This window comes from Microcaecilia unicolor, chromosome 6 (genome assembly GCF_901765095.1).
Source record: "Microcaecilia unicolor chromosome 6, aMicUni1.1, whole genome shotgun sequence".
NCBI classification, from domain to species: Eukaryota; Metazoa; Chordata; class Amphibia; order Gymnophiona; family Siphonopidae; genus Microcaecilia; species Microcaecilia unicolor.
Genome location: NC_044036.1, coordinates 119174868 through 119463225, shown reverse-complemented (window position 1 = coordinate 119463225; position 288358 = coordinate 119174868). Strand labels below are relative to the sequence as shown.

The following is a 288358-nucleotide window of genomic DNA, read 5'->3' as shown; positions in this document are numbered from 1 at the left end:
CTGAATGTAGATAGGAAAATAATGGCCAGGATTATTTACAACCGCCTGGCTGGAGCAGTGGGTGGTCTCTTGTCCTCAGCACAGTTTTGCTCGGTGAAGGGGAAAGGGGCAGTGGAAGCAGTTTGTACCATCCGTGAAATAGTGGAAAGGAGTCAAGGTGGGACAAAGGGAAAGTATTGCTGACCCTTGATCAGTCTAAGGCTTTTGACAGGGTGTCCCAGGAGTACCTATGGCTAGTGCTTCGGTGCTATGGGATACCCGACCAGTTTATAGGGTGGATCCAGACTTTGTATCGCAATGCAAGGAGTAGCACTCTAATAAATGGTTGGGTGGGCAAGAGCTTTGCAGTGAGGTCAGGGGTACGGCAGGGGTGTCCCCTCAGCCCCTTGCTGTACGTCCTTTCCTTAGATCCTTTCCTCAGAAGGTTGAGTGGAGGGTTTAGCGGTCAACTAGAGGGCATCTCTTTGGGTTCACACACATGGCGATGTGTCGCCTACGCAGATGATGTCACAGTAGTAATCAGTAGCAAGGAGGAAGCCGAGCGAGTTCAGACCTGGATGGCAGAATACACACAGGCTGCGGGGGCCCAGATAAACCAGGATAAGAGCTCCGCAATTTGGGTAGGACAGGGCAGACCAGCTTTCAAACTTCCCAGTCAGTACCCAGTAGCAAGGGATGAAGTACGGATCCTGGGTCTCTGGGTAGGCAGACAGGACTATGATACGATCAACAGGAGAAGGGGCTGGGGAGAGTCGAGGAAAGGGTGGCCCAGTGGAAATCATATAAGTTGCGGTTTGTGGAAAAACTGCATGTCATTAAGACCTATCTGATACCCCTTCTCCTGTTCATATCCAAGGTCTGTTTACTGCCTATATCGTTACATGCCAGAGTATACAGCTTGTTTTTCCAACAGCTATGGGGGAACAGGATGAATATTATCCGGAGGGAGGTGACCTATTTGCCCAAAAGGGAGGGGGGGTTGGGAATGGTCAACCCTGTGGTACATTTTAGTTGTTTCTTTTTCCAACAAAATCTGGGAGGGGTCTTGCGGGAAGGGAGGCCGGCTTGGGCAGACTGCATGGCCTCCTGGCTTCAGCGGTACTTGAGGGATTGGGTGAGGGGAGGTCAGGCAATGCCCCTGCGAGGGAAGGCGGGATACTTGCCACAGTACATCTCACCTCTGTTGAGATTGGTGAAGAGATGGGGTATCACAGTACAGGAAATCCAGAAGGAGGACAGGAGGCAGCTACAACACCGCATTATTCAGACACACTTTTCAACACGTCTAGCCTTGAGGGACTGCCCAGGTCCAATACAGGAGGAAGGTCTGGCTTTCCTCAATTCATCACGCCTCCCCCGGAAGATTGCGGACATGGCCTGGCTGACTTTCCACAGCCGGCTTTATGTTCGAGCTAACATGAAAAATAGAAACAGCAATGATCGTAAGTGCCCGAGGGGGGAGTGCGTGACGGAGGATGAAACAATGGACCACTTCCTCCTCAAGTGCCCGTTCAATCAACAAGTCTGTCAGGCAGTAGCCCGCCAATTAGGGATTCCTTTCTTCCACCAGCTATCTTATGCAGAATGGGCCTATGGAGGGTTTCCAAAAGGAAAGGGGTGGTGTAGGGAGACACTGTATATCATCGCTGCAGCCCTTTGTTACTTCCTGTGGCAGGCACGCTGCCAAGCTTCATTATATCGGAAGTGGCTGTCTGTACAGGAGGTGGCAGGGGATGTGGTACATTTTGTCCAGCAGCTGGCAGTGAGGGAGAAGGAGCATTGTTCTGGACTACAGTGGGCAAGGCATTGGAGGGGTTTTTCGTTTCAGCCTCCCTGAGTGGGAGGGTTTGTTGAGGGGCGGGGGTATTGGCCAGTAAGGTTTTATTTATGTATTAGTTAGCGGGTTTTATTGCTTGTTTTATCGCTTGTTTGTATGCTTGGTTTGTCTTGTTGCAAGTTTCAATAAAGACAATATGACACACACACACACACATACACACAGTGTCCCCTCCATGGGAGAAACAATCCAGCTGATATTCAAAGTGATTTAAGTGGACAAGAGAATCTCATATCTGCTTAAATCTCATGGGGCCGTCCAACCGCAGATACTCAGCAGCACTTAACCGAGCAGTACCACTGAATATCAGCTTTGACCGTCTATGAAAAAATGCTCAGGTTGGTTGTGGTACAGGGGGCAGCACTGGGGAGGAGCCAGCAATTATGTGGGTGCAGGCAATATTAAGTGCCAGTATCTGCATAGAAGGACAGCTCAAAGGCTGACCTAAATTCAGTGACTTAGCTATGCAGGCCCCAGCAATAAATATTGGCTAGGACCTCCATAACTATAGAACGGCTGACTGAAGGCCTTCGAGCCCCATCAAGCAATCCCTCACACCCTCCCTTTTCAACCTCCCCTCAGCCAGCAAGAGTAAGAATCCCCCTTCCCTCCCCCAGAATGTCTCCCCAATACCCTCTCAGTCTAGATAGGCCTGAGGGGGCCTCTCTTTTCTATAGTGGTCCAGTGGGGGCAATGAAGGCAGGAGCAAAAGCTTACTTACTCCTGCCCCTTCTGGCTGCCAAAAGAAATTTGCAGTACTACACAAGTCCCTCCAAGGGGCAGGGGCAAGTGGGCTTTGCTCCTGCTCCCAATGGAACACCATGGAAAAGAGGTAGGCCCAAGGGGACCTAACTAGACCACAGGGGGTGTTGGGGAGTGGGTGAAAGGGTGGAGGAGGACTGTTTCTGGGAAGGGAGGGGGCTCAGACACACTGATCTATAGTTATGTATGACTCACAACCCAGTAACCAGTCCCACTGAATTAGCGCCTGATTTTGCATGCAAGTGCCACACATGATCCAACACTGAATATCCAGCCAGGGCTAACTGAGCCAGTCACGGTCATCCAAGCCTCACAGGGTTATGGAAAATGTACAGTTGAATGTAGATAATAGCTGAGTACCTAAAAAAAATATGAGAGACCCTGCAGAGATTAAGATGCCAACCATAGGCACCCCGTATAAGAGGCTTGGGGAGGCTAAGCCTCCCCAGCCCAAATGCAACCTCTTTTGGAGCGAACGTTGCTGGCAGATTGCCGGTTCCTGCCCAAAAGAAACTGGAACTTCCCTTCCATGTTGCCCTGCCAGCTGCCGCCAAACCCGTTGCCTCTCCGATTCAATGGCCATCCATCGGCAAAGAAACACTGTGCACGGAGCCATAGAGATCCGCATGGCAGCGCTGACAGCTCTTCCGGTCCCACCCTCTAAGGGTGGGACAGAAAAAGCTGTCAGCGCTGCCATGCGGAGCTCTATGGCTCCGTGCACAGTGTTTCTTTGCCGATGGATGGCTACTGAAGTAGAGGAGGTAAGGAGTGAAAAAAGGTTAGCGCTTGTACAGAGTAGAGGAGGAAGAATTCGGGGAGCAGCGCATGGAGGTGGTGGCCCAGGGATAACAGTGCTGGGGTGTCGTGGTTGTGACCCGGAACCTGAGCCAGTGCGTGAAGCGCAGCGCCGGCATTCCGTGTTTCTCACTTCTGCTGATGAGAATGTGGCCTTGTCGCCCGAGCCCAGGTGAGGGTATGGAAATCTGGGAACAGTAACGATCCAGATCTCACGAGCATCCCCGTAGAAAAGAACAGCTTGAGGAGTCTCCACGGGGTGCCGCGAAATCTGAGGTGAAAGATGGTCAGTGGTCTGTTAAGCTGGAGGTGAAAGCGGTTCCACTAACTCTGGCTGTGGGAATGAGAGAAGAGTGTACTATGGTCTGTCTGTATATCTATTTCCTGCGTACCTTGTCTGTTGTATGTTTAGTCTTAAGGCCATCCACTTTCACTTTATGTCATGATCTTAGTTCTGAATAGGGCAGGATTTTAGGATATACATGCAGTGCTCACAGGCTTGGGAGGTGTGGGCCTGCTAATGGACCTTTTAACTGTCCTGTACATGGTCAACAAATGGTATAATCGGTTCAGGCTCTATAGAGCAAGAAGCAGCATCTTGAGCAGTCTATGTCATAACTGCCCACTATACGTTGGCTACCCCCACCCAAAGACACGACGGGGTCTCCATCTGAGAAGAGGTACCATCAGCCCTAAAAATCTCCCAATTATACACCTAAATCCCAGTACCCATTGGTGCACCCAAAAAGATGGTGTGATGTGTAGAGACACTTAATAGTTTGGAGATAAAGTAAATCAACTTTCAATCCCCTACACCCACAGAAATGACTGCCTGTTGAATAGAAACACACTTTCCTTCCAACTATACTGTTCAGCCATCAAGCTCTCAGACAGTTTGAGCAACCACTTTATTCTTTGACATATGATACATATCTAATATCTAAATTTAATAAAAGGTATTACTTGTTACTATTTTACTTATTTTTTTCTGAGTTGTCAGATAATTATGGATGTAAGCCCCACCCCTGGCACCACCCCTGACCCCGCCTCCTTTAGCCTCCCCAAACAGTTGGGCTACCGACCGCCTATGATGCCAACACAATACAGATAAAAAACATTGGGGGGGGGGGGGGGGGGTTAGCATGTTTTAGTGAGTTGAATATGGTACTTTGGAAATGTGAATGTGGAGCATTTCTGATATCTGTGTTTTGCACAGTACAGGAGAAAATGTGTTTCTGTTCCTGTTTCTCCAGTGTTGTATTGCTGGGATTTACAGTTCAATTTTTGTCTATGCATTTCTAATTCTAATTTGTGGTTATTTGTTCTGTAGTTGGAGAAGCTTTATCCATATTTTACATATGTGACCAAGATAAGAATTTTGTAGACGTTTAAGGGGGACATCATCAACCCGCATTAGGGCTTTAAGATGCTATTGCCTGACTTAATTTACCATGGCGATATTTAAGTTGCCATGGGTTTTGCATCTCATGACTATACAAATATCCTAATGCGACTTGCGCTGTACAGGACTGATCTTGTATAATAGTAAGAAGAGGAGCAAGGAAGATATTGAAGAGAATAGGAGCAAGGATAGGGCCCTCAGGAACACCTGAGTGAAGAGGAATGGAGTTAGTCATAGTGCAATTGAAAGTGAATTGGTAAGAACTAGTAAACCAGGTCAAGACAGTACCAGTGATGCTGATAGAGTGAAGGCGATGAATAAGTGATCAACAACGTTGAACGCTGAGAAGACGTCAAGGGAAACAATGACAACAGGACAGCACTGATCTAAGGAAGTGCAAATTGAGTCATAAATGGCAAGCAGAAGAGTTTCGGTACTGTGATTTTGATGAACACCGGACTGATAGGGATGGAGGATATCACTGTGTTCAACATGCTGTACCAGTTGAATATGGACCAGCTTTTCTAGTATCTTAGAGAGGAATGGAAGGTTTGAGATAGGCCAAAAGCTGGAGAGAAGAGACAGGTCAAGGGCTTGTTTCCAAGAAGGGGGGAACATAGCTGTCAGCCAGGCTAGAGGTTAAGAGGGGAAGGATGTGAGGGATTAACTGCTGAGATAAGCTTTAACTAGAAAAGCGGGCCAGGAGTGTGAAGATGAAGAGGAGGGATTAAGGGATGCAAAGGCATGTGAGAGGGATAGGGGAGTGTGGAGATTGAAGGATGTCCATATTGAGGAAGGGCAGGAGGGCTGGAAAGGAGAGAAGGTAGGGGAAGTGATAGTGGAGACAGGTTGGGGAGTGGGGACAATGATGGGAAGTAGGAACAAGATGGAGAAAGTAATCGAAGTAGAGGCTGGGCAAGAGACTCTGCTCTTTTTCTAAGTTGGATTCTATGGATACACTACAGCTGTTCCAGATACTGGGTTGCTGAAGATGCATGTATACTTGTGCCACTTATTTGTGTGTCAAGAAGAAGTTTATTTTATAACCCCTGACGAAGGCGTGAGTGCCAAAACTTGGCTGAGTCGGGTCAATTCTCAATAAATCTACTTGTGGTTAAACTTGAATCTTCTTCTCTGTAATACCTCTGCTTTGCTTTGCTGCTTGTGGTGTGATTGCAGAGTGAATGGCAGCTAGCTTCAGGGCCTCAAAGAACACTGGCACACATGAGTTTGCAAATAAAACAAAGATGCTTTATTTGTGTAATCAAATATATGTAGAAACCTGTTGGTTCACAGGCACCAGGTTCTGGCAATAAAAGTCTCTGTGTAATCTCTAGAAAGTCTTAATAGGGCTGGCTTCTGGCCATGCCCAAACACAGTGGCAGCAGTTCAGAACAGTCATGTACCAACACAGCTTTGGGTCCCATCTGGACACACACAGAATCAGTTTCTCCAAAATATAAGTCAAGGGTACTTATGTTACATTTGTACTCTGTGCTTTCCTACTCATGGCAGGCTCAATGTGGCTTACATGGGGCAATGGAGGGTTAAGTGACTTGCTCAGAGTCACAAGGAGCTGTCTGTGCCTGAAGTGGGAATTGAACTCAGTTCCTCAGTTCCCCAGGACCAAAGTCCACCACTCTAACCACTAGGCCACTCCTGCCTTGGCAGTTTTATATGTATATAAGTATTAAGAAAGATTGCCAAAGGTGGTCCAATCTTTGAAAGGGGGGTTTAAGCCATGACCCCAGTCCCACCTCACTCTGCCCAGCCAAACACTCCAGTCACACCCCATCACACCCCCAGACCTGCTCACTCCACCTCCCGGCTCCACTCTGACAAACCGAAGCCGCAGCACCACCAAGCCACCTCCCCCTCAAACAACAGGAGATGTCTTAATAAAATATTATCTCCTGCTGCCACGGGAGCAGTCTTGCAATAAGAGCTGTGATTTTGCAGTTCATATGGTGAGACTGGTTCCGTAGCAGCAGGAGTTGTCTTATTAACGCCAATTCTCTATACTTGACTGCTTAATTAACTCTGTCACTTATGAACTTTAATGCAATACCACTTTGTATTTCTCATTCCAGAAATGGCGATCGCCATTACGGAATAATGTAAGCCACAATGAGCCTACAAATAGGTGGGAAAATGTGGGCTACAAATGCAACAAATAAATAAATAAATACATTTCCTGCTGCCAATGGACAGGGAGGCTGCTTAGTGCACTGGTATATCTAGGATGCAGTGAACCCTGGAAGGAAAAATCAAGATGGACTCCCTATAACTCCATTTCTCCCAATGTACTAGGGATGGGGGGAGGGAGGGGAACCCCTTTCAGAGCTCCAATGAACAAACTCTGCCAAAAGCAAACATATTCCAGATCTATATAGAAAATCTATCATAGTAATAGAAATAGAAACTGAAATGCAAGATATCAGTTATGCACATTTCCCAAAGCTGACACATTACAATTAATAAATTAAGAAAAAAAAATCATTTTTCTGCCTTTGTTGTCTCAGAATTGCTTTGGTGCAAGTTTCTGCTTTTCTATGTTTTCTTAACTCTTTCCAGGGTGTCTATCCTTTTGCCATTTCTTCTCTCTGTATGTCCACCATTCTCCCTCGTGGGTCCAGCAGAGGCAGCACTGTAAACGGGCTGCCAACAGCCGGCACCACCAGGGTCTTTCCTTTGTCACATCTGAGGCGGACTTAGAAGAAAAAAGACACTGGTGGGGCCGGTCGCAGGCATCCCTTTACAACACTGCCTCTGCTGCTTTGAAAGGGCTGGTGGGGGGGGAGGAGGAGGGGGAGGGAATGGTATTCAAGATCAAGGAAGTCAGATGAAGGGGGAAGGAGAACCTTGCCCCCCTGCAGGCGTGCGGGAGATGGTCCATGAAAGTGGGAGTCTCCCGCTGAATGCGGAGACTTGACAGATCTGTACCTAACTCCTGGAGAAAGAGACTCGAGGACTGCTTCCCATCACAGGGAAAACAACTGAGCTAAAGTCATTCTTCTTCCCTGGTACTCCCCTCAGGTACTGTAGCCCAGGGGCGTAGCCAGACCTCACGGTGGGAGGGGGCCAGAGCCCGAGGTTGGGGGCACATTTTGAGTGCTGCCTCACCGCCCCCCACCCCATCCACCACCTTGCCTCTCCTCCTTGCCCCCCACTGCCTCGTCTCGCCTCCTCGCCAACAAATACCTTTGCTGGCAGGAGCCCCAACCCCCACCAACTGAAGCCTTCTTCAGCGCCAGTCTCCAGTGCAGCTGCATTCGCTGCCTGCCCCCTGCTATTCTTTCTTCTTGCTCCTCCTGTGCACACTGACGTCAGCAAGCACAGGAGGAGCAAGAAGAAAGAAGAGCAGGGGCAGGCAATGAACGCGGCTGCGCTGGAGACCGGCGCTGAAGAAGGCTTCGGCTGGCGGGGGTTGGGGACCCTCACCAGCCAAACCAGGGGCATGGATGATATTTGCGGGAGCTCAGGCCCCCATGGCTCCCCGTAACTACGCCCCTACTGTAGCCTAGCTAGAATGCTTGGAGGGACTTTACTCAGGGCCACTCTTCCTTCCCTGGAATTTCCCTCAGATACTTCAGTCCTAGTTGTGCCTATTAGAGGATTCCTTACTCAGGGACTCTCTGATCTGATCTGCTTCAGAGCCTTTGACATTCAGGCTGCCTGAGCCCCACCCTCTGGACCCTGGCCTGCAAGCTAGCTCTACTTACCTTAAAGTGGCTCAATTTCAGTGAGGGACAGTTCTTAAGGAAACCTGTGTTTGTTCCACACACTCCCTCACAGTGCCCCTGGGGTGTTAGACTAGATTTTGGATTAAACCTTTTCACTCATCACTCTCCTCTCTCAGGGAAAAGGCCCCGCTTCTTGCCCTGATGGTAGAAGACCAACTTGCACCCCACTCTTCTCACCTCCCACAGTTTTGCACTTTCTGGGTGAAAGATAGCTGAAACCCTTCTGTACCCACTTTTTATCCTTGTCAAAACTTAAGTACACCTATTACCAGCGTCTACCAAACTAGCCTATCCCCTCATTACTGTTGAGTGGCACTACTCTAGAACAGGGACCTCAAAAATTATGCCTGTTATTGCAAAGAAGGCATATTTTAGCATCCTGCTATATTATTTTAATTACTTAATTAAAATGTCCGTAAACCTTACATGCCTTCTGACCCAAGTGGGATTCCCAGATTAATGCATAGTTTTTTAAAAACATAAAGCAAGTATAAAAAAACCCCATACAAAAACAATATGAAATATGGGAAATCAGAGTACAAAGTCTATTAAATAGCACAAAATCACCACAGAGCAGAGCCGTCTACCTGTCCCACCTTCCCCTTTAATCCTCAAACAGCCATCCATTCAGCTTTTTCCCAGAACTGCATGTAATTAAGTTTGCGTCTGGATTTCATTGGTAAGGGTTGAATATTTATATCCTGTAGCTCGCAGTATTCATGCTCCCAGCAGAAAACTGTTTAAATATAACATGAAAATAAATCAAAATAAACAAAGTTTATACATGCCTTTGTCAAAGGTCCAAATTATTCAATAATCCCCAAAGGCACTAAAGTTTAGAGGCAACTATTAAAAACTCTGCCCTCCCCATGCTCATAAGAGTATTCAAGCTATATCATGTAAAACTGACCTTTCCGAACAGTCTGAAAGTACTAATTTAGCTGGCAGGATTACCATTTACCACAGCCCCTGAATAATGGTATAACTTGGAGGGATTTTTCTAGCTTACTCCCTACAAGCAAAACCAGGGGAGGAGTTGTGAAGTCATAAGGCCCAGTATTCAGACCGCAGGAGGCAGCCCAGTTAACTCTTGCAGTGAGTGCTGAGCCTGGATATTCAATGCTGGCCATTTCCGGTGACTGGACATTGAATATCCAGTTTATTAAATTAACCTGCCAAGTTGATATTTGGCGCTGGCTGGTTAAGTTGGAACCGGCCAAAGATATTCCACCTGTTGACATGCCATATTTGGCCGCCAGACCTAGCTGGCCAGATGTTGAATATTGGTGCTTACTGGCTATGTCATGCAACATAGCCGGTCATCCAGCTAGCTGCTAACTGCTATTATTCAGCTGAGATAGCTGAGATAAAGTACTATTTAACCGGACAGGTGCTATTCTTGGACAGTTAAATGGGATTTTGAATATTAGGGGGATAGATTATAAGAAGAAGTACGTTGTAAGATAACTTGTCTTTTCTCACTTTCTTTCTGCCAAGCTCAGCTGAGGGGGGTACAGAGCCCCCTAATAAGTAGGGTCCTGGGTGCTGCTAAGGTACAGAACAAGAGTGAAGAGAGGTTGTTATTAATTCACTTTTTTCTACTTCTTAACACCCAGGCTGGGGGTTATGAAGAGGAAACCTCAAGTCCTTTTGAGGGTGGATCTTAACTATGCCAACCTGACAGAAGAGCTGAAATTAAAACACAAGTGTGCAGAATAAGGAGGGATCTGCAACGTCATCCATCCTTGTTACCTAAGATAGAGAAATTCTTAGCAGGATACTACATATAGGTCTGGCAGCAGCAGCATCACCAGCTCCAGAAGCAGCAATGGCAACAGCAGCAGATCCAACACTGGAGGGAAAAGGAGAAGCAAAAAGGACTGAAGGATGATGTAGAAAATTACACTTTATTGAACATCCAGGACACAACACGAGCCATGTTTCAGCTCACAAGGGCAACTTTGACGGTGCTTTTACATACCATTTACAAAGACCCACCCTTGATTAAGATATTAAACATAACAACACTTTTTCTAGTTGTAGCAACATACATCCAATTCAAGTGACTCCTGAAGAAGGCCCTTCTGGGCCGAAACACGGCTCGTGTCAAGTCTTGGATGTTCAATAAAGTGTAATTTTCTACATCATCTGCTGTCCCCTTTTTTTTGTTGCCCTTGTTGTGACTGTTTTGTTTCTACTGCTACAAGGGTTTCTGTTCTGTATTTTGGTCGAACACAGATACAGCCTCACCACATACAAAGTAAGTGATAACGTAATACAAATCAAAATGTGTGGTGAAAAATTGAACTGGAAGCCCCATGAAGCCAGACTGTAGAGCAAGTAACACTAGCAGAATACTTGAAGTAGATTTTCTTCATGGGGTGGGTGGGATGGGGATATCTCAGGTTCCAGGGGAGGAGGGGGCAAAAGAAGGGGGGTTGTCCAGGGCTAACTGGGCACATACAGTGGCACTTAACTAGATAGAACCCATTAGCATTTAAGCTGAAACTGGCAATTTTGTGGGCAGTTTGGGGGAGGAGTTGGTACTTAAGCCAATAGGTGAAGATATTCAATGCTTAACTTGATAAGGTAATTGTACAACTGCATATGTGTTAGCTGGCCATGCCACATATGCCTGGATAGCAATGCCAGTGCCTAGACATGGCTCGGCATTGAATATCCAACGATAAAGAAGCCAAAACAGAAGTTTGGCCAACTGAATATCTATCCCTCAGTTTCTATTGTCCATGACAATAATTTTAGGTCAGTAGAATTTTCATGAATTATGGGGCCTTTATAGCTGCTACCTTGGACTCAGAGCAAGTGCATAAAAGGGTGACTGTGTGCAAAATGGTGAATGTAAAATGTATGTAGGTAGAACAAATATGCTGACAGTAAAGGCTATCATTAAAAAATATCTTCATGATTTGGCAACTCTACAAGTACAGTTTTCTTTCATTTCTTCATATGCACCCATGAGTGAACTTTTGGCCTATTTAGCTTGCATTCATCATCTTCCTTGATGAAAGAGATTGTTTATGGTAGTACCTGTTAAAATACCATCACTGGAGTTATTTGAAAGGAATGTGAATAGAATAGGTTTGACAAACAGTTTACATCTATCTTTACCTTCTACTTAGCCTTGTTATACTGGACTCGCCTAGAAGTGCATTCTCTCCATAACTACTCATAACCTCTCTTCCTTTCTTTCCCCCTTACACTCATGCCGCTGGATTATGTTTAGGTCACACAAAGCTGTCAATGGAGGAGGGTGAACAGAGGAGTGCCGCAGGGATCAGTACTGGGACCTTAACATATTTATAAATCATATGGAAATCGGAACAAGTGAGGTGATTAAATTTGCAGATGACACAAAACTATTCAAGGTTGTTAAAACCCATGAGGACTGTGAAATATTGCTAGAAAGCCTTAGGAAATTGAAAGACTGTGCATTCAAATGGCAGATGAAATTTAGTGGAGGAGTGGCCTAGTGGTTAGGGTGGTGGACTTTGTTCCTGGGGTACTGAGGAACTGAGTTTGATTCCCGGCACAGGCAGCTCCTTGTGACTCTGGGCAAGTCACTTAAACCTCCATTGCCCGCCGCATTGAGCCTGCCGTGAGTGGGAAAGCGCGGGGTACAAATGTAACAAAAATAAATAAATAATCTGGACAAATGCAAGATGATACACATTGGAAAGAATAATCTGAATCATAGTTACCTGATGCTAAGGTCCACCTTGGAGGTCATCACCCAAGAAAAAGATCTTGGTGTCATTGTAGATAATATGCTGAAAACTTATGGTCAATGTGAGATGGCGGCCAAAAAAGCAAACAGGATGCCAGGAATTATTAGGAAAGGGATGGTGAATAAGATCGAAAATACTATGCCTCTGTATTGCTCCATGGTGAAACCTCACTTTGAGTACCACATTCAGTTCTGGTCGCTGTATCTCAAAAAAGATATAGCAGAATTAGAAAAGGTTCAAAGAAGAGCAACCAAAGATAAAGGGATGGAACTCCTCTTGTATGAGGAAAGGCCAAAGAGGATAGGGCTCATCAGCTTGGAAAAGAGATGGATGAGGGGGGGGGGGGGGGGTATGATTGAAGTCTATAAAATCCTGAGTGGTGTAGAACTAAATCAATTTTTTACTCATTCCAAAAGTACAAAGACTATGGGACACTCAAAGAAGTTACATGTAAATACTTTAAAAACAAATAGGAGGAAATATTTTTTCACTCAACAAATAATTAAGCTCTGAAACTCTTTGCCTGATGATGTAGTAACAGCAGTTAGAGTACTGGGTTTAAAGTTCCTGGAGGAAAAGTCCATAGTCTTCTATTGAGACAGACATGGGGAAGCAGCTGCTTTTCCTGGGATTGGTAGCATGGAATGTTGCCACGGTTTAGGTTTCTGCCAGGTGCTTTGACCTGGCTTGGCCACTGTTGGGAAAAGGATACTGGGCTAGATGGACCATTGGTCTGACCCAGTATGGCTATTCTTATGTTCTTATGTTCTAAGCGTACATGAGGGTTTTGTGACTCTGAAGTGCTTTCGGCTATGCCTTCCATAAAGTTTCTCGTTATTCTCTCAGGTGCTCGTATGGGCAGGGTGCGGATGTAAGTGCCCAGCCCTGCCCCTTCCTCTCCCTAATTCCTGTGTATGTGTTGGGCACGTCCCCCCCTTACTTCCCAATGCTCAGAGCTAACAGCGTGCATAAAATTTGCATACAATTAGCTTTGAGCATTGGTAAGTAAGGGGGGGGGGGTGGGAGATGGAGAAACATGCCCAGCATATGTTTTTAATTGATTTCCACACCGCTGTGCTCTGCTTGCAGTTAGAGCGGTATAATAAATGTAATAAAACTATAAACTATAAGTTCTTTTTCGGCGCTATTTTCCAGCGCTGTTTTGTGCAGCACCAGAGTTTTGAACATGTGCACCTAAGTGATTAACGCAGGAACACCCAATCTCTACCGGACACACTCCTTCAAAAAAAAGAACATTTTTTTAGCATGTGGTTAGCACGCACAGATTTCAGAGTTACCACAGGATGCCTGAGAGCATCCCGTGGTCCTCCGATTTTTTCTTCATTAGGTGTGTATTAGCATCTAATGCAGCTTAGTAAAAATTTCCACTTTGATAGATATGGGGCCCTTTTATTAAGCTGTAAGACACTAACACAGAAAAAATGGGGTACTGTGGGACACGTTCAGGCATCCTGCGGTAACTAGAAATCTACGTGCACTAACCACACAGTAAAAAGTTTTTCTAATTTGGAGGGAGCAGAGGCGGAGAGCGGCTGTTCCTGCGCTAATCAGTAGCACATTTATTTACTGCTCACTAATTGGTTAATGCAGTGGTTCCCAAACCTGGTCCTGGAGGCATCCCAGCCAGTCAGGTTTTCAGGATATCCACAATGAATATTCATAAGAGATTTGCATGCACTGCCTCCACTGCATGCAAATCTATCTCATGAATATTCATTGTGGATATACTGAAAACCTGACTGGCTGGGGTACCTCCAGGACCAGGTTTGGGAACCACTGGGTTAGCACATGGATAACATGTGAGCTCTTATCACCTTCAAAATGGGTGGGGGTAAGTGCTCATGTGGTTATTTATCTTTAGATAATCATTCTTATATTTTCTATGAACCATCTGAGTTACAGGTTTTTCTTTTTAGAGAACAAGGGTCTTTCTAGTCCATGATTGAATAATAATTGTTCTCTACTAGCTAAGCTATATTTCAATCTTTATTTCATTTCTTTGTATTACCAGCTTCCCCTGTTTTTCTGACACTTGGATCTCCCTCTACTGTGTTCTGATTTTGTGGATTATTTGTGCAGTTGTAATTATTTCCTTAAGAAAATTATAAACAGGGAAATTATCAAGTATTCACAATGTTTCCTTTCAAAGACTTTTCTTTGATGTATTATTAAAATAGCAAACAAAAAAACCCACCAGATTCACAAACTTTGACTTCCTCCAGGGAGTTGGCTAGAAGTTACAGAGTGGTCAGGATTTCCTTGTCTGATTTCTTTAATGTTGCTCCTCCTAGTAGCCCTACATCTTGCTCTGATTGTAAGAAATTCCCATAAATGTTTACCATAGCACTACTGCCTTTACAAGACCTCTAATACCTGGAGATCCTGACTCTCAAATCTTTTATTAAAATGCAGGTTATTTTCCTCTACCATAAACTGTTGGTGCCAGATGGGTAAGCTGTAAGTATGGACATTTTTCTTAATACATACTGGGATCCCTGGAAATCTCTAGCGATCCCGTCATGGACCCCTCAACAATGAAAGGGTTCTTTCCTTGTTCCTCCTCTAGAACCTTGAGTTTCTATCTATTGGGGGAAGAGATCACCCACTCTTGCTTTCTCCAGGCAAGATCTCTTCTCTGGATATCAAATTTTCAAGAAACCTATCAGGAATCTCAAACATTCCTTTTAAAGCCGTATACAAAGGGGTGACTTTAGAACTGATAAGATTCATTCTAGGACCTGAACTAGAGGCATTAAGTTTAGTGTGATACCCAACGGGGTCCAGGCATTTCTCCCATTTCTTTACAATGCATTCCATCTCACAAGACTACTTGGGAGGTAAGTTGTCAATGTAGGCTACTGCTAAGGCATTATTTTACCACTATCTCATGCTATTTCAGCACAGGACTCATTTTATGCAACGAGTCCTAGTTAACAGTAAATAACACATCGTAATGGTAGCCCACATTGATAACTTACCCTTTATCCTTTACTTACAGCAGACACGTTTATACATCTGCAGTAGACCAAGCTTTCTGTCCCATTTCACAGGCCACTCAACTTCTGATTGATCCCTGGAAAAAGGCCAGTACTATAAGAACAGTCAGGTGTAACATTCTTGTGCAGGACAAGACATGATGAATATCCTTTCTCTCTCCTCCCATCAGCTGTCCCTGCATATTGGGGCAGGTATCTCTTATGGAAAAATGATCAGGCATGGGCTGAGTCAAGGGATCTTATCCTCTGACAGTTTCTAATTCAGATATATGTTGTAGAAATGATTACGAGACGCTCACCGTAGTGGGTGTCTCCTAAATTTTACACTCTAGACCTGCAATCAAGTCTTGTTTTCAGGCTAAAAAATATTTGAAATTTTACCAAGTCATTGCAAAACAGCCTTCTTGCAAAGTCAAATAAGCTGTACTATGCCTGTGCAGGTTTGGTCAAGATTATCTTATGGCACAACAGTAGCAGCAATCCAGGGAAACAGCTGTGTTTTGGCATTTGCACTGAAGAACTGTTCTCGCAGGAATCGAAGCGCCTGCTTTACGCCTCATTTATTTGGTTTGGAAACCTGTGTGACCCTTGATGAAGGTTTGACTGCAACATGGCCAGGTCAGGTCCTGTTTCCAGTAAAATCTTGTTTGGATGAACTCTTGCCCACTCTTTTTTCCCTGGATCGCTGCTGCTGTTGTGCCATTTGCTTCTATTCTGCCATGGGCTGTCTCCTGTTTGTTTTTATCAAGATTATCCTATTCCATAATTTATCGGCTCTTATGAAATGCTCTGAGGGAGTGATGAAAGCAACCACACACCTCCTCTCTCATAATCAGTATGGGGGAGGTGATGCGTTGAAAAAAATTTGGTCATTTTTTAAAGATAATTTTTGGATTTTTTTTCAATTCATTCCAGAAAGTAATGCACATAAATTGATTCACATATAAAAAAAAATGTTAATGTACATAAATCAAGTTAATGTGCATTAATTTATAGGTTTTATATGCACAGTCAATTTAGTTCATATTCTTTATATGCATAAAATGGTCTGAATTGAAACAGGAAATTGAATGTGCATTCCTAAGTGTCACGACTGTGGTCGTGATCCCTCTCTGACTCACCTTATGTCCCGATGGTCAGCTGCTGAGCTGGCTACTATCTGCATTATTTCTTTCCTGTGTGTTTCAAGCCTCAATTTGGGTTCAGTGTATTTCCTGCCTCTGTCCTGTTTATAAGGAAGTGGTGCACTTTCATTCAGGGCCTTTGCAATTCCAAAGGTCTCCAGGTTAGTCCTTATGCAGTGTAGCACTTCTGCCTTGATTTCTTGTTGCTTTGTTCATAGCCTGTGTGCCTGTGGGCATGTCTGTCTTGATTCCTTTTGTTTAGGCTGCCTGTGTGCACGTCTGCTTCTGTTCTTCTCGGTCTGTTTGCGTGCTAGGTTCAGCCTTCAGCCATAGTTCTGTTGTTTGTCTGTGTGGGTCAGCTTTGTGTCCTGCCTAGTCTGCCTTGCTTGTTCTAGTCCCGTCTACTTTAGCTTCAGCCTTAGTTCTGTTGTTTGTCTGTGTGGGTCAGCTTTGTGTCCTGCCTAGTCTGCCTTGCTTGTTCTAGTCCCCTCTACCTTAGCTTCAGCCTTAGTTCTGTTGTTTGTCTGTGTGGGTCAGCTTTGTATTCTGCTGGTGTCTGCCCTGTTTGTCTTCAGCTCCAGTCCCCTTCCTGCTTGTCTCTGCCCTGTTTGCTTTCAGCTTCTGTTCCTGCCAAGCTTATTTGAAAATCCTGAATCCTGCTTGAGTATCCTGAATCCTGTTCCTGCCAAGCTTGTTTGAAAATCCTGAATCCTGTTTGTGAATCCTGAATCCTGTTACAGTCATGCTTGTTTAAGAATCCTGAATCCTGTTCCCGCCAAGCTTGTTCCAGCATCTGGTTCCAGTCTGGCCAAGCCAAGTCCGTTCCAGCATCCAGTTCCTGCCTAGCCAAGTCCATTCCAGCATCCAGTCCCAGCCAAGCCAAGTCCATTCCAGTCAAGCCAAGCTTGTTCCAGAATCCGATTCCAGTCCAGCCAAGCCAAGTCCATTCCAGAATCCTGTTGTTCCAGTCTTGTTAGTCCAGTCCTGCTTGGGGGTTTTTGCCTCCTACTGCTGCTTGATGACAGTAGGCCAAGGGCTCACATTGCTCCAGAGTCCGTGACTGTTTGTTTAAAACCTGGGACCATGACACTAAGTTAGTACCATACTGTATGGAAAATATTTTTTCTGTATAAAGATGTGGAGGGGCATTTTTGAAAGGACATCTAAGTCAGACTAGAGACATCCAGCTCATAATGTCCAAAATGGACGCCCATCTCACATGTATTTTCTAACAGGATTTCCTTTTTGAAAATATATGAGATGGACATCCATGTGCTGAGGACGTCCAGGATGAACAGCCATTTTACAAACTGGAATGTCCAACATATGAATGGCAAAAAAGCAGGGATAAGAAATTCTGTCTGGCAGCTTTCTTAGAAGATTGGCCACACAGACATCACTGCAGATCAGAGGTGCAGCCTAGTTGTTAGTGCAGTGGACTTTAAACCAAGGGACCCAGGTTCAAATCCCATTTTGTTTACTATGGTACGCCAGTGTTTTTAGCACATGTTAAACGTTAAAGACACTCATTTATTCCCGTATGTGCCTCTAGCGTTAGCGCACACTAAAAATGTTAGCTTGCCTATAGTGCAGCTTAGTAAACAGGGCCCTTATTTTGTAATTGTGAGCCCTCCAGGAACAGAAAAATACCTACTGTACCTGAATATGCACCACTTCAGTAGCCTTCAGGCTTGCAGGTGGCCCATATATTTAGGTATGGTAGGTTTTTTGCTGTTCTGGCTCACAATTACAAAATAAGGGCCCCGTTTACTAAGCTGCACTGAAAGGTATCCCCTTTCAGTTTCATTTTCAGGGGAGAGGGAGGCGGACAGCAACCACTGGAGAATTTATGAGGGGTCATGCCTTAATCCCTCCAGTCATTGGCTACTCAAGCACATTTTTGTACCCTGGATATGACTGAAGCAGATCTAACTTAGGATGTCCTTTTTGGGCTTGGACATTTCTTCCTGTTCGGTTATCTCTGTTGGATGTCCTGATGTTTGGCTCTCCCTAGTCCTGCCCAAAACACACCCCCTTGCTATTTGATCATACCGCAGTATTGGACATCCCCTTTCTGCCTTTGCAAAATTGAGATTTGGGCATTTCAAGCAGATGGACGTCCATTTGGGCATTTTGAAACATTCATATGCTTCAAGCATAAGCTTTATGTGTCCTTAAATACGTATAAGTAGGGGTTGCCAGCTAGATCCAGAGTCACTCGACAGGGTTGATCTGGTCCTGGCCTTACCCCATTGCATGTAGGGACTTGTGGCTCTGATTTCCCAATTGGATTCCCTAAGAAAAGCAAGGCTACAAGTCCCTGCAGGCATTGAGGTAAGCCCAGGACTGGATCAACCCTCTCAGGCAAATCTGAATCTAGATGATAACCCTGAGTATAAGGGGTGTAGGACCAACATGAGGTACTGTTAAAATGGGATATTTTACAACTAACTTAAGCTATTTTAGCAAAGGTTCTATTTTATACAGTGAGACCTAGTTACTAATAACTGGAGTTAATAGTAAAATAACCCATCTTAACATGGGATATCATGTTGATAACTTTCCCATAAGACTCTTTTTCATGGCTATCTCTCTCACAAAAAACTGTCTCCAACATAGGCAAACAATACTCCTAGTATCTGCATATTAACTTTTTTCAGATCAGCCTATGACATTAATCAAAGGCTTTCATGAGCTAAGAACATTCTGACGACCCGTTCAGATTTCTCCCGGCGTGCCCTCTTTTCAAAATATCCATTGTCATTCAAAAGGCCTATCAGCTCCCTCTATGATTCCCATTCATTGCAGATTTCTACCCAAACTTATATTATTAGTTTTTTTACTAGGTAGACCTGCAGAGATGACAACTGCCATGAAAGATTTGGAGAGTACTATATTTTAGGCTCTCACCGGTTGATATTAAGCTTGCAGTGGTCAGCATTTTTTTTAAACACTCACCACTGTTGGCAGAATTAGCCCCAGATACTCAATGCCATGCCATGTCCGGGCACTGGCACTGGATATCCACAGCTAATTCTTTAGGTGCTAGCTGCCAGGTCTTATGCAGGTCCCAGCCGATATTCTGCCAGGATCTGCAAAAGACACCATGAGGCTGCCGCTAGAAATTGTGGCAGCCATTTTGAAGAGTAGGCCATGCCAGGCTAGAGAGAGTGGGCATTGATCCTGCCTGTTTCCCCCTAGACCACCAGGGATCCACAAAGGCAGGCCCAGGGGGCCAATGGGGGGGCTGAGGCCAGTTTAGATATACTTCACGAGGGTGGGTAGGAAGGGGTTCTTTAGAGGGAGATTCTGCAGTTCTGGGGTGGTGGGAAGGGGATTAGAAGGGAGCCTGCTGGACCTTATCAGCCGCTACTCGGAGGTTAACTGGGCACCGGCCAATATTCAGACTGGTGCCTAGTTAACCTCACTGTATAAAAAGTTAGGATAGCCTTTTTTCTGTCCTAGCTTTATGCAGTTACCTAACTGGTTAGCAGACTGAATATCACCACTAACCAGCTAGGTCTCTGCTTCACCCAAACTGACCCCCCTGGCCTGCCCCATACCTTGCTGGTTAGGGGATGGCCAGTTAGTGGGAATATTCAGTGGCACTGTCCAGTTAAGTCCTACTGAATATCTCTGCTTAGCTCCAATCAAACAATTTAAATGGCTATGAGCCTTTCCAGGTCATTTAAGCTGCTTTTAATATCTACCCCTTAGTTTCCTGCAAGTTCCTTCCCTCAATTTGGCCTTTGATCACTATAAAAACTAGAAAGAATGAGGAATTGGATGGTGGTTCATTGACCAACCACCATCCAATTCCTCATTCTTTCCAACACTCTCTCTTTGTGTTTCCTTCTTTGTAGCCCAGCCATTGATCCTTTTCTCCCTTATTCCCTTCTCTTGTGGATAACCTGCACTTGCATGCTCAAATAGGTATAAACAAATACCACAATCACAGACATAGGAAATGAAGACACAATGGGCTAGATTCTATAAATGGGGCCTGAAAAATCCACACGGAAAAAAATTACGCCTAGGCTATTCTCTAAAGTTTGCCTACATTTTATACAATAGATTTAAATTTCCGCACGGTATATAGAATATGATGAGTGGCTTGCCATGGAAGGTTTTTTTTGGCCAATGATGAAGAGAAGATCAAGTTGATCTAGTTAGCTCTATAAGATATATATTATCCTGGAGCTCTTTGAGGCCTTTTTCCTTCCAGTTTCAAGCTGTTCGGTGTAGATTTGAAGGGACAAGCACATACAGCCTAATCAGGACTTTTTCAGTTTGTGGAAAGTTTTTGATGTTCTGTATTTTAGCGATTTGATATTTCCACACCCGATTTGATTGAGTTATTAATATGATAATGTCAGAGAGGTGGGTTTCTTGACAAAAAATTATATTTGCCTTCATTTTTTTCAAAGCCAGCTATATTTTTCTTTCTTTTTATTGGGTGATTAAGCCTATGAACATTCCATGAAATTAATTTGACTTTTAAAGGATGAGTTGTGGCCATATTAATACAGGTGAATTACAAACAGCTAGCAAGATAAATAATAGGATTTGTTTGTATGGTAGCTAGAAGGATAAATTGAAATGATTAATTGCGGATATGAAGTATGCATATAATACAGAAAAAATGATAAAAAAAGATAATATATTGCAGAAAAAACAACGATAGATAGAGCCATGAAAAAGGTTCAACCTATACAAAAATTACAGATGGGGGGAGAAGTGCAGAGAATAACTGCTCTATGAGAAAACCTCCCAAGGAACATCACAATAAAATATACCTCAGCAATAAAAACCAGTATAATGAACAGAGAGAATTGTCAAAAATACAGGTCAATTTAGAGCTGTTCCAAGAAACATGCATTAACCAAGCCTTAATTGAATAAGTGAGAACCAGTGGCGTAGCCAGACTGCCAATTTTGGGTGGGCCTGAACCCAAAGTGGGTGGGCACAAAATTTTCTCTCTACCCACTCCCCCCCCAGCAAAATGTAGTCACACTCAGATGCATTTGTCACACAGGGTAAAGTGCTGTTCAGTGCATCAGATTTCAGACAATTTATTTAATAGCCTAATCCTTTTCAGTGAGCTTTCAGAGGCCAAAACCTCCTGCCTCAGGTCAGTATAATGCTGTTACGGTATCCTCTCCTGACCTAAGGAAGGAAGTATTGGTCTCTGAAACTTTATTAACACCATATTACTTTATCCTAAATTAAAAATAAAATTATTTTCTTTACCTTTGTTGTATGGCCATTTACTTTTTCTCATTGTGTTGCTCCCAGTCTCTAGATTCTGCTTTCCTTCGTTTTCGCTTAACTCTTCTGCCAGGGTTTCCTGGCCATTTGTCATTTTTCTCTCCTTTTTCTTTGCTTTCTTCAATATTTTTCTGCCTCTCTCTATGTCCAGATTTAATTCATTCTTACTATCCATTCTTTAATTTCCTTCATCTACTTATGGCTTTTCATCTTTTTCTCACCCTTGTTCTCCCCATGCCCCTTCCTCTTATTCTCCAATCTTTCACTACTCCCCGTTTCCATGCAGCCTCTCCTCTTTCTCTCCCCATCCTTCCAGTGTCTCCCCTCTCTCTCCCCATCCTTCCAATAGTCTCCCCTCTTTCTTTCTGCATCCTTCCATCCAGTGTCACCTCTTTCTCCCTACCCTTCCATCCAGCGTCTTCCCTCTTTCTCTCCACATCTTTCCATTTTCCCTCTTTCTCCCCATCCTGCCATCTGTTTTCCCTCTTTCTCTCGCCATCCTTCCATTTTCCCTCTTTCTCCCCATCCTGCCATCTGTTTTCCCTCTTTCTCTCACCATCCTTCCATTTTCCCTCTTTCTCTCCCCATCCTTCCGTTTCCCCTCTTTCTCTGCCATCCTCCCATCTGTTTTCCCTCTTTCTCTCCCCATCCTTCCATTTTCCTTCTTTCTCTGCCATCCTGCCATCTGTTTTCCCTCTTTCTCTCGCCATCCTTCCATTTTCCCTCTTTCTCCCCATCCTGCCATCTGTTTTCCCTCTTTCTCTCCCCATCCTTCCGTTTTCCCTCTTTCTCTGCCATCCTCCCATCTGTTTTCCCTCTTTCTCTCCCCATCCTTCCGTTTTCCCTCTTTCTCTGCCATCCTCCCATCTGTATTCCCTCTTTCTCTCCCCATCCTTCTGTTTTCCCTCTTTCTCTGCCATCCTCCCATCTGTATTCCCTCTTTCTCTCCCCATCCTTCTGTTTTCCCTCTTTCTCTGCCATCCTCCCATCTGTTTTCCCTCTTTCTCTCCCCATCCTTCCATTTTCCTTCTTTCTCTGCCATCCTGCCATCTGTTTTCCCTCTTTCTCTCGCCATCCTTCCATTTTCCCTCTTTCTCCCCATCCTGCCATCTGTTTTCCCTCTTTCTCTCCCCATCCTTCCGTTTTCCCTCTTTCTCTGCCATCCTCCCATCTGTATTCCCTCTTTCTCTCCCCATCCTTCTGTTTTCCCTCTTTCTCTGCCATCCTCCCATCTGTATTCCCTCTTTCTCTCCCCATCCTTCTGTTTTCCCTCTTTCTCTGCCATCCTCCCATCTGTTTTCCCTCTTTCTCTCCCCATCCTTCCATTTTCCTTCTTTCTCTGCCATCCTGCCATCTGTTTTCCCTCTTTCTCTCGCCATCCTTCCATTTTCCCTCTTTCTCCCCATCCTGCCATCTGTTTTCCCTCTTTCTCTCCCCATCCTTCCGTTTTCCCTCTTTCTCTGCCATCCTCCCATCTGTATTCCCTCTTTCTCTCCCCATCCTTCTGTTTTCCCTCTTTCTCTGCCATCCTCCCATCTGTATTCCCTCTTTCTCTCCCCATCCTTCCGTTTTCCCTCTTTCTCTGCCATCCTCCCATCTGTTTTCCCTCTTTCTCTCCCCATCCTTCCATTTTCCCTCTTTCTCCCCATCCTGCCATCCATTTTCCCTCTCCCATTCAGGCCCACAAGCCCCAGCTCCCATTGCCGGCCACTGCTGCTTTTCCTGATGAGCAGCAGGGCCGGCGCTACAAAAAGAAGAAGCGCTCAGCTGACTGAGCTGAGCGCCAACGCGTCGCTAACCCGACGAGAAAAAATGTTTTAAAAAAAACGCGGCACTGCAGGCAGCCTCGAAGCATTGGCTGCTGGCTCTGCAGGCTCCTTTCGTCTCTTACGTCACTGCCCCTGCTTCGCTACAGGGGCAGTGACGTAAGAGACGGGAGGAGCCTGCACAGAGCCAGCAGCCAATGCTTTGAGGCTACCTGCGGTGCCGCATTTTTTTAAAAACATTTTTTCCTCTTCCTTAGCGACGCGTTGGCGCTCAGCTCAGTCAGCTGAGCGCTTCTTCTTTTTGTAGCGCCGGCCACTGCTGCTCATCAGGAAAAGCAGCAGTGGCCGGCAATGGGAGCTGGCGCTGGCGCTGGGCGGGCCTGGACTGAAATTGGGTGGGCCTGGGCCCACCCAGGCCCACCCGTAGCTACGCCCCTGGTGAGAACAAGGAATTATGAGTGATAATATGAGGAGTGATCATGCATGTTCATAAGTACATAAGTATATAAGTATTGCCACACTGGGACAGAGCAAAGGTCCATCAAGCCCAGCATCCTGTTTCCAATAGTGGCCAATCCAGGTCACAAATACGTGGCAAGATCCCCAAAAAAGTACAAAACATTTTATGCTGCTTATCCCAAAAATAGTGGATTTTCCCCAAGTCCAGGTAGGTGCCTATACTCATGTAAATTTTTATTTATTTATTCATGGAACCATACCAGTTGAAGCAAGTTGATCTAGGAAAATTTAAGAGTTTGGGGATAGTGGGCCGGGGCCCACCCACTTAGGGCTCAGGCCCACCCAACAGTAGCACACGTTTAGTGGTAGCTGTGGGATCCCAAGCTCGGCCAGCTGAAGACTTCCTCCAGATGGTAACGAAAACACTACTCTCCATGATACCGGCACCTGCGTATGTTCAGTTTTCAGCACATGCCAGCTGCAGACGGCCAAGGTGGAAAGAAGCATTTTCCCACCAGCTGAGATATTTTTGGGGTAGTGGTTGGGGGGGGGGGGGAGAACAATTGGTGCGCCCACCCACTTCTTCCCTAGGCCCACCCAAAATCTGTTGTCTGACTACGCCCCTGTCTGGCGATTGAAAAGATTTTCTGGAGTTGTTAATTGTGACTGTCATTTTAGTGGGATACTATAAACCATAACGCGTGCCGACATCTTTGAGCCTTTGTCTCATCTGAAGAAATTTCTGCCTTTTAATAGCTGTTGGTTTTGATAAGTCTGGTACGATAAGGATTTTTCTTCCTTCATAGATAATAGTTGGGATCATATGTGTGGTAGAAAGAATGGTGAGAGCTTGTGGAAATTTCAGTAACTTAGCAATGATGGGTCTAGGCAGTTTCATATTTGGTTTTAATTTACCAGGCGAGTGATGTGCTCTCTTGAATTTAAGCGCTGTGTCAAAAGAGAGGCTGAGAATCGATAGAATCCATGTGGTAAAATATTTAATTAGATCTTGACCTTCTGCGCTCTCCGCCAGACCAATACTGTGAGCATTATTACATCTGCTTCTGTTCAACAGATCTTCTAATTGTTGTTCTAGGTAAAGGAATATATCTGTTGTCATTTTTTGATGATCTTTAAATTCCAAACGCTTGCGCTGCAACTTAGATTCAGTTTGATCCTGTCACAAATTAAATTCTGAAACTGAGGAGGACAAAGATGCTAAATCTGTTGTCTCAAAATGCTTCATGGTTAGGTCACTTAGGTCCTTGATATCTTCCATTATGGTGACTGAATGTGATGTTGCAGGCCGATTGGAAGGATTATTCTTGAGTGATGGTGGGTCGTGTTTAGTTCGTGTGGATCCTGCTATAGATGAAGAACCAGTATCCTGTTTATTTGTTTTAGTGGATGATATTTTAGATCAGAAGAAGAAGAAACGAGTGCTAAAAGATCAATAAAAATATTTGTAGTGCTGATGAAAAATACGTTATTTGAATTGGCCTTAGGAGGAGCTTCTCGTTCAGGCAGCCAATAAATTTGGCATCCTCTAGCACCCGCCTAAAAAAAAAAAATTCATCTCCACCCAACGCTCACAAACTTTTAAGTGTTTAGGCAGTGAGCCTATTCCAGGGTTGTAAGCAACAAATATCATGCACCAAACAAGAAGTGTTTCAAATGCACCAAAAATCAATCTGTAACGGGTGACAAAATGGCAAGGCTTACAACAGCTCTGACCTCTTGTACATACAGGTACTAGAAATCATTTCAGCAGTGGGCAAATCATGACTAGCAATTCAGCATTCTTTTGATTGGGTTGTTGGATAATACAAATAGACACACAGACTAATGTCATCATTAGACTGTCCAATCAGAAAACACTCAAACCTGACGACCCAAAAACAATGGACATTCAGAATTTTTTTTTTAAATAGATCGGTCAGTGTTTTTTATTCAGACTCAAAGATTTTCTAGAGTGCAACCAGTTAATCCATCGTTGTTCATATTGTAGTACGTGCTGATTCCAGTCACAACTCAGTATTTCTAACCTGGGGAAATCTAACACAGAACAAAGTAATTGATCAAAATCATATTCTTCACTCAAGCCCTGCATGGCTACAGGGGCCTCAAGAAGCCAGTAAATAAAAGCACTCCAATGTTCAATTATCCTGGTGTAAAGCATTCTAATGGTGTTACCAGTGGTCACTATACAATGTAGACTGCATCTGTAGACTCACATAAAGGGCTATACTTAAGTTTAATTGGCTGAAGGGTCCTTTTACAAAGGCGTTCTAGCATTTTTAGCGTGTGCTAAAAATAAGCGTGCGCTAACCAGTGGTGTAGCCAAGGGTGGGCCTGGATGGGCCTAGGCCCACCTACTTTGGGCTCAGGCCCACCCAGTAGCAGCACACCTATGATGTGTCTGGCAGGGATCCCCGAGCCCCACCAGCCGAAAACTCCCAACAACTGCATACCAGCCTTCCCTCTGATGTATTCCCGCCTATGCAAAAACAGGAAGTTGCATCAGAGGGAAGACTGTGGGGCCAACATAAGCAGTGTGTATTAGTTGCTGTTCGCTGCCGGTGAAAATCTGCTACTTAAAAGGTATGCGGGGTAGGGGGGATGTTTGAGAGACCATATGGCATGCAGGCAAGAGGGTGAGAGACCAAAGCACTTGTGGGACAGGACAGAGTTCTTCTGCCCACCCATCTTGGACCCAGGCCCACCCAAATGTGGGTGTCTGGCTACGCCCCTGGCACTAACCCATGAATTCTTTATAGTGCACCTAGAAATCCAAGTGTATTCTATAACGTGTGCAACTTAATTGGCTTAACAATTGGCATTGATAAGAGCTCTTAACAAGCAATAATGAGCACTAATTGGCAATAATTAGAATTTACACGCACAACTCACTAAACACATTCTGTAATGCAGTGTGCCTAACTTGTAACATGCGCAGGCAAAAAGGGGCATGGTTATAGGCAGGGAAATGGGCATTTCATGGGCGTTCTGCAATTTACACATAGGTATAGAATATGGCCCAGTGTGCCTAAATCTACACGCTGGGATTTACACCACGTTTTCATTGGTGTAAATGGAGGTTCATAGAATATACTTAGTCGGCTTTGATTTCCGTGCGATTTTTTAGGCGCCATATATAGAATTTCCCCCTAAATGCTAGAGACGCCTATATATTCCTATGTGCATCTCTAGTGTTTAGCGCACACTAATGATTAGCGTGCACTAAAAGCACTTCCACGCCTTTGTAAACGATTCCTTTAGATTTCTGGAAAGATTATTGAGAATATATAGAGCACCGTCTGTTAGTAAATATCCACAGGAGTTGGAGGGCTGCACAAATTGGAGAAGGAGAAAATGCGAAACACGGTAATATTCCCTAACATTCCAAACATGTTTATTTGGCAAAGATAGGTTTATCAAGAAATACCTTGTTTAAACTGAGCATTTGCCAATGGCAAAGGTGCTTTGCAACACCAAATGAATCTTAGAGATATATAGAAGTGCATTTGCTATTTGACATATTTTGAAATAAAACACCTTCATTAGCCCATCTTACTCGAGTGTACACCTGATTAATAACCTGATAAGAATATATTTTCTTTTCAAAGTAGGCAAACAAACCCTTGGCTTATACCTTATATTCAAACATTGCTCAGCTCAGTTTCTGGAAGCACAAGAATTGTCCAACTGGTACATTTTTCCATAATGGTTGAGGATAGAAACTAGGCTGGTCAATATTCAGTCAATGGTAATGAGCATTTTTCTAACTGCTCGCTGCTGCTAACCAAATTAGCCCTAGATAGTCAATGATGGGCCATGTCTGGGCATGGCATTAAATACCTGGCTGTGTAGTGCCACCTGTGTTCAAAGTGTCCTCCTTCAACCTTGACACTTTAATGAAGTCTTTGATACCACTGAGCTGTTGGCTCAACAAATTCTGGGGTTTTATTAATTAAGAGCTCAATGTGCTGGAGCTCCATCCTGTTGAAGAATAAAGTACTCAGAAATGTCTCAAATTTCAGGCAGAAGTTTTTGCTGCAGTCCGATGTTTTTGGGTTATTTGGGGAAAATGTTGGGTAGATCGACACAAAAAACAAAAACAATGTTAATGTAAATCTTTTTCTATGAGTACATTTCCATTGGAAATAACACTCATACATTTGGAAAAAAGTCATCAACACACCTGATTCTTCTCCTTTGACCTAAACACCTCTTGGGAATGCCCCCAAAGAAGGATGCTATAGAACCAAGACTATAGTTTTGACCACATTTAGAGTAGTTGAGTTCCTTGAAAATTATTTACACAGGCAAAAAATTGCCCTACTTTAATATTCCCTTATCTCTTGTTTGTCCTGTTTGTCTGTCCTAATTAGATTGTAAGCTCTGTCGAGCAGGGACTGTCTCTTCATGTTCAAGTGTACAGCGCTGCTTACGTCTAGTAGCGCTATAGAAATGATAAGTAGTAGTAATACTCTTTAGTACTGGTGGATTAAGTTGTTCTCTGAACAATGGGTAGGTAATTCATTGCCAGGATCTGGAAATGGGAGATTCAGGAAGATTAGAATAATATCTGGATTTGCTGTTTATTTTACCATGTTTGAGTATTAGCAACATATCAGATGACTGTTTCCTTCTGTAAGTGCACCAAATATTTATCATTTATAAAAATTATCAGAACTGCCAAACTTGATCAGACAAAAGTTGAATCTAGTTCAATATTGTTAAGAGCAAATTGTGGCATTTTCTGTTTCATAATAGGACATTGTCTCATTAAAAAAAAACAAATCAGCTTATCAGAGCATTCTGCTCTCTACCGAGGAAATAAGGTATAGTCCTGTTTTCTTGTAAAAAATATATAGTAAGCCTGAAAGACAGAGAGGCCAATGCAGAAAGCTACCACTGGAAGAATCATACTGTTAATGAGCAGTTTACAATGGCTGCTGGATGTAGAAAGGGTTTCTGTGCTGAAGTTAATTCACACTGTAGACATCCATGCACATCATATTGAAATGTAAATTAAGGAGCTTTTAATTAACCTACAGCAATGCAGAGCTGTGTACTGATGTCTATGGCATTGGCACAATGCGAGAAAATGACTGCCAGGTCTGAGGTGGCACAGATAGCCCCCCAACTCGAACCCCCTGCATAGCCTCCTGCATCAGCCCTCCCTCCCCGCAACCCGACCCCTCCTGCCTCCTGCATCATATACAAAACAATTCCCTTATTTGGAGACTGACAGGACACACTGTGTAGGGTCAAGCACAACCGTTTGCTAAAATGGTGGTGACAGAGTCAGGAGCCAGTGGACATTGCTCTTGCCTCTTTTAAGGTTCACTCTAGGGGAGGTCTGAAGGCCTGGGGAGGGATCAGGAGTGTGGGGGGGGGGGGGTGCTACTAGACACCAGAGATTTATTCTTTTAAAGTCAGGACGGGGGGAGGTAGGGGTCTCTAGATTATCAGAGGTTTTTATTGTAACGTTTAGGATGGCGGGGGGGGGGGGGGGGCGTGGATTGGGTTAGGGGAAGGGAGGGAACCACTAGACTACCAGAAATTTTTATTGTAATGTTTGGGGGGAGGGGGTCAGATGTAATTGCAGGGCAGGGTGAGGGAGGGGCCACCATACCAGGGATTAGGGGCCAGTGCAGAAAGCTGCCAGCTTGTTTTCTTTAATTAAATGCCCCCCTTCCTGTCAGTGCTTCAGTCAATCACCACTCACACTTTGACAGAAAGGAGGACATTTCACAATGAGCTGCGGATTACTGCTGTCTTTTTTATTGTGGCAGTAATTTGCATGCTCATTGCTTATTGCACAGCCGTGGAATTGCTTTTTCATTAATTTTGTGGTAGAAGCCATACGCTGAGCCAGCTCTACTGTGCGGCTTTCTGCATCGGCTCCTCAGAGGCTGATGGCAACATGAAGACATGAAGGACAACACTGCAACAGGGCACATAAGTGGCAAAGCACATCAATTCAAAGGGAGTGTTCACATGGGCAGGGCTGAGGAGGGTCATTGGTGGGGCTGCCATTTATGTGCACAGTTTACAGAATAGGGTGAATTACACATTCCCATGCCACATTTGAGCACCTAGAGTTATGCCTAGTCTATGGCTGTTAACTGTGGGTACGTAAACGTAAGGTGCATCGAATCAAGTTATGCTGGTATTCTATAACAGAATCTGGGCAGAGAGATGTTGTTATATAATAGGGTGTCACTTACCCTTTAGAAGTTGATTAAGGCAGCAGATGATGGAGGCAGTCATCTTTGTGCACTTAAGTCTCAATAAATCTGTACAATAGCCTCTCTGACATTTTTGCTGCTGCAGACTAACATGGCTACCCCCTATAGAAGTTGAATTAAGCATATTATTTATTCTGAAGATCTTCTATATTTGTGTTTTATGTTTTTCTATTCAGCATAGGAGTCAGACCTGTTTATGTAAGCGTGTAACTTGGCTTCTGAAAATAAAAGGCTGCTTCTTTCTGGCTCAGTTCTGCATTCTGTAAAGAAGCCTAGCCATCTATTCAAGTGCCTTGATGATTACAATGCTATGGCCTTCATTTCCATTTGATCTGGTCCTGCAAGACCAAAAGAAACTCTCTCCCAAAGGAAAAGATCATGTCTTTGTTTTTCTTAGCTTTCCTACATTAACCCTAACATCTCATGGGAAGCAGGGTATTAGTAAGTTGGAAAAGATATTTGCATATTAATTCTGCCTGGATAATGTACTGAGCCAAATCAATAAATAGTAGTAAATCACCTGGACTGGATGGTATATACCCCGGAGCACTGAAAGAATCAAACATGAAATTACTGATCTACTGTTAGTGATTCCTAAGACTTGGATGTTTCACAGCCACAATGGAACAAAACAAAACCGTCCAGGACTAAAACTATGAAGTTTAGATCTGTTTTTACAATGAATAAGGCACAAAAGGGTGCACTAAATGACCAGGTGACAACTGGAGAGAATCAGGGGTGACCCCCCCCCCATACCCCCCAGTGGTCACTGACCCCCTCCCACCCACCAAAAATGTGAATAAAACTATGACTTTCCAGCCTCTATGACAGCCTCAGATGTTAGAGCCAGGTTTATTTGAGCAGCATGCAGGTCCCTGGAGTAGTGTAGTGGTCAGTGCAGAGCACCATGGCTTAGGGGACTCGGGTCCCTATCTTCCTCTACCTATCATATTTGTAGGGGAAACTGTGAGCCCTCCAAAACTCACCAGAAACCCACTGTACCCACATAGAGGGGTCCCCTTCACCCATAAGGGCTACTGTAGTGGTGTACAGTTGGAGGTAGTGGGTATTCGCTGGGTTTTAGGGGGCTCAGCAGACAAAATAAGGGAGCAACGGTGAGATGTGTATCTGGGAGCGTGTTTTTGAAGTCCACTGCAGTTCCCCTTAGGGTGCCCCATTTATTTCCTGGGATGTCTGGAGGACCAGTCTACTAAAAATTCTGGCTCCTCCTACATCCCAATGGCTTGATTTTGTGCGTTTTGCACTTGGATGGGTTTTTTTCTTTAAATGGACAAAAAAACAAAATGTTCAAATCACAAAACCTTGTTCAAAACAGCATTTTTGTTGGTTACTTATAACCCACATTGGGGCTCTTTTACAAAGCCACGGTAGGGTTACCGCAGCAGTGGTGCACAGCAAATCGACCCTACTACCGGGCTACCACAGGAGTCTGGCAGTAGTTCCGGTGTGTGCTGCACGTCATTTCTGGTGCTCAGAAAATATTTTTAATTTTAGCACCAGGTGCTTACCCGGCAGTAATCGGGCAGGGAATGAAGGGGGATGGCTCCTGCTTTGATACTATTTTACTGATATCCCTGGTAAGTACTGGGGGGGGGGGGGGGGGGGATCAGCAGCTACAGACTTTTCTATTTTTTTTTTTCATTTCTGGCTGTGAGCTAATGTTACCATTAGTGCATGGCCATTTGAAAAATTAGCATAGGAGCCCTTACCATTAGGAGGTGGTAATAGTTCCCACATTAGGTCCTCATTAACCAGTTAGTGCATGGTGATGTCAGCCCGCTAGCTGGTTAATGTTTCCACACCCACTCTCTACCTATTCTCTGTCCCTGACATGCCCCATCCCTAAAATAAATAAATAAATAAATACCAAGCACTCAGCGCACACTGATGGCAAAACTAATGTAGAATGATTTAGTGGGGCCTGCGTTGGGATATTCTTCCTGCATTAGGCACATGTTAGTGCCTAACAAAGCTTAGTAAAGGGGCCCCATAATTACTCTGAAACAAAACTGTATAAAAACAGAACAAAACAAAATAAAAATGTATAAAAACGCAATGAAAAAAATGTGCAAACAATAGGAAACCAAACAAAATTATTATTATTATATATTTTTTTGCCTGCATATATCTAGTGGAGATCAGAACTAGGAGGAGCTTCCAAACTTTATTTGCATTAAATCATCCTGAAAGCAGTCCAAAGTAGCTCTTGCTGTCCTAACCATTAGGTAAGACTAAGCGGTCACCTAGGGTGTTATTTTCTAAAGTGGCAGCAGCACTCAAAACAAACCATAAGTCCTGACAGCCATACAAATTCAAAGAACCATCCATGCATATTTTACCTGCAAAACAAAGTTCAATATTTAAAAATATGATGCCCATTTTTACAGAATTGTTGTCTAATAGTCATAATTATAGAGGTTAATTATCAAAATCTTGGCGGGGAGAGCTGATGGACTAGGGATGTGAAAATTATTTGGGGGGAGCATAAGGCTGAAGGTTTGACTGGGGTGCCCAGTGCACTTGTCCTAATACTTTTTTTCTTTCTCTGAGCTCAACACAGCTCCTTTTCTTATGCCGGTGGCAGTTGGGTCCTGTTTGCGTGTGGTGGGGTTTCATTCACAGCTGGCCCATTATTCCGATATTGCTTCAGCTATTTGTTCAGATGGTGAGGCCTGGCCTCCTCACCGTCCAAGGCTGGTCCATCACTCCTGGTTGGCTCTGCTTTCCTTTCCAGTGGAGGAGTCTAGTCTCCCTATGGCCAACATCTAATGGGAGAGCTGTATACATCTATTTGTGTACATATGTGCAAACATATGCATACAAATAGATGTAGATGTTCCACAGTCAGACAAACCTTCCCTAAAAAGTACTCAAATGAAATGCACCTAAAAAAGCATGAGAAGAAAAATTCCTTTGTTTCACATGTTTTTTCCAAGCCAAGGTTTCATCACTCAGAAGTTGGCATGGTTAACAATGCTTTCCTGTCTGCTCTTGTCAAAGAACCTTATTTTTCAATGCTATACCAAAAATATGCGAGACAATATTTGTATAAGAAATCACTTCACATTTCCTTTAAAGATAAACTTTCAAATGCATGGTTAATATAAACAGCATCTTGCCTAATCTAAAATGTATCCAATTCGTGAGTGTTTTCTTTACAAATTAGAATGCATTCTTTGAATAGCAAAATAGAAGCCAGGCTTGCAAATTAAGGGGCCTGTTTACAAAAGGTTTTCTCCCATTTTATTTCTATGGGGAAAATGCTTAGTAAACAGGGTCCTAAGCACTCCACTCACTTACAAAATTTATGGCCCAAAATATCTGTTGGTCTGGGGGGAAAGGGAAATGGGACTTGATATACTGCCTTTCTGAGGTTTTTGCAACTACATTCAAAGTGGTTTACATATATTCAGGTACTTATTTTGTTCCAGGGGCAAGGGAGGGTTAAGTGACTTGCCCAGAGTCACAAGGAGCTACAGTGGGAATTGAACTCAGTTTCCCTGGATCAAAGTCTACTGCACTAACCACTAGGCTACTCCTCCACTACAAAGTAGTAATCCCATCCTGTGTTAGAAAATCATGGCTCAAGGGTTATGAATATGACAAAAGAAATGGGTAAATGTCCAATGTATGAGATCTCAAATGTGACAGTATGAATGGTCGCAGGATATAAAAATGAGAGAAGGGAACAACCACCCACCCTCCCCCTTCATATGGCATTATACTAGCAGCTTCTGCGTTTATCGCTAAGTTTTATTATCTTAATCTTGGTATTTAGACCATTAGAGACCTTAGCATCTATTTTTGGGGATCTGCCTGGTATTTGTGACCCAGTTTGGACATTGTCAGAGACATGAGACTGGTCTTGATGAACCTGTGACTTAGCATGGTTTTTCTTATGTCTATCTGCCCAGCACTGTACCCAAGGGCTATACGGGAAATGCAACTACACAGGACACTGACATGGAGAGATGCAAAATTGCCCTAGCCTACTGTCTTCTTTCATTGGCAAAGGCAAAGCAGACAGAGCGAGGAGGCACGAATGAGTAAGTCATACAAGGTGCAACTTTAGCTCGGTACAGTCCTGATTATACCCCTCTGTGATTGCTAAGGTATAATCAAAAGTTGTGGTCTAATGTTTCCACACGGAGAAAATTGGTTAGGCCCAGAGAGAAAACATTTAGTAGAGGCGAACTGGTCAAAACTCTTTGTTTTGTTTAACTTCCTGTGATGTTTACAGGATTTTTCATTTTATTTGGCTTTTTAAGTTTTTTTTTCTTTTTTGGAGAGAGTAATGCCATCAATAGCGTTTTCTACTGCTCAAACAGCACACATTATTCATTAATAGAGCACTTACTGATAAATAGTGTACATTATCAAACAATAATGAGCATTATTTGCGCAATTAAAGAATAGTGCTCACCCATACAGCTAAATAAACTGCTTTAAGCCATTTTATCTTCTCTTCTACTGTCCCCCTTATCTATCATTCAGTTCCTGGGAAGTTATGATACAACTCATTAAATCATTCTCTGTTTTCTAGGGGATTTCTGTGTTCACTATGATGATCCTTCCCCTATAAAGAATTAAAACTTTCTCTTTTCCATTGGAAGGCTTGGAGCTTACACAACATGTTTTTGGCCCTACCCATAGTGGAAGTCATTCTCTGGATCTCATTTTCTTGAGTAAAATGTTTTCTTCTTCTCACTCACTAACATCTCTACAGGCTGTTTTCACCATACTTCTCAGATATCCTAAACCTCAGCTTAATAGGCAGAGAAGACTTGCTGGCTAAGAAACCTAATCCAGACCATTTCATCTCAAAATCTCAGTTTTCAGAGGATTTTTCCACGTGTTCAGTTACTACACAGGCATCCATGTGGGATACCATTTTCTCCCAATCTTTAAATGAGTTGACTTCCCTTAGAAAAAATGTTCTCTCAGATCATCATAAGAACCCATGGAACCATTAGAATTTAGCAGTGCTTAGGAGACAGGTCCAACAAACTGAACATCTATGGAGAAAGAATAAATCAACCTCTCACAAATATACAAAAAAAGCTTAGGATCTATCGATGGAATATAAAATCTGCCCAAAAATCCTACTTTTTCATAAGATTGCTAGGAGCTCCTGTCCTACTAAAGAACTTTTCAGCATTGTGAATGTAGTCTTGGGACATTCCCATAAACTACCTGACATTAGCTAGTCCCCCAGCCAATGAACAGCTTTCTTCCTTCTTCTCTTTATAATTGCAGGACGTCAACAATCCTTCATTTCCTCCCAATCACCCAGTTCTTCTGTTTCTAGTGGAACACAACTCTTTGGACTTCTTCAGAAGGCACTACTGTTCCTCCAAGACATTCTGTTGGCTCACAACACGGATCTAGGTTTGTACCACCAAAATCTTTCTACAGCTCTTCCATACCTTGAAAGACATTAAACTAGTTATTTTCCCTTGGAAAACTTTTCTCCCAGTCCACTTCTATCAGTTCCCTCTAAGTCCTTGAAGAATTCTCTACAGGCCCTACACACTTATGTACTCTCTATGGTTAATTCAAAGCCCATGTCTGGGGAATTTGCCTTCTCATGGAAAGCCATAGTAGTGAGACCTATCTAAAAAAAGAGAAACTCTTCCCCTAGCAACTTTTTGCCTGTATGAAACCTACCATATATAGGCAAAATTAGCAGAGCAAGTGGTTTTCATTCAGTTGAGAGACCAACGGGTTCATTTTTGAAAGAGAAGGGCGTCCATATTTCGACACAAATCGGAAGCTGAATGTCCTTTTCACAGAAACGTCCAAATCGGTATAATCGAAACCCGATTTTTGACGTCTCCAACTGCAGTCCGTCGCAAGGACGTCCAAATTTCAAGGGGGCATGTCAGAGGCGTAGCGAAGGTGGAACTTGGGCATGCCTAACACTTGGACATCTTTGACCCATAATCAAAAAAAGCAAGGACGTCCCTGACAAACACTTGGACGTTTTTACCCGGACGTGGGGTTTTTTTATGAATAAGGCACAAAAAGGTGCCCAAAATGACCAGATGACCATTGGAGGGAATCGGGGATGACCTCCCGTTACTCCTCCAGTGGTCACTAACCCCCTCCCACCCTCAAAAAACATCTTTAAAAATATGTTGTGCCAACCTCTATAACAGCCTCAGATGTCATACACCGGTCCATGACAGCGCATACAGGTCCCAGGAGCAGTTTTAGTGGGTACTGCAGTGCACTTCAGACAGGCATACCCAGGCTCATACCCCCCTACCTGTTACATTTGTGGAGGAAACAGTGAGCTCTCCAAAACCTACCACAAACCCACTGTACCCATATATAGGTGCCCTCCCCCTCACCCATAAGGGCTATGGTAGTAGTGTACAGTTGTGGGTAGTGGGGTTTTGGGGGGCTCAGCACACAAGGTAAGGGAGCTATGTTCCTGGGAGCATTTTATGAAGTCCACTGCAGTGCCCCCTAGGGTGCCCGGTTGGTGTCCTGGCAAGTGAGGGGGACCAGTGCACTAGAAATGCTGCTCCTCAATTATGGGCAAAATTTTGCCCATAACTGATGACCTGACTTATTCAATTGTAATTTTTAAGTCCGTTCATGCAACTTTTGATTTGACATCCCCGCAATCAAAACTATTGGACATTCTCCTCACTATTGCTCAACGGCATATTTTGCAAAACTGGAAAAACGCACAGTTGCTGAATATTCATTTCTGGTGGAATACAGTCCTGCAGCATCAGAAGTTTGAGCTCGCCATGGCTGCGAAAAGTCGGATGATAGTATCTAAGGAAAAAATTTGGTCTATTTTGGACAACTACCTCCAAACTATTCAGGTCACACCTTAAACCAGTACAAAGGACTTATTTGTTAAACACCTGGATGCTTTCCCCTCCTTTTTTCTCTTCTTTCCTTTCTCTTTTTTCCTTTCCCACCTGTTGTGTTTCTTGCTTCCTTTGTTTTTCCATCATTGTTTTCCTGTTATTTGTATTCTTGGAAATTAATAAAATATTTGCAAATACTAGAAATGCTGCTCCTCCCACAACCAAATGGCTTGCATTTGGACATTTTTGACATGGACATCTTTGGTTTAGAAAATCGCCAAAAGTCAAAGACATCCATGTCTAGGGACATCTCTGATGGTATTTTTGAAACAAAAGATGTCCGGACGTCCATCTTTTTTCAAAAATATGGTTTTCCCATCCCCTGGATTTGGACATTTTGCAAGGACGTCCAAATCGCAACTTTGACGTTTCTTTCGAAAATGCCCCTCCAAGTGGCCAAGATGAATATCTTTCACCCTACATAATCTGGTTTTATGGAATTCCATAGTATGGAAACTAGTCTTACAGCAATGCTGAGTGAGGAACATAGCTTTCTGGATAGAGGTAAGATTGTACTGGTGGTCTCCCTAGACCTCACAACCACTTTTGATTTGGTAATTCACAACTTACGTGTGGCCTTAGAGGAACTGAGTTTCAATGATTCTATTCTTTTCGGACTCATTGCTGTTTCTACGTATTCTTTAAATTTTCACTGGCATGTAGTGTACATCAAAATTTGGTCCTTTTCTCTTTTTTCTCCTTTTCTGAGTTATTTAGCACTCATAATTCAATACCTAGGAGTCATTTCACTTCATTGCAGATGACATTTAATTACTTAATTACTTACAATGATTTCTCCAGCCCTGATCTTTCAATACCTCCTGCAGTTTCTTCTTGGCCAGAGTCTCACCATCTAAAAAGCTCAACCCTTTAAAACTGAAGGCCATGTGGATCACTGGTCAGACTATGACCCTGACTGTAGCTTCTGTACTTTTAGAAAATATTCTTTCATTAGCATCATCCCACCAAATACTAGGCTGTTTCACTGACCTGCAACTCTCTTTTTCTATATAAATTTCTAGAGCAGTCAAGTCATGTTATATTTCTTTGGTCTATTTGTGCTATTCAAGTCTTTTTGGATAGATCTGCTTTGCTTACAATGGTTTTTATACTTTTTATCAGCCGACATGACTGTTGTAATTCAATTTATAATAGCCTTCCATATGCACGTTTTCATCTTCTTCAAGTGGTCCAAAATACAGCAATTAAATTAGTTACTAATACTCTGAAATTTGATCATGTTAACCCCTGCTCAAATGTGCCCATTGGCTCCCTGTTTCCTACTATATCAAGTTCAAGGTACAAATCGTGGCCATAAAACCTTGCACAGTAGGTTTCTACATTATCTCTCTGATCTTTCAATCCCTTATATTTCTTATAGAAGTTTAATTCTGAAGACTAGTATCATCTTGTGGTCCCACAGCTAGACTAGATTCCTCTAGGCAGGCAGTGGAAGAGCAGCCTAATGGTTAGAGCAGGGGTTCTCAACCCAGTCCTCGGGACTCACCTAGACAGTCAGGTTTTCAGGATACCCACAATGAATATGCATGAGATAGATCTGCATGCCCTACCTCTATGGTATGCAAATTTGTCTCATGTATATTCATTGTGGGTATCCTGAAAACCTGGCTGGCTAAGTGTGTCTCAGGACTGGGTTGAGAACCCCTGGGTTAGAGCAATGGCCTGAAACCCAGAAGAGCCCAGCTCAAATCCTACTATACTGCCTTGTGTACCTTGAGCAAATCATTTAACCCTTCATTACCTTAGCTACAAACTCAGATTGTGAGTCCTCCAGGAACAGAAACATGCCTATTATACATAAACGTACAGCACTTCAATAGCTTTCAGGCTTGTAGGTGCTCTATAAGAAATAAATAAATCTTGTTCCAGCTCTCTGGAAGGCCCTTCAATCGGCTCTCCAAAACTAACGTCAAAAAATTTAAAAAAGGATTGAATTGAAAACACACTTTTTCTTACTGGGGTTAGGTTGTGTCAATGGTGGTTGCTGCAGTTGGGACTGTACTCCTCTTTTTTTCATTTTCTGTCCCCCTCCCCTCTTATTTACCCTAATTTCAGTATTGTAAACTGCTTCAATTTCTCTTTCAATAGCAGCAGTTTAGCAAGTTTTAAAATAAACATATTGATGACATGGGAATAAAGCCAACATTTTGGATTTTTTTGCCAAAAATGGACTTGTGGCAAAATGAAAATTGCAGCACGTCCATTTTGGGTCTGAGACCTTATTGCCAGCCATTGACCTACGGTAAGGTCTCATGCAGTCGCCAGGCAGTAATGGTCTACATGCGTAAAATGCCAATTACTACCCGATTACCACCCGTGCACCAGAAAATAAAAATATTTTCCAGTGCGTGTAGCAGACACGCATCAAAAATGAAATTACTGCAAGGGCCATATGGTAGCCGGGCGGTAACTCAAAATTTATGTGTGTTGGCTGAGCGTAGACGCCTACGAAGCTTAGTAAAAGGGCTCCTTAGTGTAGTGAAACAGTATGAATCATTTCTCTACAGCATCCCCTGCTGGGCTTGCAGCTATGATTCTGACTGAATCTATATAAGCCATTCTCAACCCAGTCCTCGGGATACATCTAGTCCCAATGGGTTTTCAGGATATCCACAATGAATATGCATGAGATAGATTATACACTAATGGTCGATGATAGTGACATGCAAATGTGACAAATGGTAAAGTGCACACATACTTTATATATGGATACCATCACAAAAACTTAATTATACATCCCTAAGGTATAGTTAATTTTCTATGTGGATGCACCCTGTGAAACAGCTTGTGCGTGTACTTTTTGGTTTAGTTTATGGTTTATTGAATATATTACCACCTTTCCTGAGGACATAACAAGGTGGTTTACAAACTAAAATGAAAATAGAAAGGAACGCCACTCAAGCGTTGCTGACCATGAGATTCTTCTCAAACTATTAGACAAAATTAGGATTTGTGAGACAGTTCTAAAATGGTTTAGAAGATTTCTGAAATTAAGATCATACCAGGTAAAGATCATACCATCTCTCCTTCTTGGACCCCCAGTTGTAGAGTTCCTCAGGGCGATCTCTCCAATCCTATTTAACATCATGATGGCCCCACTAGGGATCATACTAGAAGGGAATGGCGTCAATGTATTAATTTATGCTGACGATGTGACCATCTATATCCGCTTTGATAAAGAAATCACTGAAATACTAAATAAAATCAAATACGGTCTTGAACTAATGGAAACTTGGGCAGCAGCCTTTAATCTCAAATTAAACAGAGAAAAAAATGAAATTTTTTATCCTAACAAATCCATTTAACATTTAACAGTCTTACTGTTAATAATACCACATGCCCAATAACTTCTCAACTGTATTATTGATACATGATTGCTGTAGCTCTGTATTCATTGTTATCTCTACTAAACTGACAAGTTCCTGTATTATTATAATCGCTATTATTTCAACAGTGTAATTTATTCCATAAATTGAATGTAAGCCACATTGAACTGACTTTTTTTTTTTAAATTTGGGATATATGTACCAATAAATAAATAGGAAAGAAGAAAACAAGAAAATCAGCAGAGAAGACCAACTGTTCCATCCATCAATAGCAAGAATCATACAAAGGAAGCATTCAGTAGGGAGAAAATGCAGGCAGGGACCGTCATGTGCTGCTAGATAATGAGCTGTTTTGCGCAGTCTTGCATGTCATAACCTCATTAACATAGATTTCACATTAAAACTATTGCAAGTTAATTCAAATTGGTATGCTTCAACTAGCTTGTGCATACTAGCAACTAAAAATCCAAAACTCATATTTTTATCACTTTTTTATCCTATATATTGGTTTTTAAGCAATAATATATCAAAAAATGTGGCAAACAATTAATGTTAATTATCCTCTATAAAAACATTAATTGTAAAAATAATTATTTTAAGGAAGGAAACAGGCTCCTGCTGACAAATACATGTCTAATGATATCAAGAAGGTTTTCATGTCATCATTGCCCATTTCCTTCCATTATGTCCATATTTGTGAAAATGCAAAAATCAATCACCAAAAAATATTTGTGTCCAATATTTAAAGTGTTTCAGAAAGAGATCAAAGACATCTCATCACAGCTGAAAATGGGCAGTGATGAAATGAAAACCTTCTTGATGTCATTAGACACGTATTTGTCAGTATCGGGGATATTTTAAAAGAGCCTGCCTCCTTCCTTAATATGAACTTTGTTTCAATATATGAGTTGTTCATACTAGCAATACTTTCAACACACTTGTGACTTTGTTAACACACTGTAGCATACTGACCTCTTAAGGGTGCATTTATCAACGTAACGGGCCAGAAATATCTCCTGGATGGTTAAATCGCTTGTTTGGGCTAACCAGTCATTATCAGCGACTCTGAACTTCCCTATAAGGAAAGGTTAAAGTGGCTAAGGCTCTTCAGCTTGAAGAAGAGATGACTGAGGGGAGATATGATAGAGGTATATAAAATACTGACTGGAGTGAAACAGGTAGATATGAATTGCTTGTTTACTCTTTCCAAAAATACTAAGATTAGGGGGCACGCAAGGAAGCTACTAAAAGATAAGTTTAAAACAAATCAGAGAAAATATTTCTTTACTCAATGAGTAATTAAACTCTAGAATTCACTGCCAGAGAATGTGGTAAAAGCAGTTAGCTTAGCGGAGTTTAAAAAAGGGTTGGATAGCTTCATAAAAGAAAAGTCCATAAGCCATTATTAAGATGGACTTGGGAAAATCCACCGCATATTCTAGGATAAGCAGCATAAAATCTGGTTTACTGTTCTGGAATCTTGCCAGGTACTTGTGACCCGGATAGGCCACTGTTGGAAACAGGATACTGGGGTTGATGGACCTTCGGTCTGTCCCAGTATGGCAATGCTTATGTTCTAATGCAAAATGTTTGGTTAGTGCCTATGTCAAAACTGGCTATTTTGGGAAGAGGGGGTTGGTACAGGGGTGAAGTCAGCATCTGGCTGGTTAAGTGCCAATACTGAGCACTTAACTGGCCAAGATAGCTGCATAAATAGGATCACATAAAAGTCAGTCCTATTTTTATGTGGTGCCCTATAGCTAATTAAGGGGGTCTTTTACATAGGCGCGCAGGCATTTTTAGTGCGAGCTAAAAATAGGCATGCGCTAAACACTAAAGACGCCTATGTATTTCTATGGGTGTCTTTAGCATTTAGCACACGCCTATTTTTAGCGCGTGCTAAAAACCCCAACGTGCCTATGTAAAACACCCCCTAAGGGCCTCTTTTACAAAGCCGCACTGCTGATTCTTGGTGCGGCAAATGAGAGGAAGCCCATTCAATTCCTATGGGCTTCCTCTCATTTGCTACATGGGAATCACTAGCATGGCTTTGTAAATGAAGCCCTAAGTGCTGAATTTAGCACTTAAATGGCAATGTTTTAGCCAGCTCTGCAAACCCGGAAATTCAATGATACTACTACTACTACTATTTAGCATTTCTATAGCGCTACAAGGCGTACGCAGCGCTGCACAAACATAGAAGAAAGACAGTCCCTGCTCAAAGAGCTTACAATGCTGAAGCCTAATCATGGTCCGGCATTGAATTTTGGGGTATAAATCCAGCAGCTGTCAGCAAAATGCTGGTCACTGCCAGATGAATATTGACCCCTAAATAACTGGGGTTTAACAGTAAAATCGCATGTCTTAACGGTAACTTGCATTGATAACTTCCACCTTTAGATTATAAAAACCCAGGGTGCTTAATTTAGTGCAGTGGTTCCCAAACCTGGTCTTAGAGGCACCCCAGCCAGTCAGGTTTTCAGGATACCCACAATGAATATTCATGTGAGAGATTTGCATGTAGTGAATTATCTTTCATAGTGCTTATACACAGATGTTGCTTTAAACAGAATGATTATAGTAGGGATTTTGTAAAAGGTCTGGGTGTTCCAATAACAGTTTTGGCATATGTCTGCAATGAGGTCACAGAAGGGCCAAATGTTTCCTTGACGTAGATCTCTTGTCAAATAAAAATAAAGGCATTTATTTTTAAGAAAAAGAGGTGCTTCATTTTTTTTTTTTTGGAATGGAAACTCCTCCCCTTATTTTCTTGCAGAAGTCCAATTACATAAACCTTTTCTGTTTCTCTGTTTCCTAGCATACCAGCTCCGGCAACTGAGGTGAGCATAGCAGGACACAGAAAAGAAAGGCAGAATTAATGTAAGCTGGAGGACAAGGTGAGTAGTGTGAAACCTGTTCTAGTTCTTAGCCAAGTCCTTTTAGCATCAATGAATAATGTGATTTTAATTTCTACAGAAATGTTTGTTAAGGGAGATGCTAAACAAGTTTCATTAGCTGAATTCATTGCATGCCTAAATCCTCAGAAGAATTAGGAGGTGTGGTAGTGTGCAAGAATTAAAGGTGAATCTAAATACCATGAGTTCTATTAGTGCAAATGTAATTACTTATTCCATGACTGTTGCTGAGCAAAAGTTGAAATTTGTGATACTAAAAGAAAAACGTCAAGGGGATCCAGCAATTTTAAGTTCTCAAACAGACCTTGCATATGAAAGTTGGTGGAAGAAAACCCAAAAAACTTTAAATGCAGTCCTGGATGCAGAGCACACCTGTGGCACATCTGAATTTGTTCACTAGGGCATGACTGACATCCTTGCTGTGCTTCAGTCTGAGTTACTACCTGGATGTTGGCGAAGAAACCAGCCCTTCATCAAACAGAGAATAAGAAATCACAAATTTCAAACAGAAATATGCATACAAAAACTGAGCTGGGAGCTACAAGAAGCCTCACTCTGTGTGCAATGCAGCCCTGGAGAAAGAGAAATAGAAATGCTTTGCTTCCTTTACTATGCAAAAGACAGATTGCACACTTCCCAAATCTGACAGAAAATTCAAGATTTGCCAAAGAAGAATAAGACCGTGTTGTGTCCATTCAAGGTGCATGCATTATGTAGGCACCCCCTTGCCTTCAAACGAATTCACATCTCCTTGGTAATCAGGAGACATCAGATCAAACATACCAAATTAGGACACAGAAAGGTGCTGGAAGAGATAATTCGGCTACATACATTTATACCCAGAAAGATATTCCACACAAACACACACCCCTTCTCAACCACCTACAGAAGGACAGACTAGAGAATGACATGGGAACGGGGACCAGCAGCAACCACGGGGATGGGGATAGAGCTCGCGGGGACGGGCCGAAACACAGTATGTGTCGAGTCTACTTTAAAGTTTATTCACTGAACGTTACCATTGTCACATTCTCCTGGAGTCATTGGTCAACTTCCCACGACTCTGTGTGTGCTTGTACTCCATGGGATTTGGTGTTCATCTACCTAGGTGGACTACCTACCCCTAAATCTACACGCATCCATTTACACCAATGAAAATGTAATGTAAATCTCAGCACGTAGGTTTAGGTGCACTGGACCATATTCTATAACTAGACGCATAAATTTCAGAACACTCGGGGCATGTCAAGATGGCAGCACGCTGCTGATCGCTGCTTGACTGTCTCGTGGAAAGCGCTGAATTAAAACTTTTCTTCAGACTTAATGCCTCATACTAAACGTATAGGGACGGTTAAGGCCGGTTCCTCGACGACCAGAACCTCCTCACCTCAGCAGCAAACCATTGAGAGGTTCGCAACGAGAGTTCCCACCCAAAACACCGGGAAATTCCCTGCTGTTGCTCCGGGAGGAGGAAACACTGGAGACTTGGGCTAGATGTCACTCTCTCACCCCCGGCGCTCAACCCTCCGCCTCTCCCTGAAGGACCCGTGTCTCAGTGGAGGTCTCCTGAACTCGAAGAAGTTGCAGGAAGTCCTCCGGATCGAGGAATTGAGAACACGGGACCATTGGGAGATTTGAAGCCTGTCTGTGCTTCGATTGAGCGTGTTACGCCATAAAAGCAGCCAGAGTCAGTAATGCTGGAGACTATCTGGGAAGCTCTCCAGCAGTGGCATTCCTAGGGTGGCTGACACCCAGGGCGGATCGCCGATGCGCCCCCCCCCCCCGGCGAAACGACACCCCCCCCAGGTGCATTTTTACCTGCTGGGGGGTGCCGCGCGCCTGTCGGCTTCGTTCGTTCCATGTTCCCTCTGCCCCGGAACTGGAAGTAACCTGTTCCAGGGCAGGGGGAGCACAGAATGAGCGGAGCAGACAGGCGCGAAGCACCCCCCCTGCGACGTGCACCCGGGGCGGACTGTATCCACCGCCCCCCCCCCCCAGAAACGCCACTGCTCTCCAGCAGTTGGATAATACAGTGGCAAAATCTACAACTGAAGTCTCGACTTTAGTGAGTACTGTTGAAACTTTATCAAATTCCTTAGTCGATATAAAGACGGAATTTAACACTCAAATGGATAAAATTAAAGAAGATGTAAAGAATTTACAAGATTGTGCCGCAATGGTGGTAAAAGGTAAAACGATATTACACCATAAGATTGAACAGATAGAAAATTATAATCATAGATTAAATCTTCGCTTTCTGAATTTCCCAAAATCTCCTGGTATTACCCCTTTGGAAGTATTTAAGAAATATTTGCTTGAGATTTTGAAATTTACCCCAGAAATGATTCCACCGATAAATCAGATATACTATTTACCTAGTAAGAAAATCGCAGAGAATTCTTTGGAAATGTCTGGTCAAGAAAAGAAAGACATTAAATATATCTGAACTTTTGGAAACATTTGTGTTTGAGCAAGATTTGGAAGCGGTGAGAAGGTTATCACTCCGTAATTTACAAATATTGTTCTATGGGGAAAAAAGTTTGGATATTTCCGTATGTAACAAAGCAAACACAAGATAGGAGGAAGGAATTTTGGGCTTTAAGAATGGACACCTTGCTATTAGGGGCTTTCTTTTATCTTAATTACCCATGCAAATGTGTTGTTAAATATCTTGGCATAAAATATGTCTTTTTTTTCTTCCGGAAGAGTTAGGTGCCTTTATAGATTTGAAAAAGATTCATATTGTATTACCCTCGGTTGAGAATAAGTAAAAGGGGTGGGGAATAGCGTGCTATAGCGTTTATGTTGTGACCTGTGTAATGATTTTTGTGTAGCTGTTCTCCTGAGCTCTATTTTATGTACCCCCACAATTGTGGTCTAAAAGAAGATTAACCATTTGTTTTCCTTAATCTCTTATATTACTGATGTAAAGCTTTTATTTTATTTTCTGAATTTCTTGATCAAGTGTTATATACTTGATTATATACTAATAAAAAAACACCCACAAAATACCCATTTTCCCGCCTATAACCATTCCCCCTTTTTTGCCTGCACGCATTAGATGTTCGAAGCACATCGCTACAGAATACGCTTAGCGACTTGGGCACCTAAATTCTAATCAGTGCCAATTAGTGCTCATAATTGCTTGTTAAGTACTGTTATCAGCGCTCTTTAGCTTATTAAGCTTGTTAAGTTACATGCATTATAATAGAATCCACGCCAATTGTGGTGCGGATCTCTAGGCATGCTATATAGAATCCAGGGATAAGTGTGTAAGTCTTAGTATTCTAGATATTTACTTATGAAAGGGGCACGTAGATTACAGAATTGCTCTTTTATAACTACACACTTACTTTCCTTTATAAAATACTAGCATAGCAGTCAATATACACATCTATAATATAGGCACAAGCACTTACACTACCGAAAAGCTGATGGAAATACTGGTACCTAAGTGCCAGAGATATGTGGATAACAGTATTCTATAAGTTACACTGTAATTATGTGCCTTGTCCATACTCTGCCCAGAATCCACCCACATCTACATCCATCTGCATAGTTACAAATAGCACATACGCAGAAATTTACTGCCTATGCTTGTATGTATGCACATGTGCACATATATGATAGTATTCTAATCCTACAGCACCTACTTTTATACCATCTAGGTTCTAGGAACTCTGTGACAGAAAGAACCAACCAAAGGGAAGATACTGATAGACTGACTAAGGGGGAAAGTTACTTATCAAGGTGTGGTACAAGGAGAGCTCTGTACCACAGGTTGATAATTCCTATGGTAAATAAATAATGCTGCTTATGAGCCACATCTTAAAGGACTATGGTACAGTTCCTCCGCCCCCTGATCACATCCCTACCCCACTGGTCAGCACCCGCACCCTGATCACATTTCTACCCCTAATCAGCACCCACACCCCCTGATTACATCCCAGCTCTCCAAATAGTACCTGCACCCCTGATCACATCCCTATCCCCAAGCAGCATCCACACCCCTCAATCACATCCCTACCCTTAATCAGCATCTGCAGCTTCTCCAGTCACATCCCAACTCTCTCTTGATCACATCCCCACCCCACCCCCAATCAGAATCCCCAACCCCCCCCCCCAAAGGACCCCACTCTCATCCCCAGTGCCTATTGGCCCATACTTGATGGCCTAGTGGTTCTCTGCGCAGGAGCAATCCACAGTTGCTCCTGCTCTTGCTGGTATCATCTCCCAAAATGGCGCCCCTAGTGGTAGTCTCATAGTACTACCGCTAGGGGTCATGTTTAAGGTACAAGGAAACATGTGTGCCATTCACTCATATACTCCTCTATACCTCCAGTACCTTTTGCCGTACTTCTCACAGACTCCATACATTCCCACACACACTTCCAACAAACACAAAAATTCATAATACACACATTCCTACATTTACACATACATCATGCATATACACATCCCCATCACAAGCAACTCCTTCTACCCCCCCCCCCCCATACACACTCCTCTACCCCTCACCTATACTTCCTACACAGGGTCATAGCCCTATACCATCCAAACACACCTCTACCACAAACCTCTTATGCTCCTTCTACAAATCTATGCCAGAAGGCATTCCCAAAGCCATGTATTCACTGGCATTCCCCTACTTGTTTAAAGAAAAGAATTGATAAAAGCATGGATACATATGGGCCATATGTTTTTCAAATTGTTTCCTTTTTACTAAGTTATATCTGTTTTCTATGTTTTCAAAAACTTTATAAAGCTTGTTCTTAAAGCAGAGGAAACTTACAGCCATTGTAAAAATACTTATGTTTCTTATTACACATTTTGGGTGGAAGAGTAGATTAATGGTTAGAGCAGTGGGCTGGGAACAACAGCAGCTCTTTGTGACCTTTAGTGTCCCATTTAACCCTCCATTGCCCTGGGATGGCCAGGGGTGATGCTGGCAACCTCACCCTTCTTTGGACTTGCCATTGAAACCAGCACATGTGTGGCAGCCCCATGAGCCATTCACAGCTCACTGCTTGTGAGCAGCAGGGACAAGAGAAAGATAGCACATTTATGTTACACTTTTGTTTCTTTTTTTATACCTCCTAGGGATTGATATTCAAAGGATATAATGAGTTAGCTTGCTTAGATTCCTTGGGGCAAATTTATCCAGCTAAGTGGCTATATTTAGCCACTCAAAAATTGGCATACTGGAAACAGAGTTTAATTTAACCAATCATCTTTAAACTACCGGTATTGTTAATTTAGCCAAGTAGATGTAAGTCTAATTTTCAGTCATACCATATCTTGGTTGCCCAGTAACCCATTCAATATCTGTCCCTTTGTCATATATATAAGGAATTTCAGTCACTTGTTATTTTTTTCCATTGCAGTTGTTTTTTTAAATTTCCATACCAATGATTTATTTCCTTCATTGAATGTTGCAGATGGTTCATTTTGACTGCCTTCCCTTCTGTAATCCGAGGCTGTTTTGTGTTTTGCATTAATTGTTTTCAGATCTCGGGTGTTCTTTCATTTTACGTTCCTTTTCTTATATGCATGCAGGCACACACATGCACAGCCAGCTCTGTCCATTCCTAGGTCTGATTCATCACTGCAAATCATCTTCAAAGTCTGATTGAAAACCATAGCCGAAATCTAGTTTTGCATTTAATAGTAATAGAAGTTTTATAAATTAAAGATAGGAAAACCACTGAAGCTAAAGGATTTCCCATTCGCAGTGTCTGTCCTCAGAGCTGCACTGCATATTGTATAAATTCTGTGTCCACCTTCTCCTGTTACTGCATTTATAAGAGAAAAAACACTGCATTCAAGGATGAGAACATTTCTTCACCTTTCCAAACACACCCTTAACGGAGAAACGATATGGGGTTGGCTTAGAGAAAGAGAACAAGAAAACCAGATTAAAAATACTGAAAACGGAATAGGCCATGCCAGTACATTGCGCAGGTGTTAAAATCCAAAGCAGACGAGCCAGCTCTACTGAGTTTGAATATAATCTCACTAAATGGATGAATTTTATTTACTTCAGACAGCAAACTTTGTTCCTAGAGGTGTCTTGTGGCACAATTCTAGCCTCTCTCTAAAAACTGAATAAATAACAGTATACAATTAAACCAACAGGCTCTGGTTGAACCTCAGATCAAGACATCATGGCTAAGAGAGTTGCAGTGATTGGAAGTGGGACAAGTGGATTGTCTGCCATTAAATGCTGCTTGGATGAAGGACTCGAGCCCACCTGCTTTGAGAGGAGTGACGATATTGGTGGCCTCTGGAGGTTCACAGTACGTAGGAATTTCATTATCTGATAATTCTGTGGAAATATTTACAGGCTAAAATTCTAGAATAAGTGTAATCAGAGTAGAGAATGACACGGGGACGGGGACCCACAGTAAGCATGTGTTATGATTCTGTTAGAATTCTGCTAGTCAGACAGGGGAATGCTTGGAACCACTCCTGATTGGCCCGTCAGGGGCTGAGCTGATGTCAGTCTGATCTACTTAAGCTCACCTGTTCTTACAACCCCTGCTTTGGCGTTACTTTAATTCTGCTGAAGCCTTACCTTTGCTCTGTCTGAGCTATTAGCTCTGTGCTTGCGTGGAGTTATTACTCCTTTCCTTGCTTGCAGTTTCTGTTGCTCTGTCTCTGTCTGCCGGCTGCTGCCTGAGTATGTCTAATTACCTCTCTCACTACACCTGGGTTTCTCTGTTTGGCTGTGGTGCTGTGTGGTGAGTTCCTACCTCATTCTGTTCCAGTTTGTTTGTTTTGCTTCCCCTTCCTTCGGAGTTCCCTTTGTGCCGTGTTTATTTCTGCTTGGCAAGTCCTGCCCTTGTAGCAGACTAGGGGTTATTTCTCTCCGTGGGGGATTGTTTGTTTGCTCTTTCATTGTACTCCCGATTAACCCATTGTCTGCAGTGTTCCCTGCCTCTGGTTGCTGTGTGTGTGCTGAGCTTGGTTTAGCCCTTTGTCTGCAGAGCTTCTCTGCTTCTGGCAGTTGTCTGTTTACTGCAGTCTTCCCTTTGTGTTTCAGTCCTTTCTTTGCTGTACTACCTCCTGTATTACAGAGCACTGTCCTTTTCTGTGCTGGGTGTGTGTGTTATGCTCCGCACTCCGTTTTGCGGACTTTATTCTTCCCTGTCTGCTGAGGGTCTCTGCCTACAGTATCTTATATTGCAGTCCCTCACCTTCTTTGTGTGTGGTGGGCTATGGCTTGACGTGTTTCTGTGTATGCTTCCCTTTCTCCTTGATTACCAGCACCGAGGGTGTTGCTGGTGCTCCAGTCCCCTTGGGGAACCCCTTGTTCAGTCTCTTTCTCCCCTCCCTAAGTATGAGTCGGTTCCAGTTAGGCCATGAGGCCCGCATGTTTGAATTCTGAGTGAATTGGTTCCGGATAGGCCGTGAGGCCCGCCTGATTGCCCTATCTTCCCTTTTCTGGAGGTGCAAGTTGGTTGCTCCGTGTGTGTACAGGGCTTGGTAGCTAGGGTAGTGTGTAGTGCCTGCTCAGCCCACCCTCGGCCTTGGCCTAACCCCTATACCAGGCCTCGGCCGGGGCCCAAGGGCTCACAACCAGACTAACACCATGGGGATGGGGATAGAGCCCGCGGGAATGGGGTGGGGACAGATTCCCCGGGGACGGATTCCACAGGGATGGGGCGGAGATGGGGACAGAGCCCATGAGGACGGGGACAAACTTTGTCCCCATGTCACTTTCTACTTTGAAGCCTGTTAATGAACTGGACTGTTATTTATGTTTGTTTGATGCAGACAACAATATTTTTAGTTTTTTTGGAAAAACAAGCAAACATGCTGGCCACAGCTAGCAAAATTTGCATGGGGGATCATGTACATTCTGCTACCAGCATATCTTCTATTGCAGGAGGGACTGTGGGAGACAGGAGAGCTAGACTGAATCCTGAGATTGTTGATGACTTCTTATTCATCCACAGATTTAAAACATCATAACAGTGCTTCATAGGGCATATTTCTGCCTTCTAGGGCATACAGAACGGGTTGTATTTTGTACCCCTGGACATTTTAACAGGGTTGATTAGGATTCCTTGGGGTAGAGAAGTCAGCTATTGTTGGGGTTGGAAGGGTAGAGGGTGGTGGTAGTGGGAGGGTTATTATAGCTGCTAGCTGTTATTATTGTTTTCTATTTGTAATTTATACACAACAGTTACACAGCATATTGTTCCTTTTTATACTTTAATAAAAAGATTTAAATATAAAATCACTTGGAAAAGAGGTCTGTTTCTGAAACCAATGAAACAGGCGCTAGTAAGGTTTTCCTCGGAGTATGTATGTTTGAGAGCGTGTGTGTGAGAGTGACTGTGTGAGAGATAGAGAGTGAATGTGCGAGTGTGTGTGTGTGTGTGTGTGTGTGTGTGAGACAGACAGACAGAGAGAGAGACTGGGTGTGAGTGTGTCTGTGTGAGAGAGAGTGTGTGTGTGTGAGAATGAGAGTGTGTGCCATGGGCCCCCCTCCCTCCCTCCCAATTCCAGGGTCGTCCGTCCCCTCCCTCCCTCCGAGTTCCAGGGTCGTCTCCCCTCCCTCCCTCCCTTTGACTTCCATGGTCATCCCCTCCCTCCCTCCAAGTTCCAGGGTCATCCCCTCCATCCGAGTTCCAGGGGACGGAGTTTCAGGTTCCCCCCTCCCTCCTTCTCTACCTCCGAGTTTCAGGTTCCCCCTCCCTCCGAGTTTCAGGGTTCCTCCCTCTCTCTGAGTTTCAGGGTCTCCCTCCCTCCCTCCCAGTTCCAGGATCCCCCTTCCTCCCAGTTCCAGGGTCTTCGTCCCTCCCTTCCAGTTCAAGCACCCCTTCCTCTGAATTTTAGAAGTCATCTTCACTTACCAAGTCAGGGTTACGGCGGACGTCAGGAGCGGTAAAAGGCGTGCAGGCTCGGCCCTTCTCTCTCTCTCAGCTCTGATCCCGCCCTCATTTCCTGTTTCTGCAAGGGCGGGACCAGAGCTGAGAGAGAGAGAAGGGCCGAGCCTGCATGCCTTTTACTGCTGCTGCCGGGCGCCGTAACCCTGACTTGGTAAGTGAGGATGACTTTTAAAATTCAGAGGGAGGGGGCCTGGAACTGGAAGGGAGGGAGGGAGGAAGGGAGGGACGATGACACCCACATGTGTGTGACGTTGCATTCCGTTGCCTGGGAACTCTGCAGCATTCCCTTCCAGTGATTGGTCACTGCTGCATGTGACGTACCCAGAAGTACGTGACGTCAATTCAGGAGATGGATACAGCCTTACAGAGAGCACGAATGCTTCAAGGCTTCACTGCCACAGAGTCAGCTTCAGAACGTTGGAGGTGCTTTTTATTATATAGGATAAGTGTTCGAGGTTTCTGCAGATGAGAACAGAGCCCATGGAGATGGGAAATGGACGGGGACAGAACCTGCATGGACAGGATGGGGATGGGGATGAGGCCTGTGGGGACATGGTGGGGATGAAGACAGAACCTACGGAGACGGGGTGGGGACAAATTTTTGTCCCCGTGTCATTCTCTAAATCAGAGTTACTTTTTTTGTGGCTCCCAAATTTTTTTGCCCTGATGTTTAATAGCACTAATTATCATATAATGTGATTATTCTTATCCCCAATTCTTATCTCACTATAGTAATGTACAGTCAAATGGTAGATTCTGTACTGCCTTAACATTTGGCACTGTATAGCCTTCACTTTAGTAATACTTTCTGTATGATGGACTTTGAGAAAGGCAGAGGAACTCTATCTCCTTATGAAGTGCTAACTATTTATTTATATTTTCTCTATAAGAGGATTTTGATGACCAGCGATATACTAATAGGGCTATTTTAGAACCATTATTTCCACCTGTAAAAAACGATTTCGGAAAGCTGCTATTTATACGTGGAGATGCATGCTACATAGAGTTTTCAAAGGGGTGCGGATTAGGCGGAGCTTGGGTGGGACTAAACTCTACACATGTATTTCCTGTTTCACAAAGGAAATGTAGGTGTACGGGGAAAAGTTCCACATTGGTTTTGCACCTGCTCAACTGCACATAGAGGTTTTAAGAAAGTTTTTGTTTCAAGTTAGGGCTCTACAGAAGGGACTACAGGAGTCATTCTCTTTAACTTCATGCAGTTGACTTCTGTATCCAAAATGAAGCCATATTAAAATTGCAGCCTCACCACTTACCCCCCCCCCCCCTACTTTTTATGGAGTTCCTTTCTTACTTTTATAACTTTATTTATTTCACTTGTACATTGCTCTGATTTGCCATGTAAAAAGAGCGATATTATCAAGCCTGAATAAGCATAAACCCCGGGATTCCATGTAGCGCGATTTAAGTTGCACGCGCAAGGTCCAGTTGTATTCTGGATTTGTGCGTGCAACTTACTTATCTAACAAGCCGATCAGTGCTGATAATTACTACTTAACAAGCAATTATTGACATCAATTGGCATTAATTAGAATTTACACGCAGAACTGTCTAAGCGTATTCTGTAACATGATGCATGTAAATTCTAAGTTGCATAGTTGAAAAGGGGGCATGACCATGGGCGTGGAATGGGCGGATCCTGGGTATTTCCAAAATTTATGTGTTGTTATAGAATACACCTAGTCCGCACATAATTTAGGCACTGGCATTTTTTACCATGTTTTACTTGGCGTAACTGTCCATGACTAAATTTAGTCATGTGGACAGGCGCTCGGTGTATTCTATAAACCACACAGAAATTTAGGCTTATTCTATAAACTACACCTATGTTTAGGCGTCCTTTATAGAATACGCCTAGGCGTATTTTGTTTCAGCACCAATTTTTTCAGGCGTGATATACAGACTCTAGTCCAAAAGGGCAGTGGCGTACTGAGGGCGGGGTGGTGGGGATGGTCCACCCCGGGTGCAGGGAGCAGCTGCGTGGCTGTCGGCTCTGCCAGTTCACTGCTCCCTCCGCCCTGGAACAGGAAGTAACAGCAGAGGGAGCAGGGAACCGGCAAAGCCAACAGCCACGCAGCTGCTACCTGCACCCCAGCAGACAAGAAGAATGCACCAGGGGGGGAAGCTTTGGAGATGATGCTGCACTTGGGGGGGGATCGTGCTGCACCCGGGGGGAGGGGAAGCACAGTGGCGACCACCCTGGATGACAGCCGACCAAGAAACGCCACTGCAAAAATGGCAGCTACACGTGAAAGTATCGGCACTTAGACATGGAGATTAAGAACCACTTCCACATGTAAGAGCCAACATTTTCACACAGAAGCTGCCTGGTCCACACTCATTTTTTCAATACGTCTGTTTGTAAAATAGCTTCTCCTGCTCCCTGCACCTGCATACATACATGCACTCCTGTACATTTTTAGAAAAGGATCTACACGATCAGATCTTTTTCTAAAATACAACCTGAAATGAACACATCCCATCCTGGGTTATCTAATTTAATCTCTATGCTCTATGTCAAACGGGCTTTAACTGGCTATTTCTCTTTGGGGTTCATTTTCGAAAGAGAAAAACATTCAAAAAAAAGTGTCTGGACTGATTTCTTCTCTAAATGTCCAAATCGGTATTTTCGAAACCTGTTTTGCATACGTTTATCTATGCATTTTGACTGCAGTGCATCCAAATGACAAGGGGGCATGTTGGGGGTGTTTTGAAGGCAGGATTAGGGCATGCCTAACACTTGTATATTTTACAGCCATAATGAAACAAAATGAAAATGTCTAGGACAAAAACTTCAATGTTTTGGTCTAGACCTGTTTTTAGAATGAATAAGGCACAAAAAGGTATTTTAAATGACCAGATGACCACTAAGGGAATCAAGAATGACCCCCCCCCCCCCATTACTCCCCCAGTGATCACTGACTCCTTCCCACCCCCAAAAATGTGAATAAAAATGGTACTTGCCAGCGTATATGACATCCTCTAGAACAGCATGTAGTATAGTGGTGGGTGCAGTGCACTGTAGACAGGTGGAACCAGGCCCATACTTTCCCCTACCTGTTATACTTAAGGTGGAAAGTGTGAGCCCTCCAAAACTCAACAGAAACCCACTGTACCCACACATAGATGATGCCCCCTTCACCCATAAGAGCTACTATAGTGGTGTACAGTTGGGGGGAGTGGGTTTTGGAAGCTCATCAGACAAGATAAGGGAGCAATGGTGAGATGGGTACCTGTGAGCATTTATATGGTCTACAGCAGTGCCCCCTTGAGTGCCCCATTGCTCTCCTGGGATGTCTTGGGGACCAGCCTGCTAAAACTTCTGGCCCCTCCTACATCCCAATAGCTTACTTTTCTATGTTTTGCACATGTAAGGTTGTTTTTTATTTTTCAAAAATGACCTGAAAAGATAAGCGCACAGAGCACAACACCTTGTTACAAATGGTGTTTTTGAAAAAGAAAAAAGATAGACGTCTTGCTTTTTTTGAAAATGGAGTGGCCTGATGGTTAGTGCAGCAGGCTTTGATCCTGGCAACCTGGGCTGAATTCCCACTGCAGATCCTTGTGACCTTGGGCAAGTCACTTAACCCTCCTTTGCCCCAGATACAAACACTTAGATTGTGAGCCCTCTAGGGACAGAGAAAGTACCTGCATATAATGTGTACAGCGCTGTGTACATCTAGTAACACTATAGAAATGATTAGTAGTAGTAATAGTACTATTCGGATTTGGGATGATTAGCGCAAAACTCGTCATATCGAAAATGCCCCTCCACATCTGTTTCGAGGTCTAATCTAATTCATGCTTTTATTAACTGCCTATACTAAACAGGTCCTAGGTGGTGTACAATATTAATTTGATTGACAAATATTACAGAAAAGTTATTCTATACAGGATAACATGTTGAAAAACAAATATTTCAACAAAATGATAATACATTAAAAGAAGAAGTATCTCCTAACAAAAAACCAATTGAAAAGAAAAGATTTCAACTTCTTTCTAAAAAGAAGATAAGATGATTTATGGTGGTAGTTCATTTTCTGAGATTGAGAAACAAATTATGACCCATCTTGGAATGCAAGTGCCTACTAGGGATTGCATTTATTAGCATACATTTTGGGGTCCTTTTACTAAAGTGCGTTAAAAGATTTAGCATGCATTAATGATTAGCATGCGCTAAATAATGTCACCCATAGGAATATAATGGGCATCTTATCATTTAGCATACGCTAATCATTAGCATGTGCTAAATCCATTAGCGCACCTTAGTAAAAGGACCCCTTTGTTTATTTACATGGCTCAAAATTTAAGTTAGCACAAAATTGATTTAACATGAATTTTCACAATACAATCAATCTGTGCATGTTAAAAAGTTCTAATTCATGTTTAAAAAATGTTAAAAAAGAATGTGTGAAACTGAAAAAATACACCTCAAAACTGAGAAAAAAGACCCAAACAAGTCAAAAGGTTTTGTTCTGTGCATATCCCTGATACCTACTCCAGATAATCTCAGATGACTAATTTCTATATGCTTATAAGATTTTAACAACGGGAAAAAAGCACAGTAGGCCAAAAGTAATGTAGGAGGCAAAGTTTATTCATAAAGTAGAACCTGACATGAGTCTAAAAACATATACATTTAAGAACATAAGAATAGCCATACTGGGTCAGACCAATGGTCCATCTAGACCAGTATCCTACTTCCAGCAATGGCCAATCCAGACCCATATAGTAGCAAATTCCATGTAGAACCCCAAAGAATAGCAAGATTCCATGCAGAATCACAAAGAGTAGCAATATTCCATGCAGAACCCCAAATAATAGCAAGATTCTAGAATCCTAAAGAGTAACAAGGTTCCATGCAGAATTTCAAAAAGTAGCAACATTCCATATAGAACCCAAAGAATAGGAAGATTCTGGAATCCTAAAGAGTAACAAGATCCCATGCAGAATCTCAAAGAGTAACAACATTCCATGCTACCAATCCTGGGGCAAGCAGTGGATTCCCCTTTGTCCACCTCAATAACAAACTATGGACTTTTCCTCTAGGAACTTGTTCAAACCATTTTTAAACCCAGATTTGATAACTGCTGTTACTACATTCTCGAGCAAAGAGTTCCAGAACTTAACTATTCGTTGAGTGAAAAAATGCTTCCTCCTATTTATTTTAAAAGTGTTTCCATGTAACTTCATAGTGTGTCCTCTTGTGTTTGTACTTTTTGAAAGAGTAAAAAAATAGATTCACTTCTACTCATCTACACCACTCAGGATTTTATAGACCTCAATCATAACTCCTCTCAGCGTCTCTTCTACAAGTTGAAGAGCCCTAACCTCTTTAACATTTCCTCATATGAGAGGAGTTCCATCCCCTTTATCATTTTGGTTGTTCTTCTTTGAACATTTGCTAATTCCCTATATCTTTTTTGAGATGCAGGGACCAGAACTGAACACAGTAAAGATGAGGTCACACCATGGAGCGATACAGAGGCATTATAATTCTTGGTCTTTTTACCATCCCTTTCCTAATAATTCCTAGCATCCCGTTTGCTTTTTTGGCTGCCACCACAGACTGGGCAGAAGATTTCAGCGTATTATCTACAACAACACCTTGATCTTTTTCTTGGGTACTGACCTTCAAGGTGGATCCTAGCATCAAGTAACTACGATTTGAATTATTCTTCCCAATGTGCATCACTTTGCATTTGTCCACATTAAATTTCTTCTGCCATTTGGATGCCCAGTCTTCCAATTTCCTAAGGTCTTCCTGCAATTTTTCACAGTCCACATGTGTTTTAATAACCTTGAATAGTTTTGTATCATCTGCAAATTTAATCACTTCACTCGTCGTTCCAATTTCCAGATCATTTATAAATATATTAAATAGCACCAACATGTAATATCTCTACGTTGATGCTATTTAAACATATATTTATTTATACATGCACGTTCAGCTTCTTTTTTTCATAATTATTTTAGACTGCCCAATCTTCTGTGATTGTACTTCTTGTTTTGAGTTTTATATTTTTAATTTATATGCTTATGTTTTAAGAATCCTGAGACAGGCAATTATTTGCCAAAACACTGGCCATGTCAGGTTCTGCTTTATGAATAAACATTGTCATCTCTTTTGGCCTACTGCACTTTTTTCCTGTTGTTGATATACGCCTGTGTTGGTATTTTCCTCTGTTTTGCTACCTGCTTATAAGATTTTAACTGGTCACCATTCAAATGTTATGGTCAGCATTTGTTTTAAATTCCAGATTTATTTTATTTTTCCATAATGAGGAAGACCCAAGAAACTCTTTAAAAAGCAGGGTCTTAGCTCTAAAGCTCCTAGCAGCAGAACAGAGCATTTTAAAACTCCTGGATTCAAGGAAAAAGCTTATGGATGCAGGAAGGGAGGGTTTTATCTCCTACTCCTTTTCTGAGAGCAGGGCAATATCATTTGACAGTCAGGGGTAAAGATGAGGCCCAATTCTATTGGATGACAAAGCAGTATGTCATCCCATAAGGAAAGGCTGGGGGAAGGAGTCACACCCTCTACAGGTTCAAACTAACCCTGCTAATTCAGAAAGGTCAGAGCAGACGCAGGACTGAGAGTTTCTGGAAGAACATGAGAACATGACTTATTTTGAGGAAGGAGAGCCAAGCCAGGAAAATGAAGTGGCCATAGACATAGAAAGCACTTGAAAGAGAAAGGTGAACCACTTTCAACAAACAGCCATGGGAGGTTCATAGAGCTGTGAACACATAGTGTAAAGGTGGGGGCATCATTAGAAAGCTATGTCTTAAGAGCAAAGGTGCCCTCTAGAGCAGGAGTTCTCAATCCAGTCCTTGGAACATACATAGCCAGTCAGGTTTTCAGAATATCAACAATGAATACATTTGCATACAATAGAGGTAGGGCATGTAAATGTTTCTCGTGCATATTCATTGAGGATTTCCTGAAAACCTGACTAGCTAGGTGTGTTCCGAGGACTGGGTTGAGAACCCCTGCTCTAAAGAGAGGGCACCTGCTCTTGTAATGGATGAGGGGTGGTGGCCCCCTGTCTTACATGGACAGTGTCTAAACTCATGATTAACAAAACTGGATTATTCTAAGCCACAACATGCCACCTGATTTGGGCAGTCAAGTTGAGGTTGGGACTAGGTGAGCTTATTACAGCAACCTGAAGAAAGAAATGGGCAGCGAGAGTAACCCGTTTTTAAGGCGTACCTATAGGAATCATTTGCGCCTGGATTTCAAGGGTTAGAATGGTGATATCAAAGTACTGAGAGGCCCCATACAGAGTAGAGACTTGCATGGGAACAGGGTTCACGGAATCCCATGGAACCCACAGGGTTCCTGTAGGGATGGAAGCAGTTCTGCGAGGTTCTCACGGGGACGGAAGCAGTTCTGAGGGTTCCCATGGGGACGGAAGCTGTTCCTGTGGGGTTCCCATGGAAGTGTACGCTGCACTTGTGCCAACCTCTCACTTACTGAGTACCAAGTTCTTTGAGTGCTGTCTCCTCCTCCTTCTTGTTTTAATAGCACAGATGCAGAAAGTCTCCATTAAGGAGGTGGTAGAGACACAAAAGATGATGGAATTCAAAAAGGCATAGGATGAACACAGATGATCTCTAATTAGAAAGTGGAAGTTATAAAAAAAAAACCTAAACTTAAATGGCTGCATATGTGTGGATGAGTCGAGTGATGCTTAGATGATGACGCTGGCTGTGATGAACTACAGCTGATACCAGGCAGACTTCTATGATCTGTGTCTCATATATGGCAATCTGGTTTAGGATGGGCTGGAAAGGACTTAGACAGCAACTTTAGTGGCTGGAACATGAGGACAGTGCTGGACAGATGTTTACGGTCTGTTTCACGCAAATGAGAAGACAAATAGGCTGGAGTGGGCTTCGAAGGCAACTCTAGCAGTTGGACTATAAGGATAGGGCTGGGCGGACTTCTATGATCTATGTCCCAGAATCGCCAAAGAAAGACATAATATCACGTTCATTGTTGATTTAATTATGAATTGATAATGAGTGTGACTATTGGGCAGACTGCACCATTCAGGATTTTATCTGCTGTCACTTACTATGTTACTATTAATCCTCTCTGCTCCCGGGCTGATGCGCAGACCTCAGCTCTGACATAGGCACAAGCATCAGATGGGTAGGGACAGGTTAAATTCTTGCGGGGATTGGTGAGGATGGGTAAGGTTCCCACGGGGACGGGCAAGATTTCTGTTCCCATGCAACTCTCTAATACAGAGGTGATGTGTCTCAAGGGTTACCTCTTACAATTAGTTAGCTATGGTTCTATCAGACAAGGGAAAAGGAATAAGCCAGTGTACTTATGATGCTTGCTTGAGTTTGGTTTGTTTGACCTTGATTGTTAAAGAATCTTGTGTTTGGCAACTAGTGCCGCAGCCGTTTCAATAAAAATTTTCCACTTATCAAAAGAAAATATAAAGGTGTATTTATTAAAAAAGACAAGCATGGGACAAGAGGGCGGGGAGGGGGAATGGGTGAAAAGGGGGTGTTTGAGGGCCCTGCTGGGACACTTTCCAGACAGTGGCTGTTGATATCTGGAAAAGTGCTTTTGAATATCTGTCTGTATGTGTTTCCATGGGGTTTTTTTTTTTAGTATATGAAAGTCTTTTGAACTGCAGTTAACCTGCAATAAAAATCCTTGACATGAGGAAAGAGAATACACTCTGACTCTGTGGATGCCCTACACACCCTCCTCCTCATCCACTAATCCCAAGCCATATTTTTCTTATATAAATTGGTCTGTGACATAATTACCACAATTCTACCAGCTTTGCCCAATTAAATAAATGCCACTTGCTCTCATTTGAAGCCTAATTATTGACCTCACCTTTGAATCTTAAGTCTTGCTCCATATTCTGTTATTAGCATTTCACAGAAATCTTGAAATGTAGCTGGAAATGTTAGTCTGGATGCCAATTTAGGATCTGAAAGTACAGTGTTATTGCCTCTTCCTTAATTAATTCCATCTATTATCCCTCTGGTTTAATTCTTCCCAACTGTGGCCTCACTGATTTAGCTGAATGCCTCATACTGTTTGTCTTGACTAGATTGCGAACTCCAAGGAGCAGGGACTGTTCATTACTGGGGTAATTTTATAAGCAATTTCAATGTGTAGAACAACAATGTATGTGTTCAAGTAGGCATTTATAAAATTGCCTGGGGATATCAATGAAGACAAACCTGTAAACGATGATAGTACAGATCACCAGCTACTAGTATGCAAACTCAAGCTAAAGCTGAAAAGCAACAAGCCAGTCATGGACATAGCAAAGTATGATCTTGAAAATATACCACCAAAATTTAAAAACTGCCTGAGAAATCAAGTTGTGGCATTGGATACTCATGACAGAGCATCAGAAGAGTTATAGGAAGACATGAAGAAAGTTGTACTCAAAGAAAATGAAAAATCCCTGCAAATGGTAAAACAAAGCAGAAATGGCCAAAATGAATGACTGAATATACTCTAAACTACTCTGAAATGCAGAGACATTAAAGGCAGAGAAGGAAAAGATGTAGTTACAGAACTTAGCCGTAATGACCTGGGGGAGCAGAGGCATTATAATGTTCCTGGTCTTATTTGTATCCATTTCCTAATAATTCCTAGCATCCTGTTTACTTTTTTGGCTACCGCTTCACACCCTAGATCTTTCCTTGAGTGCTGACTCCTGAGGTGGACCCTAGCATCAGGTAACTATGATTTGGTTCTCAATGTCCATAGCTTTGCATTTGTCCACGTTAAATGTCATCTGCCATTTGGATGCTCAGTCTTCCAGTATCCTAAGGTCTTCCTGCAATTTTTCACAGTCCGCATGCATTTTGACAACTTTGAATGGTTTTGTGTCATCTACAAGTTTAATTACCTCTGTTCCATTAAACCATGTTTCTCTACGTGTTCAGTAATTTTATTCTTCATAATTGTTTCCAATACTTTCCCTAGCACTGAAGACAGGCTTACCAGTCTGTAGTTTCCCAAATCACCCGTGGTACCCTTTTTAAAAATTGGCGTTACATTAGCCACCCTCCAGTCTTCAGGTACTATGGATGATTGTAACGACAGCTTACAGATCACTAATAACAGATCAGCAATTTCATGTTTGAGTTCTTTCAGTACCCTGGGGTGTATGCCATCAGTTCCATATGATTTATCACTCTTTAACTTGTCAATTTGGATCAGTACATCTTCCAGGTTCACTGAGATTTCTTTCAGGTCCTCCACATCGTTACCCTTGAAAACCATTTCCAGTGGAGGTAGATCACTTACATCTTCTTTTGCATAGTGCCAGGATCTGCACTCAACTTTGGGTGTGAGGAGTTACATCAGCTCAAAATACTGGCATGCATTTTCAGAGAACACCCCTGATCCACCCATGCCCTTCCCATAACCTCGCCCCTCTGCAGATCCATGTGTAAACACTTAGGGGCTATTCTATAAATGGGCACGCAAGTGTGTTTTTGTGTGGCTCTGCCGCCTCATCCCCATTTTGGCACTTTGCTTCTGTTAGAATGCTTTTCCACACCTAACGTTTGGTGTCACTTATAGAATTCCCCTGTTAGGGACTAGCACAATTTCATTGTGAATTATAGAGGTAATTTTATAAAGACTTTTCTTTATACTGTATATATATGCTAGTATATGCACATAAACACCCACATTTTATAAATGGCACTTAAAATTCCACACGCAAATGTGTCTACAATTACACCTAGATCTGTTCTTGGGTGCAGACTCCTGAGGTGGACCCTTACATCAAATAACCATGACTTGGATGATTCTTCTCAATATGCATCACCTTGCATTTGTCCACATTAATTTCATCTACCATTTGGATGCTCAGTGTCCCATTCATTGTCCTCCTTCTACCAGGTCTCTGAGATGCTTATTTTATCTACCTCTTCATTTAGTGCTATATCCTCTAACTGTCCCCTCTTAATTTTTAGGCTTCTAGTAGTTATCTATTGAAACGTTAAATTTGTTTTTTCCTTTTATCTACAAGCTGCTTTGAAATTGATGGGCATAATTTGTATCCTTTACTCTGTTCTCCCATTAAGCACTTCTGGCTTTCTTTTACCATTATTGATACCTCTCTAATGGGATTCCCTAAATATTTTGTTTCAATAGTCTCCTTCAAGGATATTCCACATTGACCCATGCGCTCCTAGATTTTCTCTCCCATTTTATTTTAAAGCTGCTTGTTAATCTGGTGATGAGCCTTTGAACCCAGGTCAAGGCCTAGCGTAAGATCTTGGCCAAGGCCTAGGGTAGACCAAACAGGCCCTAAGCACAACTGCCACCAAGCCCCACACACTCAGGACAAACAACTAGCACCACCAGAAAATGGGAGATAGAGCATTCGGGTGGGCCTCATGGCCGATCGGGAACCCACTCGTACACTGGGAAGGGAGAAAGAACAATGGAGGGTCTCCCAAGGGACTGGAGCACAAGTAGTGCACACAGCGCTGGCAAGAGACAGAAGCTTCTAAAGGGGCACACAAGGCTGTGTCACAGAGCAGACAAGCTTTCTACTCTAGCCTTGACAGAATGACTCGTTCTCTGAGAGCTAGGAGCTCTTTGCATTGAGCACACACACATAACCTCACTCCAACTGGGAGATAATCATATATGTGACACTCAGTGCAAAAGACTGGATAGCACCCCTTTTGCTGCTGCACTGCTGTCTTCATCTTAGTATTATTGAGTTGTTTAATTAAAACTTCTTAAGGTACTAGGGATATTAGATTTATATGAAAAGCCTTAAGATTATATGATATTGTCATGCTAGTCTACTCGCAGATCCTGCCATCTCCTGAGATCGGACTGTGGTACAGGAAAGAGACCACATCTGTTGCAATGCCATTTTCCTACTGCAGTCTCCTCCCGTGGTGCCTTGTCATCTGGCCGCATCTCCCCATGGCACTGTTCCACTATTTCTGGGTTGATGTGCAGCCACCACTAGCATCAGGGTGGTGTCCTCTTGGCAGACGTTCCTCTGCCTTTATCTTCAGGCTTCCCTGTTCTCCCAGCTGTTCAGCAACAGGTTCCTTGCCCACCTTGGCTCTGTGCGCTGTCTTGCTGTTCTGTTACTGCTTTGGCTAGCCTTGTCTGCCTGAACCTCTGCCTGGAAACCAACCACCGTCTGACCTCTGCCCTCTGCCTGGAAACTGACCATTGTCTGACCACCACTTGCCTAGACCTCTGCATGGAAACCGACCATTATCTGACCGCTATCTGCCTGGAAATCGACCACAGTCTGTCTGTGTCTGCCTAGATCTCTGTTTGGAACCAGACCACCATCTACCCACCTCCTGCCTGGACATCTGCCTGGATACCGATCCCCGCCAGCTTGCCCTCCAACTGAGCTGCTTCTAAGTTCTGCTGGCCGTCCACACCTAAGGGCTCAACTTTCGTGGAATGGAGGTTGGTCCAGATGAAGTTTGGGACTTGTTGGCCACCTAGCCAGGCATTCCTGGTATGGGCACGAGGGCTCACTTCCTCTACAGCCTCTTCTATGTGACAGATATATTGTGTGATTTATTTAGTGTTTGCTTCTCAGAGAGTAATTAAATATAATTAAAACTCTATAATGAAAACTCCCTTCTTGTTATCCTAATTAGAATAATTGACTGTAAGTTAAGACTATAAGGGCCCTGTTTATTAAGGGCGCATTAGTGTTTTTAGCGCGCACTAATGATTAGCTTGCACTAAATGTTAAGTTGCCCATAGGAACATATGGGTGACTCTAGCATTTAGCGCACACTAGTTTTAGCATGCGCTAAAATCGCTAGCACAGCTTAGTAAACAGGACCCTAAATGAAGAGATGTGCTAGGGGTGGGCAGGAGTTGGGGAGGTTAGGTGGGTATGAAGACTGAACTAGGCCCTGCTGTGCATTCTAAAGCTGTAGGCTATGGAAGAAATTTCAATTTTAAAACTATGGGGAAAAAGGTTTTCTATTATGGAGTAGTAGTTTGGTTTTGGGGTTTTTTTTTTTTAATTTAAACTATCAATAAATCTACAATTCCTCTTTTATCCCCAATCTGTAAATCACCAAAGCACAGAGCAAAATAATGTTCACTTACCCAGAGAAATGTCCTCTTCTCTCAGAACTTTTCAGATAATGTAATAGTTTTGTTTTTCATATTTTTTCTCAGGAAAAGGTAGAGGATGGCAGAGCCAGCATTTATCGCTCTGTTGTCACCAACACTTGCAAGGAGATGATGTGTTACAGTGACTTCCCAATGCCTGACCATTTTCCAAACTATCTACATAATTCTAAAATTATGGAATACTATCGACTCTATGCAAAGCATTTTGACCTTATAAGACATATCCAGTTCAAGGTAAGTCTTTGTGTGGATGGGTTGCTTTTTTAGTATGAATTCAACCTGCTTAAAACTGGTAGAAAGAATCCTATAACCTAAAGTGTAAAGTCTGTAGAGTGATGCTACATTCCATTATAATAATTTTACATCATAAAATACATCTCTCCTATCGCTTGACATAAACATAAACATTACAATTGCACAAATTTGAAGACGCAGAATGAATGTGAATAAAGAGTCTTTCCATATTTTATGGCACAATATAATGCCTTAGATGCACAGTTCATACCACACAGAGCTCTGGGCTTAATTATTTTCCATCTGATCCATGCTATGCTTGCACAATGCATGCGGTTTAAGGAAAGTCTGATTAATCACCTGACAAAATTAACATTAAATCACAATGTTTGTCATTCACTGCACTAAGACATTCTGAGGGACCCTCCTAGTTACTAAGCCAGGACAACACCTGCTTACTTGTTCTCTGAGTAATAAACATTTTCTTCAATGATAATCAGTCTGTAAACAGATGCTGACTTTTAATACTATAGGTGTTGAAAGGGAAACACATCAGCAACCAAATACAATCAAGCTAGAATCAAGTAATTATACAAATGCTTGAATAGATGGATCAGACCTTTCAAATGGTTACATGCCTTTAGGGACATTATGACACAGGAATGCCCTACCCCACTGACACACCTTGGGCAAGTCACTTTACCTCCTAAAGGTCCCATTTAGACTGTAAGCTCTCTGAGGTAGGAACTTTGTCTATCTGAATACTAAATATGTTGTAAGATGGGCTATGAATGCAAACATTTTTTTAATACTAGAGTGGATAGGTCAAGCATTTTTATATTTGATGCTATGAAACTCAGGAGGTGCAGATACACTTTTGCACAGATGTATTAACATGATGCTGTGCTTCAAAACATAAGTCATAAAGCTGGGGACGGGAAGACTGGAAGAGTATGGTAAGGGGAGCAGGCATAATAAAAGAGAAAAATAGTGAACCTAGAAAAAGATGGAGCCGAGGAGAAGCATAATCCTATTTACTCTCCTATAGCTATTGATGAAAGATTGATGGTTGCAGCCCAGGACTGCGGATTATGAGCTGGATTGTTCACAGCAAGCATAGAAAAAACTGGCACTGTAGCAGTTGTGTAACTAGGAATGAATGGGCTCCGGGTAAAAAAAATTGAGATGGGCCCTTAATAACACCATCGCTTTCATGATATTGGGGATTGGGGGGGGGGGGTAGAGGAGGACGGGTGCACATTTCTCAAAGGTGACATAATGCAATTAATAAAGATTTTTTTCTATCTTTGTTGTCTGAGTATTGCTCTGGTCTTAATGTCTCTTTTGCTTTTCTGGGGTTTTTTTTTTTCTTAACTCTCTCCAGAGTGTTCTCTCCCTTTTGACATTTATTCAGTATGTCCACCATCCATCTTTATTATGTGTCTTTATCCTTCCTGTCCAATGTCTCTCCTCTGTGTCTTTGTCCCTATGTTCCCTCCAGAGCCAGCATTTCTTTTGTGTCCCTGTCCCTCCTCTCTCTTCCCTTCCTTCTGCGCTCCCCCCCCCCCCCCCACCTACTCTCTTTAGTCTGGCATCTCTCTCTCTCTCTCTCTCTCTCTCTCTCTCTCTCTTTCCACTGGGCCAGCATCTCTTCTCCAATCCTTTTTTCTGCCACCTCTGGCATTATTCCCAGATATTCAATGCCGGGGTATGTCCGAGCACTTGAATTGAATATCTGGGTTTATGTGGCCGGCTCTCTCTTATGTGGTTAAGTGCAATGTTCAGCCCTTAACTGCCTAAATGATGCTGCAAAAAGATAGGACTAACTTTTATGTGATCTGATTTGACTGCTTAACTTAGTAAGTGCTGAATATCACTAACCACATAGGTGCTAAATCTGCCCCTGTACTGCCAACAAAATTGAAGGCTTTCATTTTTGCAGTCTATGGTGATATTTGGTGGCACTAACCAGTTACATGCTGCTGAGTAACGGTGGAAAGTCCCTCACAAGCAATTTAATCAGTCAGGAATTAGGACCCCCTACAATTAAGGGCAGGGTTAGCTGTCACTAGAAAAATTATATTCTTATTTATTGTTTCTTATTACTGTGTTTTATTATCAGACTGTAGTCTGCAGTGTAAAAAAGTGTCAAGATTTTGCCACTACTGGACAATGGGAAGTTATTACAGAGGTAGATGGGAGGCAAAAGTCGGCCATCTTTGATGCTGTATTGGTTTGTGTTGGTCATCATGTAGAACATTATCTACCTTTGGATTCTTTCCCTGGTAAGTCAGATCTTTTAAACGAACAAGTGATTAGACAAGTTTACTAAATTTGTTGCTAAGAATGATATCCTTTACCTGTAAACCTGTAAAAAAAAAATCAATTACCTAAAATCATCCAATATTTGTCTGAAGAACTGATAGCATCAAAGTTGTAACTAACACTCCATGCCGGTTATTTCCCCCCCCCCCCCCCCCCCTCCCCGCCATGCTTTTGTTTAGAGCTGCAATTGCCGCTCTGTATAGGTTACCCATCGCATTCCTATGTTTAGGATTGTGACTGCCACGCAATACAGCTTACCCCCCTCATGTCTTTATTTAGGATTAAGTGTTACCTTGTGCAGGTTATCCCATTCCATGCATTTTATAGCGCGCGAAAAGTCATTTAACTTTGTATTCGGTAGAAATGCTCTACACTTAGATCCCATTCTCTTCCCATATAGGGATCCTCTGTCTTTATCCCATGCATTTTTGAAATCCATCATTGTCTCCTCCAACTCCATCGGGAGGGCATTCCAAGCACCCACCATCGTTTTCATGAGACATAAGGTTACCTCCTCACAGCTTCATTTCTTATCTTTGGTTCTACAGCTTTCCCTTCCTTAATGCTTTTCAAGAATTTAAATGTCTGTATCATATCTCCCCTGTTCCTCCTCTTCTTTAGACAGTACATATTTAGGTCTTCGAGTCTCTTCTCATATATCTTCTGGCACAGACCCCATACCTGTAGCATAGTCATGGGTGGGCCTAGGTGTGCGGAGGTCAGGCCCACATCATCTGTGTAGTTGGCCAAGATCCTCAAGTCCCGCCAGTTGAGACCTCCTTTGCCGGAATACCTCAGTTTGAACACTATGGCAGGCAGTGGCCGCTCTCTCAGCCATCAATGCCAGTACCCTCCCTCAGGCCCTGATGCTCAGACATAAAAACGGGTTTTAGAGGGCATTAGCGCCGGACTAGCGCCCGCATTTACCAGTGCTTAATAATCAGAGGCCTGGAGCGTGGAAACCAGTGGTGTAGCCATGGGTGGGCCTGGATGGGCCAGGGCCCACCCTATTTGGAATCAGGCCCACCCAAAATTGTGGCACTCTTGCTATGGCTGGCAGAGATCCTCAGACCCCGCCAGTTCAAGATTTCCTCCTCCTCAAGCAGCCGGTGCTCTTTCAAATGGCAGCTGGCAATACTTGCCTCGAACTGACACCAACACCAGCCCCTCTGCACATGCTTAGTTTTCATGCCCACCCAAAATTGGCTGTCTGGCTACGCCCCTGGTGGAAATGAACGAGAATGCAGATGAACAATGTAAGTAGCATCCTAATGCATTTAATGTATGCTATTGTGCTCTGCCACATGCTCAGAAAAACAGTACGCTGAAAAATGATGCCCTACCACCTTAAACCCTACGCCAGCTCAGAGCTGGCATTAAGGCAGAAGGGAAAGCAGACTAGACTGACAGAACTGAAGAGCAGAGAAATCTTACAGAAAAAAGGAGGCTAAAAGTTCCCTGTTACCAAGTCCAAGACTCGGCTGTATTGAAGTGTGAGAGAGAGTCTTGAGAACCTGCTTTCCGAAATAGTTTGCCTTGAAAAACTTACATGAGGGGCAGAATTTGCATATTCAATGGGTACATTCTGGCAAAGCCGTCAAGACTGAGGAGTACACTCTCAAACCTCCAGGGACAAAAAAGCAAGATAAGATTGAGAAATTGGCAAGAGACAAGTGGAAGCCTGGAAAGTTAAAGGAAGCACTTTTAAACAAAAAGCGTCACTTTTAAACCTGCCTTTTTCTACTGACGTTTGAAGTCCTGCACTGGGCAACCGGCACTTTTTCCTCCTCCTTACCTTCCTCCCTCCCCCCTCTGGTGTTCTGGGCATGTGCTCAAGAGCTGTGCCTAATGCACAACTCTTGAGCGCATGCACCAGGCACAATCCTCCCATGAGGGTCCCTAGTGCTCAACTCTATGAGCGTGCCTAAATTTGCATCTTATTAGCATCGAGCATTAGGGAGTTCCTTTGTTGCGCCAATCTGGCGGTATTTTTCCAGCACTGTTCTGAACAGCGCTGGACTTTTGAGCATCTACCTATCAGAGTATTATTTGTTTAGAACAGTTCCACTTACCAATCCCAATCATCGATAAAAACCCTGCTTATAGTCCACTGGGCTCACAGTGTTTTTGTAGCTGGGTTAATGGAGGGTTAAGGGCCCCTATTACTAAGCCACATAGGCACCTACATGCTTCCAACATATGCCTATGTGCACCCAATGCACACCAAATTAGAGTTACTGCCCGACTACTGCGTGGCTCTTGCGGTTATTTCATTTTTGGTGCATGTCTGATACGTGTGTCTGAAAAATATTTTTTATTTTCTGGCATACGTAGCAAACACATGCCAAGTGGCATCTGATGGCTGGCGGTATAGTCTCAGACCCAAAATGGATGTGCGGCAATTTTGATTTTGCCGCACGTCCATTTTTGGCAAAAAAAAGAGGCCTTTTTTACAGGTGCTAATTTACAAGTTCAATTCAAATTAGCATGTTTTGTGTATAAATCTCTTTATGATATGACTTCTATCGATCTCTCAGATTTATTAAATAGTTCTTGTTAAAATTCTCATTTACCAACACTCTTACAATTAGGATACCCTTCTGTGAGGAATATTACATTCAAAAAATATTAGGTTATTCTTTCTCTTATCAGGAAGTGAGAATATGAAATGCTCTTCCAACTCAAATATGACAAATATCAGATTATTTTACTTTTTGAAAAGCTTTAAAGACATATTTGTTCTCCATTCTTGAAGGTTCACTTTCTTAATTTCTATCCGTATCTGAGAAATTGTATTATATTACTGTGTAAATTATCTTTTAGTCATCTGCTTTGAATCTTAGTGGACACAAGGTAGACTATAAATACTAGAGTAGAATAGAATGGAATAGGATGGGGGTGGCAAATGGAAGAGAATGAGTTCAGAATGTCACCCCCCAAAAAGAATTATAGTAAAGAAAACAAAGCAGAAGAGATCAGAATAGAAATATTTCAGACAGAAAGGTATGTCACATGCTCACAATCATTCACCCAAATAAATATGCACCTTTTATTCACACCTTGGACCCCTCATACTGAAAATATTTCTTCCTGCTTAAAGATGGCATGTGTGGCTTTACTTTCTGTGTGGATGTTGACACAACTTTTTTTCTACTTGGTCAAAAATAGGTAGTCATAAGCTGGAACAAGCCTTTTCCTTTACACTCTCAGAAAACACTCTTACTGTCAACAGCCTTCTATTTTTAAAGACTGCCTAATGTTTCCCACACGAAAGCCACTTTTAAAAAGCCAGATTAAAATAACACAGACCATTTTTGCCTATATTCTTAGGAAGCGATTTTAGAACTGGCTATCTAGGTGAATGCAGCTGGAATTTATCTAACAAGCAATCATTTTAGAAAGGTCAAGTATCTGCATATGTTCCTTCCTAAAATCGCTACGAATATATGCAGTCAGCAGCAACAGGTACATCTCCTGCAGCATATGTATAAACAAATACACGTATGTCTGCTAGGTTATACACATATACTTTTCATTTTTCAAAGTATACACACAAACCCCAAACTTCACCCACATCTGCCCTATGAATGCCTGCTGTATTTATTTATTTATTTATTGGGATTTATTAACCACCTTTATGAAGAGATTCACCCAAGGCGGTGTACAGCAGGTACAGTTTAACATAAAACTTACAATTTTGTTAACAGCATAACACTAATAAAATAACCAAGAATAAATTAAATACAATAAATGAGGTAAACTTGAAAACAGTAAATTAAAACCTAATAAAAGAACTACTATGAAACAGTATCAAAAATATACACATTTAACAGCACAGGAATTCAAATACCAGAGATATAATACAATGTTAGCATAATACTAATGATGCACCTAATAAGCGTGCATTAGAACATTCAACTAACATAGATATGATGCAAAGATTTTCTACAATACGGCTTACCATATGGCTGAGGGACCAAGAGCAGATATATGATGGGAACAAGATGCGTGGTACAGAGTCAGTTGGGATAATTTGATAGTTAGCTAAACTCAAGGCAAGTTCTTTGTATTGTTATTCAAGAGATAAATGGGATTACACCCTACGTATGGTTTTGTACATGTCTATAGCTTCAAATTTTGCATAAAACACTCCCTCCCCTGATTCTATAAATGGCAATTAAAGTTGCACGTGCAAATCAGCATGCGTAGCCGATTTGTGCGTGCAAGTTAAATGATTAACAAGCTAATCAACGCCAATAACTAGCCACCAACAAGCAATTATCAGCACTAATTGGCACTAAAGATTTACAGACGCAACTTTCTAAGCGTATTCTGTAAAGTGCATGTAAATTTTAATGCACAAATCACAAAAGGGGGAGTGGCCATGGATGGGGCATGGGTGGGTCATGGGTGTTCCTGAAAATTACACGCACTGTTACAGAATATGCCCGATCTGTGCCTAAATAAGACATGGGCATTTACACCAGGTTTTAGTTGGCATAAATGGCTGCACCTAAATTTTAGTCACAGGACAGCCGCTACACATATTTCATAAAGTTTGCCTAACTTTAGGTGAGATTTATAGAATAGCACTAAGCACGGTTTTTTCGCCACTGATTTTTTTGGCGCCATATATAGGATCTAGCCCTCTATATGTAAAACTGAGTTTTATATGTAGAAAGGCTTTCTAAAATTATCCTCCACATGTGATATCTGAAGGCATCACAATTTTTTATCAGCCCTTTCTCCCCTCTTCCTCCTCCAATCCCTCCTGTTTCCTTCCCAGAATCCTACCCATACCTATTAGGATCATAAAAACAGATCTATTCCATTCACAAAGTTCACTCATTTATAGATAAAAAGGTCATCTGTGACCATATCCAAACACTAACTCAGGGCTTCTTTTACAAAGCCGCGCTAGTGATTCCTGCGTGGCAAATGAGAGGAAGTCCATAGGAATTGAATGGGCTTCCTCTCATTTGCTGCACCGAGAATCAGCAGTGCGGCTTTGTTAAAGAACCCTCATTGACTATAGCTGGCTTCAGACTCTAGTCAAGCTGGTTTTTCAGTTCAGGTTTACAGCAATGTTTTTGAAAAAACTAAACAAAACAAAAAAAAACCCCTTTAGATGAAGGAGGTCTGTGTTTGTTGTTAGCCCTTAAAAGGGTTCTTGTACTTCCTGTGCCCCCTCTTATAGCAGTAATAATAGCTGAGAGAGATGAGGTTCAATATACTAATATACCATTTCTTTTCTTTCCAGGAATAGAGAAGTTTAAAGGCCAGCATTTCCACAGTCGTTTTTACAAGACTCCTGAGGAATTCCAGGGGAAGAAAGTGCTGGTAGTTGGAATGGGAAACTCTGGTGCGGACCTCGCTGTGGAGCTCAGTCATGTATCTGCACCGGTACTGTGATTTGTAGGCCTTTTTCATTCATGTAACTTAGGATTGGCAAGGGCCTCAAGAGTCATATGAACATGCAGTTTTGGTGTGAAGAGCTACAGCCACCATTTTGATCCAGGACTGTAAGCTGACAGGAGCCAGGCAGGTGAAGGGCAATTCTATAACTGGGGCCTCTTGCACCCATAAATTTACAGAATACTAGCACTGTCGCAGGTATATATACATAAGTGCTAGAATAACACTTAAGTGCTATTCTGTAAGGGTGTATATAAGTGGCATAGAGCTGGATTCAGTTAAATGTCATTTAAAACTTGATAAGCAAACAATTCAATACTTATAAAATATATATATATTTGCTATAGTCATTCAGTTGAAAGAGTACCACGCTGTCTTACAAAAATGTACAACAATAATTTATAACATAAACCTCAAATCTCCAAGGAATAGCTACCAAGAGCTTAATCGAAATCCTTTTAGGAGTCCAATACTATCATAGATTTCAACAACCACCAGATAAAAAGAGCAGCAGATGTGATTCCCAGGTGTAAGCGCCATTCTATAAACCGCACCTAACTTTAAGCACGGCTTACAGAATAGCTCTTTTTTGGTTGCCAGTTTTTTAGGCACCATATATTGAATTCCCCCTATGTGCATATTTTACTTGTTATGCTAGTATTCTGTAAAAGAATGTGCCTGGTTTCCTTTGTAGAATAAATGCCACATAGGTAGCCTCTAAGTTCCTAAATATAGGCGGTACATGTATAATTTCACCAATGTAGAGGGTGGGCAATTTCATAAACATGTATTTTCATGAATAAGGTAGAACCCTAACAATGAAAATGGCTTTGGAAATCACACTGCCTATCATATAGGGGGGAATTCTATATATGGCGCCTAAAAAATTGATACTGGAAAAAACTGCGCTTAGCGCTACTCTATAAACCTCGCCTAAAGTTAGGCATGGTTTATAGAATACGCATAGCGCCTGATTATGTGACTAAATTTAATTGCAACTTTTTATGCCAACTAAAACCTGGTGTACATGCACACGACTAATTTAGGCATGGATCAGGCATATTCTATAACACTTCACATACATTTTAGGAATGTCCATGACCTGCCCATGCCCCTGCCATTGCCACAGCCCCTTTTGAGATCTGCACAGTCCGATTTCTGCTCAATGCTGTTCATAATCCAAACTGGACTACATTAGTCCAGTATGAGGTGTCGTTTGCCTCACCAAGTGATATTGTGGGTTTCAACAATACCATCACAAGTCGAGTCAAGGACTTTTTGGCAGTTGAACCAAGACAAAACCAGAAAATCACTAACGGTGACAGATGTGCCAACTTGTCTTCAGGATAGACATTTGCAAATTGCTAGTCACCGATTGCTAGTCAATGAGATCCTTCACTTTGAGCTGACTTTACAAGCAACACTGGTATTTTTATTATCATCTTATGAGGCAGGATTAACTCTAGTTGCAACACCTATCAAACCGGATTTTAATGTTACAAGAAAGTTTGTACTAATGTTTATTAAAGTTGTATTTGATATGAATAAAAGATGGCATTCAATGATTATTAACAATGTAATCGTGAATCATTGTTATCATTATAATCCTGTGGTAATTATTGATGCATATTTATTAGGGGCATCCTGAGAACCTGACCAGTTGGTGGCCCTCAAGGTCTAGGAGTGTATTCCAAGGCCATATAAAAAGAGAAGAGTGTCAGTCACCACAACATTTTAACTCTGCATTAATTTTTACAGGTATTTCTTAGCACTAGAAGAGGCTCCTGGATAATGAGCCGAGTCTATGACAATGGTTTACCCTGGGACTGTTTGTTCAACACACGGTTAGCAAACTGGTTCAGAAATGCCCTTCCACCATCCATTGCAATTTGGTTGAATACAAGAAAGATGAACCAAAGATTTGACCATGCAAACTATGGCTTGCAGCCCCAAGACAGGTATATTATCTTTCATTGTACTATATATTACATATATTCTTAATTAGAAGCAGCTTTGGTTGGTTCTGATCTTTATAATGAACGGTTAGGATCTCTTTATTCTATGTGTGTCTTGTAAAAGGACTTCGTTGAAGGCAGTGGCGTAGTTATGACTGAATGGGCTCCAGGGGGAAAAATTAAGATGGGCCCCCTAAAAAACTTTCTCTTTTAAGGTAATGGGGACTGGGGAAGGGGAGAAGGGGAATCTCTTCAGAACTCCAGTAAACAAATCCTGCAAAAACAAACACATTCCAGACCTATACAGAAAACCTGTCATAGTAATAGAAATAGGAACTGAAATGCAAGATATCAGAGACGCACCTTTCCAAAAGCTGACATGTAATGGGTCCCTTGGTCGTGCCATCAAGGTGAAGCTTTGTTGGGATCCTCTCTTAGCTTGGGCGAGCTGCAAAACTGCAGGCCTCAGCAAACACACACAAAAAGGAAAAAAGCAAATGCTACCATCCAAGTTTCCCTCCTTTTTTTTGATGCATAATTTCTTTATTGTTATTATATTATTACACAGAACAAAAACAATATAATATTGCAATTTGTAATATTCATCACAATAATGAAAATTCAAAGATTGAAATAAACTTTTAACATTTTTGTCCAATACTTTTAAGAAATATGGATCCAAAAGAATGAAATAATAATTATAATCATATTAACCAAATTTGGGAGTGTTGCTGACCCATTGTCTTCCTCCTAGCTATCATATGCAGTTTACATTCTGTTAATTGACTATTACATTTACATTCTCCTCTTCTTTAGAAGTCAAGAAATCAATTAACTGTCTAGGTTCGAAGAATTGGTAATTTTTTGATTGAAATAATATTCGACAAATACATGGAAATTTGAGTACAAAATTTGCTCCTATGTCCAAAGTCCTTTGACGTAAAGCTAAAAAAGCTTTGCGTCTTTTCTATGTTTCTCTTGCGAGATCTGGATATATTCTTATCTTGGAACCTAAGAACAGGGAATCTAAATGTCTGAAGAATAATCTTAATACTGTATTACGGTCCATTTCTACGGCAAAAGAAGCCAATGCAGTTGTCCTTTGAGTAATAACTTCTAATGAGGATTCAATAAAGGATTCACAAAATCATCTACGGCGAAGCACCGGGATATATGACAGACTTGATTGACCTACTAACCAGAAACACAACCACATCAGCTTGCAAATACCTAAATCTCAACTTTCCATGCTGCAAAGGACTAAAATACAAATCTACCTATGCATCCAATTTTTCCTACATCAGCACACAACTGTGGAACGCTCTACTAAAAGCCGTGAAAACCACGTACGATCACCTCCAATTCAGGAAAAGACTAAAAACTCACTTGTTTCAAAAGCCATATCTTCCCACCCCAACATAAAAACATGTACTTCGCGACACCACAACATTACAGTTTGTTATGATCACCAACAAATCCATCTGCTCCTGACTTCCAACATGTGGTCCCACCACACGAACCTTATGTGGTTTCCACCACATAAACCTTTTCCTACCACTACTTAACCTTGTATTTGTTTACTCCGGAGTCTACCAACACCTCTCCGGCAACATGTAAGCCACATTGAACCTGCGAATAGGTGGGAAAATGTGGGGTACAAATGTAACAAATAAATAATAAGTTAAATTCATACCTTCTCCCATATGTGCTTGAGAAATAATAGCACCTTCAGTATTAGTTTGAAAATATTGTACTCACACTATGGGAGGTAGTACTTCACTTGACATTCCCAGCACCTCTGTCAAGTATTTTTTAACCATCTCCACCGGTGTAATTATTGGAGACCTAGGAAAATTAGATTCAATCTTCTGGATTGGTTTTCTAAATATTCTGCTCTCCGTAGGGTATAAAGTTTTTCCTTTGGAAAAGTTTGATTTAAAGATTCTAGCTTCTTTAGGTTTTCTCCAATTTGCTCCACCTCGGAGACCTGGTTTGCTATTGTTGACTCCTGACATAGTATTGCCTCAGAAAGTACCTTTAATCTCCTTAGAATGTTGAAGTGTTAAAGTTTGTAAAGAGGAGTACATATTAAAGGTCAGGTCCCAGAGTGACTCCAATGTCACTACGGCAGGTCTATTAGTTGACCACAATTGCAGCACAGGAGTGGGGGTATTGAGGATCGTTTTCAATTCAGATAACATTTTTGAAGAAATTTTTAAAGATTGTGATCCTACCCGGTCTTCTTCCACATTCTCCGGCACGGATGGGCTCCCTCTCTGTAAATTCTGCCCCTCTTCTGGAGGCAGAGTAACAGACTCCATTTCCATGCCTTCTCCTGGTTGTGGGGGAGCCGCATGTACAACGAGGCTTAGGGAAACCCCATCTAAACTGCCAGCCAATGCAGATGTATCAGCGTTGATAACGGAGGAAGATTGCCTGGGTCCAGGTGCTATCCCATAGCGCTCTAGCGTCGCTTGCACCAGAGGGTGAGTTCCAGCAGAGGCTGAGGGATTTTCCTTTACTTTCCCTCGTCTTTTGCCCATCATTCGAGGGGTTAGATTCCTCCTTAGCAAATTAAAGGAGCGCTGCTGAGGGCATCTGATGCAATCACTCACTAAGACGCCATCTTGGATCGGGCAAGTTTCCCTCCAGTCCGGGATTTTTTCTCTGTCCTCAGAGGAATTCTTTCAGTAGGAAAACAAAAGGAAAAAGCCAAACTAAAGCTTTAAACAAGGTTGTGATAAATCCAGTTCCTTTTACCTGTCCATAATGTTCTGGGAGTAGATAATCCTTCTTCAGCATGAACACTTTAGGAGGAATAGTCTTTTGTAATCCACAGTGCTTGTATGCTACACCATTTACAAGCACTGAAGGAAACAGGGAAGAGGGCACTTTGCCCTTCCTTCGTCAGGTAAGGGTCTCTTGTTAATCGGTTCCTTTTTTTTATTCTTCCTTTAACAGCTTAGTAACTTGCAGGGAAGGTTTTAAACTTTCTCCTCCCTATATGAGTGCCAGCATTGAATGTCGTCCAGCACCTGTATAAATTCTGGGTACCGCCAGAAGATCTGACCTGTTTTCTTCTCCCTCCTGATCCCCCCCCCCCCCCAGCTCCAGAAAATGTTAAACAATAGGGGGAACAAAATTGACCCTTGAGGGATTTCAAGAAAGAGCTGGTACTCTGAGGAACACAAAGAGGATGAAGTAACTGTAAAGGTGCCGTCAGTGAGAAAGCTGGAGAACTATTGTAGAACTGTGCCACCAACGCCAATTTATTTCAATCGATGGAGTAACAAAGAATGATCTACAAGATCAAATGCGGCTGTGAGATTAAGGGATACTAATAGAGCAATGTCACCCCTATCAAGTATGGTGTAAAGGTCACATTAAAAGCATGACAAGGGTTTCAGTGCTGTTGGTCTAGCAAAATTTGGTCTGTCTAGGATGCAGAACAGCATGTTTATTAACATGATAATTTAGTTGTGAAAAAAACTATTTTTTCATCAAGGTTTGAAAGGAAACAAAGATTTGAAGTAGGTTGATGACTAAAAGCAAGGGAAAAGACAGTCTTTTTACCACTGAGTGAATAGCTGCCTTCTTCCAAGTCAATGGTACAATCCCTGAACAAAGACTCTGAGAAATCATTGAGAGTGATAAAGGAAGCAAGCCATGCTGTGAAATTTTAAAGCCAAGAGAATGGAAGTGGATCAAGAGAACAGGTAGTCGGATATACAGAGGCAAGAGTATGTGATAAAAACTCTAAGGATCGAAAGTAAAGGCTTACCGAATAAGCACTATTCCCCCCTCATGAACTTCTCCAAATCCCCAAATGAGAAGTTAGTTAAAGGTTATGTGTTAGATGCAGGTGTAAGTGCTAACAAGAAAGTTTTTCAAGATTCAGTACACATATATTACTGTTCTAAAGTACAGAACACACATATACTTGCTCAGGACATACGTCCTTTAAATCTTGAGGTGCTACCTTATATACATATATGATCTCATTCCACGGTTTTCAGTATCATCTTTACACTGATGACTCTCAGATCTACCTCTCCACACCAGAAATCTCAGCAGAAATCCAGACCAAGGTATCTGCCTGTCTGTCTGTCTGACATTGCTGCCTAGATGTCTCACCGCCACCTGAAACTTAATATGTCCAAAACTGAGCTCCTTATCTTTTTTTTTTTATTTGTACCCCGCGCTTTCCCACTCATGGCAGGCTCAATGCAACTTAGGTACTTATTTGTACCTGGGGCAATGGAGGGTTAAGTGACTTGCCCAGAGTCACAAGGAGCTGCCTGTGCCTGAAGTGGGAATCAAACTCAGTTCCCCAGGACCAGAGTCCACCACCCTAACCACTGGGCCACCTAAACCAACCTCTCCCCGTCCCCCATTCTCTATTTCTGTGGACAACACGCTAATTCTTCCTGTCTCATCCGCTCGTAACCTTGGGGTCATCTTGGAATCCTCCCTCTCCTTCTCTGCACATATTCTTCAGATTGCTAAAACATGTCGTTTCTTCCTCTATAATATCACCAAAATTCGCCCTTTCCTTTCTGAGCATGCTACCAGAACCCTCATCCACACTCTCATCACCTCTCGCTTAGACTACTGCAACTTGTTTCTCAAAGGTCTTCCACTCACCATCTCTCTCTTCTTCAATCTGTTCAAAATTCTGCTGCATGACTAATATTCCGCCAAAGTCGCTATGCTCATATCAGCCCTCTCCTGAAGTCACTTCACTGGCTCCCTATCCGTTTCCGTATACAATTCAAGCTCCTCTTATTGACCTATAAGTGCATTCACTCTGCAGCCCCTCACTACCTCTCCACCCTTATCTCTCCCTACACTCCTTCCCAGGAACTCCATTCACTAGGTAAATCTCTCCTAACTGCACCCTTCTCCTTCACCGCTAACTCCAGACTCCGTTCCTTTTATCTTGCTGCACCTTATGCCTGGAATAGACTTCCTGAGCCGCCACATCAAGCTCCATCTCTGGCCGCCTTCAAATCCGGGCTAAAGGCCCACCTGTTTGATGTTGCTTTTGACTCCTAACTTTTCACTTGTTCGTATCCTTTATCTTGTCTTCCTCTCTTCAGTAGTCCCTTATCCCTATGTGTCCTATCTGTCTGTCCTACCCTTATCCCTTATTTGTCCTGTCTGTCTGTCCTGAATTAGATTGTAAGCTCTCTTCTTCATGTTCAATTGTGAAGCGCTGCGTACGACTAGTAGCGCTATAGAAATGATTTGTAGTAGGAGTAGTATGTTGCATCTTTTCTAAACAATTGTTACTTATACATACATGGAGGGGCATAATCGAACGGGCGCCCAAGTTGTCATGAAGGCGTCATCGCAGGATGGCCCTGTAAAGGGGCGGGGCAACCCGTATTATTGAAACAAGATGGGCGTCCATCTTTTGTTTCGATAATATGGTCGGGGACACCCAAATCATGAAATTTAGGTCGACCTTAGAGATGGTCGTCATTAGGTCGTTTTTGAGATGGTCGTCCCCGGTTTTCAGCGATAATGGAAACCGAGGACGCCCATCTCAAAAACGACCAAATTCAAGCTATTTCGTCGTGGTAGGAGCCAGTATTCATAGTGCACTGGTCCCCCTCACAAGCCAGGACACCAATCGGGCACCCTAAGGAGCACTGCAGTGGACTTCACAAATTGCTCTCAGGTATATAGCTCCCTTACATTGTGTGCTAAGCCCCCCAACCCCCCCCCCCCCAAAAAAAACCCACTCCTCACAACTGTACACCACTACCATAGCCCTAAGGGGTGAAGGAGGGCACCTACATGTGGGTACAGTTGGTTTCTGGTGGGTTTTGAAGGACTCACATTTACCAGCACAAGTGTAACAGGTAGAGGGGGGGATGGGCCTGGGTCCGCCTGCCTGAAGTGCAGTGTTCCCACTAAAACTGCTCCAGGGACCTGCATACTGCTGTGATGGAGCTGGGTATGACATTTGAGGCTGGCATAGAGGCTAGAAAAAAATGTTTTTTTTTTGGGTGGGAGGGGGTTGGTGACCACTGGGGGAGTAAGGGGAGGTGATCCCCGATTCCCTCCTGTGGTCATCTGGTCAGTTCGGGCACCTTTTCGAGGCTTGATCATGAAAAAAAATGGACCAAGTAAAGTCGGTCAAATGCTCATCAGGGACACCCTTCTTTTTTCCATTATCGGCCGAGGACACCCATCTCTAAATCACGCCCCAGTCCTGCCTTCGGTACGGTGCCAGCACGCCCCCGTGAATTTTGGTCATCCCCACGATGGAAAGCAGTTGAGAATGCCCAAAATCGACTTTCGATTATGCCGATTTGGGCGACCCTGGGAGAAGGATGCCCATCTCTCGATGTGTGTCGGAAGATGGGCATCCTTCTCTTTCGAAAATTCACCTGATGATTTACAGTTGTAAATCTACTTTTTAATGTGTGTAAAAAACATCTAAGGTTTCCTAAATGTATTCAATTTGTTATCTCAGAGTTGTAATGATATAATCTATACTCTTACTGTTTATGATGAAATATGACTCATTTATCCATATTGTGAGTTTTATTAAGCTATTTAATCTGTGTTCCCTATTTTTCTATGTAGCCGCCAATGGAAAGAGCCATTATTTAATGATGATCTTCCAAGTCGCATAACTTGCGGTTATGTGATGGTAAAGCCAGATGTTATAGAGTTCACCGAATCCTCTGCAAAATTTGAAGATGGGACAGTTGAGGAAAACATTGATGTTATCATATTTTCCACAGGATACAGATATTCTTTTCCTTTCCTGGATGAGTCCATTATCAAAATTGAGAACAATAATGCTTCTCTTTTTAAAAGTATGTTCCCTTCTAGGCTGGAAAAGCCAACGTTGGCTGTTCTTGGCCTTATCCAGCCACTTGGACCCATCATGCCAACAGCAGAACTACAAGCTCGTTGGGCCACCAGAGTTTTTAAGGGTAAGTGAATACAGATTTTGCAAGACAAGCATATTTCTGAGTAAAAATTGCCTAATGATTAAAACTCAGGACTAGGAGTCAGATTCTCAACTGGCAAAAATTCTCAGTGTCCAGAAAACAATGCAAAGAGCTGAACCTCCATTTTGAGCTGTTATATCCAGGCACATTACTGATAACATGACAGGTTGAGACCCAGAAATTTCAAAAGTTGAGGTATTGCAGCAGATGTTTCTAAAGCACAACCATCCATCTCTCCTACAAAGAGCCAAGTGGAAAAGCCCTACTCAGAAAAGACAGGACAGTAAGAGACTAGAAATGGATTCCCAAGATCCAAAAGTCCCAATCAGAAGAATGAACCCCAGATCAGAGTAGTGTTTGCAAGGAACAAAAGGATGGTTCCAGTGGCAAGGATGATGAGAGTGAAAGAGCAAATACTGTATGTACTGAAAGGTGTGTGACTGTGAATGTTTAGTAATAACAAAAGAAAGTGGAAAAGGTGTGCCATATGTCAGTTACAGGACTGCTGCACATTGATAACCAGAAGCACATACCAAAATACACATTCACTATGCAGTAGAGAAGATCTATAGAAGATCCGTTCTTGGACATTCTCCAGCAGCAATAATCAGATAACATATGCTATAAAAGCATTATTCAGATGAAACATAATGTCTGTAATATTAAGCAAGCGATAGGAGTGTGCAGGAAAATGTTTCTGTTTCCTTGTTTGTTTTGTTTCATTGTAAGGGGGGGGGGGTATGTGTTGTTTCTTTTATTTTTGTTTCATTTTGAGTTTTCATTTTGGTGCCTATTAAATTGTGTTAACATGACTAAAATAATTTTGCATACACTAAAACCATTTGAGGTAATTCTACAACCTAGGTGCTCACATTTAGTTGACACATATGTGCATATATAATTAGAATACTATCATAGCTACAACATGCAAGGTTCCACGTTAGGAGTTACGGACCAAGAAAGGGATCTGGGTGTCGTCGTTGATAATACACTGAAACCTTCTGCTCAGTGTGCTGCTGCAGCTAGGAAAGCTAATAGAATGTTGGGTATTATTAGGAAAGGTATGGGAAACAGGTGTGAGGATGTTATAATGCCGTTGTATCGCTCCATGGTGAGACTGCACCTTGAGTATTGTGTTCAATTCTGGTCGCCGCATCTCAAGAAAGATATAGTAGAATTGGAAAAGGTGCAGCGAAAGGCGACTAAAATGATAGCCGGGATGGGACGACTTCCCTATGGAGAAAGACTAAGGAGGCTAGGGCTTTTCAGTTTGGAGAAGAGATGGCTGAGGGGAGACATGATAGAGGCATATAAAATAATGAGTGGAGTGGAACAGGTGGATGTGAAGCGTCTGTTCACGCTTTCTAAAAATACTAGGACAAGGGGGCATGCGATGAAACTACAGTGTAGTAAATTTAAAACAAATCGGAGAAAATTTTTCTTCACCCAACGCATAATTCACACGAACCTTATGTGGTTTCCACCACATAAACCTTTTCCTACCACTACTTAACCTTCTATTTGTTTACTCCGGAGTCTACCAACACCTCTCTGGCAACATGTAAGCCACATTGAGCCTGCAAATAGGTGGGAAAATGTGGGGTATAAATGTAACAAATAAATAAATAAATAAATAATTAAACTCTGGAATTCGTTGCCGGAGAACGTGGTGAAGGTGGTTAGCTTGGCAGAGTTTAAAAAGGGGTTAGACGGTTCCCTAAAGGACAAGTCCATAAACCACTACTAAATGGACTTGGGAAAAATCCACAATTCCAGGAATAACATGTATAGAATGTTTGTACATTTGGGAAGCTTGCCAGGTGCCCTTGGCCTGGATTGGCCGCTGTCGTGGACAGGATGCTGGGCTCGATGGACCCATGGTCTTTTCCCAGTGTGGCATTACTTATGTACTTATGTACTTATAGCTACATATAAGTGCACACATACAAATTTATTTATAGTAAAGATTTATAGACCATTTTATTAATGACAAACATCATTCAAAATAATTCACAAAACCATAAAATACAAGAAAATATTGAAAATGAAGACACAAGAGCAGTTTGACAATAAAACAAATGATTGTAAAAAAATAAAAAAATCTTAACCATTTGGAAATAAGTCTTTAGTGTCTTCCTGAAATGCAGCCCAGAGCTACATTAGCTTAAAAATAAAAGTAATTTACCCCAGAGTTCAGGACAAGAGCTAACAGGGGCAGCCCAAGACAATCTGCCTCCTGAGGTGAGGAATGAACTGCCACCCCGGCTCCTCCTCTGCCATCCCCCATCATGATCTAATATCTCCTCCCCCCCCCCCCTTCTGTTTCTTCACCAACCGACTTCCTCGAACTTACCTTTTTAATTTTTTTGTGTTTTAAAAGGCAGTGACGACAGGGCAGAAGCGATTCCTATAGGCTTCCCTGCTGCTGGTCCCGGCCCCGGCCCCTTCTCTCTACTGCGGCCCGCCTTTCTGAAGTAACTTCCTGTTTCCTCGGAGGTGGGCTGTATTAGAGAGAAGGTGCCGGGACTGGTGGCAGGGCAGCCTTTGGGAATTGCTGTTAACTCTGTCGCTGCCTTCTTTTAAAAAACAAACAAAAAAAAAGGTAAGTTCGAGGAAGGGGGTTGGGAAAGGAACAAAAGGGGGGAGATGCCGCCTCAGGTGGCCTAATGGTAGGGCCACCACTAGGAGCTACGACACCGAGGGCTTCTTTTACTAATCTGTGAGAAGCACGGTGTGTTTATGGCAGCTTGAAAGGGCTTACCATGGGGCACACTGATGTATCCCATGGTAATTTTGCAATGTGCACGCACAAATCATGTCTGGCATGAAGAGTGGGCGTTTCTGCACTAATCTGTTCACATATCTGTATTACCACATGTTGATTAGCACATAATAAGCATGTGAGCCTTTAATGCCTACAAAATAAAGTTTTGGTTATGTTCTTACTACTTACTACTACTTTATTTATTTATTTATTTATTTATTTATTAGGATTTATTTACCGCCTTTTTGAAGGAATTCACTCAAGGCAGTGTACGGTAAGAATAGATCAAACATGAGCAGGAGGCAAATTAGAGCAGTAAAAATATTCGAACAACAATACAAAGTATGGCATGGTATACTACTTGCAATGACAACACTGTACTAGAACATTATAATTGGTAGTGAAGGGTAAGACAAAGTTGTAACATATAGATGAGTAAGAAAGTAGGAAGAATTAGAAAGTAAGGTGATTGATTTTGAAGAAAGTTGCATGTGAGGTCAGAGAGATGGTTAAATATTATCTCAGCTAGGGTAGGAGTGGATAAACATGTCCTGCTGCAGTATGTGCAGTCCGAGTCAATCCTTGTGTGTGTGTGTGTGTGTGTGTGAGTGAGACTAACAAGTTAGTTACTTCTTCCATTAAAGGCTTGGTTGAATAGCCAAGCTTTCACCTGCTTCCTGAAGTACAGGTGGTCTTGTGTTAAGCGCAGCCTTTTAGGCAATGCATTGCAGAGTGTGGGGGCTACTCCGGAGAAGGCTCACTTGCGGGTATCACATCGTGTAATGTCTTTTGGAGAGGGTGTAGTTAGTGAAAGTCCTTGGGAGGACCTTAGTGTCCTTGGCGGTGTGTGGAGGATCATCCTATTCTTCAGATACTCGGGGCCATTTCCTTTTAGGGCCTTGAAGATCAGATATAGAGTTTTAAATTTAGCCCTGTATTGTACTGGTAGCCAACGAAGTTTTTGCAAAAATGGTGTGATGTGGTCACGTCGCTTGCAACCTTCTATGAGTCTTGCTGCTGCATTCTGAATCAACTGGAGCTGGTGCAGGCCCTTTTGTAGTCAGACCATTGTATAGTGCATTGCAGTAATCCAGTCTTGATGTTACCATGGCATGCACAACTGGGATAAGATTTACCTTCTCGATGTAAGGAGAGAGGCAGCATAGCTGTCGCAAATAGTAGAAGCAGCTCTTCAAGGTTGCTTGGATTTGGGGAATCAGAATAAGTGTTGAATCTAACTGTATTCCAAGGTTCCTGACTTGTGATTTGAGAGGGAGTTCATACTTCCCAAAAGGGATTTTGATGTCAGGTATGTATCCACTTGTGTTAGGGACCCAGAGAAGCTCGGTTTTACTTGGGTTCAGGCAAAGTTTGTTGTGTTTAGCCCATTCTTGAATTGATGTTAGACAAGTGATCAGTTTATTCAAGGCTGTAGGTAAGTCAGGTTCAATGGGTATGAGTAGCTACACATCATCCGCATAGATGAAGAACTGAGTGTCCATTGACCGAATCAGCTTAGCTAGTGGCTTGAGGTAGATATTGAACAGAATAGGTGACAGTATCGATCCTTGTGGTACCCCGCTGGCCAGTGTCCATGGTGGTGATGAGTTGCTGCCAATCATTGTGGATTGTTGCCTGTCTGATAGATAGGATCTGAACCAGGCAAGTACTGTTCCATTGATACCTATTTCTGTCAGTCGTGCTAGCAAGATATTATGATCCACAGGGTCAAAAGCTGCTGAGAAATCTAGCAATACTAACATCGCGGCAAATCCCTTGTCTCAGTTTCTGTGAAGATCATCTAGCAGGGATACGAGGACCGTTTTTGTTCCATAACCAGGTCTGAATCCAGATTGACATGGATCTAGCCAGTTACTCTTTTCTAGCCATTCATTAAGTTGAACACAGACTGTTTGAGATTCCCTAGAAACGGGATGTTGGATACTGGCCTGTAGCTTTCAAGTTTGTCCTGTTTTTCTTCAGCAGAGGGCAAACCACTGCTCTTTTTAATGCTGTTGGTAATTGCCCATTAGAAAGAGAGGTGTTCACAATTTTTGTGGCACCTTCTATAAGGCCCATACTTGCCTGCTTGCACTATCTTTGATGGGCAGGGATCGAGGGAGCAGTTAGTTGGTCGAAGGTCTCTTAGGATTTTGTCAAGGCTCTCCTCTGTCATTAGGTTAAAAGTGTTCCATCTGTCTCTGTTAGGAGGATGTGAGTTTGTGCACCCCTGGTTGACTAGTGGGCACTGGGTGGGATTGCCTGTAAATCCTGGTGGAGACTTCTAATTTTGTTGGCAAAGTATGCAGCAAAATCACTGCAGTTCAGTTTAGACTGGGCAGGCTGGTTTTGTTGTGGGGGTTGCAGTAGGCTGTTTACTATACTGAACAGCTGCTTGGTTGAATTGGCAGCCTGTGCAATGCATTGAGAGAAATACTGTTTTTTGGTTGCTGTTAAGACTTGGCGGTACTTTGCCATGTGCTTCCTGCACTTTAGTCTGTCTTCATCCAGGTGAGATTTGTGCCATCTCCTTTCCAGTTTTCGTCCTTCGCGTCCTCATACTTATCATTTCTATAAGGCTACTAAGACGTATGCAGCGCTGTACACGAAAATGAAGAGACAGTCCCGCTTGACAGAGCTTACACTCTAATTAGGACAGACAAACAGGACAAATAAGAGATAAGGGAATTACTAAGGTGAGGATGATAAAATTACTGAAAAAATGAGTAAGGGTTAGGAGTTAAAAGCAGCATGAAAAAGGTGGGCTTTTAGCCTAGATTTGAAGACGGCCAGAGATGGAGCTTGACGTACCGGTTCAGGAAGTCTATTCCAGGCATATGGTGCTGCAAGATAAAAGGAACGGAGTTAGCAGTGGAGGAGAAGGGTGCAAATAAGAGAGATTTACCCAGTGAACGGAGTTCCTGGGGAGGAGTGTAGGGAGAGATGAGCTTGGAGAGGTACTGAGGAGCTGCAGAGTGAATGCACTTGTAAGTCAATAAGAGGAATTTGAACTGTATGCAGATAGGGAGCCAGTGAAGTGACTTGAGGAGAGGGCTAATATGAGCATAGCGACACTGGTGAAATATAAGTCATGCAGCAGAATTTTGAACAGATTGGAGAGATATGGCTTAGTGGGAGACCTGTGAGAAGCAAGTTGCAATAGTCTAAGCAAGAGGTGATAAGAGTGTGGATAAGGGTTCTGGTAGGGTGCTCAGAAAGGAAAGGGTGAATTTTGGTGATAATATAGAGAAAGAAACAACAGGTTTTAGCAGTCTGTTGTATTTGTGCAGAGACGGAGAGAGAGGAGTCGAAGATGACCCCAAGGTTACGAGCTGATAAGACAGGGAGGATGAGAGTGTTATCCACAAAAATAGAGAATGGGGGAAGAGGAGAGGTTGGTTTAGGGGGAAAGATAAGAATCTCAGTCTTGCTCTTATGTTCTTTTGCTAAAGGCCATTAATTCAGCAAATGTAAAAAATCAGCCATTTTCCAGTTGTGCTAAAAATGGTCTTAGCATGTGGGAAAGTCCTGAGTGAGGGTGCACTAAGGTCATTTTTTCCCATAGCTTTGCAAAAGGAGCCCTAAAACATTCACCTAGAAGTGCTATTCGTAACTATGCGCATGCCTTGAATAGTACATACTTTGCAGAAGGGCATAAACCTGGGTAGAGAATGGGCAGGGGGCACACTGATGCATGTAACTTATAAAATATTACAAGTTATGTGGCTATCTCCTGAAACTAGGCGCATGGATTTACACCAGCTTTTATGGATGGCATAAGTGCTCATGCCTAAATTACATACATAGGGGTGAATTCTATATATGGCACCGAAAAACTGCTATTCTATAAGATGTGCCTTTAGATTGTAAGCTCCTTCGAGCAGGGACTGTCCTTCTTTGTTAAACTGTACAGCGCTGCGTAACCCTAGTAGCGCTCTAGAAATGTTAAGTAGTAGTAGTAGTAGTGCTTAAAGTTAGGCACAGTTTATTGAATAACATTTATGCCTGGGACTCGCGCCTAACTCTAGGCGTGGCCATTTGCACCAACTAAAGCATGGTGCAAATGTACATCCCTAAACTGGGTGTGTATCCCTCATATTCTATAACAATGCACGCAGAGGCGCCCTGGCAAGATGCTGCCGCCCCCCCCCCCCATCCCCCGGCCAAGGTCTAGCATCTCCCTTCTTCCTTCCTCCACCCCCTTCCCCTAGTTTACCTTCTTTTCCCATTTTTCAAAAGGTGGTGGCAGCAGATTCCCCTGCGCTGCCTGCCGCCAGCACTGGCCTCTTCTCTACTGCGGCCCCCTTCTGAGGAAACAGGAAGTTACATCAGAGAGCGGGCCACAGTAAAGAGGCTGGTGCCAGTGGCAGGGCAGCATATGAGAATCTCTGTCGCCGCTGCTGCCTTTTAGAAAATGGACAAAGAAGGTAAATTCAGGGAAGGGGTGGAGGAAGGAAGGGGGGATGATCTCTCCCGCAGAACATTGCCAGATAACTGGTTAAGTGCCTGGATGGATAAATAGTTTTAAATATCTGCCACCCTTTTCTATGTTAGGACCTTGGAGTCTTTGTGGATACAGTAGGGTCAATATTCAGACCACGAGAGGTAACCGGGCTGTCTCCCGTGGTCGGCACTGAGCCCGGATATTCAATGCTGAGCTGTTTCCAGTGACCCACATTGAATATCCAGGTGTTTTTTGGTCAATTTCGACTTAACCAGCCAAGTCAATATTCAGCGCTGGCCAATTAATTTGAAACTGGCCAATGAGAGGCCTATTTCAGCAGCCTAATCTGGCCACCAAACTTAGCCATGATAGGCTGAATATTGGCGAATAACTAGTTATATTGCACGATATAGTCGGCTATCTCCCACTGAATATCGCCAGATAGTCAGTCTACAACAGATGAACCTTATAACCTTATTTGACCACAATAACTCTATGTATTTGTTTTCTCTGCCGGAGTTGGCGAACGCCGCTACGGAACTAAGCCACATTGAGCCTGCAAATAGGTGGGAAAATGTGGAATACAAATGCAACAAGTAAATAAATAAAATAAAATAAATAAAGTACCATTTAACTGGCCAGGAGCTGGAGTGAAATTCTCTGCACAATGTGCAGTAGTAGTCAGAAAAAGGAAAAAAAAAAGCAAATGAATAGGAATGATTTGAAATTGACTGAATAAAATGGACCTTATCATAATGCTTCTATCTGTACCTATTTATAATGTGAGCACGAATTTTCAAGCCCCATTTTATATTGCCCTTGTCAGCCTCTAGAGAAGGTAAACCAAGTTATCTCTCATAGTTCTATTAACTTCTGGGACTGCCTTTTGGACATGTCTACCTTTTCAGCCTCCTACAGGTCCTCTCTCCCTGCTACACCTAATACCATCAGCATTCAGAATTTCTCTCTCAGCCTCTGCTGCAAAACAGTACATTTATAATGCTTTCAGCTGGCATGTGCCTTTTAATTTCACCATTAGAAAACTCAGAAAGGTTTATCTTCACTCCGTCCTCTCTCCCTCTCTCTCTCTCTCTCTCTCTTTCTCTTTCTCTCTTTTTGCTGGTTTTTAACTATAACTTCTGTTTTCCAAGCAGGATTAGAGGCACCACCCATCCTGCTGTTAGGAATCCACACCCAAGATCCAGTGGAAAATTCTTCCCCTTAGCCTTCTTGGAACTGTAGTCTTATCTTGGTTGTTTATTCGCTGCTTTTGCCTCCGGTTACCTTGGATAATGGCACAACAATTGGGATGGGGGCCCCACCCCATTCTATGTTACCATTACCAATATGCAGTGCAATCTTCAAAAGAATAGCCTTATTTTTAAACATTGTATGAGGTAGAAAAAGACTCCAACTAAGTATTGAAAGACTTCAAGTACTTTGTTGTTTTAGAGGATTTAATGTTGGGCTCAAGCAATGTCCATACTGGAGCACAATCTTGGATGGTAAATGGGCCATAAGCTCATTAGTCCCATGTGTAAGATTTAAATATACAACACAAATCTCTTTCATTAGGGGGCGATCTGGGTGTTCACCTGTGCTAGAATTTTAGAGGTTGATTATAAAAATCTTATTGGTAACTTATTGGTCCATGGCTATTTTGAACCTGCAATCCTACAAGCTAACTTTCAAAGGGAAACTCCCTATAGAGTTTCCATTTGAAAATTCAAGGCCAGCAGGGAGGGAGGACTTTGCACTAGCTTTCCAACAGTTGCAAGGTGCCTGAGGAGCTTTCAGAACAAAAAGAATGCACATACTTAACCACTAGAGAATGACACAGGAACAAAGTTTGTACTCATCCCCACCCAGTCCCTGCAGACTCAAACTTCATCCTTACCCTGTCCTCCTAAGAGCACAAAATCTCATTCATACCAAAAGCAAAATTGTCTTTTATTGAAAATGATGGAATCAGTATGGTGTGAACAGTGCATTTTTTCTAGCGAAAAAGGTGCTGGTACTCAAATGCCGGGCCACCCTTCAGGGGTGGGGTGATAACTGAGGGACCTACCCCACAATAGCCAAGCCCCCTGCAACCAGTCACAGAATCTATGACAAATGCAGAATTGTTGTGTAGCGCCTGAGCTCTTTTATTAAAACTTGGGGACCATAGGTCGATTTTAACAGACAATGGAAAAGGTGCCAGTACTCAGTACCCCCAAGTACCCCCTCAAAAAAAGCCCTGGGTGTGGAAGATATTTGTCATCATCCATTTGGATGATGCAAGCTGTGGTTTTCATCATGTTCGAGAGGGAATGGAGTTTGAGTATGCGGGGACAGGGTGGAGATGGAGTGAGTCTTAAGCAAATGTGTCCCCTTGTAATTCTTTATTAATCATCCCTCAATCCTGGCCCTGCCCTTTCTTCCAAAAGTTCAAATTATGTACACGATGAAATTGGGCATGTACTTCCAGCCACTACGAGGAGAACAATTTTCAATTTCGGGAATTTATCCGGGAAACTATCTACTCAGGCAAATTTATTTTGAAAATTGTGATCTTAGAAAATGTGAGAGCATGAACACATGCCTTATTTTAGGGTTGGATTATTTTACCATAAATCATGTTAATTTAGCACAGGGTCTCATTGTGCTAAAATAGCATGACTTATGGTAAAATAACCTGACATAATGGTAACCACACTTTGATAACTTCTCCCCTTAATGAATATACCCCCCCTATAGGGTTGAGAGAAAATAACTTATGAATTGCATTTTCTCTCTCTCTCTCTCTCTCTCTCTCTCTCTCTCTCTCTCCATTTGACAAAGTAAAATGATTCTCCCAGGATTATGTTCCAGAAGGAAATGCATATAGGTCTGTGCCATCCTTCCTCTCTTCAAACAGGAGAGATGATCAATATGACTCAACTGTTTCTGTTTTTCAGGGTTATGTAAGTTTCCATCATCAAATGAAATCAGGGAAGACATTGAGAAGAAGAAAGAGATATTGTTCCAGAGGTAGGAGATGTTTAATAGACAAAATACCCTAAATATTATGAATTTCTCCTATAGACAGATGAAAATAGGAGAAAGCCTTTGATATACACACCTCACAGTCTATAACGTCTGTTTGTTTCATTAAGATTTTGCTCTCATGTCTTTTTCTACATATGCGAGTTTCTATGTCTATATTCTCCTTTAGAATATAACATAACAGTTTATTTTTATAGCCCACAATGCCTCGCGATTCGATGCGGGTTACAAACAATAAATCTGAACAATCCAGAAACACAAAGTTAAAGGTGGAAAAGAATACTTTAGGTTCCTTAAGTCACATCTCATAACTTCTATTTTTATTTATTTAGGTATTTATATACTGCTTAGACCTAAGCAGTTTACAGTTTAATTTTACAGGTACTATGTCTGTCCCTAGTGGGCTCACAATCTGAGTAGCACATGGTACTGCTGTTGCACCTGGGTCACATAGAACTATAATGGGAATTGAACCCAGTTCCCCAGGTCCACAACTTGCTACACTAACCATTGGGCCACTCCTCCACTCCTTTTATGGCACAGTCTGTACATATCAGTAACCCTCCTTTGATCTCCAGAACTGGACACAATATGCCAGTTGAGGTTTCACCAGTAATTCGAGAGACAATGTACGAAGCTATCTAGCCCAAGGGGGGTGAAGCCGGCGGAGATTGCCGCCACACTGATTCACCCAATACAATAGCAAACGCTATAGAAAACAATAGCAAAATATTTTTAGAAATAAAGGACTGATTATGCACAGTTCATCTGTAAAAAGTTAAAAGCTGTTCCAGTTGGTGAAGGACAAATGATTTTTTTTTTATTTTTACTTATTTGACAGCTTTTTAATTTATTTGAAAGCTTCCCATACATAGATATAAATATCATGAAATAAAAACTGAATATCGCTGAAACAGCTTCAAAAATGATTGCTGGTAGAAACAGCACTAATAAAGGTTGTGTTTTGTGCTCATTTTTCTACACTGTTCTATACATTACAGTAATATATGGCCAGATTTCAGTGAGGATATCCTATTTACTGATAGGTTCATTTTAATTGTTATAATCTGCCTTGGGAAGCCTGGTATTATAAACATTGGAAGTAAAATTAAACTCTCCTTTCATTGGGGCACATGGAATCACATCTTCACCTCATCTCTTTTGTACAAATGGATTATTCTGTTTTGAGCATGTTTAAGGGATAAGTGATTTTCATGAGTCAAAATAATAAAAATAAATTTCATGCAGATCTCTTTCTTGGTGGGGGGGAGCAAGGTGACTACAGTGCAGCAGAGGCTGGGTGGACTGGGGCCGGGATGGAGGAGATTATTTGCAGCGGGGACAGGTTATATTCCCACGGGGATGGGCGGGGACAGGTTGGATTCCCCACAGGGGCAGGTTAGATTCCGGCAGGGACAGGTGAAGACGGGTTGGATTTCTGTCCCTGTGCAACTCTCTACCTCCAACATGCCCCTGACATGACCCCTTGTGATCTGGAAGCACTGCAGACAAACTGCATAGAAAAACATCTTAAAAATCTGTTTCAAAAATAGCGACTTGGACGATTTTGGACCAAAAAATGTCCAACTGCCACTTTGTTTCACTTTTTGGACATTTTTTTTGTTTCGAAAATGAGCCCCTTAATCGCTTTTTTTTTTCTTTAAATTAAGGTTTGGCAAACTACAAGGCAACAGCCTACAGGTGGATTACATTGAATACTTGGATGAGCTTGCCTCTGAGATTGGCACCAACCCTAACCGTCTGAGTCTCTTCCTCACAGACCCAAAGCTAGCATTAGAAGTGTTCTTCGGTGCATGTTCACCATTCCATTATCGTCTCTTTGGGCCTGGGAAGTGGCCAGGAGCTAGGAATGCCATCCTGACCAACTGGGACCGGATTCTGAAAGCCACAAGGCATCGAGTTGTAAAGCAAACTTCTGACCAGTTATCAATACCAGTACTGCCTATGCTTCTCTTTTTAATTACTTTGCTTGTTGCAGTGTTTCTCTTTTATTAGGTTTAAAGATGTCTTTAGAAGTTTAAAGGCTCTTGAATCCTGTCTGCTTCTCAAATGCTATTCAATTGAAGCTTCCATACTCTCTCTGTTTTAAGAAGAGGACCGCTTGCCATCTGTTTAAAACATAGGATGGTTATGCAGTAATGTACACAGAAGAAAGCAGATCCAAATATGAGGTCCAAACAGCAGGTTTATTAAAACAAACCCATCCACTCATGAAATACTCTTTAAGTTCTTGTTCTGTACCCTTCCAGATCACAAAGACATATATTGATATATTGATGATGTCTTTGTGGTCTGGAAGGGTATGGAACAAGGACTTAGAGTATTTCATAAGTGGTTGGGTTTTGTTTTAATAAACTTGCTGTTTGGACCTCATATTTGGATCAGCATTCTTCTGCATCATTACTGATGCAGATCTGAAGTGCCTCGCAAGTGTTCTATGCAATGAATAGCCACGGGTAGGCTCGAGTGGGCCTGGGCCTACCCAGTGTGGGCTTAGTTCTGCCCCAAATTGCAACACCCTTGCTATGGCTCGTGGGTATCCCCAAGCCCTGCCAGCTGAAGAGGCCTTCCTCTAGTGTCCAGAACACTCCCTTGTGCTTGGCTGTCCATGGACTGGCAGCACACTGGCCCCCCCGCATATGTTTGGTGCTGTCAACTGCATACAATAGGGGAGTGTTCGTGTTCTAGCCTCTGGAGGAGGATCTCATCAGCTGCTGGAGTTTGGGGATCCCCTCAAGCTCAGGTATTTATAATATGATTTGGGGGTTTCTGGGGTTATGTGGAGGGGGAGAAGAAAAATGTTGTGCCCACTCTTTGGGTTCAGACCCACCCCAAATTGCACAGCTGGTTATGCCACAGCCTATTTAATTTCTTTAACAATATGCTCCTTAAAGTTAAGTGCTCAAGTTACAAATATTCAGGCCTTAGGGAAATTTTGCTAAGAGTTTGATGAATAATAATAGTTCTCTTCCTGTAACAAAATAAACACCCTTTATACACATTTTGGACTAAATTCTATATATGGAACCTGAAAAATCGTCACCAGAAAAAACCCCACCCAGTGCTATCTTTTAAACCATGCTTACAGTTAGGCGCGGTTTATAGAATAGCGCTTATACCCGGGAACCACGACTACATTTATGAGTGGCCATTTACACCAATGGAAACTTGATGCAAATACTTACAACTAAATTAGATGCAGTTCCACCTTATTCTATAATTAAGTGCGTAACTGAAAGGACGAACGCCCCTGATCTGCCCCTGATCCTCCCATTTCTGTGCTCCCTTTTTTTGATTCACGCATTAAATTTAGGCATGGATCCCATGCCTTAATTTATATGTGAACATTTTCATTAATTCTAATTAGTGGCAATAATTGCTTGCTAAGAAGCCAATTATTGGGTCTAATTAGTTTGTTATTCAGTTATATTGCATGTGCAAATTGGGCGTGCACCCAAATTTGAATGGGCAATTTTTAGCGCTTTTTATAGAATTTGAGGGTTTATGTTTGAGCTCTGCCCAGAATTTCATAATATATTACAATTTGCATTACAATAAACGTATGATGCAATTTTCCTATGTAGGTATGAAGAGGCCAATATTTTAAGGGTTTAGGAATCTAACTTTGAGCGTTAGGCTCCTAAATTAGCCTCTTTGAAAATTTGCTAGGCTTGAGGGTCTAAATTTATGCCCCTTAAAAACCACTGACCGCTGTTGGCTGAAGATCAGCCCCTATTCTTATAAATTTATGCCTGCAATTTATTTGCCTAGATTTATAAGCCTAATTTATGAGCCTAGTGCTAAGCTCCTAACTTTTTTTCTCCTCCCTAAATCCACCCTCTGCTGCCACCTACTTTTTATCCTCCTAAATTTAAGAATTTAGTGAAATTTTAAGTATAAATGTATGCGCTCAGTCCTAGTAAATTTTCAAAGAAGCCAATTTAGGAGCATAGCTCTGAAACGAGACCTTTTACTAAAAGGCATTAGAATCTGGGCTTAGCGTTTCCTAACACGGGACTTTCCCACATACTAAGCCCGGATTCAACATGGAACAATTTAAGGCATTTTTGAATATTTTTTTCAGGTTGTGCACCAATGTTAAAGTTAACATGGGAGGCGCCTTTTAAGGGCCAGATTCAGTAAATGTCACTCAGATGTAGGCACTGGGGAAAATGTGTGGTAAACACTATTCTTTAAAGGCTGCCCCAGGCTCAGCGCACTTTAAAGAACAGCACTTAGAGTGGATTCCGATTCCCAACTTAGGACGTGAGCACTTATGCCAGATGAAACCTGGTGTAAATCTGTAATCCTGGTATTCAATAATTCTGCGCCTAAATATTTGGAATCCACCTGACCTGCCCATGACACTTCCATGGCTATGCTCTCTTTTGGGTTGCACACGAGACATTTTGGGTGCACAGCTTTATAGAATAACACATAGAAAGATGCACGTGTAAATCCAAATTAGTGCCAATTAAGTGCCAATCAACTCCAAATAATGTCTATAATCAGGGCCAGCATTGGAGGAGGGGGCAAACAGCTCCTGGAGGACCCCGCAGACCAGGAATCTCTTCCCCTTCGCCCCACCACAGTCCGTCTCCTTCTCCCTTCCCCTCAACTTCCCGCTCTTCTTTAAAAATCAATTCCCCTTCTCAGAGGAGCACCAGTACAGCAACTATCTTCACAAGCTGCGGCTACCCTGAAGCTTTACCTCTGCCACGATCTGCTTCCCACTCTGATGCAACTTCCTGTTTCTGCTTGGGCAGATCATGGCAGAGGGAAAGTTTCAGGCAGTTTGTGAGGATGGCTGTCGCGCCGAAGATCATCTGAAAAGGGAAATAAATTTTAAAGAAGACCAGGAAGGTGAGGGGAAAGGAGGGAGACAGACCGTGATGGGGAGAAGGGTAAGAGATGCCCAGACTGTGTGGTAACAATGGCAGGTGGGGAGATTGGAGGGGGGGAGGAGGGAAGAGATGGGATCAGAGACCCCCTCCTTAATTTCTGCCCTGGGCCCCAGCATGTCTAAAACCGGCCCTGTCTATAATTGGTTGTTAGCACTCAATTGCTTAATTAGTTTGCACATGCATCTGGACTCCATGCCCAAACTTGGAACAACCTTTATAGAATCTGTGGGTAAGTGCTCCCTCATCAACTCAGCGTTAGCCAGTTAGATTGCGCTAATGAAAACATGCTAGCTTGTTATCACTTCCATGCCCATTCTCTGTCCATGATACACCCCCTCCAAAAAGTATTTTTTAAAAATAACTAACAAATGAGTTAGCATGTGCTAACAAGCAAAATACTGCAAAACACTTTCCACTCACCACCGCTCCTGGGATCTGAACACAGACTTTTTTGGGCATGCATGGCACTCCCTCCAGCTGCTTCTGGACTCGATGCTGCCTCACCAACTGACTTCACTATGGCAACTACAGTGGTATCTGCATGCAGTGCTCATACCAACCCAATGCTTCCACATCCAGGTCTAGGGGGAGTCTTGTGACGTTTGAAGTTCAAAGATGCCAAGAGCAGAACCTCCTTTTAAGTGCGCCTCACCAGTATTCCCTCTAAGGAGTGACCTGCTGCGTGCACATTTGTTTTTCGAGTGAACACCGAAAATAGCCCAACTAATACCTCATAGTTCCTAATCACAACATTTACCACAAAATATCATAGCTGTGACCAGTGTGAAACCCAGCCTGTCGTGGGTGTAAGAGATTTCTCTAAAATGGAGGAGAGCTGGGTAAGAAGGATTTTCTCAAGAAGTTTAGAGAAGAAAGAGAGGTTTCAAATTAGATGAAAACTAATGAGGTCAGAGGTATAAAGGTTAGGTTTCTTGAAGAATGGTATTCAATAGAAATAAAAGAAAATAAAACATAGAAAGCAAAATAAGATGATACCTTTTTTATTGGACTAAGTTAATACATTTTTTGATTAGCTTTTGAAGGTAACCCTTCTTCATCAGATCGGAAATCTGATCCATTTCTATTGATTACCTTTAAAGTGGGCTAACACGGCTACCACATCTCTCTATTGAAGAATGGTGTAACCATGGAGTCTTTCCAGATAGGGCAGATATGGCCTAGTGTGCGACTAGTGGAAAGAAGAGGTAAAATGACAGGGCCTAAATCAGAGGCCAGGCAGTTCACAATATATGCAGACCATGGGTCTTTTGATGTGGATTTAAGATTGTAGAGGTGTAAGCAGGGTAAAAAAAAAAATAATACATTTAAACTTACACTGGGGCTGCTGTGCTGAGGTGCTGTCTGGCTGCAGGTGGCTGGAAGGCTGCCTGGAGGTTGGTGTGGCAGCAGAGCAGGGACACAGGTCCTGCCAAACCCAGAAGTGCTCGAGAAGTCCTCACCCCGAACTTCACTGCTGTCTGCCAAGAAAACATAGCTCACCTGCATCAAAGGGGAGGCTGTTTCTCTGTTATAACTGCTGTCTACTTTCCAAGGGTTTTTATGTTTGCACTGGTAAATGTTGCCTAGCAACTATATTTCATCTATTTCATCACAACATAATGGGGATAATTTCATACCAAGACCTAAAAAAGGTTTTAACTATCTATATTTTGCTCATTTTATAAAGGCGGAAAAGCCAAAGTGGAACAAATACCCTTACTGTACTGAACAAAGAATCATTCAAACCAATCCAAGACTAACTATACCTAATTCAAGTAATATTGGAGCATCAGAAGGCAGGCATACAAACACTTTTCAACAGATACCAACACCAGATATTTGTCATCAGACCTTTTTTTTTTTAAATAATGTTATAGTAGCTCATCCAATAGAAATATATAAATGTATAAAATATGTATTTACAGAACCTGCACACTTATCGGCACTTATAGCCTCAGCAAAAATGGACAAGTGTTAAAGAAAAGAATTAACTCCACTTAGTAGTGTCTGCATTATCCTGTATATTTTTCTTTAAATTTTTATTTCTCCCGTAGATTTCCTAAATCTTGGATTTGAAATTTATGGACTTTAGTATCAATTACCGTTTGAAAATGTGAATTTTCTTTTCTTTTTCCAATGTTAAATGTTTTTGTTAATAAATACTTTTCTATACAAGATGTTTCTTGTAATATATTGAATAAATGAATAAATAAATTTTAAAAAATGTATAAAATATGCACAGCTATTGAAATTCCATTTCTGCTCCGCTTAAGGAAAGCCATTGGGATTGCTTACTTAGTACATGTAGAAGTATGCATGCTCTTGTTGGCACAAACTTCTGAAAAAATAGATAGCTAGATAGATAGATAGATCAGCACAATTTTATGAGTCATTGTTTTGCATATAAAGGACTAAGGGGTCCTTTACGAAGCAGCGATAGGGTTAATGCACAGGTAGCATGCACCAATTTGGCACTACCACAAGGGTAGCACGGGTGCCCTGTGGTAGTTTTGAAGGTGGTGCATGCTGTTTCCCACGGTAGAAAATATTTTTCTATTTTCTACCGCAAAGGCATTCCCGGCGGTAATCGGCAGCACGTCCACATTGGCGTGCACTTTAAGATTACCGCATACGTAGCGTGTGAGCCTAGGTCAATGGGTGGCAGTAAGGGTTCAGGCAGTCAATAGCCGCACGCTACTTTTAATTTTAGCGCATGGCCATTTACAGGCCTTTTTCCCAGTCATGATAAAAAAAATGGCCCAGTGCACGCCAAATACATGCAGCCACACTACCACAGACCACTTTTTATTGCTACTTAGTAAAAGGACCCCTAAATTCTGTAGATGGCATCCAAATTTGGGTACCGAGAAAAATACACACTGAGCTCTATTCTATAAATGGTGCTTTGAGTTGGGTGCCGTTTATAGAGTAGCATTTGTGTCCAATTTTGGGCATGAGGATTTATACTAACCTGGTGTAAATCTTTGCACCTAAATTAGGTGAGGCTCCACCGTATTCTATAATACTGTGCAAATTTTAGAAACACCCCTTTTCAGATCCATGTGTAAAAATTTACATGTGCATTTTTATAGAATACCAACTAGACAGATGCATGCGTATATTCCAATTGTTGCCAATTAGTACCAATAATTGATTGTTAACACATGCAATAGAATTAAGGGGGAAACATGCTTTTGATATGGTTTAGAAAGTTCTACAGTAGTTGGGCTACTTCAGTGATTCTATAGTAGTTTTGTATACTGCTATGCAGAGGACCTGGTTTCAATATCCCAATCAGTTAGGTCTTCCATTCCCTGAGCCAGCAAGAGATGAGGTTGTTGTGGAGATCAAGTTTCAAAGAGTAGAGGGTGACACATGACTCCAAGGGTTTGTGTTCTCCTAACTCTTGAAGTTATGTGTCTTCCTCTATTCCTTGGAACTTGTTCTGAATTATGTAGAGGTTTCTTCCTGTTTCTTTCTTCTTTTTCTTTTTTTTTTTTGTGGAGATAACATTCATAGTCCCTGGAAGAAGGAAGTCCCAGTCTTTGCACAAAGACGATTCGATTGGACCACACTTAGGGTTCATGGCTCTGGAAAGAGCTTCAGCTGGACTGAGTTGAGGTTGAGGGAGAGAGTATAAAATGGTGGTGGGGGAGGGGTAGGAATCCCCAGGAACTTGCCATAGCTCAACAGAGGTCAGCTACAATTGAGCTGACAGTCCAAAATGAAGGAGGAAACTAGTTGCTAACAAAAATATAAATCCTTCTATAATAATCATTTGATTGTACTGTATGTTTTACTTAAGAAACTTAACGCTCTATACTGTAGCCCAGTAATAATAACATCCTTAATCCAATTGGCCTGAATCTATTCCCAGGAATTTTACTGCAGTTATGAAGCATGCTATTAATTGTTTTAACTTCATTTTATATTCAAGAACAATGTTAAATATCAAATGTGGACTGACCCAAATTCCTATGAATTGATATTGGGTTGGAAGCCCACAGCAACAGGAATACAGTTTGTTAATCTCATACTACAAATATCAGGTTGACAAGGGGGGAAAGGGATCATTCTATGTGGAATAAGATAAAGGAACTGAAAACTGACAGTACACACAGATACTCGCAATGATTTTCCCCAGAAGTAATACAGTAGAAGTCCAAAAATCCAGACTGCTCGTGGATCGAGTCAGTCTGGATTTTGTGATTTTCTGGATTCTTGACGGCTATGCTTCCCCCTTCCTTCCCTCCCTCCAAGAACGATCCGGCTTCTTTCCCCCTACTCCCAGCCCTCTAACCTCAAGTCCTGAAGTCTTACTCACCAGCTGCATCCAGCATGCACTGGGCCTTTCCCTTCTAACCCGTACCGTCCCTTTTGATGCAACTTCCTGTTCTCGGAATAGCATGCTATTAGTTTTGATCATCGGGGCTTTAATTCCCCACACTGTTCTGGCACTAATTTTTCAGAGCTGTTCAGATCAGCATGAGGAATTTGATCATCAGCCCTTGTGTCTGGTACTAGGGCATAGCGGGTAGTGCAATAGCTTGTGAAGAATGCAACAGATGGCAACCAAAAGAATTACAGACATTGCCAAAATGTTCAAGGCAGAGAAAAAGAGGGGGAGGAGCTGATAGCAGAACTTAATTGATTTGTTTGTACATCCCCCAACCAAAACGGTGTATTGTCATCCCCGAATAAGTGCAGGTATGATTTTCATTACATTTCTGGTCCCTACTTGAGAAATGTGCTCTAGTGTGTAAGTTAGATCAGTGTTTCTCAACTTCTTCAAGCCAAGTACCCCCTACATCTAATCTAATTTACTATGAGCATTTTTATTCCACTTAACCAAATTTAGGACCCTGTTTACAAAGGCACGCTAGTGTTTTTAGCGCGTGCTATCTGTGTAGATGGCCATAATATTCCTATGGGTGTCTACACGGTTAGCACAAGGTAATTTTTAGCGCTTGCTAAAAACGCTAGTGCATCTTTGTAAACAGGGCCCTAAGGCTCGAGGCGGATTACAATGAAAGAAATTGGGCAATACACCAAGAAAAAAAACCAGAATTCTCACCAGGATAATAGAAGCATATGAATCTCACAAATGGTATAAGTTTTCAAAGAATGTCTGAAAGAGTGGTAACAGCCTATGCTCTCAACCTCTTCCACAACTCATCTACCTAGGATAGATCTTTTTCTTGTGCAAGATTTATGATACAGTGAATTTGAAGGAATAGACAGATTTCCTGACATAAGTGCAGTTGAGGAGTAGAGACAAACTTCCTTACAAATATATTATGGAGCAAGACTATATAAAATTTTAAAATTAAAAGTTTAACGAATTTCAACCAAGTACCCCTGAGCTCCAGTCTTTTTTCTTTCTCTTCCCCTACCAGAAGTAGCCTAGTGGTTACTTTGATCCTTGGGAACTGAGTTCAATTCCCACTGCAGCTCCTTGTGACTCTGGGCAAGTCACTTAACCCTCCATTGCCCCTGGTACAAAATAAGTACCTGAATATATGTAAAATGCCTTGAATGTAGTTGCAAAAACCTCAGAAAGGCTACATAGGTTGGCTTTTGTATGCAAGGTGCTTAGCGTGACTCCTGCACATATGTCAGAAATAGTATCGAACTAAGGGCCCCTTTTAATAAACTGTGCAATTCCCATGCGACAAAGTCCATTTGAACTGAATGGGCAGCGTTGTATTGGCCGCATCGGGAATCACTAGAGCAGCTTAGTTAAAGGGGCCCTAAGTTATCCTTAATATTCTGACCCACATGTTGTATTGCCATCTGTTTGCTGGTAGAACACTTTTCAGTTGTTTTATTCAGGGCCGCCGAGAGGGGGAGACAGGGGGGGACAAAATTCCCTGGGCCCGGGCCTCCGGGGGGGGGCCTGGCGCCGTCGCTGCAGTCCAGCCGCCCGCCCTCCGTCGCTCCCTGGCATTGAATTTAAGCGCATCACCTTCGAAAGCGCAGCAAGCAGCAGCAGACCACTCCTTCCTTCTGTGTCCCGCCCTCGCCTGACATAACTTCCACAACAGCGGGACACAGAAGGAAGGAATGGTCTGCCGCTGCTTGCTGTGCTTTCGAAGGTGAGGCGCTTAAGGTCAGTGCAGAGGGCCCGGGGGTGGAGAGAGGGCCCAGTGGTGAGTGGAGGGGGGGCCCGGCGACCTCGGGTGAGGGGGGCCTGGGAGCGGCCTTGTCCCAGGCCTGGCCCAGTCTCTCGGTGGCCCTTGTTTTATTATTTGACTGCCATAACAATTTTTTCCAGATCACTGCCTGTGACGTTATCAGCAGGGTTTTTTTTTTTTTCTCTCTTTGGCATCTTTTTAATATGGCACAGCTGTTCAATCACTCATTCTCTGATGATAGCTCTCTTTATGAGTGCTATGGGATGGGCCCGCTTAATAAATAAAGGACACAGTATTTTCACAATAATTCTTTTTAATTTTTACCCATTGTACAGTTCACACTTTATTATACCTGTGGCACACATCACATACACATCCTTTTTATTACTCAATACAGAACTATCTGTCACATGTATGCTTGTGTAACTACTTTCTCTACACATTATTATTCAGTGCATTTGATATACTGCTGAGGCCTTCACATGGGCATACAGGGAAAAATTCTGCACGGTAAACATTTTCGCCTAAGCATATTTTATAAGTGGTGCCTAGATTTAGGCATGGTATATAGAATTACGCTTAGTTGATATCCCAGCGCCTAAAACTACACGCATACATTTACACCAGTGAAAACATGGCGTAAATCCCAGTGCATAGATTTAGGCACACTGGGCCATATTCTATAACTACGCACATAAATTTCAGAATACTCATGAAATGCTCATTTCCCCACCATAGCCACACCCCTTTTTGGCTGCATGTGTTAGAAGTTGGGTGCACTGGTTACAGGATATGCTTAGCGAGTTGTCTGTGTAAATTCTAATTATTGCCAATTAGTGCTCATTATTGCATGTTAAGTGCTGTTATTAATGCTGATTGGCTTGTTAAGCCAATTAAGTTATGTGCGTTGTTGCAGAATACATTTGGATTTCGGCACGGATCTCTAGGCAAAATACATAGAATGAGGGACAGCATTCAAACAAATACAATTTTTCTATACAGGTACTAGTATTAATGGGCTCACAAACTGAGTATATATGGTACCGGTCCTAGGGTAATAGAGGGCTAAAAGCCCCTTTTAATAAGCCGCATTAGGCTCTACGCATGCCCAATGTGCACCAAAATGAACTTACCACCTGACTACCGCATGCCTCTTGCAGTAATTTAATTTTTGGCGTGCGTCCACTATGTGCGTCTGGAAAATATTTTTTATTTTCAGACATGCGTAGCGGACGCACACCAAGTGGCATCTGACGCATGTAGGTCCTTACCACACAGATTCCTTACCGCTAGGTCTATGGCTGGCGGTAAGGTCAGATACCTTAAATGGACGCACAGCAATTCTGATTTTGCTGCACGTCCATTTTCAGCCAAAATTTTAAAAACGCATTTTTGGTACATGTACTGAAAAATATTTCTGCATGCGCCCAAAACCCGCGCCTATGCTATCGCAAGCCACTTTTTACCGCAGCTTAGTGAAAGGACCCCTCACTGATTTGTCCAGGGTCACACACAGCTGCAGAGGGAATTGAATCTGGTTCCCCAGGATCTCAACCCACTGCGGACTGTTAGGCAGTAGCAGGAGCTGAACCCGCTTCCACAGGTATTAGTTTTTCACAGGATGTCCTCTTGTTTGAACCCTGTGGATGAATATATTTTTCGATTTCCTTTACAAAAGTCATCTTATTTTGAATTTTGCATTATTCACCCTAAATTATAGTTTCTTACATTTCATTCAAATATTTTTGGACGATTGAATTTGTGATTCATTTACGGTTATAGTTATATGTGATAATACCTTAAACACATGTGCATGTGCTTCTGCTTCCACTTGAACATTTTCCTCTGTATTTACCTCCAGTTAGAGGCTGCATTTTATGTTTCATTACTTTATAAAAATGTTTTTGTATCATTTCATGGAATAATACAGTGTTCTGCTAATGAACTGTTTACCTTATTAACTTAGGGGTCCTTTTACTAATCTGTGGTAAAAAGTGGTCCATGGCAGTGTGGGGGCATGGATTAGCCACATGCCCAGGCCACTTTTTACAGTGGCTATAAAAATTCTTTTTGTAAATGGAGGCAGTAAATGGCCATGCGCTAATAAAAAAAATCTGCATGCGGCCACTTAACCACAAAACCCCTATTTTTTTTTTTTTTTTTTTTTTTTTGCAGTCTTTTACTGCCGGAGCCCTTACCGCCTCCTTCAATAAACAACACTTTTGAAAATTCATCAGTTCCATGAGTGTTTAAGTTGCAAGATTCATCCTGTGGGAGTCCAAGATGGCCGCCGGTCGAGACGGACGCGTTTGAGTGCTCCTCTGCATTTCCTTGAATCTTTCTTTTTTCCTTTTTAATATGCCGAAGAGGAGAGGACGAGCTGCTGCTGCCGCCTCCCAGCAGCAAAGAACGTCTGCCTCATCGGGTTTAATAACGCAGTATTTGCAGAGGGCCGCAAGCTCGGTAACGCCGTCGGTGAGCGGTCTGCAGGCTCAACCCGCGAATGGAGATAGCGGGCAGAGCAATGGGCTGGAAGCTACTCTGAGCCCCGACGGAAGAGAGCCACCTCCTCAACCGGCGTTTCGCAGTTCTCCGATATTGGCTCCAGAGGACCCGAATACCGAAGCGTTAGCGGGATCTTCAGGATGGGAGGCAAGTCTACAAATATTGGATGAAAGTGGGAGTATTTTAACCCCAACTTTAACTGTATATGCCGCTTTAAGAACTGTAGAGGATAAAAGAGGAGCAGCTGCGACGGAGACAAAGCAACAATTTGGTGAGCCAGAGGATATTTTGATTACAAGTTTTCAAAAAAAACCTGTGGAAGTGACTTTAGACAGTTTATGGATGTTGATAGCGGATCTTGGTAAGGCTTTGTGCCCCCAAATGAAACAAATGAAAGAAGAAATAGTTGTTGTTGCTGGGAAAGTGAGAGAAATGGAAACTGAAATTAAAACATTGTCATCACAGATAAACAAGGTTGAGAAAGAAACTCAACAGATACAGTTAATACAAACAACGATGATTAAAGACTTGACAAACCTGAGGAGGAAGTCAGAGTTTCTTGAAAATGCCTCTCGAGGCAATAATTTACATTTTACTAATTTTCCCTTTCATTTTCTGATTTCCCCAAGGGAAATGTTGAAGCTCTACTGTAAAGAAATTCTAAACCTAAATGAAGATCTTATTCCTCCAGTGACACAGGCTTTCTACATTCCTATAAAAGCTGAAAAGAACTCACAGGTGCAAGGGAACAATCAGCCCTTAGATGTTTCGGCTTTCTTAGAAACATCTGATTCAGAACAAGTAACACCATCTACCTTAATAGTGACTTTTGTATTACTTACAGATAAGGTCTGGATACAAAAAAAATTTTTTTAAGTAAGAGAAAAATTGTTTAAAGGATTATTAGTCCGGGTATTTCCAGACCTGGCACGAGAGACACAAAAACGTAGACAGAAATTCTTACAAATGAAGCAGGAAACATTACAAATAGGGGCAACTTTTTATTTAAAATATCCCTGCAAATGTTTGGTTTCATATCAATCTGTAAAATATGTATATTTTGATCCTTCTCAACTGACCCTATTTATAACATCTCAAAATAAGAAAAAAGCCTCTTTAGGAACAAATATAACAAGCTTGTAAACGCTTACGTCTTGATCTAAATGGATAGATTGTTTTTTTGTCTTTTCCTTTTGATCTCCATAATTGTATCATTGGACTCCTAAATTGTGGACTTTTATGATGCTAATAAGGAACTTCAACAATTTATATGTGGTAAATTTCCTAAGAGATATTGGTTGTATTAGCATTATTTTCATGTCAAGTGATTTAACTTGTAATTATATAAATATAAATATAAATGCATAAATAAATTAAAAAAAAAAAAAAAAAAAAAGATTCATCCTGTGACCTATTAGAGCAGGACCCAGGCCCAATACCCCAGTCTAACTGTTATACTTGTGGTGGAAAGTAAGCCCTCCCAAACTCACCAAAAACCTAATGTACCCACATATAGGTGATGCCTGCAGGCATAAGGGCTATTGCAGTGGTGTACAGTTGGGTGCAGAACGTTTTTGGTGGGTTTGGGAGGGCTCACAATACAATATAAGGGGCTAATGGTGAGATGTGTACCTGGGACCTTTTGTGTGAAGTCCACTGCAGCACTCCCTAGGTGCCCCTCTGCTCTGCTGGGGTGTCTGTGTGGCCAGTCTGCTAAGAATGCTGGCCCCCCTCCATACATCCCAAAGGCTTGTTTTGGGGCGTTTTTCACTTGGACTTCTTTTTTTTTTTTTTTTTACAAAAGATAGACACACAAAGCACAAAAATGACTAGCAAACGGCCATTTTTGAAACAAAAAGTTGGACATGTTTTAACTCCTTACCTTCAGATTTAAGATTAGAAAGTTTTTATGGTCTATTTCGTAGGAACCTTAAAACATTTTTATTTAATGAACACTTAGTTGTAAATGCTATCTAATTGATTTAGTCTATCCTATAATGATTTTGTGCAAATTGTATTTGTAATTATTTAACTGTATGTTTAATTATTACTGTTGTACACTGCTTTGGACCCATTTGAGGAATTAGTGGTATATTAAGTGCGAGATTAGATTAGATTAGACTACATTTTTTTTCTGGTTTGAAAATGGCCATGTTTGCTACTGGATTTTTGGACATTTTCCGCAAAACATCCAAAAACAAATTTAGATGGCATATCGAAAATGCCCCCACCACGTTTACTTCAGTGCATTCTACATAAGAATGCACATAACTCTCAAGAGTGGCCATATATAGCCTAGGCATATTCTATAACAACACACATTATTCTATAATGTTATAGAATACGCCTAGAGATCCACGCCAAAATCCAGGCATATTCCATAACAACACACGTAACTTTAATTGGCTTAACAAGCTAATCAGTGTTGATAACAGCACTTAACAAGCAATAATGTGCACTATTTGGCAATAATTAGAATTTACGCACACAACTCGCTAAATGCATTCTGTAATGAACTACGTCTAAATTCTAATGTGCGCAGTTCAAAAGGAGCACGGCCATAAGAAGGGAAATGGGTGTTTTGTAGGGTTCCAAAATTTACGCGCGTAGTTATAGAATATGGCCTAGTGCACATAAATCTATGCGCTGGAATTTACGCCACGTTTTCATTGGTGTAAAGGAGGCACGTAGTTTAAGGCGCTGAGATATCAACTAAGTGCATTCTATATACAGTGCCTAAATCTAGGTGCCACTTATAGAATACACTTAAGCTGAAATGTTTATCATGCGGATTTTTTAGGCGCCTTAAATAGAATCTGGCCCTAAATGCACTAAAATCTGGTTTCATCAAAACTGACACTATAGGGAGAAATTCTTAAGCTGGGTACTTCCATTTAGGTGCCCCGAGGTCACACAGTAGGAGCCCATTCTATAATAGCACCTAGGATCACAGATGTTGTTATTGAACACTAATGTAACCCAGTATCAGTGCACCTAACATTCAAGCACCCAGAGTTATAGCAGATATAGATCTGGAATAAGTGCGGGCACTAAGGACCTCTTTTATCAAGCCACGTGGCTATGCCGATGGAGTCCATTCAAAGTGAATAGGCTTTGTCTGCATTACCGCACTGGGAGCCGTGCTTGATAAAAGAGGGCAGGGACACATGTAACTTAAAGAATTCTGTATGTTACATGTGTAAGTGAGAGCTCTGCCCATGCCCCACCCATGTGTATATGCCCCTTGCAAATTCGTGCTAGGTAAGTTAAGCGGGTATTTGCTGAATAGCGCTTACTTGTCCTGCTGGCACTTTCACAGCTATGTGTACACATATGTGCTTAAGTGCTAGTATTCTAGACATTTATGTGTGCCAGGGGTGTGTAAATATGGGTGCCTTGATTATAGAATTGCCCTTTAGAGATGTAAAAATTTTAGGCCTGAATCATCACTTACTTACTGAATCATAAACACACCAGCCAACACAATCATAAAACAAAGAAATCCAAGAAGCATTAATGAGCGTTGTGGAACATCTTTTACAACTCGGGTCCTTGTGGGTTTCAGAATCCTGTCCCAAGTTTTCAGGATAGTATTCCTGGCTCCATCCCACTTCCCTGGTCCAGTCAGGCGGTACTGGCTTGGTGTGCATGGGCCAAAGAGCACATGCAGAGCCAACTTTGGATCAGTGAGGAAGAGACGTGGAATGTTGGGTTTGATGCCAATCTGAGAAGCGATCTGATCCAGGTAACCAATTAAATCAATTGATAGTGAGGAACCTCGACTCTTACCAAACCTTAGATAGAAATAAAACAATTTAGGCATTTATAATCCACTTAACCATCAAGTTCAAAGCAGAGAACAGTCTCACATTATAAGCAGGTACTATCTCTTTACCTAGAGAGCTCACAATCTCAGTTTTTGAACCAGAGGCAATTGCCTAGGGTTACAAGGAGCTGTACTGGGAATTGTACCCAGGATGCTGGAATCAAAGCCTGTTGCACTAACCATTAGGCCGCACCTAACCAAAGGGACCAAAGAATATTAATATATCAAATATAAAACATTCACCTGGTTCAAAAGAGCATAAGGCGTGCCAGGGTGAATGTTTTGTATTTGGTATATACACAAAACATTATCAGATGAAGCAATGGACATTTATGCATCTTCAAGAGTTGATATAAATGATCGTGCATAATGTATTCATTCTTAATCAACTATGCACGTAAATCACAATGCTGTCCTTGCTCCACCCTAAATCCACCCTTGAACAAGACTACGGCTAGTTTGCATAACAGTATGTGTTTTGTCACCATGCTTACTTCTACATGTGTAATCTCTGGGTTATTATATAAAAGGCCTTTACGCATGAAAACATCTGTATATGATTACCCCAATAGAGAGTAATTCTATTCAGAGTTAAGAACACACATAAGTGGCCAGAATATGTTTATTTTAAAACTTGCTGGATTGCCAATCTCGGTCACAACAAAACCTAGCCAATTTAAATTAAAACTAAAATAGAAAAGAACTCCAATTACTTACAGATACAATTCATTCATTCCAGAGACCATTCAAGGTAGCAGCATACCACTTATATTGAAGCTGATTACTTACTGCCATCAAATGTTCCCATAACCCAAAAACTTATTGAAATAAATAGGTCTTCAATTTAGATTTAAATTGTGTAAAAGGTACTTCTAGTCTAATCTCAGAAGGTAGAGAGTTCCATGAAGCTAGAAAAAAAGCACTATGACACGTAGATTCCCAACGTGCCCATGATAGGCCAGGTAAAACTAATCTACAGTCATCAAGAAACTGTAGAAGGCACAGAGGTACATAAGACACTGTTAGAACAGAGAGATAATCTGAAATACCATTATGCAAAGCCTCAAAAGTTAATGTCAGAATTTTAAAATGAATTTGAAACTTTACTGGGAGCCAATGCAGTTTTAGAAACAAAGAAGTAACATGATTCCTTCATTTTGCTTTGCACAAGAAGTGTGCAGCCGTATTCTGTAGTGATTAAAAATGTTTTAGATTGATCTGAGAAATCCCAGCATAGATCACATTATAGTAATCTATTTGAGACATAAGATGTGCATAATAAAATATATGTAAAACCTCTGAATCCACAAACTTACATACACAAAATAACTGTCTTAGTACAAAAAAACCCACTTTAAGAACTGAAGAAATATGTTGTGAAAAAGTAAGCTGAAATCAAAGATTACTCCTAAACAATGGAAAGAGAAAACCAGAGGCCTTCCTGTCCCAGCTCCTGTTGGCAGCCCTGCCCGCTATGGCTCAGAACCCTAATATGGTGGCCAACTAGGAAGGTACGGAAGCGATTAGCTCCTGGAGCCAGACCGCTTCAAATCAAGCCCGAACTTGGATGGAGGCCTGCCAACTCCCAGCCCAACCTAGTCCAACCAAGAGGCTATCAACAAGTCAAGAATCAGAAGCGGAAACTCAACCATACCTTGAGTCTCCCCGAACATGCTGCGAGAGAAAGCTGTCCAGCCCTGACCATCGCTAGTCACTGTCCTGCGAACTCAGTGGACCAGATGAGGCAGAGCTGCTGCTGGCCGCCGAGCGGCTACAACCCTGCTGACCGGAGACCCCGCTGGGTTGCACAAGCAGATGGAATGCTGACTCCTCTCACCCTACAACCACCGCTTCCAGCAGAAATTCCACCCTTGTAATCAGCACCGCGTGGTGAGGCGAGCTCGGTGCCATCAACGGGTGCAAGGGGGACGAACACCAGAGGATAAATTAGAGAAGTTGGAGAACAGGCCAGGAACCACTCCCCACAGTCAACTGAGGTGCCAACATTGTCAGCCCATTGACACCGCTGCTGGCAAAGATTCCCTGTTCATGATCAGCACAGTGAGGTGGAGCAAGCCAAGACCGCAAGCAGCTGTGTGGTAGACTAGCCTTGAGAGCTGTGCCGTGCAGGCAATTGAAGCACTGACCTCCCCCATCCACCACCACTGCTTTTGGGACAGAATAAAGCCTGCCATTAGAAAACTCTTTGCATAAGGAATTCACAAACCCCAGGTAAAGAAAAAGAAACCATGGACCACCTCAGATGCACACATACACACACACACACCTAAAAAAAAAAAAAAAGACTACCCAAAACTCACTCACATACACACACACACACTGTCACAAAAAAAAAAAAAAAGAACCAGAGACCAGGCATCACACTAACCTCCCTCACCTTAACGTTAGTAACACCTACAGCTGCCCTGACTCAAGGCGAAAGCAACAACATACCAATACTATGCAAACTGTGTCATCCAGTAGGAAGAGCCAACCTCTTCCCAGGCAGAACCCAATCACCAGGATGAGGCACTCCGAAAAATGAAAACAACTCAATAGACACCCAAACGACCAGAAAGGAAACCAAAAAACACAGAGACCCAAGTAAACATCAACTAAAGAAAATAACCACAGTCATACTACCAAAAGATGATTACCTACCAATACCAGTGGGTTACATCAATGCCAGATCAGGAGTAAACAAAACAGAAACAATAAAAGACTGGATAACCAATGAAGGGCTTGGCTTGGCCATCCTAAACGAAACATGGATCCATAACAAAGAAGACCCCATTATTCTGGACCTATGTTCGCCAGGCTATAAAATCATACACTGGACCAGAAACAGGAAAAGAGGCAGAGCACTAATCTACAGATCCTTTGTAACAGTAGAAGCCAGAACAGAATCTATCACACTGCAATTGGAAATCACCTCAATTAAAATCAAGGACCATACTCTACTCAATCAACTATGCTGCATTCTATTCTACAGACCCCCAGGAAAATGGAAAATGACTCTAACAAACTTCATGGATTTCATATCAAACATATGTGTAGCCAACCCCAACACCATATTAATAGGAGACATTAATCTTCACTTAGATGACCAGAAAACAAAAAGCGACAAAGAATGTGACAAATTCCTCAAACTATGTGACTTTCAGCGACCACTAGTGACCACTACCCACCACCCATCCCACAGACCTACTAGCTTATAGATTCACACAGGAAAACAACTTCAAAATACACAATCTGATATGGACAGAAACTCCATTGTCTGACCAATTCAAGCTAATCTTGACCCTTTACTGAAAAGAACACAAGACTCCACCAACTCGGACACTGTACAAAACACGATGAAAGATCAATGCAACTAAATTAGATCAATGGTCACCAATGACTAACACGGAAGAATTCCTAGCGGAATGGGATGAAAGAAGCACTAACATACTGCATTTTATAGCACCAATGAAAACAAAAACTGGGCAGAGGCACACAGCAGCCCCATGGTATGACAAAGAACTGAAAGTGGCAAAAACCCATTGCAGAAGACTAGAACAAGCAGGGACGATAAAAAATGAAACAAACAAATCTGCATGGAGGGACGCTCAAAAGAGGTACAAAACACAAATGAGACAGGCTAAAAAGAAACGCTATAAAGAGCATATAGGCTCAGACTGTAATGACACAAAGAAATTATAAACAACCTAGTAAACACCGAGCCTTTGATGACGGTGAAAGAGGACCCTCCGTCAGCAATCGAACTCTCCAGATTCTTCAGAGAGATGATCCTCAAACTAAGGAACAGTATAATACAAGGCAACATAAACTGCAAAACCCTCATAGACGAACTTGACCACCCACCAGAAGAAGCATCAGTGGACAGGACATGGACCACCTTCACACAATCCACAAATGAGACAGTAGCTCAAGTGTTAAGAAAATTCTCCTCTGCCTACTGCATGTTAGATACATGTCCCAATTACATACTAAAAGTTGCCCCTGACCGATTCATAGACCAACTCACATCCCATCTGAACTATATGTTCCAGGGAGGCCGATTCCCACTAAAAAAGGCAACATACTGCTCACACCAATCCCTAAAGATGCCAAGAAAAACATCAGTGATACTTCAAACTACAGGCCAGTGGATCCGTATGTCTAATGACCAAAATAATGAAAGGCATAGTAGCCAACCAGCTAATTGACTATATCAACAAATTCTTCATACTCCACGAACTCAATCAGGCTTCAGATCCTATCACAGCACTGGCCAACTTCAAAAAGGAAATCACTGGAAAAAAACATTCTTCTACTACATGTCATAAGTGCATAAGTACATAAGTATTGCGATACTGGGAAAGACCAAAGGTCCATCAAGCCCAGCATCCTGTTTCCAACAGTGGCCAATCCAGGTCACAAATACCTGGCAAGATCCCAAAAAGTACAAAACATTTTATATTGCTTATCCCAGAAATAGTGGATTTTCCTCAAGTCCATTTAATAACGGTCTATGGACTTTTCTTTTAGGAAGGCATCCAAATCTTTTTTAAACTTTGCTAAGCTAACCTTTACCACATTCTCCGGCAACGAATTCCAGAGTTTAATTACACGTTGAGTGAAGAAGTATTTTCTCCAATTTGTTTTAAATGTACTACATTGTAGCTTCATTGCATGCCCCCTAGTCCTAGTATTTTTGGAAAGTGTAAACAGACGCTTCACATCTACCCGTTCAACTCCACTCATTATTTTATAGACCTCTGTCATATCTCCCCTCAGCCGTCTTTTCTCCAAGCTGAAGAGCCCTAACCGCTTTAGCCTTTCCTCAAAGGGAAGTCGTCCCATCCCCTTTATCATTTTTGTCGCCCTTCTCTGCACCTTTCCTAATTCCACTATATCCTTTTTGAGATGCAGCGACCAGAATTGAACACAATATTGGAGGTACGGTCGCACCATGGAGCGATACAAAGACATTATAACGTCCCTCATTTTTGTTTTCCATTCCTTTCCTAATAATACCTAACATTGTATTTGCTTTCTTAGCCGCAGCAGCACACTGAGCAGGAGTTTTCAACGTATCATCAACGACGACACCTAGATCCCTTTCTTGGTCTGTGACTCCTAACGTGGAACCTTGCATGACGTAGCTATAATTCGGATTTCTCTTTCCCACTTGCATCACTTTGCACTTGCTCACATTAAACGTCATCTGACATTTAGACGCCCAGTCCCCCAGTCTCATAAGGTCCTCTTGTAATTTTTCACAATCCTCCCGCGATTTAACAACTTTGAATAACTTTGTGTCATCAGCAAATTTAATTACCTCACTAGTTACTCCCATTTCTAGATCATTTATAAATATGTTAAAAAGCAGCGATCCCAGCACAGACCCCTGAGGAACCCCACTAACTACCCTTCTCCATTGAGAATGCTGACCATTTAAACCTACTCTCTGTTTTCTATCTTTTAACCAGTTTTTAATCCACAATAGAACACTACCTCCTATCCCATGACTCTCCAATTTCCTCTGGAGTCTTTCATGAGGCACTTTGTCAAACGCATTCTGGAAATCCAGATACACAGTATCAACCGGCTCACCTTTATCCACATGTTTGTTCACCCCTTCAAAGAAATGTAATAGATTGGTGTGGCAAGACTTCTCTTCACTAAATCCATGTTGACTTTGTCTCATTATTTAGATTGTAAGCTCTTTTGAGCAGGGACTGTCTCTCTTTATGTCAGGTGTTCAGCGCTATACAAATGCTAATAATAATAATAATTAATCCATGCTTTTGAATATGCTCTGGAATTTTGTTCTTAATAATAGTCTCTACCATTTTGCCCGGCACTGACGTCACTCACCGGTCTATAATTTCCAGGATCTCCTCTGGAACCTTTTTTAAAAATCGGCGTTACATTGGCCACCCTCCAATCTTCTGGTACCACGCTCGATTTTAAGGATAAATTACATATTTCTAACAATAGCTCCTCAAGCTCATTTTTCAGTTCTATCAGTACTCTGGAATGAATACCATCCGGTCCAGGAGATTTGCTACTCTTCAGTTTGTAGAACTGCCCCATTACATCCTCCAGGTTTACAGAGAATTCATTAAGTTTCTCCAACTCGTCAGCTTCGAATACCATTTCTGGCACCGGTATCCCACCCAAATCTTCCTCGGTGAAGACCGAAGCAAAGAATTAATTTAATCTCTCTGTTATTGCTTTGTCTTCCCTGATCACCCCTTTTACTCCTCGGTCATCTAGCGGTCCAACTGATTCTTTTGCCGGCTTCCTGCTTTTAATATACCTAAAAAAATTTTACAATGTGTTTTTGCCTCAAACGCAATCTTTTTTTGAAGTCCCTCTTAGCCTTTCTTATCATCGCTTTACATTTGACTTGGCATTTCTTATGCTGTTTCTTATTATTTTCAGTTGGTTCCTTCTTCCATTTTCTGAAGGATTTTCTTTTAGCTCTAATAGCTTCCTTCACCTCACTTTTTAACCACGCCGGCTGTCGTTTGGTCTTCCGTCCTCCTTTTTTAATAAGCGGAATATATTTGGCCTGGGCTTCCAGGATGGTGTTTTTGAACAGCATCCACGCCTGATGTAAATTTTTGACCCTCGCAGTCGCTCCTCTAAGTTTTTTTTTCACCGTTCTTCTCATTTTATCATAGTCTCCTTTTTTAAAGTTAAACGCTAACCTATTTGATTTCCTATGTATACTTACTTCAATGCTAATATCAAATCCAATCATATTATGATCACTGTTATCAAGCGGCCCCAGCACCATTACCTCCCGCACCAGATCATGCGCTCCACTAAGGACTAGGTCTAGAATTTTTCCTTCTCTTGCCGGCTCCTGTACCAGCTGCTCCATAAAGCTGTCCGATGTTACATTTACCCAGTCAATATCTGGGTAATTGAAATCACCCATTATTATTGCGTCGCCCAGTTTGTTTGCGTCCCTAATTTCCTTTAACATTTCTGCATTTATCTGTTTATCCTGGTCAGGTGGATGGTAGTACACTCCTATCATTATCCTTTTCCCCTTTACACATGGAATTTCAATCCACAGTGATTCCAAGAAGTGTTTTGTTTCCTGCAGAATTTTCAATCTATTTGATTCAAGGCTCTCATTAATATACAATGCTACCCCTCCACCAATTCGATCCATCCTATCACTACAATATAATTTGTACCCCGGTATGACAGTGTCCCACTGGTTATCTTCCTTCCACCAGGTCTTAGAGATGCCTATTATATCTAATTTTTCATTTAGTGCAATATATTCTAACTCTCCCATCTTATTTCTTAGGCTCCTGGCATTTGCATATAGACATTTCAAACAATGTTTGTTGTTCCTATTTACATCATGCTTAGTACTTGACAGTATTAATTTGCAATCTTTTGTCTGATTTTTATTTTTATTTAAGGACAGAAATAGGAATATAATTCTAACCTAGAGATTATAGTGGAAAGATTTCTCCCATTTTATGACTTGGTTGTTAAAGATAGAAGGTTTTTATTCCAGTCCTCCATTCCTGAGGAGAAAGGAGAAGAGAAACAGAAAGCAGTTTCCTACCTGAGAAATGCAGTTACATTCTAGTCTAAGAAAAAAAAAAGGAAATTATAGGTTACCTAAATGGTTGAAGATACCTTGCTATTAAAGGAGGAAAAGGTTTCAGAACGCATACAACAGGTGCCCCATCTTGGAGGAGGCCGATCAAGAGATGTGCAATGAGAATTTGAAAGAGCAAGCAAAGGATCCCAGATATGAAATAGAGGGATTGTAGCTGGAGTAGGACATTCCCTTTACAAAACACTCAGGAAATGATGACTCTGGGGAAAAGTTAAACTTAGGGATCATGGACACAGATTTTAATTTAAATTCTGCTAACCAAAGTGGTTCTAATCAAGAATTATAGCCAGGATAAATTCTGTTTTACGCATTTGAGACATTAAAGTCCTTCTGGAACACCATGCATGTTTCAGGCTGATGTTTACCTCAGTACCCCTAAGAGCAGGAATAATGCAACATCATGTTGCTTGCCAGGGTCAAACAAAGTAAGAGCTGTCCTTTCAACCGCCACCCCCCCAAATCCACATCTCCTTGGTTGCTGATGTTGTATGGTACAAGAAATTGATAAGGCCATGGCCCCTAGGGCCCATCCCATTCAGCTGCCTGTATCTAAGGGTACACAATGTATTTCTGGACCCCGAAGATGGCATTCTCTATCATCATCATTGTCCCCTTTCTACCCCCCAACAGAAGAGCCCACAGTTGAGTTTGTAGGCGGTCAGTACGGAAAAAAAGAGACCTAGCCCAGTATTGACAGTGACCCTGTTTATCTATAAGAGAATGAGGACAACCATGGGGCTACACCAGTAAGTAGTGGGAAGCAAAAGCTTTGGGGGCTCCACAGTGAAAATCGTAGAATCCGAGGATTGTAGCTCCCATGCAAGAAATGGGGTATGTAGCATTGCATACCTTTTTGCTAGTATTTCTTTCACCTTGTTTATTTCTTCCAGTTGTTCATGTGATGAAGGTAACTGATTCAACCCTACAATAAAACAGCAGAGGTTTAGTAAAGCATGTGTGTATCCAATATGCTATACCCCATAGAGTTTTATGTGCTCATGTAAGCTCTTATAAAATTGCCCATGGTTTACTTGTATAAAAACAGGCAGACACAAATCAGAGCACCTATTTTAACTTAATATACATATAGATCAGGCTTGTCTAACCTATGAGAACCCGGCCCACCAAGTGCTTTTTCTGGCCCTTGGAAGCTTGATAATTCTTGTGGTGTTTTTAGCTGGATTCCTGCTTCCCTACCTCAACTCGGCTATCTGTGGCTTAAGCTTATGGGGAGCCAAGTCATGGTGGGAAAGCAGGAATCCCACTGCATTCTTCTGCAGCTGAAGCCAGGTGAATGAAAAGAAATTGGGTGAAGGGTGGTGGTGTGTGTGTGGGGGGGGGGGGGGTTACATGGGGCAGTCTGGAGGCGGATTCAGCTCTTAACCGGATAAGTGCCAATATTCAGACTTTAACCAGCTAAGTTTACCAAGTAAATAGGACCTCTTAAATAGCAGTCCTATCTCTGTCTGGTTTAACTTATCTAGTTAAGGGCTGAATATTAGTGCCATCTGTCCACTTATACCCAGACAATTAATGCCTGTACCCAAACATGGCTTAGGATTGAATTTCTGAGCATAACTTCAGTGAAGGAAGCCAGCATTTAAAAATACACTGACTGCCACCGGCAGAATTCCCCCCTGAATGTTCAAAAGCCATTTACCTGGGTAAATATTGATGTCATTCATTACCTTGGGCCTGTTTACATGCTAATGGACATTAGTGTGTTAAATGCTGCGTGCCCTATTTTATTCCTAGGGGCCACATCGTATTTAGCGCACACTATTGTCTGTTAGTGTGGGCTAAGCTTCAGTAAAAGGACCCCTTTCTGATTTTTACAACATGATTAATATGGCTAGTATAATGAAATTTACCCATGTAAAAGGTCTGTCTTAAAATTTCCTCATTTCATCCAGCTAATGCAAGGTTACACAATGCAATTACATCTAATGACATTAGGAGGAGGAAGCATTCCCAATGGATGTGTTTATGTCATGAAGGAAAATAAAGTGCAGAGTTTGTGTTTTCAAATGTATAAAACATGTGGAAAACATGAGGAAGAATTGAGCAAAGCTTGAGAAATGGTCTAGAATCGAGCAAAGCTTGAGGAATGGTCTAGAACATGGCAGCTAAGATTTAGGGTTTCTTTTACTAAATATTAGAACATGTTATCTGCAGCAGAGCCCTGTGGCAGATACCATGTGCTAACCTTTAGTAAAAGTTCCCCTTAATGCTGAATAAAAACCAGGGTCATGAATTTGAACTGCAAAAACCCAACAGTACACTATAAAGAGTGAAGTTCTTCCATACACAAAGGACAGCAGGATCTGGGAGTGATCATACCTTACAATTTGTAGGTAGAAGAACAGGCAGAAAAGACAATAGGAAAAACCAAAAGAAAGCTTGGGTGCATAGGACAGAAATTGCCAGCAGGAAAAAGGGAAGTTATAGTGTCTCTCTGTAAGTGTCTGGTGACAGCAGGGGCAACATTCTGAAACTATGTTTTCTCCTTTTGATTGGCAGCCCCATTGTACGGACCCTGAAGCAGCTTAGCGAAACGCTGGCCAACGTTGGTCCGGGAAGTAAAGGAGATCAGTTCAAGGAGTATGAAATTGGTGCTCCACTGTCTGCCGACTTGCAGATAAAGATAAGTACAGTATCAGCTATGTATCTGCATGTGACTGTGTAATTATTAAATGAGATTAAATTGAACAGATTTCTGCAAAATTATTAAGTAAATTAAGGGAAGGTTTTTGTGCCGATGATGGCGAGTAGATCCTAGAGACCGTATCTAGCTCTAGAAAACTTTGGGTTTGGAGCCCTTTAAGGCTTTTCCTTCCTTTAATGGGACATACTTGTATGTATGTATGTTTAGTCTCTCTTTTTCTATTAGTGGATCATTTGGTTTGTGATTTTTATAAGTCTCTGGTGAGACCTTATTTGGAGTACTGTGAGCAATTCTGAAGATTGCACCTTCAAAAGAATATCAACTGGATAGAGAAAACCAGAGGGTGGCTTCCAAATTGATAAGTGACACAGCGATAGACTCGAAGTCATTAATATGTATACATTGGAAGAAAGGTGGGACAGTAGACATATGATAAAGGTATTTACATACTTAAAGGTAAAACTACTAATACTGAAAGCCAGTTTGGACTTCGGCTGTTTCTCCCACAGTGTGAATATAAATAGGTAATTATAAACAACAGACCTCAAAGCTTCCAAGTAAGGCTATTTCTATTTGAATAATTGCTCCCATACAGAGAGCACCTCTACTATATTTGGAGCAAGTCCTATCATTGGTCCATATAATCTTATTTAACCCGGCAAAAAAAACAAACCAATGCAAAAAACTCCCTTTATGGAGAAAAATCATTGGTTTTTCAAAAAAGCCCGTTTAAATAATTACACTTAACTACTGTGAGAAAAAGTGCCTAATATTTTTCACAGGAATGTTGTAATCCAATTCAAACTAACAACACTAAGCAAGCCTGGGTTTGAAAACCTATATGAGTTTCATCAACCCTCCACCAGATGGTGCACCATAACACTGATCTCTTCATGTTCCAGGTTTTGAGCTGCACATCTCCTGGTTGCTTCTTAGTCCTTCCTTAATGGACAACAGTCATTGATATTATTCCACTGGCTGCTGGCTATCCTCTCAGGCAGTGCTGTTTCCTATGCCTTCAGGCGTTGCTTATCTTAATCCAGTAACATTAAACTTCCATCTTCTACAAAAGCGCCTTGTTTCACCAAGACTCACTGCTTCAGGAAGATAAGTAGAATATTCAAATATTAAATAAGATTATATGGACCAATGATAGGACTTGCTCCAAATATAGTAGAGGTGCTCTCTATATGGGAGCAGTTATTCAAACTGGAATAGCTCTACTTGGAAGCTTTGAGGTCGGTTATTTATAATTACCTATTTATATTCACACTGTGGGAGAAACAGCCTAAGTCCAAACTGGCTTTGAATATTAGTAGTTTTGCATGAATTACCAGTTGGTCCCCTAATTGTATTATTTGAGAAATCATAGGCATACTTAAAGGTATAAATTCACTGAAGACAGGCCTCTTTCAACTGAAAGGAATCCATGAAATGAGAGCTTATAAATTGAAGGTAAAAGGGAAAGGGTGATGGGTGCCTAGAACAGCTATCAATGGAGGTGGTCAAAATGAGGATTTTATCTGAATTAAAAAAAAACATGGAACAAGCACAGGGTATCTCTGAGGGAGTTGGCATAGATGGGAAGATGGAAAGGCCATGTGGTCATTATCTGTCATCATTTTTCTCTGTTTCTGTGTTCTTAAAAAAAGGTACTGTGAAAATTGGTTCAAAATCTGAAGGCTAAAAACACTCATAGACTTTGCAGCATTGCAGGTAGTTTGAAAATTGCTCCAGTTACAGAATGAAACAAATATATATTTTTTAATTTTCATTTCTTAATATATAGCACCATGTAATTAATATGAAAAAGAACTTTAGTGTATTAGTAAGCACAGAAAATCACAGCTTAGAAGCCTGTGATATTTGAATTTCCCTGTCTTACTGTTCATGGCACCCCGTCATAATAGCCCTGACAAAATAGCTTGCAAAACAGCCTTGTAACAAAAGAGCACTTGACAAATCAGCCCCTAACAAAATAGCACTTGACAAAATGCACTCCCCCCCCCCACACACACACACATACACAATAACCCTTGACAAAATAGCGCCTAGACAAAATAGCCCCCTAGAAAAAAATAACACATTAAAAAAAGATAATAAACTACAAATGAAATCTTCACTGACAAAAGCTTCTACTAGCATTGCTTTGAATAAAGCATCCTATATAATAATTTGCACCTCCAACGTTCCATGTCTGGCTGCCTGGGTTCATAACATCACCTGACGTCAGCCAGCCTCCAGCGTTCCATTCCCCCTCACTGTCCTGCCCTCGCGTCAAGGCGTAATGAGGTCAGAGGGCGGAACAGTGAGAGGGAAGGGAATGCTGGAGGTGAGCTGACGTCAGGAGGGATGTTACGAATGGAACGGAAGCCAGCGCCAGCCAGCCAGAGAACGTTCAGGTAGAAATCGAGGGGAGGAGAGAATCGCGGGAAGAATCGCTGGACATGGAGGGGAGGGGAGGGAAGAATCGCTGGACATGGGAGGGGAGGGCAGGGAAGAGAGAAAAAAAAAGCTTACATAACAGCCTTCCTAGGGCCCGTTTCATTGTTGAGGAAACGGGCATGGTTCCACTAGTATATAAATAAACAACATTCTATAGCTACCAACTGGTACTCAAGATCTGTTCTGCTGTTTAAGGAAACTATTCTTCCATCAAATGCTAATTAAAAAAAACAATATTGTCATCGTTTTCATAGTCTTACGAACCTTATCCTGATTTGCGAGGTAAGATTATTAGGAAAAAAATGTAGTGCCATATTCTGGGCAGCCTGATCAGGTCCTTTTGTCAGGGGACTAATTTGGCAAGGGTTATATTGTGGGCAGGCCATTTTAACAGTGGCTATTATGTCAGGGGCTATTATGTTGGGAGAATTTTTGTTTGGAGCTTTTTGTCGGGGCCATTTTGACCAGGTACCACTGTTCACTTACCTTTAAAGACCCTTGTTGCCCAGCGAGCCTGGAGTTCAGAATGGGGTATGAGAGAACCTACTGGCATAACAAGACCAATAAAAGCCAGTGTTGGCTTCTCCAGGTGAGGAGGAAACATGTTTTTATAGAGACAAAGTTTGTTGCTTTCAACTTTAACGATAGATTCATCAAAAAATGGAAAAGAGATGCTGTATCCTGTAGCAAAAATGACAACATCAATGTTCTCTACGGTCCCATCGTCGAATATAGCTGATGTTTCACTGAATTCCTTCACACTTGTTTTTATCATCACGGTACCACAAGCTATGCGGCTGGGGAGCTCTTCATTGGCGATTGGCTCTTTCCAGTCAAGACTAGGCAAAAAAAGAAAAGGAAAACTTCCAGTTGAGAGCAAAATACACCTAGTCACACTGTTGAAGGCTTAATTTGTAGACAAAGGTAAGTGGAATTGTGGAGTCAGGGAAGAGGTGGGCCAAGGGCAGGCGCAGCAAGACAATATGAGCTGGATTTTGGAGCAGAGTGACTATTCTTTGCTCTGCTCCATTCTTATCCTCCCCCTTCCTGCTCTCTGCAAGCTGATTGGAAGGGAGGGGTTGCAGTAGAACACCCCCTCCTGCTCTGGAGTCTGAAAAAAGAAATGGAACAGTGTTCCAGGCCTTTGTCCCAGAATTTAAACCTTGATTATGACTGTGGATTTACGTTCAATGGGATATGATTATCAGCAAGGTTCATGTATATTTTTATTCCTCTGCCTTTCATGTGTTTTATCATTGTTTCTCCTTCTCTTACAGCTGGATTATATCAGAACTGTATTTTAAGAAGGAGCCTATATGCTTTCAAGAACCCATGGACTTTGTTGGATTTGGCATAAAAGCCATTAAAACCTGCAAATATGCTTATTACATTATGTATTAACTGGTGATATTCAGAGGGAGATAGCCAGCTCTCTCCCTCTGAATATCACTTGTTAGTGCCTAGTAGATAGATTTTTAGCGCATTACCAGCTAAGTGGCCCTTTTACAAAGGCGTGCTAAAAAATGGCTTGCGGTAGTGTAGACGCATATTTTGGGTGCGTGCAGAATCATTTTTCAGTGCTTTTGCCAAAAATGGACATGCTGCAAAATGACAACTGCCGTGCGTCCATTTTGAGTCTGAGACCTTACCGCTCACCATTGACCTAGCAGTAAGATCTCACATGGTAACCGGGCAGTATTGGTCTATACGCGTACAATGCCAATTACCACCAGATTACCGCCCGTGCACCAGAAAATAAAAATATTTTCCGAGGCGCGAAGTGGACGTGCATCAAAAATGAAATTACCGCAAGGGCCACGTGGTAGCTGGGCGGAAACTCAAAACTGACACGCGTTGGGCATGAGAAGGTGCCTACACAACTTAGTAAAAGAGCCCTAATTTTGGCAGCCACGTTTGGCTGCCGAAATAGCAGACATATCTTTGGTCAGTTGCAACTTAACCATCTATCAGCTTGGCCGGTTAGGTTGGAACTGGCTAAAAATAAACCAGATATTCAATACCTGTCACTGGAAATGGCCCAGAAAGAATATCTGGGCTCAGTGCTAACCATGAGAGGCAGCCCAGCTATGTCCTGCAGTCTGAATATCGGCCCCTTTGTGTCAGCAGATCCTTTTCTAGAATACCACAAGAACTGAGTACATCCCAACCTGGACATCTCAGTTCTGTTCCCTATATTCTTTGCAAAATGGACTCAATATCTCATTATAGGATACCAACATCATCTTTTACCACTTCTGGCAGCAGTTTAAGAAGCAAATGTTTTACATCATTAAATTGGCTAAAGTTCTACCTACTTAACACACTCCTACCATCTTGCCCCTAAGCATTCCTGTACTGACCCTCACAAATACCCCAGCAGGCAATACAATGAAAAATGACCCCTATTTAAATGACAGCAGTTAGCAACAGCGGAGTCTTAGGAGTGCTCACACCGATGAGCGATCGAACATGTATTATGAAGAATGAAGATTGAAATATTCATAAGTAATTTTGGAAGATGTTAATTCATTTTTTAGTGTGTTCAGTATTATAAATTGTTTCTTATTAGTTATTTTTCTTTTCAGATTTATCTCCCTGAAGAAGCATTCTTGTGAAACACAGCTTGTGTTGGAGATAAGGGAGTAGTGTGTCGTTTTCCATTTTAGTTGTTTTAAACACAAGGGAAGAGCAACAGAAGTTCATCTACCATTGAGCATTTTTTGATTCATGATTGAAGCGCATATGTAGAACATGGACACTATATGACAACATAAGGTAAGTTTAGATTCATCATTATATTATTTATATTTATTTTTAGGCCCAAGTGTCAAAAAAGTGCCCCGATTGACCAGATGACCACTGGAGGAAATCGAGGATCACCTCCCCTTACTCCCCCAGTGGTCACCAAACCCCTCCCACCCAGAAAAAAATAAAAAAAATTTTGCCAGCCTCAATGCCTGCCTCAAATGTCATACCTAGCTCCCTGACAGCAGTATGCAGGTCCCTGGAGCAGTAATTAGTGAGTGCAGTGCACTTCAGGCAGGTGGACCCAGGCCCATTCCCCCCCCCCCTACCTGTTACACTTGTGGTGGTAAATGTTGAGCCCTCCAAAAAAAAACAAAACCCACTGTACCCAAATGTAGACGCCCCCCTTCACCCCTTAGGGCTATGGTAGTGGTGTAGAGTTGTGGGGAGTGGGTTTTGGGGGGAGGATTTGGGGGGGCTCAGCACACAAGGTAAGGGAGGTACGCACCTGGGAGCAAATTTTGAAGTCCACTGCAGTGCCCCCTAGAGTGCCCAGTTGGTGTCCTGGCATGTCAGGGGGGCCAGTGCACTACAAATGCTGGCTCCTCCCACGACCAAAAGGCTTGCATTTTGCCGGGTTTGAGATGGCTGGGCCCGGTTTCCATTATGGCCGAAAACCAATGCCGGCCATCTCTAAATCCGGTGATCCCTAAACCCGGCGATCTCAACATTTGACCTAAATATTGAGATTTGGCCGACGCCAACCGTATTATCAAAAGAAAAGATGGCCGGCCATCTTTTTCGATAATACGGTTGGCACCGCCCCTTTATGGAGCCGGACCCGAAGATGGCCGGCGCCGTTCAATTATGCCCCTCCACGTTAAAGAAAGTTGCACATGAGGTCAGAGAGATGGTTAACATATAGATAGGTAAGAGAGAGGAGTTAGAAAATAAGGTGACTAATGATGGGTTGGTAGGTGGCTCTCTGTTGAGGGTACCTGGGTCTGAGTACATTACACATATTTAAGTACATATTTTTTTTGTTTTTATTGTTTTATTTTCAGTAGGTTGTATGCCTGATCCTTCTTAAAGGTTTGGGAATTCAGCACCATGTTTATGCAGATGATATTCAATTTTTCTTTAAAACTGAGAATTTGGTGAAAGAGAGTATTCAGGTATTATGCCTATATTTGAAAACAATTAAGCAATGGATGAGAGCAAACCAACTTAGTCTGAATATAGCAAAAACCACAGGTTATTATATCTTGTTCTGAACTGACTGATGTTCCAGATGTTTTTTTCCATAGATGGTATTGAGATTGCCTTTAGTAAGACAATTTGATCCTTGGGAGTGCTGTTAGATTCATCCCTGAATACAAAATCACAAGTAGCTAAGGTGGTTAGCACAGTATTGTTTACATAGTAACGTGGAGGGGCATAATCGAACAGGGGCGCCCATCTCTGAGGGCACCCATCTCTAAGCACGGCCCCGTAATGGGGCGTCCCCGACCGTATTATCGAAACAAGATGGTTTCGTTTCGATAATATGGTTGGGGACGCCCAAATCTTGCCTTAGAGAAGCCACCCTTAGAGATGACCTACCTCGGTTTTCGCCGAGAATGGAAACCAAAGATGTCCATCTGAAAAACGGCCAAATCCAAGCCCTTTGGTCGTGGGAGGAGCCAGCATTCGTAATGCACTGGTCCCCCTGACATGCCAGGACACCAACTGGGCACCCTAGGGGCACTGCAGTGGACTTCACAAATTGCTCCCAGGTGCAGAGCTCCCTTACCTTGGGTGCTGAGCCCCCCAACCCTCCCCCCAGGTCCGCCTGCCTGAAGTACACTGCACCCACTACAACTGCTCCAGGGATCTGTATACTGCTGCAATGGACCCGAGTATGGCATTTGAGGCTGGCATAGAGGCTGCCAAAAAAGTATTTTTAACCTTTTTAATGGTGGGAGGGGGTTAGTGACCACTGGGGGAGTAAGGGGAGGTCATCTCTGATTCCCTCCGGTGGTCATCTGCTCAGTTTGGGCAGTTTCACGGCTTGGTCATGAAAAAAAATGGACCAAGTACAGTCGGCCAAGTGCTCATCAGGGACGCCCTTCTTTTTTTAATTATCGGCCGAGGACGCCCATCTCCTAAACACACCCCAGTCCCGCCTTCGCTACCCTGCCGGCACGCCCCCGTGAACTCTGGTCGTCCCCGCAATGGAAAGCAGGCGAGGGTGTCAAAAAATCGGCGTTCGATTATGCTGATTTGACCGCCCTTGAGAGAAGGACACCCATCTCCCGATTTGTGTCGGAAGATGGGCACCCTTCTACTTCGAAAATGAGCTGGATAGTAACATAGTAGATGATGGCAGAAAAAGACCTGCTTGGTCCATCCAGTCTGCCCAACAAGATAAACTCATATGTGCTACTTTTTGTGTATACCTGACCTTGATCTGTTTCTGCCATTTTCAGGGCACAGACCGTAGAAGTCTGCCCAGCACTAGCCCCGCCTCCCACCACCGGCTCTGCCACCCAAGACTTATCAGAAGGCTGCAGGATTATTTATTTTTATTTTTTATTTTATTATCCTTTGAGAACATTTTTTTTAGTGGTTCAAAGCATAGTAATGCCTCACTTCAATTACTATTATGCTTTGTTTTTAGGGTTACCAAAATATGCTTTACGATCATTACAGATTGCACAAAATGCTGCTGTCCGGGTGCTTTTAAAAATGAGCTGTTTTGAACATATCACTCCGACCCTTGTTTTTTTACATTGGCTGCCTATTGTCTATAGAGTGCAATATAAGATCTTAATACTGGTATTCAAAGTGATTTCAGCAAGTTTACATTTACATCAGCCTTCTCGATCCTCGCAATCAGTTTCTTCTAATATGCGTGATGTTCCTTCTTTTAAGGTTGTTTTTCTTGATAAGTATAGGAACTCAATTTTTTTATATTTCAGGTCCAAGATTGTGGAATTCTTTGCCTACTCAGCTTTGAGCCTTACGAAATATGGATGAATTTAAAAAGGCTGCAAAAACTGTTTTGTTCCAGAGAGCATTTGATAATTCTTCTTAGGACAAGTCTTGGACTGCTTGATTACTGCAGGATTTTGATGTTTGAGCAGATATTATGTATTGGTGTATGTCTATGAAATATGTATTATTATTATTATTATTATGATTGTGAATTGTTCCCCACTCAGGGTTGTAAATGTACAGATTATACATTTTTAAAAAATAAATAAGGGCAAGATTCTATATAAAATGCACTGTACAAATGTACCTTTTTTGAACTTCCAAGCCAAAAGTTGCATGATCAAACCATTTATTTACTGTCTTCTCAAACATCCACATCTCAAAGGAGAAAGTAAGCAAATTTCTCAGCCAGTTCTTTACGCGGGTTGTATATACTACGTCCCAAGGGTAACCAAAGCCAAAAATACGACTTAATACCAAGACTCCTCTCCTGGTGCTGAGAAACACCTAGAAGGCAATTCAAGATTCAAACATATGAGCAGCATTTTTGCTTCCTTATCTTATACCACATCTATTCATTTAGTCCCACGGAGTCAGATTCAATATCTGGTGCTGAAACAAATCAGTGCGGATGGAAAATGGGAATATGCATATTCTATAAATCGCATTTAAACGGGCATGGTTTATAGAATACATGTAACACTGTCCACACGACTAAAATTTAGGCACAGTCATTTACACCAGTGAAAACCTGGTGTAAATGCCTGAGCCTAACTTAGATGTGGAACGGCTTATTCTATAACACTGTGCATAAATTGTAGGAATGCCCATGACCTGCCCATGCTCCTCCCATGGCCACACCCCTTTTGGGGATCCACATGGTAGAATCTACACGGACTACTTCATAGAATACACTTAACAGGTAGTGTGCATATATTCTAATTAGTGCCAATCAGTGCTGATAATTGCTTGTTGTCATCCAATTATTGGTGCTCACTGGCACATTATTCAAGTGAGTTGCATGCGCAAATCAGAATACGCCTAGATTTGCACCTGCAACTCAAGTCGCACTATATAGAATCTGGGGAATGATGAATAGAAAATTGTTTTCAATGTCATCATTCATTTATCCCCCAATATTTAAACACTGTGATCAGTGTTGACTTCAAATGCTGACATCAACATTTAAATGAATACCTGGATATTCAGTGCCAGGCCAGATACTGACACTGAGTATCCAAGCACAATATGGTCATCAGAAGTTATCTGAGTAATGCTGATAACTTGCAGCTCCACTGTGGCTCCACTCCTAGACTGCCAGGAAACTATCCAGATACTGCAGGAGTGGTCAGTAAAGATTTTCAGCAATATGATCCAAATAATGCTACTGAAAATCAATGGCTGACCCAGTGAGCAGCACATCCAGATAAAAGCCACTCCTCAGGGGTGTAGCTACGGGTGGGCCTGGGTGGGCCCAGGCCCACCCAATCTCGGTTCAGGCCCACCCACTTTGTCTTAATCCTCCAATCAGGAGGATCTTCTAGGTGCTAGATAGGCTGCAGTCGCTTGTCAGTTCTGCCGCTGCGCAGCTACATAAATGTAGGTAGCCGGCACTGGCAGCAAAAACAGCAGCTCTCCTACCTGTGACTTGCTTAATTTTTAAATCCGGGTCAGAATGGCAGGGAACAGGCTGTTTCAGCCAATCCCGGGGCCTTTCTTCAACCCTCCGGGGTGGAACAAACTGAAGGAAGGCCCCTGGGATTGGCTGAAGTAGCCTGTTCCCTGCCGACGTATACCAGCAGCACTGCTTTTTAAAAAAACTGATCGCGCGACGCGCAGCAGCCGAGTGTGTGCTCGCTTGCGCTCCTTTTCGACTTGTTGCCGGTAGTGCCAGTGGTGGTCTCTGTGCCACCCTGATCGCAGCTTTTTCACGTGGCCTGGTCCTCTTGGCTGTGCTGCAGCGCGGAGACAGATGCCAGATGGAAGGTGTCTCTGGTGGCGGGTCCCCTCCCGATCTGCTCTTATTGTCAGAGAGAGCAGATCATCAGGAGAGAGGGACCAGCAGCGCCACCGGAGAGGACGGAGCCGGAGGAGCCACAGAAAGTGTGAGTCTGGGATTGGGGATGGAGGGTGGAGGGAGCCAGAGCAGATCGGATTGGATAAGAGCTGCTGCAACCACATTGTGCTTAATTGTTGGACAGCATTTTTATTTAATTTTATTTATATTTTAAGACATACCAGCCAGCTGCTGCAGCATACGGATGTACTAGAGAAAGTATAACTTTTTATAGGTAGAGTAGTAATTTGTTATAAATCGTAATTAGTGTGTCATTTGGAGGGAGGGGCTGGTTACAGGGACACCCTAGCATGTGTTATATACTTACAGAGATTTTTTTTCTCCTAGTAAAAGGTCCACTAAAACAGACATCATATTATGAGAATCAGGTACTCAACATTCAGAGTTTCTATCTATCTATTTACTTATTTTTGGGATTTTATCCCACATTAAACATGAATTAGATTGGAACCTGGGAGCATTTAAAATCTTTCTTTTTTTTTTTCTGGAGAGAGTAATGCATTGCCCCCTCCCAGGCTCTCTCCCTGGGTTTAGCCAGCCTTGCAATTGGGGGGGGGGGGCACAGAGGTAGACTGGGGCCTCTGTGCCCCCCCAAACAAAACAAATTGCAGGCCATACCCGGGGAGAGAGCCTGTTGTTAAAATTTTACCAGCACACCACTGCCTTGTTACCACCTCTTAGGTGTGCGAAAGTTATATAAAAGCCCAGCCCTAATTATGTGCGCTATACTGGTGGCGACAGAAGTGTGAAGGGGTTGTGTGCTGGTGGATCCAGCAGGAAGGCACGGGCAACAGAGTAATTAGGGAGGATTTTGAATGAGTTTATACCGATCAACCCCACACTCAACGAAGGAAAGAAATACTAGGTAGGATCGCCTTGCAAAATGAGTATGGGCTGTTCTCAGGTCGCCTGCCTTGCACTCCCCCCCTCCATGCTCCTCAATGAAGGGCCCACCTTCACCCAGAAACCCACCAACAATAAATTTTAATAAAGGCGAGTTTCTGGGTGGGGGTGGGCTCTACAGTGCCCAGGTTAAAATAAAAAACAAGTTTTGTATTTAATGTAGGCATGTTTCTGGGTGGGGGTGGACTCTACAGTGCAAAGGGCATTAAAAAAAACAAAATGTCTTATATTTAATGCTGGTGTGCTTCAGGGTGGGGGAGGGTGAGAATGGGAAGGGCAGGGAATGGGTAGAAGTAGGGCAGGGCTGAGGCTATAGGGAGGGTGGGGGTAGGATAGGGCTGATGCCTAGCTACGGGAAGGATGGTGAGGAAGGGAAAGGCTGATGCTGGGCTATGTGGATGGATGGGGAGAGCAGGAGAGGGCTGATGCTGGGCCACTGGGATGGATGGGAGGGGGGTAGGGAAAGGAAGGACTACAGGACAAATTTAAATTTTTGGTCCTTTATTTTGTAATTGATAAGGTTGGTCTGTGTTCTACCTGTGACCGAGCAGGTGAGAGATTCTGCTGGCATGTGGTTTGTGTGAGGATCTATGAGTCCGACTTGTCTGGCTATTCCAACGGGATGTGTATTGCTGTTGTGCATATTCACTGCTGCCTTTTTAAAGGTACTGTTACTGGTATCGTATTCCTATTCAGAATTGGTGTTAAGGTTTGCAGCATAGGCTCTAAGAAGCTTCTTTGCAGGATATAGTGTTACTTCACAAAGTACCTGGCAGTGAAGGGATTTTGTGTTGCTATTATTGAGGTGCTATCAGAATTTGAATACATTTTTCCTATGGAAAGCTGTTAGAGGAAACATTCTAGCTATGTTCTGTATGTATCCCAAGAAAGGCTACTCATAACCTATATACATAGTGCCCACCGATGTTAGTTCTGGGCCCACCCAAAATGTCAGGTCTGGCTACGCCACTGCCGCTCCTACCTGGATAAGTGCTACTGAATATCAATCCCTTAGATTTTTCACCCAAATTGAGCTTCAGAGTCTCAATGTTTGAATGAGGATTTTAAGGGGGTAATATCCAGGTCACGGCTTGTAAGCCACATCCACCTGTGGGCTGAACAAATCACAGATGTTCAATGCCATGTGTGACCTAGACGAAGACCAGGCACCGGCCAATATTCAGACCAATGCCAATATTCAGACTTGACACATAAGAGCCCCGATGCTCAAAACTCTGGCACTGTTCCAAATAGCACAGTAAAAATACCACCAGAACAGTGCAGAAGAACAATGCCCTAATCCTCAATGCTAATGAGATGCAAACATAGGTGCCCTCATAGCATTAGGGAGCATTAGGGAGTTTGGAGGGAGGATTGTACTGGCGCATGTGCAGAAGAGTTCAGCGGTAAGCTTGGTTCCTGTGCTGATGCGCCTAGTTTTCTGCGGCCTAAATATAAGCCTTTTATATTTCTTTTTAGCTTGGACACATATTTAGATGCAGAAAACAGATGCCAATGTGTGCTTTCACTTGGATCTGCTGTTTCTCACTACCAGCGCTTAAGGGCTTGCACGGGTTTCCTTCTGCTTCCAAAAGGAATCAAAACCAGCAGATTTTGCAGAAAGAAGCACGAGAAATTCTCCCGTATAATACCCTAATGCCTGCTCTAACCTGGCATTATTTTTTGCAGTGATAAGGATTGTTTCGGGTGCTCTTTTCTGAGCATTGGGGAGGAATACAAAATGACCTCATTAACATGAGCTTGACTACATTAGGAAAGAGAAAGGGAATGGGACTTGATATACCACCTTTCTGTGGTTTTTGCAACTACATTCAAAATGGTTTACATGGTATATACAGGTACTTATTTGTACCTGGGGCAATGAAGGGTTAAGTGACTTCCCCAGAATCACAAGCAGCTGCAGTGGGAATTGAACCCAATTCCCCAGGAGTAAGGCCTGCTGCACTACTCCTACTACTACTTGTGTCGTTTGTCTGCGTGCTCATTTGTTTCCATGCTCCGATCCTCTCAACATTCTGTACAGGTAAATGTGGGCGTTAATATGGCGCTAATGTCCTCTAGTACCCGTGTTTACTTTTGAGTATCGGGGCCAAGGTTAGAGAGGGGCTGACTGACCATTGGAACAAGAGGGCAGTGTCCATAGGTCCATAGCAGTAGAGGGCCCACTCTCCTCTAGCTTCCATTTAATTTAATCTCTTTTGATATGTAATTAGGAACCCGTGAACCTTATTGTCCAAGGGCCCTGATCACTGTCAGTCCACCTCTGAGGTTAGGACAGCCTTTTCGCTGTCCTATGTGCTTGCTTAGCTGGTTAGTGAATTGAATATCGCCTCTAGCTGGCTAAATGCTAGCTCCATCCAAGTTCCACCCTGAACCATCTCTAACCTAGCTGGTTAGAGAATGGCCTGTTCGCAGAGACATTCAGCAACACTACCCAGTTAAGTGCCAATGAGTATCAGCAGCCAACCAGCTCAGTTAAACCCTTTTGAATATTGACCACTAAATTTGATATGAACTGAGCAACATTCTGAAGAATGAGACGCTATGCCAAAAGGCTAGGACCCACCTTAACCAAGGGAAAACCAGACTGTGGGTACTAATGTATATAGTTGCTCAGAAAGGCATGATTTAGAGCAAGGTATCTTTGAAAGATACTGGCAAAATGCTGAAGTTAGAATATCCCAGCAGAAAAATTGTAGTAAAGGCTGACATGGCCTTAGTACACATAAATAAAAACAGACATGGATAAGTGATTCTTAAACACCCCCATTAACTTCAATGTGGGTTGTGAAAATACATTGAAGTCTTTACAAAAATGCCAGAAGTCTAAAAAATAAGATTAGAGAGTTAGGGTGTATGTTGCAGTTGCATTTCCCATACCCTCAAAACAAACCTATGAGTCGCTGCATCCACAGTATTATTATTTTATTTTATTTTATTATTTACAACGTTTATATCCCGCCTTTATCCAAAGTGGGTAACAATGGTCACTTACGTGGAGGGGCATTTTCGAACGGGGACGACCATCTCTAAGGGCGCCCAACTCTAAGGACGGTGCTGCAAAGGGGCGGGGCAATGCGCATTATCAAAACAAGATGGACGACCATCTTTCGTTTCGATAATACGGTCAGGGACGCCCAAATCTTGACATTTAGGTCGACTTTAGAGATGGTCGTCCTCGGTTTTTGGCGATAATTGAAACCAAAGACGTCTATCTCAAAAACGTCCAAATCCAAGCCCTTTGGTCGTAGGAGGAGCCAGCATTTGTAGTGCACTGGTCCCCCTGACATGCCAGGACACCAACTGAGCACCCTAGGGGGCACTGCAGTGAACTTCACAAATTGCTCCCAGGTGCATAGCTCCCTTGCCTTGGGTGCTGAGCCCCCCAACCCCCCCCCCCCCCCCCCACCCCAGGTTCACCTGCCTGAAGTACACTGCACCCACTACAACTGCTCCAGGTACCAGTATACTGCTGCGATGGACCTGAGTATGGCATTTGAGGCTGGCAAAAAAGTATTTTTAAACTTGTTTTTTGTGGTGGGAGGGGGTTAGTGACTACTGGGGGAGTAAGGGGAGGTCATCCCCGATTCCCTCCGGTGGTCATCTGGTCAGTTCGGGCACCTTTTTGAGCCTTGGTCGTGAAAAAAAATGGACCAAGTAAAGTCAGCCAAGTGCTCGTCGGGGACGCCCTTTTTTTTCTATTATCGGCCAAGGATGACCATCTCCTAATCATGCCCCAGTCCTGCCTTCGCTACCCTGCCGACATGCCCCCGTGAACTTTGGCCATCCCCGCGACGGAAAGCAGTTGAGGGTGTCAAAAAATCGGCTTTCGATTATGCCGATTTGGGCGACCTTGCGAGAAGCACACCCATCTCCCGATTTGTGTCAAAAGATGGGTGTCCTTCTCTTTCGAAAATAAGCGTGCTAGTCTTAAACAATAGTCACATACATAGACATCGGTAGCAGTTGCAACCATATGATGAAGAAACATGGTCAGTAAACTGGTTATAATTGAAATGAAGAGATAAATAAAAAGGTGAAAAAATGGTACCATTTTTATTTGATCCCACTTATATTTTCAAACACACTGGCTTGTGCAGCATACAGATGTACACTGAGGAAGTATAATAACAGAATAACTTTAAACTGTGTAGTTTATGACTTTACTTGTTTTGCACTGCTTTGGGTCCTGCTGGATGTTCAATGCCAGTCACCAGAAACAGCCTGGCATTGAATATCCAGTGCTGATTGTGGCACTTATGCAGACTGCCTCCTATGGTCTGAATATCGGTCCCACTTTGTCCCACAAGTTTTTCTTTGCATTTCATGAGTATCCAGATAATTTATTTATGAATTTTATTTTGGGGTAGAAAGTGATCTTGCATTTTGCGTCCTACATTTTTATTGTTATTTCTCCTGTGCTGTACTGCTTATAAAGAATGTGATTTCTTCTCATTTTTGATCCTTTATTCTGTACTTGGTGAAGATTGATCTGTGTTCTGTGAGTGATTGAAATAAGAGATTTAAAAAGGTTAGTGTTTCCAAAGTTTCAATAAGTGTGAATGTGGTTTATATTGGCGGAGAACAGACGGTTTACTTAGAAATCCATCATAAAGTTCACTCTAAGGCATTATTTGGTATACTCCTAAACACTAGTCACACCTATATGCCTAGTACACCCCCATGTCAACTCTGCCCCCCCCCCCCCCCCCCAAAAAAAATGTCAAGTCTGGCTACAACCCTGGTATGGTGCTAAATAAAAAGTTATACAAAATCCCCTGGATTCTATATAGCACAACTTAATTTGTGAGCACAAATCTGGTCATATTCAGGATTTGCGCATACAACTTAATTAGTTAACATGCCAATCACCAATAATTTCCAATTAACAAGCAATTATTGACACTAATTAGAATGAATTAGAATTTATGTGCACAACTGTCTAAGCGCATTCTGTAAAGTGATGCATGTAAATTCTAAAGTGCATAGCTAAAAAGAAGGCATGTTATGGGCATGCAATGAGCGGGTAATGGGTGGTTCTAAGATCTATGTGCATTATTATAGAATACACCCGCTCTGTGCCTAACTTTGAGTAGGCAAATTCTTCTGGGTGATCTTATTTATTTATTTGTTGCATTTGTATCCCACATTTTCCAACCTATTTGCAGGCTCAATGTGGCTTACAGTATGCTGTAATGGCGATCACCATGTCCGGAATGAGAAATACAACGTATTATTACATTAAAGTTCATAAATATTGAAGTAAATTATAAAGTAAGTTGGATAAACAGTTCATTTCAGGCATGAGAGATAGGGGGGTAGGACGTTAATGTTCATTGGTGACAAATTGATTGAAGCAATCAGGTGTAAAGAATTTGGTTTTATCTGGTTCTATCTTGTTTTTCCTGCTATGGAGCAGTGCTTTGTGTAGGTGGACTCTCTACTGGAATGAGTTCCCAGTGATGGGAATATGAGGTGCTTTAAGGTGAGCAGTAGTGGTCTGAAGGCAAAGGTGAATGCTGGGAGGACCAAAAGGGAGATAATGAGAAAGAACATTGTGGGGACAATGTGCTTGTAATGTCTCTGAGCTGGTGGACTGCTGTGGGAGAGAAGACATGGAGTCTGATTGTAAAATAATAGTGGTATCTTGTACAAATTTTCTTAGGAGCCAGAGAAGCACTGATTCTGGAAGGTCTGCAATGTGGATGGCAAAGGATGAGGTACTTGCAGAACTTAGAAAAGGCATGGATCTCTGATTATTATGTTTGGTGTGTGCTCAGGCTGGGAGAAGTAAGACGTTTTATGTTTGTTAGCTGATACCCTCTTAGTAAAAGCAGAGAGTGTTAGAGGTTGGAAGACATTTAAGATACACGAAGTGTTGATTAACTATCAGCTCCTAAAATATGGCAAGAGATCTCTATATGTTTCGATCAATTTTATTCCTATCAGGCTTTCAGAAGAAAACTTGAGTCCTTTGTTATTTAAGAAATATGCTTTGGGTTAATAGTTATTCTATATTGTATTTTTGTTATATTGTATTTTTTTCTGTAATTCCCAGGGTGTGTCCTGGTATTTCTTGGATTTGTGAACTGCTTAGAACCTTATGGTAGTAGCAGTATACAAGTACCATTGTTATGTTATGTTATATAAACTGCTTTGATTGTACCTGCAGAAATTACATATTACTAATAGTTCTGCAGTTCATTTTTCTATTTTGTCAGTACGTTGGGATGAATACCATCTGGTCCAGGCAATTTGCTACTTTTCAATTTGTCAAATTGCCCAATTATATCCTCCAGGATTTACACCTGCTTAGTAGCAGGTGTAAATCCTTTGTGAGGACGTTAATGTTTATTCCCCTTCTCAAATAGGAAATATATGTGTATTTTCTAGGCATGCTCTAGTCCCACCCAAAACACACCAGACCACGCCCCCTTGCTATTTGCACAAACTTGAGTTTTTGATGTGTATATCCCGGATTTTGAAAATAGGAACAAACTTTTATGCAAGATAAATGTTTAAGTACCAGTTTATGCACATCTCAAATGCGAAAAGCCCTCCTAAAATGACCACCTTAAGTTAAAAACTACTATGTACTGTGCATGTAAATGTCACATTTAGGCGCTAATATTTCTATCACCTATAGATCTGGCATGTTATCATCTGAATGTAGGCGTGTTGGTGCTGACTTTGCAAGCATTCTATAATATAGGTTATATAATATAGGTTTACAGCCTGCATAAAGTGGGCACCTAAATTGTGGTGCCCAGTTACAGAACAGCCCCCTATATACATGACAGAAAGGGCATGTACCTGATCAGCGGAATAACTGAGCTCTGTAGCAACATCAGCTGCAGAATTCCCCAATCCAACAACGAGTATTTTCTTCCCTTCAAATCCTACCGGAGTCTTGTACGTTCGGCTGTGGAACCACTGACCTTTGAACTTATCTATTCCTGAAAGAAACACAGGAACATTTCAAGCCAAGATAATAGAACATGTTCTGTTGTGTTTAGAACTTTATGAAGTTGATTTTTAACAGGGACACACCAGGGGCGTAGCTACTATGGGGCCATGGGGGCCTGGGCCCCCGTGGATTTAGCCCTGGACCCCCCTGCCGACGACCCTCTCAACCCCCCTCACAGAAACAGACTTACAGAAACAGAACGAAACCCTGCAGATCGCAAGGCTTCATTCTGTTTCTGGGAGTCTGATGTCCTGCACGTTGTACATGCAGGACGTCAGACTCAGAAACAGAACAAAGGAAGAAGAGGACCTTGGCTGGCGGGGTTTGAGGTCACCCACCAGCAAAGGTAGGCGACGGCAGGTGGGCAGGCGGGGGGGGGAGGGTCGAGAGGGTCGTTGGCGGGGGGGGGGGGGGTCAAAGTCGTTGGTGCTGGTGCTGGCAGGCGCGAGGGATGTTGGCAATGGCGCTGGGGGGGTCGGCGGCACCAGGGGGGGCTTAAAATGTGCCCCCTCACCTTGGGCTCTGGACCCCCCTCCCGACGAAGTCTGGCTACGCCCCTGGGACACACAGTATGTGACTGGCTAACTTTCAGCTGTGTAGCTCACCAGTGGGATAATTCTATAACATGTGCAAATGTTTAGATTACTAGCATTTACTTGGGTATGTTTATTTATTTATTTATTTATTGCATTTGTATCCCACATTTTCCACCTCTTTGCAGACTCAATTGGCACCTGGTTTAACTTACATACATGTATTTGCAATGAGGGTATTCACAAGGGTGGGACATATGCAGCATTTCAGAAATAAAGATGAATTTAGATCAAATGAGATCACATACAAACATAACATAACATAACATAATACACTGTCTTGTATGCAGCTATGCCCTCTTGGTTCCAAGCAACTAACAAAGAGAAGCTAGGCCATAACCCAGGATAACATCCAAAGTAAAATCAAATACAAATCAATTACAAATTGTTACTTAATACAAATTATCTAAATAACCAAGTTTTAATTCTCTTTCTGAAATCAAAATATGAATGAGAACTATAAAGGCAGAATATCTTTCCATAATTTCATTGTGTGCAGCGGCAGCTACAAAAGGAAATAGCTAGTATTATTAGGAAAGGAATGGAAAACAAAAATGAAGACATCATAATGCTTTTTTATTGCTCCATGGTGCGACTGCATCTCGAATACTGTGTGCAATTCTGGTCACCGCATCTCAAAAAACATATAATGGAATTAGAAAAGGTACAGAGAAGGGTAACGAAAATGATAAAGGGGATGGGACAACTTCCCTATGACGAAAGGCTAACATGGCTAGGGCTCTTCAACTTAGAGAAAAGACAGCTGAAGGGAGATATGATAGAGGTCTATAAAATAATGAGTGGAGTGGAACGGGTAGACGTGAATCACTTATTTACTCTTTCCAAGAATACTAGAACTAGGGGGCACACAATGAAGATACAAAGTAGTAAATTTAAAACAAATTAGAGAAAATATTTCTTCATTCAATGTGTAATTATACTCTGGAATTCATTGCCAGAGAATGTGGTAAAAGCAGTTAGCTTAGCAGGGTTTAAAAAAGGTTTGGATGAGTTCTTAAAAGTCCATAATTAAGATGAACTTGGGGAAAATCCACTTCTTATTTCTAGGATAAACAGCATAAAATGTATTATACTGTTTTGGGATCTTTCCAGGTACTTGTAACATAGATTGGCCACTGATGGAAACAGGACACTGGGCTTGATGAACCTTCGGTCTGTCCCAGTATGGCAAAGCTTATGTTCTTATGTTCATAGAGCCAGTATCTTGCCAAATGATAAGAATATCACCAATATATCTTCTCCAAAGGAGAATGTAAATACTATACAGATGATTTATAAGAAATATTTTCTTGAAATTGACTATGCATAAATTGGCTACTGAAGGTGCCATTGTGGCACCCATTGCTGTCCCCTTGAGTTACTGATGAAAATCACCATCAAAAGCACAAAGGTTTGTGGTCAAAGCAATAATGGCAATCTCTGGAATGAACTCAGTCGGTATCCTTAGGCAACACATATATACTTACAGAGATGGTTTCAATATGCTAGATGTTAATTGGGGCATCCTTACTGCAGGCTCATCTAGAAGTAAGAAGATCTTGGATTCTCTACAGAAAGAACTGTTCCAGTAGTGGGTAATGAAATCCACACGGGAATGGCCATACTGGACCTGATGCATACAAATGGGAAAAGTGTTTCTGATATTATAGTGAGTGATCATTTGGCATCTAGTGGTCACCGGATGATGTGGTTCAATATTAAGACACACTTGGAGAGGATTTATTTAAAACTGAAGGTTCTAGACTTCAAAAGAGCCAACTTTATCAAGATGGGAGTATACCTCAAGGAGTTGTTAGCTGGATGAGAACAACTGGGGGAAGTAGGAAAGCAGAGGCCCAAACTGCAAGGAGTTATATTAAGGGAAACAAACCTTTTTTAGGAAAGTAAATAAAAATAAGAGGAAGAGAAAGCTGTTTTGGTTCTAAAAAGTAGTAGCTGAAAACGTAAGGGGAACAAAATGAGCCCTCAAGAATTACAAGACATCACAGAAAGAAGGCAGGTACAATACCTGGAAAAACTAAGCCGTGATCTACCCCATTCTGACACAATTTCCTGTTTCCGCCTGGGCGGATCGAGGCAGAGAGGAAAAGCTTCGGGTCAGCTGGAGGCAGCCTGAAAGGATGACTGCTGTGCAGTGGCCCCTCTGAGAGGGAAAATAAAAACTTAAAGAAGACCACAAGGTGAGGGGAAGGGAGGAAGATGGATTGTAGTGGGGAGAATAGGAAGAGATGCTCAGACCACATAGTAGCAATGCAAGTGGGGAGATCAGGGGGAGGGGGATCAGAGGCCAGGGGCCCCCTCCTTAATTTCTTCACTGGGCCCCACCATGTCTAAAACCAGCCCTGATTTCAGGACCCAAGGCAGCATAGTTTTAATAGAGGTAGAGTTTGTCAGACAAATCTGATTAATTTCTTTGACTGGGTGACCAAACAGTTGGATTTAGGAGAGCACTAGATATGGTGTACTTTGATTTTAGCAAAGCCTTTGACATGGTTCTTCATAGTTGACTGATAAGTAAACTGAGTGCCCTGGGTCTGGACCCTAAAAAGAGTAAAGGGTAAAGTGTCATGAATTTAATATACTGCCTTTCTGTGATACAACCAAAGCAGTTTACATTTACTACTACTACTTAACATTTCTAGAGCGCTACTAGGGTTACGTAGCGCTGTACAAATTAATAACTAAGGACGGTCCCTGCTCAGAAGAGCTTACAATCTATTATATGTAGGTACTTTCTCTGAACCTAGTGGGCTGAAAAACTAAATTTCTTCATTTAATCTAAAGTGACTGGGCTTCCTGTTTGTGCGTTTGCTGCAAGCCAATGCTGCAGGGGTGGGGGGAGACAGAGAGAGAAGTGCTGCCTGACTGTGATACATTTGCACCCATATCTATATGGTTGTCAGCAAGATATGATACCTTACTGACTGTGGGGTTAATTGCATGAGTCTCTGATTCTATCCATTTAATCTAAAGTCCCTGCTCATAACCATGCCCCTTTTTGCCCACACATATTAGAAGTTTTGCGCACTTCGTTACAGAATACACTTAGTAATTTGTGCGCCTAAATTCTAATCAGTGCCAATTAGTGTTCATTATTTCTTGTTAAGTGCTGTTATCAGTGCTCATTACCTTAACCTTGTTAAGTTACACGCATTGTTATAGAATCTGCGCCAATTTTGGCACAGATCTCTAGGCGCACTATATAGAATCCAGGGGTAAAGGGCTCCCATGTTATGGACATGCTAACCAGTTAGTGGGGCAGTAATGTCAGCATACTAGCTGATTAGCACATCCATTCCCATTCTGCACCCTTGATGACCCCTAAAAAATGTTAAAAAAATAATTAATGAGTGCTTAGTGTGCGCAGATGCCACAAATAACATAGAACGTGTGTTCTGCATTAGGCCTTTTTTGTTGCTTTAGATATGCATTACTGCCTAATGCAACTTAGTAAAAGGACACTAAGCTCATAGCTCAGGCAATGGAGGATTAAGTGACTTGCTTAAGATACAAGGACCAAATCACAAATCCCAAAACCCCTCTGGTATCCAATACACATAATATCCACAAACCAAGGGAATCAAAGTCAATCGCATAACATATACAATAATGTGCATATGCAGTGTAATCATTTAAAATTATGATTAAACACCTAAGACCCTCAGAAATATAACTCACCCATTCAGCTAAGCTAAAGAGGGTGGACACGTTTTTTTCGTGTGTGTAAAAAGATTATTACTACATTGATTTATGTTGAGCGAAAGACTCCTCTAAAGTCTTTTTTCAGACCGTTTCATTTTTTAGAATACATGGAGGCATATTTTCAAAGCACTTAGCCTTCCAAAGTTCCATAGAAACCTATGGAACTTTGGAAGGCTAAGTGCTTTGAAAATATGCCTAATGTTGACCTACTTGGTTGAACATACCATCGAGACTCTTGAGGCAGGCCTGTGGCCAAAACACAAATCTGTGTCAAGTCATTAATAAAAATTACCTGGTTTTGATTCAACTGTCCCAGTCTCTGAAGTTTTTGGTCCACTTCCCAGTTTTCTCTGTATTCCGTCTGATGTGCACAAGGCCATGGGCCTGCACTAAATGTCCCTCCCCATCAGTCCCCCCAACAGCATTCTCCTGCCCCCCCCCCCCCCAGGCAATATCCATTTATGGCCAATTCCCCCTGCTCCCAGAAAGAGCCTCAGCGTCCTTATCTGGTGGTCCAGTGGTTGCTGGGCAGAAATGATCCTCCTTTGTTCCTGCCTGGCTGGCACTGCATCCAAACTTGCACAACTACTGCTAGGTAGTCATATTACCATATAAGGAGTGAGACTACTGCTATAGGTACCATTTTGGTTACGGCACCAGACTAGCAGGAGCAAAGGGGGATCATTCCTGCCCGGTAACCACTGGACCATCAAGTAAGAAGGCCAAGCCCCTCTCTGGTGGCAGGGGACCATGACCATCAGAAGATGCTGTGTGTGGGGGGGGGGGGGCAGAGGATGCAGCCTGGTGGCACCTTGATGAATTCCCCCCTTAGGGCTAGATTTTAGATATCATGCCTAAAAAATAAATGCGCCTAGGCATATTCTATAAACCTAAAATCAGGCCTAAATACCTGTGTCTAAGTTAGGCACGGATGGGTGTATTCTATAATAGTGCGCATAGTTTTTTTGTGAAACGACCACAACTCACCCATTCCATGTCCATGGCCGCGCTCCTTTTTGACTACATTCATTAGAATTTATGCACAACACGTTGTAGAATACACCTAGAAAGTTGTTCACATAAATTCTAATTAAAGCCAATTATGACTGCTAGTTGGTTGTTAAGTTCCAATTATAGGCGCTGATTGGCTTATTAATCAATTAAGTTGTTTGTATAATTTGGCCATGTGGCCAAATTAGCACACACAAGGCACCATATATAGAATTTGGGGGTATGTTAAATTGAAAATGCAGCATATAAATTGTTATTACATTAAAATAAAAGAAATAGCCAGGAAGGAAAACAGTCCATTCTGTGACTTCGGGTCAGGCTAATGTCAAGTGCTTCAATATGGGCTCATTATCACCCAATTTACCTCTGTGTAATTTCCTGCAAAGCTTCACTCAAACTCTGATCAGTGTTTTATGTAGTCATCAGCCTTCTTGAATTGCTGTTTGCCAGGGTTTACTTTCCAGCCTCAAACTTGAGTGAACTGAGCACTTATAGATGTTTGTATAATTACCCGTTTGTTTCATACAGAATAATGAGTGTTTGCTTGGAACCCAATAGATTAGAGAACCTAAAGTAAAAAAGCAATATTAAGCAGAACTTGCCAGGAAAGAGCTCCAGTGGTAGATAAGGTTCTGTAAAATGGCCACTGCAAACCAACACAGCATCAAAGATGGTCGATTCCTGTTTCCCATCTGACTCTGTAACAATGACCCACTGTCCAGTTGTGGAGAAATCTGGGCATTTTCTTACAGTGCAAACCCTGGTCTTGTAGAAAAAGAGCACATAAGGAATCTATCACAGTCTCAGAACACTGAATTAAATTCATCTCTATTTCAGTAATAACACCAAATATCACATTTAAAAGGGTTACACGATGTTCGGGTGTGATCAGAAACAAACAAAGGAGAAACCCCAAACCTCACAAATGTGTGTTAAGCCATCAGTCAGTAGTGAGGAAGCAAAAAACAAAAGTGGAAACCAAAGCTGATCCAATATTTCAGGTCTTTATTGCCTCAAAAATGATGTAAGCCAATTGTCGAAAAGCTCGACACAGCCGTGTTTTGGCAAACGTGCCTTTGTCAGGAGCCTTATCTAACATAAAAATAAATAAATGCATATTAATAAATACAGTACAAAAGAAAAAAAGGCAACAATCTGCTTGCTGGAAAAACAATAGACTATAAAAGCAGAATGATGAAAAACAATAAAGTTTATTGAGAACAAACCCAAAGGGCAATACAACAATACCCGACATGGCCACGTTTCGCCCTCAGGCTGCGTCAGGGGTAAAACTAAACAAGGGAGATACACCCCTTGTAAGTATACAAAAAAACTGAGCTTGTTCTGCTGTTTAGCGTTCAGCACTCCGTAATTCTATACGTCAGCGTTGTTTAGTTTTACCCCTGAAGCAGCCTGAGGGCGAAACGTGGCCACGTCGGGTATTGTTTTATTGCCCTTTGGTTTGTTCTCAATAAACTTTATTGTTTTTCATCATTCTGCTTTTATAGTCTATTATTAATAAATACAGTACACCAATGAAATACAAAATGAAGCAAAAAAATAAATACAACTCAACATAAAAAATAACTAGAATTGAAAATATCAAAGATGAGTATAAATAAGCAAAGTATAAACAATAAATGCATAAAAGATATGCTGTGCAAATAAAAAGAAACTTAACAAATGCTATAAATAGTTGAAAGCAACTAAACTGTGCGATGCACTACTAAAAAATGTGCATACCTTATTGACCACAAAAACAAAAGTGTAAAAAGGAAGACTGGTACAAATATAGTACACATCTATGAATAATTTCCAGCAAAACGTTCAAAGTTGGGCTTAGTTGTCTTATCAAAAATGCCCCTCCACATCATATAGAACAGGAATACCCATCATCAGGCTCACAGCATTACATATTTAAAATAGTATGTGCTGTATGACATATAATTAAATGCGCTGAACGTGCCAAAAACAGCTGATATTCAAATTTAATTTTTTTTACATTTTAAATTTTGAATCTTTTATGCACTTATTGTTTATACTGATGCTAGGGTCCACCATAAGAGTCAGTACTCAAGAAAAAGATTTAGGTGTCATTGTAGACACTACGCTGAAATCTTCTGCCCAGTGTGCAGCCAAAAAAGCAAACAGGATGCTATGAATTACTAGAAAAGGGATGATAAGGGCAAGAATATTATAATTCCACTGTATTACTCCATGGTGCAACCTCATCTTGAGTATTGTGTTCAATTCTGGTTGCCGTATCTCAAAAAAGATACAGCGGAATTAGAAAAGGTTCAAAGAAGAGCAACCAAAATGATATAGGGGATGGAACTCCTCCCATATGAGGAAAGGCTAAAGAGGTTGAGCTGTTCAGCTTGGAAAAGAGACGGCTCATGGGGGGATATGATTGAGATCTATAAAATCCTGAGTGGTGTAAAATGGGTAGAAGTGAATCAATTTTTCACTCTTTCAGAAAGTGCACAGACCAGAGGACACCCAATGAAATTGCATGGAAATACTTTTTAAAACAAATAGGAGGAAATATTTTTTTCACTCAAAGGATAGTTAAGCTCTGGAACTCATTATTGGAGGATGTGGTAACAGCAGTCAGCAGATCTGGTTTAAAAAAGGCTTGGACAAGTTAATGGAGCAAAAGTCCATAGTCTATTATTGAGATGGACATAGGGGAAGCCACTTCTTGCCCTGGGATTGGTAGCATGGAATGATGCTACTATTTGGGTTTCTGCCAGGTACTTGTGACCTGGATTGGTCACTGTTGGAAGCAGGATACAGGACTAGATGGACCATAGGTCTGACCAAGTATGGCTATTCTTATGTTCTTAAAAGTGATCAGAAGGGAGGTCTAGGGAGAGGGAGAAAAGGGATGGTTGGAGAGAGACAGAATGAGAATGATTTAAAGGGAGTGGGGGAGGATGATCCAGGCAGCTATTGAGGGAGCCAGACAGCTGGAAATTGGTGAGGGGGGCAACCCAGTGAGGAGAAAGAGAGAGGAGCACATTGGGGTTGAGACATAGAGACCTGGAGAGAGAGAGAGAGAGCAAGCAAAATTTAACTATGAGTAGAGGCAGAAAAGCAAAAATGAGATGAAAAAGAAATATCAATATCAGAGACAGACTTAGGGAAGGAAGAAGACAGAAGAAGATAAAAAAAAGACACTTGAAGAGTTAGAAGTCTGGTAGGAAGGAAGGCAAAGAACAGGACCAACATAATTAGAAAAATAAAATCACCAGACAACAAAGGCAGAGAAAATAATTTTAATTTACTGTTTGGAATATGCCAGTTTTGGGGATTTACATCTGCTTTCTTTATATCATGCACAGTGCAGAGGGAAATACATCTGTTTCTATTTCTCAGGTGTTACACTGCAAACAAAGCCCAGCTTCTTGGGATTTCAGTTTAATTTTTGTCTTCATATTTCCACTTCTAGTTTGTGGTCACTTATCCTATATTTGGAGAGGATCTATTGTGTCTGCATGTGTGACCAAGGCCAAATATTCTGTTAGCACTGAGAGGTCATTTTACTAAGGTGTGCTGAAAAATGGCATGAGGTAATGTAGGCGCGTGTTTTGGGCGCATGCAGATCTATTTTTCAGAGCGCCTGCAAAAATTGCTTTTTAAAAATTTTTGCCAAAAATGGACGTGTGGCAAAATCAAAATTGGCGTGCATCCATTTTGGGTCTGAGACCTTATCACCAGCCATTGACCTAGTGGTAAAGTCTCACATGGTAACCGGGCGGTAATGACCTACACGCGTCAAATACCACTTGGTGAACGTCTGATACACGTGTCTGAAAATAAAAATTATTTTTCAGATGCACGTCAAAAATGAAATTAGCACAAGAGCCATGCGGTAGCTGGGAGGTAACTCCATTTTGGCGCACGTTGGGCGCACATAGACGCTTACACAGCTTAGTAAAAGGGCCCCTCAGTGCCTATGTAGGGATCTGTACCAATCAAACTTTTCAGTTTTGCCAGTTGGTGTACTTATGTTTTAGGGCTCAGTGCAATATTTACACAGTGTTGTTCTTTCCTACTACTACTACTACTACTTAACATTTCTAAAGCGCTACTAGGGTTACGCAGCGCTGTACAATTTAACATAGAAGGACAGTCCCTGCTCAAAGAGCTTACAATCTAGAAGTAGGACCTTGTTGTTGCTGTTGTGGAATGGTGGATGTGTTCTTTATATCCTCAGTAACTTTTGAAAGGTTTTGTATTATTTCATAATATACGGTACTGGAAAGGATTTATATTGCGCTGTGATACTATGAGTGAAGGTTGAGGGTGGGCCTTCACAATAACACAGCCGGACAAGGTTGTAACCATGAAATAAATGATCTATGACCTTAAATCTGAGGCCTGTTACTTCACAGGCCCAGGAACAAAGGTAAAGTCTCTTTACTTGGAGGGAGAAAGTCTTGGCATGGGCCTGTGGCTAACAGGGCCCAAAACACAGACTATTGCCTGTGACTGCCATGACCCAAACATACACTTTATAAGGTTCTCTCTTTCTCTTGGTCTGGGTCCAGGTCACAGTAGCTAGAAGTATGCAGTAAAGGTATATGCTGGGGTTTACTTCTTCCTTCCCTGGGCCTCCTTATCCCCACCCTGGCCCTGCCTTTTATAGTTCCTGGTTCCTGTCCCTTCAGCTCCACCCCTCCCATCTCACTTCCTCTCTGGGCAGGACTAGGGGTTTTATAGTGGTTCAGACTACCTGAGGGATTCTTAAGGGTGAAGGGCAGTGTTGTATAAACCCTCTCACATGCGCTTACTGAGATAAAACTAAAATCATACTTTTTTTTTCTTAATACTATAGTAAGGCCTAGTTCTGCTCTGCACCCATTGATACATGAGGAAGACTTTCTTGAATGAAGAATATGTTTGCATTTAATACCATGAAAGCACAGTGTGCAGAGTTAGGGGTCAGTATTTTTTTATATTAGAGTTCCAGGTTATACAGTATAATTTAACTACAATAATATTTGCTAAATATAACCAGTGTCTGCAAAGTTTTCAGTTTTTCTAGTATATAACCTAGAAATATAAGTTGCATTTTTTTCCTTGGTGAAACTGTTTGACCAGTAATCTCCCTATCCTGCTCCCTGACCAGAGTTTTGAGCGGACCAGGGCCAGCTTGAACCAGTGAGCAATGGCTCGGGTCGCCAGTGATAAAAGTCACCAAAATCCCCAGCCTCTGATGACACCTTTCTGTGTTACAATCAAAGTGGTTTACCTATTATATACTTGGGGCAATGGAGAGTTAAGTGACTTGCACAGAGTCACAAGGAGCTGCAGTGGGAATCAAACCCAGTTTCCCAGTTTCTCAGGTCCTGCACAAACCACTAGGCTAATCCTCCACTCTCAATAAGGATGACATCAGCATCTTTCATATCCACAACTTTTATTTGTTGTTGTGATGCAGTAATGCCAATGTTACTCCAAAGTCATGATACTCTAGACAGTTGCCTAGTTTGCCTAATGCTAGCATCTGTGCAGCCCCTTCCCCTCTATCCAAGTCTAGCATCTCTCTTCTCTTTTCTGTTTGCCTCCAGTAATGTCCAATTTTTCTCTCTCTTCCCTTCCCCATATCTAGCATCTCTCCTACACATCCCAACTGTCCAGCATCTCTCCTTCTCTTCTGTTCCACCTCACCAAGTCCAGCATTTCTTCCTCTCTTTCTTTCCAACCCCTCCATCCAGCAACTTCCCCCTTCCCTTCCATTCACTCCATCCAGCATCTCTCCTTTCTCCCCTTTCACTCCAAATGACCAGTATCTCTCCCATTCTTTCCTACATGCCCAGCATTTCCATATCTCTTCCCGTATGTCTAGCATCTCAACCCTTCTTCTCATCATGTCCAAAATCCCCCCGTCTTTTGCCCTCCCCATCCAGCATCTCCTCCTCACTTCTTTCCATCTGTCATCTCTCCCTCTCTTGTGTTCTCCCTCAGTCCTGCACCTCCTCTCATGTCATTTTCCTGTGCTGCTGCTCCAGCACCTTGCTCCCATGCCACTGCTGGTGTTACCACTGTCCTCGTTGATATCAGTGCTGGAATCTACATAGCTAAATAACCAATGTTAGGACAGCCTTTTGTGCCACCCTATCTGGTTGCTTGGCTTTGCAGGCACTGGCACTGAATATCGACAGCACCTACATAAATCCCAGTTTATCCCTGACTCTGGTTCCAGACTGCCCCTCCACTGCCTGGTTTTGCTTTGTACAGTCTTAGTCAATATTCAGAGGCACTGCACAGTTAAGTGCCACCGAACAGCAACAGCTGGTCTGCAAAGCATAATTTAACCAGGTAGGATCCTCTCTTGCCTGGTCAAATCGCTTTAAATATTGACCTCATGGTTACTAAGGAAACATATCAAATCTTCCGCTTCCTCTTACTTCTCCCTTTCCTACCTTATAATTTAGTATTGTGAATCGCTTCGATGTGTTTTACAAGAGGAGTGGTACAGTAAAATTTAAATACAAGATAAACAATAAACCTTTCACAGCCAAAGCTATAAGTATTGAGCCAGACACAAGCAATATATCTGAGAGACTGAGATCACCTACTCATACCTTGGCATAAGGGTGAGGTTCATTCCTGATATGGACTGCCCTAAACTAACCCTTATGGAGATATTACCACCCTATCCCCAACCCCAGCTTTACCTCTCAAAGCCTGAGAAAACCATACAGTAGAGAAACAAATTCAAGCAACCAGATTGCTAATAGAATTCCAAGTGGCTATTCTATACTAGGGAGTAATTTTATAATTGCCTACATTGATGAAAAGTGTCTGTATACTTTCTAGTATGTGGATGCTGCAAGATTTTGAAAGTCAAAGCAAGCAAATATATTTGCTGTAATGATTTTCAAGTGAAAGTACTCCCATACATTAATACCTGCTAATTTATGCAGATATTTTTCTGAGTACAAATGCATGCATGCTTTTGAAAAATCAACAGTATGCATATTATTCCAAACCTGCCCCAACCCCCCCCCCCCCCCCCCCCCCGTAAGAATACCTCTCTCTACAGTGGCTATGAGTACATGCAAAATGGCACGAGGGCCATACCTTCATCAGCATAATGGGCAGGCAATTTTGTAACAGCCTAGTGGTAACATGAACGCGGGCAGACCTTGGATCCGGGATAAACCACAGCCACACCGGTTTAAGGTGAACAAAGTAATATATTATTTACAGGAACACATAAACTAGTCCTTTCATGCAAGAGTATCTTCCTGTGGTCTATGTACTGTCAGTACTACTACTAATCATTTCTATAGCGCTACTAGACGTGTAGGACCAGAATAACAAGGAAGGCCTTGAAAATCACAAGAAGAACCAGGCTGAGAGATTGACTACAGACAGTGTGTTGTTTTTGCCAATAGTTCATGTGTTGTTTTTGCTAATACAGCAGTTTATATTATGACTATATAGGGACATGATGGTGAATGTAAAAAAAAACGTCAACTGGTATGGCTGATTGAGTAGCTATGGACAAAAAATGAGATTTGACCAATACAAACATCTGTGAAAGTAGGAAAGTGGAACAAGGAGCTTAACATGGCCTTCACCAGAACAAGCTTGTAAGCTATAATTATGTACAGGTCCCTAAGTAAAGGTTATTGTGAGTATGTTACATGTTACAGATATATATCACGTGCAGCTGTGTTATCACATGAGAAGTTGTTTGTACATCTCTATAAAAAAATAAGGGGGAAAAAACAGATTTTAGGGGAGTCTACCTTCCGTGAGTAAGGAGTTAGCCGGGAGAGGTTTTCCCCATAACCTGTACTTTTGTATTATAGGCTGCTTTACATATGTGATTGGTATCTTTGCAAGAGACAATAAAGAATTGAGTAGCTGCTAACAGCGCTGTGTGGTGTAAGCTGTGTTTTCCTCCACAAGGGTGAGTGTAAGTGAGTGTATGGAAGGGGTTCTCATTCTTTTCCTTCTCCTTACATCTATTCCTGCAGGGCCACGGCATGCAATATACACTCCTGGGCTCTGGTATGGCTCCCCAGAGTTATCCGTACAATTGTTAGTAGTTCAGTAAAACCACCCTGCATCTGGCTGATCAAAAATACCAAATTACAACGTTCCAAGATGAACTTGGCCTACTTGATCATAGCAGTTGCAGTTTAAAATAGGAGGCATATGCAGCTGAGAGCCACTGCTTCCCTCTGGGCTTCCCTAACCTAGCTGTGCCCTGGGCTTTTATACTTCATGGACCATGCCCTCCTGTTTCCACCTCTCCTGTGTCACTTCCCCCCTTGGGTGGAACTATGAGTTTTAAGGTGATTCTGACACTGTGTATCCCTTTCCTTAAAGGGAAGTAGTAGCTTCCTATAGACTCTCTCACAAGCTTATTTCTGCAGGTAATGCACTAGTTACCCATGGAATAGCCTGTGAAATTTACATTACATTATGTGCTTATATCACACTAACACCTTTTCATCTCTAACCAGTTTACAAGTATCCTAGAGGATAAAGAGATTAGAACATTCCTCTGAGAATTGCAATGGTTATTTGGTGACCATCAGAAATCTAGTTATAGTACATATTTCGTTAATAAGAACTTTTTTGTTTTCTTTCGTAATGTGAGGTATGGTTGTGAGAGAGAGAATGTTCCTCCAATGTGTTTCAAAACAGATTGAACAGCAAAAGATTTGTCGAAGAGCGCTAGTCTCTTCATACCCTTGTTTGAGGGGAAAGTGAAAAAGTTGGCAGCTTCCTGTATCCTGGTTCTGGTTGGGGTTGCAAAACAGAAATGAGCTAGCAGGTAGTTGGGGATCAGTCCTTGTAGTGTTTTAAAAAGGAGGCATGCCAATTTGAAAAGTAATCTTGCCTCGATGGGCAGCCAATCTAGTTTGATGTAAAAAAGAGAGATCCTGTCATATTTTGATAGACTGAAGGTTAGTCTGATTGCCATATTTTGTACGGTTTGGAGTCTCTTAAGTAGGGTCTTTTGCAGCCTAAATATATTATGTTACAGTAGTCAAGAAAGGATATTAGCAGCGCGTGTACCAACTGTTTATATTGATTGATTTCAAAGTACTTCCGAATAGTATGGAGCTTTCTCATTAGGAAGAAACATTTTTTGGTCAAGGCGTTAACTTGTGCCTCCAGGAAGAGAGCACCGTCTATATAGAATCCCAGGAGTTTAATTAGTACTAGAAAGCGTAGAGTCTGTTCGGCTGATGGTGATCATCTTGGGGATTTTTTCTGGCCTTGAGTTTAACCTCTGCATCATGAAGTACCAAAAAATAGACCATGACTATATGGCAAAAAGATACAGAAGTAATCTCAACTGTCTTTGGTGCAACACTGCTGATTAACTTGTACAACACAGTGCATTTTGGCAGGTAGACTGTACATATATCACACCCTTGGCTCCTTTTCTAGGGGCTCATCTGATATAGAAGACTGGAAATTATACAAATATCACAATACCAGAGAAACACTCATATTATGATCCTGATAGAACTGTAGAGAATGAAGAAGTTCTCATCATATGGGGTTATTTCAATACTAGGTTAAGAAACTAGGCTGTAGCAGGTCACTTCTTGCAAACTGCTGTGAACTACTGCCAGATCAGTAGAATGAGTTATACAGCCAAACACATAGTAATACATTTATTTCCACATACACAAGTTCTTTTGCAGGTGGCAACAAGTTCACTAGAGCACTACAGACAGTGCAATTACATAATGCCTAAACATGTTGACAAGTGCTATGCAACAAAAAATACATATCTACAGTTCACTGTTTTGGTCTAGAAACCATCTATGTGAGGACATGGAACCAGAGACAAGCTTCTTCTTTATAACCAGTGCACCTCTTACCATACTAAACTCCCCCTCCCCTCCCATTCCCATGGAAGAACTTTGGCCCATGGCTGTATCATGTAAGAATCCAAGCTGTAACAGTTCATTTCTTGTAAACAGCTCTGAACTATTGCCAGATCACTGGAAAAAGCTGTACAGCCAAATACTTGCAGTAAAGTAATACCTTTATTTCCACCCTCTAATTCTATATATAGTGCTCATAACTGTGCACACAAATTTGGGCGTGCACCCAATTTGTGCAACTTGATGAGCCAATTAGCACCAATAACTGGATGCTAACAAAATATTATCAGTGCTAATTGGCAATAATTAAAATTTATATGCACGTCTTTATAGTCACTATTCTATAAAGATGTGCGTTTAAAATTTTCCACATGGATCTGAAAAGGGGTGTGGCCATGGGAGGGGCATGAGTTAAGCACTATTCTTTGCACCTACAATATTTGCTGACAATTGAATGAGATCTAAACACTATGCCTACATGAATTTTCCTTCCCTTAATCATCCCTACCTGAGATTATCTCTTTTTCCAAAGGATATATATATATATATATATATATATATATATATATATATATATATATATATATATATATACAGTGGGGGAAATAAGTATTTGATCCCTTGCTGATTTTGTAAGTTTGCCCACTGACAAAGACAGGAGCAGCCCATAATTGAAGGGTAGGTTATTGGTAACAGTGAGAGATAGCACATCACAAATTAAATCCGGAAAATCACATTGTGGAAAGTATATGAATTTATTTGCATTCTGCAGAGGGAAATAAGTATTTGATCCCCCACCAACCAGTAAGAGATCTGGCCCCTACAGACCAGGTAGATGCTCCAAATCAACTCGTTACCTGCATGACAGACAGCTGTCGGCAATGGTCACCTGTATGAAAGACACCTGTCCACAGACTCAGTGAATCAGTCAGACTCTAACCTCTACAAAATGGCCAAGAGCAAGGAGCTGTCTAAGGATGTCAGGGACAAGATCATACACCTGCACAAGGCTGGAATGGGCTACAAAACCATCAGTAAGACGCTGGGCGAGAAGGAGACAACTGTTGGTGCCATAGTAAGAAAATGGAAGAAGTACAAAATGACTGTCAATCGACAAAGATCTGGGGCTCCACGCAAAATCTCACCTCGTGGGGTATCCTTGATCATGAGGAAGGTTAGAAATCAGCCTACAACTACAAGGGGGGAACTTGTCAATGATCTCAAGGCAGCTGGGACCACTGTCACCACGAAAACCATTGGTAACACATTACGACATAACGGATTGCAATCCTGCAGTGCCCGCAAGGTCCCCCTACTCCGGAAGGCACATGTGACGGCCCGTCTGAAGTTTGCCAGTGAACACCTGGATGATGCCGAGAGTGATTGGGAGAAGGTGCTGTGGTCAGATGAGACAAAAATTGAGCTCTTTGGCATGAACTCAACTCGCCGTGTTTGGAGGAAGAGAAATGCTGCCTATGACCCAAAGAACACCGTCCCCACTGTCAAGCATGGAGGTGGAAATGTTATGTTTTGGGGGTGTTTCTCTGCTAAGGGCACAGGACTACTTCACCGCATCAATGGGAGAATGGATGGGGCCATGTACCGTACAATTCTGAGTGACAACCTCCTTCCCTCCGCCAGGGCCTTAAAAATGGGTCGTGGCTGGGTCTTCCAGCACGACAATGACCCAAAACATACAGCCAAGGCAACAAAGGAGTGGCTCAGGAAGAAGCACATTAGGGTCATGGAGTGGCGCCAGTCACCAGACCTTAATCCCATTGAAAACTTATGGAGGGAGCTGAAGCTGCGAGTTGCCAAGCGACAGCCCAGAACTCTTAATGATTTAGAGATGATCTGCAAAGAGGAGTGGACCAAAATTCCTCCTGACATGTGTGCAAACCTCATCATCAACTACAGAAGACGTCTGACCGCTGTGCTTGCCAACAAGGGTTTTGCCACCAAGTATTAGGTCTTGTTTGCCAGAGGGATTAAATACTTATTTCCCTCTGCAGAATGCAAATAAATTCATATACTTTCCACAATGTGATTTTCCGGATTTAATTTGTGATGTGCTATCTCTCACTGTTACCAATAACCTACCCTTCAATTATGGGCTGCTCATGTCTTTGTCAGTGGGCAAACTTACAAAATCAGCAAGGGATCAAATACTTATTTCCCCCACTGTATATATATATATATATATATATATATATATATATATATATATATATATATATATATATATATATATATATATATATATATATATATATATATATATCCTCCCAGTCAGGTTGGCAATTTTGGACCAGGGGAATCTAATTGAGAAGCCTCTTATTCGCCTGTCAATTTTATTCACATTACAGCACTTTCTTTTTCTATTAATTCATCCACTCAGAGCTAAATATTTGGAGGTAATTGTAGGTTAGATCTATGCTACAAATATCATATATATTCCTATGTAAAAGCATTTACCTTAAACTTGATGTATTGCAAAATGTTAAAGTGTTCTGCATAGAGTCTGAAGTATTCAATTACTTTGAAGTGACTCAGATAGTTTGGGAAATGGTCAGGAATTGGAAAATCACTGTAGCACATCATCTCTTTGGAACCATTGGTCACTACAGATCTGTAGATGCTGGGTCTGCCTTCTTCTACCTCTTCCTGCATCAGATATAAAAATCAAAATAATTATCTTTGCAAAAGTCATTAGAAAGCAACAGAGAAACCTTTAATCAATGTAAAAAAAAAATGAATTAGGGGTGTACTTACTATTATAGGCTACTGTTAAGATGTGTTATTTTTCTATTAACCCCAGCCATTAGTAACTAGGTATCACTGTATAAAATGGGACCTTTGTGTTAACAGTAGCACAAGTTAGTAATTGTGCCCCTAAATCTACATATTAGAGTGCATTTTCCTCTAAAATATTTAGATTATGCATCTTATTCCAATAATAATGGTTCTGAGATAGTTCAGCTTTCAGCAGGTGACCTTGCATTATACTTCTCAAATAAAATTGAAACTATATTTAAACCTTCTGATAGTAATATAGGTTTAAATGAATATTCTGGTTTCTAGTCTTTAGGCCTAAATTATTTTTTGCTAGCCTCATGCTTACAAAGCCGTGGCAGTACAGTAATGTTGACACAGCCCATTCACTTTGAATGGGTTATGTCGGCATTGCTGCGTGCCTTTGTAAACAGAGGCCTAGATATCTTAGCAGATAGGAGATGGTCTGTTTTTCAATCTGTTAGTCATCAAGAGGTTGTTACCTGTGCTAAGAGATGTTCTAGAACAAGTAGCCCTTTGGATGTTTGTCCATCTTTTCTGTTCACTAATGTTCCTTTAATTGTACTGGATTGGTTGGCTTGTTTTGTGAATTCGGTTTTAGTCCAAGGTTGTTTTTCTCCTTTGTTTGGAGAAATTGTACTATCTCCAATCTCAAAAGGTATAAATATGGCTCTATCTCATCTCTAACTTAAGACCGGTTGCAAGAATACCTTTTGTTACTAAACTTATTGAGTTTTTAGTAGCTACTCAACTGAATAGGTTTATTTCCGATTACTACTACTACTACTTATCATTTCTATAGCGCTACTAGATGTACGCAGCACTGTACACTTGAACATGAAGAGACAGTCCCTGCTCGACAGAGCTTACAATCTAGTTAGGACAAACAGGACAAACAAGAGATAAGGGAATATTAAGCTGAGGATGATAAAATAAGGGTTCTGAACAAGTGAATAAGGGTTAGGAGTTAAAAGCAGCATCAAAAAGGTGGGCTTTTAGCTTAGATTTGAAGACGGCCAGAGGTGATTCAAATGTTCTGCTATCTTCTCGACATTGGTTTAAGAGCTACTTTAGTACTGAACTATTGTTGACTGAATTGACATCTTATGTAAGAACAGAATTAAGTAAAGGTGGCCAGGTACTCTTATTACAGTATGATATTTCTGCAGCCTTTGACACTATTAATCATGACCTACTGATGTGTAGGTTGTCAGAGATTGGAATTTTTGGAGTGGTATTACAGTGGTTTGAAGGTTTTCTGAACAATAACCAGTATAGGGTCTTGAAAAGTAGAATTTGCTCAGACAGCTGGGTACCCCATGTGGTGTACCACAGAGGTCCCCTATCTCTCCTTTACTATATAATTTGTATATGAGCACATTGAATAAGATAAATTTGTTTCCTGAGGACAGATTTATTTTCTTAATACAGATGATAGATTTTTATTGATTCCAATTCATACTAATATAAAATTGTTTATTTCTAGGCCGTCAAACATTATGGAACAGGCTAAATAATGGTCTCAGATATATCATTTGAAACTCAGTACTGAGAAAACTAGGCTTTTGTGGTTTAGTTTGAAAAAGGAAATTATTCCATCTTCTGTACAGTTGCTTGATGGAACGACTTGTAAAAGTAATACGGTGTATAAAGTATTAGGTGTTCTTTTGGACTCCTCTTTGAATTTTAAAGTGCAGGTTACTTCAATAGTGCAAAAATCTTTTTTTTAATTAAAACAATTGAGACTAATTCATTCTTATTTTTATCAGCATCATTTCAGGGTGTTTGTTTAGTTTTTGGTACTGTCTTCATTGGACTATTGCAATTCCTTATATGTTGGATTATCTGTAAAATGTATGAAGAAATTACATTTAATCTAGATTACATCTGCCAGGCTAATATATCAGAAGTATCTCACCACTTATGAACAAAACCCTTGAATTTCTTTGTCCACAATACATAACTCCACTTTTTTTTTTTGCATTGAAACTTAACTGCTAAGTAGTCAACAAGGTTTCTCAACTCACTGAATTATGCAGGGGCATTAGATCAGGGTAATCCATAAGGGCCCTGGTCCATCCGAATTTTATCTCCATACTACAGGAAATTTGGACAGTGAGAGGAGGAACCTTTTGTTTCTTGCAAGCTGGAAGTACCTGCTCTCACTGTTCAAACTTCTCAAGCATCATAAAGGAAAAACTCTGCAGTGTATGTCACAGTTCACAAGATTCAGAAGAATTAAATGGAACAGATCTCTTATAGTTGTTGACAACTAAGATATACAACTACAGCACCCACATGATAAAATATGTAAAGACCTATGACAAAGCCTATTTGCAATTCAGGTATTTGACACTGCCTCAAGAAGATGGAGGATAGAATCAGAGACTCATGCAATTAACCCCACAGTCAGTAAGGTATCATATCTTGCTGACAACCATATAGATATGGGTGCAGATGTGTCACAGTCAGCAGCACTTACTCTCTCTGTCTCCTCCCAGCCCCGCAGCGTTGGCTTGCAGCAAACACACAAACAGGAAGCCCAGTCCTTCCCTAGCTTTCCTCTGCCTTCTCCTACCACACCCAGACAGCCAGCCAAGTAGATAGATCCTACTGCTGGGACAGCGAGCAATGCTCATTCATAAAGGCATCAAAAATCCAAAACCACTGGTTCCACTATAATCAAAAATATCAAAAAAGACCAGTGAATAATTTTATTTATTTATTTATTCCATACTTTCTGTACCGCTTTAACTGACAAGAAGGGCAAAGGAAAAGCGGTTCACAATTCTAAAACAGAAATTAGAAGAAACTGAAAAGAGAGAACTACAATATTTGATAGGAAAGAACACATACCATTCACCATGAAAGCAGAGAACATTCAGGACACTTACTTCCGGGATAACTGAGTTCCAAATTGGTCACTCCAGTACTCAGGGGTTTACTATTGAGTAGGCTTGTTCAAAAAGCAGGTTTTCAATGGTGTTAAACTTTTTCAAGGAGGTCTCACTATGCAAAAAAAAAAGAGGCACAGAATTCCACAATGAAGGGGTGACATAAAAGAAAGCATGATGGCAAGTGCCCTGTATTTGAGCTACCCGAGGGTCTGGCAACACCAGGCGATGGTCATTCAGAGACCTCAAAAATCGCATAGGGGAGCAGGGAATCATCAGATTGGACATATATGATGGAGTCCCTTGATGGAAAGTCCAAAACATCAGTAACAAGACTTTAAACTGGATGCGGAATCTAACTGGGAGCCAAAGATGATCCTTCAAGTAAGCCATTATGTGATCTGATCTTGAAAGATGACAAAGGAGATGGATGGCCAATTTTGGAGAGAATGAAGATGTTTAAGCACGAAGTTTGGAATCCCTTGATAAACACAACAATAGTCGAGTCTGGTCACAAAAAAAGCTAAGATCAGTGAGAGAAAAGCATCGTGAGTGAAAAAGGACTGTGCTGTATGTAATTGTCACAGAAGAAAAAAATCCTGTCTTACATAATGAAGAAATCTGAGGTTCAAAGGATAGTTGAGAATCAAAGATAATGCCCCAATAGCGGAAATTGGAGACAGAGGTAATCTCCGTTCCTAATAGAGAAAGATGCACAGAAGGTGGTGGCACATTTTTTTCTCAATTCAAAACCAGTTTATGGGCGATTGGGCAATGGCTTCTAAACAGCATTGAAGAGAGAACATGTTGAGAGATTAAAGATCGGCTCAGTAAAGTATTAAAATGTCATCTGCGTAGATATGAAAGGAAAAGTTATAACTTTGAATAAGTGTGGCTAAAGGACTGAGAAAGATATTAAATAAAAGAGGAGAAAGACTGGAGTACTGATCCAGATGTACGTGAAAAGAACAATCTGACAAAAAAGCTTTGAACCTATTCAGTACAGCATGTGAAATTCCCAGAGACTGTAACCGAGCCAGCAGCAGAGCATGATCGACCAAAACAAATGCTGTAGACAGATCAAGAGATACAGCCAAAGTAACATAATGGCAAACAAGGGAGGAATGTACATTGCTGAGAACAGAAGCCGAAATGGTTTCAGTGCTGCAAGCTGGCCAAAAACCAGATTAGCTTGGATGTGAAATGAGAACCTTTTCTGTGAATTGATTAAGTTGAAGGTAGACTTTCTCAATCACTTTTGACACAAAACAAAGGTTTGAGACAGGATGGTAATGAAGTGGAAAAGAAAGGTCAAGGGAAGGTTTTTTTCAAAATGGGCCATACTGAAGCTTCTTTCCAGATAATTGGAACTGATCCCGATGATAGACTGGAATTAACCAGCAAAAGATGATAAGGGACAAATTGTAGATTATCTAATTTAATCCAAGCAGATGGTAAAGGGTCAAGAGAACAAAAAATTGGGCACATAGAGGAGAGAACTTTTCTAAGAGATGTTTCTGTTTGGGATTGAAAGGAAGACCATGATGCAGATAAGTCACAAGCAGAGGAAAAGTAGAGCTCAGTTACATCTAGTGTATTAGGTCAGAAAGGGATGACGTAAAACCTGTATTTTGTCAATGAAAAAATCAGCTAGACTCAGCAATAGGGAAGACTGCAGAAATATGACTCTTAGTTCCATTTCTTACTAAAGAATTATAAATAGGATGTAGTTCTTTTGCCGGATTAGGAGACTTAAGAATTTTAGCAGAAAAGTAATTTTGCTTTGCTTTTTTAAGATGATATTTAAATTAATGGTGTCTTTCACAACACATTTCGTGATCAAATAGAGGTTTGATTTTCTTCCAGTGCCATTTGGCTTGTCGGGCTTGACAGTTATGAAGGCGAAGGTCCCCATGATACCATGGGTTCTTAAAAGAACAACTGTTGATATACTAACAGATGGGGCTGTTAATCTGATCGTGAGCCCTTGTGCCTAGGCCGAGGCTTAGGAAGGACCTTGGCCAAGGCCTAGGGTAAACCAAACAGGCGCTAAGCAATACCACGGGCCACAAAGCCCCGCACACTCAAGACAATCAACAAGCACCACCAGAAAAGGGAGATAGACCACTCAGGTGGGCTGCAAGGCCGATCCAGAACCCACTCATACAGAGTCCAAGCGTACGGGCCTCACGGCCGAACTGGAACTGAATCATACACTAAGGAAGGGAAAAGAACAACGAGGGGTCCCCGAAGGGACTGGAGCTCAAGCAACGCACACAGCATCAGCCAGTGAAACAAAGGGAAGGGCGACAGACAAAACTGGTGGATACAGCCTACGACCAGAGGGAGAGAATACAAACAAAGGCTGCACAGAAACTCAGGTAGCGAAGGGCAAAACCCACAGGCAAAAGCCCACAGGGAAAAAGGGAAAGCCGGGGACAGAATGAGACACTGCAGACACAGAAACTACAAGAGCGAAGCTCCACAGGAATGGCTAAACAGGGAAAACAGGCTGAAGGAAAAGGCTGCTTTCAAATAAGGACAGGAAAGAAGAAGGCACACAAGAGTACAGAAAGGGATAAGGCAGACACCAGAGAAAGGCTGCCTAACAGAGGCAGTGCTCACAGAAGGCAAATACCAAGCACTGCACATAAAGGCTTAATACTGAGTAAAGGGAAACTTAAACAAACAAAGCAGGATCGAGCTTACCACGGACAGAAAAGCTGCCTCACAGAGCAGGACTCACAGAAGGCAAATATCAAGCTCTGCACATAAAGGGTTAACACTGAGTAAAGGGAAACTTAAACAAACAAAGCAGGAACCAGCTTACCACGGACAAAAAGGCTGCTTAACAGAAGCAAGGAGAAAGGAGGCAGAAGACAGACCCAGGTGCACTAAAGAGAAGCAATCAAGGACACGCTGGTTACAACCAGCACACACATACACGGAAACCACAAACAAATGGAGAGCAAGCAAAACTCCTCAAAATACACACTGTGCCACAAGCACAGACAGAGTAAGAGAACCAGAGCTCAGCTGACAGGAATTAACGCTAGAGCATTGGCTGTAGGGAGAGGTAAGTTTAAATAGGTCTGACTTCTGACGTCTCCTGCCTCAGACATCAGCTCAATCCCTGACAGGCCAATCAGAAGTGAGTCCCAGTCATTCCCCTGCCTGTCTCAGTAGAATCATAACAGGGTCAATCTCATCATAGGCTGTCACAACTGTAGTGTCCCAGGAGGAGGTCTGCTCTAGGAAGGAAAGGTCTGCAAAGTCCTTAGGAAATCATGACCCTAGAGATGGCAATGTTAAAGGATTACCTTGAAAACACTGCTTAAAATGATGCAGTGGTAATGATGATACAGTTGGTAAACCTGTCAATTGAAGGGAGAATTGTATAAGATAGTGATTTGACCAGGAGATCGCCTGACTAGAAAAGGAGCTGAGGGAAAAGGAAGGAACTAAAGAGGTAATCACAAGATCGAGAGTGTGTCCAGCCTGGTGTGTTGGAAAATTAATCCACTGAGTTGATAATTCTGAGAGAAAAGTTTTAAGTGAGAGACCCTAGAATCACTCATATTGCCAACATGAACATTGAAATCACTATTAAAAAAATCTGAATAATGAATGGCTAAGTCAGCAACGTCCTGATGGCATAAGTATCGAGCAGAGGCAGTAAGAGAGGGTGAGCAATAAAAAGAGAGATAAAGAGGGGAACGAGCACCGATTTTGACAACAGTTGCTTCGGGATAACCAAGAGATTGAGGGAGTTCTATGACCTTCAAGGTAGTAGAAAAGATTACCACTAAACCACTTCCCTATTTGGGGATGTATACATTAAAACATATTTGGAGATAGTATAGAGGTGCATAATCAAACTGGGCGCCCATCTTTAAGAGCGCCCATCTCTAAGGACGTCCCGGCAAAGGGGCGGGACATCCTGTATTATCAAAACAAGATGGGCGTCCATCTTGCGTTTCGATAATACGGTCGGGGACGCACAAATCTCAACATTTAGGTCGACCTTAGAGATAATGGAAACCGAGGATGCCCATCTCAAAAATGACCAAATCCAAGGCATTTGGTTGTGGGAGGAGCCAGCATTCGTAGTGCATTGGTCCCCCTCACATGCCAGAACACCAACCGGGCACCCTAGGGGCCACTGCAGTGGACATCACAAATTGCTTCCAGCTGCATAGCTCCCTTACCTTGTGTGCTGAGCCCCCCAAAACCCACTACCCACAACTCTACACCACTACCATAGCCCTTAGGGATGAAGGGGGGCACCTACATGTGGGTACAGTGGGTTTCGGGTGGGTTTTGGAGGGCTCCCATTTACCACCACAAGTGTAACAGGTAGGGGGGGATGGGCCTGGGTCCGCCTGTCTGAAGTGCACTGCACCCATTAAAACTACTCCAGGGACCTGCATACTGCTGTCAGGAAGCTGGGTATGATATTTGAGGCTGGCATAGAAGCTGGCAAAAAATGTGTTGCAATTTTTTTGGGGGGTGGAAAGGGGTTGGTGACCACTGGGGGAGTAAGGGGAGGTCATCCCCGATTCCCTCTGGTGGTCATCTGGTCAGTTCAGACTCCTTTTCGAGGCTTGGTGTTGAAAAAAAGGGACCAAGTAAAGTCGTCCAAATGCTCGTCAGGGACACCCTTCTTTTTTCCATTATTGGCCGAGGACGCCCATCTCTTAACATGCCTCCTTGAACTGGAAAGCAGTTGAGGATGCCCAAAATCGGCTTTCGATTATGCCAATTTGGGCGCCCTTAGGAGAAGGATGCCCATCTCCCGATATGTGTCGGAAGATGGGCGCCCTTCTCCTTTGAAAATAAGCAGGATAGTGACATTACTCACTGGTCTTTTTTGATATTATTTATTCATAAAAGTATGGCATGTGAATTTCTTTATGGGTTTTGATTTCCCTCTTGCACTGGAACATAGTAACATAGTAACATAGTAGATGACGGCAGAAAAAGACCTGCACGGTCCATCCAGTCTGCCCAACAAGACAACTCATGTGTGCTACTTTTTGTGTATACCCTACTTTGATTTGTACCTATGCTCTTTAGGGCACAGACCGTATAAGTCTGCCCAGCACTATCCCCGCCTCCCACCACCGGCTCTGGCACAGACCGTATAAGTCTGCCCAGCACTATCCCTGCCTCCAGTCCTGCCTCCCACCACTGGCTCTGGATTCTAGCCCTCCAAAGATTTTTTAGAACAGACTGAGTAAACCTGATGTATCGGAGTTCCTACACAAACAGTAAATGTGATAGTAGCGTTTAGTAATTCACCTTGAGCTACTACTGAAAAAGGTGTGAGCAAAAATCCAAATAAATAATAATTTCCCTAATCACATTTCATAAATGAACAGCAAAACAGTTTACAAAAAGATCAAAATGCAAAGAGCTAATGCATAATAGTAATAACTACTGAAACATCCATATATAGTTACCTGTAAATTCACTAAATATACTAATACATACAATTTCAGCAAACCTAAAAATTGTATATCCATAGCCTGCAAAATAAAATAAACCAAAAGAAGTCACAGGTTACAGTTTTACCCAGTCCCAATAGCCAATAATCTCATCAGTATCCTAGCGCCTGAGGGGGCCACATTAGACAGCACTCTAGAAAAGCACAAATGTCAAAATTAAGTCTTATCTGGTAATTTTCTTTCCTTGAAATTTTCTTACCTGGTAATTTTCTTGTCTAGATTGGTCTGGAGTTATCCAGCATTCCAACAGCAAAGTGTAGTAGTAGTAGCTGCTGCTGCTACTACTACTACTACCACCACCACCATCACCATCACCACCACCACCACCAACCAATTGGAAGTCAAAGCAAAGAACAGACCAAAACAGAAAACAAGCACAAGGTCAAAGATAAGGCTGTTTCAAAAAAATACAGTACTGAAACAGCCTTATTCTTCATTATGAAGGATGGGCTTTGGAATGGTCTGGAGAAACTCCAGGAAAGAAAATCTGCATGCAAGACCTAATTTTTCCTTCCTTATCATCCCACCAGACAAGTCCAGATGAATGGAAAGTACACAAGTATTGCCACACTGGGACAGAACAAAGGTCCATCAAGCCCAGTATCCTGTTTCCAACAGTGGCCAATCCAGGTCACAAATACCTGTCAAGATCCCAAAAAAGCTCAATACTTTTTATGATGCTACTTTTCCTTTAGGAAGCCAGCCAGACCCTTTTTAAACCCCGCTAGGCTAACCGCCTTTACCACATTCTCTGGCAACGAATTCCAGAGTTTAATTACACGTTGAGTGAAACATAGTGACATAGTAGATGACGGCAGAAAAAGACCTGCACGGGCCATCCAGTCTGCCCAACAAGATAAACTCATATGTGCCACTTTTTGTGTATACCTTACCTTGATTTGTACCTGTCTTTCAGGGCACAGACCGTATAAGTCTGCCCAGCACTATCACCGCCCCCCAACCATCAGCCCCGCCTCCCACCACCAGCTCTGGCACAGATCGTATAAGTCTGCCTAACACTATCCCCGCCTCCCACTACCGGCTCTGCCACCCAATCTCGGCTAAGCTCCTGAGGATCCATTCCTTCTGAACAGGATTCCTTTATGTTTGTCCCACGCATGTTTGAATTCCGTTACCGTTTTCATCTCCACCACCTCCCGCGGGAGGGCATTCCAAGCATCCACCACTCTCTCTGTGAAAAAATACTTCCTGACATTTTTCTTGAGTCTGCCCCCCTTCAATCTCATTTCATGTCCTCTCGTTCTACTCTCTTCGTTTCTCCGGAAAAGGCTCGTTTGCGGATTAATACCGTTCAAATATTTGAACGTCTGTATCATATCACCCTTGTTTCTCCTTTCCTCCAGAGTATACATGTTCAGGTCAACAAGTCTCTACTCATATGTCTTGTAACGCAAATCCCATACCATTCTCATAGCTTTTCTTTGCACCGCTTCAATTATTTTTACATCCTTAGCAAGATACGGCTTCCAAAACTGAACACAATACTCCAGGTGGGGCCTCACCAACGACTTATACAGGGGCATCAAGACCCCCTATCTTCTGCTGGTCACACCTCTCTGTATACAGCCTAACAATCTTCTAGCTATGGCCACCGCCTTGTCACACTGTTTCGTCGCCTTCAAATCCTCAGATACTATCATCCCAAGAGCCCTCTCCCCGTCCGTACCTATCAGACTCTCACTGCCTAACACATACGTCTCCTGTGCATTTCTACTCCCTAAGTGCATCACTTTGCATTTCTTCACATTGAATTTTAGAGTGAGGAAGAATTTTCTCCGATCCGTATTAAATTTACTACTTTGTAGCTTCATCGCATGCCCCCTAGTCCTAGTATTTTTGGAAAGCGTAAACAAATGAGTCACGTCTACCCATTCCACTTCACTCATTATTTTATAGACCTCTATCATATCTCCCCTCAGCGGTCTCTTCTCCAAGCTGTCAGTCTTTCCTCATAGGGAAGTCGTCCTATCCCCTTTCTCGTTTTCATTGCCCTTCTCTGTACCTTTTCTAATTCCACTATATCTTTTTTGAGATGTGGTGACCAGAACGGAACACAATATTCAAGGTGTGGTCACACCATGGACCGATACAAAGGCATTATAACATCCTCATTTTTGTTTTCCATTCCGTTCCTAATAATACCTACAATTCTATTTGCTTTCTTAGCCACAGCAGCACACTAAGCAGAGCATTTCAACGTATCATCAACAATGACACAGAGATCCCTTTCTTAGTCGGTGACTCTTAACGTGGAACCTTGCATGACGTAGCTATACTTTGGGTTCCTCTTTCTCACATGCATCACTTTGCACTTACTCATATTAAACATCATCTGCAATTTAGATGCCCAGTCTCCCAGTCTCGTAAGGTCCTCTTGTAATTTTTCACAATCTTCCCGCGATTTAATAACTTTGTGTTGTCAGCAAATTTAATTACCTCACTAGTTACTCCCATCGCTAGATCATTTATAAATATGTTAAAAAGCACGGTCCCAAGCACAGACCCCTGAGGAACCCCACTATCTACCCTTCTCCATTGAGAATACTGACCTTTTAACCCTATTCTCTGTTTTCTACCCTTTAACCAGTTTTTAATCCACAATAGGACACTACCTCCTATCCCATGACTCTCCAATTTCTTCTGGAGTCTTTCATGAGGTACTTTATCAAACGCCTTTTGAAAATCCAGATACACAATATCAACCGGCTAACCTTTATCCACATTTGTTCACCCCTTCAAAGAAATGTAATAGATTGGTGAGGCAAGATTTCCCTTCACTAAATCCACATTGGCTTTGTCTCATTAATCCATGCTTTTCAATATGCTCTGTAATTTAATAGTCTCTACCATTTTGCCCGGCTCACTCGTCTATAATTTCCCACATCCCCTCTGGAACCTTTTTTAAATATCGGCGTTACATGGGCCACCCTCCAATCTTCTGGTACTATGCTCTATTTTAAAACCCTTTAGTGTCCAATGTTCCCATCAATCTGTTCCCATATGTACATATATAAGTACATAAGTAATGCCACACTGGGAAAAGACCAAGGGTCAATCGAACCCAGCACCCTGTCCACGACAGCGGCCAATCCAGGCCAAGGGCACCTGGCAAGCTTCCCAAACGTACAAGCATTCTATACATGTTATTCCTGGAATTGTGGATTTTTCCCCAAGTCCATTTAGTAGCAATTTATGGACTTGTCCTTTAGGAAACCATCTAACCCCATGGCTTATTACAGGAACATTGGACACTAAAGGGTTAAAGATAATTTACATATTACTAATAATAGTTCCTACAGATCATTTTTCAATTCTGTCAGTACTCTGGGATGAATACCATCCGGTCCAGGAGATTTGCTACTCTTCAATTTGGCAAATTGCCCCATTACATCCTCCAGGTTTATAGAGATTTCATTCAGTTTCTTCGACTCGTCAACTTCGAATACCATTTATGGCATCGGTATCACTCCCAAATCTTCCTCGGTGAAGACCGACACAAAAAATTCATTTACTCTCTCCATTATGGCTTTTTCTTCCCTGATTGCCCCTTTTACCCCTCAGTCATCTAGCAGTCTAACCGATTCTTTTGCCAGCTTCTTGCTTTTAATATACCTAAAAAAATGTCTTATTAAGTGTTTTTGCCTGTAACGAAATCTTTTTTTCAAAGTCCCTCTTTGCCTTCCTTATCGGCGATTTGCATTTGACTTGACATTCCTTATGATGTTTTTTATTATTTTCAGTCAGTTCCTTCTTCCATTTTCTGAAGGATTTTCTTTTAGCTCTAATAGTTTCCCTCACCTCGTTTAGTCTTCCTCCCTCCTTTTTTAATACATGAAATATATTTGGCCTGGGCTTCTAAGATGGTATTTTTGAACAGCATCCATGCCTGATGTAAATTTTTGACCCTCACAGCCGCTCCTCTAAGTTTTTTTTTCACCGTTCTTCTCATTTTATCATAGTCTCCTTTTTGAAAGTTAAGTGCTAATGTATTGGATATCCTGTGTATATTTACTCCAAAGCTAATATAAAATCTGATCATATTATGATCACTGTTATCAAGCAGCCCCATCACAATTACCTCCACTAAGGACTAGGTCTAGAATTTTTCCTTCTCTTGTCGGTTCCTATTACCAGCTGCTCCATAAAGCAATCCTTGATTTCAAGGAATTTTACCTCCCTAGCATGCCGCGATGTTACATTTACCCAGTCAATACTGGGATAATTGAAATCACCCATTATTACCGTGTTGCCCAGTTTGTTAGCCTCCCTAATTTCCGAAAGCATTTCTACATCCGTTTGTTCATCTTGCCAGGTGGACGGTAGTACACTATCACTATTTTTTTCCCCTTTACACATGGAATTTCAATCCACAGGGATTCCAAGATGTGTTTTGTTTCCTGTAGAATTTTCAATCTATTTGATTCAAGGCCTTCCTTAACATACAGTGCTACCCCTCCACCAATTCGATCCACCCTATCACTACGATATAAGCAGTAATTATCGAGGATGGGTATGAGATAATCTTGCCTTCAAAACCCTTGCTCCAATTTTTTCATTTTGTGTTGCTGAACACCCACCTATAGTAGATAACAAAAGCATACAGAGTAAACTAAGTGGCTGCTTTACTTATCTCCTGTGAAGGCACCAAGGACAGCTCCATCCAAGAAGCCTGACTCTTAGTAGAATGGGCGTTTAGCACCTGGGGAACTGGCCATCCCCTGAGAAAATATGAAAATGCTATGACCTCTGTAATCCATCGCACCATCATTGCTTTAGAAGCTACCTTTTTGGGCACCCCCAAACATTACAAAAAGCCTGTCCAACCTGCAAGACTTGTGTGTTCTTCAGATAAAGCAACAACCAACCAGTGAAGCTTCATGGTTTCCTCTTAACTGCTTTCTTCCCTAAACACCAAGAGAGTGATCAGCTGTTTCAGATGGAACTTAGAAACCACCTTGGGAGAAAACAGCCAGCCTAAGCATCACCCTCTCCTGAAAAAACAATAGAAAGGTTCTCTTCTCTCAGGAGGTCATGTGATGATGGGAAGCTGAGCAGTCACCCAACATAGCAGCTCTGCGACGATACCCAACATCTCTTGAACAGCTTCGATGGACAACTTTCCTGATGCTTAAATACCTGGGTAACCCAACTGAAATGCAATGAGCCCTGTTTATCGCTCAGCATGTCACCTAAAGGTGTGAAAACACCTAAAGAAACACAGCAGGCTTGACAACCAAAGATAGTGGTGGAGAAACAGGCTTCAATGTTCACCCTACATGCGGCAACAGTTCAGGAACTCACCAAATCACTGACAGCTGTACAGGAGGACAAGTTGTCACAGATTAAGATCCAAGCTAACAAAGGCGGCTTCAGCTCCCAAAATGTCCATCTGCAACAGGTGGAGGAGTGATTGGACTTGCAGGAGGACAGAGTAGAGGGCCTGACTACACAGGTAAAGGAGCTGAGCAACGGAACCAGCAATTACTTGATAATATTGATGATCAGGAGAATCGAGGCAGAAAAAATAATCTCAGAATCACTGGTCTGACTGAATTGATTTCAGATCACGAATTGCGGTCTAAGTTGGAAGTATGGTTACCGTAAGCTTTGCCCCTACCCCCGGTTCAAGATACCAAATGGAATGAGCTCATCGAGTCGGGGGTAGGCCCCTAGAAGGGCAGAAGCCGTGGCCTGTCATGTGTTGCCTCCTAAATTATGTGGATAAGGAGCTCCTACTCCAGAAAGTTTGAGAAACATGCAAACTTGAATATGAGGGCTGCTCCATTCTCTTATTTCCAGATTTTTCTGCTCCAGTTAAGACTTGCAGAAAGGCCATAGTACCATACTACTCAGAGCTATGGAAAATAGGGATCGGTTCAGGTGCACTTTCAGTATCAGAACAAGTTTCGAGAATCCTAAGGAGCTGGAAGCATTTGTTCACAAATTGGCCAAGGAACCAAATCCGCCTTAACTGATAAGTTCGCTTGCAGCACATTGCTAAAACTTGACAGTATTCACTGCCAGGCTATACTGGAACAGACAGGCTGTAGCGTGCCTAGGATCTAATCAGGACTTTTTATTTCTACAGACGCACAGTCTCTGCAGCCTACAGATTTCCTTTATGGAAAACCTACTGCTGGACAAGCGATTATAAGGTTGGTTTTCCAGGGGGTGGGGGGAGGATAGTGGATATTGTTCCTTGCTTCTCTGCTTGTGTTAGTCATGTGCAGAGAGGCCATAGGGCACTATTGGGGTGGTTGTATACTTATTTGGAAGATCTACCCCTGATTGCAGAATCCTGACCGATAGAATATGGGTGAGTTCAATTTTGGATTAGTGTGCTGACCTTTTTTGGTCTTCCATAATACCTGTCTTCTCCTTTTTCATTTGCCATTTTTCTCCTGTTTGTACTGTGTAGCAAGGAGATGGGGGTTAACAGTTCCCTGTTTTTTGCCTTTGGAGACTCTTATTGCTTTCTAGTCCAGCAATACTTTTATGGTTTAACTTTTCTACTATGACTGTGGAATTTGTTACAGAATATAGGGTTCTTGTTTTATGGAACGCTCTCTGTTGGTATGAAAATTTTCTAGGGTTGGGGGATGGGAGGTAGGAATAAGGGTTGAGTGGCTGCAGATGGTTGGTTGTGTGTGGAACAAGAAGCCTGAGCACTGCGCATGCATCTGATTTCTGTTGATTCCCATAGTGGAGCCGTGCCACCTGTGGCACAAGTGATTGCATTTGGGGGACAACGTACAGAGCCAGGAGACCAAACTGGTGGGGGATCCCCCGACCAAAGGAAAATGTCTTTTATTACTCTTTTGTCATCTTATATGTGTAACATGCTCAATCTGCATATTGTGATCTGGAATGTTGATGGGGTTAATTCATCAGCGACACACACAAAAATATTAACAGCCCTAAAAAAGGCAGGTATTGCCTTTTTGCAGGAAACACATCTCACCCCTAAGGAACATGAAAAGTTGAGGAGAGGTTGGGTGGGAGAAGTGTATTCATCTTCTTTCAATGGCAGAGGGGATAGCTATTGCAGCTTACCTGGGCTCCTTAAAACACAGGATAAAGAAGGGAGGGGGGAAGAGAGGGCACCCACAGACAAAGAGCAGGGAAAGAAAGCCACTGCTTTTGTATCCCCAAGGAGCCATGCAGGCAGAACTAAGAACCTCCTCTGTATCCAGAGCATGGAATTTTGACTTCATTAGGATGTGGGAGCCAGCAAACTAATCTTTCACCTTTATCTCCAAGAGCCCTGGCAAGACATGAAAATCACACAGGAGTGAACCATTCTGAGCATTTTATACCCGGATAATCAACACCAGATTATACCTGGATAGCACTGCTGAATATCCTGGTATAATGCAGGTGGCAAGGCCTTTCTGGGGACCAATGATATTCAGACCAGTGCCCAGATAATTACCTGGATAAAGATAGGACAGGCTTTTTGCTGTCCTAACTTTATCTGACTAGTTACCCGATTAGCAGACTGAATATTGGTGCTAACCGGAAAACTTCCAGTTCTGCTCTGACTCCGCCCACAGACCGTGCTGGCATTACCCAATTTGTGGTTTTTGTAATAGTTTACTAATTGTATGTTAGAAACCGATTCTTATAGGTTACCCAGAATTTTGATTGGTACATTACCCAGATAGGGCCAAATTCTATAGATGGAAAATGTGCCTATGCGTATTCTATAAACCACCCCTAAAGTTAAGCACGGTTTATAGAACCAGGGGCGTATCTGCGTGGGGCCACAGGGGCCTGGGCCCCCGTAGATTTTACCCTGGACCCCCCCTACCGCCGTCAATCCTCCCCCGCTGCCGTTGCTTACCTTTGCTGGCGGGGGACCCCAACCCCCGCCACCCGAGGTCAGCTTCCACCTGCCACTGCCTTTAAAAATATTTCTTCAGCTGGCGAGGGACCCCAACCCCCACCAGCCAAAGTTCTTCTTCGTCCTCCGTGGCCGTGCTGCTGTTGAAAGCTGTTGAATCCAGTTCGGAGTCTGACGTCACAGCACGTTGTTCGTGCAGGAGCGTCCTGCAAGTACAACGTGCTGCAACGTCAGACTCCGAACTGGTTTCAACAGCTTTCAACAGCAGCACGGCCACGGAGGACGAAGAAGAACTTCGGCTGGTGGGGGTTGGGGTCCCCCGCCAGCTGAAGAAATATTTTTAAAGGCAGCAGCAGGTGGAAGCGGACCTCGGGTGGCGGGGGTTGGGGTCCCCCGCCAGCAAAGGTAAGCAACGGCAGCGGGGGAGGGTTGACTGCGGGAGGGGGGTGGAGAGAGTCGTTGGTGGCGGGGGGGTCTGGCAATGGCGGGGAGGGGGGTCAGTGGGGGGGGGCTAAAATGTGCCTCTCCCTCTGGCTCTCGTCCCCCTACTGCCGGAGTCCAGATACGCCCCTGTATAGAACATGTGTAGCACCATCCATGTGCACACATGTGCTACAAAATTTAGGCACAGCCATTTATACCAATGAAAAGCTGGTGTAAATACCTACACTTAACTTTAGGCATGGAATGGGTTACTCTATACTTCGTGTAAATCTTAGGAATACCCACGACATGCCCATGCTCTTCCCATGCCCACGCCCCCACAGTAAAATTTATGCATACTACTTTATAGAATATGCTTAGCCAGTAACATAAAATATAACATAACATCGTAAGTAGTATGTATAGGTTCTAATTAGTGCCAATTAGTGCCAATAATTGCTTGATAACATCCAATTATCAGCACAGATTGGCTTGTTAACCAATTGAGTTGAGCACACAAATCAGAATACACAACTCCTGTCATACTCCCCGGATTCTATATAGTGTGCCTAGAGATCTGCGCAATGCATAATTTAACAATCTTAACAAGCTAATGAGCATTGGTGATAGCACTTAACAAGCAATAATGAATGCTAATTGGCACTGATTAGAATTTAGGCGCACAACTCGCTAAGCCTATTCTGTAACGATGTGCGCCGAACTTCTAACGCCCGCAGGCAAAAAGGGGTATGGTTATGGGTGGGTTAATGGGCGTTTCATGGGCGTTACAAAATTTAGTTGCCTAGTGTCAAGACTCTTGAGGCTTGATAACTTGGGGCCTCAATATCTTGGAGTATAACCTTGGCACACCAATCACCCAAAGTCTCTATTATTTTTATGAAGTCTGCTCATGTGCCGAGCTGACGGTGGCCAGGCCAGCGTTTCACAAGGCTGCTTCAGGGTCTCGATGTCACATGGGAGAATGGACAGCACGGCTTCCCAATGCTCTTACTGTCGAGACCCTGAAGCAGCCTTGTGAAATGCTAGCCACAGTCAGCTTGGCACATGAGCAGAGGAGAGTGTAGCACGGCACTAATTTGGACAACGCGGTCCAGAAGCACCAACTTGAAAGATAAGTGACGGTGCTAATTACGATACTGTATATTGGAAATTGTTCATTTAATTGAACAGAAGAACTGAGACATGCTACACTAGCAGGAAAATACGTTACATCAAAAGGTTTTGGCCGATGATGAAGGCAGGATCCTTTGATCCATTTTAGCTTAAACAGATATATTAAAGATCTGTAAGCTCTTTGAGGCCTTTTTCCTGTTAAACATTAGACAGTATTGCATGCAGTTTAATTATAGTCATTTTTTGGCAGTGGATTTTTTGTATGTTGAGTATAAATTACACAGAGACCAGCCTGCTTATTTTTGAAAGAGATCGCCAGCCATCTTCCGACACAAATCGGGAGATGGCCGGTCATCTCCTGAAGCCGGCCAAATCGGTAAAATGGAAAGCCGATTTTGGCCGGCTCCAACTGCTTTCCGTCGCAGAGCCGGCCAAAGTTAAAGGGGGCATTTCGGAAGGGTATGGAAGGCGGGATGGGGGCGTGGTTATGAGATGGCCGGCTTCGGCTGATAATGGAAAAAAGATGGCCGGCTCTGACGAGCATTTGGCCAGCTTCACTTGGTCCATTTATTTTTAGGTCCAAGCCTCAAAAAAGTGCCCCAATTGACCAGATGACCACCGGAGGGAATCGGGGATGACCTTCCCCTTACTCCCCCAGTGGTCACCAACCCCCTCCCACCCACAAAATAAAAATAAAAAACATTTTTTGCTAGCCTCAAATGTCATACCCAGCTCCCTGACAGCAGTATGCATGTCCCTGGAGCAGTTTTTTGTAGGTGCAGTGCACTTCAGGCAGGTGGACCCAGGCCCATCCCCCCTACCTGTTACACTTGTGGTGGTATATGGGTGCCCTCCAAAACCTACCAGAAACCCACTGTACCCACATGTAGGTGCCCCCTTCACCCATAAGGGCTATGCTAATGGTGTAGAGTTGTGGGGAGTGGGTTTTGGGAGGGATTTGGGAGGCTCAGCACCCAAGGTAAGGGAGGTATGCACCTGGGAGCAATTTTTGAAGTCCACTGCACTGCCCCCTAGGGTGCCTGGCTGATGTCCTAGCATGTCAGGGGGACCAGTGCACTACAAATGCTAGCCCCTCCCATGACCAAATGCCTTGGATTTGGCCGGGTTTGAGATGGCCGACATCGGTTTCCATTATCGTCGAAAACTGATGCCGGCCATCTCAAACCTAGCCATCTCTGACATTTGGCCAGCCCCAACCGTATTATCGAAATGAAAGATGGCCGGCCACATAGGCGCCCCGTATAAGAGGCTTGGGGAGGCTAAGCCTCCCCAGCCCAATCGTGGACTTCCCTTGGCTGCAGTGCAAGGTGGGGCACAGGGGGAGCAGTCGCTCCCCCAAAGATCTTTAAAACAGATGGTGCCTAAGCGCCAAACGCTGACAGGCGGTCTCTGCCTCCCCCCTCCCGCGCGAGTCTTGCACCCGGCCCCTTGCTCTCACCTATCCGCGTTCTCCCTCTGACGCTGGCGAATCACACAGAGCCAGCCTTAATCTGCCTGCGTCGGAGCCGCTCCTTCAGACGCGTCCCACCTCCTTTAATGCAACTTCCTGTCTTACGCAGAGGTGGGACGTGTCTGAAGGAGCGGCTCCGACGCAGGCAGATTAAGGCTGGCTCTGTGTGAATCGCCAGTGTCGGAGGGAGAACAACGCTATGAAAACGAGCAGATGGGTAAGGGCGGAAGAGACAGGACCCGGGGGGGGGGGGGAGAAAGCGATGGCTGGCTGGCTTGCTTGCTGGCTGGCTTGGGGGGGAGCAGGGGAGAGGAGAGTCGCTGGTGGGCAGGGGGGAGAGTTCTGCAGAGTGGGCACTGGCCAGCAGTACGGGTCTGGGATGTGGCAGATGGGAGCCAGTTGTCAGAAATGCAGGGCCACAAGCTTGGAGTGGCTTGTGTGGCCTTCTCTCCCAACATGAAATACATTTGTCTGTGGGGTACCAGCACGATATGACAGTCAATGTGTGGGACTGGAAGGTACAATCAGTCAGGTTTTTGTTTTTTTGTTATAATAATGCCCACAATTTAATGTTATGATTGTGGTTTTGCATTAGTTGCTGGAGAACCTCTAAGCTCTGGTGTTCTAAAGATGTAAATATCTGGAATTATTGGGTTGGTAAGTGCCATTGTATATGTAGGATGTTGTTCTCTCTGGGTAGTTTTGTGTATGAATGTTCCTTTTGAACAAAGAGTCCCATTATAACATCTCTTTTCAGTGGAGTGAGGGTTATGGACTTGCCAGTCCCAGCAGGTACATAAAGAATTTGTAAACGTTCAAATAAAGGTATTCTGATGGGCAGGAGGAGGCAGATGCCTCAAGATCCAGATTCTGATCTCACTCTGCAGCTCCTCAGTACCTCTTCACTCTTATCTCTCCCTACATTCCTCCCCGGGAACTCCGTTCACTGGGTAAATCTCTCTTATCTGCACCCTTCTCCACCGCTAACTCCAGACTCCGTTCCTTTTATCTTCGTGCACCATATGCCTGGAATAGACTTCCTGAGCTGGTACGTCAAGCTCCAACTCTGGCCGTCTTCAAATCTAAGCTAAAAGTCCACCTTTTTGATGCTGCTTTTAACTCCTAACCCTTATTCACTTGTTCAGAACCCTTATTTTATCTTCCTCACCTTAATATTCCCTTATCTCTTGTTTGTCCTGTTTGTCTGTCCTAATTAGGTTGTAAGCTCTGTTGAGCAGGGACTGTCCCTTCATGTTCAAGTGTACAGCGCTGCGTACGTCTAGTAGCGCTATAGAAATGATAAGTAGTAGTAGTAGTAGGAGGGCTGCTGGACATGGGTGGTTGGAGGGGAGAGCAGGGTTGCTGGACATGGGTGGATGGAGGGGAGGGCAGGGGAGAAGAGGGTTGCTGGACATGGGTGGATGAAGGGGAGGGGAGGGTTGCTGGGTGGATGGAGGGGAGGGCAGGGGAGAGAAGGGTTGCTGGACATGGGTGGGTGGATGGAGAGGAGGGTTGCTGGACATGGATGGAGGGGGAGGGAGGAGTGAGGAAGCAGATGAGATGAGGGACAAGAAATGAAGAAGAAAGGCGGAAAGTAAAGAAATAAATGGAAAGGAAGCCCTGGAAACGGAGTGAAGAGGACAGATAGCAGCAGAATCGGATACTAGGCCAGCATGATCAGAAAAACAAAGTCACCAGACAACAAAGGTAGAAAAGATCATTTTATTTTCATTATAGTGTTTGGAATATGTCCACTTTGAGAATCAGGTGCTCAACATTAAAAGTTTATATTTATTTACTTATTTATGGCATTTTATCTCACATTAAACATGAATTAGGGTGTTTTGTGGCTCTACATGAGAATTGTGATATTATGATCCCTTGTTTCATATTGTTGACGGTCTGCATTTTCTGTATGGGTGATATTTTGGTGTATTAGGTTCTGCCCAGTGTAATATTTATGGTACAGTAAGGTTCTGAGCGTGGTTTTGCACAAAGTTGTGCATAGTGTTTTGCAGTTGAGCGATTGTGGTTAGTATATGCTTTGAGCAACCACTTTATTCTTTGACATATGATACACATCTAATATCTAAATTTAATAAAAGGTATTGTGACTTTTATTTTTAATTTATTTTTTCTGTGTGTTATCAGACAATTATGGACTTAAGCTCCACCCCTGGCCCCCACCCCTAACCACACCCCCTTTAGCCTCCCCAAACAGTTGGGCCACCGACCGCCTATGGCCGGCCATCTTTTTTGATAATACGGTTCGGGACCTTCCTTTGCGGCGCCGGCCATATAGATGGCCGGTCATATAGATGGCTGGCGCCATTCGATTATGCTCCTCCAGGTGTAATCTATAACCACGTGCATATAAACGCCCATGACCCGCCCATTCCATACCCATGGCCATGCCCCCTTTTCAACTATGCAACTTAGAATTTACACGTATCACATTATAGAATACACGTAGACAGTTCTGCGCGTAATTCTAGTTGATGCCAATTACTGTCAATAATTGCTTGTTAAGTGTCAATTATCAACACTAATTGGCATGTTAAGTAATTAAGTTGCACACGCAAATGCAGAATATGACTGTATTTACACATGCAACTTAAGTCGCGCTATATAAAATCCTGGGGTTTATACCTATGGACTTCTTAGCATTTAGCTTGTGCTAATTCTGTTAGCACACACTAAACTTTAATAAAAGAGCTCCATAGACACAGCTAATCAATATTAGAGACACCAACTCAATCTCTTCTTCTATAACATTCTTTTCTTACCGTGTATCGCCAGAGCCCTCCAATGTCACTGCTCCCCTCAAAGCAGGTGGGTTCGAGTCCCTCATCTAAGCAGCATTTAATGGCAACTAATCCACTTGCTCCAGCTCCAATCACTGCAACTCTCTTCACCATGGTGTCTTGCAATTAGTCCAAAGCGTAGCAGAAAAAGAGTTGTGTTTTCTATAATCTAATTTTAAGAAACAGGGTAAACCTCTGTTAGAAATAAAAAGAACATGTCCTGCATTTGCATGTGCTTTTCTATTTCCATCCTTATTGACTATTTCCTGCCATTTACCTTTCTTTTGTCTTTCTTTTGTGTAGCCTTACTTCAGTGATTGGAATAAGAAAAAGCAAACTCAGAAAACACAGCTTAATAATGGGAGAGAGAAAGTATGTGGGAGGAGCTGCTCTTAACCTGCATTGGCTGGGAAACTGTCCAAATGTAAACTGCTTGGAATATAGGAACAAAATCATTTCCTCACTGAGAAGGGTCAAAAGAGGTGAATATAAATAACTAAAGATTAACTGGTAGATGGGGAAGTGGTTGGGCTTCGAAGAAAGTGTGGTGAAAATTGAGTCTGTTTTCCTGCCGTAAGGGGCAGACAAGTGCTGCAAGCTCTGAGCCAAAATGAAGATTCCTGCCTTGCAGGGAGAAGGAGGCAAGAAAAAAAATATGCAAGAATAGAGGGCAAAAAAGAAACCAATACAATCATTGCCTGAGACTACGACACAATGCATGTCATTTAAGGGCACTGAAGCATGCATCTGCCAGGACTTCAGTGATTGGAGGGAGAGAGTCACATGCAGAGGCTGACCTATCAGAGTGCAGACTGCAAGGACAATAAGAAAGTGACAGCTGCATTGAACTGTGAACACACTAGAAGGACAAATGTGAAAAACAAATGAAGAACATGCACATACAACACAGGCATCCCTAGATAAAAATATTTGGGTGCGGCAACAGGGAGGCAAGTGAATTATGGAGGGCAGGGCAAGCCAAAGTGAAATTTCCACATATCATGCCTACATCATACACTCCTCCCCACCCTCTTCTCCACTTTTAAATTAGCAATTTAAGACACCAGGACCTTATATGCATTAAAAAATCCCTCCAGCTAGTTTCAAGCTACCTGATAAGTCAGCCATTATAATTGATACCATCATTCAACAAAGTCTGTGTTCTAGTATGGATTTTCTTACAGACTGAGTAGAATCTCAGTATAAACCCTGTACCTTCTGTTCTACACCATAAGTGTGCGCTAGGTCCACTTTCTACCGCAGCAGTAAGATGGCCGATTTCCCATTTTTTAAATTAATAGCCATAAACTAATGTTGTATTAGTACACACCCATTAAAACAAATTAGGATGTGAGCACTTACCAACACCTATTTTGTGAGCAGTAAGGCTCATGTGGTAATCATGCACTAATCTGCATACGCACGGTTTGCACATGCTAATCTTAGACTACCGCTGGACCTCCTGCAGTAAGCCCTGTTAAGCTGTGGTAAGCAAGCTCGTGCTTACCACAGCTTAGTAAAATATGTTGGGTCTTCAGCAGTGTTAAGTAAGAAATGTTGTGCTTAAAGTTTCTCTAAGCGCATACTTAAACAAACATGGAAGCAAGCTCTTTTTAATCCCTGAGTGGCTTTAATGGTATATAGGAAGAAATCTCGAGCAGCAGAAGGAAAAATAACCCTTTTCACCTTTATTTTGAGGTACACCTCCAGTTCAGACCACATTACCCAAGTAGGTAAGCATCAACTGAAATTATAAAAAGTGCATCCTTGTTTTTGAGATATGAGATATATATTTCTATATAACCAGAATTGTGATTTGATTGATGTTATGCAGTGTGAAACAACGAAGGGGATCAAAGGAAAGAGAAAATACCAGAAGATCAAATAACAATTTTATTGAGAGGAGACCCAACTTGGCCAAGTTTCAACTAATAGCCTGCAGCAGGGGTCTAAAGCATATTAAAAAAAAACATTTACAAACAAACAGTTAAAATATAATAAAAATATTTATGCATTAAAATAGAACATAAAGATTAAAAAGGAGAAAATAAAATATATAAATGTATAAAAACATTACCATCTGGTTCTCAATAATTAAAGGGATATGCTCAACTGGTGAATAATGATCACTCCTGAAAAGAAACGTACAATACAGTACAGTCTTGATTACCTGACCTTTGCTGATCCGACCATCTGGCATATTTATTTTTTATTTTTGTTACATTTGTACCCCGTGTTTTCCCACTCATGGCAGGCTCAATGTGGCAGGCAATGGAGGGTTAAGTGACTTCCCCAGAGTCACAAGGAGCTGCCTGTGCTAGGAATTAAACTCAGTTCCTCAGGACCAAAGTCCTCCACCCTAACCACTAGGCCACTCCTCCACTCCACTCCATATCCGACAAACCCCTCAGTTCATGTGGCTTCTCTTTCTGATTTCCAAACCCGGGGCCCTACTTTTACCAGCATTGTGAGCTAGGACCCTGCTTTTACTGCCTTTGTTTCTGCATTGTTTGAGAGAAAGGTACATAGAGGAGGCCTACAGGGACATTGTAGAGAAGTCCCATCTGCCAGACTGGGACTTCTCTACAGTGTCCCTGTAGGCCTCCTCTATGTACCTGTCTCTCTCAGCTCCTCCATGTCTGCTACTCTTGCCTCAAGAGAATAAAATGTGAAACAAACAGCTTCAATGGACATAAACAATTGAGACGTAAATATATAATAAACAGTCCATAAGTCAAACATTGGTAATCCATCTTTGAAAACTTTTATTGAATATTGAAAAAATGTGGTTGCAACTGAGAGGTTCATAGCACTAAAGATTCTAAAACACCTTGACCAAGTGTAGGGTCTTGGGTATATTTCATGGAAAAATGGTTATTCATAATAAAGTTTGTGGAAAAAGTGTAACAGGAGTACTAGGATGTGTATGTATGACTGTACTTCTAGTTAATTTATTTGATCCCAGTATGGTAATATAGTATACAAGTGTAGGGTTTGCCAACCTTATGATACCCCACCACAACTTCAAAAGCAACTTTTGTGCCTGCAGTTAGAAAATTAAAGATGTCATGTGAGCTCTGTCTGCTCTTTAAAGATTGCTTGATTGAGTAACTTTGAGATATAATATTCCCATGACTGAGAGGGATTATCTGAGATGGGAATTGCATGTTATGTTCCCTTATGATGGAGTCAGCAGAGTTTGTGGATTTCAGAATGGGAAGTAATTTGACTGGAACAACTTGTCAGTCAAAAAATATGCATTTGTTAGAATGCCAATTGGGAGAGCCTGGAAGAAATGAAACCACTAGTTTCTCACTGCATTGATCACAATCATGAGAATGATTCATTCGATTTATTATACTGGGATAGACTCAGCAGGTGTCTGCCAGATGGGGTAACATACAGACATTTACATTTGTGGGAACAAAAATGGATTTTCATTTTAAATACAGTAGAGCCTTGTAGATTAAATAGAAATATTGAAAAAAATACTTTTTATTAAATAGCCTTTATTAGAAGAATAAGAAGGGTGTTGGTTTATTCTGAATTTTTGTGTGATTTCTTCTATGGATATGATGTCAGGTCAGATTATAAATGTTGGCATTCTTTTTTCCCTACTGCTATTTTGAAAGCAGTTTTTACCTCAACAAGAGGTTTGCAAGTTCCCCTGAAAAATGTAACACAAACAACACAATAAGGTAATAAGTAAGATCCTACCTTCAGAAAAAAATTGAGAACTCAGCCATTAGGAAAATACTTCAAAATACCAATAAAAATTTAAAGTTCTTGAAATAGGGTTCTCTGTTGGGAACATTTTTGAAAGGTTTCCACCATCTATTTTCAAATTTTTATTGGTATTTTGAAGTATTTTCCTAACGGCTAGGATCTCAAATTGCAGCTACAAAATTGATTCAGCAAAAATTAGAGTCTCTTACTGCACAATTCACCCAGTCGCAGATGGGATTGGAATTGCTTGAAGAACAGACTAAGCATTTGGAAGTTAACACAACTAAAATTACTGCACATGTTGTGGTGATTCAACAACTTGAAAGATTTTGAAAATCTTTCTAATCATAATAGAAGTAATGAATAGCAACTCCTGGGGATCCCATGGCAGCAAAAGGTACAGATATGCAAACATTTCTTGAAACGCTTCATCCCAACCTTTGCACCTATACTTCAAGCCACCATTTGAGACAGCGCATGTGCATTGAATACCATTGAGACAGTAGTGTAGTGCAAAAACCCCAGGGTCTATCATTCCCAGGTAAGTTTTTTAGCATATCAACAACCTCTACAAATACTGATCAAAGCAAAGACTCCACTGGATCTTTTATATCAACAGCGGAAGATCTATGTTATACTCAATGTGACGGAAACTACTGCCAGCAAATTGAAATCTTTTCTCACTACTGTAGCCACTAAAGGCCATTGGTGCTTAGCCGAAATTGGGTGGCGGAGCAGGTGGGGGGAAGAGGGGTTGGTGGTTGGGAGGCGAGGATAGTGGAGGGCAGACTTATACAGTCTGTGCCAGAGCCGGTGATGGGAGGCTGGACTGGTGGTTGGGAGGCGGGAAATACTGCTGGGCAGACTTGTACGGTCTGTGCCCTGAATAAGGCAGGTACAAATCAAGGTAAGGTATACACATATGAGTTTGTCTTGTTGGGCAGACTGGATGGACCGTGCAGGTCTTTTTCTGCCGTCATCTACTATGGTGCTAAATATGGTCTATTCTATCCTACTAGAATGAAGGCCACATACAATGCCACTACTAATTATAAGGATCCAGAAGCACTCTGCTTCTTGTATGCTCTTCATATGGCCTGAAAATTCTCCATGTGCTCTGATTACCCATGATTCCTTTCTATTCGAAAGCTGTTTCTTTCCCTCTCTGTATTCTCATATAACCATAGAATCTTGCTAAGTGACAAATATCTTCACTGCCTTGCTAGAAGATAATGTTCTATAACTGTGCTTTGCTTTTCTTTAACAAGGTGAGACCCTGTTCAACGTTGGACTGTACTGTACGTGGCTACATTCATAACCTCAGAACAGTGCCATATGCTTGGGCTCCACACTTCAATGCCTCAAAGTGGGAAATGTTAGATACAACATGTCAGGTTTTTCAGCAAACATCCTCCCCTTGGATCAGAAGCATAGCCAGGTTTTGATGTCAGGGTTAGCAGGCCTTTTGAATAATAGGCATTGGTCGGTGCAAGGCTGAAGGGCCAATCCTCAAAGGTGCCACTTCATTCAAAAGCCATTTGGGGGAGCATCTGCTCCTCTTGCGCCCCTTCCCCCAGCTAATTCTCTGCCTTGGACATTGGTGCTTTGCTTAGCAAATGAAATCCTTGATCCTAGTCATGTTGGCGGGACTGAATTCTGTTTATATTCTAAGAAGCCAGTGGCCAAGTATTGAAAATGTATAGCTTGACATACGTTCATCAGCATTTGTTGTGTTCTGCTCTTGCTTATATTGAACACAGTTTGTGTTTCCACTGATTGATGGAAGTTGTGAGTGTGTTGTGTGCTTGATAAAATTATTTCTATAGCACTGTAATTAGTACCCTTTGTTTTGTCCACTGCCAGTGGTACAGGCACAGGTATGATTAGTGATGCCTTAACCATGCCATTAACAACCTCCCCAGAACTTTTAGAATGCTCCCAGTGTTGTAGGGGATTTTCTTCCCAGCAGCTATGGCTTGCTTTTCTGTTTTTAGCCTGGGGATTCATTCTAAGTATAGAAACCTTGCAGGGGACATATGAATTTGTCTTATATATTTGTATTATTATTATACTTAGCCTTGGTATCACAACCCACTGCACTTTAAAGTGATGTCCCTTGAAGTAAACAGGCTAAACTATTTTATTAAAAGGAAGAAAGTGTTCCCTTATCTTTCTAAAGAAAAAACTGATGTTTTATTTTTATAAGAAACCTATCTGTCTTTAACACTATGAGGTAAATTAAAAATCTTTGACACTGCTGCTGATAGCTTTCCCCTACATATCAGGAAAAAGTGGCTTTTTGATCATGTTTAGAAGTTCCCTTCATGTGCAAATTTTGCACAAGGTTCAGACTTAAAAAGTAGAGGAGTGTAGTAGCTGTGTTAGTCCACTCTTAAGGTTATCAATAGAAATCAAACAAAATAAAACATGGAAAAGAAAATAAGATGATACCTTTTTTATTGGACATAACTTAATACATTTCTTGATTAGCTTTCGAAGGTGGCCCTTCTTCGTCAGATCGGAAATAAGCAAATGTGCTAGCTGACAGTGTATATACAGTGGTGGAAATAAGTATTTGATCCCTTGCTGATTTTGTAAGTTTGCCCACTGACAAAGACATGAGCAGCCCATAATTGAAGGGTAGGTTATTGGTAACAGTGAGAGATAGCACATCACAAATTAAATCCGGAAAATCACATTGTGGAAAGTATATGAATTTATTTGCATTCTGCAGAGGGAAATAAGTATTTAATCCCTCTGGCAAACAAGACCTAATACTTGGTGGCAAAACCCTTGTTGGCAAGCACAGCGGTCAGACGTCTTCTGTAGTTGATGATGAGGTTTGCACACATGTCAGGAGGAATTATGGTCCACTCCTCTTTGCAGATCATCTCTAAATCATTAAGAGTTCTGGGCTGTCGCTTGGCAACTCGCAGCTTCAGCTCCCTCCATAAGTTTTCAATGGGATTAAGGTCTGGTGACTGGCTAGGCCACTCCATGACCCTAATGTGCTTCTTCCTGAGCCACTCCTTTGTTGCCTTGGCTGTATGTTTTGGGTCATTGTCGTGCTGGAAGACCCAGCCACGACCCATTTTTAAGGCCCTGGCGGAGGGAAGGAGGTTGTCACTCAGAATTGTACGGTACATGGCCCCATCCATTCTCCCATTGATGCGGTGAAGTAGTCCTGTGCCCTTAGCAGAGAAACACCCCCAAAACATAACATTTCCACCTCCATGCTTGACAGTGGGGACGGTGTTCTTTGGGTCATAGGCAGCATTTCTCTTCCTCCAAACATGGCGAGTTGAGTTCATGCCAAAGAGCTCAATTTTTGTCTCATCTGACCACAGCACCTTCTCCCAATCACTCTCGGCATCATCCAGGTGTTCTCTGGCAAACTTCAGACGGGCCGTCACATGTGCCTTCCGGAGCAGGGGGACCTTGCGGGCACTGCAGGATTGCAATCCGTTATGTCGTAATGTGTTACCAATGGTTTTCGTGGTGACAGTGGTCCCAGCTGCCTTGAGATCATTGACAAGTTCCCCCCTTGTAGTTGTAGGCTGATTTCTAACCTTCCTCATGATCAAGGATACCCCACGAGGTGAGATTTTGCGTGGAGCCCCAGATCTTTGTCGATTGACAGTCATTTTGTACTTCTTCCATTTTCTTACTATGGCACCAACAGTTGTCTCCTTCTCGCCCAGCGTCTTACTGATGGTTTTGTAGCCCATTCCAGCCTTGTGCAGGTGTATGATCTTGTCCCTGACATCCTTAGACAGCTCCTTGCTCTTGGCCATTTTGTAGAGGTTAGAGTCTGACTGATTCACTGAGTCTGTGGACAGGTGTCTTTCATACAGGTGACCATTGCCGACAGCTGTCTGTCATGCAGGTAACGAGTTGATTTGGAGCATCTACCTGGTCTGTAGGGGCCAGATCTCTTACTGGTTGGTGGGGGATCAAATACTTATTTCCCTCTGCAGAATGCAAATAAATTCATATACTTTCCACAATGTGATTTTCCGGATTTAATTTGTGATGTGCTATCTCTCACTGTTACCAATAACCTACCCTTCAATTATGGGCTGCTCATGTCTTTGTCAGTGGGCAAACTTACAAAATCAGCAAGGGATCAAATACTTATTTCCACCACTGTAAGTGATAACATTCAAGCATTACTATGATAGTCTGACAGGGTGGGAGGATGGGGGTGGGTCAGAGGTATGCATGGGGACATCAAAGCATATCATTGATATTCTAACAGGATGGGTGTGGGTAGGTGAGGGGAGGGTGATCAACAGAGACATACAGTTTTATGGTTTATAATGGGCTAGGAACCCCAGGTCCTTGTTAAATCCTTTCTGTTGGGTGTTAAAATATTCAATCATTCTGAATTATAGGAGCACTTACCTGATGCTAGAGTCCACCTTGTGGGTCAGCACCCAAGAAAAGATCTAGGTGTCATTGTAGTCACCACGCTGAAATCTTCTGCCCAGTGAGCGGCAGCAACAGCCAAAAAAGCAAACAGGATGCTAGGAATTATTAGGAAAGGGTGGTAAATAAGACCATGAATACTATAATGCCTCTGTATCACTCTATGATGCGACCTCACCTTGAGTTTTGCATTCAATTCTGGTCGCCCTTTCTCAAAAAAGATATAGCGGAATTAGAAAAGTTTCAAAAAAGAGTGACTAAAATGATAAAGGGGATGGTACTCCTCTCATATGAGGAAAAGCTAAAGAGGTTAGGGCTCTTCAGCTTGTAAAAGAGATGAATAAGGGGCGATAAGATTGAGGTCTACAAAATCCTGAGCGGTGTAGAACAAGTAGAACTGAATTGATTTTTTTTTTCTTTCAAAAAGTGGAAAGACTAGGTGACACTCAATGAAGTTACATGGAAACACTTTTAAAACAAATAGGGAGAAATATTTTTTCACTCAATGAATAGTTAAGCTCTGGAACTCTTTGCAGGAAGATGTGGTAACAGCTGTTAGCATATCTGGGTTTTTAAAATGTTTGGACAAATTCCTGGAGAAAAGGTCCATAGTCTGCTACTGAGACAGACATGGGGAAGCCACTGCTTGCCCTGGGATTGGTAGCATGGAATGATGCTACTGTTTGGATTTCTGCTAGGTACTTGTGAACTGGATTGGCCACAGTTGGAAACAGGATACTGGGCTAGATGGACCATTGGTCTGACCCAGTATGTTTATTATTATGTTTTTATGTTCTTAAGCTTATATGTTTTTTTTTTTATTTTCTGTTTATTTCTATTTGTTCTGTTGACAGTATTTGAAGCAATAATACATAGAGGGGTATTTTCGAAAGGGACGTCCAAGTTGCAATTTGGACGTCCTTGCAAACCGGCAAAATCCAGGGGCGGGGAAACACATATTTTTGAAACAAGATGGACATCCATCTTTCGTTTCGAAAATACCATCAGAGACATCCAAATCCTTAAATTAGATGTCCCTAGATTTGGTCGTCCCTAGACATGGACAGTTCTGACTTTCGGCGATTTTCGAAACCAAAGACGTCCATGTCAAAAACGGTCAAATGCAAGCCATTTGGCCGTGGGAGGAGCCAGCATTTGTAGTGCACTGGTCCCCCTGACATGCCAGGACAGCAACCGGGTACCCTAGGGGGCACTGAAGTGGACTTCATAAATTGCTCCCAGTAACATAGCTACCTTACCTTGTGTGCTGAGCCCCCCCCCCCAAAAAAAAAAACCCAAAACCCATTAACCACAACTCTACACCACTACCATAGCCCTTACGGGTGAAGAGGGGGCACCTATATATGGGTACAGTGGGTTTGTGGGCTGTGTTTTGGAGAGCTCGTTGTTTCCTCCACAAATGTAACAGGTAGAGGGGTAGGGGGCATGGGCCTGGGTCTGCCTGTCTGAAGTGCACTGCAGTACCCACTAAAACTGTTCCAGGGACCTGCATGCGCCGTCATGGACCTGAGTATGACATCTGAGGCTGGCATACATGCTGGCACAACATATTTATAAAGATGTTTTTTTAGGGTAGGCGGGGTTAGTGAACACTGTGGGAGTAACGGGCGGTCATCCCCAATTCTCTCCGGTCATCTGGTCATTTCGGGCACCTTTTTGTGCCTTAGTTGTAAGAAAAACAGGCCCGGGTGAAAACGTCCAAGTGTTTGTCAGGGACGTCCTTTTTTTTACGATTATGGGTCAAAGATGTCCAAGTGTTAGGCAAACCCAAGTCCTGCCTCCGACATGCCCCCTTGAACTTTGGCCATCCTTGCGACGGAGTGCAGTTGGAGACATCCTAAATCAGGTTTTGATTATACCGATTTAGATGTCCTTGGGAGAAGGACATCCATCTTCCGATTTATGTTGAAAGATGGACGTCTTTCTCTTTTGAAAATGAGCCCAATAGTGTATATTTATATACACGCAGTATCCACAGATTGATTTTATTAGCTATATGGCTATCCATGTAGATATGAGCCTTGATGCCACCTGATCATATGACTAGTGATTGTGAAATCTAAAGTGTGTTGTTTTTTCAGATAATTCTGATGTTGACTGCTTTGTTTTTGTGTTGGCTGGTTTGTTATTTTGATTTTTGTACTAGGCACATTTTTCTATTTTTGATTCACAATTGATTTGGTTAACAATGAAGGTATTTGTCATGATGTCATTGCATAAACAGCATTCTTTAAAAAGTGTTTTTGCGTACTGTTCATATATTTTTGTTCGGACTTTGCACGTGGTTTTTACTATGAACAATAATGTAGAGTGCAATGTGGACACAGTTCCCTTGAAGATCATTTTTTTGAATATTCAGCAACACACACAAGGCACTAAAACATAATGTTGTCACATATAAGTTGAATCTGTGGAAGTCATTATTGCTTCTTGCTAGTTTATTCAGTGAAATAGTATAATTTGACACATACATTTAAATACTCTGACATCTGACTCTATTTAAATATAAACCGATGCCTGTGTTGCTTCACCATTTTTTCTTGCTGCGTTGAGGACACTACAGGAAGCTTTGCTTGGGTAAGTCCCTTTTTTTTGTTCTGGTGATTTCAGAAGAGACTGAAGCCTGGTTCTGGCAACTTACAAACATTTTTTGGAATTCTGCAGATTTCAAGCTGTGCTTGTAAGATTCTACCGCAGTTGTATTGAGGCAATGCACTATATACACTACACTTGGGCACCCTGAATATGGAATCAGTTGGTTATTGATTTTGATACTCAACCTAGATCCCACTCCCTATGTGCCATGAACATTATTATTTAATTTGGTTTTGCAGGGGAAGGGTTGAAGATTTCTATGGTTGCTGATATAGCGCGGCTTTCTTTTCTCCACTACCGAGGAGTTTGTTAATGTGGTAAGAGATATTATTTTGGAAGAACTTTTTTAATATCAGTCATCGTTTCTGTATGACAAACTTTGATACTTTTGTTTTTGTTTTGCGTGCGTGCGTATGTGTGTGTGTGTGTGTGTGTGTGTGTGTGTGTGTGTATTTTTCCTCATGCTATTGAAATAGCATATATATGCAGTTGATTTTGTTTTTACAATACACTATTGCACCATTGTATATCACATCATTGGAGTATATGAAGTTTTTATTATCTTGTGCTGCCCATTGTGTCCTATTGAAGTCTGTGGTGGTTTCTACTAATACTATTGCTTGATTATTTTATGTTGACTCCACTATCATCTTTATGTGGATTTACAATTCAAGCTGATGTTAACATTTTAGCAACAAGTCTAGTCATGTGGTGGATGTTGGAATGAGTATATGTTGATGGGTATTTCTTTTTATATCAGATATGAATTTGATATTATTTTTTGGATTTTGAGCATGTTTTATTACTGTCATTTAGTATTTTATTGATAGGTTTTCATTTACTGTGTTCCTGCAAGAATTTCTCCAGATGGTAAGAATCATAAAAAATATAGTGAGTTCCCTGGAGTGTAATATAACACACAGGGAAAACGTAAGAAAGGGGATGCTCCTAAAGCCAATACTTGATTCTTCAAAGCTTAGAAAGCTTTTCTTGCCAACTGAGTGTTCTGAGACACATCCGAGAAGATCTCAATGGTCTTCTTGAAGAAAAACATAGACTTCTTCTTGAAATAAGCTTTCAAGACTGCAGATTTAACCCCCTCGTGTAAGAAGATAATCAAGAGAATGGCCCTAGTGGCAATGAAATCAGTGGAATATTCCAAAAAGTCAGTCAAATTAGTATTTACTATAGAGTCTAATACCTCCCGATCATCCTCTTGAACATCTGATATAATTTTTTGTGATGAAATATAATACGACTTAAAACCAAAAGCATCTCCTCAGAGTTTGGCATCCCTAGAACTTCCTTAAATATTTCCTATCCAGAATTTCAGCAGAAAGGTAATGAGTCACAGGAAAATTGAGGAACCAGAGATTCCGATTCTGCATAATATTCTTCATTATTTCTAACTTGCAAAGCAAGAAGAGACTATCCTTAATAGCTGAAATACTGGTGTTTTGAAAAGAAGAAATTTCATTCTCAACACCTATAACCTAAGATGAAACTTTATTAATTCTCCCATCTAACTGCTTAAATTTGGTAATAGAATCAGAAGTAAAAGAACAAAATTGAGGTACTATCTGCCTCATTAGTGAATCTGTTTGTGTAACAACAATCCATATGTCTTTAAGAGTAACCTGTTTTGAAGCCAAGGAAGATTGTGGAGTCAACTCAAAGAAAAAGAACTTCAGTAGGAAGAAAAGATTCAGTGGTTGAGGAGCTCAGGCCAAATTGAGGCTGACCCTCCGCCACGGATGGAGAAACTGTAGCCAGTGGTTGTGGTGGAGGAGTTCTTTCTAGGGAGCTAAATGAAGCTTCCGCAATAGATGAAACATCAGATGTTAATAACGACCCAGGTCCTGGGATGACATGCTTATCCATTGGTCCCTTAATGGAAGGTGTTAATGTACACGCAACCTTCCTCTTCTTCCCCATCCAAACAGTGAACACAAAGTACACAATCAATGAAGCAAATTCAGTATCTTCACTCCTCACTGCTCCTCAATGTTCCAAGGGGCTCCTAAGGGGCCTTGTGTGCCCCTTTGAGCAGTCCCCTTTGGCCACACTGGGGGAAGTAAGGGGCATTCAAAGATGACATCAGATGCCTTTGTGGGCAGAGCACCCAATTCCAAAAGGGGTACAGAATGGTACAGCACATCACATTGTTCCACTTCTAAGAAGTCTCCACGTGACTCCCTTTCTCCAACTTAGTGCAATAGCAGCCCAATCTTATGGGGGAGGTAAAGGGCGCTCAAAGATGACATCAGACGCCTTTTTTAGGAAGAGCAGCCAATCCCAAAGGGGTGTAGAATGGTACAACACAGCACATTGTTCCCCAAGGAAATCAGGGACGCAAACAAACTGGGCAACACAATAATAATGGGGGATTTCAATTACCCGCATATAGACTGGGTTAATGTAACATCTGTACACGTAAGGGACATAAGATTTCTTGATGAAATCAAGGACAGCTTCATGGAACAGCTAGTTCAGGAGCCGACAAGAGAAGGAAAAATACTAGACTTAGTCCTTAGTGGTGCTCATGATCTAGTGCAGGGGGTAACGATACGAGGGCCGCTTGATAACAGTGATCATAATATGATCGGTTTTGATATTGGCATTGAAGGAAGTGAAACTAGGAAATCAAGTACGCTAGCGTTTAACTATAGAAAAGGTGATTACGACAAAATGAGAAAAATGGTGAAAAAAAGACTGAAAGGAGCAGCTCGCAGAGTAAAAAACTTGCATCAGGCGTGGATGCTGTTTAAAAACACCATCCTGGAGGTTCAGGACAAATATATTCCACGTATTAGAAAAAAGGGAAAAAAGACTAAACGTCAGCCGGCGTGGCTAAACAGTAAGATAAAGGAAATCATTAGAGCCAAAAAACAATCCTTCAGAAAGTGGAGAAGAGAACCAACTGAAAGTAACAGGATAGATCATAAGGAATGCCAAGCCAAATGCAAAGCGGAGATAAGGAGGGCAAAAAAGGACTTTGAGAAGAAATTAGCGTTGGAAGCAAAAATACATAGTAAAAACTTTTTTAGATACATTAAAAGCAGGAAACCGGCCAAAGAGTCGGTTGGGCCGCTGGACGAAAATGGTGTTAAAGGGGCGATCAAGGAGGACAAAGCCGTAGCGGAGAAATTAAATGAATTCTTTGCTTCGGTCTTCACCGAGGAGGATTTGGGGGGGACACCGGTGCCGGAAAGAATATTTGAAGCGGGGGAGTCGGAGAAACTAAACAAATTCTCTGTAACCTTGGAGGATGTAATGGGTCAGTTCAGCAAGCTGAAGAGTAGTAAATCACCGGGACCTGATGGTATTCATCCCAGAGTATTAATAGAACTAAAAATGAACTTGCGGAGCTACTGTTAGAAATATGCAATCTGTCCCTAAAATCGAGTGTAATACCGGAAGACTGGAGGGTAGCCAATGTTACTCCGATTTTTAAGAGAGGTTCCAGAGGAGATCCGGGAAATTATAGACCGGTGAGTCTGACGTCGGTGCCGGGCAAGATGGTGGAGGCTATTATTAAGAATAAAATTGCAGAGCATATACAAAAACATGGACTGATGAGACAAAGTCAGCACGGATTTAGTGAAGGGAAGTCTTGCCTCACCAATCTAATGCATTTTTTTGAGGGGGTAAGCAAACATGTGGACAATGGGGAGCCGGTTGATATTGTATATCTGGATTTTCAGAAGGCGTTTGACAAAGTGCCGCACGAAAGACTCCTGAAGAAATTGCAGAGTCATGGAATCGGAGGTAGGGTATTATTATGGATTAAGAACTGGTTGAAAGATAGGAAGCAGAGAGTAGGATTGCGTGGCCAGTATTCTCAGTGGAGGAGGGTAGTTAGTGGGGTCCCGCAGGGGTCTGTGCTGGGTCCGTTGCTTTTTAATGTATTTATAAATGACCTAGAGATGGGAATAACTAGTGAGGTAATTAAATTCGCCGATGACACAAAATTATTCAGGGTCGTCAAGTCGCAGGAGGAATGTGAACGATTACAGGAGGACCTTGCGAGACTGGGAGAATGGGCGTGCAAGTGGCAGATGAAGTTCAATGTTGACAAGTGCAAAGTGATGCATGTGGGTAAGAGGAACCCGAATTATAGCTACGTCTTGCAAGGTTCCGCGTTAGGAGTTACGGATCAAGAAAGGGATCTGGGTGTCGTCGTCGATGATACGCTGAAACCTTCTGCTCAGTGTGCTGCTGCGGCTAGGAAAGCGAATAGAATGTTGGGTGTTATTAGGAAGGGTATGGAGTCCAGGTGTGCGGATGTTATAATGCCGTTGTATCGCTCCATGGTGCGACCGCACCTGGAGTATTGTGTTCAGTACTGGTCTCCGTATCTCAAAAAAGATATAGTAGAATTGGAAAAGGTACAGCGAAGGGCGACGAAAATGATAGTGGGGATGGGACGACTTTCCTATGAAGAGAGGCTGAGAAGGCTAGGGCTTTTCAGCTTGGAGAAGAGACGGCTGAGGGGAGATATGATAGAAGTGTATAAAATAATGAGTGGAATGGATCAGGTGGATGTGAAGCGACTGTTCACGCTATCCAAAATACTAGGACTAGAGGGCATGAGTTGAAGCTACAGTGTGGTAAATTTAAAACGAATCGGAGAAAATTTTTCTTCACCCAACGTGTAATTAGACTCTGGAATTCATTACCGGAGAACGTGGTACGGGCGGTTAGCTTGACGGAGTTTAAAAAGGGGTTAGATAGATTCCTAAAGGACAAGTCCATAGACCGCTATTAAATGGACTTGGAAAAATTCCGCATTTTTAGGTATAACTTGTCTGGAATGTTTTTACGTTTGGGGAGCGTGCCAGGTGCCCTTGACCTGGATTGGCCACTGTCGGTGACAGGATGCTGGGCTAGATGGACCTTTGGTCTTTCCCAGTATGGCACTACTTATGTACTTATGTACTTATGTAACTAATTTATCATCCTGCTTATCTCCCGGATCCCCCTGGCTACCCATTCCTTAAACAGCTGTGAAGGCTGAAGGAATAAGAGTGTGTAGGAAATTCCTGTGTTAGGATGCATTAAGCCCATTTACTAGCACAGTTTAGTGAAATATCCCTTAAGTTTAGTAGGGGAGCAGGGGAAAGAAGGGAGGGAAAAGGAAATGGGTGCCCACCTGCAGGGCCATTCTTAGGCAGAGGCGACCAAGGCAGCCGCATAGGGCCCCGCGCCTAAGGGGGCCCCGCTCAGCGTGCCTCAACTCTGCCTCGTGCCTCCGCTCCAACCCGGACCGCGTCGAGTCACTAAACCTCTCTCCAGCCATAGGCAGATAAAGCATTCCTGGCATACCTTGTACACTGTAGCACTGTGCTGGATCTTTTCTTAATATTTTTCCTTATTTTCTCCTTTGTTATGAGAATTGGAACTACTAATTGTAGTGGGCTTGAACTGAATAATTTCTGGGGAGGGGAGGTTTCATGATGATAGCATTGTGCTTATTATTTCAATCAGTTTTTTTTGTACAAGTTTAACTTCATTTGTCTTTATTTGAAATTTCATAAATAAAAAAAATTCTAAAAATGGAATAATCTTATCAATGGGGTGGAGCTAGGGTGGGGGCGGGGCTAGGATGGGGCTCCACCAAATTGGTCTGCACAGGGCCCCGCACTTGCTAAGACCGGCCCTGCCCACCTGTGATATTTATTTTTATTTTATTTATGTATTTGAATTATTTATAGCCCATTCAATCTAAAAATCCTTGGCAGGTAAGAAATAAAACATATATAAAAGCAGATCAACACACATTAACACAATATAGCATAAAAACATTCACACAATTTAGCTCCATTATTGCTGTTAAACTCTATCCAAAAGCTCCACTGATAACTTTAATCTTGAACGTCTCCACATTTTGTATTCTCTTAACTTACAAGAGAGAGAATTCCAAAGCTTTGGTCCTAATAAAAATGGAGGCCAGAGCTTTGGTCCTAATAAAAATGGAGGACCGATAATCCTCCAGTCTCATGAAATGAAATGAAGGTATTTCTAGTAAAGCCATTCCAGCTGATCTTAATACCCTAGGTGGTTGGTAGATTAGTAGATTTGCAGAGATAATAACAAAGACCTGTTACTTAATACTTTAAAACTTAATTTTCTGTTTTATTGGAAGCTAATGAAAGTTAATTGTTCCCTCCCCCAACATTGCTTCTAGCTGAACTACTACAGTGAATATGAATTTTCATGAGAGCAGTGCTGCACTGTACAGTCGGGGACAGGAGACTGTCTCTCTAAAAGTAGCAACCTGCATCAAGTCATTTCTTAGCTTCTAGTAGTCCAGTGTTGTGGCAAACAGTAAAGGAAAGGGTTTTGGAATGTTCTTTCAGGAGCTGATATCAGACAATAGTGAGGAGATCTGATACCTCGGAGAAGACCTATCCTCTGAATATGGTGTCAGTGCCCCTGAGTGGAGCTCAAGGAAGACAGCAGGTCTAGAGCTCTTACTCAGGCAGGTTCAACCAAATGAAAATAATCAGCAATCAAAGCATTATAAAATGAAAGGAGGGTGTCTGGATGTCCTGAACAGAGCTGCTAAGAGAGTTGGAAAGCATCCTAAGGACTTAGTCAGGAGCTGTCTTACTGCGGGAGTACTGAGAAACTATGAATTGCTCATATACTAAAGAACAGTGGACAGAATCAGTGTCTCAAGAGCATAAGTTCTCATTTAGTCCAGACATCGGATCACGCCTAACCAGTCAGGTAGTCAGGATATACACAACAAATATGGATAAAATAGATTTGTATATAATGGAGGTAGTGCAAGCAAATGTACATACAAACATAAGAGTAGCCATAATGGATCAGACCAATGGTCTATCTAGCTCAGTATCCTGTTTCCAACAATGGCCAAGCCAGGTTACAATTACTTGGCAGAATCCCACATCGTGGCAACATTCCATGCTATCAATTCCAGGGCAAGCAGTGTTTCATCACACTTCTCTATGTCTGTCTCAAAAGCAGACTATGGACTTTTCCTCCGGGAATTTGTCCAAACCTTTTTCAAAACCCAGGTATGCTAACAGCTGTTAATACGTCCTCTAGCCCAGAGCTTAAATATTCACTGAGTGAAAAAATATTTGTTTTAAAATTGTTTTCATTTGCCGTTTCTAGTGCTCCTGTTTCTTGTTGGTTGTAGTAGGGGTTTGTTGTGTCTTTCCTGTATTGCTGCATTGTTGAACTGTAATTAGTTTAACGTTCTGCTTCTTTTACTTTTGCATGACAGTGTATTGACATTGGATTCAAAAGGCAGATACTCTAATCAATTAATCATTATTACTCTCATTGAGTGGGGAGAGATCCACTGTGCTATATAAGATGACTCAAGGATTGCAGGTTGTAACTGGTCAATGAGTGGTCAGATTTATCACTTTTGCATTCTTCAGTGAAAGTGGATTTAGGATTGTTTGACTGTGACAAAACAGTGGGTTTTAAGCCTGTAAAATATGAGACCCTTTTACTAAGCCACTTACGGCACCTATGCGCACCCAACGCATGCCAATTCAGAGTTACCACCTGGCTATCATGTGACCTGTGTGGTAATTTCATTTTTTACACGTGCCCGCTACGTGTGCCAGAACATATAATTTATTTTCTGGCGTGTGGCAAAAATTGAGTAGTAACTTTGACTTGATGCACATAGGTGATTACTTCATGGTTAACGCGAGAGACCTTACCACTAAGTCAATGGCTGGCGGTAAGGTCTCAGACCCAAAATGGACACACTGCAATTTTTATTTTCGGCAAAAATGTTAAAAAGGCATTTTTTTGCAGGCGCACTGAAAAATAGATCTGGGGGCGCCCAAAACCCATGCCTACAGTACCACAGGCCATTTTTCAGCACACCTTAGTAAAAGGACCCCTATATTTCTCTAGTTTGGCCAACAGGTGATGCATGTTTATATTTAAAGCTGTAACAGATTGTTCCTTCTTTAGCACACAGAGGAAGTAACCTGCAGTGATGAGGCCAGCTACTTTTAAAATTTTTAAATCTGATTGGTCCAGGAGCTCAAATTCATCCAGGATGTACTGGCTTTTTCCCCAATCTCAGATTGGGAGGGAAGAGAGAAAGATCTCTTCACTGTGACCCTGTGAGCAGTTATATTCTATAACTTGTGAGCAGCTATATTTCCAGACTCGTCCAGAGGCGGTTGGGACCCAGTTGGTAGGAAGAGGGTGCTAGTGTAGAGCACATGCCCAGGTGCAGGCAGACCTCAGCTGTGCTGGGGATAGATCCTGTAATTAATCGCAGGTTTAGCCCCAGGCGGGTGGCTAGGTATTTTGTGACATTTCACAATTGACGAGAAATTTTAATTTCTATTTAGATAAAATGTTGATTTTGGAATCTCAAATCTCAGGATGGTAAGGATAGGTTTCTGCAAACAGCTACAATGTACACATTTGACCCCAAATTCTATAAATGGGACTCAAAATTACACATGCAAATTTGGGCATGCACAATTTGACTGAATAATGAGCTAGTTAGCGCCAATAATTGGCACTAGCAATCAATCGGCGCTAATTGGCAACAATTTGAATTTATGCAGGCATTTTCCTAGTTGGTATTCTATGAAGACACACATGAAAATGTTTAATCACCCATCTAAAAATGGGACATAACCATGGGAGGGGCATGGGTGGGTCAGGGGTGTTCACTTCAGATGCGCACAGTATTATTGAATAGGAAAGATCCATGCCTAATTTAGGCACGAGGATTTACATCAGGTTTCCGTTGGTATAACTCCTTGCACCCAAAACTGGGTGCAGATCTTGGCACTAGGCGCTATTCTAGAAATGGTGCCCAACTTGGAACACAGTATAGAATAGCTCTCAGTGTTCATTCTTTTCAGTGCCCAAATTTGCTATTGGGGGTTCAAGCCCTGGTAATATCCCTTTTACATTATTGTAGTGGGTTATAAATTGGGCTTCTGAAGAAACATTTAAAGCTTTTGCAAGTTGTTCAGAATGCAGCAACCAGTGTTATACTTGGAGTGTAATTATGCTGGAGTCCTATGCTTCTATTTCAAGCTGTTAGTTAACATTTCAGTGCTGATTTCAGAGGCCTTATTCACATTTTAGACATGCACAAACTAGCATTTAGATGCAATATGTTGCATACATATCTAAATCCCAAATTTAGAAAGCTGTGATTTTCAGATCTAAAATCGCAAAACATATATATGGGCATATTTTGGATAGGACTTGAGCAGACCAAAAATAGTAAACACATATTCACCATTTCAGAAGAGTGATGCATGTCTATGCCCAAAAGATTCAATGTTAGGATTTATACCTGCTCCCTTGGACATCTACATTTTATAAAAATAGTTTTAATGCTGCGTTCCACTCAAGGGATTAGGGAAAATCACCTCCTTAATTCCCTACCTCCCTGTTTACAAAGCCTTGCTAACAATTGTTAATACGCTAATATTGACACAGCTCATTCAGCTTGAATTGGCTGTGTCGGCATTGCTGTATGTCAGCTGCTAGCACGGCTTTGTAAACAGGGTGAGGGGGGGGGGCTAGTGTTTCTTGTCCCCCCTGAAAGCAATACCAGTAAATGGTATCAGGCTCTGTGACAGCCTTGGCAAAATATACTCTCAAGCAGCAATTCTTTCCAGTACATGTCTGCACAAAATTATACCTGCCTTGGAGCAGAGGGAAATGTGTGCCCCTATTTTTCCTGGGGTAATTTTATAATGGCACATAGGTACATATCATTGATATTTTCATTTCATTCTCAAATAAGAACACACACATCTTCGTTAGAGATCAGCATTCCATATCAACAATGTATTTGCTGTCATCCATATATCCTTGTCCCTTCCAAGACATTTGAAAGTGCATTTCTAGGGTACTGGAGGTGCAAAGAAATCGAGAAGTTGTGCATGCCATGATAACATCAAGACTGGATTACCGTAATGCACCCTACACTGGTCTGACTACAGAGGGCCTGCACCAGCTCCAATTGATTCAGAATGTTGCAGCAAGACTCATAGAAGGTTGCAAGCAACATGATGACCATATCACACCACGTTTGCAAAACCTTCACTGGGCTAAATTCAGGGCTAAATTTAAAACTCTATGTCTGATCTTCAAGACCCTTAAAGGAAATGGCCCCGAGTACTTGAAGAACAGGATGACCCTCTACACACCTGCAAGGACACTAAGGTCCTCCCATGGGGTATCCCTAACCACACCCTCTCCAAATGACATTACATGATGTGATGCCCGCAAGCGAGCCTTCTCCGGAGTAGCCCCCACACTCTGGAATACACTCCCTGAAAGGAAGCAGGTGAAAGCTTGGCTCTTCAACCAGGCCTTTAATGGAAGAAGTAATTAACTTGTTAGTCTCACTCACATACACAAGGATTGACACGGGCTGCACATACTGCAGCAGGATATGTTTATCCATTCCTATCCTAGTTGAGATAACATTTTATCATCTCATGTGCAACTTTCTTTAAGTTAGTCACATTATTTTCTAACTCCTCTTACTCTCTTACCTATCTATATGCTCCTTCTTTGCTTATACCCTACACTGTCTATTAAAATGCCATACTTTGTATTGTTTTTTGAATATTTTTACTGCTGTAATTGTCTATTGCTTGTGTTTGATATATTCTTACTGTAGACCACCCTGAGTGAATTCTTTCAAAAAGGCGGTAATTAAATCCTTTCTAGTAGCTCCCCGTTGAGCAAGTAGATCAGGGTAAGGTGATTAATTCTCTTCTTCCTTTGTAAAGCACATTGTTATCCTGTTTAGAAAGTTGATATATTAAATCCAATAAACCATAAGAGAAACTCCACCTGATTTCTGATATGCGATGCCAGGAAACTCCACCTAATTTCTGATTTGTGATGCCTGAGTACTTATAGTACATTATTAACTGCTGCCTCCTGCCCTTTTTTTGTCACAGAAGAAACTGCCTGTTTTTAGGAAAGAGAAGCTACAAGGTGAGAATGGAAATGGACTTCAGGTTTTGATCTGTCCCTTCATCGCATTCATTTAGGGGCCCTTTTAGAAAGGTGCAGTAGGGCTACAGCTTGGGTAGCACTGCCATATTGCCACACGCTGCCCAATTACCGCGGGGATAGTGTGTGAGCCCTTACCGCCAAGTAAATAGGAAGCGGTAAGGGCTCATGGGGTAAATGACCATGGGCTAATTTTGGACTTAGTATCTGGCCTTTATTGCCGTAAATAGAATTTTAGCTTTCTGGCAGACGCACTTAGAGGTGGCCTGAGCATGTGGGGAAACTCAGGGCACTTTTTAGTGTGTCTTTGTAAAAGGGCACCTTAGTTGTTATTTTAATTGTCTTTAGTTTATATTGGGGATTTTATTTTCTAGATTGTTATTTTATTGTTTGTATATGATTTTTATTTTTTATTTTTTTGTAAACATCCTGCCTTGACCTCTCATTTTGACTGAAAAGGTAGAATTATAAGCATGGGCATCAAATTAAATTCTGTGCTTCTTTATAGTCTAGGATGTAAACAGCTTGTGTATAATACAAAATTAAGATACATTTAACTTTTTCTGTTATTTTATTCAAGCTTTAGTAGTCTCAACTTTATGTTTTTTATAGACATGTATACGTAATGGTTGTTTGTATTCTTTTTGAAATTGGTATATAAAAACTTTTAAATTTAAAAACAGGTTAAAAAAACATTCTGTGCTTATCGCAGAATATCATCAATTATACTAAAAGCCCTGTGTCCATAAATGTTTCTAGTATTTCCAACAAGAGATTTAGCAGAAATAAGATCTCCATCTTCATTCTCCTATAGCACAACCTGCATGAGAGGCTTTGATGGTTCCTAGCACAGGACACCATGGCTAAGAGAGTTGCAGTGATTGGAGCAGGGACCAGTGGGTTGGCCACCATTAAATGCTGCTTGGATGAGGGGCTTGAGCCCACCTGCTTTGAGAGAAGTGATGACATTGGAGGACTCTGGAGGTACACGGTAAGAGATGATTCTATACAAGGTTGAATAATTGTATACACACTTTCTCCGAAAAAAAAAAGTGAGTCCCCTAAACATTATGCAATAATAATCTCGAATCTACACCAAATTAGTTAAAATTTTATGTGCACGTGGAGACATCTATTTGCGTCACTGACTCCAAATTACATAGGAATCCCTCATCCCATTTGAGAGACTTTTAATTTTTACAAACTGCTATCACAAATCTCAGTTTCTGACATGATTTAATTACTTAGTGGCCCTTTTGCAAAGGCATGTCAAAAACTGGCCTGCGGCAGTGTGGGCACGTGTTTTTGGCATGTACCGGACCCTTATTGTACCGCATCTTGAGAAAAAGGATTTTTTTAAATAGGTCGGAAAATGAATGTATGGCAAAATGAAAACCAACGCGTGTCCATTTTCAGCCTGACACCTTACTGTCACTGCCACCCATTGACTTAGCGGTAAGGTCTCATGGGCTACCCAGGTGGTAAGCATGCAGCGCATATTTTCTTCCTCCTGTTTTTGGCACGTGCCAAATTTGTAATTACCGCCCAGGGCACATGGTAGCTGGGTGGTAATGCTGATTTAGCATGTGCTGGACACATGTGGAGGAGTGGCCTAGTGGTTAGAGCACCAGTCTTGCAATCCATAGGTGGCAAGTTTAAATCCCACTGCTGTTCATTGTGATCTTGGGCAAGTCACTTAACCTTCCATTGCCTCAGGTACAAACTTAGATTGTGAGCCCTCCTGGGACAGAGAAATATCCTGAGTACCTGAATGTAACTCATCTTGAGCTACTACTGAAAAAGGTGTGAGCAAAATCTAAATAAATAAATGTAGGTCCTTACATGCCTTTATAAAAGGGCCCCCTATTTACTCATTGACATCATCCATGATGTCATTGCAAGTTCATAAACAAACAAAATGTTGTCAAAAGAAGGTCACGTTTTAATTAAAATACTCAGTTGAAAAAGGATATGGCACTAAAAGATTAATGGCTGCATTTCTGATGTTCACATTGATATTAACTGTACTAGAAACTCTAACTTTTGGGTAGTGTTATTTAAAATTTGACATCTCAGTAATGTTAAGGTGGATTTCTATGAAACCAAACAACGTTGTTTGAAATAGATGTCACTTTGTGCACATAACATTTTAATTAATTTGGTGCAGGTTTGTGGTTCTTGTTGCAAAATGTTCAGGGGGTCAGGGGTCCTTTTACTAAGGCGCAGCAAAAAGGGGCCTGCAGTAGTGTGGGTGTGTGTATTTGATGCACGCTGGGCAAGGTTTTACCACGTCTGGGAAAAAGGGCTTTTTTTTCAATGGGCCGGGAAAAGGGCCTGCAGTAAAATTGAAACCAGCACATGCCTATTTACGCCCTAACCCTTAATGCCACCCATTGATCTAGTAGTAAGGGCACATATGCTACACATGTGGTGCCTGGTCTACATGTGCCAACGGCTGATTAATGCTGGAAACGTCGCACGCAGTAGGAAATAAAAAATAATTTGTCACGGCAGTTCTTGAGATATTAACACTCTGGTGAGTCATATGAATTCTTATTCATTTATTTCATTTCTGATTTATAGTTTGTTCGTGTGTTTTTACTTACATTGGTCAGATTAAGAACGTTCTGATACTATAGGTATATTTAAGTTCACATGAACGCTCCATTGCCTTAGAGTGCAGGAGTAGCCTGATGGTTAGCGCAGTGGGTTAAGATCCTGCAGAACCAGGTTCAAATCCCACTACAGCTCCTTGTGACCCTGGGCAAGTCACTCAACCCTCCATTGCTCCAGGTACAAATAACCTTAGATTGTGAGCCCAATAGGGACAGAAAAGTACCTGCAAAAATAGTATCTGTAAACTGCTTTGACTGTATCTACAGAAAGGCAATATACCAAGTGTGGAATAAACACATTTATTTGATTTGCATTTGTCCAATATATTTGCAGTATTCTAACAAAAATAATTTATACATTGAACAAATTTTGATACTACTGTTACATCCATGCAATACACCAAGCTGCACTTTTTCAATTATGTGAAGAGGTTTCACTATCACATTAAGGGCCCCTTTTACCAAGCTGCAGCAAAAGGGGGCCTGCGCTAGCGTTGGCACGTGTTTTTGATGTGCACCGAGGCCCCTCCTTTTACCGCAGTGGGTAAAAGGTAGGTCTTTCTTTCTTTATATCCCACATTAAACATGAATTTGAAATGAATCGATTTTTTTTACTCTTTCAAAAAGTGCAAAGACTAGGGGACACTCAATGAAGTTACATGGAAATACTTTTTAAACGAATAGGAGGAAATATTTTTTCACTCAACAAATAGTTAAGCTCTGGAACTGGTTGCCAGAGAATGTCATAATGGCAGTTACCGTATCTTGGTTTTAAAAAGGTTTGGACAATTTCCTGGAGGAGAAGTCCATAATCTGTTATTGAGATAGACATAGGGAAGCCACTGTTTGTCCTACGATTGGTAGCATGGAATGTTGCTACTATTTGGGCTTCTGCCAGGTACTTGTGATCTGAATTGGCCACTGTTGGAAACAGGATACTGGGCTAGATGGACCACTGGTCTGACCCAATATGCCTATTCTTATGTTCTTATGTTTAGTCCTACCAGGAAGTGGATGCTATCTTGAATTGTATAGCACAAATACAATCTAAGAGTAATTCTATATAAGGTGTGCCTGCATTTACGTTGCCATCCATGCATTAACGCAGAATAAGAGCCACTTACACACACATCTGCCTTAAGCGCTATTCTATAATGATGTCGGTATGTGTCATCATGCACATTTATAAGGGGCCACACATGTGGGTGGAGCATGGGTGGGACATAGATGTGTCTCCCACTGACACACATACCTTACATAATACTATTAGATGAGGCCTCATTTGGAGTATTGTGTTCAGTTTTGGAGGTCATATCTAGCTAAGGACATAAAAATATTTGAAGCAGTTCAGAGAAAAGCAGCAAAAATGGTATGGTATTTGTGCCAAAAGATGCTTGAGAAGAGACGTGGAGGGGCATAATCGAACGAGGCACCCAAGGTTTCCTGAGGGCATCCTGACAGGATGTCCCCGCGAAGGGGCGGGGAAACCCAAATTATTGAAACAAGATGGGCGGCCATCTTTCATTTCGATAATATGGTCGGGGACGCCCAAATCTCAACATTTAGGTCAACCTTAGATATGGTTGACCTAAATGTTGAGATGGTCGACCTTAGAGATGGTCGTCCCCAGTTTTTGGCCATAATGGAAACCGAGGACGCCCATCTCAAAAACAACCAAATCCAACTCATTTGGTTGTGGGAGGAGCCAGCATTCATAGTGCACTGGTCCCCCTGACATGCCAGGACACCAACCGGGTACCCTAGGAGGCATTGCAGTGGACTAACTGATGCACTAACTGAATGGAAAAAGCTCTTCCCTTACCGATCCCTTAGCGATTTGGAAAGTAACGGGCATGCATGAAGGAAATCGCATGCACATGAGCTGCTCGCTGTTAGCTCATTTGCACAAGATTTCCTTCCTAAGGAGGGGAAGCCAGTGCAGAGCAGCCAAGCGTTATGCATGGCTGCTCTGCGCTTGCCAAGATGGCTTCATACACGCAGACAAGCTGCGTGTATAATAGCCGTCTACAACCTTAAATAAATTGCGGTCTACAACCCTAAGAAAACAAAAGTCCAGGTGAAAAAGTCCAAGTGCTTGTCAGGGATGTCTTTTTTGTTTTTGAGTATGGGTGAAGGACGTCCAAGTGTTAGGCGCCTTGTCCAAAATGTGGATGTTTTTGTGAGAAGGATATCCATGCCTTTGCTATGCCTCTGACACCCCCTTTATTTATTTATTTACTTATTTAGTGAGTTGGATTTTGGATCACAAGTAGTAGCAGTGGGATTTGAACCAGCCATCTCTGGATTGCTAGACCAGTGCTCTAACCACTAGGCCACTCCTCCACTCTGTTCCATTCCACTCCCTTGAAATTTGGCTGTCCCTGTGTGTGTGTGGGGGGGGGGGGGGCAGTTCAGGATGTCCAAAATGTTTGAAAGAAGGACGTCCACGCCTTCATTATGCCTCCGTTGACACATATACACCCCCACCCCCCCCAGGGACCTGCATACTGCTGTGATGGACCTAGGTATGATATTTGAGGCTCGCAAAAAAAGTTTTTAAAGTTGCTTTTTTGAGGGTGGGAGGGGGTTAGTGACCACTAGGGGAGAGTCAGGGGAGGTCATCCCTGATTCCCTCCGGTGGTCATCTTGTCAGTTCGGGCACCTTTTTGAGGCTTGGTCGTAAGAAAAAATGGACCAAGTAAAGTCGGCCAAGTGCTCATCAGGGACACCCTTCTTTTTTCCATTATCTCTTGAGGACGCCCATCTGATAGGCACGCCCTAGTCCCGTCTTCGCTATGCCTCCGACACGCCCCCGTGAACTTTGGTCGTCCCCGTGACGGGAAGCAGTTGGGGACGCCCAAAATCAGCTTTCGATTATGCCGATTTGGGCAACCCTGAGAGAAGGATGCCCATCTCCTGATTTATGTCAAAAGATGGGCGCCCTTCTCTTTCGAAAATAAGCCTGTTGATGACCTGAATATGTATACAGTAGAGGAAAGAAGGGATAGGGGAGATATGATACAGATGTTTAAATACTTGAAAGGTATTAATACACAATGAAATCTTTTCCAGAGACAGGAAATGGTAGATCTAGAGGACATGAATTGAGGTTACAGGATAGTCCACATAGGAGTAACATAAGGAAGGACATAGCATAAGATTAGTACAGTAGCCTGAGAACTTGAGGAACTTGGCTCAATTCCCACTGTAGCTCCTTGTGTCTCTGGGCAAGTAACTTAGGGCCCCTTTTACTAAGCTGTATAGATGCCTACGCATGCCAAATGCGCACCAAATTGGAGTTACCACCCGGTTACCACATGGCCCTTGCGGTAATTTCAATTTTGGCGCACGTCCGCTATGTGTATCTGAAAAATATTTTTTCTTTTCTGGCACGCCTAACAGACGTGTGTCAAATGGCATTTGACACACATAGGTCATTACCGCCCAGATTCTTTACTGCTAGGTCTATGGCTAGTGGTAAGGTCTCAGACCCAAAATGGACGCACAGCAATTTTGATTTTGCCGCACGTCCATTTTCAGGAAAAAAGAGGCCTCTATTATAGGCGCGCTAAAAAATGGATCGGCACATGCCCAAAACCTGTGCCTACACTACCGCAAGCCATTTTTCAGTGCGCCTTTGTAAAAGGGCCCCTTAACCCTCCACTGCCCCAGGTACAAAATAAATACCCATAAACAAGGTATATAAGTTGCTTCTAGCTAAGATGGCTGACTAAGAGGACGCAAGGTGAGGAGCTCCGCTGAGATCCAATCCGAAGATCGGTCTACCAGCGCTCCCCACTGCCTCTCAGTCGCAGTACGTACCCCACGAGAACCCGAGACGGAGACCTATTACAGTGGAAGATCCAAAAACCGGGTTCGCCAAGCCTGTGGACTTCCACAACGCAGACGTGCTCCCCAGCAGGAACGGCCTGGGAGTGTATCAGAGCGAAGAACAGAGAAGCCCTCACGCGGGAATCCAACAAACCCCAGCCTCGGATCTACCGATCCGGGAGACCCGATCCGGAACAGACCGGAGGAGACGCCGCAGACGCCTTGAGTCAAATCCACAGAACCCCACAAAACTTGGGAGGCGGATACACTGGCCACAGCACACAGCTAGGCCGAAACCCTGATGACCAGAGTGAGGCAGGAGTTGGCGATCACGAACACAGCCTGACTGGAGAGCGGACAGAAGTGCCCCAAAATGCTTCCGACCTGCCCATAATACCCACAACACCAATGCTGACCCAGCCACGCTGACCGAGAGACGAATCCGACTGGAGAGGACCAGAGAGCCGCAATCTCCGGGAAACCAGTCGGATTATAACCATGAGCGAACCCACCCAGCCACCAGACCTGCTGCCAACCCAACGCCGAAAGCGAATCATCCTGTGTCGCTCAGCGGGCCGACAGAACGAGCAGCCTGGGCTGGAGAATCGGGCGCAGAGCCAGCCAGGTGAATCGCGAAAATTAACTGAATTCATCACCACAAAAGCCCTATACTCGACCACGTGGGGACCCACGTGGAGGCCACTGAGAGCTACTCAGCACCATTCCCAGATCGAACAAAGCATAACAAACCTGACGATCCTCTCAAATGAATTTGACTCTGCAAGCGGCTTAACACGACCCAGGAGAGCAGCGCGGCCCATCGATCGGACACCACGGACCGTCGACAACACCATGCAATAGATGGGGGCGGGAGGAGCACCAACCAGTTGCCAACAGATGAAGATGTTCCGCAGTATGCTGTAAGACTCTTTAAATGTCTCAGAAATTTCCACCATACGCCCAAATGTGAAGGTCTTCCTTCAGTTGCGTAGATGATCTATAGAATATAAAAGTTTTATATATACCTTGCAACATGTTGATAGATTACCTCTAAATGCTTTACAGGACTTAACTATTCATTGTCTTTAAATATTGTCACTGCTTAATACGGATATAGCTTAAAATTGTCACTGCCAGGCGTTGTTACTGCTTGTCATAGACACTGCTTAAATGATTTAAAATCCTGCTTAATACTGATATCCTATATAATAAAACGCACCTCCAACGTTCTGAGGCTGGCAGCGTGGACAAAAACCTTGAAGCTTTCGTGCTCACTGCTCCTGAATGGCGCATCACCCAAGCCCCTCCCCTGCCAATCCGCGAACCAAGTAGGGGGAGGCAGTGGCTTAGCTAGGGTAGTTGACACCCGGGGCCGGTCATTTTTTAACACCCCCCCCCCCCCCCAAATCCAGTACTAGGCATACCGAGAATACAAAACACTCAGGACCTATAGAGCTATTCTACCATACCATAAGCAGTAATTTGTACGAGTCACACAAGGAAAAGGAAAGCATCTTAAACACTACAGTGAGCACTAGAACATCAATTCACCTATTGTAAAACGAAAACAGACAGATTAGTACAGATCGTCGATCCTGCACAGTCAATGCCAACCGAAAGCCACGTCTTTTTCACAAACACAGATACACCCTAATCCACTATAGAATAAGTAATCACAAACTTTCTATTTAGACAAAAATTAAACTGAACTCCCGATGCCAGACTCTGCATACAATGCAACACCACAGAAACAGAAAATGTGCAAAATATAAAGACAGCAGATGTAATTTTGAAAAAACTAACAAATACCAATCACCACTTTACAAATTAACAAATAGAAATAAAAGAAATACAGAAAATAAAATAATACCATTTTATTGGACTAATACATTTAGCTTCTAGAGGCCAAATCTCCTTCCTCGGGTCAATACAGTTGTCTTGTCCACAAGGAGGGTGAGCCCTTAGGTCCCGCAAGGCCCAAATAGGACCTCAAAGGACAGCCGCGCAACCCCAAGTCTTCACCCGCGGCGACCGCCGTTCACCAAGGGTTGAGCCCCCAGCTGCAGGCAGTCAACGGGACTTCAGGAACCGCGGGGTCACCGGACTGGCCTGGGCTGGAACCGGGAGAGAAGCGGGCAGGTGGAAAGAAGAGTCCAAAGACTGGAAGCAGATCAGGACCGGCAGCCAAAGCATAGTTGGGGTCAGGCAAGAAGTCAAGGCCGGCGGCTAGTAGAGAAGTCAAAGTCAGGCTGGAGGTCGAGGCAGGCAGCTAAGCAGAGATACCAGGAAACAGTCCAAATTCCAAAGTCCGCAAAACCAGGAAAATAACAAAACACAGGAACCACGGAGAAAGGCTTCGGGAACAGAACCTGAAGCAAAGTGCTAGCTCAGTTCCCTTCTTTAAATACTGTACGCCATCAGCCGTCCCGCCCCCGTAGGAACAGCCGACCAATCCGGTCCCGAATATCGGCAGAGCCCCTCTGATTGGCTCTGTCCGATTTCCCAGGCGGGACCATCAACTGGGCCTCCCAATCCGGCACCTCAGAGGCGGAACTCCGGGCCCTCCTGCCCAGGAGGGAGGAAGATGCTGACCACCGCGTCCTGGCGCCGCCTCCTTCGGTGGCGCGAATGTTGCCCCCACAACCGGCGACCGAGAGACCGGCGGTCGCAATCGCCGGCCTCCGGTCCCGGCCGGAACAGCCATCCCTGCGGCAGGGCCCGACTCTACGCCGAGGCCTCCGGGCCGCTACCCCTCGCCGTGGAGGATGCTGGCTCCCGCCCCCCATGGCGGAAGAGCAGGTAGGGGCGCGGGACGCGACAACAGTATAGTGCTATTACAGTATCCTATCCTGACCTGAGGAAGGGGGTTTTGTTCTCTGAAAGTTAAGTCAAAATGTATTAAAATTAGTCCAATAAAAAGATTACCTTATTTACACGTTCTATTTATAAACATTTATTAACACAGCTACAATACTATATCCTAAAGCAAAAAAATAAAAATATATATTTTATTTACAGTTTGTTGTCTCTGGTTTCTGCTTTCCTCATCTTCTTTCCTCATCTGTCTTCGCTCTCTCTCTGCCATCCACTGTCTGCCCTCTCTCTCTCTGCCCCTTCCGTCCACTGTCTGCCCTCTCTCTCCCTTCCATCCACATCTGCCCTCTATCTCTGCCTCTTCCATCCATCATTTGCCCCAGTCTGCCCTCTTTCTCTCTCCCCCTTCCACCCACCATCTGCCCTTTCTCTCTGCCCCTTCAATCCGTCTGCCCTCCCTCTCCCATCCATCCAGGGTCTGCCCTCCCTCATGCTCCCCCCTTCCATCCAGGGTCTGTCCCCTCTCTCTCTGCCCCCTCTTTTCAGCCCCCTTATTCCACCTGTCCCTATTTCCAGCCCCAGCCCACATCTCCCACCTGCCCCCCTTTTCAGCCCCACTATCCCACCAGTCCCCAGCCCTTTTCTCCCATCAGATCCAAGCTTCAGCCCCCAGCCACTTCTCACTGTCCCCTTTTCAGCCCCTAGTTTCAACCCCAGCCCTTTTCTCTCACCAGTCCCGAGCTTCAGCCCCAGCCAGTTCTCCCTGTCCCCTTTAAAGCCCCCAGTCCCCACAGTTTCAGCCCCTGCCCCTTTTCAGCCCCCAGTTCCAGTACTAGCCCCCAACTACCCTCCTTTTCAGCCCCCAGTTCCAGCCCCCATCATCCACCACATGCCTTGCATCCCCCCTTTTCAGCCCCAGACCCATTCTCCCACCTGCCCCAGGCATGGACCCATTTTCCCTCCTGCCCCCATGTCAGACCCCAGTTCCAGCTTCAGACCCTTCTCCCCTCTGAGCACCCCCACCCCTCCCCTCCCCTATGCCCTTCTCCCCTCTGAGCTCCCCCACCCTCCCCAATCCCCTTCTCCCCTCTGAGCTCCCCCTCTCCCATCTGAGCCTCCTCTGGGCTCCCCCACCCCTCCCCAATCCCCTCTGGGCTCCCCCTCTCCTATCTGAGCACCCCACCCCTCCCCAATCCCCTTCTCCCCTCTGGGCTCCCACACCCCTCCCCAATCCCCTTCTCCCCTCTGGGCTCCCCTTCTCCCCTCTTAACACCCCCACCCCTCCCCAATCCCCTTCTCCCCTCTCAGCTCCCCCTCTCCCATCTGAGCCCCCCTCTGAGCACCCCCATTCCTCCCCAATCCCCTTCTCCCCTCTGGGCTCCCCCTCTCCCATCTGAGCACCCCCACCTCTCCCCGATCCCCTTCTCCCCTCTGGGCTCCCCATCTGAGCCCCTCCTCCCCTGACCCGGTCCTGTCGTCTCCCCTCCATCCAGGCTGACAGGGCCCTCTTCTCCTGCCACCACCCTGCCTGTTTTAAAAAAAATCCATGCAGCGATGCAGGCAGCGCTTCGCGTCTGCCCTGTGTGTGCTGTAAAAGCTGAAAATCGCCTCGCTGGCGTCGGGCCTTCCCTCGTGATGTCCCGCCCTCGAGGAAATAGGAAGTTACCTCAGAAGAGGGCGGGACATCGCGAGGGAAGGCCCGATGGCAGCGAGGAGATTTTCAGCTTTTACAGCACACACAGGGCAGACGCGAAGCGCTGCCTGCATCGCTGCATGGATTTTTTTTAAAACAGGAAAAGTGGTGGCAGGAGACGACGGAGCACCCCCCCCCCCCCACCTGCTGACACCCGGGGCGGACCGCCCCCACCGCCCCGCCATTGCCACGCCACTGGGGGAAGGAGTAGGGAAACACGCGGAGCGTATTTCCCTACTCCTCCCCCTGTCTACGAAACACCTCTAAGTGCCCCCCCCCCCGGTGCATCAACCTAGCCCTCCCCAACAGCGCATCACCAAGCTCCTACCCCCCCCCCCCCCGGCGCATCACCCAACCCCTTCCCCCCCAGCGCATCAACAAGCCCCTATCCCCCCCACACATCAACCCCCTCGTCACCCGCAGCCGCCAATACTAATGGTGTCCGGCGCTGCTGCTTCTCCTGTTGAGCAGCAGCAGCCGGTATCAAAAGAAGAAAACAATACAAAGCTTTTAAAACTAAAACGCACCTCCGTAGACAGCCATCTCACATTGGCTGACGTCTCTGCAGCTGCTCCTCCTCTCCCCTCTACGTCACTGCCCCTGGAGGAAGACCCCGGAGGAGCGCAGCGACGTCAGAGGGGGGAGGAGGAGCGGCTGCAGAGACGTCAGCCAATGTGAGATGGCTGTCTACGGAGGTGCGTTTTAGTTTTAAAAACTTTGTATTGTTTTCTTCTTTTGATATCGGCTGCTGCTGTTCAACAGGAGAAGCAGCAGCGCCGGACACCGTTAGTATTGGCGGTTGCGGGTGGTGAGGGGGTTGATGTGGGCGGGGGGAGGGGCTTGGTGATGCGCCGGGGGGGACGGGGTCGGGTGATGTGCCAAGAGGGGGGAGGGGCTTGGTGATGCACCGTTACAGAGGGCCTTGGGTGATGCGCCGGGAGGGGAGTGTCACTGGACATGGGTGGCTGGAAGGGGGCAGGGAAGAGGGAGATGGGGGAGGGGGTCCTGAGACCACATGGGTGGCTGCAGGGGGGACAGGGGACACAGGAGGGACGCTGCAGGGGGGCAGGGGGAGAGGAGGGTTGCTGCACATGGGTGGCTGCAGGGGGGACAGGGGGATAGGTGGGTCGCTGGACATGGGTGGCTACAGGGAGGGCCAGGGGAAAGGAGAGGAGGGTCATTGGACATGGGTGGCTGCAGGGGAGAGGAGGGTCGCTGGACATGGGTAGCTGCAGGGGGACAGGGGAGAGAGGAGGGACGCTGCACATGCGTGCCTGCAGGGGGAGAAGAGGATTGGTGAGGAGGGGGTCCTGAGACCACATGGGTGGCTGCAGGCAGGGCAGGGGAGACAGGAGGGACGCAGCAGGGGGAGAGGAGGGTTGATGGACATGGGTGTCTGCAGGGGGGGCAGACGAGAGGAGGGTCGCTACACATGGATGGCTGCAGGGAGATGCTGGACATGGGTGGCTGCAGGGGGGGCAGGGGAGAGGAGGGTCGCTGCACATAGGTGGCTGCAGGGGGGCAGGGGAGAGGGAGGGGGTGAGGTGGTTCCTCACACTCACTCACTCTCTGTCTCTCACATACACTCTCTCTGACACACTCACTGTCTATCACACTGTCTCTGTCACACACACACACTCTCTCTATCTCTTTGTCCCTCTCTCTCACACAAAGTCTCTCACACACACAGACACTCTGTCTATCACACACTCTCTCACACACACAAACACACGCTCCATCTCTCACACACACTCTTTCTGAAACATACACTCCGACGAGGAAAACCTTGCTAGCGCCCGTTTCATTTGTTTCGGAAATGGGCCTTTTTTACTAGTAGCTTAATATTGTCACTGTTAGGCGTTGCCACTGCTTGTTGTAGACACTGCTTAAATGATTTAAAATCCCCACCACACGCTTCAAATGCCTATATGCTCACAACACATTGAAAGAATTCCTTTAAAAGCTTAAAAGCTCACAGACTTTAAAAGCTTTATATATATCTTGTAATATGTTGAAAGACTTCCTGAATGTCCAGTTTACAGACCTAACTATTTAATGCTGACCCTGACCGATGCTGACACTGCTTAACAACGATATAGTTTAATGCTGACACCGCCTGGTATTGAAACACTGCTTAATGTTGATACCGCTTGATGTTAAGACTGATAAATGTGCACACCACCTAAAATTACATTTAATCACAGCTTAATGTTCACACTGCTGATGTTGGCAATGCCTAATGCTAATACTAATGCCTAATACTAATACTGCTTGATGCTTATACAAATTCATACTCACCAGCACCCTTAAGCACAACCAAACAACACGAACCATAGCCAACATGAACACCAACAAACTGCTCATGATAATCTACTTCCTACCCCTAATTTACCACGCATGGACCACTCCCAACATAAACAGCAATCAACCCACAGTATACAAACCCTACAAACAACTCATTCACAACTCACCAGACCAAAAGAGCAACAACCAACTAAAATGAAAAACAAATACATACGGAAATAACCAACAGAAAGGAAATAAAGGTCACAATAAAACCAGACACCAAGAAAACAGGCAGTTAATAAAAATGAACACATCCATGTCCCAAATCAAACCTTATTACTCAATCCAAATGGGATACGTAAACGCCAGATCGGTAGTAAACAAAACAAAGACCATAACAGACTGGATCACCACAGACAATCTCGACCGCCTATTCATCACTGAAACCTGGATCCACGACCTCAAAGACCCCATAATTTTGCCCACCAGGATACAAAATCACCCACTGGACAAGGAACGGGAAAAGAGGAGCAGGAATAGCTATAATATACAAATCCGAGTTCAACATCACAACCACAGCTGAATCCATTCTGCCACAACTTGAAATTGCCTCGGTCAGAATTAATCACCCAAACCTGCAAGAACACCTCAACGCAATCATACTCTATGGACCACCAGGCAACTGGCAAGATGCCCAAACACACTTCATGGACTTCATTTCGAACACTTGTGTCTCCACCTCAAACCTTATCATAATCAGAGATATCAATTTACACCTCGAAGATCTTACCTCAATAAACACCCAAGAATGTAAAGAGTTCCTACAACTATGGGATCTTCACGGAACTAACACGCAACCAACTCACAATAAAGGACACACTAGACATCATATCACACAAATTTGATCCTGACTCCAACCTCACACTAATAAACACAAAATGGACACCAGCCCCGTGGTCAGACCACTACAAAGCACACATCTGCCTCCAATGGTGATGAAAGGCTCAATTAACAAACAAGAACAAAAAACCTACTCCACGAGAGGTAAAATAGACCCGGCAACATTCTGGCAACAGATATACCACAACGGATGGACAATAAAGACAGACACAATCCAATTTCTACCAGAGTGGGACAATAGATGTAGATCAATACTGGACAACATTGCCCCAATTCAAACCAGAACCTCACACAGAAAGAGCTCAACACCATGGTTCAATGAAGAACTGAAAAAACTAAAAACACAAGTTAGAAGATTAGAACGAGCGTGGTATAAAAAGAAAGATGACCCTATACTCAACGCCTGGAAACAACTTCAAAGAAAATATAAATATACCATAAGACAAACCAAAAGACTATATTACAAAACTGTAAATGGACCAAATTACAAGGACACACACAAACTCTTCCAGCTCGTGAACAAGCTATTAGATATCACACCAATCACAACCAACAACAAAGATACACCAGGAGCAGACAATCTCGCAAAATACTTCAATGAGAAAATCGTACAACTACGACTAAAAATACCTGTTAGCACCATCGACTACGCCGAACTCCTCGACTGCATACCCAGCAGACAGAACCTGGACCAACTTCGAGACATTATCGGAGAATTCCATCTCCCAATCGCTCAAAAGATTTGCCAAATCTCACTGCAAATTAGACATATGCCCAAAAACCTAATGTCATCTGCCCCTCAACAATTCATAACAGATCTAACGAACCACTTGAATTATATGTTACAAAATGGACTCTTCCCAAAGGAGAAAGGAAACATTCTTCTCACCCCCATACCCAAGGATGCAAAGAAAAGCGCTCGTGAACTAACCAATTACAGACCCGTAGCATCCATTCCCTTATTAACCAAAACAACGGAAGGGATAGTGACCAAACAACTTACAAACTATCTAAACAAATTCTCAATATTACACAACTCCCAATCAGGATTTCGGTCTAACCACAGTACTGAAACAGTACTAGTAACTCTAATGACAAAATTCAAACAAATGATTGCAACTGGCAAGAACATACTACTTCTACAATTTGACATGTCCAGTGCCTTTGACATGGTTGATCACGGAATACTACTACACATCCTCGAGTACTTCGGAATTGGAGGCAACGTCCTCAACTGGTTCAAGGGGTTCCTAACCACACGATCATACCAAGTGACATCTAATTCGACTACATCAGCCACATGGATACCTGAATGCGGAGTACCACAGGGATCACCCCTCTCACTGACTTTGTTCAACTTAATGATGATACCCTTGGCCAAACTACTATCAAACCAAAACCTCAATCCATACATATATGCAGACGACGTAACAATCTACATCCCATTTAAACAAGATTTAAAGGAAATTTCTAATGACATCAACCAAAGTCTACATATCATGCATTCATGGGCGGATGCATTTCAGTTGAAACTTAATGCAGAAAAAACCCAATGCCTTATACTCACCTCTCCACACAACACGAACAAATTTACCACCATTAACACACCAAAACTGAATCTTCAAATTTCAGACACCCTAAAAATCCTTGGAGTTACCATTGATAGACACCTAACACTTGAAAACCACGCAAAAAACACAACAAAGAAGATGTTCCACTCAATGTAGAAATTTAAAAAAGTAAGACCATTCTTCCTAAGAAACGTCTTCCTCAACCTGGTACAATCAATGGTGCTCAGCCATCTGGACTACTGCAATGCACTCTATGCTGGCTGCAAAGAACATATAATCAAGAAACTTCAGACAGCCAAGAACACTGCAGCTAGACTCATATATGGTAAAACAAAATATGAAAGTGCTAAACCCCTAAGAGAAAAGCTGCACTGGCTCCCACTTAGAGAGCGCATCACGTTCAAATATGTACCCTAGTTCACAAAATCATGCACGGAGATGCCCCTTCCTACATGTTACATCTGATAGACCTACCACCCAGGAACGTGAAAAAATCATCCCGCACATTCCTCAACCTTCACTTCCCTAACTGTAAAGGTCTAAAATACAGACTAACGCATGCGTCTACCTTCTCTTATTTGAGTACACAGTTCTGGAACGCGCTGCCGCACAACTTAAAAGCGATCTATGAACTGACTAACTTCCGCAAACTACTGAAGACCCATCTCTTCAACAAAATATACCACAAAGATCAACAAATGTGAACTCCTCCACATTCATCCAGCATTGTCTTATATATTTACTTGTATTTCATGCTTTTTCATAATCATGTTACCCCAAATCCCTCCATAATACTAAATGTGTATTTTATTATATATTTCCACTATTCATGATGTATAGTAAGCCACATTGAGCCTGCAAAGAGGTGGGAAAATGTGGGATACAAATGCAATAAAATAAATAAAATAAATAAATAAAATAAATACTTTGATTGTAACCACAGAAAGATAGTACATCAAGTCCCACCCTCTTTCTCTTTTTCACAGAAAGGGTGGTAGATGACTGTAATGCTCTCCCAGGGGATGTAGTGGAGACAAAAACTGTGACAAAATTCAAAAAATGCATGGGATAAACAGAAAGGATCCCTATATGGAAAAAGGATGGAATCAAAACAAAACTTAGTGGTGCTTAGATAGCAGCTCGAGTAGTTGGGAAGTAAAGCCAGCACTGGACAGACTTCCATGGTTTGTGTCCCAAATATGATAAAACAGGGCACACTTCTATGGCCTATGTCCCAATGATAGAAAGACAAATCTGGATGGGCTGGAGTGAGCTTGAATGGCAATTCCCACAGTTGGGAAGTAAGGCAAGTGCTGGACGGATTTCTGTGGTCTGTATCCCAAAAATATCAAGGACAGATCAACAAGTATGTGTATTTTATATCACATTCATATCAAACACTATGAGTGTATCTGAGAGGGAGAGAGGAAGACACCTTAAGGTTGATAGCAAATAAAATGTCAGTTTGCAACATGGTTGGATTGTTAGTTTAAATGAAGTGTTTTCAATGAATGTGACTATGCTGCAACCAAAATTATAAAACCACTCTTTGAAGATTTCATCATATACTGCCTATATACAGTTGGCATTGTGGCAAGTTGCCAGTTGCCCAATTTGTGCTGCCAGTATTTGATCATGAAGCCTGCAAAGAGTGGCAGGTGTGGCTCTGGCTGCCTTGTCGAGCAGACTGAACAGACCATGCGAGTCTTTATTGGCCATCATTTATTATGTTACCATAACTAAAATGTAGGATTTTTTTTAATGATGGTATGCCAACATTCTTTCGCTTTGTGACTCAGGAAAAGGTGGAGGATGGAAGAGGCAGTATCTACAAGTCTGTGATCACCAATACGTCCAAGGAGATGATGTGTTACAGCGATTTCCCCTTCCCTGACCATTTCCCAAATTATCTATCTCATACAAAAGTTTTAGAATACCATAGACTCTATGCTGAGCACTTTGGCCTTCTGAGATACATCAAGTTCAAGGTAAGGAATCCCAGATGAGAATTTTTGTATGTACGAGTATCTGATGAATTTCAGATTGGGATTCATGCTACAGTTCTCCATTGCCCAACATTAGATTCTAAGGGCCCCTTTCACAAAGCAGCACTAAGCCCAATGCGGGCTTACCACTTGCTAAACAGGAAGTACTGTCAGGCTACCGCAGCACCCCGACGGTACTTCCCACCCCCAGTATGCTGTCATATCCAGCGCTACAAAAATATATTTATTTTTGTAGTGCCAGGGTATATCTGGTGGTAATCGGGCAGTGCTGTGCACTGCCCAGTTACCACCAGGTTAGTGTGGGAGCCCTTACCCCCACCTCAATGGGTGGCGGTAAGGGCTCCCCCTGAAATGGACATACAAGTGCTTTACTTGCCACACGGCCATTTCCTGCAGAAAAGAAAGACTACCCTTTTACCAGCTGAGGCAAAAGGGGGCTTTGGTGTGTGTCAAAAACACAGGCCCCCTTTTGCCGCAGCTTGATAAAGGGGCCCTAAGTGCTTCACCATGGTAGTAAAATATCATCAAAAAATAAACATGGGGCACATATTTTTGCTATTTTGTATTCCTGTTTATGCTGTCCTTCAAGTTTACTGTCAGCATACTACTTCCTGTTCAGCTGTCATTAGTCTCTCGTTTTTAGCATCTCTCCACCTGAATAAATAAAGACTATTTCAGTTGCCTCCTATGTTCAGAACAGAAGTGTGGAGAGCTTTTTAGTCACCTTCATTGTTTGTTTCAGCTGACTACTGGGTTCTTATCGTGTTCTGATATTTTTAATTAGGCCAAGCTAAGAAATAGCCCAAATCGATAGTTTATGAACTACTTAGGACATTAAGGGGGAGATTCTACATATGGCTCCTAAAAAATTTGGCATGGAAATCAATGCCGACTAAGCGTATTGTTTAAGCGACGTCTAGATTTAGGCACGGGTATATAGAATATGCTTAGTTGGTATCTCAGCGCCTGAAACTATGTGCCTCCATTTACACCAATGAAAATATAGTGCAAATCCTAGTGTGTAAATTTAGGCGCACTGGGCTGTATTCTATAACTATGCATGTAAATTTTGGAACACCCATGAAATGTCCATTTCCCCACCCATAACCACACCCATTTTTGCATGCATTAGAAGTTAGGCACACTGCATTACAGAATGCGCTTAGCTAGTTGTGCGCATAAATTCTAATTATCACCAATTAGTGCTCATTATTGCTTGTTAAGAGCTGTTATCAATGCTAATTAGCTTAAGCCAATGATATAGAATATGCTTGGATTTCGGTGTGGATCTCTAGGCATGCTATATAGAATCCGGGGGAAGGGGGGAAGATATCAATGTGGGCTGCCATTAAGGCAGGTTATTTTACCACAAATTGTTCCATTTTAGCACCAGATCCCATTTTATGCAAAGAGACCCTGTGCTAAAATAGAAGGTGTGGTAAAATAATCTGTCTTAACAGCAGCCCACATTGATAACTTCCCCCCTAAGGGGGTAATTCTTCAAAAGTAGGTGTTCATATTTACACACCAGTTAGATGCATAAATATTTAGAATACTAGCAGAAATGTGGGCATGAAAAGTGCATGAGTTGTGTATGCACTCCCTGTCAGACAGTTGATCTACATTCTCCCTTCTGCCTTCCACACACAGTCTGGCATCTCTCACTTCCCTTCCCTGCCCCACAAAGCTCTGCACACACACACATGCCTTAAAATCACCTCCCGTTCAGTCTTGGCCCAGGCAGTGGCACTCATAAGCTACTTGAAGCCTGCACCACGATTTTCTCTCTGAACCATCTTGCAACTGTTCTGACACAACTTCCTGTTTTGTGAAGAGTGGGACAGTTCAGAGTGAAAGTCCCCATGCAGGCCACAGGCAGGCTATGAGAACCGATGCCTCAGCCCAGGTAAAGACTGAAATAAAGGTGATTTTAAGGTACAGGAGAGACAGGGGTGGGAGATGCGCCCCCTGTTAAAAATTCCTGGCTACACCACTGGGTGTGTGAGCCAATATTCCACTTACTTAGATTGTGATCCCAGTAGGGACAGAGAAAGTACCTGTATATAATATGTAAACTGCTTTGGTTGTACCACAGAAAGGTGGTATAACAAATGCATTATCCTTATTCTATAAATGTTTTTCTATAAATACACACATATCTTAGACAGCACTTATTTGAAAGGTGGGACTCACATGCTCGTAACTTAAGACGGGCCCTTTTACTAAGCCGCGTAAGCGTCTATGCACGTCCAACACGCACCAAAATGGAGTTACTGCCCGGCTACCACGTGGCTCTTGCGGTAATTTCATTTTTGGCGCGCATCCAATATGTGCGCCCCAAAAATCATTTTTATTTTTGGATGTGCATATCGGACGCGCGCCAAGTAGCATTTGACTTGCATAGATCATTACCGCCCGGTTACTGCATGAGTCTTTACCGCTAGTTAAATGGTTGGCAGTAAGGTCACAGACCGAAAATGGACAAACAGCAATTTTGATTTTGCCGCATGTTCATTTTCGGCAAAAAAAATGTTAAAAGGCCTTTTTTTACAGGCGCACTGAAAAATGGATCGGCGCGCACCCGAAACCTGCGCCTACACTACCGCAAGTCTTCAGCGCACCTTAGTAAAAGGACCCCAGAATACTTTAAGTTATACATGTATCTCTGGCATAAAGGTGCAAACACTTACACCAGCTCTATGACTCGCTACGTGCTCACATCTAAGCGCATACATGTGTGTATACTTGGTTCAGCTAGCATTCTATAAAGCACAGTAATGGACTACTTTCCAGGCACCCTGCTATAGAATTATCCTCACGGATTCCAAGTTCAGATAATGGGCCTGTGAATTAGAGCTATAGTGAGGCAACAATGTTAGATGCCAGCTTCACTAGTGTGAAGAGCCTATGATTATATGAAATAATATTGCACAATTTGTTTAAGATTCCACGTAAATTATTATGTTCCACATATATCAGATGATATAACACTAAGCTCAATCCTTCCTATTAAGTAGTAAATTTAAAAGAAATCATAGAAAATATTTCTTCACTCAATGTGTAATCAAACTCTGGAATTCGTTGCCAGAGAATGTAGTAAAAGTGGTTAGCTTAGCAGGGTTTAAAATAGGATTGGATGGCTTCCTAAAGGAAAAGTCCATAGACCATTATAAAAATGGACTTGGGGCACTGCTTATTTCTGCAATGAGCAGCATAAAATGTCTTGTACTGTTTTGGGATCTTGCCAGGTACTTGTGACCTGGATTGGCCACTGTTGGAAACAGGATGATGGGCTTGATGGACCTTTAGTTTGTCCCAGTATGGCAATACTTATGTTCTTATGTACATATAAGAGCTTTGGTTACTGACGGAAATGGTACAGGAAACAAGTGAATAATCTGAAACAGCTTCTTAACACTGTGTATATGGCGCCAAGATTTGGGCGCCCAAATTTGGGCACACATTCAAGATGACCACGCAACTAAATTGGCTAACTAGCTGTTTACCATGAATAATTATATGATAACTGATTGTTGACATTAATTAACACCAATTAGGATTTACATGCACATCTGGCTGTGTAGGGAACTTGGGGGGGGGGGGAGCTCGGACCCCTAATGTTTGTATTTTCAGAGCTCCCCTCTGAATAATGAAACAAGGGTTACATGTAAGATTTATTTAATCCCCCTCCCTAATTATTCTGTGTGCTGTTTTCAATTTTTGCTAACTAGATCAGGCTGCAGGGTGACCTTATGAAATTGTGCAAGGACAGCCATGTGACCTACATTCCTCCTGACTAGACTGCACCCAAAAACATGCTTATGCATTTAGCATGATTTGTTGGGCAAGCGATGGGAGAAGGGGAAGTGGGCCTTTCACTGAGACAGTTGTGTGTGTGGGTAGGTGGAGAACAAGAAGCTTGCTTAAGATCTTGGTGAGGAAGGGGCGTCATGAGAATGGAACAAAAAAAAACTCTATATTTTTGCTGGCTAATGTTAAGGTCATGTCTAGAGAAAGATACTGTACAAGACAGCCAGCTTAAGAATTTATTGATTGTGAACTTTTGTTACAAGCTTTTAGTAGATAAGTAGATGTATATAGAATGGTCCAATGTGATTATGATAACCTTAATGGATATCTAGACTTTATATTAATCTTTGGGTCAGATTTCCTATGTTTTATACAGTTTGAAACCATATTAAATTAAGATAGAGAAAAGGGGAAGTTGGAAAAAGTCTTAGCCAACCACAAGGTCAACTTAGTTACAATTTGGACATATGATACAAAAACTGCTGAAGTAGCATGAGGAGGGGGGTATGGAATTTGTGACAAAGGTATAGTGAGAGAGAAGTTTCTAGTAGTTGGTGACATAAGCATGTGTGATCAGATGATTGGTTAGTGGAGTGTGCTAAGATGGTAATTCATTTCTAGATTTTTGTATAATATGTATTGTATAAATATGAGTGAGAGGCTAGGGTTCAGGGGGGCTTCTTTGTTCCCAAGGCAGTGAACTGGGAGCTATTTTTTTTTTTTTTTTAGAAGTGCCCCCTAGGGTGCCTGGTTGGTGTCCTGGCATGTGAGGGGGACCAGTGCACTACAAATGCTGGCTCCTCCGATGACCAAATGCCTTGGATTTGACTGGGTTTGAGATCGCCGCCATTAGTTTCCATTATCACTGAAAACCAATGCCGGCCATCTCTAAAGCCGAGCCAAATGTTGAGATTTGGCCGGCTCTGACCGTATTATCGAAACGAAAGATAGCCGACTATCTTGTTTCGATAAAACGGTCGGGATGCCGCTTTACGGAGCTGGCCTTGAAGATGGCCGGCCATATAGATGGCCAGCCCCATTCGATTATGCCCCTCCATGCCATACTTTTGTATTGTTGTTTGAATATTTTTACTAGTAATTGTCTATTGCTTATGTTTGAGTTGCTGTTCACTGCCTTGAGTGAATTCCTTCAAAAAGGCAGTAAATAAATCCTCCCCTTATCTACTCTTTTTTTTTCTTTTCTCTCTTCCGCTTTGCACTACTGTTATTGTGTTGTACTTTCTCCTAACATTGTACGCCACATAGAGCCCACCTTGGTGGGAATATGTGGGATATAAATGTTCACAATAAATAAATAAATACATAAATTACCTCATCCTCCCTGACTAGTCATTGTAGGCCTTGATCATCTAGCAGCCCAACTGACTCCCTCACCAGCTTTTTGTTTTGAATATATTTCAAAATCTATGGTGTTTATTTTTGACTGTACAGCAAGTGTCTTTTCAAATTCTCTCTGGGCCTCCGTTATTACTGCTGTACAATTAACCTGCACAGAACAAAGAGACCAACCCTACTGCACAAACTGTGTAATCAAATAAGAACAGCAAGAATTTTACTTGTACAATAAATAAAAGAATACATCCTACTCATGCCACCCTTCTGGTAACGTTCTCTTTAGCACATGATAAGATATTAGTTTTGAAGACATATTTTGCTAAAACAGAATTTTTGTTTTGTAGAAAGGAACCAGGTTTTTCCTGATGTTTCTAGAATAACGCAGCTTAAATGTAAACTATTTCTTCAGTTTAAATTCAGAGTGCAAACACATGGTGCTAGTTTCTTTTTGAAACTTCCTGTGAAATATATAATTACTTTTCCTGATATTTCTTATACATTTTTGAGCCAGATCAGTTAGAAATGCTGCAAGATGATTCTGGGTGGTTATTGATAAGATCTATAGGAATTAGTATAATTTTGCCAGGGTGTATGATTTAAACTCTTTGTGGTTTAAATTTGATTTCCTTTATTGTTTGTCTTATATTTTCTTTTCTCTTTCATTCCTGTGATGTGGACTATATTGTTTTCTTATATTACTAGCCGTTATGCCCGTAACAACGGGCTAGTTTTTTGTTTTCCTATGGCCTCCCCCCCCCCCCCCCCCCCCATCCACCAACCCTGCTCTCTCCCCTGCCCTCCCCCCAGCATCTGTTTCCCTCAGGTCCGCCCCCTCCTTCCCTCCCTGCTCCCTCCTCCTCCGATTTCCACGCCCATGTCCAAGCCCTCCTCCTTATTGGGCTGTACTGCTGGTGGAGGCGGGGCTTGGACTTCTATCTCTCAGCATTCCAACTCTACTGCGCATTTGCAGGTGAGTCGGTCACTTGCCGTTTATATGTTTGATATTACGTACAAATGACAAATAATTGCAAGAAATAAATAAATAAATAAATAAATAAAAGAAAGAATGTAAATCTAAAATATTAGCATTTCATAAAACCAGCTAGGAGGGAGTTCTACAAATGGAACTCAAAATTCAGTACAGTAAAAAAATTGGTACTAAGCATGATTCTATAAAGGCCACACACCCTTTATAGAATCACTCTTAGCATCAACTCCTATGCCTAACTTTAGGTCCCCTCAAGTCGTCACAAACCTAAAGTGGACTTAATTTTCACTGGAATATGTGATAACCGGTGGAAAAGGTCTCATATTGGTCACTGGGATCTGTTACTCAATAGTAACACTGTAACATCTGCAATCCCATATTGTTTGTGACACAGTTCATCATTGATCTGGCAGCAGGAAGTAAAGGCATGTGAGCAAGCAGTGTTCACCAGCTCAGGTCCCTTGACAAAGCAGCAGCGAAACAGGTGCCTGTCGGGATCAGCTGAGCTCTCAGTTAAGTGATACTGCTTTATAGCCATGTATGTTTTACTGCCGATAATTTTGTGAAAAATGTACAAAGTATTGATACAGCATTGACACTGTGTAAATTGAAAAAAAAGTTAAACAAAAAATTGCTTGAACTGAGCACATTCTTAGGTAGGAGGGGTTTTTTCTGGTGAATGATGAATCATGTCACAATATGGGATTGCAGATGTTACAGTGTTACTATTGAGTAACAGATCCCAGTGACTTCCCCCGGTTATATTCCAGTGAACACTAAGTCCACTTTAGGTTTGTAACTTTAGGTCCCAGCATTTATGCCTGCTGAATCCTGGTATAAATGCTGGCACGCAAGTTAGGTTCACTGAGGCTGTATTCTAGAATTTATTTATTTATTTTATTTATTGCATTTGTATCCCAAATTTTCCCACCTATTTGCAGGCTCAATGTGGCTTACAGAGTTTGGTTATGACGTAATCATTCCATGATATCAGATACAATTAGTATTCCACATTCAAGTTTTTGGAATGCCCCTATATGCCCATGGCCACGCCCCCTTTTCAGTTATGCACTAGTAAAGTTAGGTGCCATATGTTATAGAATAACACTGAAGAATTTGGGCCCAATATTCAAAAAAAGCTGAGCTCCTAAATTTAGGCTCCTACTTTAAAAATAAAATAGATGGGTGTCTTTTGAAGATTAAGAACACATTTTGCATTAATAGTTTCAGCTTGAATGTTCCTCTTTATTACTGGTCAAAATTGAGTTTGTTAAAAACTCTACTGGCTTGTTATACCATGCTTTTGATTAAATGTATCAGTTGTTCATAGCATCTGGCTTTGTAGCCAACGGTCTTCTTCTAAGCTTCTGATCTGTCTTTGGTCTATTTTTTTTCTCTCTGAGAGACTCTACTCAAAAGTGTAAGAAAACGCCCAGATTTCTCTACCACTGGTCAATGGGATATTGTCACAGAGAAAGAAGGAAAGCAGGAGTCAACCATCTTTGATGCTGTGTTCGTTTGTAATGGCCATTTTGTAGAACCATATTTACCACTGGAATCTTTCCCTGGTCAGTCTTCTAATCAATGATATATTTTTTATGTCTTCTGTATAAACTAGTGTTTGCTGCTATATTAGTCTGTTTGTATGAATGGAAATAGCTTGCAGAGTCAAATAAAACCTGTGTTATTCAATTTGCGTAATAATGAGGCTCTTTCTGTGCAGTTGCATGTTTTGCAACTCATTTAAAATTTTAAAAAAGCATGATTTTGTCATTTAACTTGTGTTATTTGGCAAAAACCAGGAGTTATTCCCTTAACTCATACTGGTAGCTAGCCTCTTTATGAGGTAACTTCATAGCAGGATACCTAAAAACATACTTTAGACATGGAAAATGCTTTTTAAAATTACCACATTCTCTTCTCAGGGCTAGAAAAGTTCAAAGGTCATTGGTTCCACAGCCGAGAGTACAAAACACCAGAAAGATTCAAGGATAAGAAGGTGCTTATACTTGGAATAGGAAACTCAGCAGCAGATATTGCTACAGAGCTGAGCCACATAGCTTCTGAGGTACATATTGCCCTACTTTCTTGAATGCTCTATATAGTGTATAAGGAAAACTATTAATAAGGGCCATGAAAAAAAATCACACTCTAACAAGAATATTTTCTAGAGATGTAAGCTCTTTTGAGCAGGGACTGTCTCTCTCTTCATGTTTGACTGTACAGCGCTGCGTAAGTCTGGTAGCGCTTTAGAAATGTTGAGTAGTAGTAGTAGTAGTAGATGTAAGTTTAGGGGGACCACTAGGGGGGGAGACATATAAGTATCAGGGTGTTGTGAGTACTGGGGATAGGAGACCAGGGCAAGGGGGTATAAGTACTTTGGACAAGTTTCATAAGGACAGGTTCATTTAACACCTACTAGTAATATAGGTTGTAAGTGCAGAAAGGGTAATTATGCTTGGCCAGAGGAATAAATAAGCACCTTTTCCATTGCTGGCAATAAGAAGGAATGTGCCAAGTTATGAAAATATAATATAATTTATTGGCAGGATTAATAATGGCAAGCCAAGCATGTCAGGCAATAATTCGCTTCTCAGCAGCTACTTCACAAAAATATAGAGGTTGATTGCCGCGCATCCATTTTGGGTCTGAGACCTTACTGCCAGCCATTGACCTAGCGGTAAAGTCTCACATGGTAACTGGGCGATAATGACCTACGCACGCCAAATGCCACTTGGCACACGTAGCTGATGTGCGCCAGAAAATAAAAAATATTTTTCGGGCGCACATAGCGGACATGCGCCAAAATTGAAATTACCACAAGGGCCACACGGTAGCTGTGTGGTAACTCTATTTTGGCACACATTGGGCATGCTTAGTAAAAGGGCCCCTAAGAAAATAGCAAAAGATGGGCGGTGGGGCAAATAAAAAATGGAAAGCAAGGAGTTTCCTTCCATTAGAAGTAAACATCAAGAAATTTCTTCCAGGCAGAAAAGGAGAGTTAAACCTATATATAGGAATCACTCTCTTTCTTTCACATCATCAGCCAAGGTAGGAGAGGACACAACAATCAACTCAGGAGGGGACCTAGCTTCCACGAAATTCTTTAGATGAGTTAGGTCAATAAACATAAAAGCTCACTTACAGCACTGGCTTAGGAGTGAGGTTCATTCCTGTCATAGTATGTGCAAAACGAATCCATTTGGATAAATGCCCCCCTCCCAAAAAAAAAAAACACAGACACACATAGAAGGCCACATAGGTAATAACTATAGGAAGGAAAAAGCCTCAGAGAACTCATGAGGTTAGTACCTCTGTTGTACATATTTCATCATCAGCATTAAAAAAAAAACTTACAATTACTCAAAATCTTATACTCAGACTTGAAAACAAAATCTCAAACACTTAACTTGAAAATGTATATGCTGATCTTTCTCATAAAGATATGTGGATATCGGTCTTTCTCCAGTGATGGCCAGTGTTTCTCAGTCTTCTTGTCAAAAAACGCTGCCTCAGGGAGTTATCTAGACCTTAAACCAATCAAATGAAAAAAGTTTAAAACTGCATCAAAGAACTACACAATGTGAAAAACTAGTCTTATAAATACTTGCCTGACTCTTTTGCTTACACCTATCTGCAATTCACAAAAAACAAAATGGTACTCAGGCTTAAGAATGGTGTAGGAAAGACTGTCCAATCATTTACCACCTCCGCTGAAATGACTAAATATCTGATATTGAACCTTTAAGGAAAACTGACTTGTGAGAATAAATTCAAAAATTGCAAACAACAGATAATAAATCTTTTATTATGATAAATCTTGAAAGAGATGTAAATTCAATGAAAATGATGTCATTCTGTTGACGTATATAGTTCCACAGTTCCCAATCAAAAAATCTAAGATTGTTCCAACTGTTGTAAGCTCCTTGCAGTCTCCTCCCTCATATGTGAAGGGATATAACCAATTATGAAACATCTTTCTATGTTACTGTGCCATTATGTCTTCTGAGTCACAACTCATCTGAATATGATATTGTTTTCTTACTTTCCAGACACAAGGGCCTAATATTCAAAGCAATTTAAGCAGGCAAGAGAGGTTCCTGCTCACATAAATCACCTGCGGCTGCCTAACCCCCAATATTCAGTGGCACGAAACTGGGCAGTGCCGCTGATTATCTGCTCTGACCGCCCATAAAAAAAATTGGCAGGTCAGAAGCAGTACAGGAGGCAGCACTGGGGAGGAGCAAGCAGTTATGTGGGTGCCACCAATATCCAGTGCCGGCATCCACATAACTAAGCAGGTGAAACAGCGCAAAAGCTGCCCTAATTCAGGCCACTTAGCTATGCAGGTGCCAGAGCTGAATATTGACGTCACCTGCATAATTATTTTTTTAAGTGCCTGCGATTCTCCTGGCCCCCTGAAAAAGCCCCCTTCCCTCCCCGTCCCCATCCCATGCCATGTAGAAGGCCCCCAAGCCCCCCCATAGCATCATCCCCACCCCAACTCTCCTGTGGTCTAGGTAGGCAAACACCCCCCCCCCCCCCCCCCAGGCCTACCTTTGCTCTATGGTTGTCCAGTGAAGCATTGAAGGCAGGAGCGAGGCTCCTTTACTCTTACTCCTTGCGGCTTGAGAAAATGGCTGCTGCAACCTCTCACAGCAGCCTCACTGTACCACACAAGTACCATGAGCTGCCACAAAAGGTTTCAGCAGCCATTTTCTACAGCCAACTGCAAGGGGCAGGAGTGAGGGGGCCTCACTCCTATCTCTAATGTCCCTCTGGACCACCAGGGAGCAAATGTAGGCCCAGGGGGAGCCTACCTAGACCGCAGGGGGGTTGGGGTGAGGGATAACATTCTGGAGGGTGGGGGAGCTTCTACATGGTGCAGGTTGGGGAGGTGGGCTTTTCAGGGGGCTAGGAGGGGGATCACAGCAATAAAAAGAAAAGTTAAGCATGCCCCGTGTGAATATTGGCCGGGACCTGCATAAGCTCCAGTGGACACTGCTGAACAATTTAGCCCTTGATATTCAGTGCTGGTTCCCACACATCACTCAGCTCTGAATATCTGGGGCTACGTTAGCCAGCAACGGTCAGCGTTTAAAAAACTCACTGACCGCGGCTGTCTGAATATCAACCAGAAAAATATCTGATATAACCAAGTGGCAGGTTAGCCCACACTCATCCAAATCTAACCATTATTTCACTTGTGGTGTTTGAACCTTCACCACTCATTTAAAAGATCATTTAAATGTTTGCATTTTGGTGGGAAAGACTATGAGGCTCATTTTCGCAGCAAGTAGATTTACAAGTCACATAGGTTAGGCGTTCAAAGCACCTAGACTTACAAAGTTACTTTGTAACCTATGGAACTTTCTAAATGCTTTGAAAATAAGCACCCATACATTTTGTACCAAAAGGGAAAAAAAAATAAAAAGAACAAATGGGAGAGAGATATATGAAACAAAAAAAATGGTACTAAAAAGTCAAGACAACTGAATTCTGTGTTATCTTTTAGGTGTTTCTCAGTACCAGAAGAGGCGTCTGGGTACTGAATCGGATTTTTGGCAATGGCTACCCATGGGATATTGTCTACTCAACTCGCTTAAAGAACTGTGTCCGAAATTCCCTTCCTACAGCTATTGTGAAGCGGATAGGGGCCAGGAATTTTAATCAGTGGTTTAACCATGCAAACTATGGCTTGGGGATGCATGAAGGGTAATTTGATATGCTTCTTTCTTTTAATAAGTCAATTTCTTTGGCACATATATCATCAAAAATAATTTTTAGACTGTCTCAGAGAGTGTCAGGAGATAGGTAGCCTCCAGGTTTTGGGATCCCTTTAAGGCAGGGCGTAGCCAGACAGCAGATTTTGGGTGGGCCTAGGCAAGAAATGGGTGGGCGCCAAGTGTTCTCCCCCTCCCACCAAAAAAAGATCTCAGTTGTTGGGAAAATGCTTCTCTCCATCTTGGCAGTCTGCAGCAGGCATGTGCTGAAAACTGAGCATGCGCAGTTGCCAGTATCATGGATAGTAGCATTTTCGTTACCATCAGGGGGAACTCTTCAGCTGGTGGAGCTTGGGATTCCCACCAGCTACCGCTAAACACGTGCTACTGTTGGGTGGGCCTGAGCCCTAAGTGGGTGGGCCTTAGCCCACCCAGGCCCACCTGTGGCTACGCCACTGCTTTAAGGAGAAGCAAATGAGTCCACAGAGTACCTCAATGGCAAGTTTAGTAACACTTTACCCTTAATGGAACTAGGCAAGTTGAACAGTATTTAAGATTTAGTATAGAAAGGCAGATTTAACACAGGACAAAAACCAAACTCAAACAAGAATAAATATGGCAAGGCACACAGAACAAAATAATACCAGAACAGGACTAGAATTCAGGAACACTGGAACAAGAGAGAAGTCCTAGACAAGACTAAAATATAAGAACAAGACAAGGACAAGACAAGAATCCAGGCACACTGGAACAATGCAAGAATGCTGGGACACAGGAACAAGAAGCATGAAACGAAAAGCAATGATCCAGCAAGGAGCAAGCCCAGAAGCAGAGCAGTTGGTCTTTGCAGTGCCATTCAAGTCACAAGGCACAAGAGCAGATGCAGCCAGCAACTGACTGCAGACTCAAACCAAACTGCCTCTCCCTGGGTCACCCCAGGGCACTAGCCCCAGACTGGGCTAGGCCTTACAAAGAGAAAAAATGAGGAAGAGGGAGATAGAAAGTTATGGTGAAAACAAAATTACAAAGCGAAAGATATAACCATAGCATGAGGACAGAAGACAGAGAGAGACATGTGAACCCTATCATACATGGAAGCTATGAAAACGTCTAATCATGCAACACAATTTTGGCAGGAGCAAAAGTGTTTACTTCTCTTGATACACATCATTTTTCATTCCATTGGATTTCTTTATTTTGTTTATTTTGGCATAGATCACCGTGTTCAGATGTCTTCTAGCAAAGTTGAGTTCTTGGAAGTAGTTCTTAGACCATCCCCAAAGAGTTTTATGTTCAGCTTTTCTTTTTAAAATAATTCAGTGCTTGCTACAGCCAAACTTGAGATAGAGATAGGGACAAGAAATGAGAGATGGAGATGAAAAGGAAAGAACCCATGTTTTTTGCTATAGAGTGAGGGTTATCTAACAGAGATGACTATTGGGCAGACTGAATGGACCTTGAGTTCAGGCAGGAAACTAATTTTTCACCATTGCCAGACAGGTATTATGTTAACAAAATTCCAGATACTACAGGTAGGATAGAGCAGGGAAGGTACTAAATATCCCTGAAAATGCCAAAACCTACTTACATCTTATTTCTGCTAAACCTTTTATATAAGTCTTTTGATATTCCTTAAGCTCTGTGTATTTTACAATAAACACCTCTCCTTAACTTAAAAACCTACTGATCTTGTAAAACCTGAAAGCTTTACCCACTCTTAATTGAAAATAGGAAAGGGGATGGGATCTGATATACTGCCTTTCTGCAGTTACAATCAAAGCAGCCTCACCCAGCCAAACTCTGTCCAGGCACACACCTAACAGCAAAGAACATGCCATGTCTAACTGCCCATCCATGCCTCTTGGGAGTTTTGCCTCTCCTTCATCTCCTGTATCTATTTGTTTCCTGAATGTTAATTATTTTCCTCTTACTTTTAACTCCTAGTGAACCATGAGACAATGTTTTGTTAACATTTCAATGCACTTTTCTAGTCCTATCCATAGTTCCTCTTTGAGAGGCATTTTCAATATGACGTCTAAGTCCGATTTTGGATGTTTTGTGGATAGGACTAGAAAATCCAAATAGGAAAGGAGGTCATTTTCAAAAAAGAAAAACATCTATCTTTTTTTTTTTTTTTTAATACTGTATCAAACAAAGTTTTGTGCTTTGGACATTTTTTTTGGTCCATTTTGGAAAAAAAAATCAATAAGTTCAAATTGTACAGATTCATGCCATTGGGGTGTGGGAGGAGCCAGAATTTTTAGTAGACTGGTCCCCCAGACATCCCAGCTGTGCAATGGGGCACCCTAGAGGGCACTTCTTTGCACTTCATAAAAATGCTCTCAGGTACACATCTCACCTTTGCTCCCTTATCTTGTCCCCTGATCTCTCCAAAATCCACCAAAAACCCACTACCCCTCATGGTACACCACTGCAACAGCCCTTATGGGTGAAGGGGGCACCTATATGTGAGTACAGTAGGGTTTTGGTGACTTTGAGAGGGGTCACAGTTTCCACAACAAGTGTGACAGGTAGAGGGAGATAGGGACCTGGGTCCCCACTCCATAGTATACTGCACTGACCACTACACTACTCCAGGGATCTGCATGCTGCTCTAATAGACCTGACTTTAACATCTGAGGATACTATAGAGGCTGGTAAGTCATATTTTTATTCACTTTTGGGAGGGGGGGTAGGAGGGGGTCAGTGACCATTGGGGGTATTGGGGGGTCACCCCTGATTCCCTCCAGTGGTCATCTGGTCATTTAGGGCACCTTTTTGTGCCTTGTTCTGAAAATAGGTCTAGACCAAAACGTCTTGGTTTTAGTCCTAGATGTTTTTGTTTTGTTCCATTACAGCTGTGAAACGTCCAAGTGTTAGGCACGCCCTAATCTCATCTTCAAAATGCCCGACATGCCCCCTTGTGATTTGAGTGCACTTTTGACAGACTTCATAGAAAAACATCTAAAATATGGTTTTGAAAATACCAATTTGAACATTTTTGTGAGAAAAACATACAAATGCAGCTTTATGCCACTTTTTGGATGTTTTTCTCTTTTGAAAATGAGAACCTTTCAGGGGCATTTTCGAAAGAGAAGGGCGCCCATCTTTCGACACAAATAGGGAGATGGGCGTCCTTCTCTCAGGGTCGCCCAAATCGGCATAATTGAATGCCAATTTTGGACATCCTCAACTGCTTTCCGTCGTGGGGATGACAAAAGCTCCCGGGGGGGTGTCGGCAGCATACCGAAGGCAGGATGGGGAAGTGCTTAAGAGATGGGCGTCCTCGGCCGATAATGGAAAAAGGAAGGGCTTCCCTGACGAGCATTTGGCTGACTTTACTTGGTCCCTTTTTTTCACGACCAAGCCTCGAAAAGGTACCCTAACTGACCAGATGACCACTGGAGGGAATCTGGGATCACCTCCCCTTACTCCCCCAGTGGTCACCAACACCCTCCAATCCAAAAAATAAAAAAACATTTTTTCCAGCCTCTTTGCGAGCCTCAAATGTCAGACCCAGCTCTATCACAGCAGTATGCAGCTCCCTGGAGCAGTTTTTAGTGGATGCAGTGCACTTCATGCAGGCAGACCCAGGCCCATCCCCCCCTACCTGTTACACTTGTTGTGGTAAATGTGAGCCTTCCAAAACCCACCACAAACCCACTGTACCCACATCTAGGTGCCCCCCTTCATCCCTAAGGGCTATGGTAGTGTTGTACAGTTGTGGGGAATGGGTTTTGGGGGGGTTGGGGGGGCTCAGCACCCAAGGTAAGGGAGCTATGCACCTGGGAGCAATTTCTGAAGTCCACTGCAGTGCCCCCTAGGGTGCCTGGTTGGTGTCCTGGCATGTGAGGGGGACCAGTGCACTACGAATGCTGGCTCTTCCCACGACCAAATGTCTTGGATTTGGTCATTTCTGAGATGAGCGTCCTCGGTTTCCATTATCAGCAAAAAATCGAGGTCTCCCATCTCTAAGGTCGACCATCTCAAAATTTAGGTCAACCATCTCTTAGGTCGACCTAAATGTTGAGATTTGGGCGACCCCAACCGTATTATCAAAACGAAAGATGGACGCCCATCTTGTTTCGATAATACGGGATGCCCCGCACCTTCGCGGAGACATCCTCAGAGATGGGCACCCTTAGAGATGTCGTTCCCGTTCAATTATCCCCCTCCACATCTCTTAGATGATCTGCTTCTGATAAGGCTTTCATAAGATAATTATTCACTTCATTACAGTTTACATCAATGGATTTGAATAACATAGTACTAGAATTTTTTTGTTGTTGTTTTCTGCAGTGACCAATGGAAAGAGCCAATTGCTAATGAAGAACTTCCCAGTCGTATAATATGTGGTTGTCTTGTGATTAAATCAAGTGTGAGGGAGTTCACGGAAACATCTGTCATATTTGATGATGGAACTGTAGAGAAAGACATCGATGTGGTGATCCTTGCAACAGGATATAGTATCTCCTTTCCATTTCTTGATGAATCAGTCATTAAAGTGGTTGACAATAAGGTTTCGCTCTTTAAAAGCGTTTTCCCACCTGCCCTGGAAAAACCAACTCTTGCTTTTATTGGCCTTATTCTGCCCATAGCTGCCCTCATGCCAACTGCAGAGATGCAGGCCCGCTGGGCAACAAGAGTTATCAATGGTAAGTGAACATTAAAAAGGAGGAACTGAAGAACCCAGTGAGGTTTGATGCTTCTGAAATTTGAGGGAAAGAATATTTAACATTCTGAACATACAGTAATGAAGAAATGATTGTATGTGTGGACTACAATTTCTATCTGAATCATCACGTTAATGGGGCAAACTTTAGGTTTCCACTGTGAAACATTTACACCTAAGTGATGGCCAAAAGTACGTATGTTGCTTCCCAATGTGCATACTTTCACCTTCACCAGAAAGGGTAAAGATGTAGGGAAAATTCAATTTGGACTCCGCACAGGAATTTTTGAGAAAGCAGGATGCAAAGTCCATATCTACTTTTGTACCTGTGGTCCCCAATGTCCCACATTTCTGAAGAAGAGTTTGTAGATTCTCCAACTTGCAACCTACTCAGCTGCTCTCAACATTTGCACCCTAAATAGTACCATCATATATCACAATATATTAGTCACACTGGAGTTTACAATTTAAAGAGCTTAGTTGTCACAATCCTGCATAACTTTATACATAAATGTGCATATACCAGTAGTTGTATTTAAGAGCGTAGTTATCAACGTGGGCTATGGTGAAGATATGTTATTTTACCACTAACTTTTTGCTATTTTAGCACAAGTTCCATGTTATGCAATGAAACCTTGGGGTTAAAACTAAAATGACATACCTTAAAGGTAGTCCATGTAGATAACTTCCCCTCTTAATCTCTCAAGCAATCAAAATATCAGCAAAGATATGAATTAGTTCTTGTCTGGTGGTGTTCTTTTTTTTTTAGGATTGAAGAAATTACCTCCATTAAATGAAATAATGGAAGATATTGAAAAGAAAAATAAAATATTAATAAAAAGGTAAATCATTTTATTAATCTATTTGTTAAATGGAGAAGAAAACTGGAGGTTGTCAAGGTTCAACAAATGCTAGACACTGGATAGCCATAACCTATTTTCTACTGGGGGCTCAGGTAATGAATCTATAACCTTCCAGATTCAAACCAGCAACTCTTCCAGTGAGATAAATGCAGCAGTTCCCTTTGCTATGCCAACAGGATCACTCTAGTTACTTGAGTCAGATTGTTACCCTTTGCTGTCAAACAACTTCCTGCTCAAGAAGGAAGCAGTTTTCCAAATAGCCTCCATCTCTCTTTCTGTCCAGGACTGGATTCAAGATCCCACTTCTGCTCCATGTGTGAAGGGTTTAAAACTTGTTGTTCTCTCTACAGTGTCACTACCTTTTTTTCGAACTGCAGCAGTAGCCTAACAGGCAAACCAGGGTTCAAATTATTCCTACATTTCTTGTATCCTTGGAGAAGTCGCTTAATTCTCCATTACCTCAGATGCAAACTTAGGGGCTCTTTTACTAAACTATGTTAAACGCTAATGCTCACTTAACATGTGAAAAACAGGCTACCACAAAATGCATTACAGCATTTTGCGCTATTTTGCCTGTTAGCATGTGCTAACTCGCATGTTAAGTATTTTTCGAAAATATTTTTAATGGGATGTAGCGTGGGTAGAGAATAGGCACGGAAGCCTTAATCAGCTAGAATGTTCAGATTACCACACACTAACTAGTTAGTATGAAGTTAACGCAGGAGCAGTTAGCACCACGTAAATAGGAGGTGGCAAGTTCTCCTGCATTACTTTTTTCCTTGTAACATGCGCTAATGACAAAATTATTGCATACTGGAATGTTGTTGTTTTTTAAGAAAATGGTCAGAAATAATGTCATGTTAAAACTGGGCTTAGCGCTCACTAAAACCCCCTTGTTAGCATGGACTAAACCCAGATTTTAGCACACTTTAGTAAAAGGGCCCCTTAAACTGTGAGCTCTCTGGGACAGGAAAATGCCACCTGCTGTCCCTGACTGTAACTTGCTTTGTGCTACAACAGTTGTGCATTTTTGCAAGGCCGCAATCATTAGCTCCTTTCTGCTACCCATGTACCCATGTGACTCACTGTTGTTCAATAGAAATACATCTCAATAATCTGACATGATGGAGGCTGCAGCACCAATACTAAAAGACTTTCACCAGTTTAAGTACTGTAAGTGCACACCTAAATCAAATTTTAATGCAAAATACAATCAAATAAATTAATAGAATAGCAAAGTTCTTTTATCTAGGGAAAAAAGGGATCAGTACTCATACAGGGCCAACCTTAAGGGCAGAGTCACTATCTATGGCTCCACCCCCACCATAGCCACACCCCCACAGTAGCCACACCCATTTTGCCTGCCTTGGAACATATAAAAAGGCATCATTGAAAATAGTACACAAGTCCCTAGGTTCAACAAAAGAACCCCCAAGAGTGATCATAAACTAATAAAATATGCAGACAAAAAAATAAGCTGAAACCTCCTCAAAACCAGACTCTGGCATGCAAGAGAACACCAGAAAAACACAAATATTTTCCCCTTGTACTACTATAAAGATAGCAGATGTAAATTTTAAAAACTGACACATTCCATTCACTATATTACAAATTAACTACAAATAAAACAAAAAATTAACACAGCTACCACACTACTTTATCTTAAACTAAAAACAAAATTATTTTTTTCTACCTTTGTTGTCTGACCACATACTTTTTTTTCAATTGTGTTGGTTCCAGTTTCTGGTTTCTACTTTCCTCATCTTCTCTTAACTCTATTGCCAGGATTTCCTGTTTGTCATTTTTCTCTCCTCCTTTTCCTTTCAGCTTTCTTCGATTTTCTGCCTTTTTCCACATTTAATTCTTTCTTACTATCCAAGCTTCAATTTCCCTCTTTTGACCGTGTCTACCTACAGCTTGCCCCTCTCTTGCCTCCCAACTTCAATCCAGCATTGCCCCTCCACTCCTCCCATAATCAACCAGCATTTGCTACCTCACTCTCCTCCCCACTTTCCATCTAGCATTTGCCTCCTCTCTCCTCCCCACTTCCATCCTGCATTTCTCCCCTTTTCTTCTCTCTCCCCATCCAGCATCTCTCCATCCAGCACTTCTCCCCTTTCCTCTTCTCTCCCATCAAGCATTTCTCCACTTGCTCCCTCTCTCCCTATCCAGCATTTCTCTCCTTGTTCCACCTCTCTCCATCTAACATTTCTCCCCTTGCCCCCTCTCTCCTTATCTAGCATTTCTCCCCTTGCTTCTTCTCTCCCCATCCAGCATTTCTCCCCTTGCCCCCTCTCTCCCCATCTGACATATCTCCACTTGCCCCCTCTCTGCATATCTCCACTTGCCCCCTCTCTCCCCATCTGGCATTTCTCCCCTTGCCCCCTCTCTTCCCATCTAGCATCTCTCCCCTTGCCCCTTCTCTCCTTATCTAGTATTTCTCCCCTTGCCCCTTCTCTCTCCATCTAGCATTTCTCCCCTTGCTTCTTCTCTCTCCATCCAGCATTTCTCCCCTTGCCCCCTCTCTCGCCATCTAACATATCTCCACTTGCCCCCTCTCTCCCCATCTGGCATTTCTCCCCTTGCCCCCTCTCTTCCCATCTAGCATCTTTCCCCTTGTCCCTTCTCTCCCATTCAGCATTTTCCATTGTCTCCTTGCTACCTATCCAGCATCTCTCCCGTTGCCCCCCCCCCCCTCTCCCCATCAAGCATATTTCCCCTCTCTCCCATCCCTTGCCTCCTCTCTCTCCATCCTGCATCTCTCTGTTTCTCCCAACAAGCAGCAGTGGCGGGCAAATCAAGGTGTAAAAGGCGCAGGGCCACAGTGCTTTGATGCACACTGTCGGCTCTGATGATCCCCTGTCCCTCTGACGTCAATTTCCTTTTCTGGAGCAGCACAAAAATAGCCCTGGAATGGCATAATTTCATTACTTTAACATAAAGGCAGTTTGAAATTACTTTTCTCCCAATCCATACCAAGATCTAAAAAAAAAACTCAAACGCTTGCAGCCAATACATTCCAAATTGTAGGTAAATACTGGGGGGAAAAGTCTGTTTCCATGCATATGAAAGAAGACCCCCTTTTTGAATAAGTGTTTGCCAATCTTTTGGGATCTTGACAGGAACTTGTAATCTGGAATGACCATTGTTGGAAACAGGATACTGAGCTTGATGGACCTTCGGTCTATCCCAGTATGGCAACACTTATGTTCTTATGTAAGAAAGCACTATCTACTAATCTCAGATAGGACATACCATTATAACACCTGCATAAGATAACAAATGATTCCTAGTTGTTGCTCTAGCTTATCCTAGGATGTACCAAAATATTGGATGGGGCCATCTTTAAGTTAGGATCCCGGGGGAGGAAGGGATACAATTTAATTATTTGGCGTGCTTTTGTAAAAGACTCCCTCAAATTCTAAGATCTCTTTGAGATTGAGAAGAGTGAAAAAAAAGCATGTTTTTCCCCAAAGTGAATATTTTAAAATATGATTCATTCCTTTCTCCTAAATACTTCTGACCCAAAAGTTTGTACTGTATATTGAGAGAGAACAGTAAGAGTGGTGGTTGGTACCCTGCCAGCAAATAAATCATGAATTTTAATGAAAAATCATTAGGGATGCTACCAAATTCTTACTGTCATCCTAGTGGCCAAATTTCAGTCCAAGGTGATTTATATTAGTACTAATGCCAAAAATGAAATTATAAGTGAATGACATTGGAAATATTGCACATATAATGATATTGCTATGATGATACCTTGTATGTTTTTCTTACGTCTTAAGTACTAAATAGTCCTTTCCTAAACTGCAGTAAAAACTGGCCTTAGCACAAAAATGCCTTTTTCAATTATTGTCATTAATAGCCATATGCTAATGTTGCCATTACAGCACAGCCATATTCAAAAATTATCACATGAGCAGTTACCGCCACCTATTTTGAAGGCGGTAAGGAGCTCCCATGTTATCTGTGCACTAAAATAGATGCACTAACTGGATAGCACAGAAATTCCCACTCTCCACCCCTGACACACTCTCTCAATAAAATGTTCAAAAAATGATCTAGCATGCGATTAGCATGCAGAAATGCAAAAAATAGCACATGATGCTTTAGCGCATCCCATGGAAGTCCATGCTAGCACATGTTAGCACCTAACGCAGCTTAGTAAAAGGACCCTTAAAAATACAATGTAATAACAATGGGTTTTGTGGCTGTTTTGTTATTATTATTTTATTTTATTTTATTATTTATTTATTTATTTATTTATTTTGTGGCTTACTTACTAAGGTTTGGTACAACTCGTGGCTGTACTTTGCTGGTGGACTATATTGAATACATGGATGAGATCGCTTCAGAGATTGATGTCAAACCCAATATCCCCCATCTCTTTCTCACCGACCCAAAGCTGGCATTAGAAGTATTCTTGGGCCCCTGCACACCATGTCAATACCGCTTAACTGGACCTGGAAAATGGGATGGAGCCCGGACTGCCATCCTAACTGGATGGGACCGGATTCTGAAACCTACAAGAACTCGGGTTGCAAAGAAATTACCCAAACCTTCATTACCATCACTGCTTTGGTTTCTCTGCTTCCTAGCACTGTTTGTCTCTTTGCTGTTGTTTAATTTTTAATCACAGACACGTCAGGTGAAATTTTGAATAGCTCACATTGCTTGTATTATACACACACTTTTTTCTCACTGTATCCCATCAAGTTATAGTGAAATAGTATTGGATGCTAGCTTTAATTGTTAAAAAAGTATTAAACTTCTTACTAGATGAGGCCAAGAGATCCCAGATCTTAGCAAAAATACTGTGCTGTTCCATAGTTTGAAATGTTTTGTCTGACTCCTTGATACAGAGGGAAAAGATGGAGAAACAGTAGCATTCCTATCCAAACCTAGGCATGGAGAAGTAGCCTAGTGGTCAGAGTAATGAACTGACAACCAGAGAAGCCTCATTCAAATTTCACTGCTGCTGCTCCTTGTGATCTTGGGCAAGTCACTTAACCTTCCATTGCCCCAGGTACAAGCATGAAGGGCAGTTCGATAATTGGTGCCTAAAGATAGGCAAATACAACAACAAGAAGAGGCACAAAACAACTGTCCAGTATGAACTGCTTCAAAAATTGCTAAATAAGCATTTTTCAGTGATTTCTAAAGCAGTTCATATTGGGCTCTGGGAGCTCAGTATAGGCAACCTTCGATGTACCGAGTGTTCTCTTTTAAAGTGTGATGTGCGTCTTAGCAGCAGTGTTTAACTATTTCCCTGATGCATGCATTTGATTGCCGAAACATTTTGTAACATCTACATGGTAGGACAATTTTGATACACACCACTAGCAAAGATTGCTCTTCTAATAAAGTTCTGTGCACCTACAGCAACTGGTTAGTTCACATTGCTGCTTCTGTTTCTGGACCCTCAGATATGCACCAAAGGGACAAATTCTATAAATGGTGTTCAAAAATGGATGACAGAAAAATTTGGCCCTATGCACAATTCTATAAAGGGCATTTGCCCTTTATTGAAGAGCGCTTATAGCTAGTTTCTGAAGCCAACTTTGGGTGCCAAACTTCTGCCTGCTGAAACCCAGTTAATGCCGTGGACTAAGAACCTGGGGAACTGGGTTTGATTCCCACTACAGCTCCTTGTCACTCTGGGCAAGTCACTTAACTTTTCATTGCCCCAGGTACAAAACTTAGACAGTGAGCCCACTAGGGACAAAGTACCTGCATATGATATATGTAAACCACTTTGGTTGTACCCACAGAAAGGCATCCTGGCACCCAAATTGCGCACAGAGACCCATTATTCTATAACACTATGTGCAACTTTTTGGAATACCCATGCCTCTGCCATGCTCATGCCCCCTTTTGGGTTGCATGTTATGAGATTTAGGCACCCAGTATTACAGAATAGTGCAGATGCCGGCACTAGGCACACTTAGAATGAAATCATCATTCAACTTTGTTTTTCACTGCTCTTCCCTAGTGGAATACTTTACCTGTATTCCTTTGTAAAGACTTACCCTTGAAAAAGTTCAGCACCCTCCCCCTCCCCCCACCCCACCCCAAAATACTCAGCCAGTGGCAGTCAGCATTTTTTTTAAAACACTGATCATTGCTGGCTAAATTATCCCCCTGATAATTCAGTGCCGGGCCATGTCCGGGCACTGGCACTAAATATCAGGGGATAATTTTGAGCAGCCTGAGCTTCAAAATGTATGCAGGCCCGGCCTATTCTCTTTCTCTCTTTTTCTCTTTTTCCCCCCTGGGGAGGGTGGGGGTGCTCAGAGGGGAGTGCTCAGATGGGAGAAGGGGTCTGAAGCTGGAACTGGGGTCTGACAAGGGGCAAGAGGGAAAATGGGTCTGGGGCTGAAAAGGGGGGATGCAAGGCATGTGGTGGATGAAGGGGGCTGGAACTGGGGGCTGAAAAGGGGATAGGGAGAAGTGGCTGGGGGCTGAAGCTCGGGACTAATGGAAGAAAAGGGCTGGGGACTCTTGGGATAGTGGGGCTCAAAAGGGGGGCAGGTGGGAGATGTGGGCTGGGGCTGGAACTAGGGGCAGGTGGAATAAGGGGGCTGGAACTGGGGGCTGAAAAGGGGGCAGAGAGAGAGGAGACAGACCCTGGATGGCTGGGAGACCCTGGATGGATGGGAGAGGGAGGGCAGATGGATTGAAGGGGCAGAGAGAAAGGGCAGATGGTGGGTGGAAGGGGGAGAGAGAAAGAGGGCAGACTGGGGCAAATGGTGGATGGAAGGGGCAGAGATAGAGGGTAGATGTGGATGGAAGAGAGAAAGGACAGATGTTGATGGAAGGTGAGAAAGATGGCAGACTGGGGCAGATGGTGGATGGAAGGGGCAGAGAGAGAGGGCAGACAGTGGATGGAAGGGACATTAGAGAGGGCAGACACTGGAGGGCAGAGAGAGAGAGAGAGAGAGCGAAGACAGATGCTGGATGGAAGGAAGACTGTGAAAAGAAGATGAGGAAAGCAGAAACCAGAGACAACAAACTGTAAATAAAATACATATTTTTATTTTTTTGCTTTAACATGTAAATAAGGTAATCTTTTTATTGGACTAATTTTAATATATTTTGACTTAACTTTCAGAGAACAAAACCCCCTTTCTCAGGTCAGGATAGGATACTGTAACAGCACTATACTGTATTGACCTGAGGAAGGAGATTTTGGCCTCTGGAAGCTAAATGTATTAGTCCAATAAAATGGTATTATTTTATTTTCTGTATTTGTTTTATTTCTATTTGTTAATTTGTAAAGTGGTGATTGGTATGTGTTAGTTTTTTCAAATTTACATCTGCTTTCTTTATATTTTGCACAGTACTAGGGGACATTTTCTGTTTCTGTGGTGTTGCATTGTATGCAGAGTCTGGCATCGGGGGTTCAGTTTAATTTTTGTCTAAATAGAAAGTTTGTGATTACTTATTCTATAGTGGATTAGGGTGTATCTGTGTTTGTGAAAAAGACATGGCTTTCGGTTGGCATTGACTGCAGGATCGACGATCTGTACTAATCTGTCTGTTTTCGTTTTACAATAGGTGAATTGATGTTCTAGTGTTCACTGTAGTGTTTAAGATGCTTTCCTTTTCCTTGTGTGACTCGTACAAATTATTGCTTATGGTATGGTATAATTGCTCTATATATAGGTCCTGAGTGTTTTGTATTCTCGGTATGCCTAGTAATGGATTTGGGGGGGGGGGGGGTGTTAAAAAATGACCGGCCCCGGGTGTCAACTACCCTAGCTACGCCACTGCTCCTGGATTGTTTTAAAGTTACCTCTTAGTGCAACAAAGCTACTTTTGAAAGGGTTGAGGTTTACTGGGTGGTGTTTGCCTGACTGGGAGATAGATTATATGTGATGTAATTCTGTTGGTTATTGTGTTGATTGAGTGGGATCAAGATTGTCGTGGTTTTGGGACATAGGTGCATATTGGTTTGCAGCAATGGCAAAAAAGAGCAGTGAGAATCAATTCCCCTATTTTTTCACAGATATTTTGTGGAAATGATGGGGATAAATTGTGTGGGATCACGTGAACAATCGCGGAGAGCGGCCGCGATACAAGGAGATACGGGTCCTCTGCCTGCTTGCTTTTACTTTTGATTCTCATTTTTTTTTTCTCTTTCTTTCCCTCTTTCTCCATTTTGCATTGTAGCATGCCTGAATTTGCAAAATTGCCTCTTGATTTTGCCTGTTTGCATTTAATTTTACATTATAGCCTGCTTGACTGTGCTAATTTACCTATTGACTTAGCAAAAGACTGCTGCCTACTGCTGTGATTTTCATTTTGCATGGTAGCCTTGTCTGATGTTGTAAATTGCAAATTGCCTTCTGCTTTGATCTTCATTTTGCATTGCAGCCTTGCCTGATTCTGCAAATTGCCTTTTGATTTTTCTTGTCTGCTTTTAATCTTGCTTCATAGCCTGCTTGAATGTGCTAATTTACCCTCTGACTGGCAAAGACCAGATAAGAACTGCTACCATTGGAGCCGACTCTGTGGGTGCTGTGGGTGCTTGAGCACCCAATATTGAGAAAATTCCTTGTATGTATCCAGGGAGGGGTTATTTTCATTGGGTTTAGCACCCCCAATAATTTTGAAAAGTTGGCTCCTATGACTGCTACCACTGTTGCTAAGATGCATATAACCCTGCCTACTTTGACTTTGCTTTTGCTTTTGCTAAGTTACCTTTGATTTGGAAAAAGACCGATAAGAACTGCTACCACTGTTGCTAGGACACATATGATCCCGCCTGCTTTGCCTGCTTGCTTTGATTTTGCTTTATCGCCTTGATTTTGGTTTCGCAAAAGGTTTTGCTCTGCTTCTACAACTCTGCAGCACTGCCTTCAAACACACACCAAATGCCTCTTATATTGTTCTGCGTCTACGCTTTGACTCTATCTGCCCACCCTGTATATTGTATGCACCTGTACTACAATTGCTACTTAATTGATAGCTTAAACGTCTAATTGCACCAACACCCTCAAACACATGGTAAGGTTAAACACAATAGTAATAAGCACTGCTATACCTTGTTGAAATTTAATAACTGCTATGAACTACCTGTATTAAGCACAGCAATACCAGCAGAGACTATAATTATTGTCCTGGACCAGTCGAAGCAATACAGACATCACCAACACCCAACACACCCACAAGCACTGCCCACAAAACTGACATCACCAACAACACCCAACACTCCTACAAACACCATCCACAAAACCCAACATGAATACCAATAAGCTACTGATAATAATCTACCTCACCCCCATAATCTACCACGCATGGACCACCCCTAACATCAATAACAACCCAACCACAATCCACCAACTCTATGTACAAACCATCAACAACACACCAGACCAAAAACACAATAACCAACCTAAAGGAAAAAACTCCACATACGAACCTCACCAACAGAAAGAAAAAAAGAAAAACAACAACGACAAATTCAACCACCGAGAAAACAGACAACTAATAAAAATAAATACATCTAACCTCCCTACAATATCATACCGCTTCATCCGAATAGGATACATCAATGCAAGATCAGCAGTAAGCAACTCAACAGACATACTAGACTGGATTACAACAGAGAAATTAGACCTTCTGTTTATCACGGAAACATGGTTCCATGGCCCTACAGACCCCGCCATCATAGAGACATGCCCACCAGAATACAAAATCACCCACTGGGCAAGAAAAGGAAAAATTATGGCGGAATAGCCATAATTTACAAATCTGAGTTTACCATAACAACCACTGGCGAATCCACCACACCACAACTCGAGATTGCCTCAACAAGAATCACTCATCCAAACCTACAAGGACTCCTCAACACGATACTACTCTACAGGCCACCAGGAAAACGGAAAGACTCCCATAAGCAACTTATGGACTTCATCTCCAATACATGTGTCTCTGCCTCTAATATCCTCATAATAGGAGATATCAACCTACACCTTGAGGACGATACCTCAACAGGCACATAAGAATGCAAAGACTTCTTAAACCTCTGGGATCTACACGCACCTAATAATCAACCAACACACGAAAAAGGACACACACTGGACATCATTACACACAAATTCGACTCAGACTCAACTCTCCTACTTACAGACACAAGATGGACACCCACACCATGGACAGACCACCACAAAGCGATGGTCTCCCTCCACTGGCAAAAAATACACAGAAACGCAATTAACAAACATGAAAGAACAACATACACCACGAGAGGAAAAATAGACCCCACAACGTTCTGGCAACAGGTCTACCAAAACGAATGGTCAACAAATACAGATACCATTCAATTCCTCCAAACATAGGATGACATATGCAGGACAACATTAGACACAATCGCCCCAATCCAAACTAGAACATCACACAGGAAAAAAACAAATCCATGGTTCACCGAAGAGCTGAAAAAACTCAAAACACAAGTCAGAAAACTAGAACGCGCATGGAATAAAAAGAAAGACGAACACACTCTGAATGCCTGGAAATCACTCAGGAGGAAATACAAATATACCATCAAACAAGCTAAAAGACTACACTATAAAACAATGATTGGACCAAACTACAAAGACACACACAAACTCTTCTACCTTGTAAACCACACCAGTAACAAACAATAGCAAAGATACACCAGGAGTCGACGACCTCGCAAAATACTTCAAGGAAAAAATCATACAACTACGACTCAAAATACCCACCAGCTCTACTGAATATACAACACTCCTAAATTGTCTAGACCCAGAAGACGGAATATACCCAGCAGACAGGATCTGGACCGAATTCGAACCACTATCAGAAGACCTCATCTCTAAAACGCTCAAAAGATTTGCCAAATCCCAATGCAAACTAGATGTCTGCCCAAACAACCTCATGAAATCAGCCCCTCAACAATTCATAATAGACCTCACTAACCATATGAACTTCATGCTACAAAATGGACTTTTCCCAAAAGAAAAAGGAAACATTTTACTCACCCCAATACCCAAAGATACAAAGAAAAACGCAAGCGAAATAACTAATTACAGACCAGTAGCATCAATACCATTAACAACCAAAATAACCGAAGGGGTGGTTACCAAACAACTTACAAACTACCTCAACAAGTTCTCCATACTACATGATTCCCAATCAGGATTCCGGTCAAATCATAGTACAGAAACAGTGTTAATTACCCTAATGACCAAATTTAAACAAATGATTGCAACCGGCACCAATATACTCATCTTACAATTTGACATGTCAAGTGCCTTTGATATGGTAGACCACGAAATCCTATTACATATCTTCGAATACTTTGGAATCGGAGGCAATGTTCTAAACTGGTTCAAGGGGTTCTTAACCTCACGCTCATATCAAGTCACATCAAACTCAAATACGTCTGCTGCATGGACACCTGACAGTGGAGTACCGCAAGGATCCCCCCTCTCACCAACCATTTTCAATCTACTGATGACCCCCCTGGCAAAACTTCTATCAATTCATAACCTTAATCCATATATATATGCCGATGATGTAACGGTATATATTCCATTCAAAAAAGACATCAATGAAATCTCTAATGAAATCAGCCAAAGTCTACACATCATGAACACCTGGGCAGATGCATTCCGACTGAAACTGAACGCAGAAAAAACTCAATGCCTCATACTAACCTCCCAATACAACACGAAGAAATTTACCGCCATTAACACACCTAAACTAACTTTGCCAATCTCAGAAACTTTAAAAATCCTTGGAGTCACTATTGACCGCCACCTAACACTTGAAACTCATGCGAACAACACAACAAAAAAAATGTTCTACTCCATGTGGAAACTGAAGAGAATTAGATCATTCTTTCCAAGATCTGTCTTCCGCAGTCTAGTGCAGTCACTCGTACTTAGTCACCTGGACTATTGCAACTCAATATACGCAGGATGCAAAGATCAAATACTGAGGAAACTTCAAACAGCCCAGAATACAGCAGCCAGACTCATCTTCGGAAAACCAAAATACGAAAGTGCAAAACCCTTACGGGAGAAACTACACTGGCTACCACTCAAGGAACGCATCACTTTTAAAGTATGCACTTTAGTCCACAAAATCATTCACGGCGAAGCCCCTGCATACATGTCTGACTTAATAGACCTGCCACCCAGAAACGCTAAAAGATCGTCCCGAACCTTCCTCAATCTCCATTTCCCTAAGTGCAAAGGCATAAAATACAAAGCACTGCACGGATCGACCTTCGCATAAAGGAGCACACAACTCTGGAATACACTACCACGCAACTTGAAAATGATCTACGAACTGACCGACTTCCGCAAATCACTGAAGACTTATCTCTTCGAGAAAATCTACGGCAAGGATCAAAACACATGAAACCCATACAATTTAATAAATACGCACCTACACACTCTCTCTTGAAGTCTCCTCTCCCGCACTCCAACCAATCCTAAAACCCCACCCACAGATAACATTATTAGACCTTAATGTCCCCCGATACTGTTTTGTCCCCCTTTCAACTCGCCACTGTTATATTCCGCTGTTCTATTCCCGAATGATATCCCGAATTACTCTGTCTTTTACAATTCTTCCTAATGTAACCTATAAGCGCACTGCAACCAACTGTACTCCCACATACTCCGCTGTTCCATCCCCAAATGATACCCTGTATTTACTTTGTTTTCGATAACTCTTCACAATGTAACTCAGAATTGTACTGCAACCAATTGCACTTCCATCATTCACAATGTATTGTAAGCCACACTGAGCCCGCAAATACAGTAGGTGGGAAAATGTGGGATACAAATGCAAATAAATAAATAAATAAATATTAGGATGAGTGTGATTAATGCAAGGTCAGGATGAACAAGGGCCATCTTGTCTGAGATCTACTCATGGTGGAACACATTGATATTATGCTGACAACAGAGATTTGGTTATCAAATGTAGATGATTTGATTTTTACCACTAGGGTGCAAACATATTTATCAGATTATAAAAGGGAAATAGAAGGGATAGTTTTAATATTCCTTGGATGCCACTGTCATTACTGGGGAATTGTGAGGGAATGTTTTTTAGGCTATATTACTTTTCTTGTTACTTGGTTTATAGGTCACCTTGGTGGTATTTTTTAAAGAATTTGATTGGGAAAATGCCAAGCTGTTCATTCTTTGAGATTGTAATGCCCATGAATACAGTCTTCAGATAAGGCTAAAAAGGACTTTTGGAGGTGATGTTTGTGTGTGTTATGTTTTCCTTATTTCCGATGAAGAAGGGCAACCTTAGAAAGCTACTCAAGAAATGTATTAAGTTATGTCCAATAAAAAAGGTATCATCTTATTTTCTTTTTCCATGTTTTATTTTGTTTTATTTCTATTAATTACCTTTAAAAGTGGACTAACACGGCTACCACACCTCTCTACTCAATTGTTAAGAAGAAACAGTCTTTATGGTTTACAGTGGAATTTTTAACAGCCAGAAAGGGGTTGCAAATAGGGTTAAGCTCGAGGGTATCTGACATCATTAGTGAACCTTCAGCTGTGCATCCCCCCCCACCAAGGTGTCACTGAAGGCTCTCCCCCACCATATCCAGCATCTCCCTTTCTCTTCCCTTCCTCCCTCAAGTGTCCAGGATCTCTCTCTTTCCCTACCACCCCTCCCAGCATCTCTTATCTCCTCCTCTCCCACCCCTGTCCTGAGGTGTACAGCACCTCTCTCCCTTTGAGTTGTTCAACATCTTTTTTCTCCTCTCCCCTCCAAGGTGTTCACCATCCTATTTCCTTCCCACTCCTGTTTAAAGGGAAAGGGATTGGGACTTGCAACTACACTCAAAGTGGTTTACATAGAGGGGCATAATCGAACGCGAACGCCTATCTCTATGGGCGTCTATGTCCGAAAACGGGTATGTGAAGAGGCGGGACAGACCGTATTTTCGAAAAAATGGACGTTTTTCAGCTGTGCGTTTGTTTTTTTTAGCGATAATGGAAACTAAAAATGCCCAGCTCAAAAACGTCCTAATCCGAGCCATTTGGTCGTGGAAGGGGCCACGATTCGTAGTACACTCGCCCCCCCTGACATGCCAAGACACCAACTTGGCCCTAGAGGTCAGTGCAGTGGACTTCAGACAACGCTCCTACATGCATAGCTCCCTTACCACGGGTGCTGAGTACACAACCCCCTCCCCCAAAACCCACTACCCCAAATGTACAACACTACCATAGCTCTTAGGGGTGAAGGGGGCACCTACATGTGGGTACAGTGGGTTTTGGAGGCCTCCCATTTACCAGCACAAGTGTTACAGGTAGGGGGGGATGGGCCTGGGTCCACCTGGCTGAAGTGCACTGCAGTACCCACTAAAAGTGCTTTAGGGACCTGCATACACGCAGGCCTCTAGGACTTGTTGCTGCTATATAACATTGGCACACCAGTTGACACCTGAAGACTAATCTCTCCGAAAACGTCCTTTATTGGAATAAGCACACATACTCACAGTTAACTGCAGATCATAGGTTGTGCCCCACTGGCAACGAATCTCCCTGGAACTGAGATGAGCAGTAGGTCTGAGCTGGCAGAATGCTGTACAATGCCCTCTTTCAGCCACATTCAAGGGAAGAACTAAGTTCTTTAACGTGGCTAACACAGGAAAGGGATCTAAAACTGGCTTACAAAAATGGCCACTACCTCATGGACTACCGGAAACAAAACAGGGCACACTCTGACCCAGTAAGCAGGGGGAAAAGCACCATGGGAGTAGAGCCTACCAACTACCAACATCGTGAGCATTTGCCACAAGCTAGTGGAATCACGGAGCCTAATACCCTACACCCACCACAATGCATTGCTGATGTGACTCTGCAGTGCGCATAACAGAAAAGGTGTCACACTCACCCGAGAGCCACATCAGAACCAGCGAAAGGCTGTCACAGGATAGAACACATTCTGCTGTCATGGAGGTGGGTATGGCATTTGAGACTGGCATACAGGCTGGAAAAAAAGTTTTTAAAGTGGGGTCTTTTGGTGGGAGGGGGTTAGTGACCACTGGGGGAATCCGGGGAGGTCATCCCCGATTCCCTCCAGTGGTCATCTGGGGCACTTTTTTGGGACCTGTTCGTGAAAAAAAAGGGTCCAAAAAAAGTGACCCAAAATCGCGGTAAAAACGCCTTTTTTTTCGATTATCAGCTAAAGACGCCCATCTCTCCTTGGCCGATAACCACGCCCCAGTTCCGCCTTCACCATGCCTCCAACATGCCCCCGTCAACTTTACCCGTTTCCGCGACGGATTGCAGTTGGAAACGCCCAAAATCGGTTTTCGATTATACCGATTTGGGCACCCACGGGAGAAAGACGTCCATCTCCCGATTTGGGTCGCAATATAGGCATTTTTCTCTTTCGATTATAAGCAGGTTAGTATATACAGATACTTATTTATACCTGGGGCAATAGAGTCACAAGGAGCTGCAGTGGGAATTGAACCCAATTCCCCAGGATCAAAGTCCACTGCACTAACCACTAGGCTGCTCCTCCCTTCTCTTCCCTAAATGCTCTGGGGTGACACAAGTAAGGCAGTCAGCATGTGAAAATAAGACTCACTGAACATCTGCACATGCTCAAAACCTGCCAAGTCTTGCCCCATCCAAAACAGGAATTTCAGATGGGGCAGGACTAGTCAAGCCTTGATCATGCACAGATACTTGAGTTCCCACACTAGTAGTGATGAGTCATTTGTAGACTTGCTGACTGCCATCCTCCCCCCCCACCCCCCCCAATTGTGTCATTATAGGCAGACACCTAGTCCACCTACTGGTTGGATGAACTTTAGCTGTGGAAAGTAGAATGGAAATAGTATAAGCAGCAGACATCTGTATTGCATAAGACATATTTGGTTTGTCTGAAGAAACATTTTGGCTTGGTAGACAAAACTAAGAGGAAATTTTATACAATGCAAATTTATACTGCACATAATCAGCTAAAAGAACTGTTTCTGTGGTTTGTAATTTAATGAAGTAATGGAAAAAGAGATGTATTGGCAAGGAAAATTGAAACATATTTATGAAATTCCTGGAATGCAGAGTAATAAAGGACAGGAAACAGGCTGAATGTGAATTTTCCTTCTTTAGCAGTGAACTGGGTCTCTGCTCCTTGTGACTCTGGGCAAGTCACTCAACCTTCTATTGTCCCAAGTACAAAATAAGTACCTGTATATAGTGTGTAAGCCTATTTGATTGTAACTGTAACCACAGAACAGCATATTTATCAGATGCCATCCCCTTTCCCTTTTTAGGCCAGTTCAGGGGAAGGATATTGTAGAAGCAGTAAGCAGGCTAAACCCTTCAGGTAGTTCACTTGACCCTTGCCCTGCATCTCTGATTAAGGTGGGAAGAACCACGTGTGCTAAATGCTTTGGTGAAATTGTCAGGCTCTTATTAGATCGAAGATACTACTAGTTTCTTTTAAACATTGTATGATGTGTCCAGTTTTGAAGGTCCCTTCTTGGATCCTTGACGAGCCGTAAGCAGAACCTAAAGAAGAACTGTGATGACTACAGTTGAGACTGTAATGGGTTTATAAGACCAATATTCAGGATTAGAGTGTGCTTAGCAGTGGGGAAGGGCATGGGGGAAAAGACATCATAAATGCTAGATCTATTATTCAAAAGTATGTAATAATTTATGATTTGTTAGTGGATTAAGATCTGGATCTGCTCTTAATTAGTGAGACCCGGGTTTCTTGAGATGTGGGCATTTTGGTCTCCCAGTTTTGTCCATCTAGCTATTCTTTTATTTCATGTGAAAGATCAGGTAGAAGGAAGGGAATGATGATATTTGCTATGATAGATTGTAAGTGGTTGCAAGTGGGAATAGTCTGTCCTGGGCAGGTGGAAGGTTTGTTGTTACAGTTGAAACCTGATCAAGATGAAGGAGTTCTTTTTACATCTCACTGGGCTAAGGTGTTATGTTATAGTTATTTTTTAGTTGCCGGGATATTAAAGTATATGCAGATAGGGGGGTTATAAATAGCACAGTTTTTGACTAATGGTAGGAAGATCTGGGATTGATTCAATTTGTGATTGGCCCAACTCCCAAAGCAGGTCATAGTCAGAGTTGCAAAGCAGTTGGTGTCTTGTCCTCACGTGGTGAGCCCTTAGGTCCCGCAAGGCCGAGAGACCTCAGAGGACAGCCGTGCACCCCAATCTTCACCCGCGGCGACCGCCGTTCACCGGAGGTTGTGCCCCCAACTGCAGGCGGTCAACAGGACTGCTGGAACCGCGGGGTGGACGGCTGACCTGGCTAGGGTCGGGAGTTGCGGCCAGCAGACACAGTCTCTGGATAAGGGCTGGCAATCTGTGGTCAAAGACAGCACAGTCTCTGGATACAGCTAGCAATCTGTGGTCAAGGTTAGCACAGTCTCTGGATAACAGCTAGCAATCTGTGGTCAAGGTTAGCACAGTCTCTGGATAACAGCTAGCAATCTGTGGTCAAGGTTAGCGCAGTCTCTGGATACCGGCTAGCAATCTGTGGTCAAGGATAGCACAGTCTCTGGATGACGGCTAGCAATCTGTGGTCAAGGATAGCACAGTCTCTGGAATACGGCTAGCAATCTGTGGTCAGGGTTAGCACAGTCTCTGGATACCGGCTAGCAATCTGTGGTCAAGGATAGCACAGTCTCTGGAATACGGCTAGCAATCTGTGGTCAAGGTTAGCACAGTCTCTGGAATACGCAAGAGATGCAATGCGACCCGCTGCACGGGCTTCGGGAACAGAACCGGAAGCAAAGACACCAGCTAGGTTCTGGGTTTAAATATCGCGCCACCCTTGCCCTCAGGAAGAGACTAACCAATCCGGACCTGGGAGTCGGCAGAGCCCCTTGGATTGGCTCTGCCCGAACTCCAGGCGGCGTCATCGTTCTGGTCCTCCAATCCGGGGCAAGGTAGGCGGAGTTCCAGAGCCCCCCCGGCTCTGGAACGGAGAAGACGTCGGCTTCGGCGCCGCCATCTTGGGCGGCGCAAACCTCGTCCCGATCTCCCTTCCCCCCGAGGCCGGCGTTCGCCGTCGACGGCCGCCGGTCCCGGCCTGACCTGCCAGTCCCGCGGCAGCGCCGGCTCCTACGCAGGACCCTTCTGGCCGTGCCGCAGAAGCCGCTGGCTCCCGCTCCCCGCAGCGGGAGCACAGGTAGGGGCGCGGGATGCGACAGTATCTCCCCCGGATGCCCCCTCTCCCCGGGGCTAGGTTTAAGAGGAAAACGTGCATGGAAAGCTCTGACCAACTCTGGAGCATGTACGTTGGTAGCGGGTTCCCAGGAGTTGTCTTCGGGACCAAAATGCTTCCAAGATAGCAAATAGTATAGCCTTCCCCGCCGCTTCTTGGAGTCTAGAATGTCCTCAACTTCATACTCCGGATCGGGGTCCGCCTCTGGAACTACTGTCTCCTGACTTTGTGGGTGCCATCGGGAACCCCGGAAACTTTTCAACAAGGAAATATGGAAGGCATTATACACCCGTAGTGTACTCGGTAGCCGCAACCGGTATGTCACAGCTCCAATTCGAGATTGGATAGTAAATGGCCCAATGTACCGCGGTCCCAATCTCCGTGAGGGTACTCGGAGTCTTAGGTATTTCGTGCTTAGCCATACCTTTTGCTCCGGCTGTAACACTGGAGCGGGTCGCCGGTGGCGGTCAGCAAAGGACTTGTACTTGGCGGCTGTTCGCTGCAACTGTTCTCGGGCCATCTCCCAAACCCCCTGCAGGTCCGTTAAGGTTTGAGTAGCCATGGGTGTAGGAGACTCCGAAGGGAATGGTGCTGGAAGCCGCGGCCGCATTGAGACAGTTAGGGTCCAACATAGGATGAATTTCCTCCATCTCCTCCGGAACATCAAAGGCTCTGGAGAGGGAGTCCGCAGGGGTGTTCTGAGCCGCAGCCCGAAAGACCAGTTGAAAGTGGAACCTAGCAAAGAATAATGACCAACGAGCCTGCCGGGGATTCAGCCGTTGGGCCTCTTGGAGATACAAAAGATTCTTGTGGTCGGTAATCACCGTAAACCGGTGCTCGGCTCCCTCCAGCAAATGTCTCCACTCTTGCAAGGCCAATTTCAATGCTAAGAGTTCTCTATCCCCCACCGTATAATTGCGTTCCGTGGGGGAGAATTTACGAGAGAAGAAAGAGCAGGGTTGGCGCCGGCCCTTGGTGTTGACTTGAGAGAGGACAGCTCCTGCGCCCAAAGCGAACGCATCCACCTCCACGATGAATGGTTTCTCAGGATCCGGGGCCAACAGGATGGAGGCCGCGTTGAAGGCCTCCTTTACTTGATGGAATGCGGCTTGCGCCTCTGGTGGCCAGTCCCGTACATTCGCATGTTTCTTTGTGAGCGCCGTCAACGGCGCTGTCAGCTGTGAATACCGAGGAATAAACTGACGATAGTAGTTCGCGAATCCCAAGAACCGTTGTAGCGCTTTCAATCCCAGCGGTTGCGGCCACTCCCGGATAGCGCGGAGCTTGTCAGGATCCATCCGCAACCCCCCCGGGTAACAGAATGTGTCCCAAAAAGGGCAGAGATCGCTGATGAAATGAGCACTTACTGAGTTTGGCAAACAGTCGGTATCGCCGTAAACGCTGCAGTACGGCCCGAACATGGCTCACATGCTCTGCGGGATCCCGGGAGAAAATTAGGATGTCATCCAGGTAGACAATCACCGTGGAGTTTAACAAATCCTCGAGCGCGATGAATCTTTGGAACACGGCAGGGGCGTTGCATAAGCCAAAAGGCATCACTCGATACTCAAAATGCCCCTCATGAGTGTTAAAGGCGGTCTTCCACTCATCCCCCTCCCGGACACGAACCAAGTTGTAGGCCCCCCGCAGGTCCAATTTGGTGAAGATCTGGGCGCCCTGCAACCTGTCAAAAAGTTCTGGAATGAGCGGTAAAGGGAATCGATCCTTCACCGTGATGGCATTTAACCCCCGATAATCAATACAGGGCCTCAAGGAGCCATCCTTCTTGGTCACAAAAAAAAAACCCGGCCCCGCACGGAACCCTCCCGGACGGGGAGCCGCTGCGGCCCCCTGGACCGCAGCTGCCTGGTTCTGTACCTGGAGCGACGAAAGCTGAGAACACACGTTCTGGAGTGCCCCAGACAGGGCGTTCAGCTGCTCCTGCTGCTGCTGAAGTACCTTAGCCAGGTCCCGTAGATCAGGCTGCGTAGGCGAGCTCATGGCTTCCGGTTCCTGTCTTGTCCTCACGTGGTGAGCCCTTAGGTCCCGCAAGGCCGAGAGACCTCAGAGGACAGCCATGCGCCCCAATCTTCACCCGCGGTGACCGCCGTTCACCGGAGGTTGAGCCCCCAGCTGCAGGCGGTCAGCAGGACCGCTGGAACCGCGGGGTGGACGGCTGACCTGGCTAGGGTCGGGAGTTGCGGCCAGCAGACACAGTCTCTGGATAAGGGCTGGCAATCTGTGGTCAAGGATAGCACAGTCTCTGGATAATGGCTAGCAATCTGTGGTCAAGGATAGCACAGTCTCTGGATGACGGCTAGCAATCTGTGGTCGAGGATAGCACAGTCTCCGGAATACGGCTAGCAATCTGTGGTCAGGGTTAGCACAGTCTCTGGATACCGGCTAGCAATCTGTGGTCAAGGTTAGCACAGTCTCTGGATACCGGCTAGCAATCTGTGGTCAAGGATAGCACAGTCTCTGGATGACGGCTAGCAATCTGTGGTCGAGGATAGCACAGTCTCCGGAATACGGCTAGCAATCTGTGGTCAAGGATAGCACAGTCTCCGGAATACGGCTAGCAATCTGTGGTCAAGGATAGCACAGTCTCTGGATGACGGCTAGCAATCTGTGGTCGAGGATAGCACAGTCTCCGGAATACGGCTAGCAATCTGTGGTCAGGGTTAGCACAGTCTCTGGATACCGGCTAGCAATCTGTGGTCGAGGATAGCACAGTCTCCGGAATACGGCTAGCAATCTGTGGTCAGGGTTAGCACAGTCTCTGGATACCGGCTAGCAATCTGTGGTCGAGGATAGCACAGTCTCTGGATACCGGCTAGCAATCTGTGGTCAAGGATAGCACAGTCTCTGGATGACGGCTAGCAATCTGTGGTCAAGGTTAGCACAGTCTCTGGAATACGCAAGAGATGCAACGCGACCCGCTGCACGGGCTTCGGGAACAGAACCGGAAGCAAAGACACCAGCTAGGTTCTGGGTTTAAATATCGCGCCACCCTGCCCTCAGGAAGAGACTAACCAATCCGGACCTGGGAGTCGGCAGAGCCCCTTGGATTGCCTCTGCCCGAACTCCAGGCGGCGTCATCATTCTGGTCCTCCAATCCGGGGCAAGGTAGGCGGAGTTCCAGAGCCCCCCCCCCCCCCCCCCCCGGCTCTGGAACAGAGAAGACGTCGGCTCCGGCGCCACCATCTTGGGCGGCGCGAACCTCGTCCCGATCTCCCTTCCCCCCGAGGCCAGCATTCGCCGTCGACGGCCGCGGGTCCCGGCCTGACCTGATGATGCATAATATCAGAACGGAAGTCCCTGTTTTTGTGCTTAATGCCGAAATGTAGCTGGATCTCCTGAAGAAGTAGTAATGAAACACGGCCTGTGTTGAGATCTGTGGACATTTGTGGATATGTGAGAGATTCTAACACTGTTGTAAGAAGAACTTGATAGAAGATTTGGTTCGGTGTGGAATCAATGTATTCCAGAGGACACTGATTTATCAAGAGGATATTGGAAGATTTCCTTTATTTATTAACGGACATATTTATCAACGGACATATAAGTGACACTCGCTTTTGGATTACATGTGTGAATCTACAAGCATCTTTTCATTTGAATGAAAAATAAGATAAGTAAATTGACTATATATAAGTTGTATAAAGTTATGGGAAATGAGAATTGAAAAGAATCATTAGAGTGTCATAGTTGGTAAATACCTTGCTCCAGTGGTCTGTTTAATCTCCACTATTTAGTAAATTGAATAAAGTTGTGTTGTTTGATATAATATTAGTGTATTAATTTGGATATGTAAGTTTAGGTTATAATAGAGCAATGAATATGTATGAGATAAATTTGCATGAATGACCTCCATACTTGGATGCACGATTTCTCATTGAAACCTCAGGTTGTAAGTGGTGGTTAGCTTTTTATAACTTAAAATTGGTGAGGAAGCTTTGTCCTTTGTCAGGCATGAATTCATTTAGACACGTCATGCAAGCTTATTTGCTTATACGTTTAGATTATTGTAATGGTTTGTATCTTGGTTTGATGAAAAATTTGTTGGCTTATTTACAAAGGATACAAAACGCAGCTATGCGAATTGTTCTGGGGTTTTACAGTGAACTCCTGTCTCTTCGTTGCTTAAAGTTTACATTAGTTGCCAAAATGGGCTCAGGAGTGATTTGAAAGTATGGTTATAACCTTCTGGGTGTTACACATAGGAGGTCTGTTATGAATACAGGAAATGGCTGGTTGGTATATGCCATGGAGAACTTTATACTCGACTCAAAAGGGGAGTGAAAGAGGTGAAAAAGGTAGACTCTCAAAATAGCAATAGGATGTTTTCTGTGGCAGACCCCTGTCTATGAAATGACCTTCGAGAAGCATTATGACCGGAGCAAAATTTGGAGTCTTTCTGGAAACATCTGAATGCTTTGGGGATAATGTCTAGTTAGTGGTGGTCAGCTTTTTAAATACTGACCCGCTGCTGCTAAAATCATGCCCAGATACTCAATGCCAGACCATGTCCAGGTATGTGGTACTGGTAAGTGCCGAAATTCAGCCTTTAACCAGATAAGTTAAACCAGACAAACAAAGGACCTGCTACTTGCCTATTTGCCTGATTAACTTATCTGGATAAGGGGCTGACTATCGACACTTAACAGTACCACTGCTACTTACCAGGTTAAGGGGTCCTCTACTAAGCAGCGGTAAAAAATGGTAGTGTGGGTGTGTGTTTTTGGCACGCGCTGGACCATTTTTTATCATGGCTGGGAAAAAGGGCATTTTTTAAGGGACTGGGAAATGGGTATGTGCTAAAATGATAAGTAGTGTGTGCCTATTTATGGCCTGAGCCCTTACTGCCAGCCATTGACCTGGCAGTAAAGGCTCATATTCTACTCATGTGGTAATCATGCAATGTGCACCAATGTGGCCGTGTTGTCAATTACATCTGGAAATACCCCCTGCAGTAGAAAATAGAAAATCATTTTCTACTGCAGGAACCAGAACGCGCCAACTTCAGAATTACAGCCCAGTGGTGTTCCTTGGTTGGTTGCCACCCAGGGTGGATCACCGCTGTGCACCCCCCCCCCCCCACACACACACACACACACGGATGCATCATCATTCCCCCCCCCCCCCCCCCCGGGAGCAGTGTCTCCCCTCCCGGGTGCAGCATCATCCCCCCCCCCCCCCGGGTGCAGCAGCGTCTCCCTGCCTGCGCATCACCTCAAAACACCCCGCCCAGCTGCATTGCTCTTACCTAGGGTGCTGGGAGCACCCACACAGTTGTTGGCTCCGCCAGTTCCCTGCTCCCTCTGCCCAGGAACAGGAAGTAACATTAGAGGGAGCAGGGAACCAACGAAGCTGACAGCTGTGTGGCTGCTCCCTACATCCCCCCAGCAGCATGCACCCGGGGTGGACCTTCCCCATCGCCCTGCTCTCGGTACGCCGCTGTTACCGCCAGGTGCCCACACTACCCCTGCGTTAGCCTTACCACTGCTTTATAAAAAAGCCCCTAAGTGCTGACTCCTGGACTGCATACATAATAGCCGGTTTTGGCTTTGGCGGTTTCAGGGGATATTCAGTGACACTATCCAGGTAAATGTGGCTGAATATCCCCTCAGAGCCCAGAGCCTCTCTGAAACAGTTAACTCATTTGAATACCAACCCTTTGGTTTTCCCCAATTAGAAAGTATGTATGTGGGTATGTGGTTGGAATATTTAAGGCTCAGTCATTTCTAGAAGATATGTATAGGGTATGAGATGTGAAGAGCTGTATATATACTTTGTTTTGTTATATTTGTATATTGTATGCTTTTTAGATTGTCTTAACATGTGCCTTCTTAGCTAGAAAAGTGATATATAAGAAGTTTTAAATAAATAAATCCTTGCCCTCCAGCATTGTACCATTCCATTTCCAACATTCCAATTTTAATTAAAATGTTATAGGTGGTAGTGGTTCAATTGCAGGAGTATTTGAAAGTGCTTAATATTCTTCATCTCTCTCGCTCTGGGTTTGGGCAGGGGTATAATACTGAAATGGTACTGGCTTCTGTTTTGGATAGTTTGGATCATGAGTTAGAAAAGGATAGGGCAGTGCCAATTGTTTCTCTAGATGACCTCAGCCTTTCATATTTTAAATCATGAGTTATTTACTTGAAGGTTATGGGAGATTGGTTGTAGAAGTAGTGTATTGGATTGATTTTGCTCCTTTTCAAAGGATTGATTGTAGCACATGCAGTGGGATGGGCTTCTTTCAAGTTTGTACCTAGTAACATTGGGGATACTCCAGGCTTCTGTACTTTCACCTATATTGTTTAATGTTTATTTGCATGTTTAGCTCTATTATATATGATAGCAGTGTGTTTGTTAGAATTTATGCTAATGTTATTCAGCAATTGATTCTAATGACCAGTCCATTAGTGTTACGATCTCAAGGAAAGTGAGCCTTTGGGCTGCGGCCGGAGACTGGAAAGCAGCAGGCGAATCACCTGGGCTAGAACTGGAGCTAGAATAGGAACCTGGAGCAGAGCTGGTTTGGCTGGAACAAGAACCTGGAGCGGAGCTGACTTGGCTGGGACAGGAACCTGGAGCACAGCTGACTTGGTTGGAACAAGAACCTGGAGCGCAGCTGACTTGGCTGGGACAGGAACCTGGAGTGCAGCTGGCTTGGCTGGAACAGGGTACAAACTTGGCTAGACAGACAAGGTAGAGCACAAGGCAAGACAAACAAGGCAGGGCAAGGCAGAACACCAGACAAGTCAGAACACAAGGCAAGGCAAACAAGGCAGAATTCAGGGCAAGGTAAAACACAAGACAAGGCGGAACACAAATGCTGCTTTATGCCACTTTTTAGATATTTTTTTCTTTTGAAAATTAGCCCCAATGTGACATAAGAGCCATAACACAAAAATGAAAATAAAAAAGTATGTCAAAGAAAGAAATGTGTAAAAATAACAACTTTATGGAAAGACACAAAAAAAATGTACAGATGGAGTATGACAATAACACCAAAATACCTGAAGCATCACGACTCCCACAAGCACTTCCCAATAGATATATGAAAAACAAATGCAAAAACAAATGTGTATATGGATAACAGTTATAAAAATACAAATGTATATGTTGATTATCAACTAGAAACATATGTAATACCACCTATCTTTAGGTGTCTGCCTTCGGCATGTTTAATACATTGTCACCTCGGTACTGGTCCACCGCTCGAGGTGTTGCCTCCTCCTTGCCCTGATCCGGGAATCACCTCCGCACTGCTAGTAATCCTCCTTGCTGGTATTCAAACACAGATCATGCTTCCTCTGCTGAGTTCACTCCCGCCTGAAGTCCGTCAATCAGTTCCAGGACTGGCGGGCTACTGAAAAAGATACTCCTCTTTGGGTAGCCCAAAAGAAAACAGTTCCGTCTACTGGGACCCCCTGTGTCCGTTCTCCCCTTCCTCCCCCTTTGTCCTGCGGGACAGTAGTTCTTTTCCTCAGGTGGAGGCCGTCATCTACTTTTAGCCGATCACGCCTGCAAAGTTGTTTTAGGCCAGCAACCAGGTCTATCGGCTCCCTGGCTTCTCTCCAGCCAGGCTCCCAAGTGAACAATGCTTCTATACGGGTCCTGTTCCTGGCACAGGCCCCTTCAGTTCATTTCTCTCCCCCTTATAGAGTTCTAATCCAAAGTTCAGTTCTCAAGTTCAAATGCTATCTTGTTGCAAACTTTCCCGCTGCTGTATGAGTTCCCCTAGGTTCTAGCAGTTCCTTGTCAGCTAAACCTAGAGACCCACCTCCCTCATTTGTCAGCACTCACTCCTGACAACCACCCACACAGGGTTAGCACTCATACAGTCTGTTTTCCAGGACTTACTTTCCTTTGGTCCCCTCCTGGCCCTGAGCAAAAGCTGAGATATCCATCTCCTCTTGTTCCCCCCCCTCCTTCTCCCTCTTGCCAGTCCATATGCTCAGCCCCTCCCTCCCCCAGCAGGTGTTCCTCATTCCCTTCCTCAGACTTCATTTCCCAATCAGCCTCCTCCCTCTTGCTTCTCTGAGAAGGCAAGTCCTCCACCTCCTGTTTCCTGCTCAACTCAGGCTTCTGGGACTTGTAGTTTCCCCTCTCTTCCCCCCCTTTTCTTTGCGCAGCCTTCTGGGATCGGTAGTTTCTGTAGTCACCCTCTTTCCCCTCTTCCCCTCTACATGGAAGCAGGGCCCCTTTTCTCCCCTTCCGCTTCTGCTTATCAACCCATTCCTCACATACCCCCCCCCCTTAAGTGATTGCTAGCCCGCATCTTCCTCCTACCTTCTCCTTCAGGGCTAGCAACCCTACTCAAAACATCCACATGTGGTAGCAACTTCCCTGCCCTATGTTCAATGTGATATTGGAAGGGTTGCAATGCCAGATACCACCTCGTCAGCCTAGCATTGCTATCCTTCATCTGCGCTAACCACTTTAAAGGGGCATGATCTGTAAACAGCTTGAAGGGCCGCCCCTCCAGATAAAACTGGCATTTCTGTATGGCCCATTTTACTGCCAGACATTCCCTCTCAATGGTAGCATACTTAGTTTCATGAGGAAGCAACTTTCTGCTCAAATACAACACCGGGTGTTCCTCCTCCCCGTAGACCTGCGATAGCACTGCCCCCAACCCGGTGCCAGAAGCATCCGTGTGCAGGATAAATTCCCTGTCAAAATCTACGGCCCTAAGTACTGGTTCCTCACACAGTGCTTGCCGAAGGGCCACAAATGCCCCCTGCTCTGCTTCTCCCCACCTTAACCAATTGGGCTTATCTTTCTTTAACATTTCAGTCAGGGGAGCTGCCAAAGTAGCAAAGTGAGGAATGAACCTTCGATAATACCCCACTAGCCCCAAAAATCCCCTCATCTGTTTCTTGGACTCAGGGCGGGGGAACAGTTGAATACTTTCGACCTTGCCCTGTAATGGCCTTATCTGTCCATTCCCCACTTTATAGCCCAAATATTTCACCTCCCTCTGAGCAAAATAACATTTCTGGGGGTTAAGAGTAAGCCCTGCTTCCCTAAAAGCCATCAATACCTTCCCCACCTGAAGTAGATGGGACCTCCAGCCCTGGCTATGAATAATGACATCATCTAGATATGCTGCTGCATAAGCTTGATGCGGTCTCAATACCTGATCCAACAGGCGTTGGCAGGACGCCGCAGCGGAATTCAAGCCAAATGGCATCCGCTTGAACTGAAACAGGCCGAGAGGAGTACCAAATGCTGTTTTCGGCCTGGCTTCAGCAGAGAGCGGAATCTGCCAATAGCCCTTTGTCAAGTCCAACGTTGACAAAAACCGGGCTGACCCTAGCCTATCCAGTAATTCCTCTATCCTCGGCATCGGATACGCATCCGGAGTAGAGAGGGCATTTACTTGATGGAAATCAATACAAAAACGCCATGTTCCGTCAGACTTGGGCACTAGCACGACAGGGCTTGCCCAGGGGCTGTGTGATTCCTCAATCACCCCAAACTTCAACATTTCCCTCACTTGCCTATTCACCTCCCGCTGCTTTATGGGAGACAACCTATAGGGCCTCTGTCTTACCACCTTCCCTTCCCCAGTAGGGATATCATGCACAATCAGACGCGTTTCCCCTGGGAAAGGAGTCAGCACATCCTCAAATTCCCCCAAAAGAGCCCTTATTTGCTTCTTTTGGTGCCCCTCTAACGTCTCCCCTACCTGCCACTCCCCCTGGGAATCCATCTCAGATATCTGGGGACCTAGATCCTCCTCCGCTAAGTCCTCTGCAGTGGCCCAACATACCTCTCTGGCATGCCAAGGTTTGATCAAATTGACATGATACGTCTGCTTTCTTCCCCGCTCATTCTTCACCTCATAAGTGACGGGCCCCAACCGCCTGGTTACCGTCATAGGTCCTCTCCAGTTACCACTAAATTTGTGCGGATTATCCGAGACCATAATCAGCACTTTATCTCCTATCCCAACTTCCCTTTCCCGGGCTTTTTTATCATATGAAGCCTTCTGATATTGCTGGGCAGCCTGCAATTTGTCTCTAGAGTAGACCCCCAACCGCCTCAAGCGCCCCTTTAAATCATGCAGGTAAGATACCACTGTATTATCCTCTAGCTCCGGGGGTACCCAACGCTCCTTCACTATATCCAAGACTCCCCTTGGAGCTCGACCAAAGAACAACTCGAATGGGGACACCCCTAGGGAGGCCTGGACACACTCCCTCGTTACATACAGGACAAACGGTAGTAACTGATCCCATTGCTCCAAACGAGAGCCCAATCCCTTCCTAAGCAGTGTCTTCAAGGTCTTATTAAATCTTTCTACAAGTCCATTGGTCTGCGGATGATAGGTAGCCGTACAAATGTGGACAATACCGAAGGCCTCCCATACCTGGGCCAGTGTCTGTGATCTAAAATTGGACCCCCTATCAGTGAGCACCTCCCGCGGAAACCCTACTTCGCAAAAAATGCGAATCAGTTCCGCAGCAATGACTTTGGCAGAAATGCTACGTAAAGGAATTGCCCAAGGGAAACGCGTGGCCATATCCATAATCACTAAAATATAAGAGAACCCCCGTGTAGATTTTTGAATAGGACCAATTATATCCATCGCAATCCGCCCCAGAGGGACCCCTATTCGGGGCAAGGGATGTAAAGGTACCCTCCCCGGACCCTGTTCTGATACCTTCTGACATAAAGGACAAGACTCACAATATCTTTCAACCTCTTTATATATACCTGGCCAATAAAAGCGTCTTAACAACTGGGAGACAGTATTCTGGGCTCCTTTATGCCCCCCCAAAGGGTGATCGTGAGCCAACCGTAACAGTAGGTTCCGAAACCCCTGCGGCACTACTAACTGTCTCCGTACCTCCCCCAACCCCTCTCTCGAAATTTCCCGGAAAAGAAGTCCCTGATCCCCCACAAAACCAGGGCCCTGAGCCCTTCTGCCCCCCTCCCTTACTCGCTCACAGGCATATTGCAGAGTGGGGTCTGCCCGCTGCTCCCTCTCAAAAGAAGGGAATTGCTCTTTTAACTCCCCTGCCGCCTCAGGGAAATCAGTCTCCTGCTCCAGTTCTTTCATAGAAAGAGCTCTTTGACGTTGAACTGTCTTCATATGCCCCCCCCCCCCCCCCGTATCTCTGGTTTTCCCCGGGGAACCCAGTATCTCCATCTGAAATGGAAATATTCGAGATAAAGCCTGCTCCTGCTCCCCCTCCCCCCTCCGCTGGGCCCGGGTAACCACTAAACCTTCTTTCTCTCTTAAATACTGCGAAAATGGGGGCCAATCCCTTCCCAGAATAAGGGCTCGCGGCAACCTAGGCAGAACCGCCACCCAGACCCAATGCACTCCCAAAGGACCCACTATCCTAACATGCCGCAGCGGGTATCTACTAGCGACCCCATGCACACACTGTATCGTGACCTCCTGTCCCTTCCTCCCAACTCTCCCTGCTCCTTTCACCATGATCTGTTCCCACAAGGACTGAGCCAGCATAGTTTGATCCGCTCCGGAGTCCAACAGTCCTTCCACCTCCACCCCCATCACTTCCACCTGTTGGCAGAATTCCGGCCTGCCACCCCTCCTCCCTCCGGTCACCAATTGCAATTTAACAAAACAGTCTCTCTTCACATGGCCCTTCCTCCCACAACGATAACACATTCTCTCGTCCACCTTACTTCCCTCCCAACTCCTCATGGCCTTTACTTCAGGAACCTTGCTACCCTTAGGACTACCCACCCCCCCCCCCTTGCTGGGGCCCTTTGCGAGCACAATGCTGCGACTCGAGGAAGCACTCCATACTCTGAATTGCTTCCTCCAGGGTCCCGCAGCCCCTTTTTATTAAATCTACTTGCAGACCTCTGGGCAAGGACTCCAAGAACTGTTCCAGAACTAGCTCTTCCATTATTTGCTGCATTGACCGTCGTTCTGGCTCTAACCATTTCCCCGCCAAATCTCTTAATTTCTGAGCCAGCACCCTTGGAGTCTCCCCTTCCACCCACTTGAATTCCCGAAACCTCCTCCTGTACGCATGTTTGCTTAGCCCAAACCTGTCCAAAATAGCTGCTTTCAGACTTGGGTAATCTGTTATATGTCCAGTAGGTAGGGCCCGAAAAGCCGCTAAAGCCTCCCCCGACAGCGCAGGAGCTAGCCTTATTGTCCACTGCTCCTGCGGCCATCCCGCTGCCACCGCCACCCTCTCAAAAGCCCCCAGATAATCCTCAATATTATCAGCATCAGTCAACTTTCCCCACGGTAGCCAGTTCACCCCCCTAGCACAGACCCCTGAGGAACCCCACTAACTACTCTTCTCCATTGTGAATGTTATGTTTTATTCTGGGCTTCTGGGTGGAAGTGGGGGGTTGGGAAGGCCGGGAAAGGTGGAAGGAAGGGCAGGACTGATGATATGCTACAGGATGATTTCAGAGCTTGCAAGTTATCCGGTTCCAAGATGGGTAACTTGCAAGCACTGATTTCAAAGGGCAGGATCAGGCACTGCAAACCTCACACAGCTTTAGGTAATACATTTTATGAATACAGCTTAATCAGGCATTTGCATTTGTTACAAACCAAAATTTGAAGAATATGTGCCATTGCTGTTATATTCCAGGATACTGTGATGTGTGTTGAGATGTTTGCCTCATATCTGGTCAAGTTTAAAGCTATGGGATCATATAACTATATTTAAAAATGTCTGTGTTTCCATAAGTATGCATGTGGTTTGTGTTGAAGCAGGACAGCTGCTGGACAAATTAATTAGAAATCCATCATCAAGTGCACTGTAAGGCATTACTTAGGAGTATCCCAAGGAACACTACTCATACCTATATACATAGTGCCCACCCATATTAGCTCTGAGCCCACCCAAAATGTCAGGTCTGGCTATACCACTGGTTTCAGCTGCCACAGTGGATATTTTTTTTTAATTGGTAGAAGACTTTATTAAATTTTGGAGAAATATTACATGGAGGGGCATAATCGAACGGAGGCACCCATCTATAAGGGCACCCATCTCTAATGATGGCCCCGTAAAGCAGCATACCCGACCGTATTATCGAAACAAGATGGGCGGCCATCTTTCATTTCGATAATATGGTCGGGGACAGCCAAATCTCAACATTTGGGCCGCCCTTAGAGATGGCCGCCATTGGTTTTCGCCAATAATGGAAACTAATGGCGGCCATCTCAAAACCGGCCAAATCCAAGCCATTTGGTCATGGGAGGAGCCAGCATTCGTAGTGCACTGGTCCCCCTCACATGTCAGGACACCAACCGGGCACCCTAGGGGGCACTGCAGTGGACTTCACAAATTGTTCCCAGGTGCATATCTCCCTTACCTTGTGTGCTGAGCTCCCCAACCCCCCTCCCCCCAAAAAAAACCCACTCCCCACAACTGTACACCACTACCATAGCCCCTTAAAGGGTAACGGGGGCACCTAGATGTGGGTACAGTGAGTTTCAGGTGGGTTTTGGAGGGCTCCCATTTACCACCACAAGTGTAACAGGTGGGGGGGGGATGGGCTTGGGTCCGCCTGCCTGAAGTGCACTGCAGTACCCACTAAAAACTGCTCCAGGGACCTGCATAGTGCTGTGATAGATCTGGGTATGACATTTGAGGCTGGCATAGAGGCTGGCAAAATAATGTTTTGTATTTTTATTTTTGGGGTGAGAGGGGGTTGGTGACCACTGGGGGAGTAAAGGGAGGTGATCCCCAATTCCCTCCAGTGGTCATGTGGTCAGTTCGGGCACCTTTTCAAGGCTTGGTTGTGAACAAAAAGGGACCAAGTAAAGTCGGCCAAATGCTCGTCAGGGTCGGCCTTCTTTTTTCCATTATTGGCCGAGGACAGCCATCTCTTAACCACACCCACATCCCGCCTTCGGTACACTGCCAAAACGCCCCCTTGAACTTTGGCTGTCCCTGTGACGGAAAGCAGTTGAAGCCAGCCAAAATTGGCTTTCGATTATACCGATTTGGCTGGCCTTAGGAGGAGGCCGGCCATCTCCCGATTTGTGTCGGAGGATGGCCGCCCTTCTCCTTCAAAAATAAGCAGGATAGTCATATAAAACACTTCAAAAGAAACAGAAGTAAATTACATGCGTATGTAGACCAAACCGTATCACATACATCTCTAGGTCAAATTAACCTTCTGCAAAACTCTCCAAGCAAAAAGTTTGTTAACAATGTACTTCTAGTATTTATAACAAGATTTTCCCCCCATTTTTACCCACCCACCTCTCCCACCTCTCCCCCCCCCTGCCACCCATTGGCTCAACAGGAACAATGTGACACAAAAGGGTCCCAAATAGCTTCCCATTTAGACACAGTTTTATGGCGTACGGCCCAAATTCTCTCCATCTCACAAATGTACCACAACTTATTTAACCATTGTACCAAAGATGGAACCTTAGAAGACTTTCAATGAGCCGCTAAAGTGACCCTAGCAGCTGACATAGCATGGCGTACCAGTAATGATTGAGATGTAGTAAGAGCAGGGGGCTTTTTAGGGAAGAGAAAAAATTCAGGTGACCACTTTATAGGCCTAGATTTCCAGCTGTGGAGCCTATGCTGAACAGCTTTCCAATAAGCCTGAGCCTTAATACAAAACCACCAGAGATGACCCATAGTCCCCCTCTGTCCACATTCCCTCCAGCATAATGGTGATGTCTTCGGGAACGTGTGATGAAAGCGAGCAGGGGTCACGTACCACCTATATAAAACTTTTACAGCATTCTCTTTAAAAGGGATAGAAATGGAAATCTTCGATAGAGCGAGTTCCATAAAATTCCAATCATCACCCAATGTCAAACCCAGCTCCCGATCCCAACGCAAGCGATGATCCACCGGGGGCTGCACCTTCATATGCTGGTAAGAATACAAACAAGTAATAAGACCCCTGGTTCCTTTAGAGTCCTCATATAAATCTTCCAAAAAAAGAATCCTCTCGAAGAATCCTAGCCCTAATATCAGCACTAGAGAGAAAATGCTTCGCTTGTATGTATGCAAAAGTATCCGCTGGTGAAAGCATATATTTTTCAGCCAACACATTAAAGGGGATAATCACACCTTCATCAAAAAAACTGACCCCATGTCTTCAGACCAGCTGAAAACCAATTCATAAATGGCCCTGGCTCAAGGCCAGGTGGAAAGAGGGGGTTATTAGTTATTGGACTAAGCTTAGAAAAGACCTGATCCAGCTTAACAAAGAGACCATCCCAATAATGAAGAATGGACAGAATAGAAGGACACGAGGTCCGGCCCAATGAACGATTACTACGAGGAATCCACATCAAGGAACACAGAGGGCATGAATTCTGTTCCAGACAGATCCATCATTTATGGGAACTAGCATGGAACCATTCTATTGCAGCTCGAGCCTAGGCCGCCTTATAGTACCAGTGCAAATTAGGGACACCTAAACCCCCCCTTTTTTTGATCCCTATATAGCAAAATTCTCGAGAGACGGGGCTTTTTATTCACCCAGATGAAACGGAAAAAGCGATCTTGTATACCCGACAAGAAGTTATGCGACAGACGAAGAGGGAGAACCTGGAAAAGGTACAACAAACGAGGCAACACATTCGTTTTCAGCGAAGCAATCCGACCAAACCTTGACAAATCAATAGAACTTCAAGTCTCTAAATCCTTATATATTTCCCGTAAAAGAGAAAGGTAATTAGCTGAAAATAAATCTGAGAAATTCTGGGTAAGGAGAACCCCCAAATATTTAATACCTCAAGTAACCCACCTGAAAGAAAAAGCTTGCTGTAAGGCCTGTAGATTTGGATGGGGAATACCAATGCCCATAGCTTCCGACTTAGCCATATTCAGCTTAAAGCCCAACACTGCTGAATATTCCGCCAGAAGCTTAAGCAAGTTAGGCATAGAGATTTACGGTTTGGTTAAAGAAAGCAAGATGTCATTGGCAAACATTGCAAGCTTATACTCCTGACCATCCACTTCAACGCCCAAGATATCAATATTAGACCTAATTGCTATAGCAAGAGGTTCCATAACCAAAGTGAATAGCATTGGCGAGAGAGGGCAACCCTGCCTCGTCCCCCTAAACAAGGAGAACATCGAAGAATTCCCACCATTAATTCGCACACACGCTCTAGGAGAGTTGTAAAGTGCTCAGGTCCAGTCCCTAAACCCCGATCCAAACCCCATTCGCTCCATAACACTGAACATAAAGGGCCAATGAACACGATCGAAAGCCTTCTCCACATCAGGCCCAAAAGGCACATCGGGATTTTAAAATGTGTAGCTACATGAAGCAAATTAACCATTCTACATACATTATCTTTTGCTTGCCTTTGTGGAACAAACCTAACTTGATCGGGATGTATTAAATCAGGAAGGACCTTGGCTAATTGATTTGCCAAAACCTTAGCTAAAATCTTTACATCCGAATTGAGAATGGAAATGGGTCTGTACGAAGCGCAATCCGTCTTGTCTTCGCCAGGTTTCGGAATCACAGCTATCCAAGCTTCCAGCATAGATGGCGGGAGTCTCCCCCTCTCGAATACCATTAAGAATCTCCACCAGGAGAGGAGCCAACTCTCCTCTAAACATCCTATAAAAATCATTCGGTAAGCCATCTAAGCCTGGGGATTTCCCAATGGGCAAATACTTAAGAACTTTAACAACTTCATACCTGGATAACACCATCCAACATAGAGCACTGCTCAAAGCCTGTCCACAACTTTGATAGGATAATTTATTTAAATCTACTGTTGTCTATCAAACAAATCTCATCACTGGCAGCTGACCATTTTGTGCTCATGCTAAAAAAGAATGAAAGAAAGAAAGCAAGAGCAATCAAAAAAAACTCTGATAACTTGGCTTAATTAAAGCATCTGATATAGAGCACAAGACTTAAAATACCATCTTTAGAAGATGGAATCACTCCCCCTCAGAATCAATTTTTCTAAAAATTATCTCTCTATATTCACAGAGAAACCTACAAAAATATTAAGTTGCCAATGGTGGCATACTAAGAAAGCTTGGAGAATCCTAACCCAGATTTATAGTGACATAGTAGATGACGGCAGAGAAAGACCTGTACGGTCCATCCAGTCTACCCAACAAGATAAACTCATATGTGCTACTTTATGTGTATACCTGACCTTGATTTGTATCTGCCATTTTCAGGGCACAGACCGTAGAAGTCTGCCCAGTACTAACCCCCGCCTCCCAACCACTAGCCACGCCTTCCACCAATGGTGCTGCCACCCAATCTCCGCTAAGCTTCTGAGGATTCATTCCTTCTGAACAGAATTCCTTTATGTTTATCCCACGCATTTTTGAATTCCGTTACCAATTTCGTATCAGAAATCATAGGGTAGAGAGGATTAACCCCTGTAGTCAATAGAATACCCTCCTTACCCACAGGGGAAGAGCTAGAACCAGCTTTGAACACTTTACCTACATATAAGGAGCCCTCACCCAGGCCTACTACAAACCTAGGAGGGAAGTGCCTAGGCTGACAGATATATGTCTCAGAAAGTAAACAATATCAAACCTCAGTAGATTTACCTTTTTATTTAATAAATAAGATGATATCAGCTAAAATCTCATTATTACCTTGCTTACATGTTTTGTATGCACACAGAGAGTAACCTATGGGACTTTGTAATTCTAAATGCTTTAAAAATACGCTTCTCTGATTTTTAGAGCACATATACATGCCAGATTTAGCACACCGTCTGGCCCAGCAGTCAAGTGACTTGGCCCCAGGAACAAATTTCTAGAAATAGTGTAGTTGCTCTTGTTGCCTGGTATGCATGTCTCATGATGTGAATTTAATCTGTATGACTTATACACAAAAAAATAAAGCATGCTTCTTATTAAAAAAAACATTTATGTGGAGACATTGGCTCCATCACTACCTAAATTATTTATTGTTGTTCTGGATGGGAATATGCTCCAGCTGTAATCTTTGTTATTTGTAGACCTGCCAAAGATCCACTGGAGCCCTGTTCCCATCAACCTATATTCCTGCTGAGTTATGATGTGAAAATATTGGCTAAGGCTTTTGCACGAAAGTTGAAGTAATACTTTTCCTCGATTTATTAACAGGGATCAGACTAGGATTATAACAGACAAAAAAAAAGTTCAGATCATCTTAAACACACTTTAAACCTCAGGAGGACAATATTCAAATATTCAAAACCATTCATTAAGGTAAAAAGTAATTTGTGTGCATAAATTGCTGCATGGCAATTACCTTCCCTTGACGTGGACAGTAGCAAGAGATTTGTTGTTGCATTTAAGGGAGGAATACAAGGTGGGAGTGTTTAGTTCAGTAGAGGAAAATCACATGCTTCAATTGCATTTTTCATTTTTACATTAAGGGGTTCTTTTACTAAGCTGCGGTAAAAGGGAGCCTGTGCTTGCATCAGTTCGTATTTTTGATGCACGCTGAGGCCCCCTTTTACCGTAAATGGCTGTCCACTTTTGGGAAACAGAAATGGCTGTGCGGTAAGTGAAACACTTACCACACGGCCATTTCAGTAGGGAGCCCTTACCACCGCCCATTGAGATGGCAGTAAGAGGTCTCGTGCTAACCCAGTGGTAACCGGGCAGATTTCCGCTGGTTAAGTTCTAGCACTACAAAAATAGGATATATTGTTGTAGCACCAGAAATGGCGCACACTAGGGGTGCGAACTACCACCGGGCTTCTGTGGTAGCCTTGCAGTAGTTACAGATTGGCGTGCGGTAAGCTCGCGGTGGGCTTAGTAAAAGGGCCCCTAAGAGATTTCTAACGTCTCAAAACTTCAAAATGATACGCATCAAAAAAAATACAGAAAAAGACATCAACATGTGATATTTTACACAAAAAAAGTACCTGCCCAAAACAAGTGCAAATGTCCTCAGGTATGATGTACACCCAGCATGTTTCACAGCAAAAGTGTGTGTGTGGACTTTGAAAACTGGTACAGAGTCCATGGGTAAAAAGAGCCCACAGAGCTTTTACAATTTGGACAGATCAAAAATTTCATTCTATACACCCGGGGGGATGGGGGGAAATTTCATACCTGTGTGTGTCTGCCTTATTAAAGCTTCACATTTAATTTCTCATTCTTTATTCTCTTTACCATTTCTGTTCATTTCGATCCACTTTCCATTTTTTTAAATATAATCATTTAGTTTTATTAATCTCTTTCACCTCACCATTTAGCTCTCTACACACCTTTGAGACCTCTAAGGTCTGCTCAAGGAGCATCACTATCTGTACCCTCATCAAAAGAATTGTATGATGTGATACCCGCCAGCGAGCCTTCTCAGGAGTAGCCCCCATGCTCTGGAATTTACTCCCAGAGGGGCTACATATAACTCAAGTCTACATGTACTTCAGGAAGCAGGTGAAAGCCTGGCTCTTCTCCCAAGCCTTTAATACATGTGGTGACTGACTATACTCCACTCTGCATATGAACTAGCTTGTTACGCACACTGTAACTTAGACCAGTTCCTCGTTTCATGTTGAACTGTACAAACATATTGCCTTGAGTTTAGCCACCCATCAATTTATCCCAATTGACACTATACAGCCATCTTGTCCCTATCTATATATCTGCACTTCAGTCCTCAGCTACATAGAAAGGCATTAACATCATATAACATTGACTTGGGTGAATCTCTTCATAAAGGCGGTTAATAAATCCCAATAAATAAATAAAGATTTATATTATTTGAATGTTCTATTGCTTGCTTATTAGGTGTTTCATTGGTATTATACTAACATCATGTTATATGTATGTTATTTGAATATTCATCCATGCTTTCTTTTATGGTATTGTTTGTGTTGTACTCACATCTTATTTCCAAGTTTAACTCATTTATTATATTTATGTTTATATTTGATCATTTTAATATTACTATGATGTTAACAAAATTATGGGCCCTGTATACAAAGACACGCTAGTGTTTTAGCGCGCACTAAAAATTAGTGCACGCTAACCGTGCAGATGCCCATAGGAATATTATGGGCATCTACATTTTTAGAGCGAGCTAAAACACTAGCGTTCCTTTGTAAACAGAGCCCCCTATAAGTTTTATGTTAAAGTAGACCTGCTGTACACTGCCTTGGGTGTATCTCTTCATAAAAGTGGTTAATAAATGCCAATAAATGCCAATGTTGGCAGTGTTTTGGTTTTTCATTGATCTTTTCTAGTGCTCGGAATGCATCCAGTCTGACTTCCCAAAATGATATTTTTTAAGTGTTCAAGCCACATGCAAACTTTTAAAATTTGCAACCTCCTCCTTTTGGTTTCCCTTCCATAAATTCCTTAATGTATCATTTTTTCAATTAAATACAACAGCAGAAGTTTCCCTTATTTTCCTCTTTGCAGTGATTATTGCCAAGTGGCCCCTCCATCATTACCCCTGCACCAGGTTTACATTGCAGTGAGTAGTAGATCTAGAGTAGTTCCCCTTCTCGTCAGTTCTAGGACCAGCTGTATTAGCCCCCAGGTCACTGCTCTCTGCTTCTCAATATTGTTCAGCTGTTAAAAATGATTTGAAGCATAGCCGCCGAGAGGGGGGGGGGGCAGAAATGAGGCTTCAGAAAGTGGACGCAGTGTGTATTTCTTTTCAGGAATAGGCAGCAAATAAAACGGGTCCCTGACGAAGATCGTCTCGAAACCCTGCAGAGTTGGACACAGATGGTATACTGCCAATATCTAAGAAAAGCTGTGGCGACGGCGGTGAAAGAACTTGTCAATGCTGGTTTCAACAGCAGCTGCTGGGTGTAGTGCACACACCAAGCAGCGTAGAGATATGTGCGCCTTTTCTCTTTAGAATGTACCACTTATGAATTTAGGAACATTTGTTAAGGATTCTTTGTCCTATCTACATAACATTACATGTTTCCTTACAGTATCCATTGTTAGGTACTTATATGGATACAAAAAGCCTAGTTTATGGATAGAGTGCTATTCGTTCATGTTTATTAATGGATGGCACTCTCATTCTCATTCTCCCTGTCTCATCAGCTCGTAACCTTGGGGTCATCTTTGACTCCTCTCTCTCTCCTTCTCTGCTCCCATTCAGCAGATTGCCAAAACCTGTCGTTTCTTTCTCTATAACATCAGCAAAATCCGTCCCTTCCTCTCTGAATATATAAAATAATGAGTGGAGTGGAACAGGTGGATGGGAAGAGTCTGTTCACGCTTTCCAAAAATACTAGAACTAGGGGGCATGCGATGAAACTACAGTGTAGTAAATTTAAAACAAATCGGAGAAAATCTTTCTTCACCCAACGCGTAATTAAATTCTGGAATTCGTTGCCGGAGAACGTGGTGAAGGCGGTTAGCTTGGCAGAGTTTAAAAGGGGGTTAGATGGTTTCCTAAAGGACAAGTCCATAAACCACTACTAAATGGACTAGGGAAAAATCCACAATTCCAGGAATAACATGTATAGAATGTTTGTACGTTTGGGAAGCTTGCCACGTGCCCTTGGCCTGGATTGGCCGCTGTCATGGACAGGATGCTGGGCTCGATGGACCCTTGGTCTTTTCCCAGTGTGGCATTACTTATGTACTTATGTACTAGAACACTCATATCACCTCTCGCCTAGACTATTGCAACCTGCTTCTCACCGGCCTCCCACTTAGCTATCTCTCTCCTCTTCAATCAGTCCAAAACTCTGCTGCGCGACTCATTTTCCGCCAGAGTCACTATGCTCACATTAGCCCTCTCCTCAAGTCACTTCACTGGCTCCCTCTCCATTTCCGCATTCAATTCAAACTTCTCTTACTGACATATAAGTGCATTCACTCTACCGCTCCCCAGTACCTCTCCACTCTAGTCTCTCCCTACGCCTCCCCTCGGGTACTCCGTTCCATGGATAAATCTCTCTTGTCTGTCCCCTTCTCCTCTACTGCTAATTCCAGACTCCGTTCCTTTTATCTCGCTGCACCTCACGCCTGGAATAGACTTCCCGAGCCTGTACGTCTAGCCCTGTCTTTGGCCATTTTCAAATTCAAGCTAAAAGCCCACCTCTTTAACTTTGCTTTTGACTCCTAATCACTACTCACTCGCCCCCTTTCCCCTTTTTATTCCCACCTCTCTTTAATTCCCTTACCTCTTAGTTGTCTGTCTGTGTGTTTGTCCTATTTAGATTGTGAGCTCTTTGAGCAGGGACTGTCTTTTTCATGTATGGTGTGTTCAGCGCTGCGTATGCCTTGTAGCACTATAGAAGTGATAAGTAGTAGTAGTAGACAGAGAGCATTTAGTCCTTGTGTGTATCAGTAAGATAAACAACAAAAAAAGATAAAATCAGATGAGTAGATGTTTATATGGTGAAAGTAAGTAGGGAACTTGTTAGTGTGAGATTTATACCAGGATATGGATTAAGAGTTTATGTCTGTTTAGTTTACACGAGTAGGTATTATTGTGCTTGTTTGCAGAGTTGATGTAGAGCATAAGGTTGTTCAAGGGTGCTCACGGGTGCACTTATTAATTTTCAGGAGACATTCCATGATAGAGAAACCCATCCACCCACTACATCTACATCTAGTGGACTGTCTACCTGGGTGAGTTCAGCCTCTGAGAATTTCTCCTTCTCACAAAAGATTTATTGAAAAGATTTATTGCAATTCATTATAATTTATTAGACTTTATTATTTAGTTTCTTTTTTAGCTGGGCAGGTGTATTAAGCTCTCCATCCATACCCTGAGTATTAGTAGTGGTTAGAGTAGAGTAGAGTTTCAGCCTCACCCTGGTTTAATTTTTGAATTATTTGTATTACCAGAGGTATTTTAAGGGGATTGTATTCTTGCTGTTATTGAGATGACACCAAAATCAGACATTTATTTTAAATGGTGAGTTGTATGCAGAAATGTCCTGGTTCTGCTCTGTACCCACTGTTATATCAGTAAGGCTTCTGTGAATGCAGATTATGTTTAACTTAATACCTTGATGGTTCAGTGTACAGAGTCAGGGGTCATTATTTTACAGGGTACATAATTTAATTGCAAAAATTTTAGCTGTTTTATATGCTCTACTGCTGTTAACAGGGATATGTGGCTACTGTGGGGTGGAGCCATGGATAGTCGAACTGTCCCCTAAGGTTGGCCCTTTATGAGTACCAGCACCTTCTTTTCTAGGAAAAAAAGTACTTTGTAGTGGTCCTGAGTTTGAATTACTGTGATGTTTCTAGTAAAATGAGCAACTCATTCATAAACAATATTGGTTATATATTGCAACTATTGGATAAAGAGTTGACAGAAGGACTCATTCAGTGGAACAGGCAAAACTCTGTCTCAATATACCACAGTCTGGCTTGGTTCTTCTTTTAAAAAGAGCAGGTCATGTCAGGCTACTCAATTACTATATAACCTCTTTCTTGAAGAAATTAGGTCATGTACAGTTCAAACTTCTAACCTACAATTGCATTCATTCTGCACTTCCTCATTATATCTCCTCTCTTTCTTTTTTAAATTTTCTATTTACACATTTAATAATTAGTAGAGGTTTAAACACTTGATCTATATCTCTTTGGAGGCTATATGCACCCTTCAGTGGTCCTGAAGTGCCTGCTCCTGCCCTAATTGATTCTTAGTCTTGCAGAAAGAATAGTTCAACTACCCTCAGGTCATTCATTCAGTGGGTTAATATGTAGAAATACTGAACTTGAAATCAAACTTTGTAGCCAAAATAAACAGTATTTCAGTCTGTCTTGTAAGCTCACGTGCGTGCGTATAGAGAGCAGTGATAACTTTCCCAACAGGGGCCCACCGCCAACTGTTGTGCAACTAACAGCTTCAGGATGAACTCAATGTCATGACATATCCTAGATTTTCTGAGGAAAATGCTAAGGAAAACTGGTAAAGACCCCAGCAACATTCAGGGTAATTCTCTAACAGGGTGCCTGGTAAGAGCCTGCTCTATAAAGGACAGAGGTGCCTACTTTATTGACTATTAGCATGACCGCTTAAATACACACCTAAAAGTTAAGCGCAAGCATATAACACCAGCCATAGAGCAGGTATAAGTGTTCGTCCCCAAATGTCAACAATACATGCATGTGAGAATCCCTCCCAGTTGTACGTCCACTTGTAAAATACATGCTATATAGTTAAGCACGTGTTTACAGAACAGCCCTTAGGTGGAATTTCAGCAATTTGCATGCATGCTTATTTATTTATTGGTTCTTATATTCCACATTATCCAAAAACAATTTCAGTTCAATGTGTCTTACATACGTTACAGAAGTTGAATTACAGTGAATGAGATTTGAAGATTACACATGTGCGTGTAAAAGCCATTATTCTAGTAATACACTCCCTGATCTTGAAAGACATTTAACCGGCTAGCATGGGCACTAGACCAGTTAAATGCTACATAGCTAGCTATCCGCCGATATTCAGCGGGACATGGCCAGTCATGTCTGCTGAATATTGCTGGTTACTGGCTTGCAGATAGCTGGATATATCAGGCGATATAACTATCATTGACGCTTAACTTTAGCGTGCAAGGCAGTCCTTTCTTTGGTCGGTTTGACTTTGACTAGCTAGCGCTGAATATTGGCTTGGCTGATCAAAGTCAAAAAGGCAAAAGATAGAAAAGATATTCAATGCTACTCACCGGAAACGGCCCAGCATTGAATATTTGGTTTTAGCGCCAACCGTGGGAGTTAACCTGGCTAACTCCCACGGTCTGAATATCGGCCTCTTAGTAATATAGTAGATGACAACAGATAAAGACCTGTATGGTCCATCCAGTCTGCCCAACAAGATAAACTCATCATATAAGGTATAATATGATACTACATATGTAGCGCATCAGCAAACCTTTCCTCACAGTAAGGGGGTGTGCAGAGCAGGCGCGTGGCTATGGCCCTGCTGGTCCCCTGCCCCGGAACAGGAAGTGACATTAGAGGGGGTAGGGGACCGGCAGAGCCGACAGCTCCAAAACTGTGCAGCCGGATAATATATACTAAAATAAAATACTGAAAGATACAGTATGTGCTAAAATGCTGCTTTGGGGCACTTGCATTTATGCCTATAAGTACATCTGAATAAATTTAAGTGCACCAATACCTATTTACACTAGTATTCTATAAGAACAATTACACTAGAAAGCGCTCTTATAGAATAGTCTCCCAGCCCATGTAATTTGAGCACCTAAATTGTAGCGTCAAATTATAGAGTTGCCCCCTAAGGGCTTTATTCTATAAAGGTTATGCTTCTAAATTTACACTCCTAATTTTATGAGCATAATTTATGCTTATAAATTTACACTCATAAATTTAGGAACATAATTTATGCTCCTAAATGTATGCTAAATCTATTGAGCATAATAGGCCCTAAATTAGGAGCATAAATTTAGAAGCATAGATTACACTCGTAATTTAGGAGTGTAAATTGAAGAGCATAAATTCAGGAGCATAACCTTTAAAGAATAAGGCCTAAAGGACTTACTTAAGATCACAAGGAACAGCAGTCGGATTTGAACCAGGCTTTCCTGATTGTCAACCTGCTGCTCTAATCATTAAGGGACCCTGGAAGTCTGCAATAAGGACTGCAGGGTAAGAGATAAGCAGGATATACTACCTATGGTTCAGGGTTTAGTTAGTCTAGGCTTTTATCTGTAAAAGACTGATTTGTCTCTGGATTTGTGCAGGGCCGCCAAGAGCCGGGGCCGGGCCCGGGACAAGGCCGCCCCCAGGCACCCCCCCCAGCTGAGGTCGCGTCGTGCCCCCCCCCCCCCCAACCGAGGTCGCCGGGCCCCCCCTCCACCCGCTGCCAGTGTCGGGACCCCTGATCTAACCTGAAGCGCCTTCATCTTCGAAGCAAGCAGCAGCGGCAGCAGGGCAGACCTCTCCTTCCTTCCCTGCCCCACCCTCGTGGACGTTACGTCAGGTGAGGGTGGGACACGGAAGGAAAGAGTGGCCTGTCCTGCTGCTGCTGCTGCTTGCTTCGAAGATGAAGGCGCTTCAGGTTAGTTCTGGCCGGAGCGACGGAGGGCGGGCGGGCCGGACTTCAGCGGCGCCGGGCCCCCCCCCCCCCGGAGACTTTTGTCCCCCCCTGTCCCCCCTTCTCAGCGGCCCTGGATTTGTGGTCCATAGTGACTTACTAGCTGCTAAGTGTCTATTTTGCACAATATATATTTGTTGTAATCTCTCATGCAGAGTTATTTAGCTGATCAGATTTCTTTATATATATATATATATGGGTGATAATCTATTTTTGGTAGTACAAGTTTATTTTTGTAACTTGCTTTGCATTTGCCACATACCTATATAAAATAATGAGTGGAGTGGAACAGGTGGATGTGAAGCGTCTGTTCACGCTTTCCAAAAATACTAGGACTAGGAGGCATGCGATGAAACTACAGTGTAGTAAATTTAAAACAAATCGGAGAAAATGTTTCTTCACCCAACGCATAATTAAACTCTGGAATTCGTTGCTGGAGAATGTGGTGAAGGCAGTTAGCTTAGCAGAGTTTAAAAAGGGGTTAGACGGTTTCCTAAAGGACAAGTCCATAAACCACTACTAAATGGACTTGGGAAAAATCCACAATTCCAGGAATAACATGTATAGAATGTTTGTACATTTGGGAAGCTTGCCAGGTGCCCTTGGCCTAGATTGGCCGTTGTGGTGGACAGGATGCTGGGCTCGATGGACCCTTGGTCTTTTCCCAGTGTGGCATTACTTATGTACTTATGTACTATTGTTTTTATACCTAATAAATAATAATATATTCCATTTGTGGCATTCTTCCTTTCATTTGGTAGTCAGAAGAGTCTAAGGACAAATAAGAGGTACACTTCTCTTAGAAACGTGTCCAAAATAATTGCTATTTAGTAGTATTCTGTCAGCCAAGTACCTCTGATTATATTATGTATTCTAATATATTCTTACAGGCTCACCACTCTCACCGATACTATTCAACCTAATTATGCCTCCCCTAGCCAGGTCTCTATCCAAACAAGGCTTCAACCCCTTCATCTATGCTGATGACATCTCAATCTATATCCCTTTCAAAAATGACCTATTGGAAATAACTTCCAAAATCACGAGTAGCATAAAAAGCATGTGATCCTGGGCATCAACATTCAAAATTAAACTGAATAGGGAAAGAACACAATGCCTGATACTCTCATCACCACACAACACTGAACACTTTACAACCATCAATGCCATGGAATCAGCTCTCCTGATATCAGAAAAACTGAAAATCCTTGGAATCACCATAGATCATGACTTATCCCTTGACAACCAGACAGCAGACACTACAAAGAAAATTTTCCACACAATGTGGAAACTCAAACAAATAAAACACTATTTTCTAAGAGGCGTATTCCACACCCTTGTCCAAACCATGGTCCTTGCCCATGCTGACTATTGCAATGGAATCTACTCAGGATGCATGGACCAAATCTTAAAGAAATTACAAACAGTACAAAACACAGCAGCAAGACTCATCTATGGGAAAAACCAATTCAAAAGCACTAGATCTTTACTCCAAAAATTACACTGGCTACCAATCAAAGTACAGTGGAAGTCGGCCGAAGCAGAGAAACACTGAAATCCCACGGAAATGGACAGACAAAGGAGGATAGTGGGAATTAGACCAGGCTGTCCAGGAAGAACACGGAGACGTCTAAAGATAGTAAAACATTTGTTGGTGAAGACTCGACACAGACCTATGTTTCGGTGGTTAGCCTGCTTCAGGAGTCTCCATATAATATGTGTGAAACATCAACAGGTGAATGGTTATTTATAATAGTAGATGAAACAATCTGGTCTTGAAAAAGACCTTTAAAGAGAAAATGAAGCAGGTTAACAGCGTTATTCCTGGGCAGCCTAGTCTACTTCCCATTATCCTCCTTTGTCTACCATTCAAAGCACGCATATCCTTCAAGATTTGTTCTCTGGCCTACAGAATTATCTTCGGTCTCTCAATGGGGTACATGCCCAGCCTAATAGATCTACCAATCCAGAATGCAACCAAGACCATGAGATCCTACCTTACCCTTCACTTCCCTAAATGCCGTCTAAAATACAAATCTACTGTTAATATGTGTTACAACTTGAGAACCCTCCACTGGAATAGTGGTGGGCCGAGCTCTATAGCCTAGACTGCTGAAAAGCACTGACTAGGCCTGAAAATCTGATGATGGCCTTGTAGCTGTGTGCCTGTGGAAGCAGGACCGCTTGGCAAGCCTTATTAGGATCTAGTGTGACATTCAAATACAGTGTAAGGGCCAAGATGGAGGAATTAATGGCAAAAATAGTATGAAGTTAGGTTCATAAAATGGAGTCTGCTTTTGTAAAGATGGCGTCCTGGTCATGAGATATGAATACTATTCTCTGTATGTTAGGAAACTTGTTTACACTTCAGGAAATGACAGTTATTAGGAAATATCTGAAAGGGGGGAGAAAGTGGGCATCCGACCTGCGGTTAAGCAAACTGTCAGAAAGTATGATTCACATATGAAAACAATTGTGTGCCCATTGAATTGAATGGCCAGTAGATGGTATTTAAGATCTGCAAATCTAGGCAGAGTTTGGAATTTTCTCCAACTCTACCCAGAGGGCAGAACTACGGTCGGTTAACCTAAGATCTTGACTGATGAGTGTGCCAGATTGATTGAAGTTCCAATTGGTGAGAATAAAGATAATTTCTAACACTTATCCTCCTATCTGTGCCTAAATTTCTTGACTGCATATCTATCTCTCTGAACACCCCTACACAAATAGTGTTCACATAAGCAAGGAAGCTCCTACTCCTTAGTGCATTATGTGGGAGAATAGATGCCCTAAGATACACTTAGACACCAGGAGTCAGAAAGCTGAGGTCCTGGGTAACAGACTTAAAATGAGCCTTCTGAAACCCACTCTTCATCTCCGTGGGCACGGGTCTAGAGAGGGGTAATTAAAACACTACATACACTACCGGTTTCCCATGTATTTGTACCAAACTCTGGAAAACTCTACCGAAAGACCTAAAGTTCATGGACAACTATCTAACCTTCCGAAAACACCTGAAAGCCCACTTATTCAGAAAATTCATTCCCGCTGACCCAATGTAGCCAAGCAGACCACAAGAAAACACTACCTAATTTTGACTAAGGACAGAAATGAACTGGGCTAGCGTCATCCCAAATAGCTCTATAACACGTAACCACATCGCAGCTTGTCTACTTTAAGATAACTATAAGCCTCATTTTTCCTATATAACCTGTAACCAATTAAATCTTAGATAAATGTTAAGCTACATTGAACCTACCGTTGGGTTGGAAAATGTGGAGTGCAAATGCAGAAAATAAATAAATAAGTGTTTTCCAAACCAATTGAATGACTTCACACTGTGGGCAATGAGAATAGAGAGCAACTCAGTGTCCAAACTCACCAAATAGACATTGTTTCAGGTAAAAGGACCTTCCCTAATAATTCCATCATATGAGATGAATCATATATAATGAAGGGATTAAAGGAACAAATGACTGCAAAAACTTGTCAACAAATTTATATGGCTCAAGTATAGAGCTGATCCCTGAAACTACAAGAGGCATTGCGCAATGACATATGTACTTTAGAAAGAATGTAAAACATAGGAACCTAGGTTGAATTTCTCAACATACAAATCAGCCTTTTGGATGGGGGGGGGGGGGGGGTAATGCAGCCTGCCGTCAACCCCCCAAGTGTCACCTCAATTGTAATAATCCAAAGTGGACTCATATCACGTTTTTTGAAATATGCAGGGTCTGCAAGATGTCTCAAAATTTCCTCATAAGAACAACCTATCCATAATTCAAAATACAGCAGCTTGCTTATTGACAGAAAAGAAATCATTTTTACTTTAAATAAAGATGAAATGTGGTCATATTATTTTATTTATTTATTATACCTGGTCTTCACTCTCTACATTGGTTGCCAGTGGAGTATTATTATTATTATTATTAGCATTTGTATAGTGCTACCAGACGCACGCAGCGCTGAACACCTGACATAAAGAGACAGTCCCTGCTCAAAAGAGCTTACAATCTAAATAATACAGACAGACAAGACAGTTACGGATGAGGGAAGTACTGGGTGAGAAGGAAGGAAGGAACAAGGGAGGGCAAATGAGTAGAGGCTAGGAGCCAAAAACAGCAGTGAAAAGGTGGGTTTTCAGCATGGATTTGAAAACAGGTAGAGATGGAGCTAGACGTATAGGTCTAGGAAGTCGATTCCAGGCATGTGCCGTGAGAGAAAAGGAACGAAGCCTGGAGTTAGCAGTAGAGGAGAAGGGGGACGACAAGAGAGATTTCTCCAGTGAGCGGAGTTCATGGGAAGGAATGTAGGGAGAGATGAGAGCAGAGAGGTTATGGGGGGCTGCTGAGTGGATGCACTTAAAGGTCAGTAAGAGAATTTTAAACTGTATGCGGAAGCGGACAGGGAGCCAGTGAAGTGACTTGAGGAGTGGGCTAGTGTGGGTATAACGATTCTGGCGGAAAATAAGTCATGCCGCAGAATTTTGGACAGATTGGAGAGGAGCGAGATGGCTGAGCGGAAGACCAGTGAGAAGTAAATTGCAATAGTCCAAACGAGAGGTGACAAGGGTGTGGATAAGGGTTCTGGTAGCGTAATCAGAAAGAAAGGGGTGGATTTTGCTAATGTTGTAGGTAAAGAAACGACAGGTTTTGGCAATCTGTTGAATATGTGCAGAGAAGGAGAGAGAGAGTACAGGGCCAAGTTTAAAAGACTGGTTTTCAAGGCAATGCATCAAAGAAAACCTCAATATTTGGAGTATGTTTTGGCACCTACAAGACCTGTAGACCATTGCATTCTTCATAACATAATGCTGGGTTTCTCTTCGCATGTCTAATTGCAACAAACTAAGGGACCCTTTCACTAGGCTGCGATAAGCACTAACACTTGCTTATCACTCGTTAAAAACCACTACCGAAAGATGTGCTCAGGTATCCCGCAGTAGCTTTGGCATCTGCACGCGCTTCCCACGCACTAAAAAATACTATTTCTTAATCAGTTAATGCAGCTAAATCAATTAGTGTATAGTTAGCGCATGAGCCTTTACCTCCAAGAAAGTAGGTGTAGTTAAGGGCTCACGCACTAATGGGAAAATTTGTACATGGCCATTATTTCAAAAATGGAAAATGCGGCTATTTTACAGCCATGCTAAAAGTGGCTTCAGTGCACGGAAACCCACTCTAGTCATAGTGCAGGCCACAGTTTAGTGCAGCTTAGTAAAAGGGCCACTAAATAAAGAGTTTGACCGGCCATGACCCACTGAAAATCTGAGGTTAGCGGATAGCCAGTTATAGTATGATTCTCAATGCATCACCGGCTAAGTCTGTCCACCATATTTGGCCACGTGATTACCAGGCCTATCTTTGGCCGGTTCAAACTTAACCGGCCAGCGCTGAATATCGGCTTGGCAGGTTAAGTTTGAACTGGCCAAAAATAAACCGGATATTCAATGCCAGTCACCAGAAACGGCCTGTTACTGAATATCTGGCTCAGTGCCAACCACAGGAGTTAGCTGGGCTAACTCCTGCAGTCTGAAAATTGAGCCCTATGTGGTCAATATTCAGCATAGTTTAATGGAGCAGGAGAGGCTCCTGCCCACTTAAACCACACCAAGCTGGCCATCCACGGGTTATCAACAGCACTTACTACTACTACTACTATTTAGCATTTCTATAGCGCTACAAGGCATACGCAGCGCTGCACAAACATAGAAGAAAGACAGTCCCTGCTCAAAGAGCTTACAACTTAACCACACAGTGTTGTTGAAAATCTGTTGTGACTGGTGTGGCACTGTCCAGTTAGTCAACAAAAGAGGAAACCAGAAACTTCCAAAGAAATATCCAGAGAACAACACAAAGGTGGATGATGCCAACCACAAGCTCCAAGATGATTAATTTGACAGTTATTCTTCAGAATTCTACATATGGATTGCTAACAAGAGAAACCCAACACAGGTCATGTTTTGGAATGCAGGCCTTCATCAGGGATCTTAAGTGTCAGCATAAAAGTCATATGACTATGCTGAATGTGAAGTTTAACAAAACAAGCCACTATATGCTTATTTTGTTAAACTTCAAATATCAGGCTGAAACCTTAAAACTACAGTATAAGACACCAACAGACGCAGCATAACCACTTTTTGTGTTGTTCACTGTCCAGTTAGTGCCAGAGCAGTGTGGAGGTGACGCTGGGGCAGAGTTGGAAGATGTGTCTGCACCAAATATCAGTCGGCACCCGCATCACTTCCGGGTCTGCTGAAAACCAAGATTTTCAGTGTTGGTGTCTGGACGTGCCTGATCATGAATATCAGCCTGTGGCTATTGATGGCTTTAAAAATGCTGACCGCCGCAAGCTGAATATCACCTGGTATAATATTACTGTACATGAAAAATACTGGGATTGTGGCCCTAAGAGAATGGTGGAGAATGAAGAAATTGTGATCACTTGGGACATCCTTGTCCCACTGATTAAAAGTTTGATGTAAGAAAACTGGACATAATTGTAAAGGAGAAAAACACAAGAAATGGCAGGGATGGGGTAATAGAATTCAAGCAACTATACTGTTCAATGCATGCAGAGACAAAAGAGCCACATGTACTAAAAATCAAATTGTGGCCTAATTCTATATATGGCACCTAGATTTCTGCACGCATCCAATTTAATTCACATAACTTAATTGAATAATGAGCCGATCAGCACTAATAATTGGTGAAAACCAATTATCAGCACTAATTGGCCCTAATTAGGATTTACATGCATATCATATTCTATAAAGATCTGTGCGTAAATCCTAATGCGTGTAACTATTTGTGGACGTGACTAGGTACATCCTGGGACTGTTCCTAAATTTTATGTGTATACATATATAATCACACCTAACTGTAGGCACCTACAACTAGGCCTGTAATTGCAAGCGCCTACAGTTAGGCACAGTTACTGTATGTACTAAGCTCGATTCTATAAAGGACGTATCCCCCTTATAAAATTGCGCTAAGCATGTTACATTTTCATCTCTGATTGTAAGGCGCTACTTATAGAATTTGGCCCTTAGACTCAGAAAACATACAGAAATATTCACAGTTGTTTTGGGTGCAACTGGCCTGATCAAACAGAATTTCAATGTGTACACTGATAAGTTGCACTTGGACGTTCATATTACATCCTATGAATTCCAGAAAGATCTCTTTTGCTCAATGTAAACATTAACACAAATACTAACAGTAAACTTTGTTTGTTCCATTAAAGACAGAAAGCAAGTTAATTTTAAAAGTCTTTGTGCAAAGTGTTCTGTTCCTTTGATCTCCTGAAGTTTCCTTTCAGCACATTTATGTAAAGTTGTCAAGGGAGATCACCTTGAGATTAACACTAAGGATCATGGCAACCATTTTAGATCCTGGAGTCATACAAGCAGGACCAAATGGCCATTGTTCCTGCTCCAGCTGCACAGTAGGGACCCTGGTAAGGCCAGGGATGTAGGGATGGGATCGTGGGGGGGATCTGTTACAGGGGTTTGGGGGTCCTCAGTATGGCTGAGATGGGGTTTGGGTGAAGGGGGGGGGGTCTTTTGTTTAGGCAGGAAAGAGGAGTAGCCTGAGGAAATACTTCACAGAAAGGGTGATGAATTCATGGAACGGCCTTCCAATGAAGGTGGTGGAGATAAAAACTATATCTGAATTCAAGAAAGCTTGGGAAAGGTTCATAGGATCTCTAAGGGAGAGGAAGGGATAGTAGATAGCATAGATGGATAGGCCTATCTTTATCTGCCTTCATTTTCTATGCTTCTAGAAGGTGCCGGGGGGGGGGGGGGAATCAGATGTGTTGAGGGGTGGAGGGACTGGATGTGTTGATGAGGTGTGCATCCATGGGGACTGATGAATGATAAAATGTACCACGCAAGATTGTGTTTATCCATGTAAAACTGAGGTTGTAAACTTTTTCTGCTGGTCCCTATGGCTTACATGATTTATTATTTTATTTATTAGGATTTATTTACTGCCTTTTTGAAGGAATTCACTCAAGGCGGTGTATAGTAAGAATAGATCAAATGAGCAATAGACAATTACAGCAGTAAAAATATTCAAAAACAATACAAAGTATGGCATGGTATAATGTCAACACAATGCGTAATAGAACATTATAATTGATAGTGAAGGGTAAGGCAAAGATGTAACATATAGATAGGTAAGGAAGTAGGAAGGGTTAGAAAGTAAGGTGATTAATTTAAAGAAAGTTGCACATGAGGTCAGAGAATGGTTAAATATTATCACAGCTAGGGTAGGAGTGGATAAACATGTTCTGCTGCAGTATATGCAGCCCGAGTCATTCCTTATGTGTGTGAGTGAGACTAACGAGTTAGTTACTTCTTCCATTAAAGGCCTGGTTGAAGAGCCAAGCTTTCACCTGCTTCCTGAAGTAGAGATGGTCTTGTGTTAAGCGCAGCCTTTCAGGCAGTGCATTCCAGAGTGTGGGGGCTACTCCAGAGAAAGTTCACTTGTGGGTATCAAATCGTGTAATGTCTTTTGAAGAGGGTGTGGTTAATGAAAGTCCTTGGGAGGATCTTAGTGTCCTTGGTGGTATGTGGAGGATCATCCTATTTTTCAGGTACTCAGGGCCATTTCCTTTCAGGGCCCTGAAGATCAGTCATAGAGGTTTAAATTTAGACCTGTATTGTACTGGTAGCCAATGAAGTTTTTGCAAAAATGGTGTGATATGGTCACGTCGCTTCCAACCTTCTATGAGTCATGCTGCTGCATTCTGAATCAACTGGAGCTGGTGCAGGCCCTTTGTAGTCA

General features: G+C 42.8%; 3 protein-coding genes and 1 long non-coding RNA gene across 5 annotated transcripts; 2 read left to right on the top strand and 2 right to left on the bottom strand.

The window, feature by feature from the left end:
• Positions 1 to 43225: 43225 nt before the first annotated feature.
• On the top strand, positions 43226 to 97467 carry LOC115473230 (dimethylaniline monooxygenase [N-oxide-forming] 2-like). The gene is made up of 9 exons (XM_030208007.1): positions 43226 to 43328; positions 49482 to 49642; positions 65451 to 65639; positions 67762 to 67924; positions 73225 to 73367; positions 75138 to 75337; positions 81932 to 82287; positions 92453 to 92525; positions 94211 to 97467. The coding sequence occupies exons 2-9, from the start codon at positions 49511 to 49513 to the stop codon at positions 94554 to 94556; spliced, it is 1602 nt and encodes a 533-aa protein (XP_030063867.1). The 5' UTR covers positions 43226 to 43328; positions 49482 to 49510; the 3' UTR covers positions 94557 to 97467.
• Positions 97468 to 105564: 8097 nt separating this feature from the next.
• LOC115471939 lies at positions 105565 to 107623 on the bottom strand. Its single transcript, XR_003942448.1, has 2 exons — positions 107516 to 107623; positions 105565 to 105867 (listed from the first exon to the last, which is right to left on the bottom strand). It is a non-coding gene; the product is annotated as an uncharacterized LOC115471939 (long non-coding RNA).
• A 1235-nt stretch (positions 107624 to 108858) lies between these two features.
• On the bottom strand, positions 108859 to 178836 carry LOC115471938 (dimethylaniline monooxygenase [N-oxide-forming] 2-like). Its single transcript, XM_030205924.1, has 9 exons — positions 178735 to 178836; positions 178440 to 178626; positions 156043 to 156231; positions 144298 to 144460; positions 138215 to 138357; positions 128708 to 128907; positions 123166 to 123518; positions 118419 to 118491; positions 108859 to 109898 (listed from the first exon to the last, which is right to left on the bottom strand). Exons 2-9 carry the CDS (start codon positions 178569 to 178571, stop codon positions 109559 to 109561), a joined length of 1593 nt encoding a protein of 530 aa, XP_030061784.1. The 5' UTR covers positions 178572 to 178626; positions 178735 to 178836; the 3' UTR covers positions 108859 to 109558.
• LOC115471937 (dimethylaniline monooxygenase [N-oxide-forming] 2-like) lies at positions 124743 to 241023 on the top strand. 2 transcript variants are annotated; one of them, XM_030205922.1, is made up of 12 exons: positions 124743 to 125454; positions 136833 to 136886; positions 137067 to 137121; positions 200177 to 200213; positions 201046 to 201222; positions 217741 to 217929; positions 225507 to 225669; positions 226027 to 226169; positions 229617 to 229816; positions 234124 to 234479; positions 235266 to 235338; positions 239650 to 241023. In XM_030205922.1, the coding sequence occupies exons 5-12, from the start codon at positions 201091 to 201093 to the stop codon at positions 239993 to 239995; spliced, it is 1602 nt and encodes a 533-aa protein (XP_030061782.1). In that variant the 5' UTR covers positions 124743 to 125454; positions 136833 to 136886; positions 137067 to 137121; positions 200177 to 200213; positions 201046 to 201090; the 3' UTR covers positions 239996 to 241023. The 2 variants fall into 2 exon arrangements, with proteins under 2 accessions (XP_030061782.1, XP_030061783.1); XM_030205923.1 differs by lacking the exons at positions 124743 to 125454; positions 136833 to 136886; positions 137067 to 137121; positions 200177 to 200213 and adding an exon at positions 170880 to 170937.
• The last annotated feature ends 47335 nt before the right edge of the window (positions 241024 to 288358 follow it).

Coding starts and splice junctions, on each gene's coding strand:
- LOC115471937 (XM_030205922.1), top strand. CDS start 201,091: ATGGCTAAGAGAGTTGCAGTGATTGGAGCAGGGACCAGTGGGTTGGCC. Junction 201,223..217,740: donor GAGGACTCTGGAGGTACACG/GTAAGAGATGAT, acceptor TTTGTGACTCAG/GAAAAGGTGGAGGATGGAAG. Junction 226,170..229,616: donor TGAGCCACATAGCTTCTGAG/GTACATATTGCC, acceptor GTTATCTTTTAG/GTGTTTCTCAGTACCAGAAG.
- LOC115473230 (XM_030208007.1), top strand. CDS start 49,511: ATGGCTAAGAGAGTTGCAGTGATTGGAAGTGGGACAAGTGGATTGTCT. Junction 49,643..65,450: donor GTGGCCTCTGGAGGTTCACA/GTACGTAGGAAT, acceptor ATTTTTTCTCAG/GAAAAGGTAGAGGATGGCAG. Junction 92,526..94,210: donor AAAGAGATATTGTTCCAGAG/GTAGGAGATGTT, acceptor CTTTAAATTAAG/GTTTGGCAAACTACAAGGCA.
- LOC115471938 (XM_030205924.1), bottom strand. CDS start 178,571: ATGGTGAAGAGAGTTGCAGTGATTGGAGCTGGAGCAAGTGGATTAGTT. Junction 128,908..138,214: donor TCAGTTATTCCGCTGATCAG/GTACATGCCCTT, acceptor ATTGCCTTCTAG/GTGTTTCTCAGCACCAGGAG. Junction 123,519..128,707: donor GGCTTGGAAGTTCAAAAAAG/GTACATTTGTAC, acceptor TTTTTTGCCTAG/TCTTGACTGGAAAGAGCCAA.